The sequence below is a fragment of the Triturus cristatus genome, chromosome 3_2 (genome assembly GCF_964204655.1).
Source record: "Triturus cristatus chromosome 3_2, aTriCri1.1, whole genome shotgun sequence".
Taxonomy (NCBI): Eukaryota; Metazoa; Chordata; class Amphibia; order Caudata; family Salamandridae; genus Triturus; species Triturus cristatus.
In genome coordinates, this window is record NC_140584.1 from 865,731,972 (window position 1) to 866,020,329 (window position 288,358).

Consider the following 288,358-nt stretch of genomic DNA (forward strand, 5'->3'; position numbering starts at 1 on the left):
TTCCAGTGAAATTCCCAAAGTTCATGTCAAGCGAGATTTTCAAAATTGTGCGATTTAGAGTAATTTTGTTTAAGCAAGTGTGCACTCACATTAAGTCGTGAGATTCCGCCAACCACATTTTCCTATCAAAGTCTAATTTCATAGATTTTCATGAACTACGAAATTGTGCATACCCTTAAGTTAAATTTGTCAGGTTTTAATAGTGGAAGTGTATAATCACTCCAATTACCTCCATTTTCTTAGTTTCACACAAACATTCCTATGCACCCAAACAGCAATAATGTTATGTAACACTCTCTTTCTACCATAAACTCTCTCACTACCTCCCTTACCTCTTGCTTTCTCCTAAAGTTCCTTTCTCTAATCGTTTTTTATTTCTCATATCTAAATATCGCCCCATCCTCACTTTTAACTATTTACATTTCTTTTCTCCTTTTCTCTTTAACGCTCCCTTTACACAGTTTATTTCTATCCCTATGCCATTTTCTTTCACACTACACTTGTCTCTTTTCTCCTGTGTCACAACCTTTCTTAAGCACTTTTTCTGGCTAGGGTTGCCAGCTGGCGAATGTTACACCAACATTGTCAGTATTTTCAAGTCAAGGCCAGCAATAACATTTTGAAATCTATCAAACACTGGGAATTACACATTTTAAACTGGAAGCACATGAGGTAATAACCTCAAATGTGTTTTATGGCTGTCCTAACCAGTCCTATACAACTTACCTGCCATGTACAAAAATACAGAAAACTTTTTTTTTTTTAAATCATAATGAATAACTAACCCATTTCCCTTATAGAATTTCAAATGATAAATCCATGGATGGCATTTTTCTCGCACAAAAGTGGCAAACCATTTTTCTTCTCCATTTTTTCTTCTCTCCCACTGTCTGTTTCTCTCTACGAATTTGCTTCCCCCTTAGAGCCTCATCTCTTTACTCCTCTTTCTCTCCAATGTTCTCAGCTGAAAGCCTCCCTTATTCTATAGATGGTCCCCTTTCATCATCTTTTTCTCTCCTTTCCTGTCTTTCCTTCTCCTTGTATGGTCTACTCCATGCATTCTCTCAGTTGAAAGTTTCCCTCACATATCTGTTGCTCTGTAGATGGTCGTCTGTGCATCTTTTCTCTTCCTCTCCCTTCCTCCCTGCACTCTCTACTCCTCTTTCTCTGCCAATTTTGGAGAATCACAGCTGCACGGAGTTATTTAGGTAACTAGTTTACTGAGGAACAACCGTTACACAAGTGAGTACAGGTCAACCCCAGGCAGGACGAGGTCAACACTCTAGAATCCCTCAACGTCGTTCCCCACCATAGAGATAGCCCACCAAGAATCTCCATGAAGCTCCATGCTTCGTCTCTACTGTTCTCTTGACTGAGTCATCACCGTGCCGCATGAATTAGGAGCACCACGCCACCGTAGGCTGAATCAGTTTCACCCATCTTAGGCATTCTGCGCCACCTTCTTGTAATTCCTCACTTGTATCAGTCGTACGCTTTGATATCCAGTATTGGTTAGGTCCTCCCCACGACCTGAATGGTGGTGCACCAATTTAATTCTTTCACGAATTGAACTATCAGTCTTGCTGGTTTTTCCACTTCACTTCGCATGTGCAGCCTAATAAGTATAAATTAACCTACATAATTAAGTATTTAGGGACCACCTCTAAAAACAATGTTTTTTCCTTATCTATAGATTCCTCATGTTCACAATTTCGTCCTGATTATCTCAAATTATTGAGATCGAAACGCCGTTGACCTTTTTACAACAAAAAAACTCCCTTACTGTTTAAAATGTATCTACATGGAGTTTTTTTGGTAATGTTGTCAATGCGATGTATATATTTTAATGTCGCCTTCACTCCTCACATCACCCTTCTTTCACTATTTGGAGAGCACGTGAACTATTCCTTTAAAAAGTTTTGATATAATGTTTATGAAATAAATAAGTACTATGTCACTACCTATCTGTGTCCCTACGTACATTGCGAATCGGATTTATACCGCTTATTCTGTCAATTATTAAACATCAGTTGCCAAATGATGAATACTTTCTTAAATTCAATAGCTCAGGCTACCTTAGGACCTTTTTTTCCTTCGATCAATCAGGGGTTTATATAGCGCGCTACTCACCCGTGAGGGTCTCAAGGCACGGGGGGGGGGGGCGGCTCTGGATCAATCGAAAAACCAGGTCTTGAGGTCCTTATATGTACCATCGTTACCAGACACTACATTTATCTTACAAAACAGCATCAAAATACCCCTGGAAAGGCAACTTGACCCCACTATAGCCTTGTGGTTCCAGATCTGTGGAAATCAATTAATACTCACCAAGATCCCCCTATATTCCCTTGTCTATTAACGTGTGAGGAGAGCACGAATCTGCCCACATGGGAACCCAAACACCATTCAGTTTAATCACACACTTAAGCAGATTATGCTCCTCACATTGTTGGCCAACATCATCCTCTTGGTTGTCCTTCATGCTCACAACTAACACTTCTACTCCATACTCATCACTATTCTCGATATCATGCGTTTGGACATCTTTAACCCAGTTTACTGTAGATTTGGTCATTTCAATATTGTTTGATCTGCATAATCTGGTGAAATGCCTCAGTCTTTTACACGTCAAACACCTGGATTTGGTTGCTGAGGATGCACTTGGCTCTGCAAAAATGCCTAAAACGTCCACACCTATACCATTGTTTCTTCTTAGTGCCCCCTTGCCACTGCAGGTCCTTACCCGCATATTGACCTCTAGTACTTTCTTTTCATTGTAAAGTGTCTTATTTTGAAACGCACACATGCTCTTTCCATTGCTCCTTTTGGTCTACTTGATCTGTTCATCTTTCAACTCCTTCACACTGAGAGAAGTATTTTCAATTTATTTCACTATGCTAATGGCTTTCTCAAGTGAGGGATTTCATACCCAACAATTTCTCTTGATTTTTCTTGTTACTTGTTCTAATAATCATCTGATCTCTTATCTCACTGTTGAAATCATTACATTTGCATGACACAGCTAAAGTTCTTAAAGCTGATACATACTGTTCAACAGGCTCACCCGATGTTTGAGCAACAAGAAAAACCTATGCCTCTTCACGACAATACTAACTTTCTTCCCATAGTTTCATTCCAATGCTTTTACAGCCCTGGTATATTCATCTTCTGGCCCCTCATCAGCGTCTGACCCATCTTCTTTCTCATTCTCATCACCTGCAACAGGCTGCGTTTTTAAGATCCTTCTATCTTCTTTACCAATATTATGACATAACATAGCCAGTTTCCTCTTTGTGACACTAATAATTTCATACTCCGGCCCCTCTTGGATATTCGCTCTTCATTGTAAATTTGTATTTTTTCCTGTGCATCCCTCACCCCTGCGTGCTGTGTTGTATTTTGTGTACCCTTTATTCTCAGGCCCCTCTTGAAAGTTCGCTCTTCGTTGTAAATTTGTATTTTTTCCTGTACATTCCTCACCCCTGTGTGCTGTGTTGGATTTTGTGTTTGTGTACCCTTCATTTTTAGTCTGTGTAATGTTATATTCTGTACCACTTTTCTCTTGTAACGTAACTAGCTCTATTGTACAGCGCTCTGACACCTTTGGGTAATGTCCGCGCTTTATAAAAATGCACTAAATAAATAAAATAAAAAAATACACATCCCACCCCCATAGCCTCGATATAGGTTTCAAATGCCTCCCATGCCATCACATTGCAGAAACATAGGCGGTGCTATTAGAGTGTGTGTCGCCATGCTAGTTATTCCACAATCCAGCAAACACGTACCTGCGTCAAATTGGATTTACCCAGCAAAATAAACTAACACATTAAAGATAGACACCGTTGTTCAAACGATGCTGTTATCTTGCACTCACAATAGTCCCTGTAATATAAATAACAAAATAACAAACTAACTGTAGCAAGGTGGTTGTTCACAAAGTTGAGAAGACGCGGTTATGATCCAAAGCAGATTTATTGGCCGTACATCCAATAAAGGAAATTACAGGGAAGCAAGGCTGACAAGAAAGCGACTTAACAAGTTTAAGGTCAGCAGATAACTGCCGCGGCAGAACCCCACCATACAGGACATAACCATGGTTCTAACCTAGAATCATGGCAATTAAAGAAACAGTACAGAATACCAAATAATGAAGAATACTACACTAACAAAAATAAGGATGTCTCCGTTGTCCAAATGCTCTTGTATGTCATGCAGCTACTTAGCCCTGAACAGACTAATCCAAATTCTTCAGCAGTTTCTGTTTCGGTGCCCCAGAGACAGCTCAAACCCACACTGCCTATCTTCAGCAGCACCAGCCTTCACACACTGCGCAAGCTAATCCAAGTCCTTCCTTTGTTTTGGTGTGTGCCCCAAAGACACTGTAGCCAATAGGAACAGCCCCCTTCGTCCAATCACGTGCTAGCCAATAGGAAGCTTTCTAGGCTCACAATCACGTTTCGTCCAATCATAGTAAACCCGGCTTCTTCCTTCCTGCAAATTCCTTCTCCATCGTGCTTCTGCTCCAGTACCACCGTTCCAATAGCTCCAGGAATACTAGGTATGGATGAAAAATGCCGAGACTAGACAGGATCTGACCCACACCGGTTACTAGGCGACAATTAACAATTGTCTGTGCCTCGCAGTGTGTTAGGACGCGATCGTTGCTGCGCAACTAAGAAGGCTGGGCATGGAGAAAATGCACGTGGAGGCCTTAAGCTGGTCTCCAGTTTAAGCCTCAGCTGCTCACAGTCTACTGCATGCAACTCAGTCTCCAATGGATGCAATAAATGTCTATGGAGAATATTCTGCTCCCAAAAAAACCTTTGCCAATCGCCGTACACTCAATCAGCAGCATCGCATACCTTATTTTAAATGGCATCCAACTCGCGCCCATAGCGCAACCGGTGTTACCACACAACCAGATGGGGGTGCGACTTCACATGCTTGTCCCCTTCACGCCATAAAACCGGCATTCCACCTGTAGCGCGGCAGGGCCCGGAGTTGACAGGGCCCAAATAGCGCTCATATAAGGATACACCACACACACGATTCACAGTCTGGCGGAAAGACCCCAAGCGGTCTCTCGCCGTTTATATTATCTCCTCGGGTCGAGCCCGCCCCGAGGAGTGCATGTGGGATACAATGTATAGGAGAGCCCAGGTAGCTCTCTACATCCCGAATTGAAAAGAAAGAGTATGCAGTTCCTCAGTGAGAAGGGGAGTGTGAGTGCAGAGAAGAGACCGTAAGAAAGAGGAATACCTCTATTCGGAAATAGGGTCCTCACACACCCAGCAAGCTAGGTGTCATGCTTCATCATATGGACCTGCTCCTCGTCGGGCCGGCGCTGCAATGCCCTACGGGCACCCTAAAAGGGGCTCTTTGGCGGAGATCTTTAGTTCCTGGCCGTATGATGCAGTGTGTGTGAGAGGAACCTAGTGGTGTAGATGTGAGTGCAGGTATGTGGGTTAAAACAAGTTGGAGAGTCCAGAAATATAATTTTATTAAGGGTGGCTCTCCACCTGACTAAAAATGAAAACAGAGTGGCAGCTAGCTGATATTATGATTCAGCTTGGCTAAGCTCCTCTGTGCTGGTCGACATGTTTCTTGCCCGGTGGTCCTATTGATCCGTGGCAATTCCTCAGGACCTATTTAGCTGTCTATGATCTACACAATGTGGTAAGTACAGTTGTTACCTGCCACCTGTTATATGGAGAACGATCTCGCCATATGCCTAGGGGAACCTAAAAAGAAAGGAAGGTTTTTAAGAAAGGCATCCCAGGTAAAGGCAGTGTATAAAGTGAGTACTGCACAGGTCGATCTCACATAGTGGTGATACCCCCTCGATCAAATGGCACAAGTTAACAAACTATGTCACCAAGTGTCAACATACCCTATACAGTGGCTCTCTACATCCCCCCTTTTCTTTAGTGCCTGTTCACCACAGTCCGCATGTCTAGGGGGGATGTGCACATGAAGTCCTTCAACCTTTGGCTGGGTGCAGGGTTCGGCCGGAGAGCATACTTCTGGCCCCGGGAGTTGGAGCTGGCCACTGCATCTGCCTGGGTATTTGGGGGGAAAGGGAGGGGGGAGGGGGTTCAGTCACAATGTCTCAGCTGGACCTTTGAGTGTCAATCACCACTTGTCCGCTTCCGGCCGTAAGGTGTCCTGGTGGTGAGGTCACATGACTCGGTGAGCTGACGGGAGTGCAGCACAGAGCTTCTCCTAGATCTGTCTCCTCCAAGTCGGTATTCGACCCATGGGTCCTTTTGAAACAGGATATATTCGGGGTGACCACTTGCTGTTCTCTCTGCGCCGTGACCATGGTCCCTTGCACCTTGACAATGGTTCACTCTTCCAGTTCATACGGCGTTCTGAACTTCCAGCCGGGGTGTCGGTCTTTAACCAAGACGCTGTCTCCTACTTTCAGCTGTGGTTCTTTTGCAGCGCTGGCCTTCTGGTTGGTTACAGTCCTCCTCGCTTGTGTGGCCACGTTGTCCCTCTCCGGAGGTCTCCATGCTGAATCAGTTGGAATGCTGTCCCGTGGGGCTCTTTTGAAGAGCAGATGAGACGGGGCACATCGGGTGGTGCTGTGGGGCGTTTGTCGGTATGCATCAAGAAATTGGTTGAGTGCCGACTCGACATCTTCTCCTTGATCCACAGCGTTGCGCATAACCAGATTGAGGGTTCGCATGAAGCGCTCCACCTTCCCATTGGCTTGGGGCCACAGAGGGGTGACCTTTCTATGGCAAATCGCCTTGCTCCCCAGATAGTCTTGGAACTCGTGGCCTTGGAATGGAGGCCCGTTGTCTGAGTGAATTTCATCCGGCAGGCCTAGGAGGGCAAACGTCTTGTCCAGGATTTTCTTGAAGTGCGTGAACGCCGTTGACGCAAGTACCTCTACAACTAGGAATTTTGAAAAAGAGTCAATGAGCACCAGCGTGGGGCGGCCATCGGGGAAGCTCCCAAAGTGGATGCTGACCTTGGACCATGGGAGTTCACTTGGTTCTTCGGTGATGACGAGTGCCAGGTCGCCGCCAGTGATGGTGCACGAGTGACATTGCCGCACCATGTCCTCCACTCTAGTGTCCATCGCTGGAAACCAGACCTTGTTTCGCAGCTGAGCTTTGGTTTTCGCCATCCCTTGATGTCCCACGTGTGCCAGCTCGATGATGCCATCTTGCAGCACCTTAGGGGTCACAATGACGTGCCCCCTCAGGATTACCCCGTTCTCCCTCGCTCAGTTCGTGTCGGACCTGCCAGAGCTGTTGCCGAGCATGGCCATCTTCGGCCCGGAGCGACTGGGCCCCGTCCAGGAAGTGGGTCCACCCGTTGTTCAGTAGGGCATTTTTCACCCTGGCTAGTGTCTCGTCCTCAGCCGTTGCTAGGCCAATCTCCTCCAACATCATGGCTTCTGGGCATGCCCCGTACAAGACCATCTTCGCTATATCCACAGGCGGGGTTCGAGCGACCGCCGGCTCAGGGTGCCGTGAGATGTAGTCTGCTGGGTTATGAGGCCCTGGACGGAATATGACCTTGAAGTTGTATGCATGCAACTAGACGGGCCCACCTTTCAATTCTGGGAGGCGCTAGCCTCAATGACCCTGCAACGAGTGGGAGCAGCGGCTTGTGGTCCGTCACTACCTGGAACTCCTGGTCATACAGATAGAGATGAAAATGCTGACACAACCATTTTATTGCCAGGACTTCCCTCCCGATCTGGGCGTATCTGGTCTCCGTGTCTGATAGCGCCCGGCTGGCGTAGGCAACTGGTTTCCATGTTTCCCGGTCATGCTCCTGTAGGAGGACTGCTCCTAGACACACTGCGTCGCCCCGGGTGAAAGTAGGCCATCACCGTCTTATCCATGATGGCCGTTTTGATGGTATTGAATGCTGTGTTGGCAGATGAGGTCCATTCCCACTGACTGTCACTGCGGGTAAGGGTGCGGAGTGGCTCCGACAGAGAGGCCAGGTTTGGAATGAACCGGCCACAGTAGGCAGACTTCTGTGGGAGACTTCTGGGTGCTTGCCGCCCTGATGGCCATCGCTTTCTTGGGGTCCACCCTCAACCCGTCTCTGGTAAAGATATATACGAAGAAATCGACTGACTCCTGGTAAAAGGAACGCTCTGAGGTGGGTGTGGTGCTCCTCCAAGGTGTTTGAGAACACCAGGATATCGTCGCTTAGATTGATGACTCCCTGCAGGCCGGACAGGGCTTCCTGGATGGCATTCTGGAAGACCTTGGCTGCAGACGACACCCCGAAGCTCAGTCTCTTGTATCTCCTGAGGCCGACGTGGGTAGAGAACGTGGTGATGTACCTGCTCTCAAGCTCAAGTTCCAGTTGGTGATACCCCGCGTTCAGGTCCAGCTTGGAGAACCATTTGGCTCTGTTCATGTCCGCCACAATGTCATCCATGGTGGGGGTAAGATGACGTTCCCTTTTGACTGCTACATTAGGGAGCCTCATGTCCACAATCTGGGCTGCTTTGGGTTGGGCGCCACGGCCAAAGGAGACACCCACAGGGTGGGGCCTGACACCTTTTCGATGATGTCGAGGTCCTCGAGTTTCTTCAGTTCCGCCTCTACTTAGGGTGGAGGTTGAACGGCACCCTCCGGTGTCTCAGGACTGTCAGCCTCACGGTGGGGTCAATGTGGAGCTTAAACTACTTCCCTTTCAGCTTGCCAAGCCATGTGAACAGTGCCGGTAATTTGCACAAAATGGCGTCCGCAAGGAGTCGTGAATATGATGGGCCAAGACCACCAACCCAAGGTCTTCTGCAGTGTGGCAACTGAGAAGAGTGCCTTTCCTCCCTTCCATGATGTGGAATCGGGCCCTGGTGACGTGTTTGTCGCTGGTGACTTCTGCCTTGATGACTCCTCTGAGGGGCAGAGGGTGCGTACCTCCATAGGTATAGATCTGGGCCTTGGTGGGTGCAAGAGGAGGTCATGATGACAGCCGCTTGTACTGCTCTGAGTCCATGACGTTGACTGATGTGCCCGTATCGAGTGCTTGGATGGAGCAAATCGGCGGCGGCCTTCGGTGTTTGTCCGACCTGCTGACGAAGGAGATGACAAACACCTCGTCATCTTCAAGCGTGAGGCAGCACCCCCGCGTCGAGTCGTCATCCTGAGACTGTGCATCGTTGAGCGACACCTGGCATAGACGCTGCATCATTCCTCGAGGCCTGGTGTAGGTCTGTCGAGACCGGCTACTCCTACACACCTTGGCGAAATGATTCACCTTCCCGCAGCGGGAGCACGTCTTCCCTTTAGCTCCGCACACTGCCGTCGACAGGTGTTCCACTCCACAGTTGCCTCACGCCCCGCTTGTAGCTGGTCGCGGTGCAATGCGGTCTGTTCTTGGGCGCCGTTGGATGGCCTCGATTCTTTCTTCCTTGATGGGCGCGTACTTCAGAGTCTGTGGCGCTGCGGTAGTTCTATGCATGGCAGCTTCCATTTCACCCGCCCGTGCATTTGAGAGTTCGTGGGACCTGGCCAGGAGGAGGATCTCGTCGAGAGAGATCCCCGGTTGCCGAAGGATCAGTTTCCTTAGCAGCGCTGAGCGGCATCCCTGGATGACTTGGCCACGTATTTCTTCCCTCTGGTCCGTGAAGGCGCATGTGCCTACCAGTCTGCGCAGCCGCGCATAGAACATGCCCACCGACTCTGCGTCCGACTGTGACAGCTACTTGAAACGCTCGAAGTCAGGGTTCAGCTGGGGGTTGAAATGCCTGCTGAGCACGACCGCAGCTTCATAATCATCGTCATTTCTCGTGTTGGGCAATGTCTCGAAAAGGTCATAGATCTCAGAGCCGCCGTATATGAGCAGCGACCTTTTCACAGCGCCATCCGTTTCCCTGGCACCCCTAAAGTAGTGGTTCAATCGTCTGACCCACGCTTTCCAACGTGGGGCCGCCATTGCAGGGTCAGCTGTCTTGCTGAAAGGCGGTAGTGGGGAGACGATGGCGTGGCTGTGGCCCGGGGGTGGGGTGGGGTGTCTTCACCCCTTTGTGGACCGCCTGCTCCGGCCTGCTGGCCTCCTGCGCCTATGACGGACAGCATGCTCATGGTGATGGCGCGCTCAGGCGCAGTGCCGGTGGCACAGTGTCTTCGCTAGGGGTCCCGAGTGCCTTGTGTAAGTTTGCGCGCAGCCAGATGCCTGGCAGGCCTGCAGAGGAGCAGTGCGCTGGGCCTTCTTCCCAGGGTGAGGTGGCTCTGTATCACTGTAAGCTGTGTAGCCTTGTTCCGGGGTCGTGGTGCTGTTCAGCCCTAGTGGGACCTGTAAGGCTTGCAGGGCCTGAAAGGCTCCCCTTGGTGTGTGCTGATGGTGAGATGAGAACCCGAGACTTCTTGGGGCCTGCTGGGCGTGGCTTGCTCCCTGCACTGCAGATGGGGAGGCACAGGCCGCTTGGGACGCTCCCCTTTCCTCTTCGCTGCCTCTCAAAACCCTGCTTCACTGCTGCATGCCACAGCCTTGCGCGATGCTCCAGTCCTCCTCGTGCGCACCGCCGACTTGAGCATGCTCCCTTTATCACAGGGGAGCACCCAGGCAGGCGCAGGACGTGCCGTAATCGCCGGTCCATGCAGGAAGTCAGCAGCAGACATGGTGCTGCGCGGCGGGGTACAGCGCGGCCATGGCAGGCCGCACCAGATGAACTGAGGGTCAGGTGAGAGGTGCAGTGGGGTGGCCGTGCCAGGCACAGGGATCACAGCCAAGGCCGCTGCTGGCAGTGTTGCGCAGTGCAGGGGTGACGGAGTGCGGCGGGTGTGCACCGCGTGCTCCGTAGCAGGCGGAGATGGTGCACCGGCGTCCAACCGGCCTCGTTGCCAATGTAGCACGGCAGGGCCCGGGGTTGACAGGGCCCAAATAGCGCTCATAAAAGGATACACCACACACACGATTCACAGTCTGGCGGGAAGACCCCAAACGGTCTGTCACCGTTTATTTTATCTCCTCGGGTCGAGCCCGCCCCGAGGAGAGAATGCGGGATACAATGTATAGAAGAGACTGGGTGGCTCTCTACACTATCCTTGTCGCCACTTCAGGGGAGACACAGCTGCATAGAGTCATTTCGGTAACTAGTTAATTGAGGAACAACCGTTACACAAGTCAGTACAGCACAACCCCAGGCAGGACATTGTCAACACTCTAGAATCCCTCAACATCATCCCCCACCGTAGAGATAGCCCACCCAGAATGTCCATGCCATACTATGCGAATGCAACAGCCAATCTATGAAACTCCCTCCATTACATCATATAGTCTTATTTTTTTCTCTCCTTTACTCATTCATCTGCATAGGCACTGATGAACAGATGAAAGCAACCTAAACACCTTCATGAGGCATTATATTTTTACCACACAAAGATCTCTGAGCAGAGGGCTCCTGTAGTAGAAGCTCTTGAGAGGCCAAAGTTGACCTAAAAGCAAGGGCATGAGTGGCACGTCTGGTCATTAGGTACCAAGTCAGCTCTTCAACCGTATCAAGTGAAAAATCTGCCTTTAACCACTCGTTAACTCCTTGTCTGGTTTTGCTCGCTAATCTATCATTAACTCACCACCCCCTTTCAACTCCAAAACTCAATGTGGCCAGCTGACAACTTCAGGGCTTTCTTCCTAGCACCCTAGCAGTTCATCCCCTGTCTGCCTCTCCCGCGGACTTGTGCTGGTGCCGACTCACATTCTGCTACAAACATTGGTGAGAGGTCGACAGCAAAAAAGCTGAGACCACAGTAGCATTCTGTATTAATCATAAACACTATTGTGTGTTTCATTTAAATATCTCTGACCCCATCACCTCCCTTATTTCCTTAGTTGGCGTGCTGGTGCTTCACCAGCATGCACTGCGAGTGTATTATTGTGGTAGGAGGGTTTTAGGTTTGTGTTCAGCTTTTCTTGTGTTAAGAATAAATTATTTAACTCTATTAATTGTATTGTGTAATTAATACATGGTTTAAACAAGTGACAAGTTCTCTGGATGTGCCACATCGTGAGTGTGCAGACCTGCTTAAACACTACTACTTGTGGAACATAAGCTGTGCACAATTGCTATAGTTTGGGATACACATATTGCACATTCCTATCACTTTCACCTGGGAACCAAGCACGCTTCACACCCCACGGTCACTTATGCACATACACTTTAGTTTGTAATCGCAGATTATAAATATTATTTGGCAATAGCTTTCCTCCTCAAAATTTGATGAACAAACAGTACCTAAGGGACCAATGTTCTTCTAAAATGACTAACTTACTCAGGTCTTTATGAATTTCATGGGTACCCTTGTGTTACGAAAAGAACCTTTGTGAAGAATGTGCCAAGGGAGAAAAGTGCAAAGTAAGAAGAACGTTTATTGAATAACACAGAGCCCATGACGAGCCAGCTCTCCCTACTAATGTCCTGAATGAACTCCCCAGGAAATTGGAAAGAACCTTTGTGAAGAGACCAGTGATGGAAGGAGGAATGCATAACAAAAGTCAACATGGCACAAGCGGCGTAGCTACTGCCAGCCACGGTACACACTCTACATGACAAAATACACACCATACGTCATCTTCCTTCTTATACATAGCAAAAATAACATTACAATCCCTATTAATAAACATCAATGGGCATAAAAATAATTGAAACGAAAAGGCATGGAAACATCGCAAGTGGATCTAGAAATGGTAGAAGGAAAAGCATGAACAAGATGCAGTGAGGCATCCACAACAGCATCATTCTCCAAAGTTGCAGAAATTCTTGTCCGACTGGAAATTGAAGAATCAGTATTTTGCATGCTTGTACTGGAGTGAGCTGAACTAAACTTCTTCTACACTGCCATCCCCTACCAGTAATTAATGCAAAGCGCTTTGACAGTTCCACAAACAGCTCAGGTTCCATAAAATTAGACTCCCCCTTTTTAACTATTATGTTTCAAGATAAGAACCCAATCATAAATAGCTAGGTTCACAACTTTGACATGGTGTTTCTTATCAAAATTATCCCGACATTAGTTTGTTGCTGTTCAACACTGGCAACAGTATCTTTTGACTGCTGAATAGGAACAGTGACACTTTTGTTCAGATCCAAGGACGAAATCATAGGAAACCATGGAACTAGCACTTCTCTTGCGTAGGAGTTTGAAAGGTGAAACACCAATGGTGCTATGGGGGATAGGCAAATAAGGCACGGTCTTAAAAAAAACCTTTCTACATCAGATCCCATTACCGGGACTGTCCATATGCCCTCCTTGGGGAATTTGTTCATCCTCTCCACCAATGCATTGGAAGTGGATGAATATAAAGCAACCTGAAGATGCATACTGTACTGTGATGGGAGCTGATAAAATTCCTCATTGACATGAAATGGGTACTATTATTAGTAACAATTTCCCTAGGAGAGGCCTCAATTTCAAGAACCCTTTTCAAAGACTTTAGGGCAGCATCAGTATTGGGCACTGGTGTAAATTCAAAGTGCACCTATTTCGAAAAGTAGTCCACTCTGGCCAGTAGGTACTTTTAATTTATAGGTAGAAGTTCAACTGGACTGTCAAAGCCCAGAGCTACCTTTGACCGTACATCCTCAGGAGAAGGGACCATAGAAAGGGAAGTTTTGTGTGTTTTCCAATTCTTGTCAGATAACAAACATGTACTGTACCTGTCAATGAATTTAGACACCTGCAATTCCATGGAAGGCCACCAGCAGAATTACTTTCGGTTTTCAGAAGAAGCACAGATGCCCATTATGATCAGCATGTGCCTTTTTGACCAAAATCTCTTACTCCAAAGAGACAAACACATACATCAGGATGTAACAAAACATTCATCTCAACAGACAATTCACTTGACACTTGAACAAAAGGCCTTAACATTCATCTCTTTTGGCCAGTCCTCCTTCATGAACCGACACAGAGTGAAGGACCGGGTGATCTTTAGTCACTTCTTACCACTGCCAAAAGGTAATTACCACTCTCTTATCTAAAATGTTTTCCACCAGGGCTACAACATGTTCAACCGCATCATCCATGGGTTCCAGGTCAACATCAACATGCATCCTGGATAAACAATTAGCCTTAAAGTTTTTTCCACCAGGTATATACCCGACACTAAGGCTTAATTCTTGGAGTAGTGATAGAAATGTGACCAGCCTGAAGGAAGTCTTCCTATTACCATTTATTTATTTTTTATAAAGTTTTATATAGCGCAAACATGACCCACGAGGGTATAAGCACTTTACAGTCACGAACATAAATGGATGAGATGGTATGCACACATTCAAAAGTGTCGATTCAAACATAAGAAATAGCAAAATATAAGAATAACATACATAGAGGACCATAAAACTGCAGGACGTTGTACAATAGACAGTTAGTGAAAATTAGGTGATTGTGCTAGCAAACATATATACATATTAAGCATGTACTGTAAAGGCTTGTGATATGTTAGGAGATCAAAATGCGAGCCCCATAGAAATGTCTTCTAAAGCTCAACAACATGCCAATGCATTATCGCTCAATGGTAATTCAACTGGATTCAGATGGTCTTATAGAGAACGATGTAAAGGCAGTATTTTGTTCCTTGTCTACCATTTGTGATAAAACAGCCCATAGATCAATCTTACTAGCATCTATGGTTAGAGAACACTTTTTGCCTGCAACAAATGGTGACTAAACGGGTGCAGAAACTATGAGGTGTTTAATTTTCAAAAAGGTTTCTTTCACTGAGTCAGACCAAATGTACTTTTCACTTTTCCCGAGCACATTCCGCAAAGCCTGCACAATAAATGCATAACCTTGCATGAATAATACTTGCTTAGACCCACAAAGGTGCGAAGAGGGCCTTAATCTCTGGGTGCATTGGCATCTTGGATGGCTCAGATTAATAAAAATGTGGGATTTATAGTTTTGGAATGGATGATCTGGCTAAATAGTTGATCGTTTGAGCCAAAAAGTAACACTTATCCTGACAGAGTAATGCCATATTTATTGAAAGCAGCAAGGACCATATTTAAAGTTGTATTATGATCTTGGACACAATTGACAAAGATTATGACATCATCCTGGAATGCCTGCATATGCATAATGTCTGCCAAGATGGTGTCTATCAACTTCTGGAAGAAAATAGCTAAAGAGGCCAAACTAGATAGAGGCCAAACCAAATGGCAACATGCTGTATTTCTATGCCCCAAAAGGTGTTCTAAACATGACTAACTCTTGCGATCTGATGTTAAGCAGACCCAAGCTCAAGTAGGGATCTTTCTCAATCGCCAACCTTTCGGTGCCCTTCTTTTTTAGTCCTCTTTCCTGGATGAACTGTTTAAGCTCAACCACATTTTAGCTTTCCAGGTTGGCCAACTCAAACTCAATTGCTACAGTTCCAGTAGTAGGAGTGAAGGTAGATTCGGAAAAACCAAAAGAAGCCAATCAAGGAAAACTGAAAAACATTAATTGGTCTTAAAAAATTTATGTGGGATGATAGCGTAACACAAAATTACTGTATGGCACTGCACATACAGACGTCCAACCTAACCGCTGAACACCAGCGTAGGAAATCGGGTTTTTGGTTGACTGAGGTGTAAGCCCTGGTCAAGCACCAAGTTAGCTTGTGCTCCCCATCCTTCCCCTTGGTAGCTTGTCACAGAGCAGTCAGGCTTAACTAAGAGGCAATGTGTAAAGTTTTTGTGCAACACTTCAAGCAGTAGAACAGTGAAAAAACACCACAAAAGGAGTCAACAACAGATTTGGAAAAATGGAGTATGTTTTAATAAATAAAACAAGCCCAAAACAACTAAATTACAGTTAGTAGAACTGGAGATATTGAATTTTAAAGTGTGTCCCGAAAATAGTGCCAAAAAAGCACAGAGCACCAGCTGGGGATATCTGGTCGCACCAGACTGGTATATAGTCACAAGTTCAGGCCAACCACGATGGAGCGCAGGCCTGCTACAGAGACCCAGTTTGGCCTGCTTAACAGAGTACCTTAAATCCTGGTTGTCGAAGAGGCGCCACGCAGCCGAAGTGATGCGTTGGTTCAAAGATGTAGCAAGGCTGTATGCGAGATCCTTATGTGTTATCTCTGAGGATCCCATTAACGCGGCTTGCGATGCGAAGGCCAGCATCAGGGATGTGGCACACGGCTGGTGATGCATCAGTTTTGAGGAACTGAGAGGCTGCGATGTGGAGTCTGGTTTCGCCATCGAGGCTGCTGTTGATGAGAGCTGCGAGGAGCTTGGCTGTGGATATGCCATAACAGCTGGGTGATGCGGGTCTTTAGGAGGGATCAAATCCACGCAGCAGTGGTGGTGCGTCAGTCCTGCTCTGGGATGTGCCGCTCATCCGAGGATGTGCGTCTGTTCTGCTTGAGGATGCGTTCAGCAGAGAAGATGCATTGAATCCACTGGAACACACATTAGGCAAAGGGCCAGGACCAGAGTGGCACCACTTGGCAGGGTAGACTCACAGATGGCAGGGTCCACATGCAAGGTGGATAGAAGGCTGTTATGTCCTGAGGCTGTAGATCAGGAGGACAACCAACTAGCCCTTGGAGTCACTCTGGATTCTTGGTTCAAGAGGTACAGGTCCAATTCTTCTCACTCAGGTAAGAAGTCAGTACAGCAAAGCGGGAGTCCAGCAGAGTGGCAGTTCTTCAGCAACACAGCAGTCCTTCTTCCTGCTTGAGTATCCACAGGTCCAGAAGTGCACTAAAGTTGTGGTGTCTGAGGTCCTTTTATATACAGTTGTGCCTTTGAAAATGAAGGAGAAGGGGTACACTATCTGTCCAATGAAACCACCCACTGGTGAGACCTCTATAGGTGTGGCCAATGTGACCTTATGGGGCCAGTAGTCCCCAGAGTCAGGTCATAGACAATGCCATGATCTCCTTAAGTTGGGAGATAGACCTAGAGGGTCAGCTTGTGATCCCGGACGGTGGGAGCAGTCACTTCCACCAGGTGAAATTGAATGGGATCTAAGTAACTGCCGTGAGGGACACCGGGCCTAGCCAGACCATGGTAGTGTAAAGGCTTTGTTCCCCAGAGCAGTACACTGGCCAGGTGTGGAGGGTAACTCAGTCCCATGGGCAGGACTTTTTCCGCCCGATGGCCCTGGTATCTCTGGGGTGTGGTGGGGGGGTGACCCAAAGGAGGGTATTCGTTAGTCCACAGATTCCCGTAGACTGCATTCTGAGGAATGAGTTGCCCCTGGTGTCAGGATAACAGCGGGGCGGCTGCCCTGGGCGCCCTGACTGTCTAGTTTTCTAGGAGTACCACTCCCAATCGGCGGGTTTGGGAACCCAGATAGAGGGGCCGGGAGAAGGAGGACTCACTCCTGTCCCGCCTTAGGGTACGAACACTTGGTTGATTGGCTGGTGGCAGGATACCACCCTTGAACTGGTGGGAGGTGGAGTGGAAGTAGGGTGCATAGTCCCTGGGGATACTGCCCCTCACTCAGAGGAACCACAGGAGCCCATATGGGACTCCCATCCAGCCCCAAGGCCGGAAGGGAGGCCTACATAATATCCCCGCTTAGAGCCTCCTCCTAACAGTGGATGGCTACCTGGGGCCTGGCTCCTGACAATGATCCCTGTCAGTTGCCTCTGTTGGTTGCTGTCCTTGTGGGTAGAGTTTTCCTTGGGTTGAGGACAGAAGTCTGACCCAAGGACTTAAATGGGCCACATTACTCTGTTTGCCATTGTGGTACGATCTGCCTACTGGGATGCATCTGTGAGCAAATTACGGTTAGGAGCTTCACAGATGGGGTCCGCATTTGAGGAGACTGGTTCCCCATGGGTCAGCCCAGTGGCTCTGAAGAGTGTAGACGGAGAATCAATATTAATTTAGAAAAGCGTAGAACCGACGAGTGTCCCTGCAGTGGAGAGCCATTGTCCATGTTCTATCGCCTAAGCAGGGAAGCCAATCAAGGTATTGATTAGTCTCCCCTGGCTTTAGGCTGAAGGGGGGTCGAGTTGGAAATGGCCCTTTTTGCAGGGTCACCCCCAAACATGTTGCCTTCCTCCACCTACTTTTTGCTGAATTCGTTTTTGTTGGCCTTGGGACTCTAGCACTGGTTAGCAGTGGTAAAGTGTTCAAAGTGCATGTGCTCTCTCCTCTAGACATGGTAATATTGGCTCATACCCAATAGGCATATTTAATTTTATCATAAATCCCTTGTAATGTGGTACAATAAATTGTACTAGTGGGCCTGCAGGACTGATTGTGCCACCCACTTAAGTAGTCCTTTAAACAGGTCTCCGGCCTGCCATTGCAGAGCCTGTGTGTGCTGTTTAAACTGCCATTTCAACCTGGCAAAATAAACCTTTCAACACAATCAAAAAACGGGGGAGGTAGAGGTTAAGGTTAGGTTCACTGTCCTTACTGAATGCAGTTCCACAACATCCAGAATACCAGAATTAGAAACCTAACCATAGGAAGAACAGGGATTCCACTGAAAATGTGTGAAAGACCCCCTTTCCAGAAAGAAAAATTATTTTCTAGAGTCCCCTCACCCACCAGGGTTACACCTAGGTGGCAGGCTTCATCATTGGGGTCCTCTCAATCCGCAGTGGATTGAGGCGTGCTGCGACTTGCGAACTATATAGCACTTTGTTTTTGGAAAATGTGTGGTGCAGTGATGTGGAGTGGGAAAAAATAGGTTAAAAACACCTAGCTAGTAAGCTAATATTTTATTCCTGCTCCTAGTCGGTATGTTTTAAAATCAAGGGTTAATACTAGGGAAAGACCTAACTGTAATGAGTATGGTGTCCCTAGTACTGGGTTGACATGTTTTGAGCTTTCCCCTAAAGCTCTTCTTCAGGACCACGCGAGGGCCAGCCCCGTGGGTACCACTCCTAAAGAATCCTGTTAACAGGAAACAATGGGGGTGCACACCTAATGTGTGTTCATCTGATATTTAATACATATGGTTGTACATGGATATGCTGTATCTGTAGGAAATAAAGCGAAAGGAAAATGTAAAAAGCCTGCCTACCAGCCAAGCTGGCAGGCCCTTTATATATGCGTCGTCGTGTTTCGATCAATACTCCTCTATAGTGGGAGTACTTAACAGCTATTTTGTGCGATCATTGGTGGTGGAAGAAATCAATCACACACGATGTCTTTGTGAAGAAAAGTGGTTATGTACAAATTGTAGTTTAAAAGCACTTGTGAAAAAGACACCACATGACATACAACATATAACAAAATAATAGTATTACATATCAATGGCACATACTTTTGTTTAGGCAGAAATATGCCTCATGATCTGCAGGGGTAGAGGGGCTTGTAGTCACACCCTAAAATGGTAATGGGGACATAGAGATAGTCATTAGAGTTTCCTAAAGGTAAATGAGATGGGAACCGCTGAGAGTATTCCCGGTGCCTAGGCTTTCCTGGAAGGAAAATAGAAACCTTATTATTTCTTTGGAAAAATGAGAAATAAGGTCAAACGGGTCTGGCTGGATTTACTTCTTCAAAACACTCCTTTCAGAAAATGACCTGCTGGCACCCCTGGAGACCGCATCTTATCTGGTCTGTCTCCCGGTGGCCATTAAATAGACCCGAATCTGCTTAGTGATGCTTACTTTAAAAAAACTAGACCGTGTCTCACAAAATGGCCGCTGTGACTGACAATGGAGCGGGGCCATCTTGAGCGAATGAAATAGACCCAGATCAGCCTAGTCATGCTTACTTAAAAACTAGACCGTGCCTCTCACAAAATGGCCGCTGTGACTGGCATTGGAGGGGGGCCATCTTAGGCGAATTACCAAATTGTCGGGTATTGTGGACAAAAGGCTGAAAGTAAAACTAACTAGGGGGAATAACTTCACAAGGGGGTAAATTTAGACACTCGAATACGATGTAGAGTATTAAATCGTGCCGTATGTTGCAAGCGCAACGGTAATTCTGATTGATACGCAAGACCCTTAGACATAACAGCTTGACTGTGCTCTTCTCAGAATAGCTTGTATGTACATCATGAAATGACTAAACCTCATGTCGTGTTAGGGGAAATCCTGAAAAGTGCCAGATTCCTAGATAATGCGGTACATCAGAATGATGCGCAAGACGCTTACACATAACAGCTGGACTGCGTTCTTCTCAGAATAGCTTGTATGTACATCATGTAATGACTAAACCTCAGGTCTTGTTAGGTGGAAGTCATAAATAGTGCCAGATTACTGGATAATGCAAGATATGGATGGAATAGTAGACTCGCAGTTTTCAGTTGGGGTCTGAATGCCACCGACAGGCAGTCTGCTGTTCACAAAAGAGCCGCTGCTAATGGAATGGTGATGGGGCCTTCCTGGGTAATTGGGCATGCTATATGAAGTGGTACCCATGTGTTATTAGCATTATGATTGACGTTAGCGCGAGTACCACGTGCGGTTGGACCTTTACTTCTGTTACATTGTTTGAGTATACCACTCTACTAACAATCTACTAAGTCTGGCAGAAGGTGCATTCCAGATTCATTTAACGAACTGCCCCCCTTTCGCCAAGTCCAAACCTCCCTTTTTAATACATACGTCACCCCTAGGGTAGGCCCTGGATAGCCCAGAAGGCAAGTGGCCATGTATTTATTAAAAACAGGACATGTTCTTTTACATTTTACATGTCATCGTAATGAAAAACTCTTAAATTCGTTTTTCACTACCGCAAGGCCTTTATCTCCCTTAGGATAACATTAGGATTACCTTATTACCTTTTATAAGTGTAGTTCCCAAATGGGAAGATATAACTGTTTCAACTATGGTGTCGGTGGAAAGTTAATTAAAAATCCTAACTTGTGGCGAAGTCCAATTTTAAATTGCAATTCTGAAAATGGCACTGTTTCTGGGACCTGCTCGATGTTGCCTTCTTCATGGAAACCTGGATGAACCCCATTTCAGCACAATACATTGCAACTGCCATCACCGACAGCTACTAAATCATCCACAAGGATCGTGTCAACTGGCTGGGAGGAGGCATTGCCATTGTACACAAAAACACCCTCTGCCTCACAACCAGCTCCGACTACTCACCCGAAATGGAACACCTCCACTTCCAGATCCAGACTAACCCAAACACCATCCTTTCCAGCACCTTCATCTTCAGACCTCCCGGACCCTACCTTCAAGGCATGGCCGACTTAACCACTTACCACGCTTTTGCCTCAACGGACTACATCCTCTTTGGTGACCTCAATTTCCACCTGGAGAACCTAGATGACCACACCTCATCCCTACTGAAGAACCTCAGCACCATCTGACTTAAACTGGTCACCTCTCCAACCCACTCAGCAGGACACGCTCGACTGCCATCTCTGCAAGCAACAATAGTTCCGTCAGCCACACCTCTGAGCCTCATTGGACAGACCACCACTGCATCCACTTTGCTTACACCAAACACAGCGTACGCTAACCCGCCCACTGCTATCTCCGCAGAAGCTGGAACAAGGTGACTGAAGACCAGATCACCACCTCCCTCAGCAAAGATCCACCACTGTATTCCACAGACGCCAACGCCTCAGCACGCAACCTTTACTGTTGGATCTCCAACTGCGCCAACACACCGGCTCCGTTCAGGCAAGCAGCCCTCTATGAAAGCTAGCTGGGTCTCTCTCGTTCTCCAAGAGTCCAGGCACACCTGCAGATGGCTTGAAAAAAGATGGAAGAGCAGCATGATCGTGGCATATCACGCAGCCTTCAAAACCACTGTCATCGCACACCACCACCTCAACAGAACATAGAAAGCAGTCATACAGGAATGCATCAACACCAAGGAACAAAACAGCAAAGAACTCTTTACCATGATCAAGGATTTCGCCAAAAACAGCACAGACAGCAGACATACCCCCCCCCCAGACCTCTGCAACAACCTCGCCACCTTCTTCCATCGCAGGATGGAGATCTACGACAGCTTCGCAACCCAAGGCCCACCCACCTCACCTGCAACCACCGCACTCAATGACTCCAGATCCTGCCCAATTGGACCACCCTTACCTCTGCCGACGCCCTCAGAATCATGAAGAGCATCCAATCCGGAACCCCTTCGTATCCTTGCCCTCAACACATCTTCAACAGAGCCGGCACCTCCATTTTACCCGAACTCTGCCAGACCATCAACTGCTACATCGAGGCCACCACCTACCCTAAAGGCTGGAAACATGTAGCAATCAACACCCTGCTGAAGAAACCCTCTGCCGACCAGACGGACCTCGAGAACTACAGACCCATCTCTGCTCCCCTTCCCAGCCAAAATCATTAAGAAGCACATCAACTCCCAACTCGTTGTGTTAATCGAAACAAACCACATCCTGGACCTCTCCCAATCGGGCTTCAGAAGCAACCCCAGCACAGAGGCCGCTCACCTTGCTGCTACAGATGACATCCGCACACTCCTCGACTGGGGCGAGACCACAGCCCTCATCCTCCTAGACCTCTAGGCTGGCTTCCACACCATCTCCCATCACACCCTCTGCAAAAGACTCCACAATGCCAGCATACACGAAAAAGTCCTAGAATGGATCCGCTCCTTCCTCACCGGCCACACAGAGAGTCAGACTTCCACCGCTCTACTCAGAACCCAGAGAGATCAGCTGCGGAGTGCCTCAGGGATCCTACTTGAGCCCCACCCTCTTCAACATCTACATGGCCCTGCTTGCAGCCATCTTCAGAAGCCACAGACTCTGCCTCCTACGCTGACCACACCCAGCTGATTCTCTACCTCACATACGAATCCACAGTCACCAAGAGCAACTTCCACGACTGGATGATGGCAAGTCGCCTCCTGGATGAAGGACAGCTGCCTCAAGCTCAACTCATAAAAGACCAAAGTCCTCATCCTGGGCTCCACCCCTTCTGCCTGAGACGACTACTGGTAGCCTGCAGTGCGTGGACCCCCCCCCACACCCCCACGGACCAAGCAAGAAACCTCGGCATCATCCGGGACTCCTCGCTCTCAATGAACCACCAAATCAACGCCGTCTCGTCCTCCTGCTTCCACATGCTCTGCCTGCTTCAGAAGATCTTCAAGTGGATCCCCACAGAGTCCAGGAAAATGGTCACCCATGCGCTCGACAGCAGCAAACTAGACTATGTCAACGCACTCTACACTGACAGCACTCAAAAACTCTTTAACTGCAGAACATCTAAAACGCCTCCCCCAGACTCATGCTGAACATCACCTGCCACAGCTACTTCACCGGCCACCTGAGACCTTCACTGGCTACCTATCAACAAAAGAATCACCTTCAATCTCCTCACACACGCCTAGAAAGCCCTCCCCAACGCCAGACCTACATACCTCCATACCTCAAACACCTCCTCTCCTTTTACACTCCCACCAGACACCTCCGCTCCATCCAACAGGCCCTGGCCACCATCTCATGGGTTCAAAAGATCATGGCTGGATGAAGATCCTTCTACCTCGTTGCGAAGACCTGGTAGTCCTGCCTCTTTATCTCAGGCAATCACCGTCAGCGCCTTGAGACCGTAATGGGTGAATAGTCGCACTTTATAAGAAACCAGATTGATTGACTTTTAGAAAGTTGGCATTTTCTTGCCTTAGCCATTTGGGGGCTTATTTACAAGCCCCTTGTGCCACCGGTGCGTCACCTTTTCCCATACAAAACGTGCCGCACTGGCATCACAAAGGGCTTGTAAATAAGCCCCTTGGTGCATGCAGTATCTCTCTGATCACATGACTAAGTGTAGTTGGCAGTTGGGTTTTGTGTATATCTCCTAAACAGCCACACACAATGGGAGCTTCTGTGTGGCTGAATGGGCCATCACTGGCCCATGGAAGGTGGGAGCTGGAAGGTGGGAGCTGGATGGGAGGGGGGAGATGGGCCCAGCCTCACTTACACCTGAATGCGCTGTGCCATTCCCCACACAAAGGGCTGAATACCCTCTGTAGTAAGAATGGAGCCATGGCAGGCAGTGCAAAATGTAATCGGACTTCCCACTGATACTGAAAGGAGAAGCGGGAGTAAGGTACAACAAGTGAGCAGGCAGTGTGGAGTGTGTGGCAGCATCCGTCTGAAAGGCAAAGACAGTAGTTGTGGGCCACTACGGTCACAGGCAATAGTAACAGAGGTAGTAAAAATGAGAACAAAGCAGTCAGGAGCAGAGAAAAAGAGGAAGGTGTCTGTGGGCGCCGGCAAGGTGAGCCCTGACCACCAAATGGGAAGAACGTATCAAGACAGAAAAGTGCAAATCAGCAAGAAAGTTTACGGAATAACGTAGCCCACGATCAACCAGCTCTTATCACGAATGTCCTAAATGAACACCACAGGAAATTGGAATTAACCTTCACGGAGAGGCAGGTGATGGAAGGTGGAACACAAAATAAAAGCAAACAGGTAAGCAAACATGGCATGAGTGGCGTAGCTACAGTGAGCCTCGCAACACACTGTATATTGCATACTATTCAACCTTAGGCCTCGTGCTTTATCGCTCACATACAAATCTTTAACAGCCTTTGATCTGCTGTGCTAATTGTCCCTGGTGTTGGCGTGCCTTAAGCATTGGCACTAGTGCAGTGCACACAAGTGAAGTAAGTGAGGCAGTATATAACTATTGTGAGCTTAGGAGGACCACACTTTACTGCAAGCAGCTTAGATACAGAGACAAGTGAAGTGTAGTTAAATGCCAAAGCTTATCTGTTTTGCCACAAGATGGAGCACAAGGAGTTTAGGGAGACTTGACCCAGCTGTTCAAGGGAAATTAGAATTAGCAGTTTAAACTTTTTTTTTAATGCACAAACAAAAAACACAGTGAGTGGAACTTTTTGCGGGCAAAAAGAATAACAATTTACTAATTGAACCGTTAATCTGAAGCATGTCCATTTGTGTAAACAAAAAAAAAATCTTAACATAGATTTTAGCTCCAAAATGATTAACATAGTTGGTGAAATGAATGCTGTTGAAATGCCATCCAAAATTCTATATGTCCCGGGAGTGCTGCATGAGAGTTGGTCTCAGTGGATCCAGTGTTTTATTTGGTGGCCATCGATGGAACAGAATACAGTGCTGCAAGGGAAACAAAAGGCACCCAGTGTATTCATCAAAACATTTGCAGGTACATGTGGTCAATTGGCCAGTATGTGTCCCTTCCATGATACTAATGGAATGATATGTTATCAGATAGTAATGTACACTACAAATGCTGAGGCTCAGGAGAGACTGTTCAGTCTCAGGGATCCCGCTCTGGAAAAAGCTATTTCAACAATGAAAAGCATAGAAAGATCAGTCAAGGTAATAAAACTTATAGAAAAATAAGTTGCACAACAAAAAACAAACAGCAGATCATCAAGCTATTGAGCATCATCCAAGGCCTGGGCAAGCATTAAGAAAGTAAATAGAAAGAATAAGCTGTAGAAGAGGATACTCTTGGTAGATGGAAAACTTAGGAGATCTAGCTTTACTGGTGGCAATTTTAGGAAAAAAACTCAATGCCAGAAACCAACTAAAATATGACATTACAATGAAAAAGAGAACAGTAACAGTTCAAGCAAAGTGGATACAAAATAACAATATTTCAAAGAAGGCATAAGAGAATGTCAAGGAAAAAGAACCACTTAAATGTAGCTGCATCATACCATGGCCCCACGGAAGTCACAAAAGCAAAGTGGAAGGTGTATCACAAGCAAGATTAACTTTGAAGGAAGAGAGACTGATTAGGTGTACGTCATCGATTATAGAATGAATATCAGGGGTTGGATGAAGCAACAAAAGTTGCAAATGTTAATAAATCCTTGCAAGCTACCACATGTTTACAGCATTCAAGGAAACAAATATAACTGTTTTGGAGGATTAGAAGGAAGTGTTCAGTCAATGTTTGGGTTGCCTGAAAGTTCAAATCATCTTAAAAGACAATGCTTCACCAGCCATGCAAAAAGTGAGTAAGAATTGTCCGTCAGAGCACAGAGGTTATAGAAACATGTAAATACTGGATGAGTGTTGCAGAACAGGAGTCATGGAACTAGTAAACGCATCTGAATGGTTATCACCACTCATAAGTGCTACAAAAAATAGCACAGCCCAGTTCGGGCTGGACTGTTCCCATGAGGCACAGGGTCAAGACTGATTTGCATATGGCCATGTCTAAACTGGGGTGGTGTAGTGGGCAAAAGAACGATGGATTTAACCCAGATCTCTTGACTGGGGGAGAATGTATGCATTGTCAGCATTCCGTCCATCATTTGTTTGTTGTAACGCTTTTCGCCCTAAGTGGGATGGGTATTCCCAGACGTGGGACCCGTGCTCACTACGCCACTGGAGTCAAGCTATCCTGGCTGATGACGGCTGATAGCCAGAAACCGGTCCTAGGATGCTTGATTCCGGTCCAGGGAAGACATGGCTTGGCAGTTCGGGCTGGACTGTTCCCATGAGGCACAGGGTCAAGACTGATTTGCATATGGCCATGTCTAAACTGGGGTGGTGTAGTGGGCAAAAGAACGATGGATTTAACCCAGATCTCTTGACTGGGGGAGAATGTATGCATTGTCAGCATTCCGTCCATCATTTGTTTGTTGTAACGCTTTTCGCCCTAAGTGGGATGGGTATTCCCAGACGTGGGACCCGTGCTCACTACGCCACTGGAGTCAAGCTATCCTGGCTGATGACGGCTGATAGCCAGAAACCGGTCCTAGGATGCTTGATTCCGGTCCAGGGAAGACATGGCTTGGCAGTTCGGGCTGGACTGTTCCCATGAGGCACAGGGTCAAGACTGATTTGCATATGGCCATGTCTAAACTGGGGTGGTGTAGTGGGCAAAAGAACGATGGATTTAACCCAGATCTCTTGACTGGGGGAGAATGTATGCATTGTCAGCATTCCGTCCATCATTTGTTTGTTGTAACGCTTTTCGCCCTAAGTGGGATGGGTATTCCCAGACGTGGGACCCGTGCTCACTACGCCACTGGAGTCAAGCTATCCTGGCTGATGACGGCTGATAGCCAGAAACCGGTCCTAGGATGCTTGATTCCGGTCCAGGGAAGACATGGCTTGGCAGTTCAGGCTGGACTGTTCCCATGAGGCACAGGGTCAAGACTGATTTGCATATGGCCATGTCTAAACTGGGGTGGTGTAGTGGGCAAAAGAACGATGGATTTAACCCAGATCTCTTGACTGGGGGAGAATGTATGCATTGTCAGCATTCCGTCCATCATTTGTTTGTTGTAACGCTTTTCGCCCTAAGTGGGATGGGTATTCCCAGACGTGGGACCCGTGCTCACTACGCCACTGGAGTCAAGCTATCCTGGCTGATGACGGCTGATAGCCAGAAACCGGTCCTAGGATGCTTGATTCCGGTCCAGGGAAGACATGGCTTGGCAGTTCGGGCTGGACTGTTCCCATGAGGCACAGGGTCAAGACTGATTTGCATATGGCCATGTCTAAACTGGGGTGGTGTAGTGGGCAAAAGAACGATGGATTTAACCCAGATCTCTTGACTGGGGGAGAATGTATGCATTGTCAGCATTCCGTCCATCATTTGTTTGTTGTAACGCTTTTCGCCCTAAGTGGGATGGGTATTCCCAGACGTGGGACCCGTGCTCACTACGCCACTGGAGTCAAGCTATCCTGGCTGATGACGGCTGATAGCCAGAAACCGGTCCTAGGATGCTTGATTCCGGTCCAGGGAAGACATGGCTTGGCAGTTCGGGCTGGACTGTTCCCATGAGGCACAGGGTCAAGACTGATTTGCATATGGCCATGTCTAAACTGGGGTGGTGTAGTGGGCAAAAGAACGATGGATTTAACCCAGATCTCTTGACTGGGGGAGAATGTATGCATTGTCAGCATTCCGTCCATCATTTGTTTGTTGTAACACAAAAAATATAAACAAAAAAAGAATGGAAAGATCCGACTGTGCTTTGACACTGGGTCAGGTAAGGTTTTTTTGTTTGCAACGTTGTGTTTCAAATCCGTGTATTACCTGATTAATTTACATGGCATTCATTATACTTGAAGGAGAATATCCATTCCGGCAAATGCCTTTTGATTTACGTTCAGCATTGTCAGTGTTTCCGTAGATAATGAATAGGCTATTCAGTGGAATATAAGGTGTCGGAGTCTTCCAAGATTATGTTTTGATCGTTGGCGTCGTGGTCGCTGGGATAGCGTCACGCAGCTACTTAGACGCAGCCCTCGGGCGCTGACGTCAGTTCTTTTAAACATTCCACGCCAGAAGCGCAGAGCACTGACCACAGGTGCACAAAACTAGGACCCTGAAATGAAGTCCTTAACCCTATAAGTCAGTTCGCAGAATGGAGAGGATCAGTGGGGCGGTAAGGAATCTATAATTAATCTGTCTCTTATAGATATATCGTTACCGAAGGCAAGTAACTTGTTCATCTGAAAGAGACAATCAGTTATAGATTCCATACCTTTAGAATAGATACCCCAGCAAGATCAACCCCTGAGGTGGGTCTGCGAACCAAGTTAACATCAGAAAGTCTCTGGACTTGGCTGTCCAGGCAGTAATGTTTTGTGAACGTGTGCAGAGATGCCCACGTAGCTGCCTGACAGATGTCGTTGAGGGGGACTCCCCGTCGAAAAGCAGTGGTAGCTGCTGTCGCCCTGGTGGAATGGGAACGCAGTCCCACTGGAGGCTCCTTCTTTGGCAAAGAATAACAAGCTTTTATGCACAAAACAACCCACCTAGAGATGGTCAGTTTGTGCCCGGACCGACCTATTTTGGAGCCCACGTAGCCAACAAAGAGCTGGTCATCCACCCGGAATGGCTTGGTGCGATCCAAATAAAATGAAAGCACACGTTTTGGATCTAGATGGTGGAGCCTCTCTTTCTCCTTAGAAGGATGCGGAAAGAAGGTAGGCAAAGTGATGGTTTGACCAATGTGGAAAGAAGTAACCACCTTGGGAAGAAAGGAAGGTCTGGTTCATAGGACAACCTTGTCCTGATGAACAGCCAGAAAAGGAGGTTTTGAAGAAAGAGCTCGGAGCTCACTCATCCTGCGAGCAGAGGTGATGGCAACCAGAAAGGCAGTCTTTAAAGTAAGAAGTCTGAGAGGACAGTTATGAAGCGGCTCAAAAGGAGCTCACATAAGGTAAGGACTTGAAAAGAGAAGGCTTATCTGGAAGCCCAAGAAAGGCGGAGAGGTAGCCCTTTAGAGTGCCCAGAGCAGAGCGCTGCTGGGCCAAAGAAAGGAGGAACAAGAGAACCTCAGAAAGAGGGGCAGAAAGGGGATCCACAGCCTTTGCTGCCCACCATGCCACAAATTTGTTCCATCTGCAGGCGTGCACAGTCTTAGTGGAGGGACGCTTGGCTGCCAAGATAGCATCACAGACTTCAGGAGGAAGGTCAAAGGTAGTCAACTGCCACCACTCAATCTCCACGCAAGGAGGTGGAGACTGGACAGGTTCAGGTGGAGGACCGTCCCCTGCTGCTGTGACAGAAGATCCTCCAAAAGAGACAGTCTGATCAAAGGATCGATGGCCATGTGTAACAGCTCGGGATACCAGACTCTTCGTGCCCAATCCGGAGCCACAAGGATGACTTGGGCCCGGTCACGCTTTATCTTCAGCACTCTGGGCAGAAGTAGTATAGGCGGAAAGGCGTATAGAAGACCGCAACTCCACTCACGATGAAAAGCGTCGCCTAACGATTGTCGCCTTGGACATTTAAATTTGCAGAATTGCTGACATTGCGGGTTCTCTTCGTGGTGAATAGATCCAACCAAGGCTCTTCCTACTGCTGAAAGAGACCTTGCGTCACCTCATTGTGAAGATGCCATTCATGATCCATCATGCACCTGCGTCGTCTGCCCTGGAGTTCAGAGAACCTGCCAGGTGTTGAACCACCAGGGATATGCCCTGATGTTCCAGCAATGTCCAGAGACGGATAGCCTCTTGACATAGGGTCCACGACCCCACCCCGCCCTGTTTGTTGCAGTACCACAAGGCGGTGGTGGTGGTGGTGTTGTCCGTGAACACCCGCACTACTCTTCCCCGGACAGAGGGAAGGAATGCCTTCAGTGCAGGACGGATCACCCAGAGGTCCAAAAGGTTGATGTGGAGCCCAGCCTCCGCCAGAGACTAGAGGCCTCTGATCTCCACCTCTCCCATGTGGCCGTCCCACCCCAGAAGTGATGCGTTAGTCACCACTGTGTGCTCTGGTTAGGGAAGGGAGAGGGATCTGCCGTTTACCTAATCCTGGTTCGTTAGCCACCACTGCAATTTTTGTGCACTGCCCTCCGAGATCTGATCGCAATCGGACAGATTCCCCGGATGTTGTTCCCACTGGAACTTCAGGTCCCACTGCACAGCCCGCATATGCCACCTGGCATGATCTACCAGCAGGATGCAGGAGGCCATGAGGCCCAGTAGCCGCAGGGTCATTCTGACCGAAACCCGCGACAGAGGCTGAAAGATCGGAATCATAGCCCCAATATTCCGACTCGCTGATCGAGAGTATAAACCCAAAATTGCATCGTGTCAGAACCGCGCCGATGAAAAGGAGCTTCTGGGAGGGAGTCAGGTGTGACTTTGGGACGTTAATAGTGAGCTCCAGCGAATGCAGGAGGTCCGCCGTAGTCTGGAGGTAGGAGACGACTGCCTGGGGCGAGTCTGCCTTCAACAGCCAGTCGTCGAGATAGGGGGAAGACTGGAACCCCTGATCTGCGCAGACTAGCTGCGACCACCGCCATAACCTTTGTAAACACCCGAGGGGCGCTGGTAAGGGCAAAGGGGAGCACAGTAAACTGAAAGTGCCCGTGGCCCACTGTGAACAGCAAGTAACGCCAGTGGGCTGGCAGGACGGGGATGTGAAAATAAGCATCCTGCAAGTCCAACGCTACCATCCAGTCTCCGGGGTTGAGGGCAGACGGGACCTGAGCTAGCGTCAACATTTTGAACTTCTCCTTCCGGAAGAAGCAGTTGACGTTCCTGAGATCCAAGATAGGACACATGTCTTTGTCCTTCTTGTGCACCAGAAAGTAGTGGGAATAGCAACCACGACCTACTTCTGGGGCAGGAACACGCTCGATGGCTCCTTTAGCCAAGAGAGCCGCAACTTCCTGTTGGAGAAGGGCCAGATGATCCTCTGACATGCGATGGTACTGAGGTGGCACGGCTGCGGGGGTAGTCTCGAATGAGAGGGAGTAGCCCCTTCGGACTATTTTCAAAACCTACCTGTCCGACGGTGATGGTGCACCAGTGGTGGAGGTGATGGCGAATCCTGCCTCCCACTGGCGATTGGTGGCCCTGAAAGGTCGGACTAGGAGGGTTTGGAGGCTGCTGCAGAGGGGACGGTGGTAGAGTGGCCCGCTCGCTGGCCCCCAGATCAACGACGGTGGGTCCCACATCCCTGGCCGTGCAGGGGCTGAGCAGCTTGCGCCGGCCTGTGGCTCTGGGTGGAACGTGGCGGGGCACCTCTTCCGTAACCACGTAAGGGGCAAAAGCAGACTGCGCAGGGTGGGTGGCCGGAGAGTCCTTGAAGCGCTCTAGCATGCTATCTGCTTTGTCACCGAACAGGTGACAGCCATCAAAGGGCATGTCCATCAGGGTAGCTTGGACATCCCTGGAAAAACCAGTCGACCTCAGCCAGACGTAACGTCGAAGGGCTACCGATGTTGAAATCGTCCTGCTTAGCGAGTCGGCAGTGTCCGGTTCACATCGTATGATAAACTTGGCTGCGTTTCTCCCCTCGGTGACTGCACAGGAGAGCACGGCCCGGGCCTACTCCAGGCATTGAGGCAGCACCTGCGCCACCGTACCCCACACAGAATGGGTGTAACAGCCCAACAGAAATGCAGTGTTTACTGACCGCTGTCCCAAGCTGGAGTAAGAAAACAAGATGGTCCAGCTTTTTGGATTCCCTATCAGGTCGTGCAGTAGGGAATGCGCCTTTGGACGTTGAGGCTTGCGTCACCAACCTCTCTGGGGTGAGGTGTTGGGAGAGGAAAGTGGGGTCGCCCAGAGCCGGGCGGTGGCATTGGGTAATCATCCTATCCACAGGAGCCCCTGTGTTGGGCCTGGACCAGGTGCCCAAGAGGATGTCAGTTAGAGCTTCACTGAACAGCAGCAGGGGCGCCGAAGAGCTCACTGCAAATGAAGCACTTCTGTCAGGAGGTTAGTTCCGACTGCCACCGTAGGTAGCTCGAGGTTGAGATCCTTGGTCCCCCTACGCAACACCACTGCGTAAGACGCTCCCTGCTCTGTAGCCACGGTAGGAGGAGACACCATGCCAAGGTCTGGGGAGGTATCCAGACCACTGGCTTCCCCAACTCCTCTCTCCAGTCTGGACCATACTCCAACTGGTCAGATAATGGGTCTCCCAACCCCTCCCAGTCCTCTTCACCCTCTTCTGGTTGCCAATCTGGCCTGAAAGGAACACAAGGGCAGAACAGGGGTACGAAAGTCTGGTCCGGCCAAATCAGTGTCAAGGCCGGGGTCAACGTCGGCTGCGCTGCTAGTGGAACCAGCGCTGCGGGAGGTGTTATAAGGTCGACTGGTGCCGATCCGGATCAAAGGGGACCCCGCCGTGCTGGGGAACGGAGCCACCAAAGGCCCAGGGCCCCCAGCCGAGTCCGCGGGGCCCAAAGGAGCACCAGCGGAGTCGGGCTGCCGAAAGATGGCATGCATCGCTTTGTAAAAGCTTTGAAGCTGGGCCGGGGTCGCTCCGGGTCCCAGAAAGGGAAACTCGGAGCTGACCCTTTGGGCTCAGCCTGCGGAGCCGCAGGAGGGGACCCTTCGCATCCCTCGTCGCGTCGGTCAGGGAGAAGTTGAAGAGCGACGATGCTTCTTCGACTTAGTCTTGTGCTTTGACTTACCTGAGGAGTGCGAAGGCTTCAGTGGCGGTGGTCCCTAGACCTTCCGCGCGACCGGGACCTTGAACGGCACCGAGCAGACTGCCGGGCCTCGGGAAGCTTTCAGGACCGCTTCCGTAAAGACTTGGTGCAGATCAGTCACCGACATCAGCTTTCGGCAGGAACCGCAAGCCTCGATACCCGGCATCCTTACGTGCACCAGGTGTCGATAGACTCAAAAACTGTGTTGACAAAAGGTGCAAAAAGTCAGTCAAAAAGTGACTGGAGCTACCGCTTTCTCCCGATCTGCGCTGGCTGGTGCGGAAAAAGTAAGAACTGACAGCGCGCGAGGGCATCGTCCAAGTAGCTGCCGCGACATCACCCCAGTGACCACGACGCTACCTTTCGATGCGAAAAAAAATTCCGGATCCAGTCGGACGCCTGGGAGTAATTCTAAAGGTAAGGAATCTATAACTAATTGTCTCTTTCAGAGACATGGGATTAATCATTGGATTTCCATACAATTTTACCCATTCCCCTGTGACCTGAGACTACAATTCTGTTCCCATATATCCCAAAATTCATACCTCTTATTTTGCTCCCTACTCCGGTCCAATTTCCATATCCTTTGGACAGAAGCCAACCACTCGCTTCTCAAAGGAGGTTCCTGGGATACTCATTTAATGCATATTTCTCGTCTAGCTAATATAATTAACACAAATAGATTTTTCTGTTAACCTCTTGGATTAACCCTTAATCCCTCCTCATTCACAACCCAAAACAACACTAGATTTATGCTTTCCTCCTGCTCAGTACCCAACACCATTGAAAGGACCATACTTACATCTTGCCAAAATACCTGGAGTTGAGGGAATTGCCAGAACTTATGTAGGTCATCAGCTTCTTCCTCCCCACACTTGGGTCGGCATTTCACCATTTGTTTGCTGATTTTTGTCCGTTTTTTCGTTGTTCAGTACGCCCTGTGCATCGTAAATAAATTATTTTTCCTGAGTGGAGCTCCACTGATAACATACCACAAGGTAGACCTTGATACTTGCCAGAGATTTTGCACTTCCAGAGACGGCAGATCTTTTCCCCATATCTCTACAGGCAGGGTAAAATCTTCTTCCCCACAAGCATAAGCATCCAGTACCAGCATGAAATCTACTTTTTCTGTGTTGAGCTATTCAGAAACTGTTTCAGGATAGTCATTCCCTTCATCATCCTTCTCCAGCGATTTTGCCCAGCTAGCCAACGGGTACTACTTAAATCTGAAGAACCTACCATTAGTTATTAGTAACATATGTTCCCAGTCTACGAAGGTCTTTCTTTCAAGCAGTTGGCCCCATCTTGTTATCCCTCCCCTCTACTAACGGGCTTGAAAGCTTGTCCTTCAGACATTCAGGGGTTCCTGGTGATGCTCAAATTGGGGCATAGCCACTATAAAAAGGGATTTTTAGGGCTTTTCTGATTTGAAACCGAAGTTTAAGTTTACATGCATATAATAGTATCTTCAGTTTGACCTTTTTGAAACATTTCGGATGACCAAACTTATAAAGGTAAAAGTCACCCTCCAACTGGGTCATAGCCTGAAGATACCGAGCATATACTTGGTGTTCTCAAAGCAGAGGTCTCATTCTTTTAAATTGGAATGTCCTGCAATATTGGAAGAAATCTGGACTCGCAATCCCTCCTTGCTCTTCCTTCAAAGTTTAATCCAGGCGAATCTTGTTGCTTTGGATGCACTAATAAAACTGTTCAGATCACGTCGTATTGTACTTTCTTTTTTTTTTTTAAACAAACTCGTTTAAATTCCAGAGGTATTGAATTAAACAAAAAAGTAAATTTTGGTAAGAGTCATTTTTAAAATGTTAGCTTGTCCCAGAAATGATGGTGCAAGCCTTGCCCAAGCTTTTAATAGTTTCCTAGGTTCCATTACTGCTTTCTCAAAGTTCAAACGTGCCAAATCTTCCTTTGTTACCATGATACCCAAATATCTGATCTTCTTTTACTCTGAGGTTATTACTTTGGGAATTCCATTCCATTCCATGAGGTCTGTTTTCTGCCAGTTTACTGGATAACCGGAGAATTCCCAGAATTTGTCTAGGATGTCCAATATTAATTGAAATGAGAGTGGCAAGTTCTTTGTAAATCGCATCATGTCGTCTGCATATAGGGCAACTTTCTTCTCCCAACCCCAAAACTCGAAAGGGGGGGGGGGATTTGTTGACAAGCCCCGATTTTACTGCTAATGGTTCGATGTACAGATTGAAAAGAAGTGGGGGGGGGGGGTATGGGGAGGGAAGAGTGGGTAGCCCTGCCATGTACCCCTTGATATGACTATTTTCTGTGTGAGGTTACCATTAACCAATATCCTTGCAGTAGGATTTTTGTATATCAATTTCAAAGCCCCCTTAAACACCTCCCCTAAACCATACTGCTCCACGACTATGCAGAAAATGCCAACTCACCCTATCAAAGGCCTTTGCTGCATCAAAAGTGATTATCGACAAAGGGGTCCCTCCTAGTGCTGCCATGTCTATTGCCTTCCCCATATTCATAGTGCGAGAATTTACTCGCCTCCTATTTCTTCCGGACTATTCTCCCCAGGATAACTGATATCTGTTTGTTTGAGGTGCCTATTTGAGTTGGTAACCTGTGTAACAATTTTTCCAGCTCAGCAAGAGCTATGAAAACCTTTGTAGTAATTAGCATTTCCTCCCATCTTTCCACAAACATCAGGGAAAGGTAGGAGGGCTCACTTCCTGCTGCATTCCATTGTGATTCCTAACTACAGGTAGGGAGAAGTGTTATAGTATTCGGTTGTATTAGGGAAACTTCTGCAGTGTGTATTGACAAGGTGCTAATCAGATCTCTCCCTCCAACAGGATCTGTTGTATTTAATTCCTGTGTCCCCTTTCCATACCCTTCCCCAAACTTGGAATCCATTCACAAACTAGCATCCATTTGTGTCTGCTGGGATAAGGTATGGGGTGTGAGTGGTTGTATTCTGCTCCAGCGTAAGTATTCTTGATGCCTTGTAAATGCTGTTAGTGAGAGACTCCCCTCGAGGTTTACTCTGTGGGAGGCTCATTCAGCTGGCAGCAGCAGAATCGATTATGTTCCGAGCATGTTTTTATTGTTCCATTTCTGTGATGCCTCGGAGTTCCATAGAGCCCTTTATTAGGGTGGGAGTTGGGGACATTCTTTGACTGCTGGCTGTAGCAGACACTGGGGTGGTCACTGGAGTTTTTATAGAGACTAATATTAAATAAATCTACTGTTGATATTGTGTAACACTGACTGCAGCCTCCTCTCCACACTGTGGACGATCTGGACTCACCATTTAAAACTAGCCTGGAGTAAATTCGGGGTCCGTGTGGTGATGTGGTTGGTGTGATACTGCCATTTGTGGACTCTGCCAGAGATCTGAATTTGAACCAGAGCAAGCGGAGAGCTGTAGAGATACTCGCAGCTATCGAGGACTGCTGAGGAACTCTGCAGGAGGGTGAGGCCAGGCATTTGGGCCTGCACTGCTGAATTCAGACATTATGGCATGCATTTTTATGTCTAGTGTCAGTTCTAAACAATGTTCAGCTAGCTCTTACTGCCATTCTCTAGAAACAGAAGAGACACAAGTCAATGTTCGGCAGGTTCATGGATAAAAAGTAGTCTACCTTTCCCTGTAGTGCACTGCACACCTGTTAGGAGTGCAGGTGCAATGTAAGTGCATTATGCATTCCCTTTTAACTACTTCCTGCAGCTACACCTGACAAACTACCAGTTATCCTAGAACTTAAGCGACTTTGCAGTTTGCAGCACTCATTAGGGTAACTGAAGTCTTGAAATTGAATTGATTTGCAATTGCAGCACTCCTTATCGTATTCAACATATTACTGGTTTAACTTTGAGCTTGCACTTATTTGCCGTTTATGTCAGCTGCAACTTTTCTGCTCAACCATGTCAAAGATATATGTATCAGTTCTCTAGTTGTAAGCTCTGCTCATTGGTTTGGCAAAACAAATATTTTAATTTTCATACCCAATCTTCAATATCGACAATGCCAGCTATCTTATTTTCTTTAATAGTATTTTTCCTTTTTAGGGCACTCATTTTTCTTGGGGAGTTTTCCATGCAGGGTGTACGCGCACCACCAGTTTTTGGGCAGAGCCAGGCAGTCCAAATGTTTGAAACAGTGGTACAAATAATTTGAAAGATACCTCACGGCAGAAAGTGGCTGAAAATTTTACAAAAAAAAAAAAGAAAAAATGTTTGTACAGTTCAACTAAACAACGAAAGGGATATTGTAAAGGAACAAAGGTTCCTACAAGAAAACGTTATGCTAAAATCACGTCAATGATTTTAGTTATGACTCACGGTTTTAAGTAGAACATTTAAAACTTAATTTAACAGTCAAAAGTAGTGGGTATTGACAAAAGAAAACAAAATAATATACTCAGCCAATTACAAGTGACATGTAAAAATGATTCCATTTATCTCACAGTACAAATTAAAAATATAATAGAAGGTCAGTCAGTGTGCAAGGTTGACAACGTTTTGATCCTTCCTTAATGTAAAGATCATCATCTGGACATATCAATCCCTGAGATTCAACTAAGTAAATCAACAAATAAATAACAAAGCAGTCCAAAAGAATGACACAGGGGGAAAAGAAGGTAAAAGGAAAACAACAAAAACACAAAGCTGGTTAGTTGCCGCCAAATGAAAACCTAAATCAATCATCAGTACCAATTCTTATTTTAAGTGATAATACAAATTTTGTCTTGAAGCTCTTTTGTTTGCAGGGTCTAAGGTCAACTTAACATAGAAAGTATTACAGTTATCCAGTACAGAGCACTATCTTATATTTGCCAAGAAGAGGGAAAACATAAGGTTATTTGAGTCAGAGCGCCTTTTCTTTTCTTAAACACAAAAATCCCTGTATTCCAGTAATACACACACTGCCCAAGATACACAAGAATCTTAAACCACCTCCGGGTAGACCAATAATCTATGCTTGTGGTTTCTATTTTTTTTTTTTTATAAATCTTTTTATTAAACAGGCTCATGTAATAAACAGCATGAAAGGCGACCACATGCATTCAAGCAATCAAATATACAGTGACAAATTACATTGCAACCAGGTCAATCAACAGTGGTTGTTACAGTTTGCACAAGTTGTATTATATCCAAGTTAGACCATACTTAAATTGGGCGGCAAGTCAGATTCAGTTCTTACTTTGTCACAAATCCCTGGTGGGCCCATTAATTATTAGGCCATTACTTCCTCCCCTGTATTTCTGTACTCCTCCCAGGGGGACCATATTTTCTCCCACTTTTTCTTGCAACCCCTACTGTCATATATGACCTTTTCCGTTTGTTTGCTCCAACCAAGGTCAGTTTCCCATTCTGCCACTGAAGGGGGGAAAGTGTGATCATCACCTTCGTGCAATGTTACGCTTTGGTACTCCGGCCGCTAGTGCCAGCCAGATTCTAGTGTGCCTGGAACAGTTGTCCTCTCCCCTGATCATCAGTAATAGCGACTTGGCATCCTCAGGTACCTCCCCCTCCACCCCCCACCACCCTTGACATTGTCGTCATCCCCTTCCAGAATAGGTTGGCGACCGGGAATTTCCATAGGATATGGAAGAAGGATCCCTCTGCCCCACAGCCTCTTGCGCACTGTTAAGACTGCGCACTTTCCCATTTATGCAGCAGCGCGTGGGGGTAGTATGCACGGTGTAAGATCCTTAATTGTATCAGCCTGAATCTTGATCTGATCGATATTTCTCTCGGGCTCTGCATCGCTTCGATCCATTCCTCATCTTCAATATTGCCCAAATCATCAGCCCAAGCGGACTTGAGGGAGGTCAGGTGCGTTGTTTATTATTGTTTTGTATATCGTGGATGTCCTATGTGGTCTGCCAGTAGCCTGTCATCTAGGGGTGAATAGTCGGGGAAAGTCTCTACCCGATTTATGGGTCTATTTAATGCATGCATGAGCTGTGTGCAGGGGAAGATCTGGGTGTGGGATAATTTGAATTCCTTCTGCAGATATTCAAAGGACAGAGGAGCTGTTCCTCTTCATACGTCCCCCAGGTGATCAATACCTATTGTTCTCCACCCGAGAAACCTGCTAAGCTGGTCACTTCCCTCAACTGGTCTCTCACCCATAGTGGCGTCATTTCTGGCAAGAGGTTATACCACCCCAGATATTTATTTGCTTCGATCTAGCACTGAACCACTGTTGCGTGTACGCAGGCAGCTTCTGGTGGGGCCTGCAGGCCTAAATGAGAGGTTTGTGGTTTCAGTTGGGCATTGCTTCCCTGTACCTTTTATAAGCTGGTTCACCTCTTCCCACATAGATCAAGTCATTAATTACGATCACCTTAGAGGCCCAATAATACAGTCTAACGTCCGGGACCGGCAGCCCACCTTCGTAGACTCCCCTTTGCAGTTTGTTTAGCACTATTCAGGGCACTTCCCCCTGCCATATTAGAGTACGGAGTTCCTGAGCTATCTGCATAAAAACGGAGGCATGGATTGGGTAGGGTGTGTTTTGTAACACATATATGAGGCGTGTCATTTTACACAGTGCGGCCCTTCCCATCAAGGACAGGGGAGAGTACGTCCGTGCACTGCATCTGAGCAAAATCTCTGCAGCTGGGGTGGGTGGGTTGCTTTGGAAGAGTCTGATTGATCTATATTGACAATGTTCTTAAGGACGGTGGTCATTCTATTAGCTAGAGCTTTGGCCAATGCCTTCGCTTCGATATTTAGCAGGGAGATTGGCTAGTATGAGCTACAGCTCTCTGGAGGTTTTCCTGCCTTGTGTATCACCACTATTGTGGCCGTGCATTGGTCCTCAGGAAGTGAGCCCAGTTCCCTGGCTTCCTCAAACATTTCAAGCATTAGTCGTGTAATTTGAGAGGCTAGGCCTTTGAATAATTCAACCGGTAGGCCCTTCTGGCCTATGGCCTTCCCTGATCTCAGGGATCCTAGAGCCGAAGACAGTTCCTCCTTAATGAGGAGGGCCACCAGGGTGTCAGTGGTTCTATTTTTGAACCAATTGGGAGATGCATTGATTTTTTATTAAGGATTTTGTTCCCAACACTACTTGCTACGTAAGGGATAGTATGGATTTTATAAACGAGATACAACATTTCCATTTTAACCAGACAGATTCTTTCTTAGGGAAGATGGAATTTGAATCCCTGTATACTAACATTCAACAATTATATGCTACCCAGGTGATTAGAAAGCCACTCGATAATAGAACCAGATCGCACCAAATCCCTATCCTTTTTAGGTCTCGCCTGACCCAGCGCATGCGCTGGTCTGGCGAGACTTATTGAGAGGGCTCCAAAAAGTGCTACCAGGACAGCCTAGAGCTACAGTGCATGTGCGCGGGCGCCGCATTTTACCGCGATTACTTTCACTTTCGGCCGCAGGGCCGCTTTGATGTTTGATCGTGATCACTTTCGCAGCCGCAGGGCCGCCTTGCATAGCCAATAGGTCTCGCTTTTGGGACCTTATAAGTATTTAGTTACGCAACTGTTGCATGGCTAAACACATAAGGTCCCAAGGCGAGACCTATTGGCTATGCCAATGCTGTTTTTTTTTTTTGCAACAGAGATTTTTACCAACAAATCAAAGGCACTTCATTTGAAGCCATTTTTTCCTCCCAATTTTGCCATTTTGTTTATGGATGATTTGGAATCCTAAACTAGGTTATCTAACCTCAATTTCTTCCCCAACTACATTGCAATTTGGAAGAGATATTAGCAATATTGTTTTTACATGGTGAGGCAACGAAAATAGACTTGTTGAATTCCTTAATTGGTTACACACCAAACGTAAGGGCCTTAAATTTACTATCCAGTATAACAAATCTGCAGTAACTTTCTTGGATCTCATGAATAAAACAAGAATGGGGAGTTAGATCCTGTCTTATACTGCAAGCCCACAGAGAGAAACCCTCTCTTAGCGTGTTCAAGTCATCCTCTCACAGCCTTACAGGATTCACTTCCCTAATCCCAATTTTTGAGAATTAGAAGGAATTGCATGTATAAAAAGCCTTGTTTAATAAAGCAGAAACTCCTGTTTAGACGGTACCATATAAAGTTGATAAAAAGATCAATAAAGAGGGTCTGGTATTGTCCCACAGAATAGTTGCTTACCCCCCAAGAAAAGAAAAAAAAAAAAAAAAAAAAAAAAAAAAAAAAGACTTCGACAGACTGGTATGTCTGGCAACATTTTGACCTGTATCAAACAAACTAAAGAAATGTATTTTGCGACATTTCGCAAAAATAAAATATTAGTGATCATTTAGTGAGAGCAGCCCTTCCCCATTCCAAGTACAAATCATACTCTGATTTATGGGGATATGCTCCCTTGATGGGTCACTTTAAATGTGGCCATTGCCGTGTCTGTGCCTTTACTGTTGAATCTAAAGAAATCATTTACAAGAATGGCAAGATCACTCTGTAATAATTCTCCAATTGTAACACTACCAATGTGGTTTATGTCATCTCATGACCATGTGATTTAGTATACATCAGATACACCACACAAAAAAAGAAGTGTCAGAATATACCAACATAGGACCCTCCTCAGATGAAAGGTCATTAGTGCCCCTTTGGTGGAATATTTTGTGCAGCATAATCCTAATGAAGATTAACTCAGTTGGCAAGTAATCGCTGGCGTGAACCAGCCAAGTAGAGGCGAAAGCGTCTCTTCTATTCTGAACATAGTGGAACTGAAATGGATTCTACGTACAGACAGTCTGCACACAGGATTGAACAAATTGGAAGACTGGAGTTCCTTACTAGGATATACACCTTCCTTATCTGAATGGACTCTGAAGAAACGTTCCTTGTACAACACAATCACACCCAAAACCTTAATTTATTTCCAATGTTCTCTTGAGATCAGAGATGAAATCACATACCGTCTTCTGATTGTGAACTGAAAGATTAAGTATTTGTGCCCGACTTGAGAATCCCTCATATACCAATAGGCGGAAGGTAATGTGTGTACTTTTTAATGTTTTGCATTATGTTTCAATTTTCTCTTTCAGGGTGTACATTAATTAATTAACTTTTTTGTTAAGTGTTTTTTTCTTCCTTTTTCCCCCTCTATTGATATCCGCTACCCGGTTCATTTTTGGATTTTTTTCAGTAAGTTTTTTTCAATATCTTCTGAATTGTGCTCATTGGACCCCCTACTGCTTTTAATTCGGACTAGTCTCTTGACAAAACACCAGTGCTGTATTTTCATCTGTACCACTCTGTTTACTATGATGTTCAATCAGTTCCTCTTCTGTTTTTCCAATCACGGCTCTTGGGCCCTTATTGCTTTTAATTCTGATTATTCTTTTGAAAATACACTAGCGCGTTGTTTTCAACTGTACCGGGAACATTGCACTCCACTGACTATGGTGTTCAGCTCAGTTTTCTATTAAGCAGATAAGAAACCGCCATAAAAGTGCATACAATATCATATTAAAATACAATTAAACACACAGTATAAAAAACGTAATTACAAAAAACAATAAGATTTCAAAATAAAAAGTGCCCCACCGTTTCTCTGGATCACAGCTAGCAAACCATACCTTTCCTAAGATATAAAGCCCCTCTTGTATAAAGTGCAATAATAACACAGACACGAGGATCTTAAAGTGCAAGCAAATAACTGTGCAGTTTTATAATCTCTAATAGTCTGTGCAAGGAGAACTGGTTTAAGATAATAGCCCCTTAGATATTTATAAAAATCACAGAACATAAAGTGCTGGGTGCTTTGCTTGGATTGATCATCACAAGGACAGGAAAAGGAGTCTGGCGGACATAGAAAGCAACTAAATGGCAGACTATGCAGCACCTAGTCTTTTCAGGACAAATCAGTGAGGAGTGTTATTAACAAGCGACAAATAAGGCTGATAGCCTTCCTGGGAGTTAACTGAGATATAAAAGGCAATAGTAGATTTCTTCAGATCCTTCCTGGGAGTTAACTGAGATATAAAAGGCAATAGTAGATTTCTTCAGATCCTCCTTTGTTCTGAACTCGTGCCTATACTTAAAAAAAGTTGCTTTAATAAGACCTTTAGGAGATGTAACTTTGGATGGATCTTGCAGTACTGGTATATTAAATAAAAGCAAGTAAGAGGATGTTAAAAACCTGGTCCAGGTCGAGGCAGTCCAGAATGACTGATTTAGTAAAACTAATTTAGTCTCTAGACCAAATAGAAAACCAAAGTATTAGGGGTTTTAGTAGAAGCTGGTCTTCCAAAAAGTGCAAACCAACTTCCTTATGGGCAATCACAGATGTTGATGAGACAGGTAAATATAGCATACATTTTAAGAAGATATTCTATTCAGCCTGAAGTGGGTTACTTGGGGCATAGCCCCATACCCTCCCCACCCCATAAGTAGCAGTGGACACCCCTCTTGCCTTGTAAATATCAACCATTGCATTAATTGGGCGATAGCCCAACCTTTGGACAAACCTAAAATTCCATGGCAGTTCCTGCTCCTTTTAGATCTTCCGTTAGCAACCAGTTGTGTCCATGTACCATTGCTTGAGATGAGGAGCCCTAGAAAACAACAGGAGCGGACTTTGTGACTGGTGAATCTCCAATAAATAGGTTCTGCAGTTGGGTACCTTTTCCCCACAGATCATAGCGTAGGTTTTGGCTTTAATAATTACCGTTTTCTTGGCCTCCATAAAAACCCCAAATGCATTCATCAATTTCTGCAGGCTGATTGGTGTCCTGGAAAGTAAAACAGCAGCGTCATCATAATAAAGGGACTGGATGCTCAGCGACACTAGGTGCATTGGCCTGCGGAACCTGTAGGGCACCTTCAACCCCATTGATGAAAAGAAAACAGAAAAGGAGCCAAAAAGCAACCTGGCCCAATTCCCCTATGTGTCTCAATAGGAAGGGAGCATTCTCCATTAGGGTCATACAGAACTTTGGCAGACATTCCCGTATAGATTTGTAAGAAAACAAATTATCACTATCGGGGCACCAATGCTGACCAGTGGATGGAATGAACAACCAGGCCAAAAGCACTGCTTAGATCAGCGAAAAACAAGAAAAGAGATCAATCCCTTCATGGCCCAAATACATTTCCAAATCAACCATTCCAAAAACATATTGCTCAACAGTCCCTAAACCGCTTCTGAAGCCAAACAGTACCTCTGATAAAATAGAGTTGTTATATGCCCATTCCTCCAATCTCATCAGTAATAAATTGCTCATTAATTTTACAGAGGCGTCAAGTAGGGAAATGGGATGATTACATTTGGAATCTGATTTCTCTCCCTTTTTAAAGATAGGAACTATAGTTGAAGTGGCCCACTAGGGAGGGATCATACATTCATGCATTAAAGACCTGTGTCAGGCTGGGTCCCCATAAGTCCTTTGCAGCTATAAAGGAGTCAACAGGGACCCCATCGGGGCCAAGTATTTCCCCGCCTGCAGCCTGCTGCAGAGTGAGAGAAACTTCCTCACAAGGGATACATAATGGTAGTAAATACCTAGGCTGCACCTCTTCACCCTCAATCGTCAAGCTGTCCAACTGATTTGAGTAAAATAAATTCCTGCAAAGTGAGACACCCATGAGTCACAGGAAACATAGGAGCTAAGCTCTGTTATAAGGTCATTTTTCGGGAAGGGGGCATTGATCGTGCTCCAGAACAATTTGGCATCCCTGGTTTTGGCAGCCTGAAGCAATGAGGACCAGGCCTTATCCTGGAGGGTCGTCTTCCTAACAGATTGTCCCTTATAATTTTTGCAAGGTGCTTAACGGCTACATGATCCCTAAGCGAGGTATGTAATGCTTCTCTCAGGCACTTCAAAGCATGGGTACATAAATGATTAAACGATCCATGTGTGCTAGGTTTGTTAGATCTGACTGGCCTTGTGAGTAGTGAGTTTAATAACCCAAGGATTTGATTAAAGGATGTCAAAAGCTTGTCATTGTCCACCACCTCCTCCAAACAATAGCTGAACGCAGCATGGTACAAACCTATTAAACGGTGTGGTGTACTGCTAGGATCTATACATGCCCTTTTTATTCGAACTCCATTAGGACTAACTGGAGAAATGATAGCTACGAAGACAGTGTCATTAGCACAATTAGCCCAAAATGAAAAAGGTAGGACTACAGGGTTATAATCACTCCTAGCAATATAAATAATGCTGGGGGGAGCAGACCATATTGTTTATTGCGGTGTAAATCAAAATATGATCAATAACTGTGTGGGAATTTCTTCCAATAAATGTTGATATACATGCCCCATTATTGGAGCGTCTACCTTCAAAGAGCAGGAGATCATATTAAAGAATTCAATGAATTGCCATAGTAATTATGGGGAAAGTGTACAAGACCGACACCCTCATCATTAAACAGTCTGCAAACCTACTTCGCTGGGAGGGGACATGCTTGAGTATTAAAATCTCCTTCCCATAATATAACAAAATTAGAATTCATCTAATTCAGCAAAACCTTCCAACCCTTCGTCAAGGGCATGTACCACCAAACTACGAGAAGTGTCAAATACATTATTGTAAAAGCTAACCACCACTAATTTGGGCCGCCCTTGATAACCAACCAAAGAAACTGACAGTGGGAATGACATTTGTAATTTTCCTCAAAGCACCAGGCAGCTTATTTGATATTAAAATCAGTAAACCCACCTTAGGCATGCCCTGCTGAGGATGGTATAGCACACAGGGAGTGAGTGAATTGGACTGAGTATGTAGGCACCTGGCATGCACTGACCTACTCCAGGCCTACAGCATTGCAGAGAACTGCCCTGGGGCCAGCGGGACTCGGGGATAGCCTTTGCCTTGCAAATAGCAGCGCATGTGGAACCTGTGTGAGCAGTGGACCGGCCTGCTTGCATACAGCTTTGGTTGGTCCTGCGAGGTGAGCCCGCTGCATATCCTTCTGGGTGCCCTTTCAGAGGAGAGTAGAATATACCTGCCTGCCCATGTGTGACTTCGGGGCACACAGCAGCCTTCTGGGGTGGGTCTGCCTTTGCTGCATAGCCAGGGGAGCACTTGCCGGGGAAGATCTGGACAGACACTTGCTACTACTGGGTCAGTGGACCGTTGCCTGCTCTGGGGACCTACAGTAAAATAGCGAGGCACTCTAAAGAGGCCCAAGGACGACAAGACAATGGAGACGCATTTGCCTGTAGAGGAGGGGCAGAGTTCGCAAAGCGCTTACCAACTGCCTGGTGTTGTACAATCCACTTCACTGGAGGCCACCTTCCTGGCAATTCAGGACACAAGGGAGGTCTTAGCATGGAAAATGCATATTGTGAAGGGTGGAACTGGTCTCTTGTGAGATGACCAGCGCAAGATGGCTTTCAATTAAACACAAAGAACGGACTCTGGCAGACCTAAAGCCTATGACGCGCAGTCTGCAGGCACAACATCGAGGGCTAGAACGGAGAGTCTGGGTGCTGGAGTGCATGGCTGAGGATGCTGAAGGCCAGGCACGACCAAATAACATACACCTTGTAGGCCTACCAGAGCGTGTGGAAGGTACAAATATGGTTACTTTTCTAGAGCCATGGCTCAAAACATTGGTAGCTCCTGAGGGCCTCTCCCCCTTCCCACGGGAACAGGCCCATTTGGTACCGGCAAGACCACTCCCGTGGTCGGTAGTGGTGACGTTGCTTCTTTACAACAATCACATTCTGACTAAAGCTTGTGAGAAATAAGAACCTTTGCTGGACAACTGCAGGATAATGATTTTCGCCGACTTTACAATGCTCGCCAAAAAGCAAAAAACGTCCATTGTGGAAGTTTGAAAATGCCGCAGGCAGATGGACATTAAGTATGAGAAGCTCTTTCCGGCTAAACTGAAGGTACCAACTGCTTCAGGCACTCACTTCTTTACAGATTCGGGTGAAGTATGGGACTAGCTTGACAAGGAAACAATGGTTCTGGACAAACTGGTAATTTGTCTGCAGAAACTTCAGGAGCACTAGCCCTGCCTTCAACCTGACTCTGCAGGAAGTGGGGACGAAAGGGGTAGGAGTATTTTCCACCAAGGAATAATAGCATAGGGACAGTAAGTACAGTGGCAGCCCTAGGCCGGGAATGGGCCTCTAACCGTGACTGGACAAGCCCTGGGTGACCCCTCGATCAGTAGACAACCGTGTGTGACTTGTGCTGCAGCGACATCAGGACAGTGAAGCCACTTCTGTTGGCAATGCACCGATTAGTCACCTGCTCCTCTCCTGATGGGTGAGGGCCATCTTGTCTGAGTGGCCACAGGAGCAACGCTTTCGGTTTTGAGGTCATGATTGCCTTTACTGGATGATAGGTTGCGGTGCTGGGCGGCCAATTGCTGTACTGTACACCACCTCCCACTGACCTTGCCCATGTCCTTTACTGACATGATAGTTGTGTGATGTTTTTATAACTGGTTTGGTGGGAGGAGGGGTGGTACCTTTCCATCATTGGGTGGGGGTGCTACAGTTCTTTCTATTAGGGGCTCGGTGTGGTGTTCGACTATTGCATGTAGCTGCTATTGAGCTGCTTGGAGGACGGTTGGAGGACTGTGTGGCTGTGGTATGGGGAGTGTAACACACTAGGGTGGCAGGGACCCACATGGACTACAAGGTTGTATTCTGGAATGTTCGGGGGCTCAACAGCATGACCAAAAGATACAAGGTGCAGGCATACTTGAGCCAACAGGGGGTCCATATAGCACTGCTGCATGAGAATTATCTAACTGCGGTGGAGGATGTGGCCCTCCATAAGTGCTGGCGGGGGCACACATATTTTACTATCTATTCTGCCTTTGCACAGGGTCTCCTCATTTGTTTGCCACGGGGTTCCCTTTCAGATCACAAACCAACTTCTAGACAAAGCGTAGTGTTAAGTTGTCCTCAGAGGGGTAATGGGTGGTAGGGACATCACATTGATCTATGAATATCTATGCTCCAAACACTGATCAGCCCGGTGTCTGGACAGACTTTTGCATGTGCCTAGCCCTCCATATGCCATGTGCGGTGCTGGTTGGGGGTGGGAAATCAATGGGGTAGTGGAACCCCACCAGGATCGCTCACAGTCTCCTCTTCCTTGCGCTCTGATGGAGCGCCTGGCGGAAAAGTTTGTAAACTGGCAGGGTCACCGGGGTATGGTGGATACATGAAGTTTTACTCACCAGCAAACCAGCAACTATTCCTTTTATCTGCATTACATAAGCTACACACAAGGCTGAATACCTTCCTCTGCCGCCAGATGTCCATGTGATGATTGTCCATTCCGATTACTTACCCAGAACGAGAGCAGAACACGACCCTTTTGTCATTTCACTGACCTGGGCCAAGACACGGACTACTATTTGGACGTTGAAGACTGAGAATATGGAAGACCAGGTTTTTCACCACACTATTGGGGAGGTAATCCAGAAATACTTTGCGGACAATGCAGGATCAGCCAAGTCGGCACAAGTGGAGCAGGATGCATTTAAATCTGGTCAGGGGGCAGTGCATTGCGACGGTCGATGTAGTCTGCCGGACATTGGTAAGCGAGGTTAATGCACAGAAGGTATTGCAAGAGATAGAGAAGACTAGGAATCGGAAGAGTACACTGTTGGATGGAAGAAAATGTATTGGAAGGGTGTATCAGCTCCAGCTTTTTAATTATAAACTGTATATGGTCCCCCACCATGCTGAGAGAGATAAGGCTGGGACAATGCTGGCATGGTTGGCTGATCCCAATAGAAGAGGCATACAAATTCTGGAACTGGACACTGCTGGAGGTTGGGGGGAGTTCAAATATATGGGCAGGATGATATCAATGATGAGTTCTGACATTACTACACAGACATATAGACCACGGATGCTTGAGGCAACCAGCCTGCTATTCAGACATTCATCCACTCGCTGCACCTGCTGGCACTTACGCTTGGGGAGGGGGAAGGAGTTGGGAGACTTGGGAAGTGCCATAACCCTGCTGGAAATAAAAATGGCTGTTCAAGGCATGACCAGAGGAAAGGTACCCAGTAGTGATGAACTGTTGGTGAAGTTTTACGCTACCTACATTGAAACACGGGCCCCACGGCTGGAAGAGGTTCATAGGGCAGCTAGACATACTGGCAGCCTCCCTGCATCAACTAGGTAGGCACTGCTAATCCTCTTAGTTAAACTTGGGCAAGACCAAGGAATACCGACCACTGTCCATGTTGAAGGTCTATTATAAAATAGGAAAATAGCAGCCTGCCTCTTCCCGTACAAGTCACAGCTGATACACATAACAATCAAGGGAGATTTATACCAGGCCTGAATGCAGTGCTCAATATATGGCAGCTAATATTCACACAACTGGATGCCCAAGCTATTGTCCCTGGCACCACAGTTATATCTGTGGATGTTGAGAAGGCATTCGAGAGTCTGAATTGGTGTTACCCAAGTGCAGTGATGGCAAGGATGGGGCTAGATCCTGGATTTATCAAATGCATGCAATTATTGTATACCAGTTCCACAGTACCGGTTAAAACATGGGGGGCGAGGTTCTGATGTCTATCAGGTGGAAAGGGGCACATGGCAAGACTGACCACTCTCTATGCTGTTAGTAATAGCAGTGGAACCCTTGGTGAGCATAGACCACACTGGTATCTGTTGCGAGGGGTATCCAGCCGTGCGGGCTGCATCATATTGCTTTATACGCTGAAGATTTTGCTCTCTCTCTGCGACAGATGTTCAGATCTCAGAAAGGCTACACAGCTCTTAGATCAGTTTGGGTGTCTCTCTGGCCTAAAGGCCTTACTGGCAGAACACCTGCCTGTTTTCAATTTAGCGGACTATAAACCCAACCCCTACCCCGCAGAAAGTAGTATGGGAACACAAATCATTAAAATATCTGGGAGTCCCCATATATAAAACGATAGAAGGGAATTGTGGAGGGCAACATTGGCGCGGCCATGGTCTCCCTAAGAGCAGCGATAACTTCTGGAAAACACTCCCAATGTCGGTGATGGAGAGTGGTAGTGGTTAGAATTGTGGCGTTGCCTAGACTCCTATATTTTTTTAGGTCTTGCCTAGCGTTGCAGCACGCATGCACTGCTCGCTCTGGTGAGATCTATTGTGAGAGAGGAGATATGAGAAGGGAGCTTGAAGCCCCACCCCTCATTTTCATTGGCCGGCATCACCGTTTATGCTAAACGGTGGCCTGCCATTGGAAATTAGTTTTTTGCCGCTGCCCGTTCGCCTTCTGGGACGGCCCCTCCTGACTGGATCGCCTGCTTCACGGCTGTCGTGAAGCAATTTCTTATCTCAAGGAGGAATGTTATATAAACAAGCCGTGAGATCCAGTCCGGATGGGCCGTCCCAAAAAGGCGCCATGGGTTTATTTTTGCATCGCGCTTTTACACGATGCAAAAATAAACAGCGGCTGCCTTCCCACAATGGCGAGCGCTTGTTTTTGAAGCCCTAGGACCATGGTTCGGGTCAATAACTGAGCAATGTATGTTCCTGTATTGTTATCAGGGGCATGTGATGTCATTTCCGCTCTACCATGATCCTGTTACAGCAACTCCATTGGCAATGTTCACCACTGGAAGTGGTCTGGTTTGGCCCATTTAGTATGCTACTCTGTTGGACTGAGATTCGGGTGCCTGCAACACGTGTATACCTCGAGGACCAAGTATCTTTGTCAGTAGGCATCCAAACACTTACCTCCAAGTTATGAGAGACACAGATGATAACTTCTCTCGCAAGTTGTCAGCAGTTCCCGACCCTTTGCCTTTCTACCGCGTTCCAGTGCTGTCCTAAGATATAAAATGCCGGTGCAGACACTGCAGAGCATACCCAGTGTATAAACATGTGTGCAGGGGGGTGGGCAGAGGGCTGCAGGTGAGAAGTAATCTGTTGGTACAAGTTCTGCAATGAAGAAGTGCACATATTTCAACTTTTCACCGCTGTGATCACGTTAACTTCCTATTTAATTTTGGGTCTAAACTTCATTTTCTCTTGAAGTGGTCAGAATCGATGTTGGTGTCGAGTCCCATATGTAAAGGTGTGTATTTGTATTGGGTATGTGCGTGGTGACTGGGGGACCCTCCAGCCGAGGGGCTTTTCGCATCTATGGTACTAGACTGCGGGAAAAGGTAACTGGTGTTAGTGTATTTATTTAAACGCGTTTGATACTAAATGTATGGGTAATGTGCATCACACACCTCGTAGTTAAATACAAACTGTTTGCTTTTAATTAAATGTGGAGCAAATATTTGTTGAAATGCTGGTCATTGCAATGTTTCAGTTTTGGGGGGGAAAAATGGAGTGCGTTTTTACGATTTGTCTGCTGACTGGAGGTAACTGGGAAGGGTCTGGGCATATGCTGCATAGCGCCTAGTCCTCACGTACAGGCTGGGTTTAAAAGATTATGTTGGTACACACACGAACAGCAGCGCCGAAAATTAAGTGAATTGCCCAGATCACAGGGTTTGGTTTTTTTATAAAGAAAATACAGCTTTAAACTCAGGTTTTCTCTGATTCACAAGCAGTGATGTGGTCTATGAACCACCTTTTTCTCAACGTGTGCGGTCTTTGTGGGTGGGAAGAAGTGATGTGCGGGGGTGGGGGGTGGGGGGAGGGTTTTTTGTCCCCTTCATAGGTTGTGACTTCAGCTAATGGAATGGTGCGCTATTTAAAGCACAGAGCGTGAAAGTGCAGGCTACAGGGTTCGCTTTCGTGCACGGGCGCGTGCCAGTCTTGTTGTCACTGCTCTTCTTGTGACGTGTAGGCTGTATATCTGTGCTTGGGGGGGGGGATTGCTTCACAGTGGGGTGCTAGTAGCGAATAAATAGACTAAGGGGTAATGTTAAAATCAGAGTCCTAAGTGACACTTCCTGCCAGGTCTTGCTGCCTCCCAGAAGCACAATAGGCGCCCTCATCAGAAACCCGCTGAATGGACCTAGTGTTTTATCGCCCTCGGAAGGATGAAAGGTCGCACCAGTCCCACCGGATTGATGTTTCTGTGGACGGCTGATCGGTTGTATAGACAATCTTTGCAGTGCATGCATCCGGTTACAAAACGTGGTGTTCACAGCGCTTCACACGAGGGAGGAGCTGTGTCAGGGATATGTGAATCATATGTTCCAGTTAATAACTATGTTGTTGGTATCGGTCTAATTGGCAGGAGTACTAGCGAGGGGGTGGTTTTAAGGTTATTGCATACTTATTGTACGTTCACTTAACACTTATTTCTCGTGCGCCTACATACGAGCTAAAATAACCCTATTTCCATAAATAGACAGCAGAGTGGAATGATATGGGATAGTTGTAAAGTTCATGCCCCTGGGTCTCGTATACTTCAGTATTAATCCCGGTTCTTCTACTTCACCAAATTATGTGATCTTGGGCAGATCACCTGTTCTTCGGCTTTTACCCGGCCTCATTTGAAACATTTGTTGCAAAAAGAAAGATCGCTAGATAGCTGCCAAAGGCTTTGCATGATTTCCAAATTTGTGCGTGTTTTCAGTGCATTTCTGTGTTACTAGCGCTTGTTTGCAGTGAGGCGCGGATGGATGGGCGGCCATTGCCGCCCCTTTATGGTATGTGTTCTTAAGTAAAGATATTCTGAGTTGCACATCCATGATTGCAATAATCATGCGGGAAAGGCTGCAAACGTTCAATCACAATTCCAGTGACCCGGACTATATAACAGATGTTCCATTAGAAGTTAAGGTGAAATTAGGTTTAAGAAATAAAACCAAACTGCACCGAAACTAACCAGTTAAGTTAGGCCACATACCACGCCAGGAGAACCAAAACTTCCGACCCTGGCCCCTAAAAATTAACTACTCATGGTTATCATCATAATCCATCCCCCCATCCTCTAAGCAAACGGGTGAGGGGCTGGTACTCTCCCATGCACTAACTGTGCCACAGAGGCATGGAGTCTGCATGAGCCACGCAGGCGGGGATACCAGTGTCTGGCCAGCATAAGTGGCCCCTGCCCGCCTCCCCCCACACAGCACGTTCCTGGGACATCACCAGATGTTCCCGGATGACTAATGGGTCTGCAGTCCGGCCACATGGTGACCCAACACGCCCTGCGCAGGAGAAGGCAGAAAACATGCAACGCTCCCTTGGTAACCTGGGCAGTCAAGAGTGGAAGCGTCGTGGGGGCTGAAGCCTAGTAGTTCTTCAGAACTCCCTGCAAACAATGCTGTTCACGAGCCCCCACCCCTCCTGTGAACTTTACACTTGGCCCGCCCTGTAATTAAGTGCCTCTCGCATACTATCAAAATCAGCGGGCACGCCTTTCACGCCAGTGCCATAAAAAGTACGAGGCAGTCAGACACGCTACATAAAAACAAGCATTTGCAATGCAATAGATCACGCATTTACGCGAGTTTGAGCTATTGACATTGCAAATAACAAGGTCTTTTATTTGTGTTTTCGTTTTTAAAACATAAATAAAAGGCATTGTCATTTACAATACGAATAGCTTAAACTTGCGTTAATGCGAGAACAATTGCATTGCAAATGCTTGTTAATCATGTTCTAGTATGGCATTTCAGCTCAAACCCACTGTTTATTAATAGTGCAAAATGTGTAAATTTCATACTTGAGCAACTAAATATGCACTAGAAACCTCAGATCAATGTTACAGGAATATCATTTCGTTTCAAAAGCACTGTAATCTGCCTTTCAGGGCAGGCACGTGCTCAGGTCTCTTATTCTTATTTTAGAAGTCAAATAAATTAGTCTCTGTCCCTAATGCTTGAAATGCTTTCCATGAGAGGAAATCAGGACTGATCCAGTTTCAGTGGTGAAAACCTCCTATTGCAATAACTCTGCCAGTCCTCTGGGAGGAATCCATCTTTAAGCGCCATCTCTTTTTTTTAAAAACATGTTTTTATTAAACATTTTCACACCTATCAGACATATATCTAGTGGCTGCCACGCTCCGAGCTATATTGACATTACCATACACATTTAACTTTTGGGCGAAGGCAAGGCTTTAACAGTAGAGAGGAAAAACAAAACATGAAAATACACTTTCCATCGGCTTCTTCATTTAACCGCCATCTCAAGCAGCGTTTTTACTATTGTCACCTTTGTGAGTAAGGTCAACTCAACAGGAGGGCAGACATCAAGGACAACGTGGCTGCTTTGATGGTAGGGATCTGTGCGAAGGTCGGAGCTATACTGACTGTTGATACTTAATATGGGACCACATGATCCCAGCTGGACAGCTCCTATCTCATTGGTCCTTAACCCCTTGCATGCCCTTGACGGAACCACTCCGTCATGAGCCACGGGCGCCGTGTGCTCATGACGGAGTGGTTCAGTCATGCTGCGGCCGTTGACGTCCGCTCCGCCCTCGCGGCGCTAATTCCCCGCCTGTGCGGGCGATTAGCGCAAGTGGGTGGAGTCATGACGGAACCACGCCGTCATGAGCACAGCTCGCCCGTGATTCATGACGGCGTGGTTCAGTCATGAGCATAGCAGCGCCGCAAACCCCCCAAATCCCCCCAGCGCTGCGGCGGAATTCACGCCGCAGCGAAGGGGTTAAGAGACATGATGCAGAGGGTGGGGTAGACGTAGAGTGCCAACCGACCCGTTCAACAAGGTTCCACAGATGATCTGCATGCATGGTGGGGCACCAGGGTGGTTTTGCTAGTATACTGAGCCCCCTCTTGAACGATGTAGATGCGCAGAGCTAGGAGTATGGAGGAGCTAGGAGTATGACAGCGGAAGGAAGGCAACAAGTTAAAAAAAAAAAAAAAAAAGTAATGAAAAGCAGCGGGTGGGACGGGCAAATTTAAACGAACTGCACCCGGGTAAATGATAAACTGTGACGGGCGGAAGGTGAAAGCAGCATGAGCATTATTACATGCACTCACCCAGTGTGGAGAAACCGGGAACACATCAGCGCCGGTGGCAGGCTGTTGTTGCCGCCTGGAGGGTGCAGCCGCCTAATGGAGAAGGAGTAAGACCCGTGACCGAAACAGCCGGTGTCTGCAATGAAGAGGGGCGGTGATGTGGTGGACCCTTCTCTGGCGAGGGAGCTTCAGACTGCAGCAGAGGAGCGGCAGTGGGACAGCCATAGGTCTGCCTCCGAGAAGCGAGCACATGCACCATTACTGCCGCTCCAAAATAGTTAGAGAGGGAGGCGGCGCCATCAAAACAAACTACAACGGGCAGAAGACAAACACTGCACTCGTGCAAATGAGAACAAACTGCGACGGGCAAAGGCAGAAATGTCAATAAACAAAAGTCAAATGAAAAGAAGCGGGATGGGCAAATTCAACATTTCTGGGCGGAAGGCATCAATGTAAAAAAGCCGGAAACAGCAACGGACCTAACGCAAGATAAAATCAAGAGTGAAAGCAAGCGTGTCACGCGCGCTTGTCCGGGGAGCGCATTACAGGCGGGGGAGCGGACCCTTTGAAGTTTGATGCCGAGGGCGCCAGTGGGCTGAAGCGCTTCCTCAAACGGATTGCATGGCGGCACGATGCACGTGATTGTGCGCATGCTCGCCATGCAATCGGCTTTTGGGAGCCCCTTACTAGAGTCTCGCATAGCGATTGCTATCGCAATAGCTAGGCGAGACCTAACAAGTCTGAATGATAATGCTATCTGACAAATACACTCTCTTCAGGCGCTTCCTCCTACTATTTACTTTGTCTCCATATGCCAAAGTTCGGAGGCTGAGAGGGTGGCTCAGTGAGTGGAGTGTTCCTTGCCCATACAAGCAAAGTAATGCATATGACAAACCCTTCCGCGTAAGTGTTAACATATTTGCAGCGCTCATCAACGAACGAGCAGTGTGAAACGCTAAGAAACAAGCTACCCAAAAGTTGTAACGCATGCTTAAACAGCTATATACGAGGCCGCTGAAATGATGCAGTATTGGAGGACCAAATTATGCTGCAAGTAAGGCAAGCAGACCCGGTTCTAGCGGGTGGGCCAGGCCCACCCAAGCATTAGCCAGGCCCACCCAAACTGGAGCCTTGGCCCTTGCAGTGAGGGCTTGAAGGCAGGCGCGCAACGCCATGGGGCTCAAAGTGCTTCAAAGTGCCCCCCCACCCACCCATCTCCCCCGTCGTGTGTGCGCGCCCGCAGACAGTTTTTGAGATTATCGCAGCCGCACCCGAGTACTTCACAGGTCTTTAAAAGACCATTTACATGTTAAGGAGGCTTTGTTTATTTTTTCACCCCTTCATCTCCAACAGCGGCATGGCGAAAGGCGACAGATCCTTTCTTTGGCTGCGGTAACCTTTACCTACTGTCCTGCTGCGTGGATATTCTTTTTCTATGCAGCGTAGGAGAAAAGAAGTTTGTTTATTTTGATTCACGTTTCCCAACCCCTGCAGCTGCTTATCACATCAGGCTGCGACACTAAGTTTGACTAATGGAGTAGGTAGGAGAATGTGTCACTATTTGTTTTTCTTTTTAAAATCTGCACAGGCCCAGCAGTACATGTACTTCGTGTGTGCTTCATTTAATCCGTTTTTTATCATTATCATGGCTGATGCAGGACAACAATAGGACAATGAAAAAATTCCCAGATAACGCTGGCTATTAATTATCCTGCTGGAGAGCAATCATTTCTCTGTTAGTAGTTAAGTGCAGATGAACTGTATTTTATGTGGAAGCTCAGTGGGTTACTGTCATTGTGACAGAGATCCTTGTGTTACTTGCAGTTCAGAAGTCACAATCCTAACATAGGCCAGTGACCAATGAACTGTCAAAGAGCTGCATGCAAACCTGAATGGTATGGTTAGAACTTCGCGTTTTTTGTTTTGTGATATAGTTAGAACCTCCCCAGTCTTTCATTATTCTAATGTTGCTAAAATTAGTATCTTTGGACAGATGTACATTTTTATCAGTAAAGCCAACCCCTAACCACTGGAGTACTCTTTAAATCCTGAGTCTGTGCTTCTCCAGACCAAACCCTCTTAAAATAACTGCCCACCAGTATGGATGACATGTGATTCATACACCTTGTAATCCTCATTGGCTTATGTGACACTCCCTGTAGGCTGATTTATCGTTGTCTCTGTATAATGTGTGCGTGGTGTAAAATACTGACACACTACACCGATATGAGTAGCGCTACACAACAAATGAAATGCATATGAGAGAGGGGCTACATAAAGCTGAGGGGCACTGTTGGAGGGTGGCAGTGAGGGAATCCGAGGAGGAGGAAGTGGGAGGGGCTATAAAGCGATGAGGAGCACTGTTGGAGGGTGGCAGGGAGGGAATCCGAGGAGGAGGTAGTGAGAAGGGCTATGGAGCGATGAGGGGCACTGTTGGAGGGTGGCAGTGAGGGAATCCGAGGAAGAGGTCATGGGGTGGAGGGGGGAGCTAGGGAGAGATGAGAGGCACTGCTGGAGGGTGGTAGTGAGGGATTCTGAGGAGAAGGTCCCGAGGGGGAGGGGCTACAGAGAAATGAGGGGCACTGGTGGAGGGTGGCAGTGAGGGAATCCGAGAAGGAGGTCATGAGGGGGAGGGGCTATGGGGAGATGAGGGGCACTTGTGGCATATGGCAGGGATTATTGGTGCGGCGCCAAAAAAGCACATCAGCGCTAAAGCCGGCCCTGTCATGGCCTTTCTGTTTTTGTTTATTTGATTAGCAGTTGGTCATAAGGGCTACCGTGGAACATACTTTAAAGTGTGTGCTAATTATATTTACTGCTATATTCAATGTTTTAAGTTTGAAGGTGATTTTACTAATGTTTTTACCAGGAAAAATGAAAGTGGAGCCCGATGGTGCCTGATATGGGGCTGGGGCTCAAGGTCAGCTGTGAGATATGGTGCACTGGAGAGGAGTTGTGGATAATCAAGCCTGCAAGGGAGTGCGTTGCGGAGTCTGGGGTCAGGTGGAGGTAGTAATGAAGAGGGATCCTCCATGAAGGCTCGAACAGAGGGAGCCCAAGTAGTGTCACTTGCCTGATACTGCCACCTCAGAAACCTCTTCCCATCAAAGGAAAATTACATAGAACAAACAGTTTTTGAGAGTGATAATATTTAGAAAGAGATTTGGAAAAGAGTGCGATTTACTGGGCCTTGTAAGACTAAGAAGAGATAAAGGAGGGCCCTGAAGCAGGCCTGCCTAGACATATATGCCACAAATCGAGCCCACAGTGGCCCACCCAAATGCACCCTTGGCCCACCCAAATAAAAATTCCTGGAGCCGGGCCTGAAGGCAAGTTGTGCAGACCATTTTAGGATAGTGTTACTTGATATTTGTTGTTTTCACGTGATCATCGCATAGCAAAGGTTTCACCTCATTAGTACCAGGTTAACCTTCAAATACAGTAATAAGCAACAGAAAAATTAACAGTCAACCTTTGCATACGGTTTTATACTACAGTGCATGGCAACACGTTGCTGTGATTCTGGTAACTTTAGATCCGTTTGAGCTAGAAACATTTCTTGTTAAACTCATCTGCTGTGTGAACTGCAGATTTTATGTGGCAAATGCGGCACATCCATGACAGCAATAATCATGCGGAAAAGGCTGCAACCGTTGAATCACAATTCCAGTGACCCTGACTATATAACAGATAGATGGTCCATTAAAGCTAAGGTGAAATTATGATTACGAAATAAAACCAAACCGGTTAATTTACGCCACATCCCACACCAGGAGAACCAAAACTTCCCACACCTCGCCCCTAAAAATGGACTACTCGTGGTTATCATCATGATGAGCCATCCCCCCCACCCTCTAAGCACAAATGCAGCATTTCCCTACATAAGAAGGCTCATCAGATACATCTGTGGAGATATGAATGTATATAAACACGCACACAAATTTATGTATACTGACATGTGTATGTATACATATATATGTATGTATATAAACTCGCACGCACATGTGTATGTGTATATTGTACATTAATAAAAAGCCAGTACCATTTACAATACAAAACACACTAGTACAAATGCAATGCAATAGAATTCGCAATTACAACAAAGTGAGCTATTGCCATTTTGCATTACACCTTTTAATTAATGCTTCATGAAGGGAAAAAAAAAAAATATTTACAATGCCAATAGCTCAAAACAATGTCATTGCGAGACCTATTGCATTGTAAATGCTTGTTTTAGTATGCTGTTGGTTGGGGTTCCCAGAGCAATATTTAGGAAAATAGATTCCTTACTTGTTGCTATCTTTTGGGGGGCAGGGAGACCGCGGGTAGCACTCGCTAAACTTCAACACCTAGTGGCGGAGGGTGACCCGGCTGTCCCAGACTTCGAGGCATATTATCTAGCAGCACTGCTGCAGTGGGCGATTAGATGGTGGCAGGCGGGAGAAGAAGGGTTTGCCCAAGAAATCCTCGAGGACCAGCAGAAATGATAGCTGACGCGGTTGATGCTGGAGCCCCACATTACACAAAGAATTTCTCACTGGTTGCCAAATACTGCTGGACACGCTGCCTGCAAAAGACCAGAGTGAAACACCCTTCCTCCCCTGGTATGTTATTGCAATGGCTGGCTGAACGTCTCCCGTTGCCTTACCAGAGTAGGCAGGCTGAATTGGTGGAACAAGACTTGGGGACACTTGGGGGATTGTATGAAACGGAAGAACTATTGCAGTTTGACGATTGATGAGCAGACTTGGACCTGCTGGCGGGTCACTTCTTAGTATATGGGGCAGCGCTTCAAAGTTAATAGCCAGAGGAATTGGAGAGCCTAGGACTCAGTGTTGCCACTTTATTTGTGCCTTCTCCATAGAAAATACGCTTCATTTACCCAAACAACTTAGCCCTACGAAAACGGCAAAACCAAATCATGAACTGGAAACAATTTGCCAGAAAAAGAAATATCAAATAAAAAAAATTTTTTTTAGCCACAGGACGAATTGCAAAGCAGATAATAGTTTTGAGTAAACAAATAATTATTTTCAGGCTGATGAATCCCTGATCCACAGTGACTGCTCTATTTAACCCCTTGTGTGCTCATGACGAGCTGGACTCGTCATGGCACACAGTCGCCGTGTGCTCATGACAAATCCAGCTCGTCATGACACCCACCCTCGGGGGAAGCGCTGGCACTCCCCCTGTGGGCGGTCGATCCGGGTGTTTTTACCGGGGAAGGCGGGAGAAGACCTTCCACTGCCTCCCCCGCCCCCCTTCCATGTCATCAACGACATCAGCGCGCAAGGCGCGCTGACGTCATTGGAGGTTTCCCTTTGATCTCCGACGCGCAGGAAGCCATTTGCTTCCTGCGCGTCGGAGAACAAACAGGTAAGTTTTGGGGCTGGAGAGGGTGGGATTTAAACGAAAGAGGCATCGGGGGAAAGGAAAGGGTTTTCCTTTCCCACGATGCCTCTTTTGTGCATTCCTGCTGCACGATCGTGCAGCAGGAATGCCCACTAGCGCCAGGGTTTTTTTTTTGTTTTTAGCGGGTTTTGTTGTTTAGGGGAGCAGCCCCTTTGAGGGCATACATTTTGGCTTTGTCTGCCCCCCTGGCGGGGGGGTGGGGGGGGTGCAAGTGGCTTCTGCCCCAAGGGGGGCAGAAGCCACTAGACACCAGGGATTTTTAAAAGGTTTGTGTTGGGGAGTGGCCGCAAGGATTGCTCTCCTTTTACGGGGGGGGGGGGGTGAATGTTTAATTTATACTCTTAGGTCCACCTACCCCTTATCTTGGCTGATGGATTGTGTGTGGACTGGTGCATTATTTGCATATGTGATTGTAATGTTTTTTTCTCCTTTTTATTCTAGTGTAAAGCTTTTGATTCCTGTTTAAGGTTTCGACAGTGGTTGTTCTGCAGTTTGCGTTTTTTTGGTGAGAAAAACATTTGTTGTATTTACTCCAAATGAGTAATATATGAATGAATTTTTTTGTAAGTGGTGTCATAATGGCAGCATATTTAGTGTTATGAGCATGAAATTCTTTGCGATGTGTTTTGCATGGTCTTATGTGTAATTTCTTTTCTCTTTCTTTTGTAGTGGGATATTGTTGATCCATACTGTGTCTGTGCAGAGTAAGTGGTGGTGAGTTTAGCTGCCTCTGGCAAGTGAGTGGTATCATTTTGGAGTGCATATGTGTTTTTGATAAAGGTGCTTTTTGTTCATTACTTATTTTACAAAGTGTTTGCTGTTGTTGACTTGTTTGACAAGTTACCTTTATTAGTAAGCATTATGGCTAGCCATAGAATGACTGCTCAGCAGGTGGTTGGTATGCTTCTTGAATCTTCCTCGGAGCAGGATTATGAGACTGACAGTGCGTCTGAGGGAGAGGAGGGAGGGGAAGATTCTGGCTGTGAGTTTTCTCTCCAAATGGAATCATCGGATGATGAAGGTTCTCTCAGTGCAGATGAAGGTACTCTTGGTGTGGATGAAGCAACTCTCAGTGCGGATGAAGTGCCTGTTTTAGAGGAGGATACTGCTGTGCCGATGGTGCAAGAGGCATCTGGATTGCAGCCCGAGGCTGCTAGGCTTCCTACTGGAAGTGCTGGACTCTGGGTTGATCCAAACATGGTGCAGCCGGTGTTGCCTGCCTTTAGCGGGGCTGCAGGGTGTAGAGTGGATTGTGAAAATATTTTGCCTATACAGTTTAAGTTGTTTATGGATGATGTATTTTTGGGTGAGATTGCTGAGCAGACTAATTTGTATGCTGAACAGTTTTTGAGGGACAACAGTGACAAACTTAGGCCCCACTCTAGAGCTACCCGGTGGACTTCCACAAATCTGGAAGAGATTAAGTTTTGGGGTTTGACTTTATTGATGGGTTTGATAAGGAAGCCGTCCCTGGCTTCATATTGGTCTACCAGTCCCTTGATGGCAACATTTTTTGGTGTTGCCACGTATTCACCCTGACTGTGACCGTCTTTTTAAGATTCAGCCTGTTCTTGATCACTTTGAGGATCGATTTTCAGAGATCTATACTCCAGGGAAAGAAATATCTATTAATTAGTCTTTGGTCTTGTTCAAGGGCCGTTTGGTTTTTAGGCAGTACATCCCCAGCAGGAGGGCACGCTATGGAATTAAGCTGTATATGCTGTCTGAGAGTAGTACAGGATATGTTGTTAATTTCCGTGTGTACAGAGGTAGAGATTCCACTATTGACCTCCCTGGTTGTCAGTCCACTTTTGGAGTTTCAGAGAAAATTGTGTGGGATCTTGCTAGAAGACTGTTTAACAGAGGCCACCATTTGTACCATGATAACTTCTACACTGCTGTGCAATTGTTTAAGGAATTGTTTAAAGTGGACACTTTTGCATGTGGCACAATCTGCTGTACCCGTAAAGGTTATCCAAAAGAGCTTGTTTGCAAAAAACTTCAGAGGGGACAGTGCAGTTCCGTGCGTAGTGATGAAATACTAGCTGTGAAATTTGTGGACAGGAGGGATGTGGACAGGAGGGATGTGTACATGCGGACTACCATCCATGATGAGATTACTTCACCTGTGCCTGTTTGGGGTCAGGTTGCTGAAGTGCGCAAACCTGTGCGATTGTAGACTACAATAAGCACATGGGTGGAGTTGACAGAGTAGATCAGAGGTTGGAACCTTACACTGCTATTCGTAAAGGCTAATGTTTGGTATAAGAAGTTGGCCATTCATCTCTTCAACTTAGCAACTTTCAATGCTTTTGTTGTGTTCAAGGAGTGTTCTCCTGGGTCAAAGTTGACATTTGTTCAGCTTTAGCACTCTGATAGGCAGCCTTGTTGTTGTGGAACAGGCAAGTGTTCCTAGAGTTAAAGTGGTGGAGGATGTGGCTCGATTGAAAGGTCGCCACTTTCCTGATAACATTCCTCCCACATCCTCAAAAGACTTTACAACTAGGAGATGTAGAGTCTGTTGGCAAAGAGGTTTGCGGAAGGAGACTCTTCTTTTCTGCCCAGAGTGTCCTTCTAACCCATACGCAAAATAATTTTTAGGAGCATCCATGAGTGGTAAAGTGAACTGCCTGGTCTGTATGGTTTAAAAAAGATTTTATTCTGTTTCAAGGTTGGCATTAGTGCAATGTATTTAGTTTCAGATTTTGTGTTAGTAGATTTGTATCTATTTGCAATTTGTGTTTTTTTTTGTATAAAAAAAAAATCCTAAATGTGATGGCAGTGTGTGTACGCTGGCGTTTGGCTGGCGGTGTGCGTGGACTGGCGCTTGGCTGGCGTGTGCGTGGACTGGCGCTTGGCTGGCGGTGTGTGTTGAATCGTGCTTGGCTGGCGGTGTGCGTGAATTGGTGCTTGGCTGGCGGTTTGCATGGATTGGCGCTTGCTGGCGTTGTGCGTGGACTGGCGCTTGGCTTGCAATGTGCGTGGACTGGCGCTTGGCTTGCAATGTGCGTGGACTGGCGCTTGGCTTGCAATGTGCGTGGACTGGCGCTTGGCTTGCAATGTGCGTGGACTGGCGCTTGGCTTGCAATGTGCGTGGACTGATGCTTGGCTGGCGGTGTGTGTTGACTGGTGCTTGGCTGGCGGTGTGCGTGGATCGGTGCATGGCTGGCGTTGTGCGTGGACTGATGCTTGGCTGGTGGTGTGCGTGGACTGGCGCTTGGCTGGCGGTGTGCGTGGAGTGGTGCTTGGCTGGCGGTGTGCGTGGACTGGCGCTTTGCTGGCGGTGTGTGAGTAGTGACTTGCTGCTGGTCACTACACACACTGCTAGCTGAGCGCCACTCCACGCAATCCATTAGCTTGTGTGGTTGCTGTGTCAGGAATGTGGGTGTGAGAAAGTGATGGGCCCTTGAATGGCACTGTCTGCTGGTGTGAGTGTTTTAATGTGATGGGCCCACGGCTGGCAGTGTGAATGGTTTTGTATGTGTCACACGTATGAAAGGTGTATGAATGGCCTGTAAAGAGGTTGGTGCCTTGTCGTGGCTTTACAGCTCACGAGCTGTGAGTCAATGGTTCAGTTTCTCATCCTTTCAATTATTACCGGGCATTTCATTTTTGTGAAATCACTTGCTAATACAATTGTACATACTGAACCATCACTCACCCTCATGCCAAATCCAACCAGTATGTGTGTGTGCTTGAGGATTAGATGGCTGTGCAGTAATGTTGGTCTTTTTTGTCTTTTTTGTCTTTCTGAAGCAGGGTGTACCTTGTCCCTTTTTGTGAATGTTGTAATGTGTTGGTTTCGTGCCTGGTGGTGTGAATGGTCGTGTGTGCATCCCGTATGAAAGGTGTGTGAATGGCCTGTAAAGCCATTGGTGCCTTGCCGTGGCTTTACAGCTCACGAGCTGCGAGTCACTGGTTCATTTTGTTCATTTAATTATGGACAGTGCATTTCATTTTTGTGAAATCTCTTGTCAATAAAATTTGATATACTGAACCATCACTCGCCCTCGTGCCAAATCCAACCAGTATGTGTGTGTGTTTGAGGAGTAGATGGCTGTGCAGGAATCTTTCTCTTTTTAGTCTCTCTGCCAAGATGCATATTACATCCAAGATTAACCTACCAACTGTAGATCTGGTCATAAACCCATGGGAGTACATGGTGAGGTCTCTTGTGAATTCCAGAAAGGGATTTTACCCACAATGTCCTGCAAACCTCAAAATGTCTGTCACATTTTCCTTGCAATATAGTGCCACAATTCTCACGCTGCAGAAATAAACATCTAATTATGTCAAAACGATTTGGTTTTGCAAAGGGGGGGGGTCACCTGGGTTTTTGGTCCCGTGCTCGGCGGCAATCTAGGGAAATCCACACATTTCTGAAAACTAGACAACCGGGGGCTTGCAGGGAGGTATGGCTTGCGTGGATCCCCCAAAGTTTCCTTACCCAGAATCCCTTGCAAACCTCAATTTTAGCTGAGAAAAAAAAAAATCACTTTTTTCACACATTTTTGTGGGAAAGTGTGGCATCACCGGGCTCACACAAATTTCCTACCACCCAGCATTACCCCAGATCTCCCCATAAAAATGGTGCCTCACTTGTGTGGATGGCCCAACTACCCGCGACAGGGAAGGGCCCAAAACGTTTTGAGGCAACATCAACATTGCCCATCAAAAAATGTTTTGGGCCCTTACCTGTCGCGGGTACTTGGACCTCCCACACAAGTGAGGCACCATTTTTATCGGGAGACCTGGGGGAATGCTGGTGGATAGGCAGTACCATTTGTCTTGTCTGTCTTTCTGTGCCAAGGTGTAGTTTGTCTCTAGGGAAAATCTATCAACTTTAGATATTTTTGTAAAGTAAAAAAAAAAAAGAAAATGGGGAGTACTGGGTGGTGTGCCTCTTATGGATCCCAACAACTTTTTTTTACTCACAATGCCAATGAAACCTCAAAATGTATCTATAGTCACACATTTTCCTTGCATTACTGTGTCAGAATGTTCTGGTATCAGAAAAACCACAAGTTTCCTACCACCCACTGTTACCCCAGGTCTCCCGATAAAAATGGTACCTCACTTGTGTGGGCTGACCAGGTACTCGCGACAGGGCAGGGCCCAAAACGTATTGTGGAGACAACAAAATTACCAATCACAAAACAACCTGGTTTTGCAAAGGGGGCACCTGCGTTTTTGGTCCCGGGCTAGGTGGCCATCTAGGGAAACCTACCCAAAACACACACTTCTGAAAACTAGACACCCGTGGGAGTCCAGCAATGTGCGACTTGCGTGGATCCCCCAACTTTTCGTACTCCGAATCCCCATCAAACCTCAAATTTAACTAAAAAAAAGAATTCACATTTTCCTCTCATTTCTGTGTGGAATCACCGTGCTGGAGAAATGTCCTACGACACAGCGTTCCTGGTGGTCTCCTGATAAAAATGATACCTCACTTGTGTGGATGTCCAATGCAGAATCGCCTGAAAACATTTTTAAAAAATAAAGCGCTGGGAGTTTGCTGTGCTATCCCCTAATCCTGGTGTTTTTTCCCCAGTCCTAGTCGCAGGCCCCTGGCCCACCCACATACGTGAGGTATCATTTTACTTGGGAGAATGAGGGAAACGCAGAGTGGGAGAAAATTTGTGTCGGTACAGAAACCCACACAAAAATGATTTTTTTTTATATTTTAACAAAGTTTAAGGTTTGCAAGGGATTCCTGGTAACAGAACCTGGTGAAAGCCACACAAGTCACCACCATCCTGGATTCCCCTGGGTGTCTAGTTTTTAAAAATGTATGGCCTGGCTAGGTTTCCCTAGGTGCCAGCTGAGCTAGGGTTCAAAATCCACAGCTAGGCACATTGCAAAAAAAATGGTCCGCTTTCACTGAAAAAATGTGATGTGTCCACGTTGCATTTTGGGCCTTTTCCTTTTGCGGGCACTAGGCCTACCCACACAACTGAGGTACCAATTTTATCTGGAGACCTTGCGGAATGCTGGTTGGGTAGAAGTTTGTGGATCCACAAAGATTCCAGAACTTTCCATCACAGAAATGTGAGGAAAATGTGTTTTTTGTTGGTTTTCTTTTTTTCACAAAGTTTGAGGTATGGAAGGGATTCTGGGTAACAGAACCTGCTGAGAGCCACACAAGTCACCCCATCCTGAATTACCCTGGGTGTCTAGTTTTTAAAAACGTATAGTTTTGCTAGGTTTCCCTAGGTGCCGGCTGAGTTAGGGTTCACAATCAACTGTTTGTAACATTGCAAAAAAAAAAAAAAAAAAAAAAAAAAAAAAAAAAAAGGGGGTTTTCACTGGAAAAATGTGATGTGCCCACGTTGAGTTTTGGGCTGTTTCCTGTCGCGGGCACTAGGCCTACCCACACAGGTGGGGTAGCATTTTTATTGGGATACTTAGGGGAACACAGAATAGTAGAACACGTTTTATTTCCAATTGACTTTCTTCACATTTCCGCCTTCCAAATGTAAGAATTTGTTTAAAAAAAATAATAAAAACATCATTTTGAAAAATGACCTCCAATTCACATGCTTGTATGGGTACCCACAATTTGAGATGTGCAAATTACCACTGCTTCTAAACTCTATATTTTGTTCCCATTTCAGAAATCCATAGGTTTCCTTGGTACTTATTTTTCTCTCTTTATATTTTACCAAATGAATTGCTATATACCCAGTACACAAAGAAAAACCATTGCAAGACGCAGCTCTTTTATTGGCTATGGGCTCCTCGGGTTCTTGTTGAACCTACAAGTCCTATATATGCCCACAACCAGAAGAGTCCAGCAGATGTAACAGTATATTGCTTTCAAAAATGTCATACTTAAAAGTTACAGGTGAAACTCAATTTCAATATTTTTTTTATTTTCAACTGTTAGTTTCTATTAAAAACCTTCAAGGATCTACACAAATGACCCCTTGCTGAATTCAGAATTTGGCTACTTTACAGAAATGTATAGCTTTCTGGGATACATTATTGCTTTCACACCCATTTCTACCACTAACCGGAAGGATGGCTGAAAACACACAAAAATAGACTATATTCCACTAAAATGCCACAACTGTGTAGAAAATGTTGGTTTTCAGACAAAAGTCTGCTTGAAAGCGGAGTTGGTAATTTCAGCACCACAAACCCTTTGTTGATGACATTTGCAGGGAAGGGGGAAAAAAAAACACCTTTCTTCTGCAGCACTTTCCCCATTTAAATAAATAAAACAAATGTAGCTGTATTTGGACTCATTTATGGGTTCCCTCCAGGGGAATCCACAAACCCTGGGTACCTTTAAAATCCTTAGGGTGTTGGGGGAAGAAGGATGCACATTTGACGTGGATACCATAGGTTGACAAAACGTTACAGGGGCCTAAGCTTGAACTATCTAGCAGCGAAGGGGTTAAAGAAATCCTCTAAGTGCTTTGAGCAGTTGCAATTGTTGCTACAGTGCCCATTTAGAGTGATTTCTCAAACAGAAGAGTAATGGGGAGAGGGTTTTCAAATCTTCTAGAATTAGAGAAGCTATACAAGAGTTTCATATTTACTCAACTCCTCAGCAGGGAGGTGGAATTGGGCAGGTTAAGAGGTAGGCATGTCCGTTTCCCCTCTCTCCTCCACATCGTTCCCTGCTGACCCAATCCCTTGATACGGCTTAATGCCTCCTCCATACCTTGTAAAATCAAAGTCTTTGTGTATCCAAATTTCATTGTCAGGTCTGCTATCTGGATTGATGGCTGCTGCCGCTCAGGTGATGGAAAATAAGGGGAGCAGCGATATATCTTAGCTTCCAGAGGGCAGGGATCTTGGGTACCTCTCCCTAGCAGGGAGGTCCTGCATGTCGAGTTTACTTGCCTTGAATGCTTCACAACATTTGCTTGTTCAATGTTTGTGGACGTATAGTGCCTAACCAGGCAGCTGCTGTGGGATCTGGGGATTTAAGTGTAGAGATGGCATTGTGCGCTTACTGTTCTTCCTCTCCATAGGACAAGCATACACCCACCACATATTGGGGGGGAGGGGGGGGGGGGGTCAATATCTGCATCAGTTTATCTCCTTAATGGTATATGCATTCAAGTTAGATACACCTATACTCTCTCATCAGCCTAAATATCAACCATCCTGAATACGTTAGAGGTACCATACCCACATACGGTATTACACATAAAGTACTAAAGCTATATAATGGATATGTGTTTCTGGGAGGGCCTACATAACTCATGACGGGAACTGGAGGAACAAACAGACTATTTGTTTTTACATGCCATGTAGTTTTCTATAGATGTCTCTTCTGGAGTGTTAAACGTCTACACCTTTGATGCATATGTGCAGAGTGGAACACAATATTTAGTACTACCGATGAGCGAGCGGAGGGTCACGACTTACGAAAGACCAAGCCAAGTGGTTCATGCAGGCCTTACACACTCAATAAAGGGTAAAAAATATCATATTACACTACGCATGGCATAAACTATATGCAGCTGTGCAGTTTTATGAGCGGTAAATTTGTTATATACATTGGTATTTACGAATACCAAGAGACAATTTCCTCTCTTTCTATGCCTCCCGTGGCTGCTGCTTTTTTTTGCACCAGAGTCGCTTGCCTCAGATAAAGCAGCAAGATGCTGCTGCCCTTGTGTTCCCGAGTGATTCCCGACTACCTGGGAGAGAGCGGTGAGTTCCAGGTCTTCTGCCCTCTCGTTTCCCGTGACTGAGATGAGGGCCGGCTTTAGCACTGCTGGCGCCCTGTGCGACAAAGTTTGTTGCCGCCCTCCACAGACTCCCTCACTACTACCCTTTAACAGTGCCCCTCAAGACTCCATAACTACTCTCTCTCAGATGTTTTTAATTAGTTATATAGCGCCACCTATACCAGTGTAGGGTGTCAAAGCACTTTACATCACACACACATTACACAGAGACAATAAATCATCAGTGTGTAAATCAGTGTATAGGAAATGTTACATAAGCCAGAAGACTACATGGTGAGTCACATGTCATCCATACTGGTAGACAGTACAGTTTGAGTGCTTGGCCTGGGGAAGCACAGACTAAGAATTTAAAACATAACCCCATGGTTGGAGGTTACACTTAATACTTTTTTTTTACCGAAATGAACCCTCTCTGAAACATTAGAATAATGAAAGACGGAGGAAAACATAACGCTCTAATCTATACCTTGCAGTTTGCATGCAGCTCTTTGATGACCGTTATTAGCTCACTGTTCCATGTTAGGATTGTAACATCTACACGGCTAGTAACAAAAGGATCTCTCAGACAAAAGCACTGACCTATTTAAACTACATGCACTTTGTGATCTATATGGTACACATTCTTTGCAGCAGGCACATTAACTCTCTGCACTACCATAAAATGAGTTAAAACTTCCACTTGACAAAACTCCTCTCTCCGGGGAAGAAAATTAATCACTGTTATCTTGACATTTTTATTTTTGTATGAAAATTGTAGAAGCCAGCAATGCAGCAGCAGGTGCTTTTAAAACCCTTAAATAGTTCCAAACACGGCGCCTCTTGGTCGCACCGCCCTAGACCCGGCCCGGACTGAGATGGACTTACTCCCCGATTGGTGTTTTGTTAGATCTGAAATTCCTCCATTTTGTGCTGGAGGTCGATGTGACTGCGACCTGATCCCTTCATCTTGGCGGTGTGGATCGGATTCTTAGCTCTCCACATGAGGCCGGTCTTTGATATTGTTTTAGCCAGCCTGACTTTCGCCTCTCGACGGTCCCCGCTTACCTGGACGCCTACTCCCTATCAGCAACGATGATCAGTTCGAGACATCCACTTCGCCCCCTTCTTCTGGCCCTCTCCACAGCCAGGGTGCACCGGCACTGTGCGCGAGGCAGGCCCTGGGTACCGTGGTTTCCGTGTCCCAAACCGGTCTGGTGTGTTTGTTGACATTGACTTTAAGGGACTCCTGATGTGGAACTGTCTTCTTTGCTGGTATGCCGACTTGGTCCAATATCCAGCTACAGGCTTAATTCCCCTCCCCCACCACCTTCTATGTTCCTTTTTGACTCGTTCTTGTGTTTTTAGGTCTCGCCTGAGCTAGCGGATGCGCTGCTCTGGCGAGACATTTAGTGAGTGGGCTTTCAAAAGTCCGACCAGGTGGCATATAGCGTGCGGTTAAGCGCACAATGACGAGCAGAGGCGCCATCTGGCTTTTCTCTCTCGTCATGGAGCGCGCACATCGCACACCACTCTCCAGACGTGATGCTGCAGCTGCTTTCACTTTCGCGCGCTGTGTTTCTCTCGTCATGGAGCGCGCACATCGCACACCACTCTCCAGACGTGATGCTGCAGCTGCTTTCACTTTCGCGCGCTACAGCGCGCGATCAGAGATCAATTTCACTTTCAGTGGCACTTTCACGGCTAATACTTTTTGTATTTTGTAATGGCTTACAAAAGAGTTAACATTTGTAACTAAAAAATCCCTTTATTAATGCTGGAGCTGCATTGACAATGTAAGGAAAGCATGAAACAGACAAAAAGCACAACACATTGCCCCTGGAGTCAGTCTGAAGGGAACCTGTCAAAGAATAGCCCCTGCGGTTTTATCCACAAGGTCTCGCCCTCATAAAATCTGGAATCTCTTGGCCACATCCTCTCACCACACCACTCTGCAAGAGTTGAACCCAGCGTTCTTTGCAACGTGCCGTCTCTCTGGTAAACGCGTTGGCATGCTTTGTCTTAGCTGGTGTTTGTTGCTGCTGACATCCCAGTGCTGGCTGGGACAGCCCCCAGCGACCCCCCCCCCCCACATGATCCCAAAAACCTTACTCACTCGCGCGTACCACAGGTGGCTGATCATCGCCCTTTGCGGCCATTTTAGGAAACAATCCGTCTACTTTAAACATATTTAACTGACTAGGATTGGTAGCTGCACCTACTAAAGGCTATCTATTAAGCTCCACTTCCGGTTTACTTTTCTAACCAATCCAAGGATGTTGTGTGGTCTACGCTAAAAGCACTTCGTCGTTTTATACAGTCATACTGTACTGCATCTTTTAATGGCTATATTATATGTTTCGGGCAAGAAATGTAATGTAGGAAATATAAGATGTTGCACTGGCCACTTGCCGAGACATTCAACTCTTTCTGTAAAAAAGCAGACGGGTACTATAGGTCGGGGCCGTTGCAATTAAAGGAAGTGATAACCTGATCTGTTTCGCAGCCTGGGGTGAAATCATGTTTGGGATAACCAATCCGTGACAACTGAATTCCTACTGAGAGACGAAAATGCCACCAACACACTGTTTCAAGTTACAGAAACCCAATTGCTGGCCCCCTCCCCCCCTGATCCTGCCCGGTTCCAGTCCATACGGTTTTACCTGCACATTAGACATTACTTTACATGTTGATACCAAGCCACACTTATCCATGTTACTGCGTGCCATTTGGCATAAAACAATTGCTGTGTTGGTGCAATTGTGAAAACTTTGCGAGGGGATAAAAGGCAGCGTCTAAATATTAGTTCCTTATACCACTGGGAGCATTCACTGATAAAATGCTGAGGGGAGGAGACCGGGCCGGCTCAAGGAGTCTGGATCTGGGCTCTAGGAGGGCTATGAAGAAGGCTGGGTTGTCTGAAAATACACAAGGGAAGCAGGTGTTGTGTACTGCTGCAGGGATCCGCAGGTAAATGAACACACTGACACTGATGTCTTGCTAGTCTATTTTTTTATTACAGAAACCTTCCCGGTCATTGTTCCTCTACTTCCGGGGGAGCTGGTCTCCACCCATGCTGCCCCCTGCTCTCCTCATCCCCACACTTCCCATCTTAGCCAGTCCTCTGGACAGGAAGTGGTGTCCAGTGTCCTGGCTATGTATCTGAGGAGGACTCTGCCTACAGGGTCCTACACCATGTCAATCCATGCCCAGATACCACCTCCGCTCAAAGTCGGCCGCTCCAAACACACTGCCCCCCCCCCCCTGTCCTAAACTGCTGGACCGGTGCCGCCATTCCAGCCCTGCGGGCCAATGACTCCTGAAACAAGCCGAGACCCACCCCACCCCCCACTCCAAGGTCAGCTGTTCTGAGCATAAGCCCCCCCACCTAGAAACCCCACCATCACCCACTGTCTCTTTACACCACCCCCTGCGCTCCCAAGTCCTAGTCTCCATCGTAAAACTGTATTGTACTTGCGTCGCTTCCTTGCGTGAGCGCGTGCTACTCCTTGAGACTGCACCCCCCCCAGCCAGGCGCACGCCGACCCAAGCTGCTGGCCTTAGTCACCCTCTGCCAGCAAAACCCGGATGTCCTAGGGAGGCCTGCACTCCACTTCTTCAAGCAGAGGATTAAAAGGAGAGAGGCATTTCGAGGAGACGCGTTTAGTGGGTGTACTGGCCACTTTTAAGACATATTTAGGGTCAGCGCCAGTGAAGATAAGCGCATAGAGGGGAATGGGGACTACAGATTTGCCGTAACATCTTCGAAACTACAACTACCTACCAACGTTTAAAGTTACTGATGGACTGGACCCCTCCGAGCCTCCAGTCTTTAACTCCTCTGGAACCCTCCCTCGGCCCCCACCTTCAGTCTTTCTCACCTTGCCTTCCATGTCTGCATCCGCTCACCCTCCCACCACCTCTAGGTGCCTCTCCACTCTGGTTCACTCACCAGCCTCTCTCCCCTGCTTGGGCCTCTCTCCATCCGTCTCATCACTGCCTTCTTTCCACTTCTTCCCTCCATTAAACCCCCCTCCTGCTTTTCGTTCTCTCTTTCCCCTCCTTTTGTCTATCGCCCTTTCACTCCTCGTCCTGACTTTCTCCTCGTTTCCTTCTCTGCCCCCCTTCCCAAGGCCATCTCTCTTTTCTGTTGACCCCATCTTTAGACTGACACCCCTGCCATGTGGCCTCATCTGCCCCTACCTTTGCCGCCAAGTCCATCGTCGCTTTCACGCGCTCTCTCGCGTCACTCTCGAGTCCCTCATATGTGCCCCCTCTTCCTCCTTTGAGCTCCCAAAGTACACTTTTTCTCCTCGCTTCCTCCATCCTCTTCCTCCCATGCCTCTCCCCCCACCCCTTCCAGTTTCCTCCCCCTCACTCCGATCTACACATCTCCTTCGGTCTCCCTCTTCTATCCACTCCTGGGCCCCATCCCCGCCCTCCAGTTCAGTCTCTCCTCTCTTGCTTCCGATCTCACCTGCATCTTTACTTTCAACTCTTTCTTCCCTCAGCACCCCCCCCCGCCCCCCATCTCACCTCTCGTGGTCGCTCTCTCTACTCCACCTGCCTACCACCACCTCTCCATTTTACTAGCCACCTGCTACTTTTTAACATTTCTTTAGAAAAATATAAGTATACTACCAAAAATGATGCAGTTACCGGTGCCCTCTTACTTCATTAGTTACCTGCCCGACGGGCTGGGCTTGTGTGCCTGCCGGCGCGAGCATCAGGCTTGACAAAGACACACACACGGCTTATGACACACACGGCTTGTGACACACACGTGTGCACATGCAGGCTCTAGCAGCAGGCTTGTGGCACACGCACTTGTGCACCTACTGGCTCGAGTAGTGGGCTTGGAACACACCTGTGCGTCTGCTAGCAGGAGGAGAAGGCTTGTGACTGTAGGTCTGAACAAGTCTGCTACCACTATCGTGTAACTGTTTACATACCTTTCGGCTGCTGTAGCTTGTGAGCGTAGGCCTGTGTGCCCGCCAGTGGGCACTCTAGCACATGGCTGCAGGCTGTGTTTCAGTCTGCTGTCTCTCTAGCTTGTGACTGTCAGTGTCCCTGTTGACTGCTGTTGCGTATGACTGTAGGCCTATGGGTGTGCCTGTTGGCCACTGTAACTTGGGGCTGTAGGGCCTGTATGCCTGTTGGTGACTATCTTGTGACTGTAGACCTGTGTGTGCATCCGATGGCCACTCCACCTGGGGTTGGCAAGTTCGGGAGTGTGCCTGTTATCCACTCCTACTGATGGCCACAGTTTTGTGTGTGCTGGTGGGCGGTATGTTTGTGTGTGCCTGTTGGTCACTCCTGCTGGTGGCGGAAGGTTTGTGTGGCCTGTTGGCCACTCCAGGTGGTAGGTTTGTGTGCGGTTGCTGGCCACTGCAGGTGGTAGGTGTGTGCGCGTGCGCCTGTTGGCCGCAGCAGCTTGTGACTCTTGGCATGTGCGATGCCTTCTACCTACTGTTTTTTGTGTTTGCCTGTTGCGCAATCCCGCTTCCTTGATTTTACCGCGTTGTTAGTAGAGTGCCTAAAATGCAGCTGTCTGGTTCTTAAAACTGTAAACAAGAAATGGCTTGTTTGAAGGTAGGTGCAATCAGGCGCCCTCTTGTGGTCACTTCTGTAGCCAATGTTCTGTATCAGACCCAAAGTCCCGGAAAGGCATTTCTCTCTTTACTATCAACCAAGTTTCTTTTCACTGCAGCATTAGTTTTAGGTCCTCTGTCGTGAAAACCCAGTCGTGATAAGGAGAGCCCAGCGACTTTTAAAAACAAGCATTGGCATAGCCAATAGGTCTCGCCTTTGGGGCCCTATAAGTATTTAATTCTGCAGCACACTACCCTTGGTGCAACATCAACTGTTGCATGGCTAAACACTTATGTCCCATAAGCTAGACCTATTGGTAAGCCAATGCTTGTTTGCTTTGTTCCCTGGTATCTGATGCAACTAGTGTAACTGTATATTTCACTCCACTTCTATGTAAAGTGCTCTGATACCTCCTGGTCTAGTTAGCGCTATATAAAACTCTACAAATAAATAAAACAATTTCATTAAATAGACCCATAGTGTGAGCATTAAAGATCAAGGGAACAATTGATGCATGCCACCTGAACTACGGAAATAACGTGCGTTTTGCCTTTACACAATCGCAACAGATGTTTGAATCTATGTTTATTCCTACACTTGATCTAAGTAACAGGTCTATTTGGCCATACTTCGTTTCAATGGCATGACAAAGTATTTTATGTAGTTTAGTTAAAGTTGTGCAGTAAGATGGTCTTTATAAGCCACCATACTTCTGGAGCTTAACTACCAGTGTTTGCTTACAAAATATACCTAGCTGAAACATTAAAAGGCCACAAGGTGGTGCAGAAGTTACACAAATTAACATAACTAAAAATCGAGCTACAAGTGAAAGAGCAACAGAGAATTACACTACTATAACCTCTTAAGTCTTATTGCAATACAAAGGTACTAGAGGATGGAACTTGACAATATTAAAAGGAGAGTTCAAAGAAATCAAACAAGTCAAATAATACAAAGGAGACAGATTCGCTCTTAAGGACTGTTTTTAATAAGTGCTCAGTTAAGAATTAGGTAAGGACTTCAGAACAGCTCGCAGACGTGCAGTGTTTAAGGTTACAAAACAGCACTTTGGGAAGGGAAAGAAAGGGCTAGTACCCGACTCCCCCCAACAATACCAACTTTGAATCTGCAAATTAAAATACATCCAGCAAGGTAGACAAAAAGGAAGTCATGTCCCATGCCATGAATGTTCCCAATAGTATGACTACGAAGTCCGAGATCACCACTGGCAACAAGATAAAACGGAGAGCAAAACATAGGTTCTAAACTGGGTGGGGTTAGGTGACAACATAATGACGGACTGCTTTGAGAGGTAGCCTTTTCATTGAACGGACAGGATGATAGGTGACATCATTTGACATTTTCGCTTATTCTTAGTTGAGGCGCCGTAACAAATTTACTTGGTGCACAGAAAGAAACACTTAATCAACACTGTTTGAGCAAGTACTCCATTCTTAAACGTAGCCCAGATGAGTTAGTGAAAAAGCACCTGTAACGCTGCAGCAGCAGAGGGGTCGAAATCAAAGCAGTGGACTTCAATGCTCAAAAACAATATCAACCATGCAAATATTTGCCTCTGTACATTCTTCCATTCAGTTACCCATTACAGTTTGAATCTTACATTTTTGCTCCATTTTTGCTCCATTTTCGTGTTTTTGTTTTAAAATGTGAACTGCTCCAAACATCTCTTCATTAGAACGTTTACAGAGAGCTAAGGACCCATGACACCTGTAACAGTTACTTTCCCGCATATTATACAAACCTTCTAATTCAGAAAGTAACCATACCCAAAATGTCAGACCTCACTTAAAATTCTCAGAAAAACTTATGAACAGGTGCAATCCAACACCATGGGTATCACAGCAGCCTTTCAGAAAGTTCAGACTGAAAGTAGGTCGGGAGCGTGGCAAAACAAGCATCTTTGCCTATACATGGAATTATTCTTTTTTTAACTTTTCAAAGAGCACCTCCACTACATGATAAAAAGAAAAATAGCTTTATATGTTAAAAAAAAATAAAAAGGAATATTGCTAGAGCTAGAAAGTCCACCTTCTGGGATGGTAGGGGAGGAGAAAGCTTGGTGGTTGAGGGTAAATAGCCAGGCGCCATCACAGGGTTAACACGTTTCTGTCACAGGAATTTACTAATCTGCTTCTATAAATACTAAATGTACATCCATCATCCCTGATAATCTCAGGCATACCTTTCTTACGTAAAATTGCTTACCTAGCGATGTCAAATTTATTTTTAGAATAAAAATTCCATATCACAATCCAGAATTGAGAAATTAATTTGACAAGCCGGCATTTTCTTTTCAATAGGAAAAAAAGGCATCTAGCTTGGTTAAAAAACAACGCATTAAAAACCGGCAACAGTGGAGACTGAAGGAGGCATTAGTGGCCACACTTGCAGGGAGTGATTTAGAACAGAGGCACTAGGCTTTAGGAATATCCGTTAGAACGAGCCATATGGATTTTGTGCTGAAGAAAACTCAAGTCTTACGAATAAGAGAAAGGCAAACAAGAACCAACCAAGGGTTCTAAAAACGTTTGTTGCCTCATCCAAAGGGTGATCAATAACCCACTACACAAATTAACCGAACGCAAGTAAATCAGAAATACGGGTATCCTTCACATTATTTCTTAGTATAGTAGAATAGAGGACTTCTAAATCAACTTAGTGAGGTAGAGTAACAGCTATGTATCACTGAAATGAAGTCAGTGAGCAAAAGATGTAACAAAACTCTGTCTTCAAGATTAACTTAGTATTTTAGAGAGTAAACTGCCTCAAAGTTTGGTTTGTCTGTAGATGGTGCGAGCCTTTCACAATGAAGCCAAATTTACAACTCTGAGGGTGGCTACAATATCAGCCTCACCTGCAGGATTGTCCATCTAAACATAAATAACCTTTCAAGTATACCTGCAGCTCAGCCTTCATGGTATGCCAAAACGAATATATATATATATATATATATATATATATATATATATATATATATATATATATATATATATATATATATATATATATATATATATATATGGGATATTTTGCACACCATACATCCACAGGTATGTTTTTGTACTGCTTACCCATCAAAAGGTTTCTGGTCAACACGCAACACACCAATGCTGCAGTGAACAAGGTGGTATTGCTCGAATCAATACACTGGATCAAAGTAGGTGAACATATAGCTCACAGTGGGATGGGGAACAAGTGATTATCATGCAAGAGTAAGACCTATAGGTCCATGCCCTATACCAGGGATGAACGAGACTCAACCACAGACATAAGTGTACAACACCTGTCAGAAGGCAAGAAGGTGGGGTAAACCGCTTTTACTTGAGGTTACAGGGAGGTGTGCATTTTTTAGCATCTAGTTATGGAAACAGGGGGGCTGTGAGAAGTAAATGGCTGAAGGAGAGATAGTCAGTGGCCATGTGAGTCAATGGCGCCTACTAAAATGGAGATAAAGGAATGGAGAACAATCCAATTACAGAACCTAGGAGTATCAGGGATAATGAATTGGCACAATTTGTGTAACACAGGACACATACTTAGAAATCCCCAGCTTTGGTTAACCTCATGGTTGGCAATACAGGTAAATCCTTTAAAGATCAAGAGGCTAATGATGGGTTAGCAGTGAGTTTAGTTTGAATAAGAACATTTAATACTGTGCACATACAAGGACCTTGACAGAGTACAAGGATAAATGGGCAGTTTGGATGCCACACCGCACAACATCCAAAAAGAATACCATTTGGACAAACTGGCAGTCCGTTTTTTTGAAAAAATGGCTCTTGATAATCTAACAAAATGCTGCAATTTACCCCACGCTGAGCACAGCAGTAAACACAATGGAACTTTAAGAGCAAGCAGCGGCACATCAAGAAGACATGTGAAAGTATGTCAACATCTGGAGAGAAACCGGATGAGACTTAAAAAATATATATATTTTTTTTTAAAAATTGAAATAGATTTTTTTTTTTTACTAACCAGGTTTCTCCAATGGATTCCTAACCGTAAACTTGCGCAATTCGTTTTTTTCTAGGTGCAAGAAAGCTTAAAATTGCAGAGCAGCTGGTAAAAAATAAAATATGTCCGAAGTTATTTAAGAAGAAAAAAAACAGACCACAAGGTCAATCTCCATTTATTTGAGGAAAACTGTTTTTTCCAGCTATAATAAAGACAGACTTCATGTCCTAGAAGAGATACAAAAGTAATAAAATGGGGCATATATCCTAGATTCGATAAGCAAACAAAATTGTCTAGAAAAGCACATGTGCTACTAAAAATATAAAATCAAATATTCATGGGTGAGGTCATCTTTGTAGATGGTAGCATGAAGACATGTCTGTTCAATCCTTTCTGAATATAAGATGTCTATGGCTTAGTCCAAAGACCATGAATAATAATGAAAAACAAAACGAGCTATAGCAGGGCTGTGCAGGTGCTGCAATGAGGTGATACTTTGCATTTGTCGCATGGCGTACAACCTGTGTAATTTATAAGAGCATCAGTAGATACATTACAAACACATCATATGCACATTCTTACAACACCCCCAGCCGATGGGTTACATTGTACTTCAATAAAGCACGCTGAAGGGCTGCAGAATAAAAAAAATTGGGACACACATCTTCGATTCGTAATACTCAAAGGAAACAACTGATGAGGTCAGTATGTGGCCGATGAAATTAAAGGCCTCTACTAATGCTCATAGTGGGCTTTGCTAATGAACACCGCAAAACTAAAGGGTATCATTTTCCAGAACAGACTAATCTTTTAGATAAGCTAAATTCACTTCTAAAAATCCTACAGAATTCAGAAACAACCTAAAATTTTGTCTAATTTGGATATTCGTACCCTGCAAGAAACATTTCTAGGTAGATATTGTGCGACTCCGAATCTAACAAAGGAGCAGAGGCTTTCAAGTTAACTCAAAACACACCTGTAAGGCAGTGGTAATTAGCATATTACCACCATGCTTCGAAAACAGGCAGACGGCAGAGTAAAATGAAGCTGTAACAAGGATTCAACCAAACCACTTTCTCTCACCAGTTCCAACAACAGTAGGCGGTGTTACAACAAGTTGGGCATGGTGAGGTTCAAGCCATCCAGCAAATCTTTGATTAGAGGAATGGTTAAAAATACAGCAGATATGTTCTGTACGTAGGAAAGCCAGCCAACTATACGAAACCATAAAGAATTCCATTTGAAATTCACTCCAACACAATTACAATTGCAAAGGCAACATGTTTGAGAGACTTAAAGGAACTCCCAAGAGAGCTCATAACCCTACAGTCCAACCCAAAGTATTTTACATTTTCGATTGGCCAGCCAAAACAAAGCTAGGTGTCATTAATGGGCAAGACTGCTTGCTGATCACCAGATTTTAAGCTCAGCCATTTGCAGTACGCAGACTTGAATTTTAAGAAAATATATGGTTTTGCGTGGGTTTTTATTATGTAATTAAATACTTTGATAGTGGTAATTTTGTAATTGATTTAAATACAATAAATTATTACCAACCTACTAGTTAAGTCATTTTGTTACACTGGCAATTACTTATCGAGATTTGAAAAAAGTCTAACTTGTTTTAGAGACCAGCGTTTTTAATCAATGACTAGCAAGACTCATCACTTATTTATGTGCATTGGTGTGTTCACTGTGGGCCCAATATTGCCTCATTCCAATCCAACATCTACTTTGGATTTCAAATCAGGCAGCCTTTCTTTTCTGAAGTTGGGACCTGTCTAAATGGTAACACTGGCAATCAGTTCCTCAGAATATAATTATTTAAGCGATCAAAATAAAGGATACCTAAAGATATTTTTTTTAATTGTATCCATGGGATAAAAAAAATGAACAAAATAATTCATCTCTATTCTGTCCTGTTATAGGTCACAGTATGAAAGGGCACAGCTATACTGTTACACATGGGAACACAGTGCTGGTATCACAGAATAATCTCAGTTTAGTCACTAATGCAGGGAACAGATGTTTAAATTAAGAGTGTTAACAGCAGCAAAGGTTTCCATCCCACTACCATGTGCTGAATAGCAGTAAGTGATTAAGACTTTATAAAATGGAAAATTAAATTCACAGCAAGAAATACATCGCAATGATCATTGGCAATTAACCCCTTCAGTGCCCGCCCCTTTCCCCGCCCAGTGCCGGCCGTTGCATTAGCGGGCGGGGTCTATGACGAGCTGGACTCGTCATGGGCACAGCGCCACCGTGGCCCATGACGAGTCCAGCTCGTCATGGGCACTGAAGGGGTTAAGAGTCTGATACCCCACACAGAAACCAAGTTGTTTTTACACCAAAAAGGGGATGGTAGCCAAGAGACTTAATTCTGCAACATATCCTTGCCTCAAATACTCCCTGCACAAGCCTATCAAATTCTATTCAAGGAGCGGCTACCTGTTTTGAAACTTGTGTGGTTCACCTGAAAAAACATGTTAAGTCACAACCTCACGGCATTGTACGGAGCAAACGGAGGTAAACAAATAAGCGGCACGTAACTTCAATGACGCATTGGCTTTTGAATAGAACCAAATGTTAGGTGCTGAAAGACCGTATTGGACGCTCCTAAATATGCTACTTCACATTAATGTGCAGGAGAACGGCATGATAAGAAGTATTTTAGACGCCTGAGGAAACCAACAACCTGCAATATGCCTTCTGGGCTAGCACCATACATCGCAAAGGAGAGTATAATGAATACATACACTATACAACTTTCAGTAATTTGGACATGAGAGGGTGAAGTCACACCTATGATCAAGACAAGAAGCAGTTTTTGATTCAGAAAAAAAGTATTTTCAACTACAAGTAACTGCACGAGTTAATCAGTGGTTAGCTAGGGTGGTCCAGGTTCCAAGAAGTGAGAAAACATAACACATGGATGCTCACAAAATGGGAAAGTACTCCAAAGCACAATAGCAGCCTACCCTCAACTTCATTATGTCAAACTCAACAATGAAAAGGAAGGGATATCGTACTGGTCTAAATACTGATCAAGGAGACTTCTTGTACGCTCACAATGGCATAGTCATTCATCGAATAAAAGGGGTTTTTGTGAGTTCATTCAATGCCTCATTCAAGAAAGACAAATGGCTGTGTTATACTGGTTGACCATGCGATACACGTTCAAATTGTCTAAATACCGTATGTTCAGTACTTTGCTTAGTCATACCCCCTGAACCTAGCAAGCTCTGCCAAGTCAAGATTTGAGGTCAGGACCATACAGGCTACGAGAAGTGTCATCAATAACTAGCCTGGGATCCGACCTGTTCAGAATTATACTGCTCTATCAGACTTGGTTTTCTGTAGGCAGAACGTAGAAGTCAAATTTAGGACAAAAATAAAATCCAATCCTGAACGAGTTATTCAAATACCTGCACAGACCTGTGAATTGTTTCAATACATTAAAGCGGGAAGCGACTAACAAGATCAAACTAGTTTCATGGGGCAATTTCTGACCCGACAGGTGGCCTCACATGACTGAAGTACATACAAGGTCTCTTGAAATAAACTCCAACACAAATAAAACTTACAAAAGAAAAGAGCCATAAACTGCCTTTGGTGTTCTCTTTCAAACGGAGTCCCCAGTAATCCACAAAAAGACATCTGAAAACTCATGACATGAAAGTGACAGTGTAGAAGTCTAGTCCAGCTCAATGAAAAAAATAAATCAATAAACAAGATCTTTTTAAATGTCACAAAAGGCCACCTTTTTAACCCACATACATTAGAAAACAAGAATGTCCATAACTATTTTTATTTAAACTTCTCATTTAGGTTGATATTTCAGCATTAAAGAAACAACAAAAAACATGTGCTGGGAAAGACAATACTTTGACGAGCTCAGGGGAGCGGTCATGATTAAAACTTCAATTGAAAACGTTTTGAGTTGAGAACCTACCCCAAGGATATGGTTCTTGAGCACAAGACAACATGATTGGTCCAAACTTTCATTAAGTTTCGGACCAACATGTGCCAGATTAAAGTACACCAGTTTTATCATGAATAGGGCACATTACATCTACATGTTAACAATCCGAGAAGCAACATAGTCGACATATTTCTTGCTACCTCCTTCAGATAAGAGTTGCTTCATTAATTTTGTCTTGGAACAAAAATCAGAACCCACGACCCATCTTTAGAACAAGAGCGCCCATGATACAACTGACAGAATTAGGTGGGGATGCTGTTAAATAAAAAGACAAGAGTGGTGAGAAATCACAGACACTTAACAAAAAAACTATCGTTTTTGTTCAGCAAACACAGCTTAAGGCAAGAGTTATAAAGGTAATCCCTGAAAACATGCACACTTGTCAATTTTTTAGAATAAATTGATGAATATGAAAATCCCTAGGTTATATGAACAGTGTTTTTCATGCATTTTCATTTCAGACAACATAAAAAGATAGACCGGCTGAGCACTGAGGTACCACTTCAGGTAAAGCAGAAATATCTTTACCATTAAAATGTACAGAATTGAGACCCATCTTCAAACTTTAGGTTTAGACTAGGAAGGAGCAATCTCTTTTCACTGCCATCTTGTAGAAGCTCACTAGATAATATGTTGTTGCCCATCACCATCATGTACCCAAGTGTGGCAGCTCTTGTGGCCCAATCTATTGCATAGGAACAATTGCCCAATTCATGCACTCCATGTCTACAGGCCCCAGACATCTAGCAGAAATTAAACACAATGCACTGGTATTAAACACAATACACCATCAAGGCCCTGAACAGGGATTCAATGCTACATTTTGGTTACTTCCTGACTGAACAAAATATGAAGACAAAAACAATGCAAATCTCTTTAAAACCTAGATTATGCAAAACATTTAACATATGCATTCAACATTGTTCAGTAGTTCATATTCAACGACCAGCATGAGCCTTTCATCATTTCTTGGCAGGGCTATATCACCTCAAACACACAAAATGTAATGGGAGCAAAGCTTGCAAACAGTCTAAACCCCTTGCTCTGGGTAGCAATCAAAACCATTTTTCACCAACAGTGCCACTCTAGACAGAGTCACACCTCATCCAAATAAGCCTGCCTCTGTTCCTCATTAGGAAAAGTCCATACTGAATGTCCAGGCGAGATACTCTCCAGAGGGGACAACAAGCACCCAAATTCCGAATGACATCAATAGAAGCTAGTACTGACTGATTTCTAATAAATGCAAGCAGGTTGCAGATGAGTTTTTATAAGCAGCACAAGTCCTTGGAAATAATTGGATGTAAGATTGTGTAATTTACCATCAAAAATCATTAGCGATTCCTGGTAAAACCAAATTTGGAGTACAAATTCATGTTCTCAACCTTGAAGAAAATGGTGGGAGATCATATCCTAAAAGATGATGCACAAGGAACACAATCAGTTATGATAAACTGCTCCACACTGTGCTACAGGGTGTAGTGGGAAATTAATTGTGGTAAATAATCAATAAGAACATTAGTCAACTTGTAATCACCTCTAAACTAAAGCCAGTAAAAATGAGCAAGGTTAAGAATGAATATGCAGTCAGTCCTGGTTAGTACAGAAGAATTGCTCTATCAACTTTAGGTCTAATAACGCCCGTCTTTGTATGTACAGTAGTTTCAATAATCTAAAACCTTTAAATCAAAGTTTGAGGATTTACAGGTATGGTCGTCTCAGTAATTCACACATAAATTGCGGATTACAAGTAAACAGCAGCCACATAAAGCCTTCGATGGCAGAAACTGCAGTTTGTGTAATAAGACTGGATGTTTACAGAGTTGAAGAGATGAACACAAGCAGCCAACAACTGCTCTCTAAAAAGCACTGAGAGATATTGAAACACGAATGATAAACTATGCAAGAATATCATCAATTTACCTGAAAAGGTTTGTTTTCTAGTGCATCAGCAAGCCCCAGGTCAGCCCCATGAACTGGAATTTTCTGGTGCATTGTGGGCAGTGGGTATGGTCACCTCAGCTATTTAGGTCTAGGCTCCAGAAGAAGCTCGGGGAAGCAACAAAGTAAAAGACTGTAGCTATTGTGCCTTGGAATATGACCAATTCTCCTGCAGACTTAAAGGCACTAGCTGTGATCATGTTGTGCATTACACACAATCCACCAAGGAGACAGACAAGGCTGAGGAGAAAGTATTCTAGCTTACTGTTGCAATAAGTGACGGAAAACTTTTTGATATCTATATACATTTGTTTTTTTAATAAGCACGGTGGTTCAGTTAAGCACTAACTTAAAATAGATACTTTTGGCTATGTTAGCACTTAGCTGTTATGTACCTCCGCTCCCTGTAAAATAGAACTAATATTTTAAACAAAATCTACCAATATAATTAGAAATCTTTAACCACTGCTTAAAAAGTTAAACTTTCCATTACAAAAAAATACCAGGAAATTAGTAATCTCCTGTTAAGAGTCCACAGCTGACAGAACTTGTAAAATCCCACTGGATGAAGGTGAGCTACCATTACACATCACTCTTTAAAGGACAGTGAACTCATAACTTGCGACAATGTGGGTCCATAATTAGATCCTCAAGGAAGTAACTACCATCACATTCTTCCAAACGTATCTCCAAATAGACGGAAGCAGAGCTAGCAGTTATTCCAGCGGAAGGAACAGAATCTGGCATTTACCAAAAGTCTTTTCAAATGCAAAATACAAGGCTGTGCAAAAATCTGCTGTACATAACACAAATGGCCGCTCCGTTTAATATGAACTTTTGCTTGAAGTTAAGACCACCAAATCAAACTGCAGTGAGAAAGAGGAACACGGAACAGATTTGCTAAATGAACATTAACACTGATGATCAAAGGTTTTCTAGTGAGGGCGAAGAAAAACAAATACATCTGCAAAACAAAGGAACACGCGGTAGGTCATGAGGGGCAATGTAACACCTACAATGCGGGAACACTTAAAAAAAATCTATATATTTGTATGCTCCCCATTCTACATAAGCAAAACAAGTGACGGACTGCACCTAAGAGATAGATAAATAATCAGTTCTCTTGTGTTCTGGCTTGTTTCATAATGATACTTGTGACAAGCATCCCCATGTCAAGGCACCCTAATATAATGTCATCTCCACTTGCATTTGCCTTTCCCCAACTGACTGGAAGCTTCCCTTTCAGAAAAGACCCACTAAAATAATCGATGGATGATAAAAGAAAACAAATATATGGGGAACATAAGAATAAGAAATCCATCCCAACTGCAGATTTCTTTTCCTGTATTGTTCCGTGTAATACATCCATAAAAAGGGGACTTGTCAAATAAAACGTCCATTTCCACATAGTGATATCCCAAGAAAATGATCCACAGACAGAACCTGCAATTGGTGGAAACATTAAGACACACGTGGGGTTGTTCTAGAACGGCACAAACCGTTATAATCATGCTTATGAGCCAAGTCTAGGTAACCCACGCTTTTTAAATTCGATGGAGAGGTATGGTTGAGGAACTGAGAGAAGGGGAGCCTGTTGAGGTCACTTAATACCTTTTTCATAAGTCTGCAGAAATTTTTAAATTTTCTTTCTGGAGTCTAAAATCAATTGCAGTCAACCTTTTATTAAATAACTATGTATAGATATATATATTTATGTGTGTATATATTATAACCAATCCCTCCAACCCCCCCAATCATTAAATTTCTGGCTTTTCAAGGCAGCAACACACTCCCCAGATGCAGGAAAGCTGACCATGATGTCCTGTTTTTGCAATAGGTCGGATGCTACAGAACGGTGGTGTTTACAAGTGCTTCATGATGGTCAATGTGCAGCGGAATCCATGGCTTCATCATAAGTGATTATCCTTTTGGGATCTAGCAAAAGAAAATGTGGAACAGGGAGTCAAAGATGGATCAAACACTTTTACAGTGCAGTGAACATTTCAAAGACAATGAAGAACTTACTATAAAGAAATGTCTTAACTAGCCCACAGTTCTGCTAAGTGCTGCCTATTCGAATATTACTTGATGCAAGCCTCAAAAGCACTTTTGATGGTTTATTTTGGAAAAGCTGCCTTTCACGCAATCGAACAGACTCAAAATATTACGTCCAAGTTCAGACAGTACTCAAACCTATGTATATTACAGTTGCATTGCAACATACTAGTCAGTAATATTGAAACAAAGCAAACCACTTTTATGCTCGATCCAGGAATGTATTGTCTAGAAATGAAGCTCACACAAAATATATTATATGCTTAATTCTTGTTTTAAGTTAAGATAGAAAAGAAGCTTTCATCTTTCTAACAGCAAATGTGTTTCATAGGGGCTGATCAAGACGGATATTTGTTGGATTAGTAGATGGCACCAGACAGAATAGCATAAAACGTCCAAACTAATTAGGATCAAATAAATAAAAATCTTCATCTCAGAAAACAAATAGTATCTTTTATAAATGATGAAAGTAAAACGTGTCCAGTAAATGGAAACAAGTCAGAACTTACAGTAAGCAAGCTGCAACTTACTGTGTACTAATAAGGCGATGTGGCAACCGTCAACATGAAAATGAATAGTCACTGGTAAGAATTAAATAAAGGTATGCAAGGAAACTTAATTATATAATATCGGAATTGCAAATTAGTCAAGTACTAAGGCAAACAGCCAAAAGCAAGTTAATTACCTGTACATTGTCAGGGATGTGGAATTTAATAAAATTTCTACTTGTCCATGGGACAGGCTGCTTCATAACACTACTTGTCCTGTAACAAAATCCACTTGTCACTTTAGTGGGGCAACAAATAATAGCCTCTCTGATTATGCCAGAACTCAAAAACCATAGTAGGGTTTGAATACTAGCAATTTTCTTGTTTTCCACCTTTCCACAGATCTACATACTAGGGCTGGAGGTAGCGGTAAGCAATAGTTCCCCATGGTTGGAATGCACTTTGGACTCTGTACAAACCTACTAACTTGCATGTTTTATGGGTTTTTATTACCTTGTTCCTAATATTTTCCCATGCAGAGAAAGGTTGGAAATGTACTACTGACAAGGGCAGACGTAACACATCTTCCAGGGTTGGGGAAAAAAGTGGTCAGTGGGAAAGTGAACTTGTTAAGAGCGCAACAGATTTTCGACTGAGGAAATCTATACATGATTTGCCAGTGCTAAAATGCAATTCACAAATATTTTCTACGAGTACAATTTCCTGACCTACTTCTGCAAATTCTTGTGAATTCATGAAAGCCATAAATCTGCATTACTGCAAGGACATATACCATGGGTATACTTGTGACTTTCTTTAAGAATTGGGCCCCTGTTTAGGTATTGCATTTTGTTTTTATTAAAATGTTCCATCTACTGGCTGGCTTGACTGAGCGACAGCATTCTGCTCTTTCACAAGGAGCATATTGTCGCGCAAAGTAGTTTAGTTCAGTGACAAGAACTACTGTGGCAATGTTTGGTTTTTATGACCAAAAATACTCGTTTGCAAATGTTTGTTATAATGATGAGGCCCTGGCAGCTCCCAATACAATAAAGTTTTACAAAACCCATGTCAAAACGAGGCACACATGGACATAACCAAAAAGCTGACCACTAAAATCATACCCATTTGGCTTTGCAATGGTAGTTTAGTTTCATGTTCCCTATAATTTTGATGCAAATCGCTACACTGATTCTCCATTATGAATATTTTCTGGAAATACTAGCATGCAACAACATATTTTCCTAAACGATGCTTCAAAGACATGGTACCTAAAATTTCACAGTAGTTTCGCAAACCTTTCATTTCCTAGCTGTATTAGTTCCGTGAATGAAAATTGCCTTGGCCATGCTTTGGCCATTAGAATGAATCTCTAGGGCTAGTCGTGGTAGAGTGTCCTCAGCTGGCCGCTTCCTCTCCCAAGCCCCACCAAGAAGCCAAGGCTCCTGACGCAACCACTGGCACGATCATGGCAGATGTTGAGGTTTCTTCCCTCAAGAGGTTTTCAGAAAAAGCGTAGAGCCAGAGGCAACCCCCAGTGGACACCTGCACGGAATGAATTCAGGTAAGAGTACTCCCTTCTTCCTGTTTAGCGGCGTAGACCAATTTGCAAGCTTCACTCCAACTGGAGCGCATGGACAGTGGACACCTGGATCCTGCAGATGGTGCAAAGATTCCAAATAGAATTTTATGGCACCCCATCCCAACCAAGCAGGCCAAGACCCCCATCACTCAGAACAGGAGGCGTCTCTTATCAACCGAAATGTAACAGACCGCTTGGCAAAAGGGGACTGACAATCCAACCAACATCCATCCATCCATCCATCCAAATGGTTTGGTGATCAATCTTTTCTTAGTAGAGAAACAAAAAGAGGGCAGCAGCTAGTCATAAACCTCAGAGTTCAATGAGTGCCTGATGAGTTGCCACTTCAAAATGAAAGGTATCCCATCTGTAGTGGGACTTGCTCAGGTAAGACGAATGGATGGCTCGGCTGGATCTAAAAAGGGTGCATACCCGACTATCTCCATCTAACCTCTGCATCACAGATTCCTACCGTTCCTTTGGAGGGGTCAAGCTTTCCAGTTCACAGCGCTTCCATTCAGTCTGTCTCCTGCACCATAGTGCTTAAAGAAGCGGCTAAAACTAGTTGTGGAATATCGGTGATCCCAAAACATTCGACTCATTGTCTACCTGGACAACATTACATCTTGTTGATGGACCTGTGTTCAAGACGGCTGTCGCAACACCTCAAAATGGCAGGTCAGTTGCTGGAGGAACTAGGCTCTGTCATCTACAAGACAAAGTCACTTCTCACACTTGCTCAGAGGACTACCTTCCTGGGGTTTTGTCAGACTCTATAGACAAGACTTCACTAAAGGAAGATAGCAAAAACTCATCAGGAACTGCAGAAGAGGCCAGAGGCCACCGATGTCATCTGCGGCGTCCCTCAAGGACCCTCGCTGAGCCCCACCCTCTTCAACGTCTACATGAGCCCCCTCGCGGCCATCGCACGGCAACACCACCTCAACATAATCTCCTACGCCGACGACACCCAGCTGATCCTCTCCCTGACCAACGACCCCGCCGCCGCCAGAGCCAACCTACACGAAGGGATGAAGGACGTAGCCGAGTGGATGACGACCAGCCGCCTGAAGCTGAACTCGGACAAGACGGAGGTCCTCATCCTGGGCTCCTCACCCTCCGCCTGGGACGACTCCTGGTGGCCTCCCGCCCTGGGCACCGCACTCAAACCGACAGACCATGCACGCAACCTGGGCTTCATCCTGGACTCCTCCCTCTCCATGACCAGGCAAGTCAACGCCGTCTCCTCGGCGTGCTTCAACATCCTACGCATGCTACGGAAGATCTTCTGGTGGATCCCCACCGAGACCAGGAGGACAGTCACCCAGGCCCTCGTCACCAGCCGACTGGACTACGGCAACGCCCTCTACGCCGGTACCACCGCCAAGCTCCAGAAGAGACTCCAGCGGATCCAGAACGCCTCAGCCAGACTCATCCTCGACATCCCACGAACCAGCCACATCTCCGGACATCTGAGAGACCTTCACTGGCTCCCCGTCAACAAAAGAATCACCTTCCGCCTCCTCACCCACGCACACAAAGCGCTACACGACCAAGGCCCGAGCTACCTCAACAGCAGAGTCAACTTTTACGCTCCCAAACGCCACCTCCGATCAGCCAACCTCGCCCTCGCCGCCGTCCCCCGCATCCGAAGAGCGACCACAGGAGGAAGGTCCTTCTCCTACCTGGCCGCCAAGACCTGGAACTCCCTCCCGACCGACCTGCGCCTGACCCAAGACCACCTCTCCTTCAGGAAGAAGCTGAAGACATGGCTGTTCGAGCAGTAGCGGCACCCCCCCACCCCCAGCGCCTTGAGACCCTACGGGTATATAGTGCGCTCTATATATGTCAATGATTGATTGATTGATTGAAGACTCTCTCATGACAATCCATCTAGCTGCATCAAATTGCTCGCCTGGTGGGCCGGTTGTCGTCCTTGAAACAAGCCATATTTCTCCCCCTCCCCCACTACAGGGCATTTCAAACTCAAAGCCCATCATTTAGGAAAAGGACTAACTTAACCCGAAAAGGTTTCCCTTACAGAGGAGGTCATGGAGGAGAGGAGATGGTGGCAGACGCACCTGGAGGCTTGGAATGGACAAGCAATTCTCAGTTCAAGCTCAGACATAGTCAGATGCCAGCTAAACCAGTTGGGTGCAAGATGTGGCAAGCTGCCCACAGGAGGAAATTGGACTGCTAAAGAACAGTACTAATAAATGTCTTGAACTAGTGCAGGCACCTTTGCATTACAATTCTGGATGAGAGAGAATGTGAATTGCTGCAGCCTGCTGGCGATCCACAGCATCTCGGCCAGGCGTTAAACTAACCACTGGAATTATGAAGGGGTGGGCGCTATATCGATTATTATGGGAGGGGCCACAATCGAAGATCCTAGCAGATTGACAGTAAGTTCTAGACCTTCTGTCTGGACAAAAAGGAGTTGGTCACCTCAGAATACCTTGCCAACAACGTAGTAGACTGGTGTTCACAGAAATGACAAGACATGAGCTTGTGGAAACTATATCAGTCAGTCTACAGAACACAAATGGGGTCCATTCACTGTGGACCTGTTTGCTTAGAAACAGGACAGCCAGTTGAACAACTACTTCAGTTGGAAACGGTTATCTGCAAACAGCAGCGACGGATGCCTTCCTTCATGACCGAAGTAACAGGGATACGCCTTTCCTCCATTTCCAACGGTCATGAGATTGTTAACACAGCCCTCGAGCCAGAAGGCAACCCTAGTAACTGTCACGCAGGTATGGAGATCACAAGTCTGGTTCCCAGTTCTGATGGAACTTCCTTGGGATTCTCCAATCGGTTTATCCCAATCTCCAGATTGGTTCCAGGATCCCCTCGGTAACCTTCATCCCCTGGTGATGGAAGAGAAGTTACCTCTCATGGCCTAGCGGCTTACAGGGAACGATGGAAAGTCCAAGACCTTCAAGAAGCTGAACAACTTTTGGCTAGATCATGGACAGATGGGACAGTTAAGCGAAGTAGGTCAGCTTGGATGAGGTGACTGCGTTGGTGTATGCAAAGGGATACAATCCTGTGGGGTTCGACTTTGTCCACATCCTAAATTTCGTATACTCTACTGCTGAGAGCATGGCTTACAGGTCAGTAAATAGCTCAGTTCAGCCATTTCACCAGTTTGCTCCCAATAGACTGTTCTCCCATCAGAAGACACCACCTTGGTAAATAGGTTAATGAGGGAAATTTGGTTGTCCCTTCCCTCTGAATAGAGATACTCATCCCAATGGGATGTCAGAGTCCTCAAATCTATTTCTTTCGTGGCACAATAATGAATCTCTCCAGGATGGAACTATCAGATAAGATGGCCATGTTACTGCATCTCATCCTGTGTAGGAGAGTTTCCGAAGTTCATGCTCTGGATAGCACAGGTAGGGTATTTACCCCTGGCAGGGTAAACTTTCACATTTCTAGACGGACAAAATGCAACTCAAGGGTGAAATCCTACCCAGCCTTCAATAAGGCTCCCAAACTATGAGTGGTAAGGTGCCTAAATGCTTAAAAAAACATGAATGAGGAGCTGTAGCCCTGTGAGAAATCGACTATTCCTAATTTCCATTCAGATCACCTTCAAAGCGGTTCTGCTCACACTATCGTCAGATGGGTGAAGTGGACGATGCAGGAGGATGGGATAATTAATGGATATAACTCTGTTCACAGAGAAATGGATTCCAAAGCATTTTCATTGTGAGTGAGCGATTAAAGGACATAATTAACACAAGGGACTGGCCTACAGGCTCTATGTTCAAAAGGTTCCACTTTATACCAGTCCTACATATTGCATAAATAGTTGTGGATAAGCTTTGAATGAACATAATCCTGGTCTCCGGCCCCAAGATAGAACGTAAAATGTCCTACCTTTCGTGATAGAAAGTTTCATTTCTATTAAGAACACGGAGGCAAGGGTTTTCCCCACTAGACTATCACAAGAGATTGTACCCCACCCTCATGTACCGGTGACATACAGGTGAAAAAAAGTAAGGTGCAGCTGTAATGAATGCTTGTACGGTATAAGTATAGGATTACTTTCCTCTGATAAAGTAACTGAATATTGAAGTAATGTCAGAAGATCTTTAAATGAAACAGGTTTGACATGTAGCGGACATGGCATTAATTTGTCTATGTAAGATTGTGGAATTGGTGTTTCATCCTTGTAGGGAATGAAACCTCCAAACACGAGTAAAGAGTAAAATGCAACAAGCCACTATAACAAAGAAAGAAAGGGAAGGACAACATAAGTGGCTTGAATATAGTTTACGGATTGTTGTTTTTGAAGACTGCGGTAGAAATAAAGTGGAGAAGGAAGAGCATAATCCTCACCTCCATGTAATTAATACAATTGAAACTTTCTATTACGAAAGCTGGGAAATGTTACTTTCTCATGAGCTCTGTGGGCACTGACAGGAACATGTTGCTGTCATTAGGATGCCAAGCCCATTCAAGTGGAGAAGCAGGAAAATGCTCATAAGCATAACTATCGATCAATTCCTTAATTAACTTTTACAGTATTGCTCTCAATTTGGAAAACAACATTTCCCCTCCAATATGTTGCAGGCTAAGTCATGAAATATAACTGGAAAAAACCTTTGGAGGGGCAGGGCTGTGAGAACATAGTTCTTAATGGTCTGCAAAATCTCCAACAATTTCTCCAGGGGCTGGATAAATGTCATACATAGAAAGACGGTTTCTAGCCTTGCATCCCTTTGCCATCCTCAATGGGATGTCATTCATACCATGTACAAGATTAGAGAAGGTAAGAAGTTAATCGCTATTGAAACTTATTTTCCCCATTCCTTTCTTTTTGATACACTCATTAAAGGTCTATTAAAGCACTGAGATTGCAACTGGGCAGACATAAGAATATACAATTTAGGAAGAAAAGGAAAAAGCTTAAAATAAAATGTCAATTAAAATCACATTTGCTATATGAAGCACATACAAAGAAATACCATGTGTCAGGACTGCCAAATCCTCTTCACCTTCTATGTGTTCACATGAGTCAGATAGCAAACCTGTGTCGGTTCAATGCCTCTTTGTCCATCATGCACATTCAATCACATCTACTAAGGCAATATCAAATTATGTGTTGTGTGCCTACCTTGCTTCTGAAGATGCCAAATGGACTCCATTTCTGTAAGAAAGAGAAAAGATTACATTGGCTGTGTGGGAGATTAGTCAATGAGCTGCTGCCATGCAAATACAAAAATGACCAGCAAACCTCTTTAAGTTTTTACTAAAAGGCAAACCATTGATTTCTAATTTTGGCATCTGTCTCTCAGTATGCCCCTCTGTGTATATAGGCAAATGATAATCGCATAAACATTAAAAGAGAAATATAAAACTCAAATGAAACTATTAAATCAAGAGCACTTCACCACTAAACTAAAATCAAGTACATCCACTTGAATTTATTCACAATGAGTTAATGTTTCCTTTTTTAGTTATCAGAGCCAGCAAGCCAAAAAAAGCCTCCGCTCCTTTTTCAAGTAATGTACTAAATTTTCAAAAGCACCTCAAATAAGCAAGCACTCTTGTGCCTGAAGAAATGGTTTGTTTGCTTAGTGACACTAATTGTATCGGACTCTGGAAATGCTTCTAAACCGATAGCAGAGAAAGATACTATAGATATACAGAAACTGATGGCTTGCTTTACAATTTTTAGCTAATGGGAACAATCATTTTTTTGTTTCTTTCTTTCACGTAGTTTTATATAGCGGACCTTGACCCGAATAGGGTATCAGAGAGCTTTACATTGCATCAGTTTAATTACATGAGGACATTCATTTTTGTCAGGCACTGGAGCTAAATTGATTTGCCCAGAATCACAGGGTGTTCAGCGTCATTGGCGAGATTTTTTTTTTTTTTTTTTTTTAATACAGTTACCCAGATTCGAGGTCGACCGCCATAGCCAATAGGCCAACTCCTCTCATTGTAAGTCACCACAAGGGACTCACAGCAGTCCGATAGGTGCAGTCATTTTTGGCTAGAATGCAGGGGTGAGAGCTCGAGAACCCCCCATGAATGATGCAGTTTGCGTAAAAGACTCAAACAATTTAGCAAACTTAGGGTGCTAAAATCATAATGAAGTACACGCCCGAAGTGGCAAATGTTATAGGCCACCTGCGGTAACAGATATGGTCTACCCCAGAAAAGGAGCTGTGGAGGCAAGAAGAAACAGTTTCTATGGATGACCATACTCATGCATATTGCTAAGAAATATACAGCAGGCAGGCATGTGGAGAAGTATGGTAGACTCCAATCTTTGTTTTACCTGACGATCACCGACTCATTATACAGGACAGTTTACCTCCTTGTGTGCTCCCTTTCTCACTCATGCTGTACGCCTCTTGCACACCACAACACAAGTGAGTTATCAAGTGGCTGCAGTGCTGTGGCGGCATGCTACAGCCACTCCATCTGGCTAGTGAGCTATACCTGGACTTCGGCTGCAGCTTCCTGGCATGCAGGTAGGATCCACAGGGGTATCAGACATTTACAAAAAGTGATAGATGGGATGCTTAAATTCATCTCAGTCACTGGTAATTACTCTGGAGCGTATCCCAGTTAATCGTTATTTTCCATGCCAACTCCATTTGGACCCAGCCAAATGCAAATCAGGCTTTGCACTGCTCCAATAGAAGCAGTCTCGTCCGAACGGTCAGTCCAGGTCCTCCCTGAACTGGAACACAAGCAACCAAAGACAAATTTCGCCCTGACTGGGGTTAGTGAGGGAATTACACCAGACCGGTAAGTGTAAGAGCACTGACTTTGACTGTTCATCTCCACAGCTTCCAGGAACTGACAATGTCCTGGGATTCAAACCATGGTGTTCCATTACAATGACAATATAGGTAGTGCAGGAGAACTGGACAGTAAACTAAAGGAGACTATTACAACAGTCAGTAAGATGTAGATTGGTTCCAGGTACCCATTTGTATACCAAAGGGTATCCAGGGTAAGCCAAATAGAGAGCTGCAAAGAAACGGACTGTTATGGCAAGGCCACCTCTAACATCAGAACAGCAGCCCTGCCAAAGATTCCTTCAGCAGGCTCCCATGGATAGCTCCTTCTTAGGTGGTTGTCTGGAACTGTATCCTCTATTCAATCCTGCCAGGGCCATCGATCAACAGCCAGCATCAATAGCCTCACAGTAATCCTTACTTATAATGGATAGGAAAGATATCCGTAATCAATGAAGCCTGCACTCAATGTTTCTGCCCCATTACAGAGTGAAATAAGGAAAATGTTACTTACCTGTAACAATAGTTTTGAAGGTTGCAGCTAGACTAGATTCACATGCTGTGCATTATTCTGATACCTAGTGATTGGGGCAAGATCCTCTCCACATTTCAACTTTTGGGTATTGACCAGGGGAATAAAGCCAGCCCCCTAAGACATCAAAGATAAGCACACAATGCCCCAACTTTCAGACAGTGTTCAGATTCTTTCCGCCCTTGCATTGATAATGGGTATTTTATATTGTGTGGTTCTGCATCCATCTACTGGCTTACCCCCAGCACCTTCACTGGTAAGTTGAGAGGGTCGCATGCAAATTTAGAATAGCTTCAAGCAGAAAAACTATTGTTAGAGTCAAGTAACTTTCCTTTTGAGGCATGAATCTCTCCTAGATTCACATGATGTGCATGGATTATGTAGCAGTATTAGTTATTTGTGGAAGGTAGGAATGAGGTGTGAGTGGTTGCAAAAAGGTGTTTAGGAACCTTCTGAGTCACCTGTGCCGCCCAGTTTGCATGGGTAACACAACAGTGTTTTGTGAAAGTGTATACTGATGACCCTGCTACTACCATTTATATAGTTAACTACAATGGCTCTGTCTGGGAGCAACAATTGCTTTGTTGAAAAAAACAAATTATTATAAATATGGAAACTTATGCTCACTTAAAGAATCTAGTAACAATGTAAGTAAAACAAATCAATGCGTGCAACAAAGTAAAGACAAGTATCAGAATACCAAGGAAAAGATAAAGACTCAAAAGTACTTGCAAGAGAATGATTATTACAGTTATTGAATTATCAATATTTTCATCAGATAACGTAAATATACATATGTTCGGGCTGAACAAATAAACCAAAATACGAAAGTGACAAGTGTTTCAGAGTGATATAAGTGCTCAGTGCAGGTGACGAAGTGCATATATACAATTGTGAACCTATGGCCAAATATATACAATTCTCAAGAATGGTCAGGACAACAACGACTGTAGAAATCTCTCTGGTAAAAGGCCAAATTGCTCAAAAATGGGACCCAGAGATATCCAAGACTGAACCAAGGTAACATGTCGACGTTTCGACCCTAGCAACGCATAACTGATGTGTTGCGGCTGGTCTTCTTCAGGACAGGACAGCCCCAAATACAGGAAGGTGTCCCGCGTAGTGTGGGGGCGGCCAAAAAGATCTGCTGATATCAGGAAAGACGCGGTGAGGCACAATCACGGAAGAAAGAAGGGGGAATGGCTTCCCCACCAAGGGAACAAATCCAATGCCCTGTGGCTTACTTTGAGGGCTGGCAAATGCAATGTGAGATAAAGAAAATCAAGGCTGTTACACTGTTGCTGGTGTATTCCTGATCGGTAATAATTAACAAATCCAAGTCTCTGTGGCTTGCTGTGAAGGCTTGGAATTCCTTGTACGCAAGAATCTATATGGCTAATGATTTAACACAAATATCCAGACAAAAAGTCAGTGGAAACAAGCGTCTGCTCAGCGGTCTTTATAGGTCTCCGATTGAGACTTTAGTCAGAAATTATTAGGTGGTTACTTTTGTTCCATTCCAGAACGCGCTTTTTTTTTTTAAATCAAGTTTCTTGGGCCAAATTACAGCATTCCTGTATTGTTTACACTATCCATCTTGCAACTACCTCCTAAGAAAAGAGGAGAGTTTGCTTTTCTACCATGTGTACTATACAAATTGTTGCTTTTCCTTGACTACTCTTCTTAACCATCAAGAACAGAGGTCTTCAATCTGTGGGGTGCCACCCACAGGGGGGCCGTGGAGCCATAAGAAGGGGGTCGCGTTCTTAATTTAAAAAAAAGACAACATCCCAGACTGTTAATTCTGGTAGTTAAAATACTTCGGCTGGATTGTTATTCAGGGACTCTCCTGTGTTGTAAAAACCAAGACAGGCAGACAGCTAAAACGCGCCTTTGTCAGTGTGCTGCTGACCTGAAAGAAAATACAAATGTGTACAATGAGTTTATCTGCAAATCCTTTAAAAATACAGATCAATTAGTTGTGCACATTTCCATTTCTTTGTCCAGCAGCACAGTGGCAGAAAGGGGCGTTTAGCTTCTACCTGGCTTCGATTTCACAGCACTGGAGACTGGTATTGCAGTTAATTGATCGAATTACTTGAAGCTTTTTGAGTGGTAGTGCACAGAGTTAACTGAGCTGTGAAGTGCTTGCTTTTAATGGTCATTGTATTTACATAGCACTTACTATCCCTGTGGTGTTGAAGGAACAGTTATATAAAAATTGCATTACATAGGGTCTGGGTATTACTAAAATCTATGGGCCTCATTTACAATGAAATGGTGTAGGGCAGTGCCTCAAGTCTTTTGCTGTGCTGCCCTACGCCAATTCGATCGGGAAGGACCGTATTTTTAAGATGTGGTGTATTCCTGTCCTTTTCGCCAGCGCATAATTTGGTGGCTAGCTCCAACGCAGGCACCCTTGCATCATAGTGCAAAGGTATCTGCATTGTTGGCAGGATTGTTTTTGTGCAGGAAGGCACACTTTCCAGCACAACTGTGCCTTTTTTTCGGAGGTATTCAATAGGACTTAAGAATCTCATCAAATGGTTCATTTGGAGCAATGCGGCCACGTCAGCCCCAAGACAATGCTTTTTCTTCTCAGGGTCTAGCACTTGTTGTTCAACATTAATTGCTGAAGTGCACTTCTTTTAAGGTGTTATTGTATCATTGCAGTGTTCTTTTCCTTCCTCAGAAACCCCTTTCAGAGTTCAGACAGAGTATGAAGGTTTGTTCCAACTGGTGTATTTGGTTTTCTCCCCAGGGGATTACTTTGTGTCAGGTCAGCTGCTGAATACTTTTACAGCTGCTTGGCTAACAACAAGTCTGAATTTCTTTACACGGACAGGTTACAACCATGCATCATTTTGGTGGTAGGCTTATTTTCAGCTTCAGCATGTTTTTTCTGGCAACTTTTCAGTAAAGCACACAGATTCTAAATGTATGAATCAAAGTCCTCAAAGTCAGATTATTGCTCTTCCTGGGCCTCTTTGGTTTCCTCTACAATCTCCGGTCTTTTATGGATACCCGTTTCACTTGTGCTACTGCTGACCTACAAGGTTCGTGGGAGAAAGGTTTTCTAGTCCTTACAGGTCTCAGAGTTAATATCCTTTGAAAGGTACAGATTGCAAATGTTTCAGGTGTCCTCCTGTGCCAAATCAGAAGCAACCATGGGATTGTCTACCCCCAATCCTAGGCAACGCCCAACAGAAAAAAAACTGTCTCCCTGTTGATTTTCTACATGGATCTCTGGTATGCCCAACATTTTCTCTATTTTTCACTGACTTTCAGTACCATCATTTTATATGAATCTTGGGGGCCATATCAACAACTTCTTTTAAAGGACTGTCGACCCAAAGCCCTCCGCATTGGTTTGGAACTCTTGGGGGGAGGGGGAAGAGGGAGGGTTTGGATTGCTCAGTTATCACTTTGAGAACATTTCTAGATATATTAAGCCAGCACTGATGGAATGACAACGAAGTCTGACCAAATTGATAAATTATGCAGGAGAACCACCACATACTAGCTGTAACATGTTGGTATTCAACTACTTATGACAAAACGCTTTTCTAATCCAACTATGTACTAACTGTATTCAAGATTGCACAAGGCTCGACAAAATAAAAATCAATAAAGTGTGTTTTGAAAAAAAAAGAAACATTGGTTATGAACTCAATGATGGAAACATTATCTGAAGATGGCAACCACGTATTGAAGCACAGGGAGCTTACATTGAAAGTCAAGGAAGGGTGAGGGCACATGACATGTGATAGAGGTCCAAAAGAAGGGAAAACAAAAAAATACATAGGGGTTAACCATTGGAAGACTGAATAATGTGCAGCACGTGAATCGAGAGGAGATTCACACGGTAAAAGTGTTCATATGGTGCACCCACAGATGTCTGCTTTAGTAAAGAGCAGGCTAGTCCCTCTGATTTTTGTCAAAGTTAAAACTGTTTGCACTCCAAGCACAACACTGAGCAGTGCCTCTCTGGTGTCCTGGTTGCATCTCTGCAACGCAAGAATAAACTTATTCTCTACTGTACAACAGATTTGATAACTCTGAATGTTCGGAGTCGTGGTTTGGCCAAAGCTCCTGTTCTGCACTGATCTATACTGATGAAAAGGAATCCTGAACCTATAATGTATGGTCTGGTCTCAAGACCTATATGCCACTGGACCCATATCATGTTCGATACCAGCCAGTTATGGCTTTGCACTTTTTTGGATATTTCACGTGCCATTGTAAGTATGGGAAGAAAAATCCCAGTTTGGAAAAAAGGGGTGTGGTAATAAACCAGGATTGACTGACTGCATCACACAAAATTGAGTCACATGACAGCTATGTGAAGAGTGCTTAAGAGAATAAAAAGGCCTGTGCAGAAGATAGCAACCCTATTATGTGTACTAAATGCAGGGAGGGAGGGAATTGTAAGTGTCACAGCTGTTAGCATCCTGTTTATTAATCATAAGAAGGGACCCTGTGTGAGGCATAGATTTTGGCTGCTAAACAAGTACCATTTGCCACCCACTTTACAATAAGTTTCTTGATTTGGAAACTGGCAAAGGCATACATATTTCCCAGAGGGTGCCACAAAGCTTTCCTGGTGTGTCTATGTTCTTTGCAGATCAAGTGAAGTATTGGCGAGGTGCTATTGTAGAATGATCACCATTTGTGGTGCAAAGAAACAGGGCTGGCTTCTCTCCACTACATCAAACCACCACACATGCAGCAAGGGAGAACTGCTACTCGGGGGGACATATTGGAGCAGAGCTCTCTCCAGCTGAGCTCTTCAGATTGTAGATGAGCAAAAGCAGTGCCCAACAACTCTGGAGACTGATGTGTGGCTGTAAAAACAGGAGCACTTATGCAGCAGAAGCCAACCTAACTTTAGTACCCATGGAACCAGTCCGTTGTCCAATGCAAACAGAAGTGGAATGGGTGAGAAAAAACTCACAATCTACTTGCCCACAGAGATGAGGTGGATGCAGCTGCTTATATCCCTCTGAGACCAAGTTACAATGATAAAGAGGATACTTGCATAGCAATAGACACCTAACTGGATAATGACTATATCATGCATCTAACTGGGGCACTGAGCTATCACAGAGAGTGATCAAAAATGGGGCAAATGTAAACACTGGCATGGAAACGTATACCAAATTTGAGCACAGTGATACTGTCAATGTAGAATACCCAAGACAAATGTGATCTTGGCATTGCAATGTGCAATTAACTGGGGCAAATATTAAGCAAACAGGGGCCTTAGGATACCTCCATGGAGATTTGTTTCAGATTGGGACAGCCTGATAATACAGCAATGTATATCTAAAACGGATAAACGTGGCATGTAGAAACTGGCAAACTTCCACATTAAACATTTGCCAAGAGCAAGGTACACCAGTAGCACACCCCACCAAAATTCCCATTAATGGTCACGCCTGCGATCAGATGATAACTAAAAGGCAAGGCCCCACCCCCCCCCCCCCCCCCAACTTAAGGTGCGGCCTTCCAGACAATGCTTTAAGTGGGATGAATTGCAACGGTGAGCCCTAAAGCATTACAAATTAGTATTAATTTGAGGCCCCAACAGTTTTTTTTTTTTTAAACAAAAGATACACAAAGGACTTTGAGTGACTAATTTTCACCTGCTGGTAAATTAAGTTGACATTCACAATTTGCTTACGACCACAGCATATAGGATGGGGAAATTGGATGTCAGCCACTGGCTCTCCTCACTGTGAGTGACAGTATTTTGCACAACATCTTGTGCACAACGTTCGCACATTTCCTCTTCAGCATGGTTGGCTAGTATGTCAGTATACTTTTTTTAAATACATTTTCACTTTTACAATTCGGTGTTTCTTCCCTTGTGCAAGGGAACAGCAACCTCCACACAAAGCTAACCGGCCACTCACTGCGCTATGTAGGGCACCATATTCTTAACCTTTCCAAAAAGGCTCACATATTCCTCCCAACATGTTAGCTATCTTTGAAATCTAAAGATAGATAAATAATCCGGGAAAGGCATTCAAAGATGACCACCTAAGAATGTGACTGGAGAGACCGCTATCTTTGACCGCTTTTGCTCTTCTTTATCATTACTTTAACATTCCAAGACGGCAGACATGTTTATAGGTCGCGCTTGGAAACAATTGTTGGCAAAGTTCACAGCTCTGCAGCAGGCTAATAAAGGCTAGAAGAACAAATTACTAACAATTGGTAAAGCTTTTTCTGGTGGAGACTATCTAGCCGCAGATTCCTCACCAACCCTCCCATTCTCCCTCTTCTGTCCAAGAAACTCAGGTGGTGCCAGAACCAGTTGCGAGTTCGCCTCCTAAGAGGGTGGACTTTAGGAACGGGACTGTTGGCGCCATCCACGCACTTTGACAGGAGTGGGAATGGTGTGAAGGAGCAGAACTCCAAAACGCGTTCCTATGTTTTTTTTATACTTATTGGAGGACACTTGGGCAGTTCCTGCACCTTTGGAGGAATTGTACAAATAAAAAGGATTACTTCAAAGAAGTGGCTGTATTACAAAGCAGATTGATCATCAGAGGTTACCCGTGTAAAATAGTACAAGCAGCCCTGAAGAGGGCTTGGTATAGCCACAAAGTGAAATTTCTTCAAGTGAGAATGTAAAAATCTAGTGACAAATGAGTGTCCCCCACATTCTATCCCCACATGGACAAGTTTAAAAGTTTCATTAAAAAGTACTGGCACGTAATGCAGAGCTTGGATGCACTTCTAGAACTGCCCTGGTTTGCTGTTAAATGGGTTAACAACATCAAAGATCACCTAATAAACTGTCAATATACCGTCTTGCCTGCTGCTGCTGTTTTCCGGCCGCGGGGGAGCCTGAGCGCTCACCAGCCCGCCGCCACCACCGCCATCACGGTCGCTGGGCTTGTGGGGAGGTTAGGACTGCAACCCCCAGCCTGCTCAGTGGCAAGGCCGCCGCACCTTGCTAGTGCCAGGAGGCGCTTAAAAATCAGCCAGGGCTCATGCAGCATGGGAGCTTATACCGGTCTTACCTGCTGCTGCTGGTTTTTCCGGCCGCAGGGGAGCCAGAGCGCTCACCAGCCCGCCACCACTGTCGCTGGGCTTCTGGGGAGGTTGGGACTGCAACCCCCAGTCAGCTTTGCGGCGAGGATGCCACCGCCGCACCCTGCTACCGCCAGGCGGCACTTAAAAATCGGCCAGGTCTCCCACAGCGCTGGCATGCCTGGGCCACGCACTGGCATGCCTGGGCCACGCGCTGGCCGAGAGAGGGTCTGTTTGCGTCAGGAAAAGGCTAGGCTGGGCTACCTCTCTTGGTTTTGCTTTCACATATTGGAATCCTCATCTGTCAAGACACAAACTGAGTCCTGAACGCTGTTCCTTAAATCTCCTTCCCCCTCTTCCTTGTTATTGAACTCTGTGTGCTACTCTGTTTTTATATACATTACCAAGTAATTGTTGTGTTGTACTAAGTTTGTAATTGTTTTTTGATGTCCATTGCATGGAGTTTATATTTTCTTCTTCTTGGTGATATTTTTTTGTTAGCATAATAGGGAAAAGAAAGTCCAGTACTAGTGAGGGGGCTGTAAAGTCAGATGGGCCAGTTTGAAAGCTAGTAGAACAAAAAAGTTGCCCATAGATCAGCAGCTAATCACTGTTAGTTCGCATTGACGATCTATTGGAGGAGTGCCAATGTATATTAGCACCTGAACCTACTCCAGTCCCCACAGGCAATCCTCATTCTTTAGTCAAGACTTCTCCTTCCCACAGTTTAAATTCTAAACCCGCTGTACGAATTCCCTCCATTTTTGCTAAACGCAACACAAGGAGTGCAAGGAATAAGCCCCCCAGTCACGGCAGTGTTACGCAACCCGTAGCTGTTTTTTGATGTTGTAGAACCAGGGATTCTTAATTCTCCCTCGATCGTTGAGGACAGTATAACAGTCGTAAACACTGGTGTTACTGACAACACCAACAATTCTTCGAACATCCCTCTAACCAACAGGTTCTCTCCTTTATAAGACCTAGTTGATAATGTGGGAAGGGTGGTTGAAGTAGAGATGGTATCCCGTCCGCTGAGTCTAGGTATTATCAATGAGTAGCATGAACTAACCAACCATAGAAACGAGGTTCAGTTAGAAGTGCCCACATCAGTAGGGACAGACCCGTTAAGGATCGCAGGGCCGAAGTTACCTTACTTAAAAAGCTAATTTTAGACCTTACAGACCAGGTGAAACATCTCATGGGTAGGAAGTCTCCCAAAGCATATATTCCAGATAATTCTAGGGGTTCTAAAAGAATTCCTCACTCTCACCAGGTTAATACCGCTTCTCGCAAGCCCACACATACCACCCCACTGATGTCCATTCCCACATGCCCCCCTACAAGATCCTTCATTCTGAAGACTCAGAAAGTAGGGGGTTATAAAGTGGGTAGAAGTGAAATATCCGAGGACAGTAATAAGAGTTACCCTAGTGATACATGTGAGCTGACCCATTGCCTGGCAAAGAGCATCTACTTGATAAACGTGCCTAAAATCCTCCCACACATTAAACACGAAGATCACAACTCCCTAATCTATAAACCAATCAATTGGATTAGAAAGGTTAGGGGTGTAGATCGGTTATCCGAGAAGATATACTATGGACGAAAAGGCTAAGTCAGCGCTCCTCTCAAATGGACTTTATTGAGCTGCATCTATGGGACGAGAACTTTGTGCATAACTTAATAGCACTGTAGGTAAGGACATGCTCACCCTCACCTACTTGTATACAAATGAAATCTAATCTAAGCAGCATGCCTCTGCCCCTAGCCCACAAAAGGCTTGGCACTCGGTCCGGTTCAGACTCCGCTTTAGATAAAGTGGATTGACTGGCACCCCTAGACTCTCCGACTCAGATTTCACTCCATTATAGAGAACGGATTGACTATTCGGTTTACAAAGACATGCCACACACCGATCCCACTCAGAGGGCACTTCAGCCCTCGGGTCTCGTGGCCCCAAGTCTGTTACACCCGGCCTTACATAGTAATGAACTATACCCATCTGACCTCATTAACAAACTTCATGCAATCAGGAGTGAAAGAGGAGCAGACCAAGTCCTTGATAACACACATATGCCAAATGTACCAACCCAACAACCAGTAATACGACTGATATCATGGAACATAGCAGGGCTGAAAAGGAATCTAAAGGATGCCGAATGGCAGTGATATATATATTGATCTCAGTAAAATCTGCTGGCTGCAACCAAGTTGAGCCCTGGAAACTCCCCATAAGCTGGAGTATAAAACATTCAGTGTTAATGCCATCCCCTCAGCTAGATGTAGAACCTCGGGTGGCCTGGTCATAAAGGTAAAAATCACTTTAAGCATAGATATAACACATCTGGATTTTCCATCACAAGATTTATTGGGGTTAAAGATCTCAACATATGATAAAACTGAAATCTATATAGTAAACATCTATAATAGGCCAAGTTCATCCAGTAAGGTATCCCAAGTAATAGAGCTGCTAGACAAGTTTTTAAGCACAATTGACCCAAGGGCAATAGTAATTGTGGGGGGAGATTTAAACCGCAAATTTGAACCGGTAGTGGGATTAGAAAAGATTTAAGAGTAGGACATTGTAAAAAATATCCCCCTCCCTCTGGATAGCAGACCTGCAGTGCCCGGCATAGTTGCAGTATCGCAACCCACTCGACTAGTCTCAGGGCTTGGACTCTGGGTCTGCAACAGTCGATTGCCGTCTGACAGACTGAGTGCCCCTACATTTAGCAGGGGGAGTTGCAAGAGCAGTATTGATTACATATGGGCATCTATAAACTTTTGGCCAAATGTCCACGATCTAATAGTTGAAATTAGAGATGATAGTGATCACTATCCCCTGTGTCTATCATTAGCAGGTTCACCCTTTCAATCTATGAATTGGAGAGAAAATGACAATTACCCAATTCCAACTGAACCCACAGTTAGTAGAGCCTTGAAATGGCCATCATTAGTGGGAAAAGACGAGGTTATGACAAGAATATGTAACACCTTTTCAGATGTCATCTCTCCGTATATTCACCTGCCAGTTGCAGAGATTCCCATAGTGCAGATCCACCACACAATGGTTGGGAAACTAAAACATCTCTTGAGTAGGTTCCCCAGGGAAAATGTGTGTGGGGGAGGGGGGGGGGGCAGCTGTCAATAACTGTCAATCAGTGGTACTATAATGAGGGCCGTAAAGCAAAGAGTGAGCTTATTATGGCAGCTAAGTCAAATGATGTCAATACACTAAGATAAAAGGTCCAAATACAAAAGATTATTGGTGCAAACGAAGAAAAACTGGAACAATGGTGTCTGGACGGAATTGATTATAGCAGCCAAAACCAATGATCACATAGACTTCTGGCGATTGATAGCCAAAGGAAATAAATCAGGAAGAAGTAATAAGGATCTTTTCTTAGACCCAGGTACTTGGGACAATCATTTTTCAAAACTGTATTCAGGCCCTACAATGGACTCAATAAATTAGCAAGGTCATATAACAATCCTGCAATAACCAGCCTGTTTTTTTAGTCTAGAGGACATCTCAGCAGCAATCGAAGCAGTAAAGCCCGGGAAAGCCCCAGGCCCTGACAAATTAGTAGGCGACCTGTTGAGGCACGACAAAACTTTTTGGGGTCCATATGTTAATCTTATTTGTAATAAAGTGGCGGCAGGTGCCCCACTACCGGAGTTATGAAAAGGGTTAAATTATTACTATTTTTAAAAAAGGTGACCGCCAAGATTTACGCTAAGCAGATTTTAACCAAATGAAATGACTGGATAGAGGAGAACCAAATTTTATTACAGTACAAGGCTGGGGTTAGAGCTAGAACCAGTGCAATTGACCAGGTCTTTAGATTCCTCCGTATGAGTTGGAAATATACAATTAAAAAAAAAAAAGAAATATATAGATCTGAAGTCCGCCTTCGACCTTGTCCCCAGAGATTTGCTCTGAAGTTCCTTAAAAAAAACAACAAAAAAAAAACAAGGTATACCAGAGGATCTTCTTGTGCAAATAATAAGATTGCACGAAAACAACTATGCAAAAGTTAAATGGGGTCTGAGGGGAGAACTTACGGAGGCAATCCCCGTTAGGAGGGGCATAAGACAGGGCTGTGTACTGGCACCCACCCCATTTTAACTGTATGTAAATGATGCCCCGAAGTATCTTCTGGGGTGTACACACGACTCCAAGTTAGGTGGGGTGCCAGTACCAGCGCTTATTTGCAGACAAGACTATTTTAGTATCTCAAACTCCAAAGGGCCTTCAATGTCTATTAAGACACCTTCAGCGTTTGTGATTATTGTGATTTTAAGAGTCTGGAAATTAATTCTAGCAAAAAACACAACACATTGCAGTTAATCCACATAAATCATTTAAAAAGAACATAACGGTCCATAAACAGAAGCTAGAATATGTGTCGAATTTTAATTATCTAAGTATTACAAGCGACACCAAAATAACCCGGTACCCACATTCGCAAAAGAGTAAGACCACCTTGCACCAAAATAGCTTCCCAATAATAAAAAAACATGCAAATAGTGTTACCAAGGCAGTGTCCCCTGCAATTGAAGTATACAAACACAGGGCACGATCGGCATCTCTTTATGGTGGGGAATTATGGGGGTGCCACCTGTAGGAATACTTTTGAGGGGAAGAAAATAAGTTTCTTTAGGAAGTTGCTACATCTCCCTGTGCGCACACCTGTTATTCCTATTGTCATGGATTTGAACATAAAATGCATGGACCACCAGGCTTCAGAGAGGCCATTGTTGTTCTGGGTGCGATTGTGGACCACAAAAGAACTAGCAAGTTATAAAGAAGGGGTAGAAGAGGTACTGTGGAAATAATTGTACTATTTTGTGAAATCTTTTATGGTAATTTTTAACCGAAATAAAAAATAAATGATACTAAGATTTGATCAAGGCACTAGCCTTCAGTCGATTAAGCAGGTGTACACATGGTTTTGTAAACTTGGGCTGAAGCATTTCTGGGAAGCACCTGCCTCTTTGTCAGCAGCCTCTAAAAAAACATTGAAAACCGCTTTTTGGGCATGCATACAAAATATTGTTTCCCATAGCGCAGATATTGGTAGCTTAACGTCTCAGTTCCTTCTTATAAAACCAGCCCCGGCTTTTGAGCAATAGCTGGATGAAGTACAGTCTTAGCTGGCAAAATCTTTGTACATGAAATTCCGTTACGGTGCTTTGCAAATTAATTCAAACACAGCAAAATGGAGTCAAAGAACTGGTGAGAATAATAATGACAATAGCTCCGTACTATGGCAATCTAATGTACAATAAAATGACACTTCTTGTTCTTCTGTCCAGCATATGCCATGCCAAGGCAAAAATGGATTAAACCCATTTGTCGAAACCTGGGAACTAGGTCTTGCCTGGAGGCAAAAAAGAATACTAAAAACTGACTTCACAGAAAATTGTTTTTAGTGTTAGCAGATATTAGTTTGCTGTGGGTACACTAAGAAGAAAAAAAGTTTGAAATTTGAATGTTCTAAAGTAAATGAGTTGTCCTATTATCTAACATGCACTTTTCTGCATCTGCACTTTAGAACTGCTCAGAGATCAGACAGACCCTATTGCTGAGTACGCTTAGTCTCGCTCAAGTTTGTTTACAAGCACTTTTAAAGCACCTGCACTTTTGTTGCTGTTTAGATTCTATGCGAGAAAGCTCTATTCATTTGTATGTACTATTTTAGTATTTGTATCTTCCCAACACAACTTGGATTTTATATTCTCATGTTTTAATTACATTGCACTATACGCTTAGCATTTTTATCATATTTTACTTTATACATCGATTGCCGGTATTTTATTCTAAATGTAAATATTTTAGTATTTGCCCAAGGCGGCACCATTGGAATGTTTTGCATTTCTACTGTGTTTTATTAACTAATATGTATGAATTGCATATTATGCATCTTTTATGGTTTTTTTCTCAAAATAAAGATCGTCTAATGAGTGTCAATATACAGCACACTACGACCAACACACTGGAGAATTGCGATTCTCCTATTAGCATGACTAGAGAATCTGGATTTCATTAAAGACACGGAGGCTAACATTATGCATATTACTTTTAATGCAGTCCCAAGCGGCCGCATACATTATAAAGCACAAGTTCCAGAGTAGAACATTAACATAAGATAAAAACCATGAGACCATAACAATCAGCCTCTTTTTAAATGCAATATAGAGCAGGATAAGATCTAAACAGTCGCAGTCCAAACAGCAGAGAATTCCATGAGGTTATGAACAAACGAAGAGAGGAAGGGCAATGGAAGAGCCAGAGTTCAAATCTCCTGAGGTTAAGATTAAGATTATCTGAAAAGGAAAGAGAGATACAAGTAACTCTAGAATAAGAAATGCTAAAACGAGGAGGCAAAATATGTAGTTAGACAAGGTATAACAATTTAATCATGAAAAAATCTAAAATGTAAATTACATACGATATGCAAGACTAAACAGTAAACATAAGTACTGTAACTTTTAGACAACAAAGGGAAAGGGAGGGTGGGATAATGTTAGCCTCCGTGTATTTAATGAAATCCAGATTCTCTAGTCATGTTAATAGGAGAATCGCAATTTCATTACAAGACCGGAGGCTACATTATGCATGTTGGTAGCTTTGTAAGATCACATCAGACATATGCGAAATTGGTTTACAATAATGCATAGCGAAGGAACTAGCATTAGACCAGTCGGCAGCTTTAAGGATGTCATTCAACTTACCTCCAGACCAGAAGGACTTACTGGCCATAGCACCTCTGATTGAATGAGCTTTGTGAGGTTTAACGAAGGAGATAAGTAGCTGATTCACATCGGGGTAACGAAGAGGGTTCATTCTACAGTCATATTCTTTCATACACTCCACAACACAAAGTTTTTTTGCAAAGGTCAAAGCGAGGGTAAAATATAGAATCATACATAGTCTTGGTTCTTCTAAATAAATCAAATTGGACTCCAAACATGTTGTAGGATCTATTGGAGATTTCAAGAGCTTTAACGTCGGAGACTCTACGACAAGAAATAAGACAAAGTAAAGTGGCAGGTTTGATGGATAGGTTTTTCCCATTCAAAAGAGAGTTATCAGGCCAGTTAGAAAAGAGATCAAGAATCAAATTAACATCCCATAGAGACGGATATCTCGGTTTAGGAGGTCTCCCGAGTCTAATACTTTTAAGCACCCTGCAAATAATTGCGTTTTTACCAATAGTCTTACCATTGGAGAGAGTGTCCCGCAGAGATAGCTGATCTATAACAATTGATTGATGTATAGAGAAGACCCCTTTCGAATTGTTCTACAAGGAAGTTAACTATGTCAACGATACGTGCTTCCATGGAATCCAGATTCCTTTACAAGCACCAACGTACCCATAACTTCCAAATGTTATATCGGTAGTGTGTGCCTGGGGCCCAAGATTCTCAGAGGAGAGTTGAAGCGGTTGACGAAAGGCCTGCGAGATCATTGGATCTCCAGACACTCTCCAGGCAAGAAAGTTCAAATTCCCTGAATGAACTAGAGGGTGAATTCCTCGGTCTACATCTGTAAGAAGATCTACTAGGGAAGGGATCAAGAAGGGGAGGTCGTAAGCCAGTTCTAGGGTGGTGGGGAACCAAGCCTGAGATGACCAGAAGGAAGTGACTAGGACAATTGAGCAACGAGGTCTCACTTTCTGAAGAACTCTGAATCATTGCGAATGGGGGGGGGGGGAGGAGGGGAGGCATAAGCTTTGCTCCCTGACCAGCACTGAAGGAAGGCGTTTACTGCTAGAGCACCCGGGTCTGGCATCCAGCTGTAATAATTTTCTAGTTGGAAAGTTAGTCTGCTGGCAAAGAGATCTATTTCCAGTGGACCCCAAAAATTGTTGAGAGAATTGAAGACAGAAACGTTGAGTTTCCAATCGCTGCGGTCCAAGAGGAACCTTTAGTTCCAATCTGCCGAGATGTTTGATTTCCCTGGAAGATATTCGGCTTTTAGTGAAATCTTGTGTCCCAGACAGAACATCCAGAGTTTTCTGGCTAGATTGGAGAGGTCTGCACATTTTGTTCCACCTAGCCGATTTATATATGCAACTGCGGACATATTGTCCATTTTCAGAATGACAGATCTGCCATGAAGGGAGTGTTTGAAGCTCATTAGAGCATATAGCCCAGCAGTCAGTTCTAAGAAGTTTATGTGGTGTTCGGACTCTTCTTGAGACCAAACACCCCCTGTGTTCTGATCTAGGAGACAGGCTCCGCATTAATGAAGGCTCGCATCGGATTCTAACACGAATTCTGGTGCTGAACCAAAAATTGCTTTTCCGTTCCAAGCATCTAAGTTCTCCAACCACCAGGTCAGTTCTATTCTTGCTTCGGGGTCCAGGGAAATGCGATCTCCGTACCAGAGGCACGAACGAAGGGCTCTTGCTTTTATTCTCTGAAGAGCATGATAATTTAGGGGACCAGGAAAGATAGCTTGGATAGAGGAAGAAAGTAGGCCTAGTAGCCTTGCTAGTTCCCTCAAGGATAAGTTCTTGTTTCAACACGTGCCTTATCTCTTTCCTGATTTTTGTTATTTTCTTTGGGGGAAGGAGAAGACATTTCGTGGTGTCTACGGTGAATCCCAAAAATTCCATGGATCTGGAAGTGGATAGTATGGACTTCTTTGTTTATGATAAAGCCTAGATTCTCTAGGAGGTTTATTACAGTCTCAAGGTCTTGGATTATCTGAGAGTGGTCTTGTGAAAGAATAAGGATGTCGTCTAGATAAATGATCATGCGGATACCTTTTTCCCCTCAAAGAAGATGCTACTGATCTCATTATTTAGGTGAAACACCATGGTGCGGAGGAGAGCCCTAAGGGAAGAGCTTGAAATTGGAAAAGGTGATTTTTCCACATAAATTGGAGAAAGGGTTGGTGGGCTTGGGCCACAGGGATGGTAAAATAGGCGTCCTTTAGGTCTAGTTTGACTAGCCAGTCTCTTTCTAGTAGTAAATCTCTGAGAAGATGGATGCCCTCCATCTTGAAGTGTCTGTAAACAAGATTTGTTGAGGTCCCTTAGATTTATGACGTGTCTCCAACCTTTGTCTTTTTTCTCGACGAGAAAGAGAGTACTTATAAACCTTAGAGTCTCTATCGGAACCTCAATGATTGCACCTTTCTGAAGCATTGAGGATCTCTCTTCCACTATTATTTTTCTTGATCTAAGGTGAGAGGAATATCTCTGGGGAAAGAAGTTTGATAGAGGGTGTCTATAAAGTCTATCATAAATCCCCTTACTGTGTTCAGAACCCAAGGGTCTTGAGTAATCAATTTCCAATTGTGAAAAAAGAATCTTAGTCGGCCTCCTACTTTCGGGGGAAAAGAAAGGGGGGGGGGGGAGGGAAGAATTGTACTCACTTTGGGGAAAGTTTGCGTTGGATACTCCATGTGATCTGAAGTGGAGAGCGAAATCCTCTTCCTCTTTGTGGGTAGAACTCAGGGGTATTAGAGGGTTGGAAACCTCTTCCGCCGTATCCTCTGTATCTGGAGTAGGGCCTGCGATTGAAGCGGCCGGAAGAAAGGCCCCTTCTTCCGGCCCTGCCAAAAAGATTCCTTTTTCATGTTTTGATGTGCTTTGTCCAGAGCGGCAAAAGTGGATACATATTTGCCAAGTGTCTTGATAAGATCCTCGCCAAAGAGGAGTACTTTGGGGTTGGTAGAGGGCTCTTTGTCAGCCAGATCGCTCAATTTAGGAGAGATTTGAGTAAGAACTACTCTTCTCCTTTCCGAATTGAGGCTAGCATTGGCATTGCCCAAAAGAATCAAGGCTCTCTGACTGAGACCCCTAATGACCTCAGTATTGAGGGGTGTTCCGTTTATATGGCTATGTTCGGCTGTATCAATGATCCTGGCTAGTGGGCCTAGGATATCAAGGACGCGGTCTTGGCAGCTCTTTAGTGACCTTTCCATACCTTTTCTCGGGTCTCTCCCGAGTTTAAAGAGATATTTGATAAGTTCAGGGTCAAGGTTTGGGGTTTGGCAGACTCATCTATAGAAGGTCTGGAGCATTCAGCTCTTAGAAAATTGAGTATCTCTCTCTAGAGGGTACCTTATCCATTTTTTATGAATTTGCTGACGTGTTCATGAGGAAAACACTCAGAGCTCCTAGGGTGTTTTAGATTCAGTGGTGAGAACATCTCCTCACCTAGTGGATCTAAGATATTATCATTAGAAGGAGAAGAGAGAAGCTCACTTTCAAAAGGATGAGAATCGAATTCCTGGTCATCTTCATCCAGATCTAAGACATATTCATCTGGAAGATCAGAGGCATTATCGTCTTGAAAAACACTGTCTTCAAATTGAAGATTAATGTCATGAGCACTTCGATATTTTGTGCCGCTGAGGACACCATTATGAGTCGTGCCGCGAAGGACACCCATAGTGTTTGAGGTGCGATAACCTGCCATAAAACTTGAGGTGCTACGACCTCCCGTGCTCTTGGGGGTTGTTTGAATAATATTCTTAGGTTTTTTTTAAAGTCTTTTCCCCCTGATTTCAATGAGATCTTCATTGCATGGGTTATGTTGGTTTTCGATAAAATCATCTTGATCAGAGGGAAGTGATCTTTTAGAAGTCACAACCTTGGACAAAAGTCTCCAACATACAGGATCTCATTTCGTTATGTATTAGATTTTTAAATGCCTCATTATCCATGTTAGGTATAGGTGCGCTAGCCTCATCCGATTCAATGGCAGACATAGTGAGATGTCTGTCAGACCTAATTATTATCTAGTTTTTTTTTTTATATGTTTAGGTTATATTAATTAGTAAAAGTGTTATGCTCCCTTTTTTTTTTTATAATTTGAGTGGTGTCTAGTTGAATACCCGGTAAGAGATATATATATATATATATATATATATATAAATATAAATAGCTGTTCGGCGGTCGAGCAACTGTCAGATTGCTGGAGCGACCGATTCAGCCAGACTTCGTTGTACAATGGAGAGGAAAGCACCTTGGCAACGCAGGAGTGCTACGAGCTCGTTGCCAAGGTGCATTTCTCAAAAGCGGTCGAATACCAAAAAAACAGAGGCATTTCCAAGACCGCTACGATCGTAGAGGAAGCGGAAGAGTACAGCGCTTCCAAGGCATATAAACACGCCACTGCAAGAGAGTTGGGCGAAAGAGAGCCAGAGGAGGAGGTGGGGGGGGGGGGGGGGGGGGGGAGAGCTGTCGATAGGAGACAGGGCTCTCCCCCCCATGCTTATACGTTGGGCAAAAAAACGAAACGCGCAGTGTTTTCAAGTGGGTAGGCGGGGAGAAAAGGTCATCTCCGTAAATTGGAGATTGATTGAGGCGATGAGGGAAGGTAGGGGGGGTGAAGCCCAAAAGTACCGAAATAGAAAGCCAATGAGAAAAGCCCAAACACAATTATCAGCAAAGAGAATATACAATACTATAAGAAACATTGTTGTACAATATCTAGTAAAGAATATACAATGTCAAAGAATGAGTAAAATAAATCAACTTATCTGCTTGGAGTCGCATTTAAAAGAGGCTGATTTTTATGGTCTCATGCCTTTTATCTTATGTTAACGTTCTACTCTGGAACTTATGCTTTATGATGTATGTGGCTGCTTGGGACTGCATTAAAAGTAATATGCATAATGTTAGCCTCCGCTCTTGTAATGAAATCTGAGATTTACAATCGCTGCAAAGCAACTATTGTTGTAGGAATGGTGTAGCACGTCACTACACTATGAAAACAACAAAGGTTTGCACATGAAAAAGTGGATGTGAAATTGAAACTTTTCCAATTGCAATACACACAATATATTTGTATTGAATATGGTGCCCTTGTTAATGTACTTATATAGGACAGACAACTCAAGAAGTGAAAACTAGGATTGGATAGCGTTGGAGCAGGATAAAATGCAAGGTTATGAAAGCACAATTGAAGGCACACTTTACTGAGAAGAACCATTCTGCTGATGAGTCTGGCAAGTGACTGAGGTTGCTCAACCGCCAGACAGAAGTATAGATCTGCTACACATACTCCAATGGAACGCGATTACATTTTGGAAGGACTAAACACCACAAAGGAATGGCGAAGCACGGCTCAATGACCAATGGTCTACCACTGTTGATTAACACTTGTTTTCACAGCTAGTGGTTGTCGGAGGCAAAGATCTGCAGCACACTACACCTATGTGGGCAAGGATGCAGAGTTTGTTTCACTGCACCCCAGTGAATATATGCGTGACCTCCATTGGCGAGACTGAATGAAAAGATTGGACAGTCTTGAAAATTGTTAGCAGGTTACTAGACTAGATTACTTATCAGCCCTACACAAGCCTATGTTAAGACTGCTTAGCATGTGTCTAATTGTTGTCTGGACTGGAACTCCTGGTGCATTCATAGCCTCGTTTGTGTACGTCACTTTTAATGACTGTTCCACATCTTCCACTTCAACACAGGTGATCGCAGTCCTGGAAGAGTGGACCAGCCTCTCCTTGTGGCCTCCCAAACTGAGTGACCCGCAACAGAGTTCCCCACATTGGAGCTCTAGCTAGGGGGTGCTTGGTTTCGGTACCACTAAGGGTAAATCTTAATGTCGCTTATGCAACCTAATCCTTAGCCTCAATACTGTGTGACATGTGCCTCGTGCACTCTTCCACTGCCCTCAAGGTACACCCCCCCCCCACCCCACCCCCCCAATCATCATCAACACAATACAAACAAACCTAAAGAGCCTGACTGTTTAACGGGCTAAGACACAAGGCGTATGGAGTTAAAAATTCAGGTTTTTTTTTTAAACACACACTCTTGTTCCGGTCAGTTTCTTGGAATGTTTTTGCTGTCTGGTGGCTCTGTTCACTTGGGACACATTGCACTTTAGGAGTGGTTTGGATATGTATGAAAAACTACTATGATAACTGCGAAGTGGAGTGATAATCGTTTAATTGATGGTTTACATTAATTGAAAACAGTAATTGATGATGATCAATGCGAAGAAAATAATGAGACCAATGAGAACACCTGTTAATTTGAATAAATGTTTACCCAGGTACCCATGGGGGTACGGTTGTTCTTGTGAATAGGATATACCGGAGGACATGGCGAGTGATAAACAGCTGCCTCTAGAGCAGCTCTGTTGACTCTGGGAAAGGGAGTGGGACTGTGACTGGTCCCGGGGGCAGGACTGGGAGTGATCTCAGCTCTGAATCTTCTTGTGCTTGGGGACGTAGAGTTTCACCTCACTTTCCCAGGTGGCCTTCAGGTTCATGGACGCATACTTTCCGCAGGTTTTGGAGTCTTGGCTTGTCCCCAGACACCACAGGTAAACCTGGAGGGGATCTGTCACAAACATCTGTTTGTGACAGTCCTTACATGGTTTAAAACCAGTCTTACGGAGGTAACATTACATGTCATCACCAAATCAGTGTGGGGAATAGGGGTTAACTCTGCGTGTAGAAAGAAAGATGAGGTTGAGGAGAATTTTACTGCACAGACAGATATCCATGCAGGAACTACTACTGCCTGCTTACTAAGTCAGGGACAAGATTTAGGGCTCCTGCCCGATTTATCCCTTCAGGCAGAGAGTCTGAAAAAGATTGCCAGGAGGCAGATTAAGGCAAGGAATTCTTTTTTACTTAAGCATCTTACAACATGACTGGCAGAGAGGCAGGTACACGGAAACTATTCCCTGGCTGTTCAAACATTTGCATCTACATAAACATTACCCTAGATCAAGCACATAACGCTACACAATACATCACCATATTTCAACAGAACAAAACCAAACCCATCCATCCCCTTTAGGAAAAAATAAACAACAAAATTAAGATACTAACCTATTACAAATATGGATAAAATACACTATCTTTATTACAATTCAAGATTCCAGCATGTCCACTCACTTTAATTGCCCTTTTTGGTGAAGAAAGCCGAGACACTCCGTACTTTCCATTAGAAGGATTTTTGACCCTCACTCAAACTCTTTCCTTCACAATCACTTGGTAATATTATATTTTTATACATTTCTCCTGTGCCTTCTTCAGTTTCCCACTCACAGCTTGGGTTAGGTTCCGGGGGTATTTTCTTTTCCATCCATAACCTGTTCATTTTTTCAACCAGGCGTTCAACAGTACAAAAGGAGAAATCTTCATATCTGAATTGGGAGTAGTTCGGACAGCCCACAGTAGAGTTTTAGATTTTTATATCCAATTCAAACCATTCACTAGAGACAAATGTATATTCTACTTAGCCACTCTGTTACAGCGCATCGGAGCATTACTTCTCATGTGGAACAAAGTAGTAGTAACATGCTTAATACCAAGATTCTTTAGAAAGTCTTTAATAGCACAGGACAGAAATTATGGCCCATTGTCTATTACCATTTCATCCAGTACACCTTCTCTGAAGAACACATGTTTCAATGCCTTTTTCAAATTAAAAAAGTAGATGCCGAGTTCAAAAATGCTACATCTGGCCATCAGGAATTATAGTTTACCACTACAATACTATAGTTGATTTGCTCACATGAAATACTCAAGGGACCACTTATATCAATTGCCAACTTAAACCACGCTTTACCAAGCACAAGGACAGAGCAAATAGAACTTGGTACTGTTACCTAAGCTTTGTCGCTTGTGACACAATCTACAATTTTTTTTTTTAAACCGTTTTTATTGCAGAACAAAAAGATAAGCAGCTTACATACATAATGACCCTGCACCGCAAATGCCAGTGCCTTTTCCTTTCTTGGCCATGAGGCTTCCGTACACAGCTTGTGTGACACAATCTACAATGCCTAACATATCAATTTCCCTGTCAACACTTGGCCACCAAAACAATTCTCTGATTCTCCTTTTCATGGCATGCATAACAGTGTGCCCTTTGTGTGCAAGTTCCACAATGCTTGATCTTAAGGATTCCAATTCAGGTACAACTAATACATCCAATCTACAAAAAAATCCATACAGACAATTCAGGCGCTATATGCTGATAAGCATTCACACTAGCATCAAAAACTTTGGAATTTGGCCATCCTTTATTTACATGATCCATCAAGACTTTCAGCATTGTGTCCTAGTTTATAGTTAATGACTATTCTGTTTCAGAAATGGCATTCTTGGTCACACAATATAACTCACTGACAACCACTTCATCGTCCGCTTTGAAAGACCGGTCTTCTTGATCAGACTTCAATGGTAATCTAGATCAGCAATCAGCCATTAGGTTCTTTACTACAGGAATCTACTCAATCCTGTAACGAAATTCCTGAAACTTTAACTGTCACTTAGCAATTAAAGGTGTGGCTTGACCGGCTCCTTTCACAGTAAATAAATCAGCAAGGGGGGTTTTATAGTCAACACCTACCACAAAATCATCCCCACAAGTACTGGCGGAAATAATTTATACACCTCACCAGCATGACAAAGCCTCACATTCTTTCATCAAATAAGAAGTTTCAGCTCCTCAGACTGCGAATGGCAAAAGCGATTACCTCTCCTTTTGCAACAAAAACGCATCCAAACCATACTGACTTAGCATCCATCATAAAAATACTGGGACCGTTAGTATCAAATGGTTTGAACAATGACTTACCAAATCCTCCTTTATCTGGTTGAATTCCTGCATACATTCATCATTCCAAACAATTTTTCCTACCTTTTTAAGTAAAATGCACATTGAATTGGTTTTCTCCCCAGACTTGGGAATAAAACAGGAATAAGATTCCATTAAACTCCTAAAATGAACACAACTGATCCTTTCTCTCTGGTGCAGCCACGATAGTCCTTACTAGAGTCTCCTTTGGTTAAATGCGCAGTGCAGACAGCTTATGGTCCTATTAATTCACATTTGACATCAACTTTAAATTTTTCTGCCTTAAAAGTAACACCCTTAGATTCCAGGATGGATAACACGTGCCAATTTGGTATCATGACTAGTATTGCTTTCCCCATAAATCCACAAATCTTGAAAACAAGTGACATCTTCAACATCTGTAAACAGCATATCCAGTAACTGTTGAAAGACCGCGGATGCTGAAACCAAACCATAAGGCATTCTCCTAAAACAGATCACTACTTCTGGAGCGAGAAAGGAAGTTAAAAGATGGGAACCTTCATGGAGAGGAATCGGATGGTGTGTAGATGCCACAGAGGGTAGACAATATCTTGGCTCCCAGAACCAATATTATATTAGGCAACGGATGCCTATCCACCCTAATCCTAGAGTTAAGGTCTCTGAGAGCCACTCACATTCTCAAACTTCCATTTGGTTTGTGTGCCAAAACTACATGACTTAGCAATTCAGAACTCGATAGGTTCTAGGTCTTGTTTGCACAGTTTTCCAATTCTTTTCGTAGTTCAACCTTAATTAATGGGACTCTACTGACTTTGTGAGCAACTGGTTGCGCCCGGTTTTAAATTATATTGTGTTTGCAACCCTTAAATCTTCTTCATATTTTCTGTGAACATCTTTGGAAATCTCCTTCCCCCACTCTCAACATTGCAATTCCCACACCCCCAAACACTTTATTTTTTTTAAGTACTTTTTCAAGACTATTTGAGTCCAAGAGTAGGAGAGGTGTATAGCAGCGGTCAGGGCAGATGACTCCGAAATGCAGGCCTCACGGTTCGATCCCTGGCGCCGGTGGCAGCTCAGCACCATGTGACTCTGGGCAATAGCTCACTTAAACTTCCTGATGGCCCCCAGCACCTGGATACCCTTAGGGGTGAGTAGTTCGCGCATTACAAATAGCAGATTTAGATTTGGAATGAAGATACTCTAGATTTCTTTGTTCTAACCACACTAACTATTGAAGGGGCATATTTTGCTACATACACTGTGGTAGGTGTGACACTGCCTTTTAAAGAATACAGTGATATAAAATTCACCCAGAAACTCTATTGATTTACCCCCATACACCACTGGTTGTACCAGAGATTGTTTTAGATCAACATTTTGGAAATATTTCACTTCTCTACATCTATTAAAGTAAATGGTGAGCCAGAATCCACCATCATGCTCACATCTAAGTTAACCACACTTACTTGTCAATAATGTCTTCTCAAACTTTTGGTATCCATTTGCATAATATTTATCTAAAATTTCTTCTTGTGAAAACTACACGCTAAACACAACACTTTCATCACAGGATTTTAGATTGACATGTTTGCTGATATTAACTTTGTTTTTTTGACTTAATGGAAATGCAGACTTTTGCTAAATTATCTTTATTTCTGCAGTTCCTTCATACTTTATCCATGGCAGGACAGGATACTGGATTTCCCAAATGACTGCTACCACCACACTTATAACATCTTTGGATCTACTTGTTGTGAGTTTTATCTAACTTGGATTTGGGACTGACTTCTGCAACCACCTCATAAGTCAATGACGCATGCTGAGATAAGGACATTTACGTCACATAAAAAGCAATGCTTTTAATACCTGAAGCTTTGCTACCTTACTCAGTTAAATTAGGTGTAGCTGGTGTAGAGGCCAAATTAGACAATCGTCCACCTTACAGTGGCATTTCCATGTCACCCCTGCGCACAGAGCAGGTGGCCCTAATGCTCATAGAAGTGAGGTCATCAGGAGACTGTTTTGACTACATCCCAGCAGTACCACCAGATTGATAGACATTGGCCTACTCACTGCGTTGCTTTACCTGGCTCAAGTAGATTTTTCTTGGTTTACAAGTTCTTTAATATGCTAAAGTTACTCCCGATTCACACTGCTTGAAAAACGTGATTGCCTTGTGTCAATGGCCTGGACAAGGGTATTGAATATGGAAATTACTGCCTGCCTCAATGTGATCTTATGGTTAATGAGGACATGATAAAAACAATTTAAGAGCTACGGTGAAAGAAAAATAAAGGAAAATAAATCATTTTATTCAGGTCTACCAAAGTGACCAGAGCTCCGAACCTGGATAGCATTCCTAACTCGGCAAGCTCCCAAGTGGGGAGGAGATCTATTTCTGCTAGTGTTCTGAAGAATTGGATTATGCCTGCAGGCTGGTAAGGATCAATCATTGAGCCTGAACACAAGAATGGGCCCAAGCCAGACCCTGCTTCTCACAAACTCTATTCTCTTGGGTACCCCCACAAAAATCTCTGCAAGCATCTTGTAGGCACATTTAGAAGATGAGACCAATATTAAAATGTTTCAAACTTAGGAACAGACCGAGTTACATCACAATAGGACTAAATCCATCAAGGCTTTTTACATGGTGTTGCTTGGACTAAAATTATCTAGCTCTTGATAGGAGTTACTGCTGTGCTTTCTTTGTGGATGCCTGCACAATGTTAGACTGTAAATCAGGTGTCACTATGGAGGACATTGATCAGCCTGAATATTTCCAGTATTCTGTTGCACACGATGAGTTACATCCAGGAACTTTGCACACATTCAATTAGGTGAATAAAGGGGTATCATAAGGATAATGTTACTTACCCAGTAAGCATCTGTTTGTGGCATGTAGAGCTGTAGATTCACATGCTCTGCATACTCCTGCCATCTAGTGTTGGGTCCGTATGTTTGCAAGTTGTTTTTCTTCAAAGAAGTCTTTCCAGTCATGAGGTAAGTAGACTTCTCCATTCGGTGATGATGCCCATGCGCACTAAGTCCATTGTTAGATTGTTTTCCCGCAGAGGGTGAGAATGGAGTTAGTAAGTGTAGAATAGAGCTGTCCATGTATGTAAACTGAGAACCGGGAAGGCGGGTGGGCACATGTGAATCTACAGCTCTATATACCAAGAACAGATGCTTACTGGGTAAGTAACATTATCCATTCGAGGCATGTGAGCTGTAGATCACCTGCTTTGCATAGACTATACAGCAGTACACTCCCAAAGCGGTGGCTAACCTGTAGTTGTAGGCCAGGGAGTACTTAAACACTGATCAGACAACTACATTAGTTTGTTGCCTCGCTAATACATCTACACAATAGTGTTTGGTGAATGTGTGCAGTGTAGACCATGTTGCTGCCTTACAGATGTCACTTAGGGGAAGCTTACCTAAGAAGGCCATAGTAGCCCCTATTTTGTGAGTGGAATGCGCTCTAGGGGGGTATTAGCCAAGTTCTATTAGCTTTCATACAACATGTCGGATACATTTTACAATCCATCTTGCAATGCCCGATTTAGATATGGGATTGCCTTTGTGTGGTGGAGAAAAAGCAACAAAGAGTTGTTTTGTTCTTTACATGTAATATAGTAGAGCTCTTCTAACATTAAGTGTATGTAGAACTCGTTCTGCTACAGAATCAGGTTGAGGAAAGAACACTGGTAACTCAACCATTTGGTCGATATGAAAAGCAGAAACTACTTAAGAGAAATTTGGGATTGGTTTGAAGAACCACTCTGTCTTTGTGAAATTGAACGAAGGGCTCTTATATAGTTAATGCCTGGAGTTCACCAACTCTCCTTAGTGAAGTGATTGCTATGAGGAAAGCAACCTTCCTTGAGAGCAATTGTAATGGACACCTATGCATTGATTCAAATGGTGGATCCATTAGCCTTGTAAGGACTATGTTTAAGTTCCATACTAGTGCAGGTAGGACTCTTGGTGGCATCACTTTTTAAATCCTTCCATAAAGGCTTTAATCACTGGTACTCGTGTGGTCTGTTTTGTAAAAATGCAGCTACTAATACTACTAGATGTAAGCAAATGGATGTGCAGGCTAGTCCAGATTGCTGTAAATGTAACAGATGATGTTCTGCACAGAAGCATCAAGAGGATTGAGATGGTTACAATAAATAACAAACCGTTGCCATTTTGCTGCATAACATGCGCTAGTAGTAGGCTTTCTAGCTTCTTTTAGGATATTCATACAGTCTGGTGGTAATTATAAATAACCAAACTCTGACTTCAAGAGCCAGATCGCCAGGTTGAGTTCTTTGGGATTTGGATGCCCGATTTCTCCATGGCTCTGAGTGAGGACACTGGAGGTGAGATGCAGGTTTTGGTGTGGAACTACTGATAGCTCCAGCAGGGTGGTGAACCAGGGATGATGTTGCCATGTGGGACCTTGGAGAATCCGTGTGAGGGAGGTTTGCCTGAGCTTCTGAACTACCCGTGGAATGAGTGGGAGAGGTGGAAAAGCGTAAGAAAATATTCATGACGAGTTCATCGAAAGAGCATTGCCTTTGGAGAGCTGGTCTGGGAACATGGAGGTGAAGCTTGGGCATCTATGTGGGGAAATCCCCATTCCTGAAGTAGGGGAGGAGAACCTGCGGATGAAGTCCCCACTCGTGGTTTTGCTGCTTCTGTCTGCTGAGAATGTGTGCAATCTAATTGTTTACTTTTGGAAGATGCTCTGCCTGGAGATAGATCTTGTGGTATATAGCTTATTTTCAAATGTCTTGTGCTAGGAGTGACAGTTGGGGAGAGTGTGTCCCCCCCGTTTTTGTATAGAATACATAGCTGTAATGTTGTCCGTGCAAACTAAGACAGCTTTACCCATGATGTGAATTTGAAAGGCGCTGAGCGCTAGAAACACCGCCAGTAGTTCTAGGTGATTTATATGGAGACTTTTGTGCTTTAGACTCCACAATCATTGGATTGTGTGACCGTGCAAATGAGCACCCCAACCAGTGAGCGATGCGTCTGTTAGCACTGTCTGTGGAACAGGATCGATGAAGGGCCGCCCTTTGTATACATTTTGTGGGTTTCACCACTACATAGAGTGGCCATCTACCAACAATAGATCGGTCGCTTGACCCTACAACTGGTTCCACTGACTTGCTAAGCATTCTTGAAGGGGGCGCATATGAAGTCTTGCATGGGAAACAATCATGATGCAAGACGCTATCATTCCTAGCAGTTGCATGAAGATTCTTGCTGGTAAGGATTGGTTGGGCTGAAACTGAGTGAGAAGAGACTGAATACTGGGAATTCTGGCCGCATTGGGAGAGGCTAAAGCTATTCAAGTGTCAATGGTGGCTCCCAGATAAGTCTATGTGTTGGAAGGCTGCAGATGGGACTTCAACGCATTCACTGTAAACCGTAGTTGGTGTAGTAAGTGAATTGTGGCTTGAGTGTGTTGGAGACATTTCTGTTAAGTGCTGGCTTTGATGAGCCAGTCGTCCAGGTATGGGAAGACATGGATGTGCTGTCTTCTCAGATGAGCTGTGACTACTGCCAGGCATTTGGTAAATACTCTAGGAGCAGTGGTGGTTACTCCAAACGGTAGTACTTTGAATTGGTAATGTTGACCTGCTATCGCAAATCTGAGATATTTATGATGAACGGGGTGTATTGGAATGTGGAAATATGTGTCCTTTAAATCTAGAGTAGAGATAAAGTCGCCCTGCTGTAGAAGTGGGAACATGAGTTGAAGTGTCACCATGTAGAAATATTCGGACAGTATGTAGTGGTTTAGTTCTTCGACGTCCAGGATAGGTCTTAAGGAGCCGTCCTTTTCGGGAATTAGAAAGACAGGGAGTACACTCCTAACCCTCGATATTGTAATAGTACAGGCTCCATGTCTCCTTTTATCAATACAGACTTGGTTTCCTGTTTAAGCAGGTGTAAATATTCGTGACATTTTGTGAGAACGAGGTGGAATGTCTGGAGGATTGGTGGTAAACTCCAGGCAATAACCATGTTGGATAATTCCTAACACCCATTTGTCTGTAGTTCTGGATCGCCAAAAGGGGAGGAATTGTAATAGAAATCCGACAACTGTTGAATGATCAGGGGGAAGGATAGGTAAGTCAGTGCTTGTCAGGGGAAGGGGAATTACATGGTGTGGAACCCTTGCTCCTACCTTTGCCATTGTTCCCTCTGTATCCTCCTATAAAGAAGCCTCTTGCGGAGGAAGATTGATTGCTGCCTTTGTACGAGGCAGCATTAATGTCTGAGGATGTGGTCTTGGACTCCCCACGGTAGAAGGAGTGACGAAAGGAGCCACGATTTATTTTCTCCAATGCCTGATCTACTTCGGGCCCGAAGAGGTGCTTTTTGTCAAATGGGGTATTCAAGCTGGACTGCAGATTTAAAACCGGAAATCCTTAACCAGGCGTGCCTCCTGACTAGTGTTAATCTCCTGAGCTGCGGTGTCAGCAGCATCTAAAGCCCATCTAATAAAGGAACTGGAGATGAGCTTTCCTTCTTGTACTAAATCCTGAGCTTTAGGTTTGAGCTCATCTGGGAGATGTTGGAGCAACTGTTCCATTTTGTCTCAGTGCACTATCATACCTGGCTAATAGGGCTTGGGTGTTGACAATGCGCTAATGATTCACTGCCCGGGCAGCTACTCTTACCATAAGCACCTACATTTTTTTGACTATGTCCGGGGGTGGGGTGGTAACATCCCCCGAGGTTTGTGAATTGGCCCGTGTACGGGCATTAGAGAACCAGCCAGTCTAGTGGTAACTGCTCCTTCATAAAGAGTGGATCTGATGGAGCAGGCTTATATTTTTGTCTATTCTGGGAGTGAGAATACGAGCATCAGGGTCTTTGAATATATCGGCATGTCTGATCATGCCTTTGAGCATAGTGAGAGTCTGACTGGATCTATGTGTACTACTTAGGGGTTTCAAACAAGAAACCCCGTGATAATCTGCAGCTCTAGCAATCAATTCTAAATACCCTACATTGTCGTCAGGAGAGAAAGGCTTTGCAGGTTAAAGGTCTGGGTCATGGTCAGTAGTTTAATCCGTATTATAGTCTCTCCAGGAATCTACTGGTAAATAAGTATCTCTATTATCTCCATCATCATGATCATCAGGCTGTGGTGGTGAGTTACTTGGTGTGATAAGTGAATGTTCTGATGCTGGAGCAGGTAGTGAATGTGTAGGGGAATGTGGTGGTGGAGGAGGAGAAGGGTTAGTACCAACATTTTTCCTCTTTAAAGGAATTGTTTAATGTATGCCCTCTGAATCAGGTTTGTGCATCTGGGGCAGTTTGGTAAGAAGATGTCCTATATCAGGATTAATGTAAAGTTCCTTTTGTTTTGGGTCCAATTTGGATGGTGGGACATCGAAAATCTGATACTGCAGTTTCAAATGATCATTTTTCTGTTTCGGCGCCGAGGAATTTGGTGCCGGGTTGCAATTACATTTCGGCGTGGAAGGTTTGGGTTCCGAAGCCGGTTTGGGTTCCGAAGCCGGTTTTGGATTCTGACATTGAGGATTTGGGCTCTGAAGCAGTCTTAAAAGACCAAAAGTTTCAGCTCGTTGCCTGACTTAGGGCGACTTGATCCCGAGCCGGAAGGCTTAAAGATGTATTAAATGCTGAGCCGGGAGGAGGGGCGTTAGAAACATCTTCTCAGTGTTGACCGTGGCCCGAAGGCAGAGGTGGAACCAACCCTTTTGTTTGGACTGAATTGGATTTCAGGGCAAGGGGTGTTCGGTACTCATGGTACATTGACCTTACAGCATATCATCTTCCATCTCGGAGTCAGATTCCAGAATAGATACAGGTTCTTCCTGCTCCTCTTCGGCCCCTTGTGCGTCAAATTCTTCTTGCACGGATCTTTCATCGAAGATGTCCGGCGTGTATTCGATGTTCTGGCTTTGCATTTCACAACGTTGAGCCAGACTATCGCAGAGCGTTTTCTTTGATCGAAACGATCTGCACGCGTCGCAGTCCTATTCATTGTGCTCCGAAGATAAGCACAAGTTGCACACTTCGTGTGAGTCTGTGCACGAATACTTTGCGTGGCACCCAGGACAGAATTTGAATGGAGTCCATTCCATCGACTGCAAGGTGGATTGACGCGGTTAGGCCAGACAGCCTTCCACGAGTGTTCCGATCGAAATACATTTTTTTCAACCGATACAATACGCAGCATAATGTGGTATACGAAAACAAAACCGACACGGGTAGAGTGGATTGCGCACCGAGGGGATCCCGAAAAACGGTTTTGAACCGGAGCGCAGCAATATATGTACGAACCCGATGGCGGAAAAAAAAAAACTAACAATGGAGTGGAGGCCCATGCGCACTATGGAGTGGAGGCCCATGCGCACTATCACCGAAAGGAGGAATCACCTTACCTCATGACGGGAAATACTTTGAAGAAAAACTACTTGCAAACACCGGACCCAACACTAGATGGCAGGAGTATTTTTATTTATTTATTTTGAGATTTATAGAGCGCCTGGTGACCCGAGGGCATCCCCGCGCTATATGAGTGTAAAATCCAGGACAGGCGGAAACCAGGAGCTATGTGGTGAAGAGGAGGGTTTTGAGTTTTTTGCGGAAAAGTGCGTGGCTAGATTCCAGGCGCAGCAGGCGAGGGAGAGCGTTCCAGTTGGAGGCGGCCTTGACCGAGAAGCGGCGGCCACCGGTGCGCGACTTCTTGAATCTTGGGACTGTGGCCAGATGTTCGTTGTCCGAGCGAAGGTTTCTGTGGGCTTTATAAGGTGTGATCATATCTTTGAGGGCGGCAGGTCCAGCCCCATTGATGAGTTTGTGCGTGATGCACATGGCCTTAAACTCAACTCGCTGGCGGACCGGAAGCCAGTGCAGAGATTTAAGGGCCAGTGTAGTCGGGGCTCTGGGAGGAAGGTTGAGAATGAGTCTCGCCGCGGCGTTTTGTGCACACTGGAGTTTGGCCAGAGTGGATTCAGGAGCGCCGAGGTAGGCGGCGTTGCCGTAGTCCAGACGTGCTAGAATGAGCCCTTGAACTAGAAGTTTCCTGGACAGGGGGGGCAGGAGGGGGAGGATCTTACGAATTGAACGGAGAAGGCCAAAGCAAGTCCCCGCGGTCTTGACTGCCTGGGTCTTCAAGGAGAGGTCCTGCTCCAACCAGAAGCCCAGTGTTTTAATTTCTGTCTTAGGCGTGGGGATGTCACCGAAGGAATCCGGCCAGACTGAAGGAGGGACGGAGGACCATTTGTTGCCCAGAAGCATGATTTCTGTTTTTGTCCCGTTCAACTTCAGCGAGGATTCACACATCCAGGTGTGTATGTCTTGAAGGCAGTTGAGTAGGATTTTAGGGTTATTGTCCAGCTGGGAAAGAGAGACGACGAGTTGGGTGTCGTCAGCATAATTGACTATTTTTATCCCATAGGGGGTAACCACATCCTCTAACGGGGCCATGTACACATTAAACAGAGTGGGACTAAGCGAGGACCCCTGGGGCACACCACATGTGAGCGGAAGGGGGTCTGAGCGGGAGTTGCCGTCCCACACCTGAAATGAGCGACCCGAGAGGAAGGATTTGATCCAAGCATGAGCCGTTCCCACAATTCCTGCCTTGGCCAGGCGATGGAGGAGGACACGGTGGTCCACCGTGTCGAAAGCGGCGATCTACAGCTCACATGCCTCGAACAGAAGAGTTTAATCTCTAATGATATTAAACGTATGCTCTCATACTTAATTGTTTGATTTGCCCAACTGCTTGTCAAAAGCAAAATATTTTCCACCTGCTTGCTTTAAGTCTGTAATGAATGCTAAAGTCTTCGGTGACAACGCTGGTCTTTTCAGCCTCTTGCCAACACGGTTACAGCTTTAGATTGATAGATTTGCCATTTATTGTTCTGAAAATTAATTGAGACTAGATGTGGCAAAAACTTGGAATGTTCATTGGAGAAATAAAGCATAGTAACTGGCATTTCACTATCTAGAGTCACAACTTAAGCATTTTGGTATAATCTTCACGAGGACCTCAGCATAGAACGTACGTAGGAACATTGTTTGAAATAGCATAGTGGAGGCAACCAATGCATTGGAAAATGAAGATATGCATATGGAACGACATTGTACCCATTTAAGACTATTCAAAGAAAAGTGGTCCTTTAGATAGAGTTGTACTGCTCAGGTTACAGCTCCGTCAAATATTCTTTGCAGATCATTGCAGAAAAAAAACCATAATGTATCATCCTAACAGTTCAACATCATAACCTCTAAAACTTGAACTTGGTGGAAGAGTCTTAAAAAGCAACTGGAGATGGAGACTGTATTTTCTCTGTAGACCGTTAGAGAGCCAGACCAATCTTTAGCAGAAAGGTGCCAGGGAGACTACTGAAGAGAGTTTGGTATTTAATGCCTCATTGTGAGCAATTGTTAGGAAGCACTTTGAAAAATATTAAATGGTATGGCTGCCAACATAGAGAATAAGAACTGAAAACATTATCTGTCTGACAATCTTTTATCCTATATTTCAGGAAAAATAAAAATAATAAAATACAACAGCATAGGTAGTCCAGAATATGTTTAAAGGCAATCCACGCAAGACCCTGCAAACAAGCTGTGATGTGTCTTGCTCAAGCGAAGACTAGGTCTGCTGATAAGAAGTCTGGTAAAGTGTCATCTTGTGTGTGGAGGTAACGAGCATCTTAAAGAACTTCTCACTATCAGAATGGTACAGTATCAGCTGCAATGGACTCATTACTAAGCATGAAAACTCCAAACCAGGCAGTCCCTATGTCAAGAAAATCTAAAGGCAATATCCCAAATGGAGTATTCTACCTAATCTAGCTGGAAGAGCATTTATTTTAATGAATGTGGATTTATAAATGTTTTATGTAAAGTGATGTGTATTATAGTGTAGACTAAATGATATACAAATACTTTACGACCAATGCCAGGACCAGTTCCTATTAAATACAAGAACAAGTATTACTTCAGCTAATAAACTCTACAGAGGATATTGAACATTGGGGTAAAAACACTAGATTTTAAAAAATAAGAAAAAAAAGTATACTGTGGAAAAAAAAAATAGGATTAGACCAACAGGATGATTAGAATTAACCAGAACAAACAAATCAATTAATCCTACACAAGGACAATTTATGCTCCATAACGACTGTTGCTGTAACCAATAAACCATTCATAAACATGAAATGAACGGTTACCTCTAGTGTGGTAAATAATAGCAGCTTTTGGGTCAAAGGTACCCCAACTATGGTTCTTCTCTATGCTTCCTGGGCATCGCTGTTCTTTGGCTGAGGCTAACAAAGCATTTGTTGGAGAAGCCCGGAGGGAATCGATCTCGTAGTCCTTAGAAAGAAACAGTAATGCCTCCGGAATCCCTGGATCAGTTTTCTGCAGTTCACCTATATGGTGTGGCTCGTTGGCTAAAACAGCTTCCAGGTTCGGGACTCCAGACTTCAGCAAGCTGCTCAGAACTGGAGGGCTAGTCCGTTTGTCAAGCTCATAGGCTTTGGGAAAAACTACTCTTCTCTGTCCTGAGGATGCATTGTCATCACTGTGTGATAAAATACCATCAGTATAATTCTCCTGAAATGAGAGGTCCATTTCATCCACAGGTTGCGCAGCCATAGACTCTGGACCAGCACTAGGCTCATTGATGAATGACAGCCCCCACTTGTTTTGGAAGATCTCCCCTAGGTTCTGTTGATTTGTCTGGCCAGAGAGGTCAGTCGAAGTCATGCCGACCAGCACAGATTGCATATTGGAAGGGTAAATAAAAAGACTGGCCTTTTGTTCTACAGCCACAGCAGCTGTGTTGATGTCCCTACTAGCTGCAGAGGCAGAAGGTGAAACCAAAGTACTGGCAGAACTGGTGAGCATGGCTTGGCTGCCTGGAGAATAACTTGGTCCATCAGCCCCTGCCAAAACCGGACCATTAGAAAAACTAGCAGATGTGACGGATTTCATGGCAGACATTGGGACATGCGTCAGGCGGCTCGAAGTCTGCAAGTGGGCCTCCCCACTGGACGAGGAGGTGGAGGATGAGGACGAAGAGGAACACAACATAAGTGACTGTGTTTGGGCTGCTTTGTTGAGATTCTCTTTCACTTTACTTGCATAACTTATCTTCGGAACTATTTTCGCACTACTATTGTCTACAGGGAACACAGGGGGAGGCTTGAAGAGAGTCCATGAATCTTCCTTTGAGGAGCCACCAGAAGTACCTGTTACAGGCTGTTTACACTTGAGTCGCTCATCCAACTTTTTACCAGGGTTAGGCTTGCCATCAGAGTTTTTTCTTTGTACCTCTGCACCTCCAGGCTTCCCACGGACAGAGTCCCCAGCTTCATACCTCCAGGAGGCTTTAGTGTAACCAAGTTGGCTGCCTTCACGCTCCAAAACGTGATCAGAGTTGAAATTCTCCAGATCCTGTGTTAAAGCAAGGCTAGCAGCTTCTAACTGCATTACCCTGTCCTGCAGCAAACCCAGGTCTTCAGTGCGCTGAGCTTTGCGTTTTTTGGGTGTATTGTAGCCACTCTCAGATCCACTCCCATCATGGTCAGCGGTCTTCCCTCCACAACCATTGGCAACACACCCAGAAACGTTTTTCTCTATACCATTGGTTAAAGGCAGCACCTCTGTTTTACCCACAGGAAGGATATCCTTTTGTTTATTTTCATAAACTTTCACATTCTTTTTGTCAGCAATAGTTTTCTGAATGACATTTTTAGTTTTGATCGGCCCTCTCCCCAGAAAAGAACCACCAGCCTGGACAATCTGCTTGATGTTGTATCTGGAGTCTACGTTACTGACTGCCATTGGAACAGTTGCCAGACAGCAGGCTAGAATTATCCAAGGTGGGGGAGGGGAGTGGGTGTCTCAAGGGTGTATCTCTTTTTTCCGCATTCCAATTCAGCTCTCCATAACCTGGGGGGGAAAAAAAAGATAGATTTAAATTCTTGCAATCTTATAGGAAATTAGATCATTGGCATTTTTAAACAGCAAAAAAATAACAAAAATAAACGACATCATTTGAAGGGACAGATAACATTAGTGGATCTAAACGTAGATAATGATGAAATGAGGACAGTGGACTTGTATGCGGATTTAAATATACTTTACCATTAAAAATGGGTAATACAATTCATATGTGTTTGACAGCACTTTAAAAGGATCTTCATAGATTGCAAGACAAAAAAAAATGAAAGTAAATTCAAGTTTTATATTTCTAAAGAGGAATCGAAAATTGCCTAGCATAAGTAACGATAAGTTTCAATTCTATTAAGGACACGGAGGCGAGGATTATGCTTTTCTTCCTCCGCTTTATTCATTACATAAATCACACAGCAGCCAGAAAAGCAACAGAAATGATTTTATCCTAACAGAGAAAAAAGATCCTTTAAACAAGAAAAATGAACAAAGTCCATATTTAGAACAACAAATCCCATCAGTCTATAGAGGGCCATTACAACCCAAGTCCTTTCATAGTGTTCATGAAGGGTAGATAGCTTTTCCATTTTGTATGACACCCCCCCACGCCCCCTCTTTCTTTGCGCGAGTCACGCCAAATTGTTATTGATCTTGTTTAGAACAGTCATTCCCTAAAACTTAAGGAAACAACTTGAGATTACTCGATAGCAAACATCGTAAATCAATCCCGAACATCATTGCTAATGGGAGAGAGGGTACTGTAATTGACAAGGCAATATACACCAAGAAACCTCTGAAAATCTGATTACTTGAGTACATACGGGCGGGTTCGCACTAGATGGTGCAAAGTGTGGGATAATCCTCGCCTCCGTGTCCTTAATAGAATTGAAACTTAGCATTACTTATGCTAGGCAAATTTTGATTTGCCTAGCATAAGTAATTTGCTGGTTTAAAATAAAACCGCTTAAAGGAGGAATCAGAGGACCAATCCGCGGCGCGCATTAAGTCCTCCAAATGGACTCCCAGGGAAAGATCTTTAGAAGCTATCACAACCCTGGCTGAATGAGCTCTGAACTGTTTGGTGTCAATACCCGCCTCTTGCATAACCCACCGCAACCACCTCGCTATAGTGGGCGAGGAGACTGCTTTGTGCGGTTTTTGTTAAGGCAATAAGAAGTTGATGCTTGCCCGGAGGGCGAAATTCTAGTGTCATATCTTCGTACGCCTTGAGGCAGTTCACATCACACAGTTTGGGGACATCTGAAAAGGCTGGATACGAAATTGTTCTCGATGAAGACTTAGTACAGCGAGCCACCATAAACGTAATCCCATCTGGAGAATAAACCCTTGCCGAGATGTCCAGCGCACGGATGACCGAGACTCTGCGACAAGACCCAGGCATAACAGCATTGCCAATTTTGCAGAAATTTCTTTCAATTAAAGATACCGGTTGGATTGCCAAGAAAGGAAGCGATTCAGAACCAGATGGACATCCCATAAGACGGAATAGTGTGGCTCCGGGGGCAATGAAAGACGAATACCCCTCAGGAGCCTACAGACAAAAGTGTGTTCCCCATTAGGGGCTACCTCGACCGGACAATGAGCCGCTAAAATTGTGGAACGCATCGCGTTAATGGAACGATACGCCAGGCCGTCTGTTGCCAACTCTGCTAGGAAGTTTAGAACGGGAACGACGCCTACGACCATGGGATCCAAATCCCGTCGAAGACACCAACGCAACCATTTAGTCCAGGCGGAGCGATAGCATTTCGATGTGTTGTCTGCCAGGCTTTGAATAAGAGGGCCTCAGCCGGTCCTGAAAGTCCTAGGAGCAACCAATGTCGCCTGAAAGCCGCCATGCCATAAGGCAGAGAACCCTGGGTGATTAGGTGATGCTGCTCCTCGTCCAGATTCAGAAGGAGATGGGGAAACTGGGGAGAGGGTGTTGACGGTGAAGGGGAGTAGTATTGGAGAATCCCAATAAAGTGCTAGATGAACTGGAAACCAAACGTGGGACCTCCAATACGGAGTCACCACCACCACCTCCGCCCTCTGACGTCGGATCTGGGCCGCTGTCCGCACCACCATTGGAAAGGGGGAAAGGCATAACGCTTCTCCTGACTCCATTCCTGGAGGAACGCATCCATCGCTTCTGCGAGAGGATCCGGTCTCCAGCTGAAAAAACGCGGGAGCTGGTGATCCAGACGGGACGCAAAGAGGTCGACCGAGAAAGGCCCCCATTGGTCGTGCAGCCATTGGAAGACATGACTGTCCAATTTCCACTGGCTAGAATCCCTCAGATGTCTGGAGTGCCAATCTGCCACTTAGTTGGCTTGACCCGGCAGATACTCCGCTGTCACAGATATGTGAGGAGCCAGGCAATAGTCCCAAAATTCCTTCGCCATATTCGCAAGGGCTCGGGCACGAGGGCCTCCCAGATGGTGGACGTAGCGGAACGTTTTCAACAGGGCACATTAACGCACCTTGTCTCTGGTCCAGCATCGCACGAACGACACCGCCAGGAGCTCCAAACAATTGATGTACAACTCCTGCTCGTCTAATGACCAGGCGCCGCCGGTGGAGAACTCTTTGCAACGGAAGCCCCACCCAGCCCTGCTGCGGTCTGATTCGATAACCAGGTCCAGGACTGACCCGAAGATAGCCCGTCCGTTCCAGGCTTCCATGTGGGTGAGCCACTAAGACATTTCCTCTTTTACCTCCTCCGAGAGAGGAACCGTCTGGTCGTACGACAGACCTCTCCTGAGATGATGTGCCTTTAGGCATTGCAGGGCTCGGTAGTGAAGGGGCCCCGGGAAGATTGCCTGGATGGATGAGGAGAGAAGGCCCACCACCCGGGCAATCTGACGGCGAGAGGTATGGGTTTTGGAGATGGTCTGCCTCAACTCTTGTAGAATCTTGGCCATCTTCCGGGATGGCAGACTTAAGGAAGAGCGGATTGAATCCACGACAAACCCTTGAAACACTACGCTCTCAGTTATTGACAAAATCCAACCCCTGTAAGAGGCAAACCGCCTGCTGAAGTTGAGCAGTCAACTTCCTGGGATATTGTGCCATTTGCAAGATGTCGTCCAGGTAAACAATCACACGAATACCGTGGCTCTGTAGGAACTCCACCGCCGGGTGGAGCACCTTTGTGAAGCACCAAGGTGCCGATGAAAGACCAAACAGAAGGGCAGTAAATTCGAAAATCTGATGGTTCCAGCTAAATTGGAGAAAACGTCGATGAGGCGGATGAATGGGAACCACTAGGTAAGCAGCTTTGAGGTCCAGTCTGACCATCCAGTCACCCGGGAGAAGGACGTCCCAGAGGAGGTGAACCCCTCCATTTTGAAATATCGGTAAACCAACCACCCGTTGAATTCTTTGAGGTGGATTACCGGACGCCTTCCCCTATCGGTTTTGTCCACCACAATGATATTGCTGAGGAAACCGTTCGGATGCAGAGCTGAGCGACTGATGGCTCCTTTGTGGAGCAGTTCGGAAACCTCTTCAACGACCAGCTGCGCATCGGCAACAGAGGAAGTGATGGGGCATGGAACAACTTCTTGACTGGGAAGATTGTAGAATTCAAAGTGAAACCCCCGGTTGGTTTGCAGAATCCAAGCGTCTGTTGTAAGCTGTGCCCAAGCGCTCTGGAAAGCGCAAGCCGGCCCCCGATACAAACCTGCCCTGCAGGTATGACACTTATCGTTGGCACCACCACCGCCTGCGTTGTTTTGGAAGCCGCCCTGGCCTCGGAACAGTTGGCCTCTAGTAGGATAGAAATTGGTGTAATTTGCTGTGGAGTTATACTGCCCCTGCCCGGAGCTTTGTCCTTTAACAGGATGCTGCTGTCCACCACGGCCGGTCGCGCTACCGCGACCGGCCCCTTGGGAAAAAAGTGGCTGAAAAACCCTCTTGATGTTTGATTGGGCCTTGTCCAACGAGGTGAAAGTGGCCACAAATGTTCCCATCTCCTTGACAAAGGGGTCTCCAAAGAGGCCCCCTTGTGCCACTGCCCCTGCCTCCGAAGAGGCTAAGTCGCCTAATTTAGGGTCTAACTTGATAAGAAGAGAGCACCGGCGTTCAGTCGATAGGGCGCAATTGGAGTTACCCAGGAATATTCCCGCCCGCTGAGCCCAATTGGACAGAACTTCGGGCATATGGCGGAACCCGTCACTTTCGCCTCCTCCGCCATATCCAACATTTTTGTAAGGGGCCTTATCACATCCAGGAGCTGTCAATGCCCTTACGGGGATCCTTCAGGTACTTGGCCAGGCAGGTGGCCATTTTGGAATCAAGTTCCGGGGTGAAGGCAACCTTCCCTTCTAGAGTGGGACGTGGACACTCTGCCCTCAAACACACCCTGGCCTCCTTCTCTAGGGGCTTGGGGAGACAACCCGCCACAAACTTGGCCACTTTGTCCCCAGGCGTCCAGGCTGCTGACCGCGGATGAATTATTTTATCCGGGTCCAGCATGCCCGTACTATCCTGTGGCAATGTGGCAGAAGAGCTGGTCGGGAGCCAAGACCGCGAGGATCCCTCCTCTTCATCAGTATCCGCTGGCAAACCCCCGTCAGGTGACGGGAAAGCTGGCAGAGGAGAGGCAACAGGCTCCGGGGCAGGAAGTGGCGCCCGGGAGGGGACAAACAAAAGCGATTTGCAGGCTCTCAAAGCATCCTTGTCCACCCCCTGCGACTCTTCAGGGCAACCCTCGGTGCAGCACTTAAGGGGCGGGGGACCCTCCCCAGGTGTAGGAATGCTAGCGGGAACCGGGGTCCAGAGGTGGGCTTGCGCCAGTTTGGCGCACTCTACCACAATGCGTTTCGAAAGGCACTCCTCCATAGGACCTACTACCTCATTTACAAATCTGTAAATTGAGTTGTCCACAGCGTCAAAGAATTAGTCATCGTAGGGAAGGTACGGTTGTACTTCTTCCTCTTCATAAATGTTGCATAAATGTCGCCCTGCTCCATTGTGTAACTAATGTGAAAAACACCCACAAAAGTATGAACTCAAAGAGAAACTACTGGATGGGCAGAGGCGGTAACCTCAACTTTTACCAGTCTGGGAGGCCAGACTCGAATGGGTGCGACCGGAGGGCTGCAAAGGTTTTGGGGCGGAATGAAACCGCTAGTAAGGTGGTACAGGCCCCCGGTGCGCGTAGGCCCTCAGTTTACAGACAGGGACCAAACCGCCACCCAGGGCGCACTCAAAGTGAGGAAAACAATATTGTGCACCAAACCTGCCCACAGGCGATTCACGCTGGCAAAGCCGCAATACGGACTCCCAGCGGGGCGTGCAATTAAAAGATTAGGGGAGAATACAACCCCAAAGGGCGTCAGCAGTGTGGCAGCAGGGAGGACAAGACTCACGGCGGTGCGGCTCAGCTCCTCATCGGAGGAGACTGCGCCGCGAGAGCAGCGAGACGCGCGAGCTCCCCCTAGCTGTGTCTGGAAGCACTGCGGGACAAATGGCAGCGGCGCGTAAGGAGCGAGAATGCTTCCGCAGCTGCAAGGAATCTGTGGAAAGTAAACACAGCAAATTAAGCCCTTAAATGCTCCCGGGCACAGAAAGCAATAGAAGCAGAGCTCCGGGGCGCCACAAACCTGAAACAACAGTATAAGCAAGTGTAAGTGATAAGAAAGGCAAAAAGGAGCTTAACTGGCTGCGAAGCAGCAAAGAAAGAGGAGGGTCATACAAAATGGAAGAGCTATCTACCCTTCCTGAACACTATGAAAGGACTTGGGTTGTACCAGCCCCCTATGGACTGATGGGATGTGTAGTTCTAAATATGGACTTTGTTAGTTTTTTCTTGTTTAAGAGGACCTTTTTTCCATATTTTGTTTGGATAAAATCATTTGTTGCTATTCTGGCTGCTGTGTGATTTATGTGATAAAGCGGAGGAAGAAGAGCATAATCAGAGCCTCCAGTCCTGACATAGAATTATCAACCTTTAAGCACTTCAGTGAAGATTAAGAAACTACAATCGGAAGCAGATGTAAGGGAGGATAGAAAATAGTGGTAATAATTAGTTCAGGTTTTGAGATTATTGCGATGGTCTTACAGTACTTTATGAACAATTTCCTCCGATTCAATTGTAGTAATAACTGAGAAACTCAATAAATTACAACATTAACAAAAATCAGATCAATTCTCCCCCCAAAAAAATACTTAAAGTCTGATAATCTCAGATTATCCTTGCATTTATACACTTTCTACAAGTCAAACAGCCTCTAGCTTGTCATCATTGTGATGCGCATGAGGTTGGTTGCTCAGATTAAAAACATTAAACAATATATCAAACCAGGTTGTTTATGTTAGTATTTTATAGAGAACTTGATCACCAAACTGTTTCTGGTCGCTAGAACGGATTTTGAAAGAGATAAGTTGTGGTTGTCAGAGGGTAATTACATTTAAGGGAACCATCATGTTTTTAGATGTTTGCAAAATAGAAGCGGGTTCCAAATTATTGCTGCAAGGACTGAGTAAGCTCAGTCATCCGATCAGAGTGGCAGAAGCTCATGATAACCAAGAGTCTTGCTGTGGACGACATATGAGCCCGAGAGGGGGAGTAAAACTTGAACGTGCTGCACAGATAAGAGGCCCCCAAGATTGGATGGGTTTAAACACCATACAAAATGATTTAACAGCTATTCTCTGGACTATTGGGAGCGAATGAAGGGTATTTATGGCCTTCGTAACAAGTGCGTGACTGAAGGTCTAGAGCAAACCGTGCAGTTAGATCCTTTAACTTCAACCATTGCAAGAGAAGAACGATGTAGTGCAGGGCAGCTAAAAACAAAGAGCAGCAGTAATCCAACCAGCTAAGGACAGCAGCCTGGACAACCACTGAATGTGAAGAAAGAGGAAAGTATCTTCCGTAATAGTGTGAGAAACAAATACAGTTGAAGGCCACTTAGCTAACTTAAACAGTTAAACAGATCATGATCAGTGAAAAAACAATATTAGTCCTAACTAGGGAGGAAGCTGAGAGCGGGTCCCAAAGGCTGAGAGATTAGAGCTATGGGGATCTGTGGGCGGGAAAAAACATTCTCTTTAGCTTTTCAGTATTAAAGTTAAAGTGAGATGTTGAACTTCCATTAGACAAACTGAGTCATGCAATACCAAAATTTGGGATAGCTATGCCTGACAAGGTCATCCAGAGAGAAAAGTATCTGATTATAGTCTGAATAACTCGGGGGTTAGAGACCAAATAAGTTGATTTTAAGAACGGATGTAAACAATGAAGAGGGTAGGGCTGAAAGAAGAGTCCTGGGGCATTGGGACAGTCCTTGTGATAAAGGTTTGATATAGAACTGGAAATGGGGTAGGAGAACAGCATGAAAGTGGTCTTGGAGACAGGATTTAATCCATGTCAAGGCTGAACCACGAGTGCCTGTTTCAAAAAGAAGAGGTAGAACAAGCATTCGCAATGCAATAGATCTAGCATTTGTGAAAGTTCGAGCTCTTGGTGTTGAAAATGACAATGTGTTTTACTTTGGTCTTTTTATTTGCAGTGGAGTAATTATATTTGTATAGCACTATTGCCATTTGCAGGACTTTGTGACCCTGAAGAACCTGGAAATAGGTTAGGAGGGTGGGGAGGCACGAGTGATATGTTGCCTGAAAAAAAAAGTAACAAAATCCTTGAAAAAGCAGACACTTCTAGGTAATGCAAGATTAAGTAAAACATGTGAAATGTAAGCAGAAAGAACATGGTAACCTTAAAACTTTTGGTTAATTAGAGCCAAACACACTTTACCGCCAGCCCACAACTGCTCGCATCTAACAAAGGCAACAAACCACTGCAGCGCCAGAGGTCTCAAACCGTGGATTCATGCTAAAATACTATCACGAGAGCTACATTAAAGAAGTGGGAGGGGGAAGAGCACAGCGACCACATCGGATTAGATGAAAATGCCATGTGTGATAATGCAGGAGGGGAAAGTGCACGGAACAGGACCCTCAAAAGCATCTGATGAGTTGGGGGGGGGGGGGGGGGCGGGGGGCGTGGGGGGGTGGAGGCGCAACTGTGCCTGCAGCGTAACAAACAAAGCTGCCGAACAAGGTTCTAGTCTAGTGTTTTAAAAACATGTATGGTGATAAATTTAAACTTAATAAATATAAATATTATTAAATGTTAGAATATGTGCAATTACACGATGTTAACAAGCGGGCAGGGGAAGTGCACTGTGCCCTTGGATCATGTTTGCTGAGATGCAAATGCTGTGTGTACCAATACAGGAGGGGGAAGTGCACGGAACAGGTGCCCTCTAAAGCATCTGATGAGTCTGGGTTGGGGAAAGTGCGTAGCTGTGCCAGCTGTGATGAAAAAGTGATAAACCAAAGAGTGCTTTGAAACTGAAAAAAAAAAAAAAAGATACATACATACACATATACATACACACATACAGAGTAATTTTACATGCAACAGCAGCAGTCCTTCTGGGAGGTTACAACAGTAGTAAAAGGAGGGACCAAGGAGGGAGTACTAAAGAAATTAACAAAAGAAAAGAAAGCATTTCCAAAAGACAGTCAAAGGAGCCAATATAAAACATGGGTAGAGTTTAAAGCCCATATTCTGAATACAGCATGTCTCGAAAAGACAGTGCAAGCACTGTAAAGCGAGACATCAAAATCAAGGGCAAGCTCATATGAAAAGCTGATAACCAATCAAATCAAACAGCACCAAGGATTTGGCCTGATCTGCTGCTAGTCTTAGATAGTCGATGGCCAAGACCAAAATGTTTCTGTACCATGGGCTGGACAGAAGCCAGATTGAAATCTGCCCAAAAGTTGTTGTTCTGAAATCTGCCCAAAAGTTGTTGTTCATAAAAATATGAAAACTATGAAGGTAACTTAAATAGAGGCACTGCAAAGCATTGAGAATACAGGAGGCCTAATCTTCATAAAATAACACTTCTTCAAAAGGTTCAATAGAGCCAGATTAAACACAATCAGGCATTTGCCTCAAAAACAAGCATAAGTGACAAGGTACAAGAAAATATGATGGTCAACCCCAATTGCTCCTCCAAGGATGACCAAATCTATTCTCTGCCCTCCATTGCGGAACATCGCAACATCCCTTCTGCCTCCCTTAGAGTTTCATAAAGAGATACAGGATCTTCCTCAGCTGGAACTTAGACAGGGTTCGAAAAATTCACTCGCCCACTGGCTATGACGAGCCAGATTTATTCAGGACGAGCTATTTTTAGTGCCTACAGACCTTTCTGGCGAGTAGGAAGTCGAACGGACTTCTGACCTCAGTCTCTGAAAGCAGAGCAAACGTGACAAGAAAACAAGACACAAAGGTATCTACATTGCTCAAAATGAGAATAAAGACGCCCCTAAATCCTGCTATCCTAACACATTTGCTCGGCCCGCAGAGACAGAGGGCAAGTAGGTTACAGTTAGGTCGAGGAGATTTATTATGTTACGAGACCAGCAGGTCTAGTAACATTTTTAGGATTTTTCTAGCCCAGTTAGAGCACAGGCCAAACTGTGGCTGACGAATGTGGGTATTCTATACAGCTGGACAGAGATGGCCATTACGACGATATCAAAGGATGCAAGTACCTATTCAAGGTTGCACCATCTCATTAACAACCATGGATTATATGATTATATTTTTGCTAGTATCTAGTACTCTTCCCAGATTAATGCCTCACTGGCTAATCCAAAACATACAGGGTTTATTGTAAATGGGATGAGATAATACATTTACTTTCCATACTACATACATCTCATACACCAGGAGTCTACCTCACTAGTTAAACGGAGGGAAGTTTTTTTTAACAGGTTAAGTGGTCATCCCTCAGCAAGGTCAGACCATAGTATGTCAGTAAGAGTAAATGGCATGCCTAGGAACCTCGGGTGGTGGGGGGGTGGGGTGGGGGGGGGGGGGGGGGGGGAGTGGACAAAGCAAAGCTGCCCCACACACTTCCTTTCATTCTGGCAATTAAGACATTTCTGCCCTCAGCAGGCTCAGGTAATTGTGGTAAAGGAAGCATCCATACTGTGTTTGGGTGCTCATCTGCGTTAGATGGTGCCAATGAGGTCTTCGATCCTCGTTGGAGCAAGCCATGCACATAAATGTGTTCCAGCTTCAAGTCTGTATGGCCCTGAAGCATTACCCCCTTCCATCTCAGTGGGCAACATCCAGTTTCTGTCAAGCAACACTACCGATCAATATGCCAACAAACAGGGCAATGTGGAGTTATGGACCATATGTTGGTAAGATTAGTCTATGGCAGTGGTACTCAAAGTACAGCCCTCCTGACCTTTATGTGCGGCCCCTGGTTGAACAGCTACTGTTTACTTTACAAAGCACTAATACCCATAAAGAGATTAAGTAAATGGAAGCATTTATTCACAGATGGACTGAAGTAAACAAAACAAGTATTGGCATAGCCAATAGGTCTCGCCTTTGGGACCATGTGTTTAGCGAGAACTTTTGGCTATGTTGTAGAGCATTGTGGCTGCTGTGCGTTATGTAGAAAAGTTATAATAAAAAGTGTTAAGCATTTTTTTTTACCTTTATACAAAACAAAGATGACATTATATACAACTGAAAAACCGGATTTAAAAAGAGATTTTAACATAAAAAATGTCTGCTAGTTTTTTTGTACTTGCACTGCTGGCAACTTCTTCCTGCCTGTTCTCATGCTGGTTTGTTATGAAAAAAATTTTTATGGGAGAACCGGGACATAAAAAAAACGGGGAAGTGGAGGTTGGAAAACAGTAATTTAATTAGAACACGAGCAGCGGACGGACACTAGGGGAGAATCAACAGATGCCAGATTCCAAGGGCAGACTGACGTGATGCTAAGGTGGTGCGCTGATGCAAAATGGTGGTGGTGCATGATGTTTGGTGCTCAGGTGGTGACACTATGGTGTGGATTGGAGGTGCGTTGTGGATTGTGGAGTTCTGGAGTTGAAATATGTTGTTTAGTGTGTAATTATACGGTGTGTATTAGAAATGTGTGGAGTTTGTTTGTGTGGCCTGGAACTGTGGTGTCGAGTGAAATTATGCTCGGTTAAATTGTGTCATGGTGTGGAGTGCATTTATGTTGATTGGTGGTATGTGGTATAGAGTGCATTTATGTGGAGTGTATTTATGTTGCACTGAGTAATTATGTAGTACTGAATGGTATTATGTGGAGTGCATTTATGTTGCATTGAGTGGAGATGGATGGATCCTTTGCAGAGACCATGCACCTGCTGCACTCTTCTACATGACATTGGGCCCCTCCTGTCTTGTCCTTTCCTGGCCCCAGAACGCAAGTGTTCAGCTGAAGTACCACATGAAAGGAAATCATTACAATGGTATTAATGCAACACATTTAGATTTTGGAATGGAAACTTTCATTGGGAACATCAAATTACTTGGCCTGCCTTCGGAATGCGTGCAATTTCATTACAAGAACGAAGGCTACATTATGCATTATTCCTTTAATGCAGTTCAAGCAGCCGCTTACATCACAATATTAAAAAGGATCCAGAATAGAACAATAGCAACACATGAAAGGCATGAGCCATCAACAATCTGCCTCTTTTAAATGCGGCTCCAAGCAGACAAGTTAATTTTCCTTCATTACCATTATTCATTTTTATCTCTATTTTGAAGTTCCCTTGTGTGTGGCCTAACCCCACCCCCTTTCCTACTGCCTCTATACCGATCTCCAATTTACGGAGATCTCCCTGCACCCCCTTCCCCAGTCCCATCCTTGCGTGACTGACCAGATTAACCTGCCTTTTCTTTCAGCGTATGTACTATTTTCAATGTTTGATTATATTTAAAGATTTTTAGATGTTTAATCGAACCTTTATATTTTGGTTTTTGTGTCATCGATTATTCTTCAATGTCATCCTTGTTCTACTTCCTCATGCCATAATGAGCTTACCTAATGTCTTCATTTAACTCCAGTTTTTCACCTCTTTCCACCTATGAAGGCTGCGCACTCCAGCACGGCTGTGCATCGCTACCTTTTATTATTTCGGATTTCATCCGCAAGTAGTTATTTTTTTGCAAACTTATTCATAAAAAAAGGGGGGGTTTAGCTGGAAATCCTCATGTAACTGGCCTTTTCAACATTCTATAACACAATTAATTATAATGAGAGGAATTATTCTCGACATTCCTTCATCTATAAACCTTGTCACTATTATTAGGGGAAATCCTCCCTAATTATCTTTCATTAAAGGGCTTTACCACTTTTTACAAGTTAACATTTCATATATACCATGTTTGACTCCGACTCAGACAAGGCTCCTGCCCCTACTCCTAACAGACAACGAAGCCCTGCAAAAAATCCTTCATAAGGAATTGAGGTCCTGCATGTTTGAGACCTTAAGTCAGATCATGTCCTCTAAAAGGTCACTCCCTGATGAGGACGAAATCTCAGAAGTTCCAAACCCCTACTCTGACAAGATCACTGAATTAAGGAGTAAAAGACTTAAGAAAAGTAAAAACATTGATAAGAGCAATATTGGAGGTCTTAGCACCTCAACTTCTAATGGAGGTCCTTGGGGCACGAAACATCTGGGTGTCCCTAGCGGCACGAAACATCTGGGTGTCCCTAGCGGCACGAAACATTATAATGCTCTTTACAATATGGGAGATAACGAATCTAATGATATAGAATCCTCAGACACCTGATGAGTATGTCCTTGATCTTGATAAAGATGATCAATAATTTTACAATCCATAAGAGGAACTCCCATCATCCTCTAAGGACATTACCCTTGACCCCTTAGGAGAAGAAATGTTTTCCCCATTAAATATGAAACACCCAAGAAGTTCTGAGTGGTTCCCTCAGGACCACGTCGCAAAATTCATTGAAGAATGGATAAGAAACCTCTTAGAAAGGGACACTCGTAACATCCTTAGAGCTGAATGCTCTAGACCTTCTACTAAGGATAAAAGCTGCTATACCCCCAATTTGGACCTTGAACTAATTAAATTCCTATTAAAACTTGGAAGTGATCCAAGAAAAGGGATGGAAAAATCCCTGAAAGGGTGTCAAGACAGTCTTCTCAACGTACTGGGACAATTAGCTAGAAGCCTAGATTCCGCAGGAAACATCAATGGCACCTCTCTCAACACCAATCTCATCAGGGGATGGAGCCAGAGAGCATGAATTCTACTGGGTAATGCCAACGCTAACATTAATGCAAAAAGACAGTCGTTTTGACTAAAATAAATCCAAAACTAACTGACATGGCGGATAAAGAACCCTCGCAAAACCCAAAAGGTTTACTCTTTGGAGAAGACCTCATTAAATCCTTGGGGAAATACGTCTCCACTTTCACCGCCCTGGACAAGGCACAGCAAAATATGTGCAGAGTTTTCAATCCTAACCTTTTTGGGCAGGCCAGAAGACGGGGCCTCTCTTCCGAACGCTTCATTCAAAGGCCATTTCCAAGGTTCTGCGGTTTGGGAAGAGGGTACCAGCAGTACAATGTGCCTCAATTTTACCCCCAGAGAATTAGAGGCCAACGCATCAGAGGATTTAGATCCCGTGGAACCTTCATCTCAAACAACCCTGCAAGTGAGAACTCTCTCCCTTCTCCCTCTTTCCCCCCAAAAATGGGTGGCAGACTCAAATACTTCCTTCACAATTGGAGATTGATCACTCAAGATCCTTGGTTCTTAAACACGGTCAAGGGGTTTATGATCGATTTGACTCACATACCTTTACAAACTTCTATCCCGAGAGACATGCCTCTCTCTCCAGAGCAACACAAAATAATAGAGGAGGAGTTCTCCTCTATGCTTCAGAAAGGAGCCATAATAGAGGTCCCATTAGAAACTTCAAGATTTATAAGCACACTCTTGTAAAAAAAATTAAAAAAAGACAAATGTTGGAAACCTGTCATAAACTTAAGAGAACTAAACAAATATTTGCATTACAGACACTTCAAGATGGAGGGCATCCAGCTCTTGAGGGATTTAATTCTAGAGGGAGACTGGCTAGTCAAACTGGACATAAAGGATGCTTACTTCACCATTCCTATGGCCGAATACCACCAACCCTTTCTTCAATTTGTCTGGAAAAGACACCTATACCAATTTCAGGCTCTCCCCTTCGGACTCTCCTCTGCCCCTTGGTGCTTCACCAGAGCGGTTGCCTCATCTCTAAGAATAAGGAGCATTCGTTTAATCATTTACTTAGACGACATTCTAATAATGTCTCAAGATCCTTCACAACTAGCCAAAGACCTAAAGACTGATGGATGTCCTAGAAAGTTTAGGATTCATCATAAAGAAAGAAAAATCAATTCGGTCCCCTTCCAGATCTCTGGAGTTCCTAGGTTTCACAGTAAACACATTGAAATGTCTCCTTTTACTACCTTTCAAATAGATTACCAAAATCAGGATGGAAATAAGACACGTCTTGAAACAGCAAGACTTATCTCTGAGAGAGCTAGCCAGACTTCTGGGTCTTCTTTCCTCCTCCATCCAAGCCATCTTTCCCGGTCCCCTCAACTATCGGGCCCTCCAAAGGGTAAAGGCGAGCGCCCTAAGATCTGGCCTATGGTACAGAGATAGGATCTGTCTGGATCAAGAAGCCAAATCGGAACTAGCCTGGTGGCTCGAGAACCTAGACGCGTGGAACGGAAAAGCAATCTTTGGTTCACAACCAGAGTTGGTTTTAGAATCCGATGCGAGCCTTCATGGCTGGGGAGCTTGCCTTCTCAATCAGAACACTGGTGGCATCTGGTCACAAGAGGAATCATCTCACCACATAAAATATTTAGAACAGCTGGGCTTTACGCCCTCATGAGCTTCAAACACTCTCTCCAGGGGAGGTCCGTCATTCTAAAGATAGACAACATGTCAGCGGTAGCCTATATAAATCGTCTGGGAGGCACCAAATCTGCGGACCTCTCGAATCTAGCAAATAAACTTTGGGTGTTCTGTCTGGAACACAAGATCGCTCTCAAAGCGGAATACCTTCTGGGGAAATCGAACATCTCTGCAGACTGAAACTCAAGATTCCTGTTAGATCACAGCAATTGGAAACTAAAAGTTTCCGTGTTCAGTACCCTAAACAAGATCTGGAGCCCTCTAGAGATAGACTTATTTGCGAGCAGAATAACCTTTCAACTGGAGAACAACTTCAGCTGGATGCCCGACCCGGGTGCTCTAGCAGTCAACGCCTTACTATAATCTTGGAAAGGAGCCACGGTGTACGCATTCCCTCCCTTTGCCATGATTTAGAGAGTTCTTCAGATAGTTCGACAGGATCAGTGCTTCCTTGTCCTAATAACTCCCTTTTGACCATCCCAAGCATGGTTCCCCACCACTCTAGAACTAGCTTTCAACCCCCCCTTCTTAATTCCCACCCTAGAGAATCTTCTTGCAGACAGACTGAGGAGTTCACACCCTAATTCAGAACAGGAGTTTAACCCTTCTTGCCTGGAGGGTGTAGGGGATCCAATGAAATCTCAGGACTTTCTGCGACGGCTGCAACTTTCCTCAGAGAGTCTTGGGCCCCAGGCACTCACTACAGATATAACAACATATGGAGACTCTGGGTACGTTGGTGCCTGGAAAGGAACCTGGATTCCTTGGAAGCACCTATTGTTGACATAGTTAACTTCCTTGTTAAACAATTTGATAAAGGCCTCAGCTATAGAACTATCAATTGCTATAGATCAGCTATTTCTGCTGGTCATGTCCTTGTCAATGGTAAAAAGGTAGGTAAAAATGTCATTGTTTGTAGAGTGATGAAAAGCATTCGTTTAAGAAGATATCCTAAACCTAAATATGGAAGTCTTTGGGATGTCAAAATAATCCTTTATCTTTTCAATAACTGGCCTGTTAATACTCTCAATAAAAAAAATAAAAAATAAAAAAAACTTTCCATTAAGGTGGCTACTCTACTATGCCTAATCTCATGCAGAAGGGTCTCTGATGTCAAAGTCCTGGAGATTACGAATAGATTTTATAACATGTTCGGAATCAAATTTGAAATTTATAGAAGAACAAAGACTAGGTTTGATTCAATCTTTTACCCACGTGTTGATTTATGTCCAAAAGATTGCGTTGTGGACTGCATGAGAGAGTATGATCGCAGAATGTTTGCTCTTGCCCTCAGGATGTTAACCAATTACATATATCCTTTGTTAAACCCCACAAAGGCATAGCCTCGACCTCTATTGCTAGATGGGTTAAGACTGTTAGGAGTTTAGCAGGTATTGACTTAAGGAAATTTCAAACTCACTCCCTTAGAGGGGTACTATGGCCAGTCAATCTCTCTGGTCTGGAGGTAAGTTGGACAACATTCTCAAAGCTGCTGACTGGTCAAATGCTAGCACCTTTGCATGTCATTATTGCAAGCCTATTAAACATATGTCTGATGTTGTTTCACAAAGCTACCAACATGTATAATGTAGCCTCCGTTCTTGTAATGAAATTGCGATTCTCATATTACCATGACTAGAGAATCTGGATTTCATTAAAGACACGGAGGCTGACATTATCCCTCCCATCCCACCCCTTGGTGGTCTTACAATGATTTAATGCTGTTTTGGTTACAGTTTATTACAGTACTTTTTATTAACAGTAATTGTTTCTTCTCTTTTTCCTTTTAGCTTGAAAAGCTTGACACTATTTTTTACATTCAAGAGATATTTACTTCTTTCTCTTCACAGGTAACGCTCCTTAACTGTGTGTCGTCTGGCCTTTGGTTTTACCTTCGCTCTTCCTTCTCCTTCATCCTGCTCATCAGAAGATCGTTTTGATGTTTCAAGTTTCATGAATTTATTTTCCTCCACATTTAAAAGAGTCAGATTGTTGATGGCTCATGCCTTTCAGGTGTTGCTATTGTTCTATTCTGGATCATTTTAATATTGTGATGTAAGCGGCTGCTTGGACTGCATTAAAGGAATAATGCATAATGTCGACTCAGTGTCTTTAATGAAATCCAGATTCTCTAGTCATGGTAATAGGAGAATCGCAATTTCAAATGGTTCATTTGCAGAGTAATACCCCACCAAACTTTGCATCAGGGGTGCATGGGGTATATCCAGCAAGAGAAAGTGTGTGTTGGGGGAGGGTGGCGCAACCCATGGCCTTCTGTTATCTCCACCTTTGCTCGTGGCTTGCTGACGGGCGTGAGCATAAGCCGGGCCTCTGAGGGGAGACTGCTGAGTGCCGCCCGGGCTGCAGGGACTCTCGTTCCACTCCTAGAGGCGGGAGCTGCAGACACATCCTGTCATCAAAAGAGTGTCTTTCCCTGCTGGCCACTCTATTCCCTCCTAACCCCTTTGGACCGCTGCCCGTGCCTCTCTGCGGTTCCCTCCCTGAATCATTTCGTCAGCGCAAACATTTGTGTCAAGAAGCGCAGAGACGGTGCAAGCGGATAAGTTTGGCGGTAAACACATTGGATGAATAATGTATGTGCCTTTTAATTCTAGACCACTGCATCAAATGCACACACGCTCTCCCCTTCCATAATGATGACACACCTGGGTCACTGAGGCACAAACACAGTCGGGAGTGTGATAAATGTGATTTCTACTGTTTCACTACATGGCAAGTTATTTGTCATAATCAATGCAGGCAGAGTAATGTTGAGGGAGGGTGGTGCCCCACGTTCACGGTTGTGACGCCAGCAATTATATAAATGCTATATTGCTCTAAAAACATCCGAGTGTTTACTTTCTTAGCCATGTAATAAAACTAACGCGTTCATAAAGCGCTTGCTCAAGAGGTCGGTGCTCTGACTGCTCAGCAAAGAAGAAGCAGCCTTGTTACCTTTCATCGAAATGTCTCCTTGTTCCGAGTCTGTGAAAGATGAAAGGCTGAGTTTGCTTTGGTCAGAGTGTGCCGCGGGCAGGTTTCAATGGCAGGGGGGAGGGTTTACACGTGTAGCATTCTAGCTAATGATTTAGTTTTACAGAACACAATCTCCTCACGCCAAATTTGTGGGACTAGATAATTTAACATAAAAATTTGCCTAATTTAACTTTGTCACATCTCTCAACAAATCTTCTGTTTACATTTTTAAATTCAAATCTGCACATAATGATTACATGTTCTCATTTCTACAAAACGGTCTGGGATTGTGAAACGGAGCATCTCTCCAGCTTTTAAATAATTGCATTATGTTTATTAAATGAAGCAGACACCAGCAGAATGGTACGTGGTCAGCACCACTGGACATGGGTGGCGATAAAGAGGGGAGTTATTGTGTCCTCTGCGGAGCTATGGAGAGGTCCCCTGTAAATGTGAGGAGCTCCCCCGGTCCTGCTTTTCCTTCCGGCCACATTTTTCCCGCATTCATGAAAAAAAATTAAGTATCTGAATGTAAGAAAGTTAACTGGGCTGGGTGAGATGATGCCATCTGATTTTGTACTTAATCTGGCGTGTTTGTGCGTATATTTTATGTGGCGCTAAAGCCAGCCATGCAAATGAAGTGAGGCGCTAAGTGGCCCCTGTAAATTCATCAGCCAAAATCTGACCTCACTTTCTCAATCCACTCATCTGCAAACAGTTCCCTCCTGAAAAACTGTTGCAATTTAGTGCAGTTTGCCAAAGCCTCAAAGTGGTACTCCGATGCCCTCGAAGCACTAGAAGATCCTGAAGCTGTTGTCTGTTTTTTTTTTAAACAGAAAGCGAAGCATCGCTGTGATAATTACTTCAGCTAGGCTTTTGCCAGGATTGGGGGCTGAAGCAGCCGGTTAACCACGACACGTGTTAAATTGACGTATCGGAAGACGTGTGTGTGCGCGGTAAACAGAGGACACTCCCTGTTCAAACCACACACACAGATTGCTTCAACCAGAGGAGCTCGGTTCACAACAGCTATGGAGCAAATGCTTAAGCCGCCCATCATGAAACCGGTTCTAATTCAAGCTTTCGCACTTGTCCAATGTGTGCGATCCTGGACAACTCACTTTATCCCGTAGGTCCCAAATCCATGATCTACAAACATTGAGAAAGCAGGAGACAAGCATGACTGGAGACAACCAATCCGACTGCATCAAGCACAATAGTCCAGAGGTCTCACTAGACATTTGGCACCTTTCTTTTTCTGAAAATGGTTGTCTGATCTCTGAGAAAACATGTGTTGGACACTGCTGTAACAGGCCACACGAAAACAAAATAAAAGAAAGAAACACGAGACCTGGTATAAAAATAAAAATAAATAAAAAAGCATATCAGAAAGACAACGTAGCGGAGATGGGCAAATAATTACATGCTCAATAACGTACCAGTTCTAGAAATAGTAACGAGATGCCTTCTGTTATTTGAGTATCGCGATACTATTTCGGTTAGGATCAATCACGACTCTACTTTCAATACTATCAATACGACCTTTTTATATAACGCTTCTGCCAAAGTTACGCGTTTCGTAGCGTTGCAGACTTGTTGCTTAGAGAGTTGTCTCTTAAATATGGGATGCGTTAGAAAGAGCCTCAAAAACAATGGAAACTTTAGATCGTAAAATGTATGGCTGAGATGCGCGCACACATTCTTCACACAACTGTTAACGAGTGTCACGCTGAACTGGCTGCTCCAGAGGCGCGAGGACCTTTTTATATAGCGCTTTGGCCAAAGTTACGCTCTTCAAAACGTTGCGGACGTGTTGCTTAAAGAGTTCTCTTAAATATGGGGTGCGTTAGAAAGCGCCTCAAAGACAATGGAAACTTTCGATCAGAAAATAAATGGCTGAGATGCGCGCACACATTCTTCACACAACTGTTAACGAGTCTGCCCTGCTGAATTGGTTGCTCCCCAGCAGGCAAATGTAAACAAGCGCGTGGCCACGCTAATTGAAACATTCCTAAAGGTCATCTCCTACAGCAGCGCTTGGGCGCTGCCCAGGCTCGATCTAAAAAACATGAGCACCATCTGTTTGCAATTACCGCCAATGCGATAATTGGAAACAGATGGGGTTAAAGCTCGCTCCCGCAGACCCTAGGCCATCGACCAAACAAGGCGGGACAATCAACCGCCTTGCACCAATTGCGTGCTAGGTTTAAAAAAAAAAAAAAAAAAAAGGAAGGACACATGCACAGGCCAATTGTGGGCTAAGAAAAAAAAGCACATGCACGAGCGTGTGTTCAGAGCTCAAAAGCCCTTACACTTAATGCCTCGAGAGCAGCGCATGCGAGCTGGCTCAGGCGAGACCTAAAAAGCACAGAAGCTGTACTGCACCTCTTAACTTTAAGAACACTTTGACTTTTAAATAACTTTGCAGCAAACGTGTAAAAATAGGATAGTCCCTTCAAAATTCAAAAAAGTGTATTTAATTAACCTGTAGAAGCCTTCACCATAGTGCTTAAAATTATAAAAGTGACTTGCAATTTTATTTTTTTAATTTTTAAAGTGGCAATTTTTAAACATTAATTTAGAAGCAAACCCAATGCCTCCCCCTCCCTGGATAATAATGCCAATAAGCAAAGTAAAATAAAAAAGTGTATCACATACTTTGGACGAGTGCGGAAGCTGGGAGTGCTCCCAGGTACAATTAATCCACTAGATTTATGTGTGTCCATTCCGCTACGCTCACCTTACATGCCCCGACCACCACCGTGCTGGCATCACTGTGGCCCTCAGTCACACCACAGGTGAACATTTTGGTCCCTGGGAAAATGTTTGCGAGTACCCATGGTTTATGGGCATTGGCAGAGCAGCTGAGAAGTCTTCCTCATAGTGGTAAATTTCACACACTCCCTCAACTTGAAAGCGGGGGCCACAGTCATCTTGCACTCTGACTACAAGTGGGAGCTACACCCCAAGGAGGAGATCTCACATTGAGGCTTCCCTTTGTGGTACTCTTCGCATGGACTAAAAAGTTATGGTCTTCAATTTCATGTATGTTCAAAATTCACACTCACGCGCAAGGTTCCCACTAGGGAGCAGAGGCTGTTTCAGTTGAAAGTGATTAAATGCCCTAGCACCGCTACAGTTCCAGATTTGGCAAGGGGGATTGGCATGCAGCTATTGGTTACCACTCCGCATTAGTCCGCCTTTTCCACTCCACACATAGTGGAACTACTCCTGCGACAGGATATCAGATTCTACACCAAAATCCAGACACTGCAGCTGCATTTGTGGAGAAGGAGCAACGCTCGATAGAATCCTTGTGCCTTCCTGCCATATAAGGCTGCAGACGTTAGCTTGGTAGTCAGGAAGCCTGCCTCCATATCCACCTAAGCAAGCTTGCAAAGTGGTGTGGGCGACAAGATATTATTCTTTTTGCATCTCACCTCTCCCACATCATCAGACTTACACGGTTTTACAGCAGGGTCTGGTGATGCCTGGAATTAAAGGCAACCTGGCTACTCTGCATGCATTTATGTGTCATCCCGACTGGCCTTCACTGTGTAAATTACATCTAGTGTCACGTTTTATTAAAGGTTTGCTTCATTTGTTCTCCCCCACTCAGTTTTTTTTCTCTGTGGGTTTATGACTTATTGGGACTTGCTTGATGAAATCTCCATCAGAGCAATGATTCGGTGACCTGTGCCACTTCTTACTATAAAAGCTATTAGGTTGGTTGCAGCTGCTTCTGCTTGCAGGTCGGAGAACTTCAGGCCCTTTTGGTTTGTTCACCTTTCAAAGTTTTTAGTTTTTTTTACCCAGATTAATTTCAACATCTGTTTCACATTAACGCAAATTCTTTTCTGCATTTCTTAAGAGGAATGTCTGACATTTTTATCTTAGTGCCTTCCTCCTCATCTCATCAAACAAGGGTGAGACTCTAGGCATGTGATGTCATACTACATCGATGGCACATGACAGGACCAAGATTATAACCAGCTCTGTGTGTGCATCACTGGAGCTAAAAAATAGCACAGCTGTGCTCAAACGCACCACTTCCCATCGTCATTTTCTAAAGTTTTGCTATGCCCTCGTCTAGAAAGATCGATGGCATCCATGCGCATTCCACCAGGATAATGGCTGCTCCCCTAGTTCTTTCCATATGTATCCCAATTGCCAACATCTTTGGGGCAGTTAAATAATAGACCTTGAATACTTTTACAAATCACTACTTCCTCACATATCGGGCATGCAGTGACGGTTACTTTAAGCACATGCTGTGTTGTGCAATTTCCTTGGTTAACTACTCCACCCATCTGTAGTTCTGCGCCTCTGGCATTACAAGCTGCAACAAGGCTCATGGTCACCAGCACCTTGTGTGCATGCTATACAGTTATTCCATCAGAACTGTCTCAATGCTTAAATCTGGAGCACTGCAGGCAGCAAAAAAACGGTAGCTCTTAAATGGAGGTAAGACTAACAAAGGCTATGCACTATGGGAGAGCCTACCACAGGAGATACAGCTCCTCTGAAATGGAATGGATTGTAAGCTAGTAGAAGGCTGTTGGGTAGAGACGACAGGAGGGTGATTGGAATTTAGCACCCTTCAAGTTAAGCAAGTGAGTGTGCAAGCAGACTGAAAGACCCACTACAGTGAACGAATGGCTGTGCAGAGAGAGGAATCAAATGTTGAAGCCAGGCCAAGCATGCCATATTAGCCCAAGCAGGTCTTTATGCTTCGAATATATTATTTTTCTAAATTTTCTTGTGCTTGCAATGTATTCTCACTTCCAAAATAAGAAAGCAAAAAAAAAAACAAAAAAAAAACCCACACCTCTTTAGGATAGAGGAAGCAGCAATGCTTCCTAGTATCAGCAGATCGCATAACGCCGTTCGTGAGCATGCTAAACAAGTCTTATCGTCCAAAATGGGTTGATGCGGGAAAAAAAAAAAAAAAAGCTGCAGCTATGCCAAAAGTGAAAACTCAATTAACGTTGGCTCTTTCTTGAAAGGGCATTGCTGACGCATCTCGTTAGAGAACATATATTAAATATTTAATGCAACACTGCTGTATCTGTGTCTAGACTTCTCCCTTTTACTGCTAAGGCAGCAGTCTAAATGTTCTTACAGCTTTCATTTTATTTTTAGAATTGTCCACTATTAAAAAAAAAAAAAAAAAAAAAAAAATTAGCAAGTGGTCAAAGAAGTATACAGAAACAGTAAAAGATAAGATGCAAAAGCCGCAATAATGAATAGCGTGTAATGAGTACACAAGAGTTTGCATTTTGCAACCGCTCATTAGTTTCACCTTTAAATGTCTCCTTAAGAAGGTCAGGCAAACAGTAATTTGCGATGGAGTCCAACTCCCTGAACAATTCCCACATTCAAAGTAAACCAGCGTAGAGGTTCAGCAAACAGACGCAAATTAAAAACCATATTTCTAAAACGAATAAAGTCAGATGTATGGACTGCATTTTTAATCTGTTTAAGAAATTCTAGAAAAGTCATGCAGTTACTAATAAAGTACTCATCCATGGTTAAAATACCCTTCAAACAGGCAAAGCTAACAGGTCCACACAAATATGGGCTTGGAACAGAAATAAAGCAGGGAGGAAGGCGTTTTGGGTCAAGCATTTATACATGATTTCTAGACGGGAGATATGGACCTGTAGTGGTACTTCTTTCAAGTGTGCTTCTCAGGTTTTCAGACACCACCTGTGTGCAGAGTGATACTTTTCACGTCAGGTATAACGGAGCCGTTTCCAAACTGAAACACTCGCAACACAGGAACATGGAAGTATGAGATTTCTGTACTGTGTCAATGGCCCAAATGAAGACGTACATAAACAGGGACAGACAAAAGGGCAGGCCTCAACTACAAACTTCCTAACGTCACAAGAGAAACTGCAGTTGCATCCTCATGTATACCATTCACTAAACGGTAGACTAATCAGCAGCTGCTAGCTACCAAAGGCTGCATGGAATATCTAAAGGTAGCCCTGTCTCCATCATCCTCCTCACCACCACCACCATTACCGCCACCGCCGCCACCAGCGCAGACTCCGGTTTGCCTCCCCCAGCTACAGGAATGCAGGCAATTCGTATTAAATGTCTGGGAGAACAGTCCACATCCTCCACCTGGTGCTGTGCCAGGCCTGGGGCATCCAAAATAGATCCCACTGGCCTCCATTACTCAGATTCACTAACACACAACTTATTACTACATGTTACCTGCACTACTTGTGCGCACACACTCAACATATACAAGTATTGACAGCACAAGCTTCGGCCATACACAAGCTAGTGAAATGTTACTCACGATGATGCCTCCTGGTCTCAGATACCAATTTAGAGCCATACAGGCCCAGACACCCATTCTCAGCCCCGTGTTACCAGACAAGGGACAGCCCTTGATTTTCTTAACCCAGACGACCTCCACACCAGATGTACTCACTGGGTTCCGGCCGTAAAGGTGGCCACCTACATGGCTGAGAGACTCAGGATGGCCACGGATAAAGAGGTCCCCAACCGCCTTAAGGTTGAGTGTCCCCGTCCCCTCTTTGGTGAATAAAGTAGCCCTAACAACAGATATAGCCCCGCATCACACTGATGTTGCAAACAATTATCCTACTTCAACACTTCCAATCTTGGAGGAGGGAGAAAATAAGACTGAATAGAAAATGCAACGAATTTTACAACAGTTTGAAAACTTAAATCTTCATGCGATGATCATCCATATGTTAAGTCAGAAGGATGCAGAAATATAAATTGTATTCACCCAAAACATCAACTGAATAGGTCTCCCATCCACAAGAGCCTGGAGTCTACTTAGCTCACACTCCAAGGAGAAACTGGTCTACTTAGACGAACACAACAAAAGGAAAAACACTAATACAAAGGGTAACATAAAAGCTAAAGAAAGTTGAGACGGTTAGCACTCTGCTATGCAAATCACGGTAGAGTGCAGATCTCCATGGGAAGCTGGATGACAGCTATATCATGGACTGGCCACACCCATTTAGTTTGGGAATTTGAGATTTATTCTTTATATCTTGCGAAGTATTTTGAGTCAAATGAACTGATACAATTGACTGGGTTTGAAGTAATTAACTGTAGGATTCAGATAAACATAGGTCAATAGGGTAATGCGTGAACATTAGAAATTCACTTCTGTTTTTCAATAGACTGATCCTATCAAACAACCAATTTGGGAACGTTTTGCAAGTGGTCATGTTGTACTGCCCATGCTCAAATAAACTTCATGGACCTCATTGAGGAGGTGATGGTGGGTCAATTTATTGCACCAGATGATGTACTAATATAATTGGATTGAAATGGACTGATTGAGCTTTAAAAAGGCAGGTTATACAAATGCAAACATTTTGGCTGCAGGGTTACTGTAAGATCACCATACGTAATTGAAATAAACAGAAGATTTGTGGCTGAAGAAGGTTTGTTCTTTTATGGTTATTCTTGATTTACGGATTGTTATATTAATAGGAAATATTATGGGGCTTCCTGTGCATATAACATAGTGGAAAACAAGGCCCCAGTTGGGTAATGAGGGTTATAGAGTACTGCACTCCCTTTGGCTTTAGCACTGAGTCAATTAGTATCCATTATTACCTGTGCTTTGTAGTTTATGCTGGACCGCTGGCCATAGCAGGTGTACACACCACATCAAAAAAGCACTCAACAGCTTCAAGGGCATATCTTCCTTTGATGTGCTTGGGCAGTAGAGCCAACAGCTGCTTGGCTCTAAGGTAGCTGTTGCGAAGAAGAAACATGGTGGATTTTTAGTGTGAACAGGCATAATGCATCACACACCACTCTCTTGCATGGAGGATAAAATTGGTGTCACGAAAAGGAGAAGCAAGGTATAACGGCCATTCCCAAAAACATCCAAGAGAATAGTGCTTTGTGGAGTACAGTAGAAGGAATACAAGAAGATCATGAGAAAAGGAGCCTGAAGGAAAGTACTATGCCAAGTGTACCTTATAGCTTGTGATGCTGAAACCACTAAACACCTCTAGTGGATAGACCCTGCTAGATTTGTTTGATGTTTATGAGATGAAGACTAGAGTGGGAGAATGAGATGCAGTTGGGGGTATAACTGTGCCTCAGAAGAAAGGGTAGGAGAGGAGCCCTAAGTTAGTAACATAAATAATTTGTGAGAAGACTTCAGTGTTCGTCCGAGTATGATGGTGGAAGACTGAAAAGGCACCATCTAGAAGCAAACTAGGATCGCTAGAGCTGGGAAAGTATGGCACCTAAGAACAAACAAGCCTGTTTGCACTGGAAAGAAGTAATTTGCACTCCTCTCAGGTCTTCATGTCGCAGCACTCTAGGAAAATGAGGCAGAAAACATCACTCATTTCAATAATCACCACAATTGATCTGCTGAACAAAAAGTATAGTAAAGAGTTCATTGACAAGAAGGTATAAAAAAAAAAAAAAAAAAAAAAAAAAGCGCTATCGAGGCACTTCGGGTCTGACAAAAGATAATCTCCTATGTTAACCAACTAAATAAAGACATGTCAAAGCCCCCGTCCAACTGTTTACCACAGCAGCGCATAACAGAAAAGAACAATTTAAAATAATACACAAACAGGATAAACTACAGGCTATACAACACATCAGTCCAAATCAACCGTCATATTAATCCTATAATCACAAACTAAGTTACAAATGATAAAGAGGAAAGACTACGAGATCAGGACCTGGAAGGGCAAAATAATTTTCTAAATCTTAGAAACAAAAAGTGAAATGTCAAACTGCATGCCAGAGTGACCTTTATAGGAAATATTAAAAGAAGCACCCTTCCAATATGCATCAAGAGAGCCCATCGAGCAGCTAAAAAGAGATTTGAGGGCTACAGAATGACCTAGGGACATTTTGGTGAAGTTTGTGTTTACTCAAAAATACAAAATCCTCAAGGACAGATAAGTGAATGAAAAACTACTTCAATAGTTTCAATACCAGTAGTTTGTATAGTAGGATGCACTTAAAGATCACTTTAGTCGGAAATGTATAGCACCAGCAGCCCAAACCAAAATAGAATAAAAATCAGTGGACAATAAGATACAGAAGTGATTATTCGGGGCAGTGCGAAAGATAAAACTTGGGAGTTCCTGAGGAAGATTGATGGGCTTAAAAGGGCTTAAAAGTCATATCAATGTCCTGAACATACACAAGCCTGCATCCTAAGATGGAGTAAGGAAAATGTTACTTACCCTGTAAGCATCCGCTTGTGGCATGTAGTGCTGTACATTCACATGCTGTGCACACTCATTCCATTAAGTGTTGGGCCCACGTGTCCAAGTTGTTTTTCTTCGGCACGTCTTCTTAAGTCATGAGTTAATGTGGCTCCACCTCTTGCTTGCAACGCGCATGGTCATCGGCTCCATTCGAAGATGGTTTTCCACACGAAAGGCGAGGATGTAGCTTGAACAAAAGCGATGAGAGAGACACAAAAAGATGACCATGCAGGAGAAGGAGGAGCGATAACTTCAACAGCCAGAGGTATCCGGGTTGGAGGGTGGGCGCATTTGAATCTACAGCACCACATGCCACGAACAGATGCTTACAAGGCAAGTAACATTTTCAGTTCGAAGTATGTGTGGTTGTAGATACACATGCTGTGCATAGACTATAAAGCAGTCCTCCCACAAGCGGGGACTAGCCTGTAGATGTTGCAGAAGACTGAAAAAGGGTACAAGTACAGCATGACCAACATTGGCTTGTTGGTGGGCTAATACCTACACACAATAGTGTTTAGTGAAAGTATGCGGTGTAAACCAAGGTAGCTGCTTTACAAAGGTCAGCTATGTGGATGTTCCCAAAGATACTCATTTCTTTCTATCTGAGTGGGCTCTATGAGGAGCAGGTAAATCCCTTTTAGCTTTTAAACAACAGGTTTGGATATAATTAACTATCCATCTGGCTATGCCCGTTTTCATAGAGCATTCCCTTTATCTGGTTCAGAAAAAATAATAAAACGTTGTTGGGTTTCTCGAAAGGGCTTTGTTCTATCCACCCAATACATAAAGGCATGTTAAGTGTCTAAGGTATGAAGACCCCTTTCTCCAACGGAGTCAGGTTGAGAAAAGAAGACTTCTTAAGGTGATCTCTCCTTTGCACTAACCTTTACTTTGGTTAAGGTGGAAAGGATAACCCCATCCTTACGAACCTGAAAGAAAGGTTCTTCCAAAGTTAAAGCCTGAAGCTTACTGACACGTCATAGTGGGGTGATGGCCACCAGAAAAGCCACTTTCCAATATAGAAATTGTAGGGAAAAACAATTGGAGACACTGAAAGAAGGGACCATGAGTCTTGTGAGGACAACATTAACATTTCACACAGAGCTGGAGGCGCCCAGGGGGGGGGGGGGGGGGAGGGGGGGAAAATGACTCTGGACTCCCTCCAAAAAGCTTTACTGAATGGAATCCTGATGGATCGCACTGCCTATTTTGGAGATAAGCCGCCACAGCAGCCAAATGGAGGTGAAGGCTAGACAACAGGTCTGGAGGTGTAGTAAGTAACCATGTTCTGAACGCTAGTTGCTAAAGGGCAAAATCTATTTTCAATACAGTAAAAGATAAACCTTTTTAATTTGGCAACATAGCAGGCACAACTAGTGGGTCTGCATAGTTTTTAGTATATTCATGCATCCATGAGGTAGATTGAAGTAACCAAACTCTAGGACTTCAGGAACCAGATGGCAAGGTTGAAACTCGTGGGGTCGGGAAGTCCGATTTCTCCATGGTTCTGCATGAGAAGGTTCAGCTTGACCAGTTCATCCACAGTGCATGGGCCATGGACTCTAGAAATCTGGAGGCGGAGTTTGCCCAAGTTGCGTTTTCTGCGGTGGCAAAAAGGTTCACGTCTGGAAACCCCAGCGCCAGATGGACGGAGCTAGAAGCTGGGGAGAGTGAATACCTCCTTGCTTCTGTATCTAATACATAGCTGCAACGTTCTCAGTCCGGACGAGACCACCTTTCCCACTAAATATGAGAAAGGAAGGCCTTGAGAGCTAGATGGACAGCGTACCGCTCCAGACAGCTGATTTGGAGGCCCCTGCGAGTGGGATCCCACTGATCCCGGACAGTCAGGTTTTGTAGAAGCCCATCCTTCCCCCTCATCATTGAGGATGGCTCCTAGATGGGGCTGGATTTGAAGGGGTTGAAGATGGGATTTTACAGCCTTGATGGTGAAGCCCAAATCTTTAAGCAGGGTTATAGTGGCGTGGGTGTGTACACGCCACTGATGTTGTGTAGAACTCTTTATCAGCCAACTGTTCAGGTACGGGAACAAATGGATGCCCTGTCTTTGCAGGTGCGCGGCTATCGCTGCAAGGTCTTTTGTAAAAAGTCGAGGTGCGTTTATGACGACGAAGGGCAAAACTTTGAACTGGTACTATGCATCACTTACCACAAACCTGAGATAGCAATCATAACCTGGTTAAATCAGGATGTGCAAATAGGCGTCTTTAAGTTAGAGTGCAGCCATGAAATTGTCTTGCTGTCTGAGGAATTAAATCCTGAAGACTAACCCTGTGTAAATGTTCTGACAGGATGTACTCGTTGAGGGGCCTGGCATTCTGAATGGTCCTGATGGACCAGCCCTTCTTGGGCATGAGGAAGTAGAGATAATACACCTCTGAACGCTGTAGGTGTTGTGGCACAGGCTGTATATCACCTTTCAGAAGAAGCACTTAATCCTCTTCCCAAAGCAGGCGTTAATGTTCCAGGGAGAGAACATTTGCAGGGTGGTATGGAAGGGAGTTCTAGGCACTAACCATGTTGGATGAGGTTTAACACCCACCGGTCTGAGGTGACGGGTTGGTAGGTGGGAAGGAATATCAGAACACATGCCCCAAAAGGTATTGTGTGGGTGGAGTGAAGGAGGGGAAAGTCATTGCTTGGCTGGGAAAGTCCCTTTGGAGGAGCTACCCCTTGCAGTTATTACCACGGTAGGCACTCCTAAAGCAGCCTCCCGTGGAGGTTTGCTGGGCTGGTTGACGCTTTAAAGACATGAAGGCTTCGGGGGAGGTGGCCTTGGAGCACCCACAATAAGCTGAGCAGTTAAAGCACCTGTGAGGGGTAGGTGTTTGTAAGGCACTCATGGCCTTTGCATCGGTCTATTTTAAAATCTTCAACATCTCATCAACCTGGGGTCCAAAGAGATGATCCCAGTCAATGAGCAGGCTGACTAGATAATGTTGAATGTCCGGCTTGAAGCCAGAGACACGGAGCCAGCCGTGTCTGAAGCACAATGCTGGAGATGATGCCCCGAGTAGCCAGGTAAGCAACACCCAAGGCACATCAAATGGTGGCATTTAAGATGAGCTTGCCCTCCAAGACCAGTTAGTGCTCTCTTTTATGGGGCTCCTCTAGTGTGAGATGGAGGAGCTTTTCCAGTATTTCCCAGTGGCCCAGTCATACCTGGAAAGAAGACTATTAAGTTGGTGCTGCACCAGTAATTAGCAGACTGTGCTGCAACACCCTTGGCAGCAGCATCCTTGTGTTTACCTTCTTTGTCCAGAGGAGGGTTGTTACGAGTGCTTGGTGAGCTTGCCGGTGGTATGCACCACCAGGGAATCGGAGGGAGTAGACCCCTGATACAGATGGGATCCGAAGTGGAAGCTTTGCACTTTTTAATCAGTCGGGTGGGGCAGTGGAGACAACTCTAGCATTAGTCGGCTCTTTCAAAATCTCAGCAGTGGGTTTGACATCCATTTCAACTTGGGCAGGTTCTGTGTGGAATGGTGGGCAAAGGAAAGAGTTTTGAAGAGGAAATCCTCTTCAGACTTTTTATGCAGTTCTACTCCAAGATATGCTATGACCCGACCCAAGGACTCATGATTGGAGGTATTATCCTCTGGGGAGGAGGGCAGGCTAAAGGTCAAGATGTGTATCCCCTGGTGGATCCACATCATAGAGTTTCATGGGTCTTCTTGTGGGGGCATGTGATATGGTTTCCCCTCCACCGTGTTCGCCCATGTCTGAATGTGGTGAATCTGAGTGGGTCAGGCAAAGAAGGAGGTGGGAATGGAGATACTAGAGTTCTGGCTAGTGTGGTAGAGAGGACAGGCAGTAGGGACTATGGAAAAGGACTTGTGGCCTCGTCATGCTTCTTCAGCGGGATTGGTGGGAGCTCAAGAGCTTCCTTGAAGCTAAGCAGATTATTTTCCAGTATGCATGTTGCACTGTCTGCGTTGATTTGCTTTTCGGTGCTGCCAGTTTTAGATTGGTAGGTCAGGTCAGCTCCAATCCGGGAGCTGGCACTGCAGATTGAGTCAGCTTCAAGATTTTCTTCGGCTCCTACACCAGCTTTGGCTCTGCACCAAAGTGGATGGTTGGTGCCGACCATGACCTGAAGGCAGTAGCGGCACAGAAGCCCATCTCTGTGGTCCGGAGCAGCTTAAAGCTCAGAGCGGTGTTAAAGGCGAGAAGATGCAGAAGTTGTACTCCTGAACTGTTGAGCTATTGTGAGGTCTTCAACCGCTAGGTCAGTGCCGGGACTCCTATTCGGCGAGAATGGCTACTCGTCAGTAGGCTGCTCCAGATGATGTTCCCTTGATGACCTGGGTGCTGAAGAGGTCTGGGGAATTTTCATCCCTCCTGATCCACATCTTGAGTCAACCTGTCAGGCAGTCTCAGAGAGCCTTTTTCGAATGAAAGGGCCAGCACGCATCGCAGGAGGCCTCGTCGTGCTCAGGTGATGGGCAAAGATTACAGACCGGGTGGAAGTTGGCCCAGGCAATGGCAATCTTGAAAATGTATCTGTTCCATCATAGGCAAGGCACGATGAGAGCACAGCGCGTAGAAGGGAAAGAGGCCCAAAAGCGCAAGGGCCCACCGGAGTTGACATCGATCAGAGATCCACCCTGGACTAAACTGCAGTGGTCGATCCGATAAGAGTGTAAGGGAATGCATGCTAACACAATACCCACTGAGAGAGAGAAACCGTGGAAGCCAAAAGGAAAAGTGTAATGGCATTGATCCAGAGTACATGGCTGAACCACACGTCAGAAAGAAAATAGTCCAACAATGTAGCCCATCACTATGTGCTTTGCAAGCCAAGAGGTTGAGTCACATTATCTTGTTAGTCAAAAACAATTCATCGAAGAAAAACAACTTGCACATGTCCAGGCCTATCACTAGATGGCAGGAGTATACACAGCATGCGTATCTAAAGCCACAAATGCCCTGAACAATATATTATGAATAAAGTAAATAAGGAAAAGACTTCATACTTTGAGGCTCAGAGTAAACAAAATATCTAACTCATATAAAAAAAATTAGGAACTAGTATGGAGAAGCTGTCAAAGGGGAGAAAACATGTACCTGCCAAGCATTCTATCAAACATTGTGCACAAAGAAGAAAGGATGAAAGTACCAACATCCCACAACTTACACTGGCTCAAATTCTGACTTTAGAAAGACTCACTGAGCTAGAAAATAAGGAAGGGTTTACCAGCCTAAGACTTAATGAATCCCTTTTATGGAGCGTGCAGTACTAACTTTTATGAAGATGCATTACACTTTTAGAGCAGCTTGCAAAGCCATAACATCAAAGACACAGGCTGACACCACCCACCTACACAAACCAGACAAAAGATCCAAAACACTGCAAATCATACAGACTCCTAGTTTAGTTGTATGTACATGCTATTTCTTTAACTTAAGTGTTGGTTCAAAGAATTGATAAGGTACTCCCTATCTGGTGAGCATAGCACAATTAGGCTACTAAATAAAACCAAACGTATGACCATATTAGAAGGATAGTACATTTGGTAGAGAAGGTCCAGAACAAGCATAAACCATCTATTTTCATGGCATTAGATGGTGAAAACGCATTTGAAAAACTAGGTGAAGGCTCTTGCAGGCTGCCCATAAGACAATGAGGCTTGGTGTGAAGCTCCTAGCCTGGGTGATGGCAAACTACGAAGAACATTAAATGGACAAAGGTCAAATGAAATACATTTCGAAAGGGGAACCAGGCAGGACTCATATCTAGCTCTGCTTCTATTTGCCTCTCAGGGTTTCTGCCTCTCAGGGTTTCCCAAAAAGAATTACGCAATCCAAAAAACGTGCGGTTACAATTTGGCAAGGAGGTACACAAGATTAGCATATCTGCGGATGAGTTTACTGGTTATCCTTATGGGCTCCATAGAAGGAACTGACAAAAGCTTCAGGACTTAATAAACCAACGAAAACCGAATATCTGCAGTCATATCTTGAGTTCCAAGAGAACACAATTACTTTATTACCTCAACCCTTTCAGATGGGCATCTAATTTGACCTAGCATTTGAGTACCAACCTCACAAGACCTAATCACCGTCAAAGACTAAAAGCAAATATCCATTAAGATGACTTGCTGAGATTATTCTTTTTTCCAGGCAATTTCGTTCTATATGCCAGACAGGAAACTAAAACAAAAACAAAAAAAAAGAATATTGGTGAGCTCATATGGGCAGGTAGGATTAGATTTTCCCCAAACATTTTTATCTCCTAAAGATAAAATTGGAATGGCTTGCTAAAACAACTTGGAGCCTCGAGCAACTTCTGTACATCTTTAATACATGGTCTAAGTGAGACACATAACAAAACGATTTATGGGGTGGGACAGGTTGTTGCAGGTAGGGCTATTTGGAACATTATTTGCTCTCAGCCTTAAATAAATGCATTATTAACCCATATGCAAGTCTGACTACCAATGCTGGAAACTTGGGAAGTGTTGGGTGTAAAAATAATCAGCACTGGCAAAGACATCAGGTATAACATTTGGGACCTTTTGGCTTTGCCAGTGTCTGTCGACAACGATGAGCAACATGGCCCAAGCATTTAAAAAGAGAAAAAAAGAGTCACAATGATTGTGGCCGCAGTTTGTAGGCGTAAACATGATCACACACTCGTCATACACTCGCCTACAAAATGAGGGAGGCGCCTTTTTTTGTTTTTTAAATGCCGAGTACCTGGGAGCAATGGAAAAGATGAATGGGGGGGGGGGGGGCGAAAACAGCACACAAGGGAGAGCAGCACAGAGGTACCAACAGAAGCCCATGAGCAAGAAAGGAACATGGAGAGCAGAGGAGGAAGGGAGTTTGGCTGGGGAGAAGCACAAGAGAGAACGTTTGCAGCATGGTGTAGACAGCAACCCCGAGGAAGAGGGGGCAAGAAGCATACAAGGGAACTGTGCTGGAAAACTCATGCACTCTCATGGAGTGCTTAACCAAAAAGAAAAAATTAGTTACCTAAGAGTGAGTAGTGGAAGGATAGAAGACAGCCAGTCGGAGAGATGATAGAGGTTATTGTCCATGGGAAGGACAAACACAAGATGGACAAGCTTGGAAAAGGAAGACCATCGAATAAGAAGAAAGTGTAATGTGCCAGAGTTCGGCCTGGTAGGAAATAGTGCCATTTTACATGTACATGGTTCTTTCCTAAAGTTGCCTTCACATGCTCACATCAAGTTTTGACATACATTTACATCCGTGACACTTGGGTTAGATTCTTGTAAACCGTGACCTTGCTGACATGGAGAACTTCGTGAGAATATCACAGTGCCTTGGCATTGTGCACAAAGGCCTCATGTGCATTATACAAATGTGTTTGAAATTACGTCCAAATGGCGACATAGCCATCTGTGGAATACAAACGACAGCCTGATCAGAATCTCAGCCCAAAGCAAGGATGACTTTCTATATATAACTTTGTTTCCCCAAGTATAATCAGGGGAGACACTTCTGCTGAATTCGAAGGGTCCCTGCATGCTGAGGCTTTCGCCCAGTAGCTGACTGACATCTCCATGAGGGGTGTCTAGTTTGTGACCAAGACTAGGTCCTACACTTCCAGAAGGGGGGTTCCTTGGCAGACCATACATTCACAGCTTAGACACATAGGTTGGGGATTGCATTGTAGGAGTATGCTGGATTGTTAAAGTACTATATATTAATGCATATATAAGTTGTCTAAGTAAACTGTTGAAACTCTTCGTTTTATCCACTGTCCTGACACTAATAAGTTTGGTCTGCTTCAGTCGGTTGATCATTGCAGCACATATTTTCTATACAGGTTCAATAAATATTGAAAAATGGCCCTTCATATATGTCTGAGCAAAAAAGAGCAGAGCTTCCGAACGAAATATTCTAGATCTGTCGCCACAGTTCCGGAGGGAACACAGCAGTCATGTCCAGTAGCTGCCAGAACTGTTCACTCCCTGTCTAGGTTTGGGGGGGGGGGGGGGGGGGGGGGGCTAACAGTGGCACTGTGAGCTAGCTTGTCCACGGGATGACAGACCCTGCAGGGGTGCATGAAATCAGTCTGACACTATCCTAAGTTGGTCATCCACAAACGCTCAGTTTCTACGGATTAGTGGAAACTATATGACAAAAACGAATGAAAAGTGAGAATAAAGTAAATCAATAGTAAGCAATGGGTGGGCTGTAAGAGCCTGTAAGTTCTTGGTAAGCCTACAATAGCTCTTTGGTAGGCTCGACCTAAAAATTAACTTACTTACTGTTCGCATAAACTCCTACACAGTAAAACCCTGACCTCACATTGAGGCAATAGTTAGATCCCTTTACCAACTAAAAATTGCAAATTTTTTGCCTTAATCACAGCCACTGGTCAATCTTCTGCACAGCATTCCAACCCATGTTTTGACTACATGCCAGCTCAGACAAGAATAAGATAAATGCACATTGGACGAATGCAAATCAGTCTTGGTCCTGTAAGAAGAGGAACAGTCCAGTCCAAACTGCCAGGACACCTGTGAATTCGAACACACGCAACCCAAGGAGGCCTTACTAGGATTAAGTCAGTCTGAGCTCACTTGTATACCTGTTCACAGGGAACCTGGCCTCCCAGCTCAAGCAGCACTGTTCTTATTATGGCAGGATCAAGGCAGATTCTCAAACGAGATGGCATACTGGGCAACAACAACAAAAAAAAGGCGAACTGGAATGTGGGTCATAGTAATTACCAGAGGCTAAGATTAATTCAGGTACTCCAGGTTTTGCTTTTTGTTGTTCTCTTTACCATTTAACTGTGGAGTTTTCAGGGGGAAATGGTTTCAACAATTTTAGAACGCCTTCACCTTACAAGAAATGGAGAGGTTGAGGTATATGCAAATAAGGCACTTGGTTAGGTATCCACCCAAATAAGTAACCACAAAAAAAACCACAAAAAAAAAACCTACCTTTACAGAAGTTTGCCAACAGAAGCAAAATATTTCATCTCTGGCTTTCTTATTTTGAACAGAGGGGGGGAACTGCCATACTAGGTACAATGTCATCCATGGAACGGGAGAACTATTGGCAACATGGAATGGGAGGATATGGTACGCATCTATTGCAGGGATCTAAAAAAGGTCGAACATGAGAAAACATGAGGGACATTAATGTCTAACTGGTACCCCACACCTTTAAACACTTGAGAAAAGGTTTCCATGGATATCGGGCCAAACAGCCGGGTAGAGGAGACAATGATTCACAAAGGATAGTGATGTCCTAAACTGATAGTATTTCTTTTATTACACTCAATATATCCTTCCGAAAGACTAGGGTGTTGGCAGAGTAAAATGTTAGCTAATGGACAAGAAAATTGCTAACATTTCAGAAGAATAGATTGTTTGTAGGTCACCCCGTTTGTATTGTAGATGTAGTGACTGCAGCTAACTGGAACAAAGGCAATAACCCAAAACGGTTACAAAAGCAAACAGGCTAAAGCCTGCAATGGAGAAGTTAATCAACAGAGTGTACCAACAAAATCACTTCAGTCCAGAGTCAGTTCTGAACTACATTGATAAAATGGACAGAACATTGCTCTGCTTTGCCTTGCTGAAAGCATTGGTATTTTTCACTGCATTTGTGGGTGATAGTCTAAAGTGGAAATTGTGAATGAAAGAGGAAAGGATGGCTTTGGGGGAGCCGGGGGGGGTAGTTGATGCCCTCTGGGTGCATGTATTAAAAAATAAAAAACACTGGAATGGTGTGGGTTTATAAATATCAGATGTTCGATTCCAAAGAGGTCTTGTTTCAATGAAGCCATTATGTAGCTGGGGAACTCGTTTTCACCAGTGTCCATCACGTGTAATTAAAATGGCTTCCCTGGTCGCTTGTACTGCCAGTAATGGAACTGACCAGCACAGGGGCAAATCTTCCCATGCAGATATGCCCTCACATGTAGTATAGTTCACCCTGCCTTAAGGCTGTAAGGCCTGCTGTAGGGGTGACTTACCTATACTGCAAGCAGCGTCCGTGAGCATGGCACACAGGGATGCGCATCATGTGTTTTCACTTTTGTCTGCACCAAGACACGCAGCCGGCAGTCGGTGTTTCGTGAGGAGTCCCTTAGAGTGGCACAATTTGTGCTGCAACCCTCAACAACCCTCTTTAGCCTCCTTGCCCTAGGTACCAGCAGTACCCTTTTCATTCAATCAAGGATTTGCAGAGCGCAGCCACATCACCAGTAAGGGTCTAGATGCGCTGGGAGATCATGCTGCCTGTGCTGCTATTGGTTGAACTTCCAGGTCTTGAGGTCCTTCCTGAACTGCAGGAGCGATGGTGAGGCTCTGCAGTGCATGTGGGGGTCAAGGGGGTGGGGTGGGGTAAGGTTGTTCCAGGCCTTGGTTGCCACGTGGGAGAAGGAGCGTCCACCACGGTTTGTTCGGCAGATTTGTTAGGTAGCTGCTAGAGAGAAAGGGATTCAGAGGAGAGTTCCCTGGTGGATATTCAATTGATTTAGCAGTGGAGTTTCCTGAGGTGAGGGGTGATGGGCGTCCACCTGGAAAGGTGGAGTCTGGCTCATGTGTTCTAGTCACGAGTTGGGCGGTGATCACTATGTAGAAAGAGTTGCCGTAGTCTAGTCTACTGGTGACAAGAGCTTGCTGTTGAGGATGATGTACACCTTGCGGGTGTGTTCTGTGGGTTTGGGATGGCGCCCAGTTCAGGTGGCCCCCATTCGTTGTTATAGAAGGTATCCTTGCCTTTCCCCAATGAGGAGTACTTCTGTCTGCGAGTTTAAGACAGTTGTTGTTTATCCGGATGGCCATGTCTTTCATGGCTCTTTGGAACTTGTCCTTGGTAATCGTTGGTCAGGGAGAGGAAAAGTTGGGGGTGGTTGGCATAAGAGATTATGTTGGCCGGGGTGTCATGTAAACACTAAAAAGGGTAGAGCTAAGGGATGAGCCTTGAGGTACACCACAGTGGATTTTCTTAGGGAGCGAGGAGTAGGGAGAGAGGATGTCCTTCTGCGTTCTTCCAGTGAGGTAGGATGCGATCCACTGGAGAGCTTCTCCTTGGATTCCAACCTGGTGGAGTCTGTTGATCAGTGTGTGGTGGGATACGGTGTTGAAAGCTGAGGTTGACGAGGATGAGGGCCGCAGTTTCTCTGCGGTCTAGCAGCATTCTGATGTCGTCCGTTGCTATGACTAGGGATGTCTTGGTGTTGTGGTTTGCTCCATAGCAGGATTGGGAGGGGTCAAGGAGGTTGTGGCTCTCTAGATGTTTGAGATGGATGCTGGCAGCTTTCACGATGTCCTGAGAAAGGGAGCAGGGAGATGGGTCGGTAGTCGTTAGGTTCTCTTGGGTCCGCGGATGGCTTCTTCAGCAACAGCTTTACGTTGGTGTGTTTCCATTTTTAAGTGAAGTGAGACATGGTAATTGAGGATTTGAAGTCTGAGATGGAAATCTTAGATATGTGTTGAAGAGAACTCAGCCAATCAACAGCTGTATGAGGCCATACTAATAGACAGTAGTCAGTCAGCACATTAAGTTTAATATTGCAAAATGAGCGCAAGATTGAGAGCTGCCTGTGTATGTGATTCTCAAAATAAAAAGATTTCTCACCTCATACGGTGAAGCAGATGGCTGGCTGCACCTGCTGGGGAAGGCCAGGGACATTCATCGGGAGAGATTTTGGACAAAAAAGCACACTTGCCAAGTAATAGCACAGAATAGCGCTGCAAAGAAGCAGCATCGGCAAATCTCCCGCTATTGGCAACATCTTCTAAGAATGCAAAATATTTTACGTTTTGGGGACTATGATATGCTAGTGTGTTTGGCCATGTGAGCTATGTATACAGGACAACTTGTCATGGAGAATGGGTCAAGGACACTGCGTTCTGGTCAGCAATAAGCCGAGCTGTACACAACAAACATGTGCATGTACTGCCAGTGCGAGGTAATGCAGGTGGGTAAAACAACTGTAAACACAATTTATGGTCTGCACATAGTGCACAAGAGAATTGTATTGCGATTCAGCAGAATTTTTACAGGGCACAAAATCGTTCAATGTTGGAAGGATGTAGAAGATTCCCTGGTCATTCAAAGGGTGTTAACCCAAGAAGCAGTACACTGTGCAGGTTTGTTCAAGATATTTTGACTTCCTGGTAGCTGAACATTTGGGCAAGTCGATGGTGTGCGTTAGTGTTGTGCACAAGCTTATCTTGGGACTTATGGATGAGGATATAATTAATTCTGCATTACGGTACACGCTGGAGACTGGAGCTTTGCTGGACACCATTTCAGGCAGCACGCCCAATTTGAGCCAGCTTTTTTTTCTTTCTTCAGTCTATAAGAGACACCTTTAAAGACCTTCAACATTTAATCGCAGCCACAGATAATGTTCTTCTGAGAGAAGAAAAACAATTACTGGGATAAAAGGTTAAAAATGTTCTCCACAACGCAAGAGTTGGAAAATTAAGCTAACGCTTATGATGCGGTTGGTCACGTACAGAAGCATTTTTTAGTTGACTATTGCTTCAGTGAAGCATTACAGGCTTTGTACATGCTTCCAACGGGTGTGGAAGCAGGACGAGCACTAGGAGTGGAAAAAGGAGTCGTCATGCATTTAAGATTTTCATAGACCAGCAAATAAGCGACCACATTATAGTATATTGTTCTAGTAAAGCAGTTTAAGGTTGCTTGCCGGGATGCAAAAAAACTGACGTGGCCAATTACACAGCAGTGCAGCACAGAAGAGTACATTAGTCAGGTGTTATGAATAGGTTTAGTGCAGGGATAGGTGCTATTAGTGTAGTGGCTTGGTATTTGAAAAAAAGAGCGACGTTAGAGAACGATTGTCAAAGACGTGGGTAGGGCAAGCTAAAAAGGAATGCATAAGGCTTGCATACAAGAGTGCATGAAATCTGCACAGAGCCTTGGGATAAGACTGCATTGTCATCAGCAAGTATTGCAGAAAGTGTCCCTTGATGCGATACTTCATAAAATGGTTGCAGAAATCCTCAATGGCATTGGAAGACAGCGGAAATAATACCATTTAGGTCGTTAAGTAAAGATCACAGAGAATTGTGAAAAGGAATAAATATACGAGACATTTTGACCGAGAAAAAAGGTAAGTCATATTAGGATCAAACAGTGGCAAACGGTCAGGCAGCATTCAAACTCAACGTAGTTCTACCATTTTCTGGTTCAATTATTTAAAACACTGCCAGCAGAGACAAAGGGTATGTTACTGACCACATTTATGATGAAACCCACCCAAATGAGTCTTAATACAAAAAAAAAAAAAGAAAGACTCACAAGACTGCGTGACATATCTTTACAGCTATTCACAAAGGTGATCTTTTTAAAAGTTTCTTTGACAGCATGTGAAAGTCACCTAATGCAACTGAAATGTATTTGTTAGAGTTCGGATCACAACAAGTATTAGCAAAGCCAATAAGTCCCATATCTGGGCGAGTTAATGACTTAGTCAATCAGATAGAGGTGCACAACGGGTAGAATTCGGACTATTCTGAAAAAATCAAAGGTTACAAGGACTTCATAGTAAGCAAATAGAATTTCAAAAATCCTTAGAAATTCACAGCCAAAAAAAAAAAAAAAAAAATTACAGGGACGTTATAGTTGGGGTCAGATTTTACTCCTACAAAACCAGAGAAATTCAGCCATTATGGTTAGCTGAGTTAACTATAACTCGCACTCCCGCAATGCACTGCTTGTGACCTCACGTTACATCACTCATGACATGATATATCAAATTAAAACGGGAGGGGGGCCAAGCTGCCCCCCTCTTGAGGACAATTTCTACCCCGTGGACCTCCATCCCCCGGGGCTATGCTTTTATATAACTTAAAAAGGGGAAGGAGGGCCGTGTGTGCCCCCCCCCCCCCCACCCAAGCCGATTTTGGCTGCAGAGACACCATTCTTTTTCTTTTTTTAAGGGGGGGGGGGGGGCAGCCCCTCCTCCCAAAGTCATTTTCAGACCCAGGGCATGGCCTCTCGTTGAAGTCCGCGGGGGAGCCTGAAGGCTGCTAACATGCAGCTCCCTGGGTGTAAAAAGCAAAGTGTGCCTCGATTTGAACAGGCGAGAGCATAATGCTCTCGCTTGTTCAATGTGGAGCACGGGTTTGCTATGGGATGGCATCCTATAGCAAACTGCAATGTCCCAGGGTAGGCACCCCAGGACATTGCTGAAGCCGGCCCTAGAAGGTGGTGGTCCTGATGGCCATTTAGGCTCCCCGCCCTGGGGAGGTGGCGGTCCCCAGGGCTGCGTAGAGGGGCTAGAGCCCTCCCACGCATCTCATTTGATTATAGCCCTGGGGAGGTGACGGTCCCCAGGGCTGCGGGGTCCCCCACACCTTTATTTTTAATTACCAGGCAATGAAACATGTCGGCCCATCATTATATGGTCTGCAAACATGCAGTATGTTTTTTTAAAAGTGGCTCTTTGGTGACTGTTTGGCTTAATTCAATTTTAATTACACGGTGTGATTTGTGTGATTTTACACAGGTTCACAGTCCTTCACTCTTTTTCTGGACACTAATCTTTTGCTTTCACAAGGTAGCAACCTATGATGAGAAACGTGGGCATGACTGGTGATGTTTAACCACTAAGCCCCCTTTGGTGGTGCGCACGTGAGGTGCTACCTTGTTTTGCTCACATTTTTTCTACACATTGGTGCACATTTTGTGTGGTATACATACCTGTTTATTTGTAGGGCGGTGTGCCGGAACTCAGTTTTTTTTTTTTTTAAATCATAAGATATACGGCGAATTTGAGTTGGGACAACACCTAAAAAACTTAAGGGTGGTTTTGCAGGATGAAAATATACTCCCACTATCCATGCTCAACAACTATACGAGTTTCGCCCAAGCAGATCAGGTTCTATTGTGGTTTATGACTTTGAAGAGTAGAAAGCCAATCAAATCTCAGGCACGAGATCGGGTGGGTTTGCGGCTCCACCGCGGCCACAGATGTTTATCTGAGAAATCTTTAAATTTCTCAGGAACTACTCAAGGGATTTACACCATTTAACGAAATTAGTGCTTTCTGGACCAAGACCTACCTTTCTGCCAAATTTGGTTTACTTCTGTTCAGCAGTTTCTCGTCCCCCACTTGACGGATCACCCCGAAACTTTCAACACAGCAGCTAAAGTGAGCAGCCCATTAGTTTCTAAACTTTCATGAAGATTCGTCAAAAGGCATCAAAGTTATTGGCAAATCAAAAAACACTTTTCTTATGGAAAAGAGGTCCTATCTCTCGCTTACCCCCCCTCTCTCTCTCTCTCTCTTACCCCCTCTCTTCCCCCCCCCCCCCTCTCTCTTCCCCTCACAGCACCAGCAGTGGGAGGGCCCTAATCGAGATAAAGTAATCAGTACCTAGTCCTTGCTCCGGTCGAAAAAAAAAGAGTAAATGAAGCGGCTGGTGCTGTCCAATTAGAAGGCAACAAATGCGAATGATAATAAAGCCCACAAATGGTTAGCATTGTGCGGGCTCCAAACACAGAGTGGACCTTACGTTCAGCAAGAACGTTGCAGGGCGCAGGCAACAAGACAAAGTAACTGTACTCCTAGAGTAGGGAGAGGTGCTCAGACTACATAATTTATGGGCAATAACTGATTTAAGAAGCAAGTCTGCATAGTATTAGGCTGGCTTTCACACTGGTGTTATATTATAGACCGTTTTTTCTTTTGAAGAATGTACTATATTCATCACTGTCAGAATGTTCTGTCCTCTGCATTCTGCTGATCTGGTCGGAATTTAGGTGCACCATTCAAACCCTGATGCGTTACTGGGTGGCAGCTAAACAGCAGCTGTATTATGATCCTTGTGGGCCTTTTCCGTTATTTGACAAACGCCTGCTCATCTTTTAATTGCTAATTGCTGTATTCAGGTGTTAATATGGTGCCAGTGAGACAACATTAATGTGTATTAAAATGACAGCATAGCAAAAATAAATAGAGCTACAGAAAGTGGCACATTATGCCGCATAATTTGTATATTCGTGACACAATGCAGTCAATCATGTTTTATTATTTTAGCCTTCAATGTGGCATAATTCCAGCGTTTCCAGCTGTAAACTAATGTTCACAGCCTGCCATTGATAACTCAAGAGCACATAGAAGTGTGCGTTCCATGTCCATTCTAATTATTTTTGCTCGGAACATCATACCACAATATAAATTTTTTATTGGTATTAGATTCTAGGCTGAAAACAGTAATTATATTTTCAAGATAATTGAGCCAACTAAGGGTTGCAGAGTGGGTCAACGAAAGTACAACAGGTTCTACAATGATTGTAGATCCGTTCTTTTATAGAATGGGCAGTGTGTTTCTAGGTTTCTGGTCACCGGATAGGATGGAGGTACTCAGCAGATCCCACTGTACCCTGCCTTTTTAATAACAATTTGAAATCTTTTAGAAACAGTCGCAGGCACGGTATTAACCACTGTAAAGAAATTGACATTTCCGGTAGATGAAAACAAAGCCCAGCCTGCACAACATAGATCTCTTAATGTTCGATGCCAAACTCGTTTAGAATACGTTTCACGCTAGGTGGCAGCAACACACATTCCACATTTCTTTAGGATTCTGCAAACTAATGTTTGATAAAAAACAAGGTATATAGTTATAAATATTAAATGGCTCATAGCTTGATTATTCGTGCTTTAAAAAACATAAAAAGCACAATGGAAGGAGCAGCAGGCAGGGCGAGGGGTGAAATTGTACCATGAGATCAAGAGCAGCGGACGGGTACCGATTAAGTTTGATTAATTCGTGCGTGGACCCTACTCCACAGAATGGATCAGCAAGCCAATAAAGGTGGCTGCAAAGAAGAGGGACGTTGCAGCCAACAAACGGTAAGCAATGAGAGGGCTCCAAACCCTCTTTGTAAACAATAGTGTCTCACAAGCGAGATGCTAGTCATGCTCTCGCAGGTTCTCCCCTAAAAAAGTAGGAGGAACACAAGAACAGGCTGAATGAATTGGGAACTTGGCATCACTCAATTGCTGGTCCCAAATTTGTTCAACCAAAACAGAGCAGAAATGGACTCTTAGTTTCTTTCAAGTAAGCTCGCTGCACATCCTGTTATGTAGCATATGATTAATACAATGGTGTTGCATATGTCACTATAATGATTATAATTGCGAACTGTATTTATATTGAGCTTCCTACCTCTTGCAAGGCATTAAAGTCCTTTGTGGCGAGTAGCACGCTACTCTGGAACCCAAGATTATAAAATTGCTAAAACTGCGTGGAATGCTAAAGTGTTATTACACTTACTGACAAGTCATAATCCTTTTTAAAATTAAACATTTTAACATATCTATCCCCAATAAGTAAATATAAAGGTTTACATGCACAGCAAAATAATCACGCGTTGATCAAAGCAAATGATGCCGGTTACCTTTTTGGCATTCACATTAGTGAGAGCAACATGAATAGTTCACAGTTATTACCGAGAAGCTCTACCCAGGATGCGCTTTTGCCCAAGATATGTCATTGTCAAGTGGAAATAAACTGCAAGGAATACTGAAGGAGTTTGAAGTATTTTAGTGCAGCAGTAGTTAATTTTGATGTTTGTGGCTGTCCAATGAATCACTAATGGAAGCCAGGGACCCCACCTAAGCAATTTCTAGGATTTAAACCGCAAAACAATACAAACAAAATACAGGAACAAGTGTACATCAAGCAATTTATGGAATATTTTATTTACAAACAAAAAATGTGATCAAAAGTTACATTTTAACCCTCTGGGTGATCATGACGGAATATTTCACGGGCTCAGAAAATCCCTCCGCTGCAGACTGCCTTCGGAGGTGGGAGGTGGGGGGGGGGGGGGGGGAGAAGAGCTTCCCCAACCTCCTGAGGCCTATTTTTGGCTTTCCTTGCAATGACTATTGCGCGCAATCGTCATTGCACGAAAATGAAAAACGTATTTTCAGTTTCACAGTTTCGGTGCTTGTGGGGCTATCTCAGCCCCCGGAGCACAGAAACACATGGGAGAGGTAGCATTGGAAAGGGGAGAATCTCCCTTTTCCAATGGTACCCTTCCCTGGTGGATCCCTGCTTGGAGATCAACAAGGAGGGAGATTCCCAAGCAGGAATTCACTCACTAGCACCAAGGGGGGGGGGGGGGGGGGAGGAAATCGGCTCCTTGGGCAAGGGCCTTTGCCTCCCCCATAATTTTTTGGCACAGTCTTTCTGCCCCCCCCCAGGGAGCAGATGGGGCGGGGGGGGGGGGGGGCAGAAAGCCCACCGACGCCAGGGATTATTTTTCTATAGGCCAGGGGTGGGGCTCCCCAGAATGGGCATCCCAATGCAACCACCTTACCCCCCCAAAGAAAGCAAAAGACTTTCTCCCCCTGCCCCACAAGGCATCGGGGATTTTTGTTTTGTAATAAAGTGGGAATGCCAATGCCCCCACTTCAAAGAAAAAAATTCCAAGTCTTTCTGCCCCCTCCAGGAGGCAGATAGGGGCAATAGCTCCTTATCTATCTGCCTTCCGGGTGGGGGGGTGCAGAAAGACCAATGGGCATCTGAGAATATTTTTTATCTTAATTCAGGGGTGTGGGCTGCCCAGAATGGACATGCCAATGCCTACACCATGCCCCAGAAAATGCCTTTCTGCCCACCCCCCCAGGAGACAGATGGGGAATTAACCCCTGATCTGCCCCCCCAGGGGGAGTCAGAGAGCCCACAGGTGCCAGCGATTATGCTGGCTTTTTTTTTATGCATGGGGTGGGGGCTGCCCCTCAAACAAATAGCCACAGTCTTTTCTGGAAGCCCTCCCCCCCGACTCACCCTCAGGGCAGCAGAAAGCCCACTAGGCACGGAAACCTAGCAAACCTATACATTTTTTAATACTAGACACCCAGGGGAATACAGGATGGGGTAACTTGTCTGGCTCTCACCAGGTTCTGTTACCCAGAATCCCTTGCAAACCTCAAACATTGTCAAGAAAATAAAATACACATTTTCCTCACATTTGTGGTGGAAAGTTCTGGAATCTGTATGCATTTGAGGTTTGCAGGGAATTCTGGGTAGCAAAACGTTGGGGGTTCCACGCAAGCCATACCTCCCTGGACCACAACCACGCATAGCTTCAGATTACTTTTACCAGAGTTAATTTTTTTTTTTTTTTTAAAGGCGTGTGCATCAAAATATATATACACATTTTGTTGCTTGCAGGTTAAAAAAGTCAACAAAATCGGTGCTCATTTAAAGTACTTGCCTAACACACCTCCAACACTCACTGACCCTGCCGCACTCAGGGATGTGGTATTCCTATAGCCCTACGCCCGGGACATATTGTTTGGGGTCAAGGGCAACAAGCCTGTTGGCTGCCCGTTTACAGTACCACATTATGGAATAGGGAAGGGCATGGTCTACAGTTAAGGTAATGTGTGTCCATGGGTTAATGCTGTTCAAACTTGTATTTATGGTTCATTAATGCAAAGCATTTATTATTAGGGTAAGCATTAAAAGTAAATGCTGTAAGCTCGGCCTTCACTACTGACGGCGGTTCCAGTATAAATGTGTACACAGGTTTCCAAAGTTTAGTATTATGAGGCTATGTATAATGCTCCCAGAATGTTCTGTTTATATGCAAATATTTGCAGAAGCTTGAAAGCAAGAGCGATGGTTCTTTGCTTTCAAAATAAAATGTTCACAAAAAAATGCAAGTAGGAAAAAAAAACATTTTGCAAAACTACTGTAAGATTTTAGGTACCATATCTTTGCAGCATCATTTAGTAACATGTTGATGTATGCTTGTATTTCCCCAAAATATTCATAATGGAAAATCAGTGTAACCAGTTGAAATATGAATAAGGGAAACAAAAATAAACAAGTATTGGCAAAGCCAGTAGGTTTGACATTTGTGGTCAGCCTTTTGGTTTTGTCAATGCGCGACTTGTTTAGGCATGGTAAAACCGTATCGGTGCGGGAGCTGCTGGGCCCTCACCATTCTAACAAGCATTGGCAAAAGCAAAAATAGTTTTTGGTCTATAAAAAAAAAAAAAGCACACATTGCCACAGCACTTCCAGGCACTGAACAAACCTACATTGTGTGCTAATATGCTCCTTGTAAAAGAGCAGAATACTGTGACTCACGGTGGAGGGAGAAGGAGAGGGAGAAGGAGAGAGAACATTTTAAACACAAAAGGTCATGGTTAACGCAAGGCCTAATTAAAGACTCAATTAAAGAGTCTCAAAAGTGCATCCATGGTATATATCCTTGCATTAAGTGCATATATACAGTTTCCGTGAACTCAAGAATTTGCAGAAGTAGGCCAAGAAATAGTACTCCTAAAAAATATTTTAACTGCATTTTAGCATGAGCAAATGGTCATGTGCAGATTTGCTCATGTGAAAATCTGAATGTTTCAAGTGCACTTTTCCTCCAACCACTTTTTTCCTAACTCTGGAAAAGGTTTTACGTCTGCAACGGTCAGGAGTAAATTTCCAACCTTTTTCAGTATGGCAAACGTTTAGAAAAAAGTTGGTGAAAACCCTTAAAACATGCTAGTTAGTAGGTTTGCACAGACTCAAAAGGGAATTCCAACCCTTGAACTATTGCTTACCGCAACCTTCCAGGGCTCAAAAAATTCACTCGATCGCTCGCATTTGCGCGTCAGAGTAATTCAGGATGAGCTATTTTTAGGTCTTACTCGCCTTAGTAATACAAACTGACACTTGACCTCTGCCAACAGGGGAAATGTGACAAGATAGCAAGATTCAAAGGCATCTTTATTGCTCACAAAGTAAATGAGCAATAAAAATGCTTTTAAATCTTGTTAACATGTCACATTTGCTCAGCTTTCACATTAGAGGTCAAGTGCATTTCAGTTGGGTCGAGGAGATTTTGTAGGTTACTAGACCTGCAGGTCTAGTGCATTTTTTATGATTTTTCGAGCCCTGCCTTCAGACCCAGTATGTAGACCTGCAGAAACGTAGCAACACAAGGGAATTGCTAGTATTCAAACCCTACTTTGGTACGAGCCCTGGCATAATTAGAGATGGAATATCAGAAATCTTCTATAATGAGATTGCGGACGTCATTTGCCACCGCAGTACATGGCACAAAAGTGACAAGTGGACAAGTAGATTTATGAAGCAACCTGCCCCATGGCCAATTAGATATTTTATTAAATTCCACACCCCTGCCACTGTACTCATGATCAGATTCCTTACTGTTTCTTTCCTTTTTTAAAAAAAAATTTAAATTCACCTCCACTGTCCTGTCAGCTAAGCTTTCACCTTTGAGCAGGGATGTCCTGCTGAAAAGTACAAGCAGCAAATTCACTGAAGAAATAAAATAAAAAGGTTAAATTGAGGTTATAGTTAGGTGAAAGTGTCACGTAAAACATACCATTTGAAACTATTAAAACCACTGAAATAACTATAGTAACTATAACTTGCGCCTACGTCATACACTGCTTTTACCCTCGCATATGGACACTCATGACATTCATGGACTACATTTATAACATCCCTAATCACATCTGAAATGCCAAAATTATTAATACTGTTCATGAAGGAGGCATGAGTTAGTTACTTTGGGGTACGAGTTACAGTTACTTGAGATAACTATAACTGGTGAATTTCAGTAGTTTTGTTAGTTTCAAATTGTATGTTTTATGTGAAATTTTCACTTCACTAAAACATACCTTAACCCGTGTTTTTAGTAAATTTCTACTTTTTTTACTGTAAAGTTAGAAATTCTTACAATTCCTACCTATAGCGCAACTTTAATCTTTGTTTTTTTCAGGGAATATATATGTGTATATTTTATACTGTGGTGGCCACCATTGTGTATTATAGTTTCATCCGTTTTTGCACAGGAAGAGGGTTTTTTGTTGTAATAATGTTGGCACTCTTTGAATCTTCACAAAACTTTGGGGGGTGGTTCCTCCACCACAGCTCAATCCTGGAAAGGTTCCAGGAATCAGTCAAGAAGAGGAGAATCCCAAAACATTAACTTCCCATGTTAATTGCCACAGGAAATTCTGGGACATGGCTAACCGGAATTACACAAAATTTACCAGAAAGTATGAACTTTACTAAGGAAGCGTACTTTCGTTATTGGTGTAAATCTGCTCAGCATTTTGAAGTACTTCATATTGAAAGAGGTGCTGGGATGGGCTTGAAAGTGTAAAAGGTATTTCGGGAGCGTTTGGACTGCGAGAGTGCTGCAGTACCAAAATTAAGATAATACAATTGAGTTCTGATTGGTTGAGGAAACTTTTTTCTCCCATCAGCCAACTCAGTCCCGTGGGAACGAGAGATCTGATTGGTCTGCGGGATGCTGGCAGCACTTGGCCTGGCCACAATCGATGCTGCGCACATCCTGGGTGCACGCCAGGCAGCCAACTTCACAACACTCAGGGCCAAAGGCCGTATGTTTTCCCAAACCAAGTCGACTCCCCGTGCGTTCAAACCAATATGTCTGAAAAACAAGCTCAAACTGGGAAAGTGCCAGCCCCATACTGCATATGGCAAAAGGCCATGGACGTAGGGGGTTTCCTGTCTGCTGGGATATTGTCCACTCATTGATAGCAGAGTACAGGGCCGATGTGGGGTCAGCCCTGCGCCCAACCCCAGGGTGGCTGCAGCTTCCGAAGGAGCACTATTACCAGGCTGAACAGTATGTTCTACCTCACTGAACGTAGAGGCTGCATTGTCCTCCTGCCTCTTCCTCTTAGTAGCATTCAGCTGCCTGGTATGCCACGATTTGAGGTGGTTCGGCATGTTGGGAGGTACAAAATGAATATTTAAGGTACCTCTGGAAGATTGCTTGTAACAGAAGCTGCATGGGACAATCTTCACAGACATTTTCCCCCACCAGCTGAAATTGTGAAAAAGTACCAGACGATGGACTGCGAGGTGCTGCATGGGTCTTCTTTCTAGTGCTGCTTCTCATCGTCAGTGGTGTTCTTGTACTACTGGTGGCGATGAAGTTATTTTTTGGGGTTGCACTCTTCCCCCCCCCCCAACAACACAACTTTGTTTTAACCAAAAAACAAAAAAGGCATAAGACACTGCACAGGGTGAGAGTATTGTTAACTGCCACTCCATAATAAGAATCAGATCGTGAGAGCTTCCTGCCCGTACATCAAGCTAGCAACATTAGCCAACGGGAAGGCATTTCTCATTCGGTCATAGGTATAGTGGTACCATTTTACGTGTACAGTGACACCAAAAAATACATAAAAATGAAATAAAATAAAACACTCCTAGAAATATCACTAAAACCTTCAAGACAACATTCTTATTTGGTTGAGCTAGTGAGAAAACCTCTAGGCTCAAACTTGTATTTAAAGTACCTATTAATAGTGAAAACAATTTTCCTAGAGTACTCCTGTAGGAACTAGAAGTAAACAGGATCTCACTGTACCCTCTTTCTATGGGTACCACAGAAGTACTGCAGTATGTTATGGGAGGTTGAAAAAGTGTTTTCTTAATATATATTACAATTTGCAGTAAAGGCAATCTGAACCCACTATGTCCTCAGACATAACTGCATGCCACCAAGTGCATATTCCACCAGACCCATGCAAGGTACACCATCTGAGGAGGACGACCTCAATGTTTCCCCAAGCACTTCTGCAGCACGACAAAAAGCAGGGGCAAGGCCGTAAGGTTTGTATCTACAACTTTGGACAATTTTCTATTCCCCTTAGTGGGATTACCCTCTTAAATACTTAACATGTCTCACAATTTCAAGGCACGAGGCTGACAGGTTTACATTTGCCACTTCCAGGCCCTCTGAGCAGCACTCCCTAGATCAGTAAAATAAACTCCACACATTCCTAAGTGGCATACAATCTTACAGCCATGCTTGCAATAACGGTTAGAGAGAAACGATTTCTAAGTGGGACACACCTCCATTATTCAACACTCTCCAATGCCTTACATTTTTGAGTGAAGTTTTGGAAATAAACATCACACTATATAAACATCATCACTACATAGAATTGGTCTACAGCACTGCATTACAACTAACTTTTTAATATGAACATGTGCACAGATATCCACAAGTGAATAATCTGTCAACAGAAGGTTTTTGGCTTTAAGCCTCAACCTTTCAAAACATACATGTGCAACCGATTTTAGGTGCCCTCAGTTTTTACTTTGAGTTGCACCACAAACTAGTGATGTGTAAAGTAAGCACCACATAACTTTAAACAGGCACAATCATGCTTGCATCCAGGAGCTAAGCTATCCCCATGCTATTGACCCACACATGTAACTATGCTGTATATAACGGAGGTGTTATCAGTAATTTCATTTAATAGGTTATGAGTGATTTTGTGAAGTCATAAGCATAACATAGTAGGTGTGCAAATTAAAGTTGAGTTCAGTAAACAACTGGTGACCAGTTTGTTTTTCAAACGTTAGTCTAACATCACTTTACCTTTGTTTTTTTTCAGTAAATTTCTAGTTTTTTTTTACGTGAGCTAAATGTTACTATAATCTTATAACTTTACCCAACATGCACATAACTGATCAACCCTAAAAAAAATATAAGACGTCTGTCCAGATACATGGCTCTATGGTCCAGCGCCAATACTTTAGGTTGTAAACGTATGGTGTTCAAACCAAGAGATCCCTTGTTTTAGAATGCGATTCCCTCACCCGCACAATATCTTTTGTTCCTGCAGAAAATGAACACACAAACAGAACTAGAATGACTTGAATTATACCGTATACATGCTGGTCGCTGGCCTTGTTAAGTGCTTATATATATTTATTTATTTTCACTGAAAAAACCATAGGTTTCAGCGGTGTTATAGTTAGCTGGACATTTCACTCGTACAAAACCATTGAAATTCCTTTGTTATAGTTAGTTCTATAGATTTAGTAGAAGTGTGATTGACTGTTTACTCGACTAGTTTATAGTGTCTCACTAAATAGATTGGCTAGTGATTAAACTGTGTGAATATCTGTATCACTTTGTCAGTTGTTGTGTAAACTGCTGCACCAGTTGGTTACTAGCTACGTGAAGGTCTATATTGGTTATTGATTAGTTAACTGAGTATTTGTATGGGAGAGTGAATGTGTGTGTGGTTCGGGGGGGGGGGGGGGTAGGGGGAGGTAACTGCCCAAAGATGTGTGAATAGTTGATTAAGTAGGTATATGAGGTTAAGACTGCATGTTATAACAGTTGTTTGGGTGAGTGAATATCTTTATGGGTGTGGTGATGAGCAAATATATCTCTCAATGGTACATTTCCAACAAACTAGAAAAATAAAAGGCAGTGTATGTGACAGTTGTTGTATATAAATAAGTATACATAAGACTCAGTGATTGTATGACTGACTGTATGGATAACTGTATACTTGTAAAAGTGATTTTATAACACACTAAGTATGAGTTACTATCTATATGAATAAATGAAGTGCTGTTTGTATAAGTGTGTAGCTGACTAAATGCAAGTATGATCCATTGTTTGGATAAGCGAGTAGGATGACTGCATAAGTGAATAGGATGTGTGCTGGTGTGTAAAGTCGATATAGGTGTATAAGTATATTGGATAGTGTTCTATTGATCATTGACATGTATGAGTGAATCTATAGGTAAGTGAGTGTGTGTGTGTGTGGATCTAGGAATCACGGAGTGGGTTTTTAGAAACTTGTATTGTGTCATTGGATTCAAATATGGTACTATGTATTTTACAGTGAGTGATGAAAGGTTATACTAGTATATGATGAGGTGTATCTGATTGTCACGTGGATGATGTCATTTGAGATGTCATCAGTGATGTCACTGACCATGTCATCAATGATGTAATATGTGACATCAGCAGTGGATTGCGGGCGCGCAAGTTATAGTTAGCAGAACTAACTATAACGGAGGAATTTCAATGGTTTTGTACGAGTGAAATGTCAAGCTAATTATAAACACCCCTGAAACCCATGTTTTTCAGTGAATTTCTAAGGTTTTTTAAAAGCTAATTTGTAACTATAACGTGCCTGAAACCTATGTTTTTTTCAGTTAATTTCTAAGGTGTTTTAAATGCTAGTTTCTTAACTACGCCTACAGGAGGTAAGACATGTGAAGAAAGAAGAAAAAAACACACAAAGAAGAAAAAGAAATGCAGAAAGAAGCAAAAGAAGTCCACAAAGACGAAGAAAAGTGCAGGAAGAAGGAAGACATGCCGAAATAAACAGAGGAGCAGAAAGAGGCCTTGTTGCAAAATCATCCAGTAACCTCAACTTTTTCAGATTGGTACTGGTGGTTACTGACTAAACAGTCCTAGAGCCAGTGCTATGCTAAAAGACACTTAGAATACAGTTAAAACACCTACATACACTAGGGAACACTATGCGTTGGGGTACCCCTGTGATTAGAATGACCTCTGTAAGCACCTAGTACATAATAGGGCAGGGGGATTAAAACTACCTCTTAAAACACGCCACAGGGAGCGTTTGCACACTGGTGAAGGGGGGGGGGGGGCTGAGCAGACGTGTGCAAACAGGCCCTGTGGCCGTTTTAGTTTCGGGGATAAAGTCCACTTGAATCCCGAGTGTCCCTTGGGTCCAACTAGCTCATCAGGTATCTCCAGTTAGCGCCACAGAGCTGTGTTGCAGAGAGGTGTAAAAAGTGGCACGGCCTGGACCACCTCTCTGCAAAGCAGCGCAGTGGCACTTACTGGAAGCACCTGGTGAGCTAGTTGGCCCCCAGGATTGAAGGGGAATTAATTCCCCAACTTAAAACACGCCACACACGTCACCTCAGGCCCCGTTCCCTCCCTTCACCACTGTGTAAACGCGCTCTGCGTCCGTTCTAAGTTGGGAAATTAAGTCCCCATGGATCCTAAGGGTCTCTAGCGTCAAACTAGCCCACTAGGTACCTCCAGTAAGCGCCACAGAGCTGCGCTGCAGAGAGATGTAAAAAGGGGCATGGTCTCTGAACACCTGTCTGCTACGCAGCTCCCTGGCGCATACTGGAGATACCTGGTGGGCTAGTTGGCCCTCTGGGACCCTCAGTATTGAAGGGGAATTAATTCCCCAACTTACAAGTCGCCAGGGGGCGCGTTTGCACAATGGTGAAGGAAGGGGGCGGGGCCTGAGGTGACATGTGTGCAAACACGCCCTGTGTGCATTTTAAGTTGGGGAATGAATTCCTCTTCAATCCTGAGGGTCACTGGGGACCAACTAGCCCACCAGGTACCTCCAGTATGCGCCAGGGAGCTGCGTTGCAGAGAGGTGTTCAGAGGCCACGCCCCTTTTTACAACACTCAGCAACGCAGCTCCGTGGCGCTTACTAGGGGCTAATTAAAAACGAAGCGCGGAAGCCCGCGCTTTGTTGTTTTTTCATTGCGGGATGCGCATCCTGCGATTTCAAAAAAATAATTGGGGCCTTGGGGGTCCTGAGCAGGCCTAGGGGGGTGGGGGGGAGGGGGGGGGTCAGGGTGTTTCTACCCTTCCCCCTTTTTGCGTTTTTTTCCCCACTGCTTTCTTGTGCCTCGGGTACCGAAAAAAAAAAGTTTATAAGTAAGATTGAACAGCCTTCCAAGTTACCTTTCCAGGTTACTTTTTCTCCCCCCAGGCAGTGGAACGGATCTTTAAACAATGTTTTCAACCAAAAAAATACTGAAGGTAAATATTGAAGCGTGAAGGTCATTCTTCTTCAGGCAAAAATGCATCCTCATAGTGCTGCACTAAGCAGTACTTATAATAAGCAAGGCCTTGATGTAGTATTCCAGAGTGCTCTAAGCATATCAGAGCATATTCTGTGCGCATCCTAGACTTCTCAACATATCTTCCAATCAAAAACATACAATACAGAGAGAAATAACGCCATACAGTAGACCAAACTTTTTTTAGGTAGACTAATCGCTCTCGACCTGCAATTGATAGTATATTCTAACCCAGAGTTACTTGTATCAACAGGGCGATAGAGAACACTTTGAAATTAAACTAACGCGTTCCTTTGGAGTTAGAAGTAAAATGTTTCAATGGAGTAAGAATGAAATTATTAGATTCTTAAGCAGCTGCCACCCCCAATAAGTCAATGTTTGCGATGCTTTACTCCTTTGATGAGCTCGATTCAGTAGAAAACGTGTCATATAGTGAATGATCCCATTAGAAGCAGATCTGTTCCTGTGTGGTCGTCCTTTTTTTATGCTTTAATTACCAAAATGTTGATAATGTGCTCTTTAGCCGTGGAAACTCCCATTACATCCTGTAAACCCACAAAAAAAACAACAAAAAAGTTTCCCGCTAATGCAGCTGGGGTCTGGGTAGTCTCACATTTTATAATGTACTCAAGAAAAAGTTAAACTAGGAATGACAAAAGAAGGCATCTGATCTCCGGTTTGCTTCTAAGTAATCCATGCAGTCTCTGATAATGGTCAATTGTTAACCTACATCACGGCAAACGTTCTGACTTTAATGTGCCAATGCAAGAAAACAGACCATTACAAACGCTATTTTATATATGTGTTGCATGCACAAGTACTGCTGATCGCAATGAACACTGCTATGGTAGCTTTGTCCACCAATAGGTAGCCATTAAAAAAATAAATAGTTTTGTACAGAATGTATTGATCTAGATACACAATTGAACGTGACAAGTAGTATGATGATTAAGTGTACCTTTCAGATGTAAAAAGTCCTCCTCCATCCATTCCAATTAGCCTTTCCTGGAAGGCAGAACAATATACCAAATAGCCAATGGCATAAGGTGAAAGAATACTCCTGCCTTGGATCGAAGTAAAGGCCGCTTTATATATACTTTATAGAATTGGTAACAATACATCCTGCCGCGTTATTTACCAGACCGAAAATAAATCTCAACGGGTAAACCACAATTTCAATAAATGCTGCCTCTGCTAACCCAAGGTTACTCGCCAAACGAACACTGTCCACAACAATGGACAAAAAAAAAAAACTTCTCCAGAACGTAGCTCAAAATGCCATCCGATCACTACGTTTTGCTCTCGATCTGGTCCAGGAATACCAGAAAATAGTGATTTAAAAGAATGCAATCTTCTCTCCCCTTAGAAAAAAATGTTCCTTTCCTTTATCACAAATATCTTCCGTGTACAGGTTAAGGTTAAAGGCTAAGAAAAAAAAAAAAATACAAACAGCAGAGAGGAATCTTTTATTCTACTGTCCAGATAATTACTTAGTGATTAACAGTGCAAAGTCGTCCGACCTCTCAGAGAAGACGTTTGTGAGGGAGAAAGATAATTGTTTACAGTTGTTAGCCTTTCAAAACAGTCTCAGACAAAGGCACAGCCAAAGACTTCTGGCATTATTGCCTGGAGAAGGGAATAGCTGTCACTGCGATGAATCTGCCAGGATGTTCCAGAAACATAGCAGACTGGAGTTCCCAACACCCGAGGAGACTCCAGCAACTGCCAACCGCACCTACAGGCGTTCCAAATTCTTTGTCGCAGTTAGGGTACTCTGTTCAGACTGGATGCGAATACATTCTGTCCGCTCAAGTATCAGTTTTTCAGTAGGAGACTGGACCCGGAAGCTACTAAGGGGGAAGCTGCAAGTTGTTGATTTGTGGTGGAGGACTACTAACGTCAAACATTAGATCACAGCCCTTGTCAGGATGGCCACCAAAGTCACTAAATTAACCAGCACACAAACTCCTCATAGCTATGGGACAGAGCAGACAGGCTTAACTTGGGGCACAGCGTAAAGCATTAAGATGCACAGCAATGGACGGCAATTAAAAACCCAAACCAAATTAGACAAATAGAGTAAAATATACTAAACAAACAAACTACAATGCTAAAGCTCCAATAGGGAGAACCAGAGGCATGAATTTTCAAAGATTTAAGTATGAATTACACCAAAAAGCCTATATGTAGTCAATGGTCGTGGCAGACTGGGACCTAGGTGCAATTTGACAGTGACTTTAGTCATTGAAGTTCTATTCTAGCACAGAAGTACACTTCTAAATCCCCTGCCCCCACCCCACGATTTAGAGGGAGGCACTTAGAGACTCACTGGGTGACAGGCAGAGTCTAAACAGCAAGATACAGTCCAAGTCCAGTTGCCACTGGTAATCCGGGTAGCTGCAGGAAGAGCCCTCTTGTAGCTGGTTATGTCCCTGTAGCTTTAACTGAATGATCTTATTATGCCTTATGACCCTTGGATTCCATTTCTTGGTTCTATGTACAAGAGAGCAGGTTCAGTCCTTTCAGGGCGCTTCTCAGATTCAGTCCTCTTGTTATCTTCCGTCAGTGCAGAAGTGTTCTGAAATGGGTGTCTGGAGGGGCCAAGTTAATGTCTGGCACAAGCTACTGGGTGGGAATGACTCGTAGGCACAACCAACCCAATGGAGTAAAAGCTCCTGGGGGCAGTCATACACCCTGTGGGTATTTACAAGATGGTGTTAGCCTTCAACCACACCAAGCTTGGGCTCTGAGGGTTGGGGGGGATGTGTGAAGGGAATGTACAATGGGAATCCTAGTGTCCTCCCACTTCTAACATTAAAATCCAGTTTTGTGCACCCACATAAACAGAGATAGAACTCTGGTTGCTGGAAAACCCTGTTTTGTTCTACCAGACAATGGATATTCAAGAATTGTTTTGCCATCCTGTTTTCGCACTTTGAAATGCACCCACAGGTTATCTGTAATATCCAAGCAGGATTCGACACCAATGTCAAAAAGAGGCCCACTGTGATTGGAGCCTGCATGGCTTTGGGAGGGAAGGCAGGAGGAAGTGCTCAGCCCAGGTGTCAACTAAATAAGCCTGACAAAGGAGGCCTCTGAAGTGTTCCCCATGTTTATATGCAAAGCCACAGAAGATCTGTTATGCAGGATGTGACATTCCAGCAGGATTGGACACCAATGTCAACAAGCATTGGCATAGCCAATAGGTCTCACCTTTGGGACCTTATAAGTGTTTAGCCATGCAACAGTTGCATAACTAAATACTTATAAGGTCCCAAAAGCGAGACCTATTGGCTATGCCAAGCGGCCGTGAAAGGGATCGGGATCAAACATCAAAGCGGTGAAAGTAAATGTAATCGCGTCCAAGCGCGGCGCGCGCGCCCGCGCACATGCACTGTAGCTCTAGGCTGGCTTGGTAGCACTTTTTGGAGCCCTCTCAATAAGTCTCGCCAGACCAGCGCATGCGCTGGGTCAGGCGCCTAAAAATGGGTGCTAACAGCCCCACTCTGCATAGTCAGTCAGGTTCAAAGGGGTCATCTCTGCCCATTTGGATCAGCCGGTTTAGCCCTAGGAGGCATTTCACAGCTATTCAAATGTTAATTACTAGCTGGCAGAATTGGGTGAACAAAAACAAAATCGGCCTCCAGAGGCAGCAAAAATCTAACTTTGCAAGAGTACCTTCTTAATATATATCCAAAAAGAGCCACGTCTTCAAGGCCTTTCTAAAACAGGTTTCTGAGTTAGCCTGCCGCAGGGACTCTGCCTGTTAGGGCATTCCACAGCGAAGCCGTACAGACTGTAAATGCTCTGCTGCCCAGACGTGTTTTCGCAAAGCGTGGGGTGCGCAGCAGATTATGAGAATTGGATCACAGCGCACGATTTTGCTTATAGAGACAGTCTTTCCTTCAGATAACCAGGGCATTTTCCGTTAAGGGCCCAGTAGGCCAACGTCATGGCCTTGAATTTAATTCTTTGCTCAACTGGAAGCCAGTGGAGCTTCTGTAGATGCGGAGAGACATGGTGTCGAAATAGAATGCGACAAACCAGTCTCGCAGCCGCATTCTGTATCATCTGAAGGCGGCAAATGACGTATTTGGGAAGGCCAAGATATAGGCCATTTGCGTAGTCAAGCCTAGATGTAACTGTGGCATGTCCTACTGATTTGCGGCAATCTTCCGGTAGGAAGTGTAGAACTTTCCGGAGATTTTTTAGTTTACTAAAACAAGTTGCCGAGACCTGCTGCATGTGGGCTGAAAAAGAGAGGTCCGCATCCCATCTCACCCCTAAATTTCGGATAACATATGGCAGGGGACGGTTTTGGACCCATTTCTGACAGCCACCATCAATCTGAACCTGGCACTGGGCCCTTACCGAAGAACAAAACTTCTGTCTTCCCAGCGTTAAGCTTTAATTTATTTGAGTTCATCCACAGTGCTATGTCGCGCAAACAACCCTTGAAGTTCTTGAAGGAATCTACCATCCGCTCCTTAAACAGAAAAACCAGCTGGGTGTCGTCAGCATAGGAAATCGCTTTCACTCCCCAGTTGGCAATAAGGGAGAACAGTGGAGCTAGGTAGAGGTTAAAAAGTAAAGGGCTCAATGCTGAGCCCTGGGGGACACCGCACCAGAGCTGTTTTGGTTTAGATTCAAATGGTTGAAGGGCAACGCTCTGAGTACGCCCACTCAGATAGGATGTCAGCCAGGTCAGCACTTTCCCACCAAAGCCCACATCTTGTAGTCTCTGGACCAATATGGTGTGATCGATAGTGTCGAATGCAGCAGCCAGATCCAGGAGCACCAGCAATGCTGATGCTCCTGAATCAAACGTCCATCTTACCGACTCTGCCACCTCAAGGAGAGCAGTCTCCTTACTGAATCCCGCCCGGAAACCAGATTGCGTGTCGTGCAAAGCGCCATTCTGCTCATTAAAAGTGGTCAGTTGGCGCTGAACCAGCTTCTCCAGCATTTTTCCTGGGGCGGGGAGCAGAGAGATGGGTCTAAGGTTGCTAAGGTCTCCTGGGTCACCATTTGGTTTCTTTCTCAAATAATGTAACCCAGTGTTCTATGTCACAGTCAGCCTTGCTACATTTGAAATAAATGTTGGAGCATTTTCATTGTAAGGACAATACTTTTAAATAGCATGCATCCTGCCTTATGGGCAACATGGAGGTGACCTAAAAATTTAAAAGGAAGCTTTTGACCTGTCAAAGACCTACACATGGAACTCAATGCTGTATATAGCTAGGGTGTTATCAACTATGTCATTTAACGTTATAAGCGATGTCATATGTAAAATCATAAGCAGGACACCGCAGATGTACAAGTTAAGGTTTAGCTCAGTAAACAATAACTGATGGACTTCAGTTTGATTTTAAATGTTCATTTTTATCTTATTTTAACACCCAACTATAACATCACCATCTTTTTCAAGTGAATTTCTGGGGTTCCTTATGCAAGCTAAAATCTTAAAGGTGGTTATTTTGACATCGCTGGTTATTCCCACAGGTAGACTTTGCAGTTTAAAACTACAGTGGTCAGGCCACCAATGGTAGGCCTGCAGTCCGGTTGACACTGTCACTCTAGTGGGTGGTGCAATGAGTGCTGCAGTTCATTACTGACATTTAATGTACATGCTCTGGGTACACTTTGTACAATATACTGTGGTAGGTAGGTAAAGCTTTATTCGATAAAAATATCATAAAAGCACAACATACAATACAAGATAAAAAGGATCAAGTAAAACATTTGATGGATTAAAAAAAAATGATCATAAATGTATCTAAAAATGGAATATGTTCCAGAATAAGGCACTATGTACAAAGAGACACAGATTTCATTGTAAAGGGATTGGTAAAAAGGATAAAAACCGGGCCTCAACAGCATTTCAATGTGCAAAAGTAGCAAGTTTTTTTTTTCCTCAGTAGCCAAGCGCAACCCAGATACTTGGCCAGTCCGCATACTACAGCGAGAGAAGAGGTATCGGTTTTTAAGATACGCAACACAGTTACATAGTCTCTGGAGGCCAGAATTCTGCAAATTGGTCTCAGCCACTTGGATCTCACTCTTCTGTAAGTGTAGCAGGCAAAAAGGAAATGGGGAATAGTCTCCTTCGGGGATGCACAGCTTGGGCAACCAGATATGCTTGTCTGACCCTTCCAGCTAGCCGTGACGGATTTGAGAGGTAAGGTTCCTAATCTGAATCTCACATACAATGATCTATCCAGTGGGATTTGAATAAAATCAAGGTACGGTTCCAATTTGCAAAGTGTCTTGTGCTCAAAATAAGCCTCAGTCAGCTTCCCCATATTTAGCATTGCTTAGTTCTCTATCATAAACCCATCTCCAATAAGCCTTCTTGAGATCCAATTTTGAGGGAGGAGCCTGAGATTCCCAGCAGTCTTTGTATCCAATTTCTCTCAGCAATTGTCTTACATAGGAAATCCATTTTATCCTCTTCCCAGTATCAGCTAGTATGAGTTCGCTTAGGGCTGCGGCATACTTAGCAAGCTCCGGTGTCCTTCGTAGTCTTGCCCAAAATAATAAAGGTCGAAGTCTTGCAATGTCCTGAATACAATGTCTGCCTAGATCATAAAACAGTGGTTTTAATGGAGTTGATGTGGGAAGAGAAATAACATACCTCATGAATTTGTTCTCAGACTTATCTAAATCATGGATACTTTCGTGGCCCCAAATTTCAGCACCATACAATGCACAAGATAATGCTTTGGCCTCGTATACCACAAGGGCCGGGGCCACTGGTCTGCTCATAGAGAGGTGTTGTTCTCTAATAATGGCACCAGAAGCCCTCTTGTGGCATAGGAGCCTCTTACTTAGGTGCGGACTCCACTTCATCCCTTTCGCGATCCGGATGCCCAGATAATCGAAGGAGTCCACAATATCTAATGGGTTGCCATCCAAAGTAAAAACATTCCTAAAACATCTTGGAGGATTAATTACCATTAATTTGGTTTTCTCAGTGTTTATAATCAGGCCATAAGATTTACAAAAGGAGCCAAACCTATTTAAAATCTTTTGTAGGCCACCTGGTGATTTTGAGATCAAGAGAGTGTCGTCGGCGAACAGGAGGGTAGGAATTTTTTCACCAGCCAGGGCTGGAGCATCAGCAGGGTCCTCTCTAGGAAGATCCACCACCCTGTTAATGTATAGGGAAAACAGGGTGGGAGCTAATACACAGCCCTGGCGAACCCCCCTGTTCACCGTGACTCTGTGAGCTGACCCTGAGCGCCCCATCTAATCTTGGCATGATTATCCTCATGTAAAAGTATTAAAAAAGCGAGAATCTCTGGAGGGACACCTAATTCTGATAATCCCTCGCCAAAGATTATGGCAGGTTTTAAGTCAAACGCGGATTTAAGATCTATAAAAGCTAAATATAAAGTACCTTTCCCTAAAACTACCACTTTCCAATAAATCATAAAAAATCTAAAAACTTGATCCATTGTGCCTACCTTTTGCCTAAAACCTGCTTGAAGATGGGATAAAATATTCATGCTCAGTCCACAGCTTCAGTCTCGTAAGAAGGACCCTGCCAACCACCTTCTGGATCACCAATTAAACTGATAGGCCTATAGTTGGCAGAATCCTCCTTATTACCCTTTTTATATATAGGGATCACTACTGCCGCTTTCCATGAAACTGGTACTATAGATATAGAGCCCCTGGCTATGGCATTCATTATAGCAGAAATAAACAATGCCCAGGGTACTGGATCATGCAGAAGCAAATCTCCTGGAAGACCGTCTGGGCCTGCCGCTTTACCAGGTGCAATACTTTTTATTGCCAAGATGACTTCCTGGGTCTCAAAAATAACGTCAGGTGGAAAGATTGCAGCAGGGGTCACACTGTGCTCTTCCTCATAATCTAGAGGGGCAGCCTCTCCCGCATATATAACAGAGAAATGGTTAAACCATTGCAGCTCTGTTATGTGGTTCGGGATACTTGTCGTTTTGGCCCTCTTCCCTCTATTTACGAGGTCCCAAAAAACAGTGGAATTCCTATTCAATGATGCCTCTTTAAGGTCCTGCCAATAGGTTTCCTCCCATTCCCGTTTAGCGACAACCAGGGATCTAGAGTATTCCTGTCTTGCTCTTCTAATCATACTACTGTCTCGCTTCTTTAGGGCTTTTGATAAAGTCACTCTTTTTTCTCTGCAGGTTTTAGAATACCATGGGTTTGATCCTTTCAGTGGTACCCTTTTACAGGGTTGATTCCCCTCTAGAATAAAAAATTTCCCTATCGCGCTTATAGTGTCTCGGTAAAAAGAGGGTACGAGTTGAGTCTCCCACTGTATTTTGGGCCTCAGCAAGCTCCGCATTTTTTCTGGCCAGTATTTCCTTAATACTTTCCATCTTACCCTCATGTTGTGAAACCCCATGCCATTTAAGGCGTCTGTTGCAACCAGCCAGCAACACTTCTTTGGTTGACATCAATGGGGGGTTTATTGATCTCATACTCCGGGGACAACCAAACATCATTGATTTGTAGGCACAGTGGATTATGGTCGCTATCTATAGTGTTTTTTACGACCATATCCACAACATTCCCCCAGAAGTGAATATCAATGAGAATGTAATCGATGCGGGACGGGGTAGATAACCTATTATATGTATATGCACCACCCGTGTCTGATTTGGACCTGCCATTCACTGCTCTCAAATTGAACTCCTGAGTGATGGCATTCATTTGTATTGCCCTTTGGGACCATTTCTTAATAGGAGGCAGCTCGAGGGGCGGAATGCCCCATCTGAGATCATCCTCATTGGTCCCCATTAGATCTTCGGAACAAAGGGGTTCGAATGTGCAGTTGAAGTCCCCACATACAATGATGTTAGAGTGGGGGTCGATGAGAGTCATTTCATGTTCCAGGTCAGATACTGTCTGGGAAGCCTGTCCACCCACAGTCCCTCTAGCATAGATGTTGAATAGCTCTAAAATTGGTCCCCCTTGTGGGCTTTTTATAGTCAAATGTAAAAGGTCAGGGGAGCCACTATTGTGTGCCTCCACTATCCAATTGTGTGTTATGTTGACCCACACTAGTAGTCCCCCCGATGGTCGACCTTTCCCTTGGCTTATATCTGGTTTATAGTTGGTGGTGTATCCAGTTTTATAGAGGGGGGTAACGCTCCATGTTTCCTGGAATAGGCAGACAACAAAAGTCCCAATAAATTCCTGCCATTCCGGAATTAAAAGTTTTTTTGGGAGCCCTGCGATGTTCCAAGAAACAAAATTTAGAGATGCCATGGAAAGGTGGGAGTTTGTAGTTGCCTGATTGGTTAGAGACATCTCACAAGGAGATAAGGACTCGGGAGAAGTTAATATAGACACTCTAATAGGGTCAGAATGGATAGGGTCTGTAACTCTAGTACGTCCCTGTAACAGTTCTTGATCCAGTCAGTCCACCCTATTCAAGTTTGAGTCTTCTCCCTGGGTCCCTACTTTACCCTGTTGCTCCCGCCCTGGAGAAACCCAGAGCGGAGAGCGCCTGATCTGTATGGAAGAATGATCTGGTGAGGATGTGCGGAATTCCAAAAGCAATAGATTCTCAGCTAATGTGGAGTTAGTGACTAAAAGCTCAATACAGTCAAATTGGCTGGTGTGGAGCGAAATTCTTCTTGCTCTAACAATGTCTTCTCGGATTATTGACCTGCATCCTCTGACATACCTAAGCCAATGTATAGCTTTGTTTTTAGCAGAATCCTCATTTTCATGGACTTGAGTACCAGTAAGTCTGGGTACTTTAACCATATAAGCTATTTTCGCATTGTCCAATGGGTGGCCAGGGGTTAAATTGGGTGTGGTATTAACTTTGGGAAGAGCCTGGGCCTCCTGGTGACTAAATCTCGAGGGGCCTACACATTTTGTAGTGTTTAGAATGTTAGGACAATCATTGTGAGTTTGAGCATTTCACAATGTCCGTATATGAACGATTTTTGACATTATCAGAAGCCAGTAACTTTTGTGTTGGCTCCTTCCTAATGCAAGCTAAATGTGCCCCCCCCCCCCATGTGATGTTGGCGGTGAATTCTTATAGGTTGGTATCGGGGGAGTTAGTAGTGCCGGGTTTACAGAGTGACATGGAGGGTCAGTAGACGTAGATGTTAGTGGGACCCTCCTATTTAATTCCATCGCTATTTTTTTCAAAAATTCTACCTCCTTCAATAACTGGTCAATTTTCCACTCAAGAGTCTCTCCCTGTGTGTTATGCGTCTGTACTGCTTTATGGTCAACTACGCCATTTTCCTGGCATTCTAGGGGAGCAGGAGCCTCCTCATCTAAATCCTCCAGGATTGAAAACCTATTTGAGCATGAAAGTTCAAGAGGAGCAACAGGTGAGTGTATTTCAGTAGCAGATAATGACTTCGAGGAGTCCAGAATTTCTCCCTGGCAGATCTCAGATTGCCCATTGGCTGTAATGCAGGGAAGGGCTTTGGAGGATACTTGTCTAGTATTTTTAAACATGTTTGGAATCTTGCAATTTTGGTTGCTAGCTAAAGGTTCTCCCACTGGTGCCACTACTGCATCTGAGGATACCCTGGATTCCTCCAATATCACTTGGCAATCGTTAACTATTGTTTCAATCCTCTCCAATACACAATTGCCAGCAGCATGATTAGCTTTCTTAGCCTTTTTCCCCTTTTTATTCAAACTACTTCCACCTCCTTCCATGGTCTTTCTTTTAGCCATGCGTATATAGTGCGGAGGCTAATAACAATGAATAAGCCGATACTAGCAGTGATTTCGGCGCTTTGTTGGCAAGTTATTGACCTTTCACACTATGGAGGGAGCCCTGGTTAGTTGAGGCAAGAGTCACAGCAGCACTTCAAGTAGAGAAAAACTAAGATCACAGTACCTTCATGGAGCGAGCAGGATGGAAGAGAACAGGCCCAGCCCAGCCTCTACCTGCCCCGGACGGCCACAGACGGCCCGCCCTCTACCCGGGCTCAGCCCGGCGCCGCCCGCGCACGTCCCGCGACGTGGAGGGAGCCGCTGCTTTTGAGGCGCCTCCGGGCGCGCTGTTGGGCGGAAGTAGGCTGGAGCGCAAAGGCTCACGGGAGCTGTAGTCTCCCCCAACTGCGGCCAGCGATGTTGTTTGGCGGCGGGGGAGACACACAGCGTTTGCACCCAGTCCACAGTGCGCTGCTCTGAGCCCAGGACCAGGAAGATTCTGGTAAGTCTTGTTGGCTGGTGTGCTTGCGAAAATGACCCCTGCTCCACCGAGGGAGCTGCTGCTTTTGAGGCGCCTCCGGGCGTGCTGTTGGGCGGAAGTAGGCTGGAGCGCAAAGGCTCACGGGAGCTGTAGTCTCCCCCAACTGCGGCCAGCGATGTTGTTTGGCAGCGGGGGAGACACACAGCGTTTGCACCCCGTCCATAGTGCGCTGCTCTGAGCCCAGGACCAGGAAGATTCTGGTAAGTCTTGTTGGCTGGTGTGCTTGCGAAAATGACCCGTACTGTGGACTTATAGGCAAGTTAAATATGCCAATTTCAGCATGTTGAAATGTGGAGGACAGGCAATGCATCACTGATTGGCAAGTTTAAAATGGCAAGTTTAAAATGCACAGTTCTACAGCCAGCAAAAATGTAGGGCCCAGCAAAAGGCCAAAAATCCGAGGTGACCTTGCAGAGAGGGCAAATTTCAAACAGTTGCGTTCTGACAGATTGGAGCCAAGGCTTGAACTATGCCTTCCCACCATTCATGTCAACCAAGGTAGCAGCTCACGGTAGACGTCAATGAGCGGAAATGATCCTAGTGACTCTGATCTGGGGAGCTCTGCTATGGTTCCCTTTGCTTCTACAGATGTCGTGCGATCAACCAGTCATGCTTCACACTCCAAGACATCTCGCAGGGTCCAGGAGGAGAGTTGCATCCATTGACTCATCAACCTTCTGGCTCTCATGGCTTAGCTGATCTCGAGAAGGGATGGAACTTGTAAAGTCTTTCGCAAACAGCTTCCTTCTTCATGGAACAAGTACAGTCCTCAAGAGATACAGCCATGCCTGGCCAGCTTGGTGCAGATGGTATAAGAAGAGGCACATGAATCACATTGGGGCCGACACTGTCCATTTTGAAGAAAAAAAATTCACAACTGGCAGTAGTGGGAAGAACATACTCGCCATCAATTTGTTGACTTACACCAATGTGGCGAGACATCTTCCAGTAGCTGGCAATCTGGTACCCTCTCAGCTCTCTGGGTGTAAATTCATGATAGGTAGCTGATCATTCAGACCCAGAGTCCCAAGTATTCAAAAACCTGGGCCGTAAATAGAGTGCTGCACCTCTGTCATTGGGCCAGACAACAATGACATTGCTAGAAAAAAACTATTTTCTTAACACCGACCATGCTTCTTTACCGCAATTCCGGTAAAAGAGTTTGACGTGCTGACTTTCCAGGGCGATTATTTATCTCAGAAGTGGAAGGGTTCCCATCACCAGATGCATCAAGTGACACACACAGATGGTTGGTTCATTAGCCAGCTTTTCCCCAACAATCGAAAACTGTATGTGAGGAGATGTTTACGGGAGAATTATAGTTTTTCATGTGATTTCAGACCAAGAGGGGTCATCAAGTGTTGATTGCGATCACAAAACCCCATACCAGACTAGAAGATATACTAAAGACAGCTGACTGGTCATCAAACTGTGCCTTTGAAAAGTTCTATTACAAACCACTGGCAAAATTGGTTACGTTATTGGAAAATCAGCTTTAAACAAGCATAATCTGAGCCTCCAGTCCTGACCTAGAGCAAAACATTCCTAAGCCATTGTGCAGGAAAGTAAAAATTCTTTTAAGGACACGCAGATGAGGATTATTTCCTACGCCCTACCCCAAAAGATCCATTTGAGGAGTCCAACCCAGACATCTAAGCTCACTGTGCTACACTGGGTATACGTTTATTGGTTCCCTAATAAGATTTTACCTTGTGACAAGCTTTGTAATGTTAATGCATAATAAATATTCAATAGCAAGCATAAGGCCGCATTTTGGGAACTGCGATACTGTTGGACAGATATAATCTAAGAAGTCTAATTGTTGGTTTATTCTCACAGTTACTGATAATACTAGTTTTTGCACCATAATGCTGCTTGTCATTCACGGTTACATAAAGAAAGGATAAACACATGAATGTAGCCCTAATGAATCTATAAACAAACTGTGCTATTCTGTCCAGCAGTAATCTACTTCTCAGACTTTTTCAGTGGCCTCCAATTACTTAAAACTTTGTTCAGGCTACAATAGAGAAAACACCAAATTGAAATGGTGCACAATCTCAAACACAGCACTGGCAACAATGAGCGCTACTTAAAAGAAATTCTACTTTATATCCTGAAAAATCTAACCTCCTGAAGCGGGAGGGGGCAAGATGGATAGCTGAATCCTACACCACACCAACAATGTGAGAAGTTCGGGCTGGTCTCTTAGATACTTCAATAAATTAGATTATCGTTTAATGAGCCCCAAATAAGAGGTAACCCGTTTCCCTCACAACAGTTTTCCTGTCTTGCTCACTACGATGTTTTCTTTACGATTTCCAGGTCAGCGAAAAGGAATATATTGTTGTATCTTGCATAATTCTACCAAGCAACAAAGTTTTTGGGCTTTGTAACTTAGGTGCTGTGCCTCTTAGGATTATCATTTTAGTTAGCCAAATAAAAGGAACCACAATATGTGGACTTTAAATGTTAAAAAATTTTGAAATGCATAGTCTAAGGGCTCACTGGCTGCCTTGGTAAATGTCTGATTGGTTACTGTGATAGTCATTGACGGGTGACAAAAGCCTCCAGCATAACAAGCTTTGAAGAACACCCAGTCATGTCAAAATCTATTACTGAAATTATGCAGAAGACTCCAAATTTGATTTTTTTAGCTTCTGTCCACTTTCATTTGCTTATGTGCTTTTTTCCTTCTCTCCAGTGCTGATTCAGTTAAGCAGTTATGGGACATAACTTAGTAAGGCAGACAAAACAGTACAAAATCCTCACAACCATTCCAGTGGTTGGTAACTGACAGACTTTTAGTGTACTCTTCAACTCACAACCCAGAGGAACAAGAGAGTACATCTTCTCACTTTTCCTCGGGATCAATGTAACAACGAGATGGGCACCAAAAAAAAGGAAATGTAAAGACCTGGCCAACTAAATTTCTGGCCATAGCTACGCAAGCTATCCTCCAGTTGATCTGAAAAACCCAATGGGGTTTTAAAAGGACCCTCACCCTCTAGATACTGTCATGCTTCGGCATAAGGCCCGCTAACACACCCTGACGCCAGCCATCGTTCAGGGTAGAGCGCTAACAAAAATGAAACCTAATGATTTCAAATAAGATCCCAAATGCAAAAATAAATGAATTAAAACTGTCTAAGTGGGTACCTGCCTATTTTATTATGGGCCTCTTCACAGGATTAAAAACGTATTAAAAGCTTAGAAACCTACGACTCCATTACCCGGTCTGCTGTACCGACATGTTTCAGCCACATTTGAATTACAAAATTACATTATCATTGTGGAAAAAGCCTTAACGAATGGTCGAAAATCGGTAAAAGAGGCAGCCTTTTTATGGAAAGAAAAACCAAAGATCCCATACTTTTATATTCTACCTAAAGTACATGAGACAGCAAGACCGCCCCCGATAGGCCCATAGTGTCTGGCATTGATTCTCTATTGGAATCGTTAACCCAGTTTTGTGATTTTTTCCTAAGGCCCACATTTCAGGAGATACCAGCCCCCCTGAAAGATATAAAGGAGGTGCTTAATCTGATAAAGATCTAGATTTAAATCCGAATGAAGAATGTCTAATCAGACTAGACATTGAATCACTCTACACTAACATCCCACAAAGAGAAACACAGAGTGATTGAGAGTATTCTCTTTTCTGAAGAATGGGACTTTCAGACCCAGAGGCACTTCATATTATGTCTAGCAGAACTAGCACTTACTAGGAATTACTTTCAATATGGAGATACGTTGTATCTACAGACCCATGGTACCTCCATTGGGAGCTCCTGTGCACCTAGCATGTCATGTCTGTATGCGTCATACTTTGAAACTGAACATATTTTTTCTAGAACCAATCCATGTGTAAATTCTATAAAATTGTGGCGTCAATATAGCGACGATCTCCTTTTGATTTAGCTTGGGGACCGGGGCAGTGCTGATGAATTCCTAAGGTGTCTGAATAGGAATCCCTACTTGTTCTTCACAGCCAGCATCTCGACGGAGTTCCTACCATTTCTGGATTTGATCATCAAACCGGAGCAAGGAAAATTGAACAGCGAAGTCTTTCACAAACCCATAGATCAAAATAACCTGTTATTTCAATCCTGAGGGAGAAACTCCCATATGGGCAGTTCCTCCGCTTGAAGAGGAACTGCTCAGAAATTCGGAACTTTGAGCAAGAAGAGAAGATCTCAAGTTAAACTCCAAAGAACGAGATTATCCTGAACATGTAATCAAAAGAGCCTGGAAACAGGATCGAAATAACAGGAATTCCCTCCTAGAAACAAATGACAAACCTAGGGAGGCTAGAAACGTCTGTTTTATCACTTTCAGTTCTGCCTCCAACTGTGTGAAGACGATAATCAGTAAAATATGGCATTCTCAATTCAAATGGTCTCAATTTAAGAGTCCGCTGTTTGGCTTCAAAAAAAGTGCAAGTATAAGGAATATTTTGGCCCACATGATACCGAAGACAATAAGACAAAGAGAAATAGTAGAACGGACAATGTGGGATCTACCTCCCATTACAGGCCTAAATCCTTGTGGTACATGCAAAGCCTGCACTTTAACATCTAATACCAAATTTGACGATTTGGACCTTGCGTTTCCGTGGGAGCTGAGAAAACATACCATCTGTAATTCAGAGAATGTCATCTATCTGATACAATGCCCATGTGGCTATCAATACGTATGCATGACCACAAGACGTGTGAAAATAAGGATACTGAAACATGAGTAATGTAAGAGGTCTATGACAAAACATTATTTGGAAATTACTCATTCTGAAAAAGATCTCCGGTGGATTGTTATTGACAAACTCTGTATCCCCATGTCTGTAAGAAACAGAACAACATTTTTTGTTCCAACGAGATGGGTGTACAGACTTCAGAGCAGTGAAAAGGGTCTGAATGACTCCATCCCGCGGCACCATTTGAATAGCATAGGGAACGGTCACAGTAAGAGATGGACACATTTTATCCACTAACTTAGATGGTCCAATGGGGGTGCCCGGGCAGGTGGTCATCCGAGAATATGAGGCTCCATCTCCCCTTCTTCCATTTTCCCCTCTGCTTTCACAAGTTTTGTATATATAGAACGGAGGGCATGGATTATGTGCACTGAAGTGTGTGCTCCCTTAAAAATTTATGATAAAGCAGTAATTCTTTGGAAAATAAGTGTTCTATGGCATGAATTAATTGGAATTAGTCATCCTCTGATGGAAATGGTACGCTTAGTTTCTCCTTTTTTCAAAGAACGATGTTTGCCGAAAAGATTTAATTGTTTCTGCAATAAAGAATGGATTTACCCCCGTTTAAGATGCGCACAGATGGGGGGGGGGGGACGACTATCGGCAGGTTTGTGACGGCTGTCTTGGCAACTGTGTCAGAGAGGGAGGTAGCCATGATGCCAGGGGTTTGCTTGTTGCACTGGTGACTAAAAAATTCTAAGACTAAGGTTACCAGCTAGTTTATTGATTTGGGGCTGGTCCTGGCCAAGAGAGAACTCACTTCCCACTGGAAGGCGAGACAGGGTCCTGCTCTAGCGCGCTGGCATAAGGAGCTGTTGATATGGGCAGCAAGTGAAGGGAATTATAGATTGGGTATGGCCCGTCGTAGTGGGAACGAAAAGTCGTTGGAAATGGCTCAGGCATGGGTGGCACTTCTGTAATTGGCCAAACATCCGATTGGGGACGACAAGAGGGCACTTGACGAGGAGGAGGGTGCGGGGGACCCCTGAGTGGCATCCCCGTCTGATGGGATTGATGGGAGCCTGGTGGGGGCTTCCCCCTGGTGTTCCTGACTAGATACAGGCTGGGACCTGTGAAGTAGGAGCTCAGATAGGTGGTACAGGGACTCCGGTTGCCTCTATGACCATATTAGTGAACGGCGGCATGCTTGGGTGGATGTGGTGGGGGGGGGGGGGTTGTTGGGATGTTTAGGGAATGGGGAGGGGGTTACGGTTGGAGAGTTCCTTATGCTGAATCATAGTGTTGGCCTGGACCATGTGTGGGGACGGATAGGCCTGTCTCTTGGGCTATATGTGAGGGGATGAAGGAGACTTAGTATTGCACCTTTGTGATTCTTGGCAGAGCACTTTTGAGAACAGTCTCACCTGGGAGGTCGCTAAAACAGTCACTGTGTACACTTGTCCTGCATATTGATTTCCTCACCAATTTATCATGGTGCCCACAGGACTGTATGTATGCTTGTTGAAAACCAAGTGTAAAAAATAAATGAATAAAATATATATATATATATATATATATATATATATATATATATATATATATATATATATATATATATATATATATATATATATATATATATATATATATATATATATATATATATATATATATATTACCTACTGGCGGTCGCCAGTAGGTAGTTATAGTTAGGACCACGTTTCCATAGGAAAACCTCAACATTCTATTTTGAATAACTTTGGCGCCGGTCGACGAATCCTCGCGAATTTCTCAAAATAGGTGGGGCGCTACGCTCCGCTCCTACCCTGAAAGTCTCGGGGGGATTCGTCAAGCGGGGGCTGAGATAAAAGGGGGGTCCCAAAACGCGTTTTTCCCATGCATTTTTCCATAGGACCTTTAGAACGAGCTACAGCCCGAACGGCTGAACAGAATTACTAGAAATTTGGCAGAGAGGTAGTCCCTAGGTCAAGGAAGTGCCTTTTGTAGGTTTGGTGTAAATCTGTTCAGTAGATTCTGAGAAAATAGCCTTTAAATCAATATATATATCTGAGCCCGCTTACGGTACGCTTACCGTACGCTTACCGTAAGCTTACGGTGGCGTGCGCGAGCGCGATTCTGATTGGCTCTTAGATCTTAGTAAACATTCGAATCGGCCGAAACCAGGAAGCGGCGTCCGCCATTTTGTCTCTCGCACTGAGTGTTGTTTATCAAACATGATGGCCAAAAACATGTTACGGGGCTGTTTTGACAACTCCCTCCCACATAGTCATGTTGAGGGAGTCCCCAAACATCCCCCAAGAGCAAAAACGGTTTTATTTTTTTTTCGGCAATTTCGCGGGGTACGCTTACCGTACGCTTACCGTACGCTTACCGTAAGCTTACCGTACGCTTACGGTAAAAAAATAAAAATAAAAAAAAACACTATCCACACTTACCCCACCCCCTGTGCTTTTGGTGGCCGCAGGCCACCAAATGTGCAGGGCTTATTAATAGAGAAAAAAAACGTAATTTTGGCAACATGAAATTATAAAATCGAAATAAAAAAAACACTATCCACATTGACCTCACCCCCTGTGCTTTTGGTGGCCGAAGGCCACCAAATGTACAGGGCTTATTAAAGTTGATAAAAACCGTGCACGGAACGAACTGCGTTAAGTGGGCGCGCACGCCACAAATGGCGTAAAGTAACTTAGCATTTAAAAAACCGTACAAATTCACTGAAAAAACCATAGGTTTCACACACGTTATAGTTAGGAAATAGCATTTAAAAAACCTTGCTAATTCACTGAAAAAACCATAGGTTTCACACATGTTATAGTTAGCTGGACATTTTACTGATAAAAAACCAATGAAATTCCCCCGTTATAGTTACTGTAGGCAACTATAACTCACGCGACCGTAATCCTCTGCTGATGACATATGTGTCTTTATGAAAAAAAAAAATTTGTAATATATGTATAGCTAAAATTTAATGGAAGAAGATATGGGCAAATAAGTGTCTAAATACAGTATTAGCATCAGCAGAGGATTGCGGTCGCGTGAGTTATAGTTGCCTACAGTAACTATAACGGGGGAATTTCATTGGTTTTTTATCAGTAAAATGTCCAGCTAACTATAACATGTGTGAAACCTATGGTTTTTTCAGTGAATTATATATATATATATATATATACACACACACACACACATACACTTAAAAAACCATAGGTTTCACACATGTTATAGTTAGCTGGACATTTCACTCGTAAAAAACCAATGAAATTCCCCCGTTATAGGTAGTGCAGGCAACTATAACTCACGCGACCGCAATCCTCTGCTGATGACGTCAGATATCACATCACTGTATTTAGACACTTATTTACCCATGTCTTCTTCCATTAATCTTTAGCTATACATATATTACAAATATTTATTTTTCATAAAGACACATATGTCATCAGTGATGTAATATCTGACGTCATCAGCAGAGGATTGCGGTCGCGCGAGTTATAGTTGCCTGCACTAACTAGAACGGGGGAATTTCATTGTTTTTTTACGAGTGAAATGTCCAGCTAACAATAACATGTGTGAAACCTATCGTTTTTTTAAGTGAATTTGCAAGGTTTTTTAAATGCTAATTCGTAACTATAACGTGTGTGAAACCTATGGTTTTTTCAGTGAATTTGTACGGTTTTTTAAATGCTAAGTTATGTATTTATTTTTTTTTTTTTTTTCAGCGCACCGTGCGCACGCTGTGGGCGCTCGGTGCGCTTCGCGCAACGAGCACCCACGGTTCACTGTGCACGCACCATGCGCGCACCTCGCGATTTAAAAAAAATAAATAAAATTTCGCCCTTGGGGGACCTTCTGTGACCCCCTGACCAAGGCTAGGGGGTCAGGAACTGTCCACTCTGCCCCCTTTTCACGTTCTCCACCTATTTTTTCACCCCCTCAGACTGCGAGAGACAAAATGGCGGCCGACACTTCCTGGTTTCGACCGATTCGAATGTTTACCGACATCTAACAACCAATCAGAATTGCGCTAGCGCACGGCAGGGTGCACGCACAGTGCGCGCATATAGATATTGATATGCTTTTAAATGCTATTTTCTCAGGAAATACTGAACAGATTTACACCAGACCTGCAAAAGGCACTTCCTTGACCTTATGGCTACCTCTCTGCCAAATTTCACGTAATTCTGTTCAGCCGTTCGGGCTGTAGCTGCGACTAAAGGACCTATGGAAAAATGCATGGGGAAAACGCGTTTTGGGACCCCCCCTTTTTCCTCAGCCCCCGCTTGACGAATCACCCCGAGACTTTCAGGGTAGGAGCTGAACGGAGCGCCCCATTAGTTTTGAAAATTACGCGAGGATTCGTCAACCGGCGCCAAAGTTATTCAAAATAGAATTTTGAGATTTCCTATGGAAACTAGGTTGTAACTATAACTATCTACTGGCGACCGCCAGTAGAATATATATATATATATATATATATATATATATATATATATATATATATATATATATATATATATATATATATATATATATATATATATATATATAGTTTTTTTTTTATAGGTATGCCATTTGAAGTGCATCTAATAAGGGCAAGTATGGCCATCAACACCCTGTCTCATGTATAGGAGGGGGTGCTAAATAGATTTAAGGGATCCGTATCCTGAGGAAGGCCTGTGACCCTGTTGGGCAACAATGATGGGCTGAAACATGTCGGTACAGCAGACATGTTTAACGGAGTCATAGGTTCTCACATATACCAGTTTGTAATACGTTTTTAATCCTGTCAAGAGGGACCCATAATAAAATAGGCAGGTACCCACTTAGTTTTAATGCATTTGTTTTCTGCATTTGGGATCCATTGTCTGAAACCATTTGGATTTATTTTTGTTTGTGCTCCACCCTGAACGTTGGCTGGCATCAGGGTGTGTTAGCTGGCCCTATGATGAAGCATGCCACTATCTAGTGGGTGAGGGCTATTTTAAAAACCCATTGGGTTTTTCATATCAATTCAAGGATAGGTTGGGTAGCTCTAGCCAGAAATTTAGCTGACTATGTCTTTAATTTTCCTTGTGTTTTTTTCCTCTCCCCATGCCCCAAAGGCTTAGTTTAATTTGTTTTTTGTTTGTGTCCTCGTTGTGAGTCACAGGAGTTTAGTGCTTTCTCATAGAATAGTGTGCTCACAAGTAGAACATGCTGGGGTTTTAAAAAGTAATTACCACTAACTTAAGGAGTACGTTAAATGTCTTCGAATCTCAGAGTTTTCGTTTTCTTTACCATTAATAAGCAGTGTCCTTTTTCTGTCCATGTCAGAAAAAACTACAATTCAGTCATTTCTTTCTGGAACAGAGTTATCCTATTGTGTGTAATACTAACATTTTACTGTACAAGCCTGCACTCATTTCAACTTTAAGATGTTTATCAACAAAGGTGGGGACAGAGGGGTAGGTTTAATGAGGTCCAATGTACATACCCCATCAAGGATGTGTGCAAGAAAAGGTACAGAGTTCCTCTAATGAAAACAAGAAAAAGAAGGATGTACTGTCATGTGTCAAAGGTATCAGATGGGCCTGGCTGTAAGCAAAGCAGGTCGAAAGAAGGGGAGAGTTCCTTGTTGGAACTAGGGCTCTCACACATCCAGCAAGCTAGGTGTCATGATTCATTTGAGCCTGCCCCTCGTCAGGTCGGCGCTGCAAAACCGGACGGGCACCCAATATTGTGGCTCTTTGGCCGGGATCTTTTGTTCCTGCCGATGGGTGCAGTGGGGGTAAGGGGCCCTAGCGTGTGTAGATGTGAGTAATAAGTGAAGTGAATATAAAATAGGTTCCGTTTGTCCAGAAAGACTTTTATTATAGTGGTAAACAGCCTAAATAAAAAATGGTTGAGGTGGGTATTAAAATTAGGAATAATTAAACTAGTTGTGTATGCCCTACTCTCAATGAGATCTACATGTTTCGTGCCATAGTAGCCATAACGGTCAGGGCACTTCCTCAGGATCAGTGGTGAAACTATCTACAATGCGTGGGTATGTGGAGAATCTACATACCTAACAGGCTTGGCAAGATAACCTGTAACAAGAAACGTGAGGTGACAATGAACAATACATGCAAGTGCACTCACAATATAGTACAGATCTTGTCTTCATTAAAAAGGGGAGAATTATTGCCAGTAAGACAAAACTATGAGAACGGGGAGGATAAAAAAGGTGAACATAGACACCAAGGGATCAGTGAGTATGTTAATACTAGAGGTATCTCATAGTGTTAAAATAAGTGATATGCGGTTTTGTGAACAAAGATGAGAACAGATGGAACTCACCTAAACTGCTAACAAGGAGGTCTTGCAACAGTTGCCGGCGGATGAAAACGGACTCCAATTGGGGTCCTGTAAGCGTACACCGGTAGTATGGAGAGATATGTTAGGGGGAGTAGGATGTAAGTAGCGCGATATAAAACCATGTGTTGCTGCCAAAAGGACCACTCAGGGGAGAGAAAAGGAAAAAAAGTCACAGCCATGGTTAAACCACAAACATGAGGTACAATATGCAGCCATGATAACCACGTTCACAGCAGTGGGCGGTCAGCGGCAAAGCGTAGTGGAGGAGTCGAGGTAAAGTAACCCGACTCTCTCCGCGGCGCCGGGTGCATGAGCCGTCCCATCTGGGATACGAAGATACTCATAGAAGGTAGCACCATGTCTGTGCAAACCAGGAAGTCCAAACGGTTTCCCAATTGTAATCTCACCTTGGAAGGGTTCCAGATCGGAGTGCGTAGTGAGGAGGGATTAACGTGATACTCACCAGCGTGTTGAAACGCTAATGCTCGTGAACCTACCCCTGCCGCCAGAACCGGGATGGTGGGAGGTTTGCGGCGGCTGGTGCCTAAAGTGCTGGGAGGAGATGACGCAAGCAAGGTCATGTGACCGGTACGGTGGTGCGGAGGGCATCAAAAAGGTAGTGTGACTAGACGGGAAAGGAGGCGGCCATCTTAGAACAGAGGGTTGACCTAAGCCAAGGGTGTAATAAGGTACCAGTGTGATAGTACCGGTGTGTGTAGTAAAGTCTTACATTTTAATAATCAGAAACCCACCGTATCTAAATAAGACGGCACAGTATGCAAGAAGGTAAATAAAATAAAATAAGACACGTGGCTCGCAAATTAGCAAAGGTGTCAAATGGGGTATATATTACGGATAGTGAAAACAAGTTCCTATTGGTGCCTGGTTTCAGCAGCGGTGATTGAAATGTAGAGGACACCTGATGATCAGCCAGGGGAACGGCGTTAAATCCCTTGGTGGTGCCATGAATAAGTGATCCATACCAGTGGATTGTGGTTGGTGTCCCACCATTCGTGAGAGTAAACCACCGCCATGATTAGACATGATGATGCACTCTTTAAGAAAGTCGTATTAGAAGAGCCACAGTTGGTGCTTGGAAAGTGTATCGACCAAGTTGGACAATGCTGCGAAAAGTCGTTTAGACTAGGGTCAAAAGATCCAATCAAGTGAGTGCACCCCACGGAATGTCATCATTTAAGCCCGTCAAATATGTAGATCATCTGAGGACCCATCTCTGTTCAAGCCTGAACAGTGCGTGTTTAGAGATCTGTGGATGTGCCTCTAGAACTATCCAGCGCAGAGAGTCTGCAGGATGTCGTGTCTCCTTGAAATGCATGTAGAGTTTAGTAGTAACTCTCTGGCAGCGTATGTTGCTTCTGTGTTCAGTTATCCTGGTCTTAACAGTGCACATGGTCATTCCTACATACTGTAAGCCACAGGGGCATGTAATCATGTAGATACATTTTCTAGTGTTACAGTTCGTGTGTTTAGTCAAGACCCAGTTGAAATTATTCTTGAAGGCAATATCCTTAGTAGTGGTGGTCAATGTACACGCCACACATGAACCACAAGCAAAATGTCCAGTAACTATGGGGAGACCCCACAAAGTGCGTTGGTTGTTAGTTGTGTTCTGTCTTGGTCTTGTATGGACCAGGAGGTCCTTAAGGTTTTGTGTTCCTTTATAAGCAAACCTAGGTTTTGGTATATTTAGACTGCCAGTATCTAAAATATTCCAGTGTCTCAAAATGATTCTTAATTCTGGCAGAGTCGGGTGTGAAGGAGGTGACACAGGTGATCATGTCAGAGCTTGGTTTGGTTTGTGTCTCAAGTAGTGACTCTCGTGGGTTTTTCCTAGCTCTTTTCATGGAGTCTCGAACTGGTTTGTCGGGATAACCCCTGGCCTTCAAGTTAGATGCTAGAACTTTGGCCTCTGTTCTGTAATCAGATACCCTTGTGCAATTACATCTAATGCGTAGAAATTGGCCAAAGGGTAGGTTGTCCCTCAACATTTTGGGGTGGTGGCTGTCGTAACAATAGGCTATTGCAATCAGTGTTTTTTTTTTTTATACAGAGTTGTGCTCAGAGTGCCATCAAGTAATGCGATATTCAAGTCTAGAAATGGTATGGACAGTTCTGATATGGTATGCGAGAACCTGAGGTATTCATTCTGTTCATTTATCCATTTAATGAGGTAAACACAGTTAGTGTGTGTCCCATGCCAGAAGATCAGGATATCGTCAATGAATCGTTTCCATTACGTAAGGTTGTCACGGAAAGGATTAGAAGTGTTGAAAATAACATCATTTTGATAAGGCTGCCATATAGAGACACGCTACACTAGGAGCGAAGGTACTCCCCATCGAAGTGCCCTGGCTTTGGTGGTAAAGTTGTTGATTCAATTCAAAGAGATTTTCAGTCAAAGCCAGGGTTGCACAGTCAACTATGAATGTTATGGGTGTAGGTGACGACCAATCTAATGTCTGAAGGACTGTCTCTACAACAACCAAGGTAGCCCTCTGGAGAATATTAGTGTAGAGGGCCTCCACGTCAAGGGTGACAAGGAAGTTTATATCACCTGTGTCGGTGAAGTTATCAATCATCTTAAGGACGTCAGTTGTGTCTTTTACAAAAGAAGGAATGTCTCGTACCAGGGGTTGCAGGAAATGATCACAAAACTTAGAGAGAGGCTCAAGGAGAGAGCCAATTCCAGAGACAATGGGGTGACCTGGCACCGGGGTGATCCCCTTGTGTATCTTAGGTAAAGTGTAAAAGAACGGGATCCTCGGTTCTTTGGTCATTAGGAAATCTGCTTCTTTGTGGGTTATCCAGAAGTTAGATTCTGCCTCATGTACCAGAGTGGCAATGGTGGTGGTAAAGCGAGAGGTGGGGTCAGATGCTATAGGGGTGTAGTATCCCTCGTCAGAGAGTTGGCGTTTACATTCTTTTTCGTAATCAGTGGTAGACTGGTTCACTATAGCCCAACCCTTATCTGCCTGCTTAATGGTAATGGAAGTGTCTTCTGAGAGGTTTTTCAGTGTTAAGAGTTTCTTGTTTAGAAAGGTTATGAAAAGGTGTCTCTCTGTGAGGTAGGGTGAGCTCCTTGAGGACTGGTTTTTCAAACGCTAAAACCTCTACTGTGACCATGTTATTATGTGGAGTAAATGTGGAGGGATTCCTCAATCCTGAGTCACCCTTTCCGGTAGGTGGTAGATCCTGAAAGTAGGATTTTAATCGTACCTTGCGAAAACAAATTGTGGACCTCACAATGGTCTCTAAATCTATCTACTCTGGGGGTGGGAACAAAGCCCAGTCCCTTTTGCAGTAGTGATTTCTCAGGGATAGTGAGGATGCGGTGTGAGAGATTAACCACTAATTCCTCTTGTCCCTCGTTTTGCTCCTGGTGTCCATACCGCTGGTTGGTTGGTCTTGCCATTGGACTTGTTTCTGTGAGCCTCTTCCTCTGCCCCCTCTTCCTCTGCCCCAACCACTGCCTAAAAAAGGGGTGTTGTTGCCGTGGAAGAACTGAGGGGGGCATTGTTGGTATTGGGGAAATTGCCAGAAGGGGGGTCGTGGCGGTGGACCTTGGAAAATAGACGGGCCCTGAAATGCTGGTCCATTGTAAAAGCTGCTGGTGCGTCGATTCCTCCTAGAGTTATTACTACCCCAACTGTTAGTACTGGAGTTACTGTCACTTGAGTCTCTCCTATCTGAGTTGTCATCTGAGGAGTAGCTTGTTTTAGCTGAGGTGTAGTCAGCTTTGGGGTACAGATATATTTTCTGTCTAATTTTTGTATATCCTTCTATAACTTGGTTATTTTCTGTTTCATTAGGTAATCTTTGTTATCAGCGATCTCAGTATTGATCTCTGCAAGTCTAGTTTTGTAAGCCGTGATCTGGATAGTGGTTTTCAAGGCCCCTTCAGCAATCTGGATCCTCACGAGGATGGCATCATCCAGTCTTCTAGCGGTATTGAGGATTTAAACCAACCAGTCCCTAGCGCATTTCCATGCCACTAGGGACCATTCTTTCTTAAAGGTGGCGTCATCCAAGAATAATCTGGGGAAATTGTTCACAATCAGACCTGAAGGTGCTATATTTGCCCACAAGTATTCAGTCACGAGTGTGCCATGTAGTGTTATTTTCAGCCAATCCCTTTTCAAATTAGTCAAGGCAATCCAGTCATCTGACTGTGAGCCCGACGCTGTGCTACCATCGGCCCCTAGCAAGGCTGGTGTTCTATCTAAAATGTCCATTAACGCATTGTCACTAAAACTCAAGCCCTGGTGGTTATCCACGATGGATGAGTTATATGGACTGAGGACAAGGGGGAACAAAGGGAAGGGCCAGTCTAGATAAGAATTGTAATCAGCTGGTAACCGAATGATCAAAGTCCCATGGGTAGAAAACCCGTGCAAGTATATCAACAAAGCTGGGGACTCTTACCCCCACTGCACCCATCGACAGGAACAAAAGATCCCCGCCAAAGAGCCCCAATATCGGGTGCCCGTCAGGTATTGCAGCGCCGACCTGACAAAGGGCAGGCTCAAATGATGAAGCATGACACCTAGCTTGCTGGGTGTGTGAGGGCCCTAGTTCCAACAAGGGACTCTCCCCTTCTTTCGGCCTGCTTTGCTTACAGCCAGGCCCATCTGATACCTTTGACACATGACAGTACATACTTCTTTTTCTGGTTTTCTTTTCTTGCACACCACTTTAAGATGTTGCCAGGTATGTATACTTACTATCTGGGAAATGCCATTAAGGGGGATTTGGAATGAGCATCAGACAGTGACATTCTGGAGAAACCGAACTACTAACAAGAATTAACCAAAAAGACATCCAAACAGTTTTATTTAAAAAAAATTAAAGTTCAATTTATGACTACAGCTCTCATTATAACAAAACAGGCAACATTATTCAGAATGTCACTCATATCCTGCAACGTATATTAAGTCTTCCCGGAATGGAAGCATGCATGTATAACCATAAACATATTGTGGAATAAACATTTCATGCTTTTGATAAAGTACACTGCCTACCCCATGTACTAAGGGTTGTGTATATTACACAAAATGTATAATGCAGTTATCAAGGTAATAAATACATTGCAACATGTTTTTTTTAACAATCTAGAGTTACAGTATAAAGGAGCTAAACTGTGTGATACTATGCTACTTACAGTAAGTCTCCTTACAACTGACAGTATTTTCAAAATACAGAGTTACAAAAAATAAAAAGGGCTGAGGCATAGAGGACTGCTATCATTAGTGGTGTTAGAAAAACCCCACTCCCACACCGGAAGGGTGGTGGTAATGGGGTCTTCCCAGACACACTGTGGTAGCTTGGCTCGAGTGGTCAGGGGTCAGGCACCGTGTTAAGCATACGACATACCCACACAATAACCATGCGTGCATCCATTCCAAAAACGACACTACACCTTAAAAATTATACTGAAAATATATCTCTTTATCTTCTTTTCTCTTAGTTGCTGATTAAATAAATAATAATACAATCACAGTACACAAAGCTTTTTCTTAAAAAGTGCAGGTCAAATAAATAATAACACTTTACAGGTGCAATAAATAGGATCAGGTCAAATAAATACTGTGAGGCAATAAATACTGTGCAGGAATAAGTTAGCTCAGGACAATAAATACATCACAGGAATAACTTAGATAAATACAATAAATACAGTACCATCAATAAATACTATCAGTCAACAATGACATTTGTAAAATCAGATCACATTGAAAATACTATGGGCTGATTTGGCCCAGTCACAGCTTGTGGTTAGATGGATGGCCTGAGGGGTATACTCCCTGGCTTGGACAAGGCTGAGGCCTAAACTGAGGTAGGTCAAGGGGGAATCTAGAGATCTGGCTCTCCCACACTACACAACCCCTCTGTATTAGTCTCAGCTCACCCCTGGCACAATCAAGCTGGTTCCAGCACCTCTCTAGCCCCTAGGATAGTCTCTCAGGGCCTTAGGCGCCCTCTATTCCACTTACTGCCCTTTTTATGTTATGTTATGTTATGTTACGACTATTTATTGTGCGCACAGATACTCCAGCCAAGGAGCGTCCTGGCGCAGAGACAAGGTAGCACGTAACACAACCACAGGCTAAAAACAGAAACTAAGAAACAGCTAAAACAAGAAGGTTTTTATAGCCCTCCGAAAGGTCAGAAGGTCCTCCAGCAAGCGGATTTCAACAGGCAAGGAGTTCCATGCTGACGCAGCCATTACCCTAAACGAGCGGCCTCCCATGCGGCTAAGCCTGAATCTGGGAACCACCGCAAGGGCCAGACCCTGAGAGCGAAGGCTACGGGCAGGGACATACAAAGACAGACAACTCGACAGGATTTCCGGGCCTGTACCTCTCAAGATTTTAAAAGCAAGGCACAAAACCTTGAAGAGGATGCGCTTCCTGACCGGAAGCCAGTGTAGGGAGCGAAGGACACCTGTCACTGAGCAGAATCTGGGCAAGCCAACAATCGCCCTCGCCGCATCATTCTGAACCCGTTGTAAGCGGGTTAGTTCAGCCTGGTTAGCCCCAGCCAGGAGAGAGCTGGCGTAATCCAGGCGGGAGATGATAGTAGCCTGGATCACCAGCTGCCTGGTCGGGGCGTCAAAGAACTTGAGAACAGGTCTCAAGCCCCTCAGGAGACCGAAACAACAGGCCGCGGTTCTTTTAGTATGGCCTACAAAGGAGAGGCCCGCATCCAGCCATACCCCCAGATTTTTCACTTCCGATACCGGGATCGGAGTAGGTCCCAACTCTAAGGGCCACCAGTGGTCACCCCACAGCTCCACTCCCTTCCCGACGACCATCACCTCCGTTTTAGTGGCGTTTAGCTGAAGGCAATTGCCTGTCAGCCAGCTAGCCACCGCCTTCAGTCCGGCCTGAAACCTGGGGGCCTCAATCTCCGCATCCCCACTGAGAGTAACCGCCAGCTGAGTGTCGTCAGCATATGAGACCAAAGTAAGGCCCCACTGCCTAGCGACATCAGCCAGCGGTCTCACGTAAAGATTGAACAACGTGGGACTCAGCGAGGACCCTTGCGGAACCCCCATGGCCAGTGGTTGGTAGTTGGACTTGAAGGGGGGGATGGCAACACAGAAGGAGCGGTCATCTAAAAAGGAGCGGAACCATTGCAACACCTGACCGCCAATGCCAGTCTCCTCGAGCCGACGCAGGAGGATGCTGTGGTCTACCGTATCAAAGGCGGCGCTAAGATCTAACAAAATAAGCGCCGCCGTTTGACCAGCATCCAACCTTGCCCGGAGATGTTCCACCATCACAAGTAGCGCAGTTTCCGTACTGTGCCCAGCACGGAATCCGTTTTGTGTGGGGTCGAGGGCATTGGTCCGAGTCAGATGTTCAGACAGGGCCAGGTTGACGTGGGCCTCCGTGATCTTGGCTGGCCAGGGTAACAACGAGATGGGGCGATAGCTTTCAGGCTTGGAAGGGTCCAGGGTGGGCTTTTTAATGATCGGGGACACCACAGCTTGTTTCCACTTAGATGGAACAGTTCCCGTTTCCAAGGAGAGGTTGACAAGGGAGCATACGGCTGTACGCCCCATAAAAGCTTGGTCTCGGAAGAGAGCAGGCCTTACTGGATCGGATGGGGACCCAGATTTGACTTGCAGCGCAAGTTTGTCAAAACCATCCAAGGTAAGGGGGGGGAAAACAAGCAGTGTAGTCTGATGGTGGACCCCATTTATACTTCCCTCAGTGAACCCTATGCTAGGGAATGTCCTATATATAGCTTGGACCTTCCCCAAGAAGTAACATGCAAGGGATTCACAATGGGAAAGGGAGCTCACGGTCGTAGAGGTAGTCCGCTTCGCTGTGAGATCTTTTACGGCCTTAAAGATAGCTTTTGACGGATTCGGACTGTTCCGGAATTCGGTGGCATAAAAAGCCGCACGGGCTCGGCAGATAGCTCGATGGTAGAGCTTAACGGACTTGGCGTATGCAGCTTTTAAATCAGCCCCATAGGTTTTCCTCCAAGCCCTCTCTGCTCGTCTACAGGCACCCTTTAGGGCCCGGAGAGTGCCATCGTACCAGGGACTCGACTCTCTGGGATTGATTTTAGTTGAAACGATGGGTATCAGAGAGTCCAAGGCCCTAGTTATCCATGAACAGAAGAGGTCATACCCCCTTTCCACATCCGTCAAAGGGCCCAGCGGCTCCTCTAATAGAAGACGATGAAAGTCCTCTAGCCGAAGCTTTTTATGAAGCTCCGACGCCGCTGGAGTCGTGTCGACGCCGTGAGGCGGTTCCGGTTCGATGTCGGCAGCCTCGGCGCTATGTCAGTTCTTGACGACGTCGATAGGCGGTTCCGGTTCGATGTCGGCGGCCTCGGCTCGATGTCGACCTCCGGTTCGATGACGTCGGGCAGTCTTGGCTCGATGTCGACTTCGGGCGGCTCCGGTTCGATGACGTCGGGCGGCCTTGGCTCGATGTCGACTTCCGGCGGCTCCGGAGTGCGATCTCCACTCCCGACCTCCGGTGCTCCTTTCTTCAGGTTCCGGCGACTCCGGAGTGCGACCTCCACTCCCGACCTCCGGCACGATTCTCTTCAGGTTCCGGCGACTCCGGAGTGCGATCTCCACTCCCGACCTCCGGCACGCTTCACCTCGGTCTCCGGCGACTCCGGAGGGCGGACTTCACTCCCCCGTCGATGCCGCACACTCTACCTCGGGTGACTTTCTCCTCGACCTCTGGTACTCTCCACGACCTCCGTCGGCGCCCTCTCTCGACCTCTGGCGGCTCCGGGTACGACGTCTGCTTTCCAGTCAGCGCCGCTTCTCCACCTCGGGCTCCAGGTCTCTAGGCTTCTCGACGTCGGACTTCAGGTAGTTACCAGTAACCAGGTCAGGTACTTGCTGTTCTTTACTTTTAACGCCTGTTCCTGCTGTCCAGGTCCTTAAGATGGTTTTTCTTGCTTTCTCCCACACAGGGCTCCAGGCTGGGCTCAGTCAGTAGGGACTAGTATCAAGGGTGGGTTTATGGACCCCACTCCAGGCACAAGTTTCCACCCCTGCTGCCTCACTCCTTCCTCCTTCAGGTTTCTGCTGCTCTCTCTTCACCAGTCAGGTGCCAACTGCCAGCTCCAACTGTCAACTCTGGCTTAGCTTCCCAACATTCCAAACCGCCTCCAACTGTCACAGGGTTCCAGAATGTTGCAGAAGGTTCTAGTAGGTTCCAGTGGGTTCTGATGATGTCACAGGTGGCCACCATTTTGTGCTCCAGGCCCTCAGACAGAAGTTCCAGGGGTAGATAAAATGGCTCCCTGAATCTGCATCAATACTAAAAAGTCTGGTGGTTCCCAAAAAGGAAAAATTACTAACAGGGTTTGAGGCAAAAGTGGGACAAAATAAATAATGATGAGGAGGGACCACCCAAAGGGCTGACAGGTCTAACAAGTGGCCACAGAGAAGCAGTGTACAAACTAACTGCATGAAAATAAGCAGGGTATGCACGACAGGGCACTGTGTTGCCAACAATCCTTGCACTGTGGAGCTAGGTCTAAGGATGTGCAGGCTCTGCACACGAGACCAGTCGAGGCAACCATGAACAGCTCCCAACACAGGCTTTCTGCAGTACACAGACTCTAGATAAGGGCATTTGCACTCATACCCTCTGCCCAGAAATCATCCTCCAATTAATGCTTCCCCCGATCCCAGGCAAATCCCTTACATATATAACCTTAGCATTGGAGACCTTTTGTGGGCCATGACTTAAGGACCGCATGGATGTGGTATTCCTATAGACCGACACCCAGGACATATTTTTGGGGGTCAAGGGCAACAAGCTTTATTTGTATTTTATCCTTGGGACAAGTAGGCCCAACCCCCTGCAGCACAAACCCCATGGCTGCCAGTTTGCAGTACCACATTATGGATCAGGGAAGGGCACTGTCTGCAGTTAAGGTAATATTAATGTAAAATATATATTAATAATATAATATATTAATATTAAGGTAATGTCAATGCTGCTCATACTTGTATTTATGGTTCATTAATTTAAATCCTTTATTAGGGTGAGCGTTCTAACTAAATGTTGTAAACTGACTGCACTACTGACAGTGGTTCCAGTTTAAAAACGTGCACACACATTTTCAAAGTTTAGCAATGTGAGGCTATGTATAATGCGCTCTGATTTGATGCAAATATTTGTATAAGCTTGAAAGCAAGATTGAGGATTCCTTGTTTTCAAAATAAAATGTTCATTAAAATATGAAAGCAGGAAAAAAAAAAGTTTTTGCTAAACTACTATAAAATTTCAGGTACCATTTCTTCCAGCATCATTTAGTAACGTGCTGATGCATGCTAGTATTTCCCAAAAATATTCATAATGAGAAGTGTAACCAGTTTCAATGAGATTATGGGAAATAAAAATAAACAAGCATTGGCAAAGCCAGTAAAAAAAAAAAAGGGGGGGGAGGGAGCGAGAGATTTAATAAAACACAAAAGGTCGCAGTCAATGCCAGACCAAATAAGGGGCCCAATTATTAAAGAAAGTCTCAAAAGTGCACCCTTGGTATATGTATATGTCCTTGCATTAAGTGCAGCTATACCGCTTTCGTGAATTCCCTAGAATTAGTACTCCTAGAAAATATTTGTGAACCGCATTTTAGCATGAGCAAAATATGCATGTGTACATTTGGTCATGCAAAAATCTGAGAGTTTGCAAGTTCACTCTCTCCCCCCCCCCCCCCCCCCCAAGAAGGTTTACGTCTGCCATTTTCAGGAGTAAATTTCCAACATTTCTCAGTATGGGAAAAATTAGAAAAGAGCTGTTGAAAACCCTTAAAACATGCAAGTTAGTAGGATTGCACAGACTCATGAGTGAATTCTAACCCTGGAACTATTGGTTCCCACTACCTTCAGTCCCAGTATGTAGATCTGCGGAAACGTGGCAACATAAGGGGATTGCAAGTATTCAAACACTACTATGGTATGAGCCAGAGGCGCAACTAGAGCCAAATACCAGGGGGGGGGGGGGGGGCGGGAGACTAAGAAAAAAATTGGGGGGGGGGGGCTGAATCTTTAAGCAATAGGCAGAGTGGAGCTGCAGGGGCTCTTAGAAGCGGTGAAACAGCAAGGCCTCATTAACATGCTCGGGTGTGGCTGTGTGAGCGCCCGGGAAGCTGTCTTATCCCGGGCTGCCACACACGACAGGGAGGGCTGAAGCCCTTTGAGTCCAATGGGTGTTGCGCGCCTGGTATGAGCCCTCGTATAGCCAGAGAGGCTATATCGGAGCTCTTACATAATGAGACTGCTGCTATAATTTGTCGCTGCACTACATGGCACCAAAGGGGAAAGTGGATTTTGTTACAGGACAAGAAGATTTATGAAGCACCTGCCCCATGGACAAGTAGATATTATTAAATTCCACACCCATGGGACCGGCAAGGGGAGAGCACTGCATTCCAATGCACGCCCCATGATGTATAATGGTCAGTCTACTCACTGTTAATAGATACCACTTTTTGACATTTCAGTATGTTTGCAGTGTCTCATGGTACTTGGAAGGGACACTAAGATTAAATAATAACTGAGCATAAAATACCTAAACAAATGCAGCAGAGCCTGCCTTATGATCAGCCCCTTGCAATGACAGAAGATTTTTTTATTCCATTACCAAAGGCAGACTGTCACCTCTTGAGGCCTGCTAGTTTACGTAATAAAAAAAAAAAAAAAAAAAAAAAAAAAAAAAAAAAAAAACACACACCAGCAGCTATCCTTTAAAACAAACAGGAGACAGGGGCATCAATCACTTAACAAAAACTACTCTGCATGGTGTTATCACCAGGAATGATATCATGTATTGGAGATATGTGGCTGATATGTAAACAGAATCCATCTCAACACAAAGCATATAAACAAAATACCCACCAACATCTCAAAGGTGAATTGTTAATATACTTAAATGCAGTTTCTAAATGTAGTCAAGGTGTAATCACACAGTTCTATAAATTGAAATAAATTGTAAATACAAAAAGGAGTTGAACTGATGACAGTATGTAGCCAGGACATACCTCAGTCAAAATGTATCATCATATCAACCCAAAAAGCTGACGTCATTTCAACCCTCATTTATATAATGCATTGTCATTACCAGCACAATAGCCCAAGCACCGTTGCTCAGCAGAAGAATTGCCCCCCAAAAAATGGAATCTACATACTCAACTGACAATATGGCGATTCGCTCTTCTGAATGGTGCAAATGGCCTGGACCCACCTACTGCAGCAATTCCTTAACTGTGCCTTGTGCCCTTCATTATTTGCAAATAACAGACTTTAGTGGTGCGCTCTCCTGGGCCTCTCAAGCACAATACCTATTATCGCAGGACTACACTTCCCGCCCACTTTTAGGTAAGCTTTTCTCCTATTTCCTGTAGCGTACTCAGTCCATGGTCATTGTGACCACCTTTTAACCATATACACTAAATAAGCTATTTCATGTGTTACACTGTGGCTAGCACATTACCTTACCTGATGACCTTATGAATTATGTATAGTTGAAATGCCATCAACACATGGAATTAATAGGAAGATGGAGTTGAACAATCAAATCTGTGATCGAGATATATTCTCCCACTTACTGACTTCATCAGTACCTCAACTCCTTTTTGTGTATACACATTCTTTATATCACTGAGAGATCATCGGGTCACCTTGGCTACCGACTGCTCACAGTACCCATCACTGCCAAGGAGGCCCAGATCAGGTATATCACTACTCAAATTTAATGACACTTCCGATCATGCCAGACACCTCACTGCTTCACCTAACCTACACAGCCCTCCTCAGTACCGAGGGGTCCTAGCGGTGCCTGGAAGTCGAATCCTCTGAATTGCAAAGTGAGAAACTGGAACAACTGAGTTCAATTCCAGGTTTACTGCTTGACCAAACTGTGTGATCCTAGACAAATAAACGGGATTTATGCGAGTCCTTTTTGTGGTCACATATGAGACCAGCTTCAAATACGCGAGTTCTGCATCATATGTCCTATACAAAAATACTCGATTAAGTCGGATTTAATAGCTTAGCGCATTGATCAATTTGTAATAAGAATCCAGGCCACCTATAGGCTGCACATGACAAATAATTTTTCGTAGTGCCGTTTAAAAAAAAAAAAAAAAAAAAACTACATTTTAATAAATGCTCCCATACAGATAGTATCTAATGCCTCAAGGTGAAACACTTCCTTCCACGTGTTAAATACATTCACTTTTTGATTAGCATATTTTACACGGCGTTTGTTGCATGGTTTACACGCCATATCTTTTAAGGCTTGGCTGTTTCTGTTTAATAAAAACACATTATAGCTTGAAAGCTACTGAGCATCGGTGTTAGCTCTAAGGAAGGAAACTTGAGTGGTCTCTAAAGGTAATGTACTTATACAAATATTACCAGTAGACAGTTTCGATTCCGTGTGACAAATCCTGGGTTACATACACTATGTATAAGTGAGACTGTGTCCCAAGCGCGGATTTACGCAGTCACTAAGAAAACGTAGATGCGAGAAGCTAAAGCGGATTTGTAAGTGAACCGTCCCACCAATACGACACATCCGTGCCTATTTACAAGTGTCACTGTAGATTAACAATTTAATCCCTCTTTTCACTGTTGGCTTTCCAGAGCTCCTTTCAGGGGACAAGCAGAAGCCAGGCGGAAACGGAATTCGGTCTCGCAGTTTCTGTGATCTACGCCAGCCCCCCCCACTACTCAGGGCGAACAACTAGGCCTTGGCTCCCAGGAAATGGGAAAGAGAGACCAACAAGCTGACGTGGATTAAAGCGCTGCGACATACCAATACGCGTCTTTATTTATCTTCTAGCTTCAAGAGTACTCGAACTCCTCACAGCTGACGGGATCCAGGAGCGGCTGGGTGATAAGTGCCAGGCTGGAGGATAGAGGGGCAACGGAGGGACACGGTGCAGACATGCCAGCCCTCCCGAATCCGGCGGGAGGCTCCCGAGCGCGGGCCTTACCTCCCGCCGCCCCCGACAGAAAAGCTTTAAAAGAACCGATTGTCTCTACTTCGCTTTCGACTCTAACCGACTTCAATACGTAAAGACAGGGAGAGGCTGTCGGAAAGCTAGTTTATAGTGATTGACAGGTCGAGGGACGGCACTAAGGAGGGATTTGGTGACTGACCGGCCCAATGAAGCCCAGGATAGGTTAGAAAATATTGATCCGCCCAGGAACGCCAACACATCCGCCCCGGAAGAAACCGCTCCTCCTGCTGTCCCGGAAGAGAAGTCCTGCTGCTACGGAAGATATAGCCCCAGCTGTCCCGGAAGAGATCGTGGCACCTGCTCTTGGCTGAGTCTATGTTATATACTGTGTGCCACGGGGCATTTCCTGAGGAAGCATGTGATGCCGCCCGTGTTTACCGGAGCTCTTGAGTAGACTGACCCCGGGAAGGTTTGAAGTCCAGCGTCATAAGAGGAAGTTCCTCAAACTATAGATAGATTAGTGCTGACGATAGGCGAAACGCAACTATGGTGTTGTATAGAAGAGTAGCGGGTACATGTGTTGAAGTCAGTATCGGCCATCCATCCTGTCAGCTATTGCTGATACTCCGCCAGAATTAAGTTGTTTCGTCTTCTAGGCGATCCATGCCACCTTTTCAAGCGAAAACTAGCGGCCGTCTGTTCACGTATTAATATCCCTCAGACCCATACATGGTTCTATGTAAAACATTGTTTGAAATTGTATTTTTTTAAAACATGCCTTTCAGTCTTTGTATACTTTATTTATTAGGGAGGACCATTAAGGCATTTGCTGTTTAAAGTATGTAGTGACAATAAATATAATACCTGTTAATTGGATTTTTCTCTTTTTGTAGCGGTCGGGCATTAAAATATGTTTGCATTTATGTATATAAATACTTTATTTCGGCTTGCATGCCCTAAAAGTGTTCCCATCCTCGTTATCCATGAAATAATAAAACACGGGGGAGTTAAAATATAAAAGCATATCTCATGATTTAACTTTTTTTTTTCTATAAATCACAGCTTTAAGAACATAGATATAAGTAAAAAGGCGCAGGGCCGTCTAGATAATTAAGATGCAAAGGTGTACAGTTGATAGACGTAATAAAATTAACAAAATATAGACTTTTGCGCTTATCTCTTAGTGCCGTCCATTGCATCCCTGAAAATTGGCAACAGCCCAACGACAAGGATGGCAACCTGTATCTTGGATAAATAAAATACATGCATTAAAAGCGTATCCTAAAAATAAATAAGCACTGGTCCTACTCAAAAGGTAAGATAGAAAATGTACAATTAGTAGATATCTAAAATTGACACACTCCGGACTTTTGTGCTTTTGTGATTGTATGTTCCCAGCTGCTTTCAAATAGGTTTTAGTCAGTTTGCTCTTGGATAAGTGTATGCCGGGCAAGCAAACATTACATGAACAACAGGTTCGATAGATGCTTTGCAGCCAAACAAGTCCAAGATATCGATTGTTTACTGAGGCATCTGCCTGTGAATTCATTCAGGGGATGTGTACCAAACCTGAACTGGATGTAAAGTTTCCTATCATTTGGTACTTGTATAATGTCTAGGTAACTCTCCAAAGAACTATTCAGTTTGTAGTCCATAAATTCAAATGTAAACCTCCCCTAAAACATGTTAGCAAGCTCAACTTGCGCTACCAAATCCCAATATCGTGACTTTACTCTGCATATTGAGGGGAGCGGTGAGAAGTCAGTATTTTCCCAAGTTCCCTTTAACCCAATATCAAATAATCTCCTCACATTACTCAACCAGCTCATTTTGTTGAATGAATCCAGGTGTCTGACTTCCGTTAGGGCATGAGCTTACAGGAGCAGTGGACCTAATTCTCATCCAAAATAACATTGAGCAGAGCTTAGCTTTGTCAGCAATAGATTGCCTGCCCATATCTAACTTGAGGGTGAAGTGGGGTGCTCTGAGGCATTAAAATAAATACCTGTCATGCTTGTATAAAACTGGCGAGTTGGCACCCAAACGGAGGAAAGACCATGAACCACCCTGTCTCAAACTGATGAGTCGCAAGACACGGGGTGTCTCTTGAGCTTTTCTGGAAAGAGATGTTATACCTTCTGTGTCATTCTGTCTGGAGGAGTCCCCTCCCCCTCTCCACCCCCCCCCCCCCAGGCTTTACTGGCCTGTTCGAGGTTGGCGCAGCGGAGAATATCGAGACCTAATCTTGGGCAGAGAGCTGAGGGGCGGGAGCATTCCCCCCTCCCGGAGAGCGTCGTCGCAGGGTTATGGCCTGTCGCACTTCAGGCTGCAGCTATCTGGAGAGCGGAGTTATGGGGAGATCCCGGCATCGCGGGGATCCTTCGGACTCTGCGCTGTGCTGGCTGAAGGAGGCCCCCCTATCACTCCTCTGTTGACCTGGCCAAGATTGGCGCAGTGGGGGGCGCCAAGACGTAGGTGGAGGCTTGCCCCTAGCTGGGACCTGGGGCCCGTAGTGGACCATCACAACCCCCACAGAAGGCATGGGACTTGACGTACAGAGGTCTTCAAACTGCCAAGGCACCCATTGAATCTGGAGAGGCTACCACAATGCCTTCCAGGAACTGCCGCAGTGAGACATATACACCGGACAGCTTCGACCAGCCGAATGGTACTGCCCCCACCCCTCCCGTTTTCAGACTGTGACAATCATGGGTAGGTGCTACCCTCCCTCTTCTTGATCTCCCATTGCACCTCCATTTGTAATTTTCACAGACGGGGGACACGGAGGAGACACCCCACCGGATCCAATGCTAGGCTGGCCGGTGGAGCTCGGAATGCCGAGTGGCAGCAGTCCACCCGCCCAGATGAGGTGAGCCAGGAGGACGGGCGGTGGTACGAAGCTGTGGATACATGGGATGGGCCCAGATTCTCCCAAAGGCCCCAGCACTATTGAAGGCCTGTAAAGGAGTGTGCCCTCAGTGGATCCCTGTGCAGGGGCACAGCCAACCTTGAACGCTGTTCTGGCGTACACCTAGACCTATCCCTGCTCGTTGGGGGGGGGACCCCATGCTGGAGAGCAGCCCTTGTCCGCCTGCTGTGTGAAATGTTTCTACACGAGCGATGGGGCTCCCCAGAAATATGTAAAACTGTACAGACCTCACTCCCTGACAACCAGTGGCTACAGTCCACTAGTAGAAGAGCCGTGGGGAAGAGATTTGTCTGCGAGCCCGGGGCGGCTGGTGGTATATGCCTAACTGGGTTCCAATCCGGGAGTAGTCCAGAAAGGGAACAGTGCGGACGAACAACCCAAGAATAGGACGACGCTCTTGGGGGTTTCGGATACCCAGGGGTGGGGCTTCATCCGACGAAACGCGGTAACCCGCACCTTACCGGAGATGCGCACAGATGCAGCACCCCAGTTCTCCAATTGGACACCTGTCCCAGTATGGGAGCCCGACCCTTCCTGATCCGCCAGAGAAGACCCAGAGGGACCACATGCTTGGGAACGGAACTTGTTGATATCCCTTGTGCAGCACGAGACTCTGAATAGACAGAACCCAGCCACTTTGGCTGTGGGCGTGGGCTGGCTCAGGCAGGGGTGCTCTCTCCCCTCGCTCCCGTGGCTGGAGGTGAAGGCCGACTCCGCGAGCATGGGTAAGAACAAGGTAATGAAACCGCCTCCCTCCCAGACCCGCATGGAACAATTCACCAGTAACGCCGGCGTCAGCGGCACCACCCAAGGTACGCCACCTCCACCGGAAGGGGAATTGGCCACTATCCTTCAGGCCATTTGCTCCTCCCAAGACTCTGGGAAACACAAGATAGGGAGGTGCGATTTGATGTTGCACTCGTTAGGCAAGATGTCCGCAATGCAGCGGCCAGGGTCGTTGAAACCAAATCCAGAATTTCCACCATTAAGGACGATATGGCAACAATGAAGAGCCCGAGAGTGCGTCTACTGTCCCAAATGGCTGAGCTCCACAAGCGGGCAGTTGATGCCGAAAATCGCTCTCGCAGAAATATCTGCGCTTTGTAGGTATACCAGAACAAAGGGAACCTGCCCAGGTGGCCCATTTTATTGAGACCTGGATCAAGACATGGATGCCCCCAGAGCAATAATCCACATGGTTCATAGAGGAACGGGCTCATTGCGCCTTGACTGCCAAACCACCGCCACACAGACCGATCATAGCGCACATCCTTAACTTCGAGGATAGGGATGCCATTCTGCAGGAGGCGCGGTCTCATCCTCACCTTTTGTATCAAGTAAAGTGATGTTTTTTCCAAACTTTATGAAAGAAATACAACAACAAAAGGAGTTCCTTCATTGCGGTCAAACAGAAACTAAGCGTGCTTAACCTGTCCTGCCATCTCCTGTTCCGTGCCCGCCTCCAGGTGGTCTTGAGCAATAAGACTCACTTCTTCGATACTCCAGAAGCGGCTTGGACAGGGGACACTGAGGAATGGCCTGTGACCTTGCCAAAAGCAACAGATATGTCCCCACCGAAACACAACGTAGACACCGGACAAAGTAGACCACCAGGCTCCCAGCGATGACGTACTCTCTCCTGGAGAGGCCGCAACGTTCGGAAACCATCAGTTGCCGAGACTAACAGGCAGAAGCACATTCTTATCCCCTGCTGAAAGCAGGCAATGCAGAAATTCGCATGAATATGAACCTGGAGAGAGGGGCTCTCCGGCTCGATCGCTCCATGAAGCTGAAGACAGAGATCTCTCTCACAGCCCAGTTATCTAGGACAACACCCACTAGCGGAGATGGCCTCTAGAGGCATTACTGTTTCATGCTCCTGAGACTTGTTAAATCCTTCAAGATGGAGGGGTCCACCGTTTCGTCCTCCAACAGTAATGGTTATATTTGTTAGAACTGTTAAGAGTAAGATGACAGATGCTTCAGGGATAGAAGTATGGGGGGAGGGCCCGGGTGTTGTTTTCAAGTTTCTATACGTTGTTCAGTTTGTTACTACACTAGATACTAATGACCGATATTCCCTATCAAGCAATCAAGAAACAGAGATGAGTCCATGTTCTTTATTTGCAATTCTGATCCACCCAGTCCTGCACACACTCGCGCTCAGCAACAAATGCCCCCTTTAGTAACACCAGCAGCACCGTCATCCTACGCTGATATGGAAGCCCTATGTATCCTGTACTGGAATGTTAATTGACTCTTGGACAAGGTAAAGCGTGCGACGGTACTGAAATTCGCACAATTCACCCCCAAAATCCTTATGTTGCAGGACACCTTCCTCAAGGGTTGACGATAATGGGAGGGGACTTCAATGCAGTTGTGGATCCTGCCAAAGATGCTATCGGAGTCCCTTCCACGGGTGTAGTGCTAGACCACTCCCATGTATTGGGATCACGTGATGACCTTTAACTACCATTATTTTAATTGACGTTTGGTGTTTTATTTTATTCTGGCTTGAATGTCCTGTATGTGCATGTTTCTTTGATGATTTCTTTTGTGTCTCTTTGTAGTTTTAAAGTGGGAGAGCTTTCACAGAGTAGAACAGCCTTGCCAAGTACGTAACGTGTGGGATGTGCATTTGAAATCAGGAGAGAGAAGTGTGGAATGCTCTTCTTGGTCTCGGAGTGTAGTGTTGTGTTATAAGCAGTGGTGCTTAAATGTGCATTATGTTGTACATTGGGAGATGAAGTGTGTGATGCTATAGGCAGTGGTGCACAAATTGTGTTCTACATTGGGAAGTATTATGAAGTTCTTACTATTGGCTTTGACATGCCCTCATGCCATCTTGAATTCTGTCAACTAGGTTGAGCTTTTTGTGCTCTTAGGTAGGCCCCCAGATTACTCAAGTTGGTTAGGCTATTCATGTTCAAGGTTGTTTTGGTTTCTGTGCTTTTGGAAATTGTTGAATGTACTGCCAGAGACTTTCGTAAGCTTCGTTAAGATAAAGGCCGGAACATGTGAAAGTGCAGAAGGAACGTGAGAACTCTTTTGCCTTTAGAATGCTTGCATGGAATGTGGCCAATTCCAGTAAGTTTCCTTGGTGCAGAGGAGGGCCTCTTGGAACCTTCTAGTGTGTTTTGAGAAGATTATAAAGCTGGGGTTTGTTGACTTAAAAAATGGGATTTGTTTGGGAATCCGAATGGGGACAGACGCGTCTACTTCGGTATAGCATAACCCATTTTGCTGAGGCTCTTAACCCCGGCTGTAAATCCGCCAGTCTGGAGTGGGCTAAGATGCAGTGTTTGCAGCTGGTGAGCTGTTTTGTTTTTGAGTATTGACTTTGTGATTTGTGAGTGATTTTGTGTGCCCATCCAAGCCTCTAGTGGTTTTAATCATCTGAGGTGTTTTCATTGTGATGTGTGAGTGTCTGTGTGCACATCCAAGTCTTGAGTGGTTGTAATCATCTGATGTATTTAGTGTATATATCTTCCTGATTTCTTGCAGGACATCCAGTATTATCTGCTTGCATTTCGTTTAATCTTATCCACGCATTTAACAGTTGCATTTGCCTACTTATAAGTATGTTATTATTGCGTGTGTGTGTGTGTGTGTGTATATATATATATATATATATATATATATATTTATCTGAATGTTGTACATTTGACAGCTGAGAAAGCCTTTTTGTTAGAGAGTGTTGCACAAATAAAACTCCATGCCTTATTCTGAGAACTGTGTTTTGATGTGTTTCAATTTATAAAAGTGAAATCCCTTTCCTGGTGGTGTTTTGTTTTTATTGCTTCGTGGTGTTTGAGCCTTCCTGTGGGAAGGCGGTGTTTTCTATTATCTGGGAGTACGAAGCAATACACCGAGTCAACGTTTATGTGCCCGGCGACACTCAAACTGGACTTCTCAGTTACAACTCTATGATGTTTGGAGAGTGTGGAACCCTCAACTCCACCAATATACCCATACATCCACAGTCCATCACTCCGACTCCTGCATTGATATGATGTTTGTCTGCCACAGACTGTCGCATGGTGACATCCATCCAAAAACTTGTTTGAGGGATATCCGATCACTCGCCTGCACTCCTTTCTATGGAGAGATCCACTGGCAAGCTTTGTCCTATTTGGCAACATAACGCCTGGCTCCTCCAGAACAGAGAATGCAAAAAGGTCCTCGGGGAGGAGCTCAAGCAGTACTTCCAACGAAACAAAAGTACAGTGGGCACGTTATTGCTGGCTGGTAAAGCCGCCATCAGAGGCATCGCTAAAGGTTGCATCATGTGATGTGCCAATCCGATGAGGACCCCTTTCTCGCCTGGAAGTCCAGGCGCTCCAGTTGGAGCACGCTACGAGTGGAACAGAAAGAGCCAGAAGGGCTCGCCAGCTCAGCTACTACGCAAGGAAATTCGCCATCTCTCCCTAGAATCAGCCAAACAAATATGGAGGTCCTCCACGGCCTGTATGGGTGGGGGGACAAAAATGGTAAACCTGTCTACTGGCTGGCCTCTGGCCTCTTAGCCAATCAGATAATTCCCGAGATCGTGGATATTAATGGATGTATCTAACAGACTCCAGAAGCAAAGCTTTCGTAGACTACTCTAATGCCCACGCTCCAAAGACAGAGGACTCTGCTGTCTTCTTGCGACACTGCCTGCTCCCTTGGCCCGCCGACATCCAGGCCATTGATCAGTCAATCACAAGATGGGAAATAGGCCATGCCATATTAGAAATAGCTCCCGGTAAAACACCGGGACCAGATGGTTACCCGACGGAATACTATGCAGTGTATCGAGAAACCCTGACACCGCATTTGCAAACTCTATATGAGGAGGCGATAGAATCAGGAGGTTTCTCTCAAGACATTGATATGGCCACAATTGTGGTCTTGCCCAAGGCAACGCCACCGTCTAACTCTTGCTCGGAATACAGGATGATCTCTCTTATTAACACACATGTTAAAATATACGCCAAGATCCTCGCCACATGCCTTAAGCTGGTACTGACTACTCTGATACACTCCGACCAGTGTGCATTCATGCCCCGGCAAAGCACGAGGCACTGCCTTAGGAGGCTGCATGTGGCACTGGCTCACTGGCATTTCCTTTCGCCGTATCTGCCGCTCCTTCTGATAGACTTCCAGAAGGCCTTTAATAAGGTTGACTGGCGATACCTATAGGGGGTGCTGGTCCAAGCAGGTATCGACCCTATTTCAGAAGTTTGGTTTTAGTGCTATACTCAAACCCCTCGGCCCGGGTGTTGATCAATGGAACCCACTAGCAGGATTTACCGATCCTGCGAGGTACAAGGCAGGGATGTCCCTTATACCTCTTACTTTTTGCGTTGGCAATTGAACCCCTGGCCCGCCTTATCAGGTGTGATGCCCAACTACAGGGCTGGTGCTGGAGCGCTTCTCATGACAACCGCATTGTGCTCTATGTGGACGATGTCCTGTTTATGGAGGACCCAGCCCATACCGGGCCCTGGTGTCTCAGGCTCCTCAAACTGTTTGGAGAGGCATCAGGCCTAAGACTTAATCCAACTAAATCGCTCTTGGTTCCCCTTCATAGCTCCAGATAATGTATTGACTGACAATCTAGTATCCCCATCGGGTGCCTTAGCTTCCGCTATCTGGGGATTTGGGTACCGCTGCACTCTGAATTGCACTGGTCCTTCAATTTGACCCCTTTAGTTAAAAGAACTAAAGATGATCTGTGCAAGTGGCAGAAACTGCCACTGAACCAGATGGGGAAAACGGCCCTTTATAAAATGATACTTCCACGCTTCCTGTATGTACTGCAGAATCTTCAGCTGAACCTTCCACACCAATGGTTTCTGTCTCTCAAGTAGCTAATGACGTCATTCCTATGGCGGCACTCTATGTCACAGGTAGCACTAGCCCACTGACAGAGGGCACCGTATGACGGAGGAGTGGGCACGACCAACCTCTTTCTCTACTATATCGCGACGTGACTTCTGATCATTGACGAGTGGTTCACTGGGGGGGTGGTCGAACCCGGCCTACCAATTAGAAATCGATAAATTAGGGTTCACCCAGATTCAAGCGATGCTATACGGGTCGCCTATACCTCGCAGTGTTCCAGTTGTTACCAGAATGGTCCTCTTGGCTTGGCGGGTGGCAATACAGCACATTCGAAGGGACAGCAAACTTACACTCCAGACACCGTTATGGCGGGGCACATGGGTCGGAGATGTGACAACTCTGGAAGGGTTTCAAAAATGGGATCTCATTGGCATCTCCCAGTTTGGTGATGTGTGGGCAGGAGGGAATATCCGCACCTTTTAGGACTTGCAGGGTCTCTACTCCCTCAACCACGCGCAATTTTAGTATTTGCAGCTTTGGCACACCCTGGCCCCGCTGACCCCCGGTGATTTAAGAATCAGAAGAAATTGCACAAAGGAGGACTATTTCAATAATGCAAGTCCCTGCTCTAAAAACTATTTGCACCAAATTACCCAAGGAAACTGCTCAAACGATCATTCAAACGGTTCTGGTATACACCCAGAGAAATGTTACTGACCCCCTAAAGATAATAAGAAAGACAAGCCGCTGGTCTGTGTAACCGCTTTCTCAGGGATCACCAACGAAGTCACCAACGAAGTCAAGAAAATAATCAGGATAAATTGGAATATGGTGAGAGGCCTGAAGAAATTAAAAGAGATACCAATATTCGCACTAAAAAGGGACAAAATGGGGGGCGTGGCTTAGCGGGCCGACATGGCGGATGTGTGCTAGTCAGCTCCGTCCAGCCCATCATCCATCCGTCATTTATCCTGGCACCCTCGGACCCTCGATTAGTCCTGGAGGGAGCGCTACGGCACCTGTCACCGGAGAGGGCGGATCGGTGAGCGGCGGCGGTGATCGGGGCAGCGGCGCGCTAAGGCAGACGCGCTCGTGAGGTGCGGCCCAGTGTTTGGAGGCGGAGCCGGGGAGTCGATTCCGGCGAGCCCGAGAGGCGACGCGAGCCGCACGCCAGTCCCTGTGAGCCCGCGGCGGCAGCCTTTGGCTTGGATGGCCCGGTGGCGGCGGCGATTTTCGCGGGGCAGATTGGGCCTGCACAGAGGACACCGGTGAGGAGCTAAGGGGAGGCGGGGTGCCCCGGCCAGCGGAGAGACTCAGCTGGGCCTGCTCACTGCGCCCAGGAGTGGGGCCGGTGCCTGGGACCTCGGGAGCCAGGGGCCCTCTTCCCGGGCATTGTGCGGTGGTTGCGGCAGGGAGAGCGGGGGGCCTCCCATCACCCCCCTCCCCCTTTCTTTATCAGGACTGGTGACTGCGCTGGGGGATCGGTGGCTGCATCGGGCCGCGGTAGTGAGGCTGGGGGGGTCCCCACGGGAGCTGCCTGGTCATCCCCCGGAGTGGAGTCGGCGATCGGACCCTGTGCTCTTTTAGTCTTGGGGGAGTCCCGGGCTGACGAAGAGAGTGGCCGGGCCGGGAGTGTGCTCCATCGGGGGCACCCCGCGACAGGCCAGTGGCTAGAGCAAGACCAGGAGGGACAGCGCAGCTGCAGGGTGAGGACGGTGGATCTTGCTGGACCTTCGCAGTTGTATGGGCCACGGGCGTGCATGCAGGTTGGTGGGCCAGCATTGGTGAAAGCTCCTCGGCCTCGGCTGTGGTGGCGGGGCGCATGATCGGCGGCCACGCCAGGTCGCGCCCATTGGGACTGCGGGAGAGCCGTTTGGGATCCGGAGGACGGCGTCCCTGGCGGGGCCGCGTGGTCTTGGTGCCTGGCGACTTCGACGAGCGGGTTGGAGCGGGGTCTGTTTGCGGACTGAGGCTCACATCGGTGGATTGCGGGCCCCGGGTCGGGGGTGCTTTCCCGCCTCTCTTCCTTCCCTTCTTCCTCCCCTCGGGCCGGGCGACTGATCCACCTGCGGTGTGCCTGCGCAGGGGAGGCTCTGGTGCCGGCGTCCTGTCCATCTTGGTCTGAAGGTGCGGAGAGTCCGTTGAAAGCCGCCATGACGAGGGACAAGGGTGGTGGTGGATCCACGAAGCATGGGCCTATCGACAAGTTCACTGGCCCGGGGGCGACGGGTGGAGCCGCCGGGGCGTCGCAAGATGCCGTACCAGACAACGCGGCCCTGATGGTGGCAATCACCCAATCCCGAGATATGCTGGATGCCTACATTGGCGCAGTGGGAGCGGACGTTATGTTACTGCGCCAAGATCTTCGGAACGCGGTGTCCCGCATCACGGAGGCAGAGACCCGCATTTCTGGGGTGGAAGATGACGTCGGTGTTCTCAAGCAGAAGGTGGCGGGACTGGAGAGCATCCAGAAGGGTTTGGCGCTTCGGGTCGAGGATGCTGAAGGGCGGGCCCGGAGGAACAAAACACTCTTGATCCCATTTTTTTAAACACTCTTGATCCCATTTTTACTAACGTTGCGACTATAACAGTCACGGAGCCTTATCGTGTCCCTTGGTCGGATCATTCGGTGATTCCTTTTTACTGGAAAATATCCAGAACAAGTACTACTACTTCCTCAGATAGAGCGCTAATAAGACCTTGGACAAAACTTGATGTGGACAATTGGAAGGGACTGTTAGAAAGCAGCAAGCCATTGGACAATTCCAATGTGGACGTGGCTGTTAACAACTTTAATCAATGGATCACCCAATCCCTGGATAAACTTATACCTAAAAAACCCTCAACAATTAGGAAGGGAGAGCTGAAACACCCATGGTTTACCTCAGAACTAAGGCTGCTGAAACAAGAATGTAAAAGGGCAGAACGTTACTGGCGGAAGGATTTTAGTGTCGATAGGAAGATCAGCTATAAAATCTTACTGAAGAAATACAAAAATTCTCTTATCACCACTAAAACGGCTTTTTTTGCGAACAAGATCGAATCCGCCGTCAATGCCCCCAGGGAAATGTTTAAGATCGTGAAGCTCCTTACTAAAATCCCAGATCCCCCCGTAATAGCAGACGAGCAGAATACAAGATGCGAGGACATGGCGAACTATTTTCAGACCAAAATATATAAAATTCTGGAGACGATCCCGGTAGTGGACTTGGCTTCACATCACAGGGTGTCTCCTTGGGAGGAAAGAAGGGAATGTCCAACACTTTCGGAGTTTGCCCCCCTCACGGAAGAGCTTCTTCCCTCTCTGATGAGGAGTATAAAAAGTGGATCACCACGAGACCCAGCCCCCATGAAAATTCTTAACCAGGTACTCCCTACCATCAGTGAACCGGTAATTAAGATGGTTAACACCTCTTTGGAATCGGCTACGGTTCCAAAGGCATGGAAAGTGGTCATGGTCAGATCTTTGATTAAAAAGCCTAACCTCGACCCTGAAGATCCGGCTAACTATCGCCCGGTATCTTTGTTACCTGGGATGGGGAAGCTAACCGAGAAATTGACAAACATCCAATTGGCTGCATTTCTGGAGAAGTATAATCTCTTCCATCCATCCCAGACAGGATTCAGAAAGGGACAAGGCACTGAAACAGCATTGTTGAGGGTGGTAGAAGAGGCCAGAAGGATTTTGGACGCAGGTGGCAGCGCTGCCATTATCCTTCTGGACCTCAGCGCCGCCTTCGACACAGTTAACCACCATCTGTTGTTGACTCGACTCCGAAACATCGGGGTAACCGGAAAAGCCTTGAAGTGGCTTAAATCCTTTCTGGAGGAAAGATACTTCCAGGTGTTTGAGGGCAATAGTTGCTCCCGCCTGTTAGAGTTACAGTGTGGGGTACCTCAGGGATCGTCCCTTAGCCCCACACTGTTCAATGTCTACATGGCCCCGTTGGCGGAACTGGTTGCTCCATTTGGCATCCAGTTAATAAGCTATGTAGATGACACCCAGTTGGTGTTTTCTCTGCAACAAATAGACTCCCCTCCGAACAACCTGGCTAATTGTTTGGAGATGGTAGTAAACTGGATGAATCTGTCTCAATTGAGACTCAACGGAGGAAAGACTGAACTGATGCTCTTAGGAAAACAAGATATTCCCGATCATCTAGCCTGGCCTACCAGTATGGGTGCCATACCATCGCCCAAGCCGGAAATAAAGAGCCTAGGCTTCTGGCTTGATAACGTCTTATCCTTTGAAACTCAAGCCAGAAAGACTTCTGCAGTTTGCCATGGGATACTGAAATCCCTGCGCAAAATTCTGCCTCAACTTCCAGAAAAAGCAAGGAAGACCGTAGTTCAGTCCCTGGTTCTATCACGAATTGACTACGGGAATGCTATATATCTTGGGGCCCCAACTTCCACTTTTAAAACTTTGCAAGTGGCTCAGAACTATGCTGCCAGGATTTTGACTGGAACTAGTCGCTATACGTCGGCGAAGCCAGCTTTAAGATCACTCCATTGGCTTCCGGTGAAGGAGCGGGTGCGATTCAAATCTCTCTGCATCACACACAAGATCTTGCATGGAGAAGGCCCTTCCATATTGGAAAATATGATAAGTTCTTATAGGCCCCAACGCAATCTCCGCTCGAGCGAACATAACCTGGCAATTATCCCTAGGATAAAACGAGCCCGCTCGGGCGGCCGACTCTTCTCATTGCAAGCAGCAAGAGAATGGAATGCCCTCCCGGGTTATTTGAGGCAGGAACATACCTTTCTTCAGTTTAGGAAGAAACTTAAAACCATTTTATTCCCCAGAATTTAGTGTGTTAAAAGAATGTAACGCGAACTAGCCCTGGGCTCACTTTTTGCCAAAAAGCGCTGGGATGCCTACGGGTAGCCATGCGCTATACAAGTGATTTTACAATTACAATTACAACAACCTACGTTTTGTTGGTTTCCCAGAGGGGTGTGAGAATGGCAATATGGAGCGCTTTCTTACACAGTGGTTGGAGAGTTGGCTCCCGCTGGACGCTCTGTCCAGGTGCTTTGTCGTGGAGCGGGCCCAGAGAGTGCTTCTACAGAAGTCCCCGGTGGGGGCTCGCCCAAGACCAGTGATTGCTAGACTGCTAAATTACCTTGACCGAGACACTGTGCTGAAGCAGGTTCGCTCCAAAGAACCTTTGCTCTATAACAACCAACGTATCCTGGTGTTCCCGGATTATACAGGACTCGTGCAGCAGCAACGCCAATCGTTCATGGCGCCGAAGGCCAGACTGAGAGACCTTAATCTCCCGTATGCTTTACTATTTCCTGCCCGCTTGCGAGTGGTCTTTCATTCCCGCACCCACTTCTTTGATTCTCCGTCAGGCGAAAAGGGTCGGAGCTGACATCCTCTTCTTGCAGGAAACTCATCTGATGGGCTCCAAGGCCCTGTGCCTGCAGCGATATGGTTTCCAGCAGGTCTTTCATGCTTCGTTCACGCAGGGTTCTAGGGGAGTAACGGTTTTAATACATCGCAGGGTCCCATACGTCCTTGCGCAAGAGTGGCTGGACCCGCAGGGGCGGTACCTGTTTCTTTGGGGCAAGATTGGGGAGGATTCTATTGTGTTAGGCTGTGTATATGCCCCCCCTTGCAGTGGTCCTTGGTGGAGCGGCTGCTCTCGTTGTGGGCGGCCATGCCGGACGTGGCCGCGGTGGTGGGTGGCGATTGGAATGATGTTATGGATTTGGGGAGGGACAGAGCCAGGGCAGGAGTGGGCCTGGGTGGCACTCAGCCCACGAAGTTGCACTCCCTGGTTAGGAGCCTCGATTGGGTGGACACCTGGTGGCACATACATGGGTCTAGGAGGGAATTTACGTACCTCTCGGCGGTCCATAAGTCTTTCTCTCGGCTAGACTATGTTTTCATCCCTCGGGCGATTGCAACGTGGGCACTGTCTGCTGGGATCCTTCCTAGGGGGCTGTCGGACCACTCACCGGTATTCTTGGTGCTGCAGTTAGGTAGGGGGCAGCAACCATTTCATTGGCGACTAGCAGAGTGGAATTTGCAGAACGCTGAGTACGAGAGGCTTATGAGAGAGGCGATTGCGTCACCAATGCGGGGTCGGTCCCCAGTGCAGTAACACTTTGGGAGGCACTGAAGCCCACTCTACGAGGGGTGGACATTGCATGGTGCGTGGCGGCCCGTAGAAAGCGCCGAGACGGGTTGGTTAGGGCCGAGGCGGAGATTGAAGGGCTTGAGCGTCGAGGCGGGTGGCGGACCGGGGGTGCGACAGCTACTGCTGGCGAGGCAGTCCTACGCCCCACTCCTGATGGATGAGGCTCGCCAAGCATGGCTTGCTACACGTAGCAGAATCTACCAGTGGGGCGACAAGTCGAGCAAGATGCTACATCGGCTCTGCCAGGGTGTTTTTGTTCCCCAGGTCATCCCGGGGGTGCTGGGTGAGAGAGGGGCACCAATGATTGACCCTTTGACCATAGCGGAGAGCTTCGCCGCTTACTATGCGGACTTATACGCCCCTAGGGAGTGTTTGCCGGAGGCTATGGAAGACAAGTTCATTGAGGATCTCCCGCCCAGAGCAGTGTCCGATGAGACGTGCCAGCAGCTGGAGCTCCCCCTCTCGGAGGAGGAACTGGGTAAGGCCCTAGGTGAGCTCAATTCTGGGAAGGCACCGGGACCCAACTGGTTCCCCAGCGAGTTCCATCGTCGATACAGCCTACAACTAGCGTCTTATTATCGGACAGCGGTGGAAGAGGCCAGGGAGGCCGGTTGGCTCCCACCGGACTGGCGGCACGCAGAAGTGGTGGTGTTCCATAAGCCTGGTCGGCCCCCGGAACAGCATGCTTCATACTGCCCTATTTCCCTCCTCAATGTTGAGGCCAAGGTTCTGGCCAAGGCCCTAGCCAATCACCTCCTACCTCGCATTTCGGCATTGGTCCACCCGGACCAGGCCGGGTTCATGCCCCAGAGGGCGACGCAACACAACATATGGCGGGCAAACGTAGCACTGGCGGCGGTCAGGCATACGGGGGAGTCGGCTGCGCTCCTACTGGCGGACATGGACAGGGCATTTGATTCCCTGAGCTGGGTTTATCTGTTCGCCCTCCTTCGTCGGCTTAATCTCGGCCCTCGGTTCCTGTCATATGTGATGCTTTTGTACACCGACTTGACAGCTTCGGTCCGTGTGGCGGGAGCGGTCTCGTCCAGCTTTCCTATTCGACGTGGTACCAGACAGGGATGCCCCCTGTCGCCTTATCTCTTCGCCCTCGCCATGGAGCCGTTGGCGGCCTGGGTGCATATAGATGCACAGCTGAAGGGATTTGAGTGGGCCCCGGGCCTATCGGACAGGGGCGCATTATATGCGGATGATATCCTCTTCTTCTTAACGGCATTGGACAGGTCGGGGCCGCGCATAATGGAGATAATGCAAATTTTCGGGGAAACCTCCGGGCTGTATATTAACCCCTGCAAGTCCACACTGTGGGTCTTGGGACCTCGGGTGAGAGTGGGCACGTGGGCGTCTACGCTACAGGTGGCGGAGGGAGGACTTAAATATCTAGGAGTTTTCCTGTCCGAGGTGCCGACGCTATCATGGGAGCGGAACTTGGTACCGGTGTGGGAGCGTGTACGTGCAGATATTACGACTTGGTCCTGTATGCCGCTGACTATCTATGGTAGATCAGCGATCTTTAAGATGGTTGCGCTCCCCCGCTTGCTCTATCAATTACAGAATCACCCGTACCCGATCGCGCCTCGCTGGTTCCGACTGGTGAATTCGGCGCTGAGCCGGTTCCGGTGGGGGCAGGGGGCAGTGCGTGTGGCCTTGCGCACATGCTTTCTCTCCACTTACTGTGAAGGTCTGGCGACCTCAGATATTCTTTCATACTACCAGGCCTCACACCTGTTAGTCCTCAATGAGTCGTGGTATGGGGACAGGGGGGACCCGGCTAATGCGTTGGAGCGGCACCTAATGGGGGGTTGTTCTGCTCGATTTTCCCGGCCTTCTTGTGAGGCACAATGATTGAATGTGACTTCAGTCTCTTACCATTCAAGCCTAAGGGTTAGAGTAGTGAATGGAGCCTATTTACTAGGCACTTCGACATGATTCTGTGCTCTTCCCCATAGATCAGGGCTCGCACACATAGCCTAGGGGATAGATTCGTTAGTATTAGGGATAACCTGTCCTGTAGTGAGGGTATTTCATGAAGCTGTGCTGAATTCAGGCCTGGTAGGCCTCAAACGGGAGAGACTCCATCTTTCTTTCTGCTCCGGCAGCTTGGGATGCTTCTAGGTCAAATGTGATGTTTTAGTTATGAGGTGTTATTCGCTTGGAGAGAACCGGTTCAGGCCAGCCCTTATCGAAGGATTGTATTTTTCTTCATGCCGAAGACACTACATCAGGCCGGCCGGCTGGGAACGTGTCCTTGGTACGGGGAGGTACAAGAATTTGGTGGGCGGCAGGTTACAGGCCGGAATTTTCCATGAGGAAACGCACCTCTATATTAGTGAAAGTCTGAGGCAGTTACATGTTCAGTCCGTAGGCGGCATCTAGCCGTTAGCAGTAAAGCTACTACTTATTCCAGGGAAGACAGACGCCATCTTGAAGGCGGAGAAGAACCGAGAGACAGATGCTTTCCTAGCAGAATAGCCAGAGAGGAGAGAGTAGCCGATAAGGAAGAGGTCCCAGTAACTCGGAGAAGGGTGATTCCAGGCGAGCCGAGGCACAGACGAGAAGGGAACCTAGATGACTACTGAGTGCAGGCTACATACTACTAAGGTGATGTCGACCCTTTCTTATTAGAGTGTACAACTTAATCTTTCACTTTTCTTTGCAGGTTATGTGTTATATCGTAATGTTATGTGATTGTGTATGTAATGAGTAATAAAGTATCCAGTTTGTAGTGAACCAACATGTGCTGCGTGTTCTTGTATAAGAGGGTAGCCTATTCTTCTAGTCAGCTGCGGCTACATGAACAGATGTTAACCCTGATCAGGTAAGTGGTAACTGAATAAGGGAAAGAGGAGCCCCTCGAACCTGAGAACAGGCTATACTCGAACTGGCAATCTTTGTGTGATCTGATGAATAGTGAGACTGATTCCCTTTTTGTATGTTATGGTGATCATAGGATGAACTGTCGTATGAGACTGCCGTCTAGGTAGAGAGGTCTGGATTCGTAGGGGATCGCGAGGCCGCCGATTGTGCTGATGCTGTCGTATGGGCAGAGAGGTCTGGGTTCGTATGGGACCGCGAGGCCGCCACTTGTGATACTGTCGTATGGGCAGAGAGGTCTGGATTCGTAGGGGATCGCGAGGCCGCCGATTGTGCTGAGACTGCCGTCTGGGTAGAGAGGTCTGGGTTCGTATGGGACCGCGAGGCCGCCACTTGTGATACTGTCGTATGGGCAGAGAGGTCTGGATCCGGATGGGATCGCGAGGCCGCCACTTGTGATCTGAGACTGCCGTCTGGGTAGAGAGGTCTGGGTTCGTATGGGACCGCGAGGCCGCCACTTGTGATACTGTCGTATGGGCAGAGAGGTCTGGATCCGTATGGGATCGCGAGGCCGCCGATTGTGCTGAGACTGCCGTCTGGGTAGAGAGGTCTGGGTTCGTATGGGACCGCGAGGCCGCCACTTGTGATACTGTCGTATGGGCAGAGAGGTCTGGATCCGTATGGGATCGCGAGGCCGCCGATTGTAAGAGGTCTTGGTATGTATAGTAGGAATCCCCTGTCCTTAGGTGATAGATATATGTGGTTGCAGGATTGTAAATAGGTTCTAGGGAGGGGGTAACGTTCTGGCTGGGTTAGTGAGGCTCTGATGAGCGGGTTCTATCTGATCCGAAAACCCAAGCAGAACATTTGGCGTCACGAACCGTTTACGAAACCTGTGTGCGTTGTGGTTGTATCGTGTTTGCCTTCGGCGCGTGCGTGGTTTTGTTTGTGTATTATTTGTATATACCTGCGTGTAGTTTTCTTTTCTCTTTCTTCTTTTTCTTTTTTTCTTTCTTTTCAAAGATGTTTTCTAGAAAGTCGAAATCTACTTTTAAGTTGCCCGTTGATATTCCCGGTTGGGATTCAACGCCTTATGAAGCCTTAGCCCGTGAGTGGGCTGATTCTACTGGTTTGAGTGAGAATTGGAATTCTTTTTTGGAGCTGGCGGAGCCGGCTAATGTGATTACTTGTTTACAGAAGGTGCCGGTATCTAAGGGTGATGAGCTTCCCGTTTTGGGGCGCAGAGGTTGGATTGTTCTGTCTGCGTACAGAATTCTGCATGAGAGGTTGTTGAAGTTACAGAACTTGCATAAGGATTTGGAAGCGAACTTTGTTGAGATTCAGAATGCTCATACTTTGTTGCGGTGTCAAAATAAGTTGCTTGCTGATAAACTTGAGACGTACCAAACTATTGCCGAGAGGGTGGCTGTGCGAATTGCTCGTTATAAATACAAGAATCGGCGTGGTCGGGTTTCGACGCGAAAGGTGCGTCTAGTCGTGGCGAAAGCCGGACTGGATTGGAATCCTGATGAATGGGATGGTAATATCTGGAACTCGAGTGATTCTCCTTCCTCGGGTGAGGAGTCTGCCAAGCGCGAGTCCTCTCACTCCGGCCGTGCTTGTAAATCTGCTTCTTGCGCCTCTGATGGTGCACCCCGTGATTGCGCTCGTCCTTCGAGCGGGGTCGATGCTTCTTCCACTGATTGTTCCTCTACGTGTACTGGTCGAGCTCCTTGTGATGCTCGTCCCGCGGTCTCGGTGCATCCAGTTTTTCGGCGGAAGGTGCAGCAGGCTCCCGGTGCTCCGAATGGTATTGCTTTAGACTCTTTGGAGGATTTTACTCAACAAGAAATTAGTGATATTTTGCAGCGATTTCGGCAGCGAGCTGGTGAGCCCTTACTCACATGGATGGTGCGCCTTTATGAACTGGGCGCTGCTGGCATTATGTTGGATGCTGGCGATTGTTTGAAGTTTTGTTCCTTGAGTTCGGATTCTACTGTACAGGATCATTTTCGTAACTTTAATGGTGGTGGTCAAATTTCTTTGCTTCAATTGGCGACTGAGGGTTGTAATCAAAAATATCCTACTGAGTCTGACTGGCCTATGAATGACAAACCGTGGTATACTTTGCACGATGCTGCGCAACGTCTCAAGGAGGAGGTGATGAAAACGGCAATTTTTCTGAATACTGCCGACAGGTTGCTTGATGGTTTCTTGACATCTTCTGTGCGGAATCGTATTATTCGTTCTTCCCCTGTTGCTTATAAGCAGGTCATGATGACTTTATTGATTAATCAGACTGGTAACATGTTATCTGTGGTGCTGGAATCGGTACGCCAACTCGGTGAGTTGGGTGAGTGGTTTAAACCTGAACGGCAGTCCCGGCCTGACACTCGTACTCCTGGTGACAATAAACTTACTAGACGTGATATGTTTTTTGGTCTTATGGCCGATGGTGTGCGGAAGGAGGACATTGATGGTGAGACTACTTCTCGTTTGTGGGAAATGTTTCGCAAACGTGGCTTGGATCGAAAGGAGGGTGCCCGGCGTGTTCGAACAACTGAGTGTGATCGTGGTTTTTCTGACGGTAGCGGTGATGACGACCGCCGTGGGCGCTCTGATCGTCGTGATGATCGACGTTATGTACGTGATTTGTCCCCCCGTCGTGAGAGGGACAGGGAGCGAGAGGGGGAAAGAGAGAGGGGGAGAGATGATTATGTTAACAGCAGACGTAGAGATGATAGGGATCAATCCCCTGAGTTGAGAAGGAGAGAGGATCGACACATATTGGCCGATCGAAACCCGCAGTACAATGCAGAGAACAGTAATCCATTTCGTAATGGAGATGGATATGAACAGGAGGTATCGATACCTAGGAAACGTGAGAGTCTTTATCCTGATTTATTCTGGTACACAGAACACAGTAAAAAGGACTAGGAAATAGGTCAAGCTCCAGTACACAGATGGGCTCACAGAGATAATAGACCCTATGTAGATATTGATATTTATTGGAGACATCGTAATATCCAAAGGGCCCGAGCATTGGTAGATACAGGAGCGGAGGCCACTCTTATTCATGGAAAATCAAAGAAGTTTAAAGGTCAGCCTTTTACAATTACCGGATTAGGTGACAAGGAAACTCCCGCAGTTCAAAGCTTACTTGAAATGAGAATAGGTAGAATTCCTAGAAAAGAATACTCTGTATTAGTGGTGCCACTCTTAGAATTCATAATTGGAATTGATATTTTGAAAGGAATGACTTTGCACTTAGATGATGGATGTTACCAATTTGGAACTAAACATTATATATCGTCCAGGCCTGTACGGGTTGGTCGTTTAAGAATGCCCCCCATAAAAGTTCCCCAGGCGACAAAAGTGGTTCGTCAGAAGCAGTATCGTATTCCAGGTGGTCATGAAGAGATTAGTACCACTATTCAGGAGTTGGTGGATGCAGGAGTTATAACCACAGTTACTTCTGCTTGGAATAATCCTGTTTGGCCTGTACGTAAGAGTGATAATTCTTGGCGCATGACTGTTGATTATCGAGAATTGAATAGACACACACCCTCTTTGACTGTTGCAGTACCGGATGTTATTACCCTAATTGAAAGAATCCAAAAACATCCAGGTACATGGTATGCGTCCATTGATATTGCTAATGCTTTCTTTTCGATTCCGATTGCCCCTGAGTGTCAGGAACAATTCAGTTTTACGTGGAACGGGCGTCAGATGACGTTTAGAAGTCTTCCCCAGGGCTATGTGCATAGTCCTACGATATGTCACCGGCTGGTGGCAGAGCATCTGGCTGAGGTACCGGTTCATCCGCAAATTCAGATATGTCACTATATTGATGATATTTTGATCCAAGGCGAATCACAAGAGGAAGTTCAGACCCAATTGGATAGAGTCATTGAGTGCTTGCGTGAGAAAGGTTGGGAAATCAACCCGGATAAATTACAAGGTCCGTCCCAGGCTGTGAAATTTTTGGGCATTAATTGGCATGAGGGGCACCGAGAAGTGATCCCTCAGGTTAAACAGAAAATTCTTGATTTTGCAGTTCCGAGGAATAGGAAAGAAGCCCAAAGCTTCATTGGTTTATTTGGCTTTTGGCGCCAGCATATTCCTCATTTGAGTCAAATATTGGCCCCTTTGTACCAGGTCACTCGTAAAAAGAATGCATTTGAATGGGGTAAACCACAGCAAGATGCGTTCAGTCTGGCAAAAGAAGCAATTCAGCATGCTCTGGATTTATGGCCTGTATGTGATGGTGATGTGGATTTGAATGTGTCTGTACAAGGCCTTTATGCGAATTGGAGTTTGTGGCAGAAACAAGGCAAGAGTAGAGTACCGTTAGGTTTCTGGACCAAAAAGTTACCTGATGCTGGTGAGCGTTATACACCTTTTGAGAAACAGTTACTTGCATGTTATTGGGCTCTGGTGGATACCGAGCAATTGACTTTGGGACATGATATAGTTTTGCGACCTGAAATTCCTATCATGCAGTGGGTTATGAGTTCGCCGAAAACTCACCGAATTGGACACGCTCAAGAGGCGAGTGTGATTAAATGGAAATGGTATATACAAGACAGGGCACGTGTGGGACAAAAAGGAGTTGCATCTTTGCATGAGCAGGTGGCACGGGCGCCATCAACTGAGACTGAGAGTGAATGTTCCGTACCTTTAGTACAGGAGTCTCCTGTTAAGTGGGGTAAACCTTTTGATGATTTGTCCGCAGAGGACAGAAACCATGTCTGGTTTACGGATGGTTCAGCAAGGTTCATAGGGACGAAACGGCATTGGAAGGCAGTGTCCTATAATCCGATCACACAAAAATTGCTGAGTACAACTGGTGAGGGTAAGAGCAGTCAATTTGCTGAACTCTATGCTGTTTATCAAGTTCTGAAACAAGAGTTACCTGGCACATGTCATATTTTTACCGATTCTTGGTCTACTGCCAATGGATTGGCAGTTTGGTTACCAACTTGCCATTCCCATAGTTGGAAAATCCATTCAAAAGAACTGTGGGGAAAAGAATTATGGCAGGAGATTTGGGAAATGCTCCCACAGAGTACTGTTACAATCTTCCATGTGGATGCTCATACCCCGATAGACTCTCTTGACAAATTCTTTCATAATTTTGCAGATGAGAAATCTAAAATTGCTGAGGCAGTGGTGGACACGCAAGATTCTGATATTGCGGGATTGGCGAAATGGGCCCACCAGAAAGCAGGACACTTTGGAGAGAAAGCCACTAGCAGGTGGGCTGCTGATCGAGGAATTTATATTCCCCTAGATTTAATTAAAAATGTTATTCTACATTGTCCCATTTGTCAGCATATCAGGCAGCGCAAAGTGCCCCAAATTGTTAAAGGTCATTTACATCGCGGGAAATTGCCCGCTCAAATTTGGCAGATTGATTACATTGGTCCACTTCCTATGAGTAGGAATTGTCAATATGTTTGCACCATTGTTGATACATACAGTGGCCTGTTGGTGGCCCTTCCTTGTAAGCAAGCTACCCAATTGAATACTATTAAAACATTGGAATTGATTATGATGTATTATGGTGTGCCATTCCAAATTCAATCTGATAATGCATCCCATTTTCGTGGAAGATTGGTACAGGAATTCTGTGTGGAAAACAATATTGAATGGGTGTTTCATATACCATATTATCCACAGGCCTCGGGTCTTGTGGAGAGGTTGAATGGCCTGCTGAAAGACCAATTGCGCAAATTAACAGATGACAAGTATAAGAATTGGCGAGATTTTTTGCCTCAAGCGCTATTGATTTTGAATAACCGTCCTTTTCTAAATGCTGAATCCCCACTTATGCGTTTGTTTCCTCCGAATGTTGATGCTAAGACCAATGAGATAAGAGAGACTGTGATGTACTGGGAGATTACTCCCGGAGCTTTGGCTCCATGTAGAGCGACCCTAGGGTCGGCAGGTTTAGACTTGCATGCCATGGATGACACCATTATAAAAAGTAAAGATCGAGTCATCATTGAAACCGGTGTTGGTGTTCATATACCAACTGGAAATTTCGGATTAATCGCCCCTAGATCGGGGCTGGCTGTAAAAGGCATTCAGGTGCTTGGAGGAATCATTGATAGTGATTATCAGGGAGAGATTAAGGTGCTCCTGCTGAATAGCAGTGAGGTTGACTTACTGATACATAAAACTGACCGAGTGGCTCAATTGCTAATAATGCCTGTCTTCAGTGGTGAGATGACAAAAGGCACTGCCCCAACGTTGCTAACTGTACGAGGCCAGAAAGGTTTTGGCTCCACAGATAATCCTGGGGCCAGAGTTTGGGTGCAGTCGCCTAAGAATCCCCCTGAACAAGCAGAAGTGATTGCAACCGGTCAAGACAACACCATTTTAGTTATGAGACCAGGGAAAGATAGCTGGGAAGCAGTCCCCGCTGACAAATGTTACTTACGAGAATGAATAATGCCTGTATTTGATTCTCTTTCAGATCATTCTTTGGACTGTTGCTGCAGGATGTGTCGGCGTTGGACTCCTTTTGGGCTGGTACGACGAGAGAGGAGGGATCCCATCAACCCGGGCTGAGTTGAGAACCCGAGTGTCGCGTTCCTTCGCTGCGTGGGATTCGTCGCCGAACTTTTGGATTACATTGGCCAAGCAAGTGACTAAAACCCCTCATTTCTGCTTGACACCGATGAGATCGGTGACGGATATTTTGGCAACTTGTTTAGTTGCTGTCCCTGCTTCATTGGAGACTTTGACTCATATTTTTAATATATCAAATGCTCGCCCCAATGTTCTTCTGGGTGATTTCGCTGCCCATGAGTATTGCCCCTTATGTACTGTACTGTCAGACCCGACACCCCCCATCCAGTCCCAAATAGTTACCTATAATATCACACAAGGTGATTTATGTTTTTTCCTTACTTGTGATCCTAGTGCGATTTCTGAATGTATTCGTTTAAAATTGAAAGGTGCCACTTCATTCACCGCTCATGAACGAACTTTGTGCTTTCAAAGGACACCGAAAACATGTACTTCTGTTCAGAATAACATGACTTGCAAGAGTATGGTAGTTACCCCCAGTCACTATCGCACGATGTTACTACCTGCCGGATGGCTTTTCTCATGTGGTAATACTTCCTGGCCATATATACCCGCAAATATTTCTGGAGGCCCTTGTGCCATTACTAGACTGAGCTTGCTCATGTTTTCCTCACATCCGAATGCCAACTCTCGTGTGATTCGAGATACAGTGAGGTTACAGGAGGATTGTGACTCATCTTTGCATTTATATTCCAAGTCTGAATACCTTAGCCTGGCTGTTTCATTTGTTGGTGTTCCTGCTTTGGCAGTTTATAATGCCAAATCTATTGGGAAAATGGCCTGCTGGATGGTAAAATCCATCAATCATACTTCTACAGTCCTGTCTGACATGCTATTAGACGCCCAGGGTGAACGAAGGGCTATCTTGCAAAATCGAGCGGCCATTGATTATCTTTTGCTTAAACATGGACACGATTGTTCTGATTTTGAGGGTCTTTGTTGTTTTAACTTGTCGGATCATACAAAATCCATTCAAGCTCACATTGATAAATTACATGACTTGACAGAAGAAGTTAGAAAACACATTGACCAGGGCTGGTTTGACTGGCTCTTTAATTGGTTACCTGATTTACATATGTTACGTCAAATATTAGGAGGTATTCTGATTACTATCGGCATTTTGATTTCTATCTGTTGCTTTATTCAGTGTATTCCTTCACTACTTCAATTCTGCACACCTGGTACTAGACATAGATCAGTTAGTCTTGTTTCATATTATTCTTCCACAGATATTAGTTCTGTTTAATGAATGTATAATAGACTGAAGTCCAGGGTGAAATGTTCTGCTCGATTTTCCCGGCCTTCTTGTGAGGCACAATGATTGAATGTGACTTCAGTCTCTTACCATTCAAGCCTAAGGGTTAGAGTAGTGAATGGAGCCTATTTACTAGGCACTTCGACATGATTCTGTGCTCTTCCCCATAGATCAGGGCTCGCACACATAGCCTAGGGGATAGATTCGTTAGTATTAGGGATAACCTGTCCTGTAGTGAGGGTATTTCATGGAGCTGTGCTGAATTCAGGCCTGGTAGGCCTCAAACGGGAGAGACTCCATCTTTCTTTCTGCTCCGGCAGCTTGGGATGCTTCTAGGTCAAATGTGATGTTTTAGTTATGAGGTGTTATTCGCTTGGAGAGAACCAGTTCAGGCCGGCCCTTATCGAAGGATTGTATTTTTCTTCATGCCGAAGACACTACATCAGGCCGGCCGGCTGGGAACGTGTCCTTGGTACAGGGAGGTACAAGAATTTGGTGGGCGGCAGGTTACAGGCCGGAATTTTCCATGAGGAAACGCACCTCTATATTAGTGAAAGTCTGAGGCAGTTACATGTTCAGTCCGTAGGCGGCATCTAGCCGTTAGCAGTAAAGCTACTACTTATTCCAGGGAAGACAGACGCCATCTTGAAGGCGGAGAAGAACCGAGAGACAGATGCTTTCCTAGCAGAATAGCCAGAGAGGAGAGAGTAGCCGATAAGGAAGAGGTCCCAGTAACTCGGAGAAGGGTGATTCCAGGCGAGCCGAGGCACAGACGAGAAGGGAACCTAGATGACTACTGAGTGCAGGCTACATACTACTAAGGTGATGTCGACCCTTTCTTATTAGAGTGTACAACTTAATCTTTCACTTTTCTTTGCAGGTTATGTGTTATATCGTAATGTTATGTGATTGTGTATGTAATGAGTAATAAAGTATCCAGTTTGTAGTGAACCAACATGTGCTGCGTGTTCTTGTATAAGAGGGTAGCCTATTCTTTTAGTCAGCTGCGGCTACATGAACAGATGTTAACCCTGATCAGGTAAGTGGTAACTGAATAAGGGAAAGAGGAGCCCCTCGAACCTGAGAACAGGCTATACTCGAACTGGCAATCTTTGTGTGATCTGATGAATAGTGAGACTGATTCCCTTTTTGTATGTTATGGTGATCATAGGATGAACTGTCGTATGAGACTGCCGTCTAGGTAGAGAGGTCTGGATTCGTAGGGGATCGCGAGGCCGCCGATTGTGCTGATACTGTCGTATGGGCAGAGAGGTCTGGGTTCGTATGGGACCGCGAGGCCGCCACTTGTGATACTGTCGTATGGGCAGAGAGGTCTGGATTCGTAGGGGATCGCGAGGCCGCCGATTGTGCTGAGACTGCCGTCTGGGTAGAGAGGTCTGGGTTCGTATGGGACCGCGAGGCCGCCACTTGTGATACTGTCGTATGGGCAGAGAGGTCTGGATCCGGATGGGATCGCGAGGCCGCCACTTGTGATCTGAGACTGCCGTCTGGGTAGAGAGGTCTGGGTTCGTATGGGACCGCGAGGCCGCCACTTGTGATACTGTCGTATGGGCAGAGAGGTCTGGATCCGTATGGGATCGCGAGGCCGCCGATTGTGCTGAGACTGCCGTCTGGGTAGAGAGGTCTGGGTTCGTATGGGACCGCGAGGCCACCACTTGTGATACTGTCGTATGGGCAGAGAGGTCTGGATCCGTATGGGATCGCGAGGCCGCCGATTGTAAGAGGTCTTGGTATGTATAGTAGGAATCCCCTGTCCTTAGGTGATAGATATATGTGGTTGCAGGATTGTAAATAGGTTCTAGGGAGGGGGTAACGTTCTGGCTGGGTTAGTGAGGCTCTGATGAGCGGGTTCTATCTGATCCGAAAACCCAAGCAGAACAGGGGTACACTCTCCACACCATCCTGTATTCGGTGAAGTTGCGGGGTGTGCTGCCGCCGATGTCAGGGGTAGTCTTCCAGGTCTGGCGGCAGTCTCTAAGAAGAATGGGGTGGTGGAATACATTAACGGGGGAAACTCCTCTGTGGCACAAAAGACGCCTGCCTGACGTGGCGGCCCTGCAAGGTTTTAGCGGATGGGATGCTATCAGCATTTTCACCCTGGGTGATGTAGTGCGAATGGGTCCGTTAAATCGTTCTGGGATCTGCAGGAAGAATTTTGTATGCCTCGGACACAGTTTTACCGGTACCTCCAGCTCCGTCATGCGCTTTCCCCTAGTCTGGAGGGCCTCACTTCCATCCCCGAGTTTAGCCCGTTGGAGACGAAGGTCTTCATGGGAGACCTTGCAACCAAAAAAATTTCGCGGATATATCAGTCCCCGGTCACCCACAGTGTGCCTACATTGGATAAGCTGCGGAAGGTGTGGGAGAAGGACGTGGGTACAATGGAGGAAGAAGATTGGAGGGAGGCCCTAGCCTCCCCTCGGGGAGCGGCCATAGCGATGCGCCTCCGCCTTATCCAATTCAAGTACCTCCACCGGGTTTACTATACTCGGGTTCGACTGTATAGGGCGGGCCTGGTTGTCTCCCCGGAATGTCTCCGGTGTGGTAGGGCGGAGGGCACATTCCTGCATATGGTCTGGCAATGCTCGTCGCTTGATCGTTTCTGGAGGGGAGTCTTTTCTTGTCTGTCCGAGGTCCTGGGGTGGATGCTCCCGCGCACGCCACAGCTTGCTCTGCTTCATGTAATGGATGGTATCGGGGGCAATATTTATAAACAGCATCTTATGCAACTGGGCCTCACTTTGGCGAAACGTGATGTTGCTAAGATGTGGAAGGACACGCGGGCTCCCTCGGTAGCCGCCTGGAAAAATGGCCTGGACTTCTCCATGGGGCTGGAGCAGCCCATCTTTGTAGCCCGAGGCTGTCTGCGTAAGCATTATAAAATATGGAAGCAGTGGGCGAACTATAGAGGCCTGTGAATGGAGCCTCCGTCTGTAACAGAGGATGTCCCAGTGGAATGAGGGTAGGGATGGGGTGGCTGGGTCTGATGCCTGGGGGTGGGGGGTTGCCTGGGGTGTGTGTGTGCTAAGAGTGGAATGGTCTTTCCTCAGAGCGGGTAGTATGTCTGTTTCTTTCCTTTTTGGTCCTCGGTTGTTGGCGGGTGGGCAGTCATCAGTGGGAATTGAGCAACTCGGGGGGGGGGGGGAGTTGGGATGTTTGAAGTGGATATCCGAAATGGCACTTTACGTCAAAGATTGTGTTTGTTTTTCTTTAAAAAAAAAAAAAAGTAATTTGCGTTCATGCCAATGTATAACTTGATGCTGCAGTGGCCTCTGTGGTACAGAGCCCTGCGTTTATTGTGCAACTGACAATAATAATCTGTTTTTTTTTTAAAAAGGGACAAAAATATCAAAGACAAATTGGTACGTGCTAACACCATGCTACAAAGACCTAAAGTCACGTTACAAACTATGTTATCATTACCCCCTATTGAAGGACATCGACGATGTGAATACTGCACTTCGTGCGCAAGTAACATTGAAGGTGAAAAATTTGAGTATCAAGGCAAAACCATCTGGCATGAAGAATTCACAAATTGCAATACGACAAATGTAATTTATTGTGCAGTGTGCCCATGTAAGATGAGATGAGTGAAATCATGCACTGCACTTGAGCAAGCACAGGCAGCCCCCACCCTGCTGTATATACAAAGGTATCCCCCAATTGCTTTGCGGCTTAAGAGGAGGGGGAAGGAAATCAATACAATGAAAACAACCTCTTAACTGGCCTATCTAGTTTCTACAGTGGTAATCACTCAGACGGGACATTCCCCTTAGCACAGAATCTCAATACACACATTACTTTTTCTTTTTTGTTTTGTTTATTTATCAAAAATATTTTTTTCTTTTCTATATTGTCATATACTTTTTTTATATATATAATTTGTATTGAATTCACAAAACATTTACAAATGCGACAAAATCATGATATCATTTCAGTTTGCAAGAGACCATTATTAGCTTCTCTTAATTTAGAAACAATTTATAGTGTCCCCCAAAAATAACACCATCAACCTTCCTATCTCACCTTTCATTCTACTCATACATACCATCAATCATACCAACACAAACAAAGGGTCACAATAAAAGGGAGAACCAGAGCCAGATTTCCAAGGTCAGAGAGAAACTTTTACCAACCGATAGACCCTCCACATCCGCAGCCATACATGCGAACAAGAAACCATCAATATTGGAAATCATAAGTGCACCTCAGGAGTAGAATAACCAGATACCCATTTTTAATCTCTCAGAATATGAACTATCCACTGAGAAGGTAAAACCTTTGAGCAGAGGACAATCATACCAACACAAAGAAAGGGTCACAATAAAAACACTTCTGTGGTGGATTCCTGCTCGTTAATCCTGTTTGTCACAGTTATCAAAAAGCACAGTTTTGACATTCACAAGTCCGTCAAATTTATTTCTGGTTGATTTTTCTTTTCACTTGATTCTTGGGTAGGACTCCCAGAAGTGTGATAACTGGTCTACGCACGTTTCAATGACAACCAACAAATTTATATCACCTTCTTCAGGACCAAAAGAGAAGTAAACTTTTCATCTGTATAGTGGTCTGGGGGTCTATCTGTAATAATACAATAATTTGTATGAAAAAGGGGAATGTCTTATACTGCTAATTATAGAAAACAATAATGTTGCTTATGATACATTTCGCCAAGGAAAACTTATGTATATTGATATTAACAGCACCTCATTGCTCCTGAACCACCTTATTCTGTATGTAAATAAAGAAAATGTGACCAGATTTAATTCAGAAAGTTTAAAAATCACCAAAGTGCTGTACAGGGTGAACACAGTGAAAAGGCATCTTTTTAGTGAAAGCTGTGTGGCGTGACAAGTAGAAATACCTACACCAAGATAAATAGACAAAGAGATTTGAATACCAAAACCTACATGTGTCTAAGAACATGGAAGTGTCTCTGAATGGGACGTCCGGATCGATGTCATCAGACGATTATTATCTTACGAAACAATACAAAAGGGGTCAAATATGATGATGGTTAGTTTTCATAATTTTGTGTGTCTGTTTCTTAATACTAATAGGTGGAGGCGGAGGGAAACCGGCTTACCCCTAATGGAATTTTACTCTCATACATAGAGACCGGGTTGGTTACAATCCGATCTGTTGTAGTATTGCAGTCAGAATGTGTCTTCAAGTTATTATGGGTATAGTGATTCCATCTGTAACATGAGATAATAAGGTTATCTACAATTTAACTAATAGGTTTTACATTATTTAGCCCACTGGGGGCGGGTTCCTACAAGGCTTCTTACCTAATTTTAAAGATGTCTGTCGATGTCTTAAAATAATATTGTATACCTGGTCTCTTGTTCGAGGAGGGTTGTATTTCCTGGATTGGTTGTTCCCAGGGATTCAATCTACAAGAGTAGGGATGTGTACTAATGGGTAACATCTCATACAGTTGACACAAGATTGGCACATGTTGGTGATCAGAATACCTATTTTCTGATGGTTCATAACAGAAAGAAAACATTTGTTCCTATTGGTCATGAGTTATATGCGGCCTAAGGCGATAATTCTTCTATGCTTTATCGGTTACTCAGAGGGCTCAAACATGGAATTATAGTATGCTCTTTTTATTAAAAATATAAACATCGATTAACTATATAGTATATTGACAATCATCTAAAATATTGACAATCATATAAAAAAAGAGAATTGTGCTTTGTTAGTTACTCATAGGGTTCAGGCACAAAGTTATAATCTACTCTTTTTAATGTAAAGCGTTTATAAGTGGCATAACTAGTCCACCGATTAGCTATATAGAATATTGACAGTCATTTATCAAGAGAAATTATCAGGTACATGTGCCCCAAGTTATTATAGGCGTTTCTAGGTTCAAGATCAAAATAGCACTTTAAATGGTTTATAGTTATCACTAGTTATCTGAGCCTCCTAGATAGTATAGGACATGAGAGTTAAACAGACTCAAAATCTAAATAGCACCTAAGATGGTTCTGAGTATTACTTGCTTGCCAAACCTGCTGGCTGGTGCAGAGCATGATGGTTTATATAGTTACACATATGAATATTAAGCTTCATTGATGGCTGCATGATGCAGAGCATGATGGTTTTTATAGTTACACATATGAGTATCCAGCTTAAACGATGGATACATTATAAGGTATGACAGCAAAATAACCTATCTTTTATACCGACCCAACGGGAATGTCAATAGCGTATACATACTAACTATAAAGCTTGATTTTTTGCAGTCAAGACTTCTCAATGTGTGACAGTTTATGAGCTGCATGGGAGGGTGTTTTTAATGTGCTGCAGGAAGAACATCTAACTAGCGTGTTATAATTAAAATAAAGAACCCTACGCGTCTAACAGTCTGCATCAAGCATTAACAAACGGGTGCGGTCATGGTCATGGAATGAATACACACTCCACGTTAATACTGAGCAAGAGATCTTGTAAAAAAATGTGTCCGCATGCACATGACGGGAAAGCAAACTCCCAATCCGTTTTATAAGGGGCTTAGTGTTGGGAAACCTTAGCGTGGAAGATTGCTTGATCTTACTGCTAGGAAGGACATTAAAACCTGTTCTCAGAGGTCTAACACGTGAAAGGAGCTAACTAGCGGTGGTATGACTCAGCAGTATTTCTTTTATGCACACGTCCCCGTAAGTTCAGAACTGCTCTGCCGAAAAAGCGGGCTGTCCTTCATCTTGTTTTATGGCGTGGTGTCACGTGTATCGAAAAATCTGCTCGCGATATTACGTATTGTAGCTAAAGGAATTCTACCAACGTGGCTGCCATCTTTGAGTGTTAGCTGAAGGCTCTATTCATTATACTGTGATGTATAAAGTATAATATGTAAAGTGAATCGTGTACCGAGAACTCATTGATGTTAGCTGCCTGTGATGATAATGCTTTCCTAAAGATACCCTAATTTCATAATTGAATACAAATTAAAAATTACAAAAAGTGATGCATAAATCGTTATTCAATTAGTTGCCAATGGGCTGGTGTGTTTCTAGAAGGCTACAAATCTTACACTGTCATGGTTATGGTATTTAAATATGTATAAACACGTATAAAGGCGCGTATCTTATTTAAAAGAAAAAACTCCCAGGTGCCAAAACATGCACCTACAAAATTAGTCGAAATCGGCATATAGTTGTCTGGAGTGCCGTATTGTCTCGGGTGCCCAACTGCTCCCGCGAAATTATTCAAAATCGGCATATGGTATTCTAAGGTGCCGTTATAAGTGTGGTTGCCATTTTTGGAAGAGGGAGACAGCTGTTATATGTGATCTAAAAGATCACAACATCTTCAACTTTATTATTAAATAGTCACGCTGCCCTCCCTTATGATATTATCTATACAGTATTGTCGGAACTTCCCTTGTTGGTAAGGATTTTTTTGGAAATCATAGTTGTCATTGCCTATATGGCCACACACTGGCGTCGGCTAGAAACACAGGAGGAAATTGTTATGGACGCAAAGGCATACTGTTGAAGGGCAAAAAGTCCTATTTGACTCTGGGAAATCATTCAAAAGACTTTATTCTTAATGAATGTATGATGCCTCTAGAGTGCCTCTACTAAGAGAAAAAGAAAAAAAAATGTGTTTAGGAAACAGGAGGCTCCATTGTGGCAAAAAAACCTTAGTTCAAATGTCTAAATCAGATTGTCAACAGTACATATGAAATTGAAGCTTTATATTACCTCACAGTGTCATTTATATTGTTACCACCCAAGTAATTTCTTCATTCAGGCCTCTATGTACTGTATCTAGAGAAAAGATCCAATATGTTTCTCTTTGTTAGCGTGTCTTAGTCGGATCTTTGCCTGGTGTTGTTTTCACCCGGTCTAGAATAAGCCACTTCATTTCAGTCTCTGTATGGTGGTGGGCTTGGAAATGGCTAACTAGTGGTACATGCTGTTTTCCAGTTCTAATCGCAGATTTATGTTCCGAGAATCTAATTCGAAACCCTCTCGAAGTTTCCCCTATGTATCCTAATCCACATGGACATAGGATTAGGTAGACAACATTTGAACTTCTGCAGTTTGCTATGTGTTTGATTATTCCTGATTTCTCTCTATATGTCCATGTCTGGGTAGTGATAGCCGAATCACAGGCGTGTCATTTGCCACATCTATGATTGCCTGTCGGTGGCGGTAACCCAACTATGGTGGTTTGTTTGGAATTATCCTAGGGCTTAAATCTGCTGTGTACCAGTTTATCTCTGAGATTCGGATTTCTTCTATACGCCACCATGGGTTTCTGCATGATGCCCTCTTCTTCATTGGTGGTAAGTATTTTCCAATTTTTGTCCAGTATCTGCTTGATTTTGTAGTTGATACAGGAATGATCCACTAAGTAGACCAATTTCTCCGGGGTTTCCTTAGGGTTATTACTAATGAGAGCATCTCTATTGTAATACTTGGCTCGCTTAAGTGACTGGCGAACCAATCTCCTAGGATATCCTCTAAGTAGGAGACGTTCTTGTAACTGTTCTGCATGTGTCATGAAATCTTTCATGTTAGTGCAATTTCTTCTTATTCTCAAAAATTCCCCGAAGGGGATGGAGTCTTTTTGGCACGATGGATGGAAGCTACAGTGTTTTTCGCTGTGGGCTTTCTGAACAGACTTACTTCCAAATGTCCCTGTCTGCCCAAAATCCATATATCTAGAAATTCCACTTTGTCCGCAGAATAGTTACAAGTGAATTTCAGATTGTTGTCACCTAGATTCAACCAGGATATAAAGTCCAGGAGGTTTGACTCTGAGCCTGTCCAAATGAAGAATATGTCGTCTATGAACCTGTGCCACTGGGCTACATTTTCATAGAAAGGAGCTACCTCATTGAAGATGTGTTTGCGTTCAAACTCCCCCATATAGATGTTCGCTACACTGGGGGCACAAGATGCCCCCATGCTGGTCCGCTTGATCTGATGGTAAAGACTCTGCTTAAACTCAAAATAGTTATGCTGTAACACTATCTTGAGGCACTCTAGAATGAAAGTGTCAGGCCTCTCCCCAGGAACTCTAGCCAAGAGGCCTGCCACTGCCTCAATGGCTAGGTCCTGGGGGATGTTAGTATAAAGGGACTCTATGTCTAGAGTGGCAAGTAGCTGCGTGTCATGGTTAAATGGTGTGTTATCTAATGTTGCTATCATATGGCCCGTATCTTTAATATATGATGCATATTGCGTGGTGAGTGGGCATAAGAAGGCATCAACATACTGTGACAATGGCTCCGTACATGAATTTATCGAAGATACTATTGGTCTGAGTGGTGGGTCCGAAACATTTTTATGTGTCTTTGGGACACCATATAGGGCTGGTGTTACTGTATTGGTCTTGACAAGAAAATCCAATTCTTTCTGACAAATATATCCATCAACAAAGGCTTTAGTGATGGTAGTATCAATCAGTGTTTTAAGTTGCACGAGAGCCCTCGTGTTGGATTGTTGATAGTGTTCTGGTATTTGTAACATAGTATTAATTTTGTCAGTATATTTAACTGTGTCCATTACCACTACCCCCCCCCCCCCCACACTTTATCACTAGGTTTAATTATGATGTGCGGATTGTTTTGTAAGGTTTTTAGGGCATTTCTTTCTGTGATGGTCAGATTTGGTGTTGGTTTAGGAATAAACTTAGTTATTTTATGCAGTTCCTTGATAACAGTTTTTTCTAAAATACTAACCTCCGATCCTACCATTTCTAGAGTGGGTGTGAAGGTAGATGGCGGTTTACATCCAGAGTAATTGACATCTTGTTCGTTCAGTTCGACGGATGCAAAATAGTTTTTCAGTCTTACCTTACGAAAAAAGGAAAACATATCCTGATTAAGGCGGAAACGATTTAGTTGTGTGCTGGGGACAAAGGAAAGTCCTCTGCTCAAAAGTTTTACCTCCTCAGTGGATAGTTCATGTTCTGAGAGATTAAAAATGGGTATCTGGTTATTCTACTCCTGAGGTGCACTTATGATTTCCAATATTGATGGTTTCTTGTTCGCATGTATGGCTGCGGATGTGGAGGGTCTATCGGTTGGTAAAAGTTTCTCTCTGACCTTGGAAATCTGGCTCTGGCTCTTCCTTTTATTGTGACCCTTTGTTTGTGTTGGTATGATTGATGGTATGTATGAGTAGAATGAAAGGTGAGATAGAAAGGTTGATGGTGTTATTTTTGGGGGACACCATAAATTGTTTCTAAATTAAGAGAAGCTAATAATGGTCTCTTGCAAACTGAAATGATATCATGATTTTGTCGCATTTGTAAATGTGTTTGTGAATTCAATACAAATTATATATATAAAAAAAAAGTATATGACAATATAGAAAAGAAAAAAATATTTTTGATAAATAAACAAAACAAAAAAGAAAAAGTAATGTGTGTATTGAGATTCTGTGCTAAGGCGAAATGTCCAGTCTGAGTGATTACCACTGTAGAAACTAGATAGGCCAATTAAGAGGTTGTTTTCATTGTATTGAGCCCCCACCCTGCTTCAACAATTCTACCATGTTCTATTTATGAAGTAGCCCCACCCTATCCAGCCCGTGACCAATTCGACATCCCCCAACCATGGGCTTCCGAACACATTGCCACAATTAGTGCGTGAAACACACCACCCTCAATCATTGCGAACACGCCCACCAACTACACAGAAATGCCCAAAATGAAAGAATAAACTCAGGCGTGTCTAATTATGAATGGATCACTGCCGCAATCCAGGCACAATTGTGCATCCCGCTTCAAGCTCATAACATCTACAGCAGTCCCATTAATCAGCGGAAACCTCTCACGTATGTGGCCAGCACACATCACATATGCATATGTGACAACTTCAAACAAATCGTACCCGCACAATTTTCAGAAGCCCAAACCCTGGAAACAGAAATGCTGTATCACCCAGGCAACACAGGCTCATCAGTCGAACAGGAAGTCAGGCAATGGCCAGGCATTGCACGGGAAGCTGTTAGCTACGCTCCTCACGCAACCATGACACTCCTAGCCCGCAGAAACGTGGAAGTAAGGAGAAAACAGAAAGGCACCCGGCTGCAACCGACATGACCGGAACGTGAGGCAGTCGCCGCCGAATGAAGGGATCTAAACGACCCGACTGGAAGATAGTCAAAAAAGAAGAAACACGGACGCCGTCTCCAGTGAGCAATAATTAGTTTCCAAGTAAGGTACGACCTGAGGGGAAGAAATAGCACGGGGCATGAAGCATGGGGGCACGCTAGCATTTTTAACACCGCACTGTTATAACACCACGGCAACAGCGAAAAACACAACAAAGACAGGCGCATACTAGAAACAATGGGCAGTAGGAAAGCATGCTCACCCCCACGACTACAAAAAAACAAGTACATCACCGAGCATGTGCAGACTTAATTGGAACCTAGATTTCACACCAACCAACCAGTTCCAACACATAAGGAGGTAACCAAAGTCACCTCCTGGGAGAGATCGACAGCACACTTCTCCCGACATTTAGTAAAGCCTATGTATTAGACAGGCCCAATTGCATGAATTACTTTTTTTAGCTAATGCCAAGGTAATCACACCACACATGAACAGAACCATCTTGCACGACAGGAATAAAGTAAATAAGGCATGAAGAGCACAGTGCCTAAGTTTACAATAAGAACAAAATACCCATGTACATTTCCCTCTCCTGCCACCCCTAGGCAGAGGACCCAAAGGCACAACGCCTAACACCGCCCTCCATGGAAGAACAACTTCCTTGCAGTGCCCTAAATCATAATTAAGAAACCCGCCAGTTTCCAAAAGAAAAACTACGGTATGTAGAACGTATCAGAAAGATAACTACCCTTTTTGAAATAAGCACCAGTGACAACAACCTTTTTTGCCCTGTCACTTAATATATCATCAGCGCAATTAAGGTCGCCTAGATAGGAGTCTATATATTCATGCTCTGACCTCCACAGGACCACACATTACCACAAAAGTGCACGAGGACATAAGGACAATAGGTCCCAATATCAAATTACAGTTGGGCACTAAAAGTATCATGTATAAATGTAACAACACACAAGATTTGCAATTACTGTTTGAGATGCGTGCAATGTAGTAAGTCACAACTCACTGCAGAAGAAACTACTAAATGTATTGTCATTTTATGTTTTAACCAACATTTCATTTACTTTTGAACTTATACCTTGTCAGTATTGTCACTTTATGTTTTCAATCATTATTTCATTCACTTTTGTATTTACAACCGGTCATTATTGATGTATATGTGAATATTTATGTTACTGTTATAGTCAAATTTAAAAAGATAAGATAAAATCTAAGAAACAAATAAGATAAATATCTAATCTAAGTCAACAACCTGGCATATGAGTTATTATTTGACTAAACCAGTTGGGTTTAATTTCAAAAGGAAGATATGGGAACACCAGTTTCTTCAACAAAAGCAATTCCAAGTGAGGACTGCTCATTGATTGAACAACGATGGGGAGACTTTTTTTAGCTCTCCATCGTGAAATAAACATAATTTTGGTCTAGGAGGCACTATTTCGCAGTGACCAATTCACCCCCTTGGAGGCTAAGCTTTTCATGGGAGCCCTGGGGTAAGGCAAAGTCTCCCAAATTTACAGATCTCTAGTAAATAACTCGCCCACTAAACTAGATCAACTGAGGTCCCGGTGGGAGGGATAGCTGAGTCCGCTGGAGGATGAGGACTGGAGAGACGCCTCAAGGCTCCTCGAACAATCACCATTTCAGTAAGGCTGCAATTCAGTTTTACTACCTTCACTATGCATACCTCACCCCAGGTAGGCTACACCAAGCAAGGTATTTACAGATTCCTAATTGCCGCCGGTGCAAGGACATATCCGCAGACTTCAATCACATGGTATGGTCCTGCAAGATTATAACATAGTATTGGAAGCAGGTGGTTGTGGAACTGACAGAGGCATTGGGATGTGAGGTTCCCCTAGTCTTGATCCTGGGGCTGTGGGAGGCATGAGGGTAGACAAGACCTTTTTGGGGACGGCCACCACGGTGGCCAAAAGAGACATCGCAACCAAATGGAAAGACTCCCGCCTGCCTACAATCTCTCAATGGTGTTGAGGACTGGACTGGTGTGCTGCTCAAGTGCGACCGTTATACGAAGCCCGAAAATATCCGACGAAACACAAGATAATATGTGGCAAATTGTTGGGTCTGCTGAGCTAAGACACTGAGAGGGAAGGCCTAGATCTGATATAGGGACTGGACGGAATATGTGTACAGTAAATATTAATCACATGGAAATGATTTCATGATTTATGTGTCCGATGGTTTATATTTCGTTAAAATGAATGAAATTGAGCATCAAATGTGGGAAGAAGGGGCATTTTGCATGTGAGTGTAAAGTGAACATTGGTCAAAAATCAAGCCCTTCACAAACTATCAAGACTATTGAGGAAGAGTTTGATGAGGAAAACAATGTGGTGCTAATGATACCTCCCAGTGAAGATGTAAACTGTGGTGTTGTGGAAATCTCTTCTGTACACGGCACATATAAAAGGAAACCTCCATTATGTGTAATTGCAGTTAACAACAGGGACATCACTTTTATGGCAGCCTCTGGTTCTCCTTTCACAATAATCAATGTGAAGGATTTTGAGGGTTTTGGGAGAAGTTCAGGTGCAACAATCGTGCATTAAAATGTTTGCGTACGGGCAAAAGGTTATGGGCAAATTTGATGCTAGCTTGGAATTTGCTGGAAGTTGTGCAGTAACCCCTATTTACATTGTTAAGGAGGGTGCAAATTTGTTGGGATTGAATGAGCGAGGGGAGCTTGTTATTGTTCTAGATCCCAATCACCCTGATATGGTTCTGTCCAGACCCCGAGTGTGTGGGGTGCATGCAGCACCGCCCGCAGCTCCTGGGTTTTTTCATGCGTAAGCTGAGCAATGGGTCAATGATTATCCTGAAGTCTTGAGTGAGAGGTTAGGAAAGCTTAAGGGGTTTCAACATCATATAGTTCTTAAGGAGAATGCACAGGCTGTAGCTCACAAGGTTCGCAGGATGCCATTGAGTCTGCAAAGTGAGCTTAAATCGGTTAGAAAAGTTTGATAGGTCAGAAGGGTTAGCACCAATCGTCCTGGCACATAAAGCAGATACGTCTTTAAGGCTTTGATTGGATTTGAGGGATCTTAACTCGAATATTTGGGTGAATCACCAACCCCGACCTAACATTGGGGAAATGTTAGGGACTGTGGCTGGGGCCAATTTCTTTACTTCTTTGGCTGAACCTTCAGTTTACCACCAAGTTGAATTGAGCAGGGATTCCAGACACCCTACATCATTTGTTACACCGGAGGGTGCCTACCACAACATCCACATGCCATTTGGTCTAGCATCTGCATCTGCTGAGTTTCAATGGTTAATGAACAAACCTTTTAAGAACACCTCTGCAGCTGCATTTTTACAGGACGACATCTTGGTTTTTGGCAAGACAGATCCAGAACATGATGAGAGGGTTAGAGGTGTTCTGGAAATCAGTAACGCCAGTGGTTTAACACTAGAAAAGTATAAGTGTAAATTCTTTCAGGACGGAGTGGACTATTTGGACCATTATGTCTCAAGTAGGGGTATTGAACCAAAAGTGAAGGTTCTAGAGGCCATTCAAAGAACGCCTGTGCCAAAAGACAAAGTCCAGCTTCGTTAATTTTTAGGGTGGGTCGAGTATTATGCAAAATTTGTGAACAATTTCGTAGACAGAACTGCAAATCTATGCAAACTTCTTTAGGAAAATGTAAGATTTTAGTGGGGTGAAGACTGATGTTGATTTTGAACTAATCAAAAGTGATATTGTGTAAGCTCAACCACTTAAGCCTTTTGACATTAATGATTTATGCATAGGTTCCACAGATGTGAGTAGTGTTGGGCTCAGTGCTGTTCTTTTGCAAAAGAGTAATGATGGACAGGAGGAAACTATAGCTTTTGCCTCCAGAACTTTGAGAGGGGCCGAGGTCACCTACTCTACTATAGAAAAGGAGACTCTGGGTTTGTGGTGGGAAGTACAACATATCAAGAACTTTTTTATGGGGGAAGGAATTTATCCTGAGGACTGATCACAAACCTTTAGTGGACCTGTTTACCACGAGAGGGGATGGTAGAGCCACCCCACGTATTGCCAAATGGCAATATAGGTTGCAAGAATTCCACTACAAATTGACTTAGGTAGCTGGACCCTGGAATTTTGTGACTGATTGCTTATCAAGGTTGCCACTGAAAGATAGTGAATGTGCATGTGAGGGAAAGGATGATCTTGAGATAGTATGTGCAATCAGTTCGGTGATCGAGACAATGAACGGAGCCTTGTCTGAACAGAAATGGCTTGAAGCCGCATCTAATGAGAAGGAGCTTCAAGAGGTGGCGGTTATGTTGTGAATGGTTGGCCCTGTACCAAAGCGATTTCCCCTGTTTTGGTTCCCTACAGGAGGGTTGCACAGGGAATATCTTCTATTGGGGGAATATCATGCATAGGGGTGGCTTGTTGATATTTCCAGTGTGTCTTATGAATAAGGTTCTGGACTTAGCCCATCAAGGGTGCATCCGTATTGGGGCCTTGAAACGTAGGGTTAGAGAGGATTTTTGGTGGCCTGGTGGGGACAATGCTATTGAGCATTATGTCAGTGAATGTTGTATGTGTGTTCTCAGTGACAAGTCTCAATTGACATGTCCGTCTCCTTTTTCATCGGTCATGGTCGCGTGATCATTTTTAAATGGTGACTTGGTTTTTATGCTCTGTTTTTAGCGTTTTCATAAAACTTTTGTGTAGTTTAAGTAGATTTTTAAAATAATATTGCTTCTCACCCTTTCAGACCTGCACTCGACTCCCCGGTCCACCGCGAGCGCAGCTCGTTTGTTGTGGAGGGAGGTTTTAATTAATTTTTGCATTTTACACAATCATACTCACTTCGGGTGCGAGGAGGTTGGCGCTCCAGTGCCCCAACCACCTCTATTTAAACCGGATGCCGCAAGCGACGCACGCAGCGCGGCACGCCCGTCTGCGCCCGTCCGCGCCATGATGGCACCAGAAGCCAGGATACCTGGTCGAGTCATCCCAGACCTGGGCACTATAAGTAAGACCAAACGCTACACTGAACAAGAGTTGCTTGATCTTAGAATCAATAATATTTTCCACTTCCAACGTAATCTCTTACCACTAGTTGAAGGTCCTTTTGCGTGCAGACTATGGGCCCGATGTAGGTGGCTAAATAACGGTCGGTAATGGTGAAATTCGGTAAATATCACCGTTACCGACCGGTATTTAGCCAATTGCAATGTTCGTAATACCGAATGGATTCGGTAATAAGAAATCGGTAAAGTAAGCAAAATCATTTACCGATTCCTTATTACTGACTCGTAGATAGCGAAATCCCCAAATACCGAATCGGTAAATAAGAATCAGTAAAAGAGATGTACCAAAAATCGATAATACCGAATTTCATGAAATTCGGTATTTAAGAGTCGGTAATTACAACTGACTCAAAGCAGGTGGTAATCATGCGCACAGCATTTAAACAGCCCCAAAATGCAACAGTCTCAGCACAATGGCGGCCCTCTACATTATTGCAAGGCGGCTACGACTACGGGCAGCAGGAATAAGGATCTGGAGAAGGGAGGAGTGCATATACAGACGGCGCATCACACTATTCCAACTCACTGAGGCAGAAATACATGAAAGGTACAGCTACACCCCCAAACTATCCTGGACATGATACGGGACCTGCACCCACTCCTGGAGCATCCTACACCAAGGGCGCACGCCATACCACCACATGTCCAGGTGCTCTGTTGCCTATTAGCATCAGGAAGTTACCAGGGGGTGATAGCTGCGGCAGGTGGAGTGTCGCAGAGTTGCCTGTCTCGGTTCCTTAACAACTTCCTGGATGCCATGATGCAAAGGATGCATCACTACATACACACAGGCCGAACTGCAGAAAACAAAAACAGACTTCTACCAAAAGGCACAGTTCCCGCATGTCATAGGGTGCATTGATGGGACACACATACCTATCTGCCCACAGAAAATCCACCCACTCCATCAACGTGCAGGTCATCTGCGATGCAGCCAACATCATCACCGACATCGTGGCAAAATTCCCTGGGAGCACCCATGACTCCTACACATTCCGCAACAGTGGGATATACACACGTCTGACTGGGGGAGGATTTGGAGAAGGATACCTGCTAGGCAAATCAATGTGACACACCCTGATGTATACCTTGAATGAATGTATTGGTGACTCAGATTAATGGCACTTTCTTTCCCATATAGGTGACAGCGCATATGCCGTGCGTTCATTTATCCTGACTCCATTTCTCAATCCATCCACCCCAAGTGAGAGGAGATACAATGTGGCACATAAAAGCACGCGCAACATTGTGGAGCGCACCTTTGGACTACTAAAAAGCAGGTTCCGTTGCCTCCACAAATGTGGAGGTGCACGTCAGTACCGCCCCATCACCTGCTGCAAAATAATAGCAACATGTGCAATGCTGCATGACCTTGCCACAGAGAAAGGAACAGCAGTGGAACTAACTGACTCTGAGGACGAGGGTGAGGACTGTCCACAGCCAAAGCACAGCGCAGCAGGTGTGGCAGCAGCACCGGATGGGAGACACAGACGGGCTGAGATAACACGCAACTACTTCTGAGTGAGTAAGGAGACATAGCCAGTTACTGTATTTTAGTGATGGTGTTTAATGACCATAGCACACAACCAAGATCAAAAGCAGTGTCCACACAAACATGGGTTACATCACCCATGTCAGTACAACCATAGCATGGCTGCCTCTACTTCTTGCGCCCACGCGCTGCACTGCCACGTTCCCTTGCCCCACTGTCTGCACTGCCGGTTTGTCCAGAGCCAGCGCTGTGGCGTTCGCTGCGCCTCCTGGACTCTGTGGGAGGGGGCGTGATGCTGCTACAGCTAGTAGCCTTCTCACTTTCACCCCCATCACCTGTTGTGGCCACCTTGTCTGTCTGGAGCACTTCAAGTGCAGTGGTCACTGTGACCAGCCCCCTAGCCACATCACGACTGCAGTGTGCCATCTCCTCTTGTATGGCCACAGAGTGTCTGCACATGAGAGAGGTTGCAGTGGACAGGCGGTTCACCGCCTTGGTGTAATTGTCCAGCTTCTGCCGCTCCCTGCGCCTTGAAAGACGGTCCTCGTCTAACTTGCTGCACAGCAGCCTCACAGCCTCCGCCACGTCATTCATGGTGTTGGTAATGGCACCGATGCCCTTCTCAATGCGGTGCATGTGGGCATTCATGTGTGCCATCTCCCGCTGCACTGACCTGATTGCCCTCCCTTGCAGGCGCTGGACCTTCAGCATGTTACCTTCGAGGCCAGCAAACACACTGTCATCTTCAGCCTGGCCATGAGGACTGGCTGCCCTTGCCCTGCGGCGCCTGGAAGATGTGTGGGCGCGTTCTGTGGGGGACTGTGATCCTGTCCTTGTTTCAACCTCAGCCACTGTAGACTGTTGTCCACCCGTGCTGTCCTCCTCGGACACCTCCATCGGCTGGAGGGTGGCCATTGCATGCTTCCTGCCTGGCGGTGGTGGTGGCGTTGATTGTGGCGTTGGTGATGGGGGTGGTGGCGTTGATGGTAGCTGTGGTGATGGTGATGGTGGTGGCGTTGATGGTTGGTGTTGTGGTGGTGGTGGGGTGGTGTTCCCTGCAGGTGACTGGTCCTCCTCCTCTCTCCTCTCTGCCTGGGTGCCCTTCCTCTGCTCCCCTCTGCTGCCCTGCGAGATGGCTCACCTGTGGAGACAGAATGTACATATGCTCACTTTTCTGGCAGCATTTGCATAGTAATACATTTAATTCCTGCCAATCACACTGACTGTTCTCTGCCTGCTAATTGCTGTCACATGCCTTTGGGTTTGCTGGACTGACTGTTCTGACATGTGTTACTTCTGACTACATCTCCCATGATGCATTGCAGGTTAGGGGTAAAACATGAACTGGAGTGGAAGTCCCTATGCATCTCTGGGTAATGGGGGTAGGGTGGGGGTGCACAGCATGCTGTGAATGCATCTTACCTTGTTTGTTGGCAGCTCTGGCTGAGCTGTCTACATCGCCGACCCTACTCACACTCTCCGGCTGGAGGGTGGACTCAATCAGCAGATCCAGAGCAGTTGGTGCAGGTGCTGTATTCCTCCCTCCACCTGTGCGCTCTGCCTGCTTCCGCCTCTCTGCAAGCCTCGCCTTTGCAGCCTTCCTCAGGGCATACCACCTTTTCTTGAGGTCCTCAATGGAGCGCTGGGTAACTCCAATGGTGTTAAATTTGTCCTGGATGGCAAGCCAGATCTGTGTTTTTTGGGACTCTGGCACCTGCAGGAACTGTTTCCCAAATAAGCGGTCATGGTCCTTGGTGACATCTTCAATGAGGACTTCCAGCTCTCTCCCACTGAATTTCTGCTTTCTTTCCTCTCTGGTGCCTCTTTCTACCTCTCCTGGTTTTCCATATGGATGGCAATTGGATCTCAAAGTCTGTGGAGTTGCACCTGGCTTCTCTCCTCTGCTCCCTGCCTCACAGTCAGCTCCAGGTTCAGTGCAGCTGCATGGGTGTGGCCACTTCCTGTTTGGGAGGTAATGAGGATGCACAGGATTGGCTGATTCCACAAATTGCGATTTTTTTATTATTGGATTCATTCCGATTCGGTATTTCTTAACGAATTTTACCGATTCGGTAATTTATACCGAATCTTTACGTACATCGGAAATACCGATTTCTTAATACCGATTCGGTAAAAATCGGTATTAACAAATCGGTATTTCACATTTACCTACATATGGGTCTATGTCAGTATCAGAGTAAAGTTGACGAAGCAGAGTTGGCCTGCATAATATCAGATTATCCTTTATTAAGTAAGGTTCCTCCCTGCACAAAGCCTGCCTCCTCTCCATGTGGTATGAAGCCTATAAATGGAAGTCAGAGGACATGGAAAAACATGCTATGTAATGTTCGCTCTTTTCCCAAACATTCCATTGAAATTTGGGACTTAATTTCCTCTACACAGCCTGAGCTTGGGTTCTTAACTGAAACCTGGCTAAAGCCCCATTCCACACCCTCTATCGCTCTTGCTATACCGGAAGGTTATAAGTTTATCAGGATGGACAGACTAAGATGGGGTCAGGGATTGCTATCGTTCTTAAAGACAGCATTAATGTTTCTGTATTGGATGAGTGTTGTAGTAGAAAGATGGAAGTTCTTATTTTTCGAATTGATTTTTCACCCCAAGTCAGTTGGAAGGGGGCCTTAGTCTATCGCACGCCAGGTCCTTTGGCAGATTTTTCACTTCTACTTATTGAATTAATAGCTCCTTATGTATTTGCAAGTAATAACTTCTTATTACTAGGCGATTTTAATATCCATAGCGAATGTACCATCAATGCTGAGTCACAAGCTTTTCTGAATGACCTAGCACTTTTAGGCCTAAATAAACAGAATGAAGGTCCCACCCATAAAGCTGGCCATACGCTAGACATTATTTTGTCTAACTCCCCCAATGTACAGTGTGAGTCACCACTACAACTAACATGGACTGATCATGCTTTCATTGAATTTTCCATTAAGGGCCACATAGAAGAACACGGGGTCAACATTTGGAAGCCTTTACGAATCGTAGGCAATGGCAAAAGGTCTCTCCAGAGAGTTTCCAAGCCTCTCTGGAAGTACCACGAAATAACTCCTCAGATAATTTAGTAGAAGCCTTAACCAACTATAACCTGGCACTAACTCAGACCATTGACCACCATGCACCTTTGAAACGTTCTCCCACCCATTCTAAACGCCCGCAAGCTGCCTGGTTCTCCCCCCAGTTACATCTAAAAATAAACCTTTGTAGGAAATACGAGAGGAAATGGCGTATTACCCATGAGGAAAGTGACAAAACTCAGTTTTTAACTTTCTTGTCAAGTTACCATAGTAGCATCAAGACTGCACAAAAGAATCACATTTCCACCCAACTTACATTGGCTGGTAATGCGCCGAAGGTTCTATACTACATTCTTCAGACATTTTTAAAATCTAAAGCCTATGAGAAGGCAGAAGCACCCTCACAAACACTATGCAATGATATTGCATTATATTTCTCACAAAAAATAGAATTAATTTATGAAAAAATTGTTTCTTCAGGAAACCCACATCAGATTCCCATGATCACAGAAATTCCAGAACCATTTCCTTCCATGCTGCTTGAGAATTTTCCCCCACTGACTACAGCAGATGTAGAGGCATTAATGCATAAAGTGAAATCTGGCTCGCCTTGCAATCTGATTCCTGCTAGAGTAGTCAGCACCCTAACCGCACAACTATCTCCATTGATTGAACACCTCCTTAATTTGTCAATAAAGGAAGGTTTTGTTCCATCGGAATAGAAAGCTGCACAAATAATGCTGATATGCAAGAACACCAAGATTCCTCTGACTGATCTGACCAATCTCCGTCCCATTTCACTCTTACCATTTCTGAGTAAATTAGTAGAGAGATATGTCAACATACATCTCTCAAACCATGTCGAACTTTCAGGCTGCCTAGATTCCTCTCAGGCAGGCTTTAGGCCCAAACTTAGCACCGAAACAGCCCTGCTAGTAGTCACGGATAACATCAGAATGACTCTAGACAAGGGCCACTCTATGATTCTGGTGCTATTGAACCTATCTACCGCGTTCGACATGGTTTCCCATCAAATATTACTTAGAAGGTTGAGGGATATTGGACTAAGAGACTCTGCCTTTCAGTGGATGTCAAGCTTTTTATCTGGTCGATCTCAGACGGTTAACCTAGGCCCATATCGTTCGGCACCCATGGAACTGTCCAAGGGAGTACCACAGGGCTCTTGCTTGAGTCCTACTTTATTCAATATTCATGTGGCTCCCTTGGCCAAGGTTCTAAGAAAATATGGGTTTATTCCAATATCATATGCCGATGATACACAACTACCCTTCCCTTTCGATGAATTTACTCCCACTGTCCAGGAGACTTTCTCTCTGGGTATGAATGCCATCTCACATTGGATGAAGAACAACTTCCTCCAATGTAATGTTGGGAAAACTGAGCTTTTACTTTTCGGAGAGGCCCCCATATTATGGTCACCCAATTGGTGGCCTATTAATCTTGGGATTCCTCTCGATCCTAAAGCCTCCGTCAAGAATTTAGGAGTTCGTCTAGACCACGCTCTCACTTTTAAGGAACATATTGGTCAGACAGTGGGTACATGTTTCTATACTTTGGGCCTACTTCATCGAGTCTTTCCTTTGCTTCCAGACTCTGTTCGAAAGACTTTGACTCAGGCACTCATATTGAGTCACCTGGATTATTGTAACGGTCTGTTGCTCTCCGCCAATGAAACCTCGATTAATAAACTTCAGGTGGTTCAGATTACGGCGGCACGACTGGTCCTGAACATGCCTCCCAGATCAGCTTCCCGCCCTCTTCTTTTGAAACTTCACTGGTTACCCATACGCCAACGGATAAAATGTAAAGTCTGTTGCACTATCCACAAGGCACTGTTTAATCTTGGCCCCAGTTATCTGTCAGATAAATTCACCTTTTATCATCCTTTAAGGTCCTTACGATGTAGTATCAAACATTTGCTGAAGGTCCCCCGAATTAGGAGAGCAAGACTAGGAGGAAAAGCTCTCTCATACCTTGGCCCGCAATACTGGAATGAACTTCCCCTACATTTGAGTGAATGCTCGAACCATCTTCATTTTAGGAAGTTACTTAACACCACTTTGTTTTGCTTTTAAGTTCTGCAGTTTCCGTATATGTAAATGATATGCGTCCAAAGCGCAGAGATACTCCTCGGAGTCAATTCTGGCGCTATACAAACCCTAAAATAAATAAATTATTTAAAAACATGCTATGGTCCAGGTTGGCATTTGATGTGTCTGGGCCTTTTGAGCAAATTGGCAGCACACCCAATTATGCATTAGTTTTTGGGGACTACATGACCTAGTGGCCTGAAGAGGAAGGTGGAGCCGGCATCGGCCCCGCCGCCATTATGGTGGTCGGCCGCGCCCCCGTCTCTAGCCCGTCCTGTTGCCCCCGCATTGGTCGGGTGGCCGTGCCCGGAAGTGATTGGATCACTTCCGGGTCATGGAAGGCTCATCCACGCCCCGGAAGTGATCCAATCACTTCCGGGTCGCGGGTGACCCCTTGCCAGGAACCAGTTCCAGCTGGTGGCTGGGCAACCCCTTAAAAACCGGGGGGAGTGTGAGGTGCAGTCTCTTTGCACTCTGCTCCCCTCGGAAGCACACCCGTCGCGTGTGCCCCCTCACTCGGGAGGGTTTCTAACCTTTTTTCGTTTTTTCCACACAGTGTTGTCGGCTGCGGTCTCGCCGGTTTTCAGGGTCTCCGTGGTGCACGTTGTTTTCCTGCCTGCAACGACGAGCGGGAGAGCACAGAGCAGTGAGTCGGGGATCTCATTTCAGCGGGAGCTATCGAGGGAGTGCCTGGCTGTTTGCACGCATCGGGAGGGATGCTCGAGGACGCAGCGACGAGCGGGAGAGCACAGAGCAGCGCGTCGAAGATCCCATTCAGCGGGAGCGATCGAGGGAGTGTCTGCTTTTGTGCACGCATCGGAAGGGACGCACGAGGACGTGAGGGCCGTCACTGAGGGTGCCTGAGGACGCGTACATGGCCTGCATCCCGGCGCTGCTAGGAGCCAAGCGGGTTGGAGCCGATTGCTCACCTGCCTTGCTGGGTTAGCCAGTATTGAGGCTCTGGTAGCGTGGGTGCTGTGGCCGGTCGTGTTTTTTCCTCCAACAAACAGGTGGTAAAAAGTTGCCAGAGTAGGTGGCCATGCCCCCAAAAGTTAAGCGCGGTGAACGGCGTCCTGATATTGCGAATGTGTTAGACGCCCTGATGAGAAAGATTGGGGAGATGGATAGCACCATGGCACAGCTGGCGGACAGGCTGGATGCGCATGAGGGGTCTTCAGGGAGGTCACGCAGGGACGCTTTACCCCCTAGAGAAGCTTTCCCGCCCCTACCTAAAAAGAATAGGGCGAAGAAAGGAACGCAGGTTGTCCCTGGGAGCGGTGAGGGGGGGGGCCCAGCTATGCCTGTAGTGCCCGCGTCCCCTAACCCACCGGCAAGCGAGCCTTCACCCGTAGATCCGGTGGGGGTGCCAGGTCCCGTGGTCCCTGCATTAATTCCGGTGCCTCCGACGCACATTGTTTCGCCACCAGCACCAGTAAATCCTATCGTCACAGCGGGGTATCAGTGCCAGGGGCACCCAATGTTTCGTTAAATGTTCCAACCGCACCCGGGGGGGTACCAACACTTCCGATTGATTTTGTCTCCAGCCTAGCAGCCGTGCTTCCCTGGCTTGGGGGCATGGGGTTGAATTTGAGTGCAGCGGGTGTGGCCGAGGCGGACGCATTGGAAAAGGCAAGATAGCTAATCGACCAAAGCAAAAATAAAGAAGTTCCATTGGTCGTGATCCCCAAAGACACTGCAGGACTTTCGCATGGTAAGCCGCAGACATTGCCATTGTTAGGTGCGGGCGAATCGCGCACGTCGTATGAATCTCTGTCCCGCCATTTGTCGCAGGAGGTTAAGGAGAGAATTTGGAAGGGGACTTACATTGACATTTTTTCACTCTTAATAGATGAGGTTGAGAGGGAAGAGATGAGGAGGAAAAAAGATTATATGCCCGCGCGTGAGTGGGCGAAGGAAATGCTGAAGTATAGGGTAGAGGAGAACATCAGCCATTGGATGCTGGCGTTCAATATTTACATGGCTGTGATGACAGAGCGTTTCCCAGAGGAGGCGCCCGCAATGTCTTGTTATTTGTCAAGGATCAGCACGGTGCAGGCAACGAAGGGGGCACTGGGTGGTTGGATTATGACAAGAAATTCAGGCACATCAGGGCTTCCGATCCAACGCTAAAATGGAATCAAGTGGAGGGGATAGCTTGTTTGGATCATTTGGGCGGTCTGACAACAGAGCCTGCAAGGAACGCGCCAAGGCCGCAGCCCTTTCGGTCGTTCCCCTCATCTGCACCAGGTGGGGGGGCTGGGAAGAAGGGATGCTGTTGGGATTTCAATAGGCGCACCTGCGAGAGGCCACCAGGGACATGCAGATTTAAACACGCGTGCAGTTTCTGTGGCAACTCAGGGCATGCCGAAGCAAAATGTCTTAAAAAACAGAGGGATAGAGGGGCCAAAAAATTGGATTGAAGGAGGTTTCAGCAAAGCTAGGTCCCCAATTCTTCTGCATGCTATGACACCCTGGTTAAACAGATACAAATGCACGTCCACGGCAAGGATGCTGGTGGAAGGTTTCAGGGAGGGGTTTAGAATCCAAGTAGCTGATTTTGTGTGTCCCCCCTTTTGCAGGAACCAATTGTCGGTCACTCAGAACAGTAGGGTGGCGGCGGCGAAAATTGAGAAAGAATGTAGGTTGGCCGTTCGACAAGATTCCTGTACATAACTTCGTGTGCTCTCCGCTGGGGGTGGTCCCAAAGAAGGAACCAGGGGAATTCAGGTTGATCCACAATTTATCAGCGCCAAGGGGGCAGTCAGAAAATGACTCCATTGATGAGGAATCCTGCTCTGTGCGTTATGCATCTGTTGATCAGGCAATTGAACTCTTGAGGGGTTTGGGCCCAGGGGTGCTGATGGCTAAATCGGACATAGAATCTGCTTTCAGGCTGCTGCCTGTTCACCCGAGCGATTTCCACCTTCTTGGTTTCCAGTTCGAGGGCTAGTTCTTCATGGACATGTGCATGCCTATGGGGTGTTCTGTGTCGTGCGCATATTTTGAAATGTTTAGCACTTTCCTAGAATGGTCTTTCAGACAGGCGACGGGGCATAGGCACGTGCTGCATTACCTTGATGACTTCCTTTTTCTGGGGCCACCGGGGAGCACGATGTGTGGGCAGGCGCTGGAACAATTTTGTGCACTGATGCAGAGTTTTGGGGTACCATTGGCGCAGGGGAAAACCGTTGGGCCAGCCGCAGTCATAGAGTTCCTGGGGATCGAGCTAGATTCTATCGTGGGGTGCTCGCGGCTACCCAATGATAAGGTGAAAAGGTTTGGAGACTCACTGAGCCAATGCCTAGCAACAAAAAGGGTGACGTTGCATCAGTTGCAGCAACTAGTAGGGCAACTAAACTTTGCATTGCGTATCATACCAATGGCACGCCCCTTTTTCAAAATCCATTGCGCAGGCAATGTCTGGCCTGAAGCAGAAGCACCATCACACCAGACTGAGCAAAGAGGTCAAGCAGGATATGCGTATTTGGTTGGCATTTCTGCGGGACTTCAATGGCTCTGTCCTGTGGCCCGGCCCAATCACCTCCTGTGCAGAGTTGGGTTTAATGACAGACTCCGCGGGCAGTGAGGGGTTCGGCGCCATACTGGGCACTAAGTGGGTGGCACAGCGCTGGCCGGCATGGTGGATTGACGCTGGACTCACGGCGAACATTGGTTTCCTTGAATTGTTCCCCATCTGGGTGGCATTGTTCGTCTGGCCGGAACAACTGGGAAACAAAGCAGTTGTTTTCTGGTCCGACAACATGACGGTGGTCGAATGCATAAACAGTCAGTCGGCAAAATGTAAAATGATCCTCCGTTTAATCAAGGAGATAGTTTTGAAATGCATGCAGTTAAACCTGCAGTTTAGGGCAAAACATGTCCCGGGGGTATTGAATCACGCCGCTGACGCATTGTCTCGTTTTAAGATGCAGGTTTTCAGATCTCATCTCCCGGGAGCAGCACCACACCCAACGCCTTTCCCCGAGCAGCTCTGGCAGATTGGTGCCCCCACTTACCGGACTTGGTGGCAGCTAGCCTAGCGCCAGGAACAAGGAAGGCATACGAAGGGGCGTTTGGGGGATACTGCAATTTCTTAAAGGACCAGGGGGAGGGGCATTGGGCGGATTCGGCTTGGGTGTGCGCTTACTTGCAAACCTTGCGGGATGAAGGGCGGGCAGTGGGGTCAGCTAGGAGACACATGGCAGCCATTTCATTTTTTGCGCAAATGAGCGGCAGGCGGGACCCTACTCAGACATTTGTAGTGCGCAAGGCATTGAAAGGTTGGCAGCGCTTGCAGGGGTCCGCACCCGACACTAGGCGCCCGATAGGTCTTACTACCTTGGCATCAATTTTAGGAGTGCTAGAACAGACCTGCACTACCGCGACGGAATGTTTATTATTCAAGGCAGCTTTCACCTTAGCCTTCTATGGTGCCTTTAGGGTAGGGGAATTGGTGGCTAAGAATAAAGGGGACCTGGGGGGAGGCCTACAGCTCAGTGACATACGCTTGCATGGCGATGCCTTGCAGGCTACTATTCGTAGATCCAAGACAGATCAGGAGGGACGGGGGCAGGTAGTGGTTTTGCGGCGAGCACCGGGGAACCCTTGCTGCCCGGTGTCGCATATGGAAGCGTTTTTGCCATACAGACCAAGTAACAGGGGGGGGCCCACTGTTGATGCACACGGGGGGGATCCGCTGACCAAATTTCAATTTAAACGGGTCTTGGATATGGCGGTGGGCAGAGCGGGGCTGGACCCCAGTGATTTTGGAACACATTCCTTCAGAATAGGTGCCGCCACCGAGGCAGTCGCACGGGGCCTGGGGGAAGGGGAGGTACAGAAGATCGGGCGGTGGTCCTCCAACTGTTTCAGGCGCTATGTGCGAGTGCATATGTTATGACATTCCATGTCGATGGTACTGATGGCCCTTTTTTCCTCGTTTTATTGTCAGTTCCCTCGGCCTGTCACGCAGGAAGAGAGGCAGCGACACCTCACCAAGAAGAAGACACAACCACGACTAAAGTCAATTCTCTGGACGCCAAGTTGGAACGTCATGCGTGTGTTTTCGGCCATTCGTATGTCTCTCGTCTAAGTAACTTTTTTATTGCAGGAAATGGGGCAGCGCGCGCAAAGCGGTTAGGTTTCAGGGTCTCCTTTATTGGGCACGGGGGGCTGCGTTTCGATAGGTTCAGGGAGCGGATAGGTCACATGCTTGCTTCCATTGGCACTCCCCCCAACGCTATCATTTTACATCTTGGTGGTAACGGCTTGGTGCACCTAAATAGGAGGATCCTGATTGAAACAGTACTGTCAGAGTCAGCATGGCTGGCCAGGCGCTGCCCAGGTGCGGTTATTGTGTGGTCACACATGATACCAAGGCTTCAGTGGCGGGGAGGGGAATCAGTGAGGGCTCTCAATCGCTCGGTTCAGAGGATCAATAATAAAATAGACAAGCTGTTTAGGACCCCCAGATTACAAGTGATTGCTCATGGGTGCATAAAAGGGGACTTCTGCTACTTGCGAGATGGGGTTCACCTCTCTAGGTTGGGGAACGAGATATTCCTGGGCAACATTTTAGCTTGGCTGGACCAATTTCAATGGTGAGTATGACCTTGGGTTTTGGGGGGGGGGCCTGATAGTCGGTCAACTATGCAGGCTTGTGCGGTAAGGTCATCGTTTGGACAGACTAAATTTACTAATCTTTTGGGTCGCCTTATTAAGTGGGGCGCCCAGAGCGGAGGGACATGTGGCTCTCACCAGACTCCAGGGGCAGTTACAACCGGTTGGTTGCAACGGTGCGGGGCCAAAGGGGGGTTACGCTTTCCATTGGCTGGTTGGCCACCCCGCACGCGGGCGTAAGTAAGCTGCGCTGTCTGCATGGCCCCTTTATGGAGTAAGTCTTGAACGTATGGGGGTTGCCTGGAAGGAAGTACTTCCGGGGCAGCTGGACCCCCTGCGCATGCGCACTCTGGTTAGGGAGCGCGGGACAATTTGGATTAAAGGGGGAGGGGCCAGCATTTGACCTTGCCGTAACCCCAAAGGAATACGCAGAAATGTGATCATCAGTATGCTTAGACTAGGATAGGAACATTATGTATTAGAGTTTTGTTAAAGCTAGGAATGAATCAAATGTACCGAATCCTGTCTTGCCATTTCTGCGTAATTGTATATTTGTTTGCAAATATGTGTGTTTTGTTAATAAATACGATCGGGGGTCTACGACCCCCTATTCCAAACAAATGTCTAAATTGGTTTCTGTCACAGCAGAGGGGAGGAGGGGGCGGTAGGCCGTACTGGACCATAGAGGAAGGTGGGGCCGGCATCGGCCCCGCCGCCATTATGGTGGTCGGCCGCGCCCCCGTCTCTAGCCCGTCCTGTTGCCCCCGCATTGGTCGGGTGGCCGTGCCCGGAAGTGATTGGATCACTTCCGGGTCATGGAAGGCTCATCCACGCCCCGGAAGTGATCCAATCACTTCCGGGTCGCGGGTGACCCCTTGCCAGGAACCAGTTCCAGCTGGTGGCTGGGCAACCCCTTAAAAACCGGGGGGAGTGTGAGGTGCAGTCTCTTTGCACTCTGCTCCCCTCGGAAGCACACCCGTCGCGTGTGCCCCCTCACTCGGGAGGGTTTCTAACCTTTTTTCGTTTTTTCCACACAGTGTTGTCGGCTGCGGTCTCGCCGGTTTTCAGGGTCTCCGTGGTGCACGTTGTTTTCCTGCCTGCAACGACGAGCGGGAGAGCACAGAGCAGTGAGTCGGGGATCTCATTTCAGCGGGAGCTATCGAGGGAGTGCCTGGCTGTTTGCACGCATCGGGAGGGACGCTCGAGGACGCAGCGACGAGCGGGAGAGCACAGAGCAGCGCGTCGAAGATCCCATTCAGCGGGAGCGATCGTGGGAGTGTCTGCTTTTGTGCACGCATCGGAAGGGACGCACGAGGACGTGAGGGCCGTCACTGAGGGTGCCTGAGGACGCGTACATGGCCTGCATCCCGGCGCTGCTAGGAGCCAAGCGGGTTGGAGCCGATTGCTCACCTGCCTTGCTGGGTTAGCCAGTATTGAGGCTCTGGTAGCGTGGGTGCTGTGGCCGGTCGTGTTTTTTCCTCCAACAAACAGGTGGTAAAAAGTTGCCAGAGTAGGTGGCCATGCCCCCAAAAGTTAAGCGCGGTGAACGGCGTCCTGATATTGCGAATGTGTTAGACGCCCTGATGAGAAAGATTGGGGAGATGGATAGCACCATGGCACAGCTGGCGGACAGGCTGGATGCGCATGAGGGGTCTTCAGGGAGGTCACGCAGGGACGCTTTACCCCCTAGAGAAGCTTTCCCGCCCCTACCTAAAAAGAATAGGGCGAAGAAAGGAACGCAGGTTGTCCCTGGGAGCGGTGAGGGGGGGGGGCCCAGCTATGCCTGTAGTGCCCGCGTCCCCTAACCCACCGGCAAGCGAGCCTTCACCCGTAGATCCGGTGGGGGTGCCAGGTCCCGTGGTCCCTGCATTAATTCCGGTGCCTCCGACGCACATTGTTTCGCCACCAGCACCAGTAAATCCTATCGTCACAGCGGGGTATCAGTGCCAGGGGCACCCAATGTTTCGTTAAATGTTCCAACCGCACCCGGGGGGGTACCAACACTTCCGATTGATTTTGTCTCCAGCCTAGCAGCCGTGCTTCCCTGGCTTGGGGGCATGGGGTTGAATTTGAGTGCAGCGGGTGTGGCCGAGGCGGACGCATTGGAAAAGGCAAGACAGCTAATCGACCAAAGCAAAAATAAAGAAGTTCCATTGGTCGTGATCCCCAAAGACACTGCAGGACTTTCGCATGGTAAGCCGCAGACATTGCCATTGTTAGGTGCGGGCGAATCGCGCACGTCGTATGAATCTCTGTCCCGCCATTTGTCGCAGGAGGTTAAGGAGAGAATTTGGAAGGGGACTTACATTGACATTTTTTCACTCTTAATAGATGAGGTTGAGAGGGAAGAGATGAGGAGGAAAAAAGATTATATGCCCGCGCGTGAGTGGGCGAAGGAAATGCTGAAGTATAGGGTAGAGGAGAACATCAGGCATTGGATGCTGGCGTTCAATATTTACATGGCTGTGATGACAGAGCGTTTCCCAGAGGAGGCGCCCGCAATGTCTTGTTATTTGTCAAGGATCAGCACGGTGCAGGCAACGAAGGGGGGCACTGGGTGGTTGGATTATGACAAGAAATTCAGGCACATCAGGGCTTCCGATCCAACGCTAAAATGGAATCAAGTGGAGGGGATAGCTTGGTTGGATCATTTGGGCGGTCTGACAACAGAGCCTGCAAGGAACGCGCCAAGGCCGCAGCCCTTTCGGTCGTTCCCCTCATCTGCACCAGGTGGGGGGGCTGGGAAGAAGGGATGCTGTTGGGATTTCAATAGGCGCACCTGCGAGAGGCCACCAGGGACATGCAGATTTAAACACGCGTGCAGTTTCTGTGGCAACTCAGGGCATGCCGAAGCAAAATGTCTTAAAAAACAGAGGGATAGAGGGGCCAAAAAATTGGATTGAAGGTGGTTTCAGCAAAGCTAGGTCCCCAATTCTTCTGCATGCTATGACACCCTGGTTAAACAGATACAAATGCACGTCCACGGCAAGGATGCTGGTGGAAGGTTTCAGGGAGGGGTTTAGAATCCAAGTAGCTGATTTTGTGTGTCCCCCCTTTTGCAGGAACCAATTGTCGGTCACTCAGAACAGTAGGGTGGCGGCGGCGAAAATTGAGAAAGAATGTAGGTTGGCCGTTCGACAAGATTCCTGTACATAACTTCGTGTGCTCTCCGCTGGGGGTGGTCCCAAAGAAGGAACCAGGGGAATTCAGGTTGATCCACAATTTATCAGCGCCAAGGGGGCAGTCAGAAAATGACTCCATTGATGAGGAATCCTGCTCTGTGCGTTATGCATCTGTTGATCAGGCAATTGAACTCTTGAGGGGTTTGGGCCCAGGGGTGCTGATGGCTAAATCGGACATAGAATCTGCTTTCAGGCTGCTGCCTGTTCACCCGAGCGATTTCCACCTTCTTGGTTTCCAGTTCGAGGGCAAGTTCTTCATGGACATGTGCATGCCTATGGGGTGTTCTGTGTCGTGCGCATATTTTGAAATGTTTAGCACTTTCCTAGAATGGTCTTTCAGACAGGCGACGGGGCATAGGCACGTGCTGCATTACCTTGATGACTTCCTTTTTCTGGGGCCACCGGGGAGCACGATGTGTGGGCAGGCGCTGGAACAATTTTGTGCACTGATGCAGAGTTTTGGGGTACCATTGGCGCAGGGGAAAACCGTTGGGCCAGCCGCAGTCATAGAGTTCCTGGGGATCGAGCTAGATTCTATCGTGGGGTGCTCGCGGCTACCCAATGATAAGGTGAAAAGGTTTGGAGACTCACTGAGCCAATGCCTAGCAACAAAAAGGGTGACGTTGCATCAGTTGCAGCAACTAGTAGGGCAACTAAACTTTGCATTGCGTATCATACCAATGGCACGCCCCTTTTTCAAAATCCATTGCGCAGGCAATGTCTGGCCTGAAGCAGAAGCACCATCACACCAGACTGAGCAAAGAGGTCAAGCAGGATATGCGTATTTGGTTGGCATTTCTGCGGGACTTCAATGGCTCTGTCCTGTGGCCCGGCCCAATCACCTCCTGTGCAGAGTTGGGTTTAATGACAGACTCCGCGGGCAGTGAGGGGTTCGGCGCCATACTGGGCACTAAGTGGGTGGCACAGCGCTGGCCGGCATGGTGGATTGACGCTGGACTCACGGCGAACATTGGTTTCCTTGAATTGTTCCCCATCTGGGTGGCATTGTTCGTCTGGCCGGAACAACTGGGAAACAAAGCAGTTGTTTTCTGGTCCGACAACATGACGGTGGTCGAATGCATAAACAGTCAGTCGGCAAAATGTAAAATGATCCTCCGTTTAATCAAGGAGATAGTTTTGAAATGCATGCAGTTAAACCTGCAGTTTAGGGCAAAACATGTCCCGGGGGTATTGAATCACGCCGCTGACGCATTGTCTCGTTTTAAGATGCAGGTTTTCAGATCTCATCTCCCGGGAGCAGCACCACACCCAACGCCTTTCCCCGAGCAGCTCTGGCAGATTGGTGCCCCCACTTACCGGACTTGGTGGCAGCTAGCCTAGCGCCAGGAACAAGGAAGGCATACGAAGGGGCGTTTGGGGGATACTGCAATTTCTTAAAGGACCAGGGGGAGGGGCATTGGGCGGATTTGGCTTGGGTGTGCGCTTACTTGCAAACCTTGCGGGATGAAGGGCGGGCAGTGGGGTCAGCTAGGAGACACATGGCAGCCATTTCATTTTTTGCGCAAATGAGCGGCAGGCGGGACCCTACTCAGACATTTGTAGTGCGCAAGGCATTGAAAGGTTGGCAGCGCTTGCAGGGGTCCGCACCCGACACTAGGCGCCCGATAGGTCTTACTACCTTGGCATCAATTTTAGGAGTGCTAGAACAGACCTGCACTACCGCGACGGAATGTTTATTATTCAAGGCAGCTTTCACCTTAGCCTTCTATGGTGCCTTTAGGGTAGGGGAATTGGTGGCTAAGAATAAAGGGGACCTGGGGGGAGGCCTACAGCTCAGTGAAATACGCTTGCATGGCGATGCCTTGCAGGCTACTATTCGTAGATCCAAGACAGATCAGGAGGGACGGGGGCAGGTAGTGGTTTTGCGGCGAGCACCGGGGAACCCTTGCTGCCCGGTGTCGCATATGGAAGCGTTTTTGCCATACAGACCAAGTAACAGGGGGGGGCCCACTGTTGATGCACACGGGGGGGATCCGCTGACCAAATTTCAATTTAAACGGGTCTTGGATATGGCGGTGGGCAGAGCGGGGCTGGACCCCAGTGATTTTGGAACACATTCCTTCAGAATAGGTGCCGCCACCGAGGCAGTCGCACGGGGCCTGGGGGAAGGGGAGGTACAGAAGATCGGGCGGTGGTCCTCCAACTGTTTCAGGCGCTATGTGCGAGTGCATATGTTATGACATTCCATGTCGATGGTACTGATGGCCCTTTTTTCCTCGTTTTATTGTCAGTTCCCTCGGCCTGTCACGCAGGAAGAGAGGCAGCGACACCTCACCAAGAAGAAGATACAACCACGACTAAAGTCAATTCTCTGGACGCCAAGTTGGAACGTCATGCGTGTGTTTTCGGCCATTCGTATGTCTCCCGTCTAAGTAACTTTTTTATTGCAGGAAATGGGGCAGCGCGCGCAAAGCGGTTAGGTTTCAGGGTCTCCTTTATTGGGCACGGGGGGCTGCGTTTCGATAGGTTCAGGGAGCGGATAGGTCACATGCTTGCTTCCATTGGCACTCCCCCCAACGCTATCATTTTACATCTTGGTGGTAACGGCTTGGTGCACCTAAATAGGAGGATCCTGATTGAAACAGTACTGTCAGAGTCAGCATGGCTGGCCAGGCGCTGCCCAGGTGCGGTTATTGTGTGGTCACACATGATACCAAGGCTTCAGTGGCGGGGAGGGGAATCAGTGAGGGCTCTCAATCACTCGGTTCAGAGGATCAATAATAAAATAGACAAGCTGTTTAGGACCCCCAGATTACAAGTGATTGCTCATGGGTGCATAAAAGGGGACTTCTGCTACTTGCGAGATGGGGTTCACCTCTCTAGGTTGGGGAACGAGATATTCCTGGGCAACATTTTAGCTTGGCTGGACCAATTTCAATGGTGAGTATGACCTTGGGTTTTGGGGGGGGGGCCTGATAGTCGGTCAACTATGCAGGCTTGTGCGGTAAGGTCATCGTTTGGACAGACTAAATTTACTAATCTTTTGGGGCGCCTTATTAAGTGGGGCGCCCAGAGCGGAGGGACATGTGGCTCTCACCAGACTCCAGGGGCAGTTACAACCGGTTGGTTGCAACGGTGCGGGGCCAAAGGGGGGTTACGCTTTCCATTGGCTGGTTGGCCACCCCGCACGCGGGCGTAAGTAAGCTGCGCTGTCTGCATGGCCCCTTTATGGAGTAAGTCTTGAACGTATGGGGGTTGCCTGGAAGGAAGTACTTCCGGGGCAGCTGGACCCCCTGCGCATGCGCACTCTGGTTAGGGAGCGCGGGACAATTTGGATTAAAGGGGGAGGGGCCAGCATTTGACCTTGCCGTAACCCCAAAGGAATATGCAGAAATGTGATCATCAGTATGCTTAGACTAGGATAGGAACATTATGTATTAGAGTTTTGTTAAAGCTAGGAATGAATCAAATGTACCGAATCCTGTCTTGCCATTTCTGCGTAATTGTATATTTGTTTGCAAATATGTGTGTTTTGTTAATAAATACGATCGGGGGTCTACGACCCCCTATTCCAAACAAATGTCTAAATTGGTTTCTGTCACAGCAGAGGGGAGGAGGGGGCGGTAGGCCGTACTGGACCATAGAGGAAGGTGGGGCCGGCATCGGCCCCGCCGCCATTATGGTGGTCGGCCGCGCCCCCGTCTCTAGCCCGTCCCGTTGCCCCCGCATTGGTCGGGTGGCCGTGCCCTGGCAGTGATTGGATCACTTCCGGGTCATGGAAGGCTCATCCACGCCCCGGAAGTGATGCAATAACTTCCGGGTCGCGGGTGACCCCTTGCCAGGAACCAGTTCCAGCTGGTGGCTGGGCAACTCCTTAAAAACCGGGGGGAGCGCGAGGTGCAGTCTCTTTGCACTCCGCTCCCCTCGGAAGCACACCCGTCGCGTGTGCCCCCTCCCTCGGGAGGGTTTCTAACCTTTTTTACCCACCCACCATCCCTGAGATAGAGGTTTGTTGAAGCAAAGTATGGTTAATGTGTTTTTTCCACAGGTTGTCAATTATGAGGAAAGGTCGAATGTAGTGAATGTAAATGCCTTTTTTGTCGTGTTTTTAGGCGGTATTTCGAGTCAGGCGGTAAGGTCATCGTTTGGACAGACTAAATTTACTAATCTTTTGGGGCGCCTTATTAAGTGGGGCGCCCAGAGGGGAGGGACATGTGGCTCTCACCAGACTCAAGGGGCAGTTACAACCGGTTGGTTGCAACGGTGCGGGGCCAAAGGGGGTTACGCTTTCCATTGGCTGGTTGGCCACCCCGCACGCGGGCGTAAGTAAGCTGCGCTGTCTGCATGGCCCCTTTATGGAGTAAGTCTTGAACGTATGGGGGTTGCCTGGAAGAAAGTACTTCCGGGGCAGCCCCTGCGCATGCGCTCTCTGGTTAGGGGGCGCGGGACAATTTGGATTAAAGGGGGAGGGGCCAGCGTTTTACCTTGCCGCAGGCCCAAAGGAATACGCAGAAATGTGATCATCAATATGCTTAGACTAGGATAGGAACATTATGTATTAGAGTTTTGTTAAAGCTAGGAATTAATCAAATGTACCGAATCCTGTCTTGTCATTTCTGCGTAATTGTATATTTGTTTGCAAATATGTGAGTTTTGTTAATAAATACGATCAGGGGTCTACGACCCCCTATTCCAAACAAATGTCTAAATTGGTTTCTGTCACAGCAGAGGGGAGGAGGGGGCGGTAGGCCGTACTGGACCATATTAAATTTCTGGACAATAGCAATACTGAGGCTATTATCCAGTTTCCCAGAGAAGTGTTTTTGAGAGGGGGTTTTCCGGAGGAGGTGGTAACAGACAATGGTACCCATGTTGGGGGTGAGGGTTCTGAAAGCAGTTGCTGCTTGAGCGTTGAGATGACACCATGAATAAAGGCTTACTCTTACCTGCCTCTTGAGCTTCCTTTCAGTTTGCCAGCGAGCTTTTGGGGATTGGTCTTTCATGTTGCTTCCCCTGTTTTTTGTACATAGGTCTTATTTGAAGCTGTGCTACATTAATTTATTAAAAGCTGTTAAAACACCAGTAAGTCTGATAATTGTCTTGAGAGTGAAAGGTGTGCACATTAAACAATGAACAAACAGCATGTGGCATGATCCCTTACTTTTGTGTGTCGGGTTAATGTGTACTTGGAAATGTCCCAGGCATTTCTTTGAATGAGCCTTAGTGCATAGATGCCATTCTCGGTCTGCCTCCGTCCATACCCCAGGCTAGTTTCAACCTGCAGCCTTTATTGGGCAGGAGTAATTTTGTTCAATATAAGGAGTCTAACTCCTAGTTGCTCAGCATAATAAGGAATACATATTTTTGTTTTGTTCTTGCCGGCTGCTCAGATGAAAGTTGGAGCAAGGGGGCTGGTGCAGACGATAAAACTTCAAAGGTAGAGAGAATAAGAATAATAGCGTTAACACACTGGACCCCCAAGTGTCAGTGACGAAACACATCCATGAAAGTTTCATGAAGGGTGACTTTAAAGAAAACCACATGTCCAGGCTCTCCCATCTCCCTTTGATTTTTAAGTCATAGATGATCTAACGCTCACCAGTAGTGTACTAGCATCAAGCCTAAGAACAAGAACCTTGAGGGAAAGAGCCCTTGGGCAGGAGGAGGATGATAGGTGTGGGAGAAGGTTGAGTATCGTTTTGCAATTAGTGGACCACACGCACCCTTGATTCTAGCAGCCAGGATATAATTTCCTGTCAAGGGTCCACATTGAGAGCACAGACCAAAAAAGGTCCAATCCAAAAAGCAGGCTCTTACAACTTCAACTGCTACCAGTAGCAAAATAAGAAAAACACACTTGAGAAATTAGTTTCATTAGAAAGTTTGGCAGATGTCGCACCTCCTCCTCTAATCACAAACACACCCCCACCTCCCATCCAAACGTTTCATAAAGATTCCCTTTCAATCAAGGCTAAGAAAACTGCAGAGAATAAAGAAAGAACAGTGAATTATGCACATCCTTCAGTGGCAGGAAGCCTTGTATGGCTGGGAAACTAATATGTCAATGGCAGAAAGTACCAGGTTGAAAGATATAATTCAAGACCAAGATTAAATTAATTAGCACACCTTTAAATCAAGGCCCAGTTGGGGTAGAGCCTCCATTATGAAGTTGTTGTAAAGAAACTCAAATATGGAAATTCATTATTTTGACGTGAACATCCCATTTTTTTTAAAAAGAACCTTGGTATTGTTAGATGTTAACACAACTTGCACAGCAAGAGAGATTTAACAGCCTAAATTTCTCTCCTCTTCTCTCAAGTAACTAGGGTGTTTATGGTAGGGACGTTCCATGCAGGGTTTGCACACAAGCCCGCAGACAACTGCGTACTTCCCCGTTTTATTCCCCCTCCTCTTTGTAAGCAAAGCAGCAATCATTTTCCAACATGTTGACCAAGGTTACCTCCATTTGTCATTTGTCAGTTGGTTGGCATTTTTATTTTATGCCCCTATTGTCAATGAAATTATTTCAGTCTCATCTGACATAACTCATTTCATTCGTTTGAGCTCCCTACCAAACTCCCTTGTCAGATTGTTTACACTAATTATTGTAAAAATAAGTGCCTTTTTGCTATTCTCTTGACTTGCTTGGTAAGCTTAATGCTCTTTGCTAGGTGTAACATATGCTCAACTTTCACGCTTCCGTGGATGCAGTTTTCTTATGTAGAATTTTAGTTGAAATCGATTTATTTATTTTATTTATTTATTTATTGCTATCACAATTTGAATGTGTAGCCTCAAACTTGTACTTCTAGTGATAAGCCTCTGCATGCCACGTCTTGCCTTGTTTAATTTCCTCATTGCAAGTTTTGTGTAAGAATGAGGTATTAAAGCCCTAAAGGTAAATGTGTTTTTATAAAATCTGTAAGGCTTGGACTTTGTACAGTATTATTCTGTGTGATGGTCTTCATTAAGTAACTCCTTTAATGTGTGTGCTACAATATAACTACCTTAGTTATCGCTTCGGTTGAAGGCAAGACGTATCCATGATAATAGACATTTTATTTGATGGTGTGCTTGTTATAAACGGAATCTGACTTACCCTTTATATTAAAACAGATGTCACCTAAGAGTTATCTTTATTCTCCTTTCTCACCACGTTACACTCATTCATCATTGTTAGAAATAGGGGTCACTAGTTGGCAGAGGTAGGTACCTTTGTCCAAATAGGGACTCTTGCTTCTAGTCGGGGTAAGGGGATACACACTTGAGATAACCCCTGCTCAACTCCTGGGTAGCTTGGTACGAGCAGACAGACTTATCCTAAAGGCAATGTGTAAACTATTTGTACTCAAAACACACAGTAATACAGTGATAACACCACAAAAGGACACCACATCAGTTTAGAAAAATAAAGTATCTTTATCTAAACTCAACAAGACCAAGACAACAGAAATCCACCTTACAGGTTATAAGATATGACTTTAGAACAGTTATTGCAAAAATAAAGGTTGTTGAAAACAAATAGCTCCACCTGGGGCTATTGCAACTTCGTGACAGCAATAAATCCAAAGAATGGCGCCGACCGCAAGGAACACAGCATCAGGCACACGGACCATCCAATCAAACAGTATCTTGGAAACAAAGTCTATGACGATGCATGGCGTTGTGGAGGTGAGGCTTTGGTGCCGAGGTCGAGGACAGCTCCCTGGCTACCACAGGGGAGGTGAGGCGTAATGTCTGCGAGCAGACAACATGTCATGTCCAGGACAAAGGAAGGAGGTTTGCGTAGCGGTGAGGCGTCGATGCAACGTCGGCAAGTTTGTGGAGTCACCCCTTGCGGTTATTAACTCTGCGATAACAGGATGCAGGCACTGGCGATGACGGAGTCGGTGCGAGCGATGGCGTCGGGCATGGCCGATAACTGCAGGTGTCGAAGCTGCGGTGCAGGCTGGGCGGTGCGTCATTTACTTCACAAGCAGTGCCCCAGGCCTCAGTGCTGGTCACCGCGTCGCTGAGGGCATCGTAAACAAGTTTTCTTACTTCTTTCTAGGTGCTCCCAATAGCGGAACAACCTCCAGAGGCCCAAAACTGGAATAGGCAACTCCTGGCAGATCAGAACTCTCGGCAATAGAGCTCAGGTGAGCTGGGGTGAAGTCTTTGTGGCCATGAGACTTCAGAACAGGAGGCCAGCACACACAGGCCCTTGGAGATCATCTTCAAGCAGGTTCAAAGCAAAGTTCCTGTCTTTGTCCTCTCCTTGGCAGAAACAGAAATTGCAGGCCAACGCCACACAGCAAAAGGGGCAGTACTGCTCCTCACAACTTTTCAACTTTTCTCCTTGGCAGAGGTTCCTCTTGAGTCCAGAAGTAATCTAAAGTTTTGGTGTTTCAGGTGTAATACTTATGCCCCAAAATCTCTTTGTTATCTTTGTGCAAGGGTCTCTGAGCCCAGTCCAAACCAGTTCTGTCCTCACTGGTGCAGTAAGACCACAGGGGGTAGAGACAGCATTGTGCGAGGGAGACAGGCCCTGCAAGGAAATCTCCTCCCGCTACTCTAAATGCAGCCAAGCCCCATTCAGCTCAGCTCTGAGTCATCCAGGAAGGGCCAGGCACACCTATCAACCCCTGTATACAGTGATCTGCATATCCCCAGCCCCTGTCACTCCAAAACCAGACAGTCAATACACAAGCAGGCAGAGGCACACAGAATGGTTAAGCAAGAACAGTGGCATTTTCAAACATACAGTTTAAAATCCATCTTTACTAAAAGTTGTGTTATTAAATTCGGAGTTCAGAGAGCCTAAACTTTATTTCTCTATCTCTATCTTGTCCAAATGGGAAGTTATACTTGTAAGATGTTACAAAGCATTTCCCATTCTATCCTCAGGGGCAAAAGAGCCTTTCAATAGTGAAAAACAAAATTGGTAATATTCCACTATCAGTACATGTCACACACAACAGTACATGTCCTACCTTTCATATACACTGCACCCTGCCCAGGGGGATACCTTGGGCCTACTATAGGGGTGCCTTACCTGTAAGAAAAGGAAAGGTTAGGGCCTGGCAAGTGGGTG

At 45.3% G+C, this 288,358-nt stretch overlaps 1 protein-coding gene across 3 annotated transcripts; it reads right to left on the minus strand.

Moving 5' to 3' along the window:
* Nucleotides 1–82,046: 82,046 nt before the first annotated feature.
* Nucleotides 82,047–222,429, minus strand: NUFIP2 (nuclear FMR1 interacting protein 2). 3 transcript variants are annotated; one of them, XM_085649202.1, is made up of 5 exons: nucleotides 221,956–222,267; nucleotides 164,282–164,390; nucleotides 129,446–131,171; nucleotides 93,434–93,466; nucleotides 82,047–86,112 (listed from the first exon to the last, which is right to left on the minus strand). In XM_085649202.1, the coding sequence occupies exons 3-5, from the start codon at nucleotides 131,061–131,063 to the stop codon at nucleotides 86,060–86,062; spliced, it is 1,704 nt and encodes a 567-aa protein (XP_085505328.1). In that variant the 5' UTR covers nucleotides 131,064–131,171; nucleotides 164,282–164,390; nucleotides 221,956–222,267; the 3' UTR covers nucleotides 82,047–86,059. The 3 variants fall into 3 exon arrangements, with proteins under 3 accessions (XP_085505328.1, XP_085505329.1, XP_085505327.1); XM_085649203.1 differs by lacking the exons at nucleotides 164,282–164,390; nucleotides 221,956–222,267 and adding an exon at nucleotides 222,303–222,429; XM_085649201.1 differs by lacking the exon at nucleotides 164,282–164,390 and having other exon boundaries at nucleotides 221,956–222,272.
* Nucleotides 222,430–288,358: the final 65,929 nt, after the last annotated feature.

Excerpts from the sequence above, each read along its gene's own strand:
- NUFIP2 (XM_085649203.1), bottom strand. The coding sequence starts at position 131,063 with ATGGCAGTCAGTAACGTAGACTCCAGATACAACATCAAGCAGATTGTC. Across the intron at positions 93,467-129,445 it reads TATTATTTACCACACTAGAG|AAATGGAGTCCATTTGGCAT; the intron begins GTAACCGTTCAT and ends TCTTTCTTACAG. Across the intron at positions 86,113-93,433 it reads TTGGCATCTTCAGAAGCAAG|ATCCCAAAAGGATAATCACT; the intron begins GTAGGCACACAA and ends TTCTTTTGCTAG.